At 44.1% G+C, this 255393-nt stretch overlaps 9 protein-coding genes and 1 pseudogene across 25 annotated transcripts in view; 3 read left to right on the forward strand and 7 right to left on the reverse strand.

The window, feature by feature from the left end:
* cux2b (cut-like homeobox 2b) overlaps window positions 1-25345 on the forward strand; it is a 130641-nt gene extending 105296 nt beyond the window's left edge. For 2 of the 6 annotated variants that reach the window (XM_023978981.2, XM_070437097.1), the window contains 18 exons: window positions 3477-3617; window positions 5145-5295; window positions 5548-5624; window positions 5708-5774; window positions 10388-10436; window positions 11176-11280; window positions 11518-11700; window positions 11800-11858; window positions 11945-11993; window positions 12240-12330; window positions 12473-13126; window positions 14421-14537; window positions 14707-15560; window positions 15918-16083; window positions 16287-16589; window positions 17747-17935; window positions 20218-20494; window positions 20606-25345. In XM_023978981.2, coding sequence (XP_023834749.1) covers window positions 3477-3617; window positions 5145-5295; window positions 5548-5624; window positions 5708-5774; window positions 10388-10436; window positions 11176-11280; window positions 11518-11700; window positions 11800-11858; window positions 11945-11993; window positions 12240-12330; window positions 12473-13126; window positions 14421-14537; window positions 14707-15560; window positions 15918-16083; window positions 16287-16589; window positions 17747-17935; window positions 20218-20494; window positions 20606-21437 — 4364 coding nt within the window. In that variant the 3' untranslated portion in view covers window positions 21438-25345. The remainder of the gene's footprint in view (window positions 1-3476; window positions 3618-5144; window positions 5296-5547; window positions 5625-5707; window positions 5775-10387; window positions 10437-11175; window positions 11281-11517; window positions 11701-11799; window positions 11859-11944; window positions 11994-12239; window positions 12331-12472; window positions 13127-14420; window positions 14538-14706; window positions 15561-15917; window positions 16084-16286; window positions 16590-17746; window positions 17936-20217; window positions 20495-20605) is intronic. The other 4 variants (XM_023978983.2, XM_023978982.2, XM_023978984.2 and 1 more) reach the window with 4 other exon arrangements.
* A 2158-nt stretch (window positions 25346-27503) lies between these two features.
* On the forward strand, window positions 27504-50498 carry LOC111957547 (phosphatidylinositol-3,5-bisphosphate 3-phosphatase MTMR3). 5 transcript variants are annotated; one of them, XM_023978410.2, is made up of 21 exons: window positions 27504-27700; window positions 30726-30805; window positions 31135-31208; window positions 32713-32802; window positions 32994-33110; window positions 35107-35189; window positions 35298-35464; window positions 35561-35657; window positions 35946-36059; window positions 36349-36569; window positions 37918-38049; window positions 38255-38366; window positions 38951-39146; window positions 43142-43327; window positions 43609-43779; window positions 44088-44233; window positions 45205-46765; window positions 47024-47134; window positions 47259-47347; window positions 48941-48967; window positions 50108-50380. In XM_023978410.2, the coding sequence occupies exons 3-21, from the start codon at window positions 31164-31166 to the stop codon at window positions 50277-50279; spliced, it is 3837 nt and encodes a 1278-aa protein (XP_023834178.1). In that variant the 5' UTR covers window positions 27504-27700; window positions 30726-30805; window positions 31135-31163; the 3' UTR covers window positions 50280-50380. The 5 variants fall into 5 exon arrangements, with proteins under 5 accessions (XP_023834178.1, XP_070293107.1, XP_023834179.1 ...); XM_070437006.1 differs by having other exon boundaries at window positions 35298-35657; XM_023978411.2 differs by lacking the exon at window positions 48941-48967.
* Window positions 50499-54621: 4123 nt separating this feature from the next.
* On the reverse strand, window positions 54622-111003 carry LOC111958244 (citron rho-interacting kinase-like; annotated as a pseudogene).
* Window positions 111004-118903: 7900 nt separating this feature from the next.
* LOC111957445 (BICD family-like cargo adapter 1) lies at window positions 118904-148815 on the forward strand. Of its 2 annotated transcripts, XM_023978269.2 has the most exons (11): window positions 118904-119812; window positions 120812-121027; window positions 142498-142614; window positions 144009-144020; window positions 145030-145176; window positions 145415-145594; window positions 146043-146261; window positions 146907-147050; window positions 147215-147345; window positions 147546-147666; window positions 148753-148815. In XM_023978269.2, exons 1-11 carry the CDS (start codon window positions 119399-119401, stop codon window positions 148813-148815), a joined length of 1764 nt encoding a protein of 587 aa, XP_023834037.1. In that variant the 5' UTR covers window positions 118904-119398. The 2 variants fall into 2 exon arrangements, with proteins under 2 accessions (XP_023834037.1, XP_023834039.1); XM_023978271.2 differs by lacking the exon at window positions 144009-144020.
* An 8047-nt stretch (window positions 148816-156862) lies between these two features.
* LOC111957615 (ras-related protein Rab-35) lies at window positions 156863-166232 on the reverse strand. Of its 2 annotated transcripts, none has more exons than XM_023978494.2 (6): window positions 165920-166232; window positions 162627-162677; window positions 162340-162463; window positions 158128-158252; window positions 157631-157755; window positions 156863-157455 (listed from the first exon to the last, which is right to left on the reverse strand). In XM_023978494.2, the coding sequence occupies exons 1-6, from the start codon at window positions 165969-165971 to the stop codon at window positions 157327-157329; spliced, it is 606 nt and encodes a 201-aa protein (XP_023834262.1). In that variant the 5' UTR covers window positions 165972-166232; the 3' UTR covers window positions 156863-157326. The 2 variants fall into 2 exon arrangements, with proteins under 2 accessions (XP_023834262.1, XP_023834261.1); XM_023978493.2 differs by having other exon boundaries at window positions 165875-166056.
* A 2578-nt stretch (window positions 166233-168810) lies between these two features.
* Window positions 168811-203750, reverse strand: LOC111957389 (stalled ribosome sensor GCN1). The gene is made up of 57 exons (XM_023978187.2): window positions 203672-203750; window positions 202222-202324; window positions 202019-202082; window positions 200936-201067; window positions 200667-200775; window positions 200396-200494; window positions 200119-200253; window positions 199942-200010; window positions 199675-199783; window positions 199488-199562; window positions 199273-199401; window positions 199119-199169; window positions 198905-199003; window positions 198648-198821; window positions 198380-198532; window positions 198100-198192; window positions 197918-197993; window positions 197667-197823; window positions 196553-196742; window positions 196336-196460; window positions 195964-196142; window positions 195721-195814; window positions 195402-195515; window positions 195091-195289; window positions 194686-194838; window positions 194388-194569; window positions 193766-193846; window positions 193176-193319; window positions 192733-192857; window positions 192360-192549; window positions 192162-192232; window positions 191867-192032; window positions 191515-191709; window positions 190879-191125; window positions 190644-190765; window positions 190373-190487; window positions 190010-190189; window positions 189657-189877; window positions 189469-189537; window positions 189042-189377; window positions 188808-188950; window positions 187884-188001; window positions 187551-187766; window positions 180214-180378; window positions 179873-180034; window positions 179613-179705; window positions 179318-179461; window positions 178857-179126; window positions 177131-177244; window positions 176778-177008; window positions 176346-176539; window positions 176084-176198; window positions 175546-175642; window positions 175191-175339; window positions 174912-175022; window positions 169659-169880; window positions 168811-169527 (listed from the first exon to the last, which is right to left on the reverse strand). The coding sequence occupies exons 1-57, from the start codon at window positions 203687-203689 to the stop codon at window positions 169402-169404; spliced, it is 8013 nt and encodes a 2670-aa protein (XP_023833955.1). The 5' UTR covers window positions 203690-203750; the 3' UTR covers window positions 168811-169401.
* Window positions 203751-209102: 5352 nt separating this feature from the next.
* On the reverse strand, window positions 209103-229580 carry pxnb (paxillin b). Of its 2 annotated transcripts, XM_023978723.1 has the most exons (14): window positions 229330-229580; window positions 216477-216676; window positions 216302-216387; window positions 216034-216173; window positions 215672-215864; window positions 215313-215427; window positions 214021-215112; window positions 212752-213024; window positions 212204-212599; window positions 211873-212028; window positions 211572-211745; window positions 211379-211460; window positions 211146-211294; window positions 209103-211048 (listed from the first exon to the last, which is right to left on the reverse strand). In XM_023978723.1, exons 1-14 carry the CDS (start codon window positions 229340-229342, stop codon window positions 210782-210784), a joined length of 3336 nt encoding a protein of 1111 aa, XP_023834491.1. In that variant the 5' UTR covers window positions 229343-229580; the 3' UTR covers window positions 209103-210781. The 2 variants fall into 2 exon arrangements, with proteins under 2 accessions (XP_023834491.1, XP_023834492.1); XM_023978724.1 differs by lacking the exons at window positions 212204-212599; window positions 212752-213024; window positions 214021-215112 and having other exon boundaries at window positions 229330-229576.
* A 353-nt stretch (window positions 229581-229933) lies between these two features.
* Window positions 229934-234685, reverse strand: ctu1 (cytosolic thiouridylase subunit 1 homolog (S. pombe)). Of its 5 annotated transcripts, XM_023978703.2 has the most exons (4): window positions 234565-234675; window positions 233705-234205; window positions 232791-233329; window positions 229934-232235 (listed from the first exon to the last, which is right to left on the reverse strand). In XM_023978703.2, the coding sequence occupies exons 2-3, from the start codon at window positions 234198-234200 to the stop codon at window positions 232794-232796; spliced, it is 1032 nt and encodes a 343-aa protein (XP_023834471.1). In that variant the 5' UTR covers window positions 234201-234205; window positions 234565-234675; the 3' UTR covers window positions 229934-232235; window positions 232791-232793. The 5 variants fall into 5 exon arrangements, with proteins under 5 accessions (XP_023834471.1, XP_023834473.1, XP_023834470.1 ...); XM_023978705.2 differs by having other exon boundaries at window positions 229934-233329; window positions 234640-234685; XM_023978702.2 differs by having other exon boundaries at window positions 229934-233329.
* Window positions 234686-235005: 320 nt separating this feature from the next.
* Window positions 235006-237180, reverse strand: LOC111957742 (beta-crystallin B2). The gene is made up of 6 exons (XM_023978708.2): window positions 237077-237180; window positions 236640-236728; window positions 236282-236400; window positions 235759-235891; window positions 235521-235663; window positions 235006-235349 (listed from the first exon to the last, which is right to left on the reverse strand). Exons 2-6 carry the CDS (start codon window positions 236700-236702, stop codon window positions 235172-235174), a joined length of 636 nt encoding a protein of 211 aa, XP_023834476.1. The 5' UTR covers window positions 236703-236728; window positions 237077-237180; the 3' UTR covers window positions 235006-235171.
* An 11580-nt stretch (window positions 237181-248760) lies between these two features.
* LOC111957743 (beta-crystallin B3) lies at window positions 248761-251325 on the reverse strand. Its single transcript, XM_023978709.2, has 6 exons — window positions 251246-251325; window positions 250437-250535; window positions 250121-250239; window positions 249811-249943; window positions 249333-249475; window positions 248761-249179 (listed from the first exon to the last, which is right to left on the reverse strand). Exons 2-6 carry the CDS (start codon window positions 250509-250511, stop codon window positions 248924-248926), a joined length of 726 nt encoding a protein of 241 aa, XP_023834477.1. The 5' UTR covers window positions 250512-250535; window positions 251246-251325; the 3' UTR covers window positions 248761-248923.
* Window positions 251326-255393: the final 4068 nt, after the last annotated feature.

The raw sequence follows: 255393 nt of genomic DNA on the forward strand, positions 1-255393 counted from the left end.
AGTGAAAGACATACTTCTTTCACCATTTCTCTCTCTCTCTCTCTCTCTCTCTCTCTCTCTCTCTCTCTCTCTCTCTCTCTCTCTCTCTATAGCGATCTCTGTTTCTTTCTCTTTCACTCTCTTCTCCACATACAAGTCAAAGGGAGAGACTTGTTCTGTGCTCAGAATATTGTATTAGTGAAAAGACAGCACAGAAACGGACTGTTTTTACTGTAGCATTTTCAAATTCTTTCATTTGTTTTCTGAATTAACATTTTGTTGAAAATTATGTCATCGTAGCTACAAAAATCTTTATAATCTAGGTTGAAACAAGGATAGACATTAAAGAATTGTACCTTGTGAGCGTGAGTGACTGTGTAGTTGTTAAAATAATAGATTACTTTGTTAAAGACTATTAGACTTCAGTCAATGGATGTGTTCCCACACGGCCACATTGGATGCAGACTCCCGTACTCTGTAGGTAGAGTATTGGTTGTTTACTTTTGGTTTAATTAAGAAAAGATACAACTTTTTTCAAAGGTAGCCATTTTGATGGTGCACTTTGTCTTTGAAGGTTGGACTAAGGACTAACTGTTCAGTCAACCTAGTTTCGGGCCATGACAATACACTACTCATGTACAGTGTTACGGTTTGTTGCAGTAGCAGGAAATAGTGTTTTTGGAACTTGAAGACCACACAGAGAAAAACAACACAAAACAAGACTGTTTTGTATGAAAATAAAAAACCCTCGAAGCACAGCCTTGTAAATTAATTTGTTCATGTTGTATGATGGGAACACAGCTGGCCTCATTAACATGCGCACAACAAATAATTATAGCGTTTTTTCGCCTTCTCTCCAGCCAGCCAGTGCTTGGCTAATGGGCTTGCTGGGTTAATTATGTCAGAGCGTAATTACACAGAGCCCAGGGAGACGTAATGGTGCACCCCGCTGAGCCCACACCGCCTAATGACAGTGTATCGCTGACAGGGCAAAGACGGACCGTCCCAACACACCTGCTTGTCTTGGCTCACACCACCCTCGTCCACGCCCACCCACCACCACTGCCCACCCAGAAACATCCTTGACCTGTCTGTCCCACTGTCCCGGCCACAGTCCAGACAGTATTTATGTGGACAGTTCACACAGTGGGCCCTGGCCTAACCTGGTCTATATCCTACTCCATAGAAACAACCATAGGAGCTGGCTATCAAGCATAAACATATCTGTTGTGACCATGCTAGCCATGGCCTGTTTACCCTGGGCTGTCAAGGAGCAGCACCCAGAGAGCTGCCCCCTGCTATGGGATGAGCAATAGCAGCGTAATACCTGACCAGCGGCCGCTAGGAACCAGCCACGGAAGCTCATTATCTCATCTGTAACACTGATGCAAACTCAATGTAGACGATGAGACCACACACACATAGATTCTATGATAGCCCTACCCTGGCTTACTAGTGTAGTGACTTTGCTAACACCATACAATACCACCAACATATGACCTACTCACAGTAGATAATGGTGGGGGATGATGATGGTGGTGTGGGGGGGAATTCTAGGTATATTGGCAGTATGGAGTAAAATTCAAGTATTCAATCTTCCTTTTATAGTAAGGATTTACTGTTAAAGAAATGCTCTTAAAGGAATATCCAGCACAACTTATTAGCAACATCAATTAGCAGTCCTGTTCTCTTCCGTTATCAGCAGTCTTCTTTGACACTTCCCCCAACTGTAGCCCGTCTTGTAGAGCTACACCCTGGTCCCTCTGAGAGTACCCCTGCTGCTCTCATCTTTGACTGGGTTAATTTTGTATACAGGGCTACCATATATCCCTTCACTTTTTTTGCCTAGCCACTGATTGATCATCCCTGCTTGTCCAAGTGTGAGAGATCCCTTACTGTAATCTCTGCACTTTGATCATGGAAAGTTAAAAGGATATATGGAAAAGAGGCTGATAAAGTGATTTCTGTGACAGTGGGTCGATGTGAAAAGCAGTGTTTTAAGTCGTTCTGTTTGTCTAAGAAGAGCTCTGCTCTTAAGTGTGATGTCCCATGTGACTGATGCAATATCTCCAGTGTGGGTGTAACAGTGAACACAGACACACAGGAGGCTCAGTTGACTGTAAACGGTCCTGGGGAAGAAATGGTTCAATCAATTATCTTTGTCCGAGTGTTTCTGATGAAACTTCAGATATGTCAAATGGTTATGGAAGTCTTTTCACAAATTGCTAATTTTTGACAGCTGTGTTTCTGTGGCCTGTTTCGACTTGGCTGTCTAGTCTCAGTGGTGTCTGTTGAAGTGTAAACGTCTGTGGTTAGGCTCTCTGAAAAGTCAGTTCAGTCTGTGCCCATGTTGAAGAAAGGATATGATCGCGATCCACACAGGTGCAGAAAGACGAGCGCATGAAAGCTGCGGGAGAAAAGTTTGTGCAGCAAAGCAGCGATTTTTCCCTCCTTGGAGTTTTGAAAGGCTGGTGTGTGTGTGCGCAAGAGTGTGTGTGTGTGTGTGCGTATCTCTACATCCTCCCTCCCTCCTTGTCAGGCAGCTCCCCTGAGCCCCTCTCTCTGTGCTTTGGCACTAGAAGTCACCTCCTTTGGTGTGCGGCAGGCAGGTACACAACAGGAGCAGCTCTCCCTCTCAGAGCTGTTGAACTTTTCGGGAAGGGAAGAAAGGGAACGGGAAGATTAAAAACAGCCCTGTGATGTGGAGTGCCGAGCCACCTCCTGAGAATTCCTGGCATAATAATTTAAATGATCAAATGACACAGAGGAGACTTGTTAGCAGAGAAACAGCCTCCTAGTTGGCCCCATGGGGCCCAGGCTGCCGCACATGCATTGCAAAACAGCTCCTCTGTTGTGCTAAAGAATCAGTCTTCTTTTTCTCTTCTTTTCAGGAGCAGACTTTTTCCAGACTTTGTTGGATTTGTTTAGGTGTGTATTTGGGACTGAAGTGCGCGTCAAATTCTACTGCAGTCTATGCGGCTTTTTTTGACATTCATTTATTGGTGATGAGTTCCATTGGATTTGATCTTAGTAGTTTAGTCTATTCATGTCATTAGGGCCAGCCTGTGAGATTTCTAAGGCATCTCATTGGAGTGAATTCTAGAGTCCCTCTTTGGAACTATTTCTCAGTCTCCTACTCTTGGTGCTGTTGTGCAGGAGAGCATATGATAACTGTACTGTCTTGTGCAGAATATGGTATAGTATATTTTTCTTTTAATATGCTATTTAAAAGTTCATTTTCAACATCCTGACATCAGTTGTATAACAGGAGACATATTTTGACATCAGCAACAAGATAATTGTGATATCTCATTATATTTGATCAAATAGATAGGCAATGGAATTCACTTGACTGAAGTGTTGAACTTTTGACTTTAGTAATCCACTTCAGCATTTGAATTACCACTCAATATTATGGCTGTGTGGTTGTTTTGCATGGAGTGGTTCATAGAAAAATGTAACATTTCTCTCCATCTTGTTTGTCTTTTTGCTCTCAGACCCAGTTCCCGTTCTTGAGGCCACACACACCCTGGAGGAGAGGCTGCAGCAGCTGCAGAGTTCGGCCCCAGACAGCGAGGCCCTGGTCAGGGAGATCAGCGGGCACTGGAAGAGACACCTAGAGGGCCTTGACAAGCCAGGTCAGACCAGAGCCACAGCCACCAGCCTGGTCTCATAGACTAGACGTAACATAGTAAATGTAAATCCGGGACCCTCAAATTAATATGATATGTTATGTTTGGTATGGTTACATAAGACAGATGGTTACTTAAGCCAAAAACTAAAGTAGGGTGGTTAGTCGGGGTGGATGGGTGCGCGTATGAAGCGAACGTCGAGCAACCCAATGATTGCGAGTTCAAATCTCATCACGGACAATTTAGCATTTAGCTAATTAGCAACTTTTCAACTATACTGAAAAAAGATATAAATGCAACATGCAACAATTTCAAAGATTTTACTGAGTTACAGTTCATATAAGGAAATCAGTCAATTGAAATCAATTCATTAGACCCTAATCTATGGATTTGACATGACTGGGCAGGGGTGCAGCCATGGGTGGGCCTGGGAGGGCATAGGGAGCCATGTCCAGCCAATCAGAATGAGTTTTTCCCCACAAAAGGGCATTATTACAGACAGAAATACTCCTCAGTTTCATCAGCTGTCCATGTGGCTGGTCTCAGATGATCCCGCAGGTGAAGAAGCCGGATGTGGAGGTGATGGACTGGCGTGATTACACGTCGTGGTCTGCGGTTGTGAGGCCGGTTGGACGTACTGCCAAATTTGCTAAAATGATTTTGGAGGCAGCTTATGGTAGAGAAATTAACATTACATTTTCTGGCAACTACTCTGGTGGACATTCCTGCAGTCAGCATGCCAAATTGCACGCTCCCTCAAAACTTGAAACATCTGTAGAGTGGCCTTTTATTTTCCCCAGCACAAGGTGCACCTGCGTAATGATCATGCTGTTTAATCAGCTTCTTGATATGCCACACCTGTCAGGTGGAGAAATGCTTGCTAACAGGAATGTAAACAAAGTTGTGCACAACATTTGAGAGAAATAATCTTTTTGTGCGTATGGAAAATGTCTATGATATTTTATTTCAGCTCATGAAACATGGGACCAACACTTTGCATGTTGTGTTTATATTTTTGTTCAGTATACCAACTACTTTTTAGCTACTTTGCAGTTACTTAGCATGTTAACTAACCTAACCCTAACCCTTTTAGCTAACCCTTGCCCTAACTCTTTAACCTAACTTCTAACCTTAACCCTAACCTTAACCCTAACCTCTAGCCTAGCTAACGTTAGACAGCTAGCTAACGTTAGCCACCTATCCATCTAGCTAGAATTCTTTACATATTGCACGTTTTGCAAATTCGTAACATATAATACGAATTGTAATTCGTAACATATCATATTTAATGGGTGATGGATATCCACAAATTAATACATACCATATGAAAGGTAACATATCATACTAAATGGAGTGTCGTGGTTTACGTACAAAATAATAAGAAATGCTCTGAGACCAGGTTGCAGCCACAGCCCTGGTTCTACAAACAATCCACTTTTATCCACACACGGATGTCTCTGTTCCATGTAGTCTCCGTGGCCTCTCACCTCAGATGATCACAGCACTCATCTGTACTCTGCTCCCTATCCACAGGAGACACAGAGGAGGACCCAGCAGCAGCAGAGTCAGGACCTGGGGAGGCATCGAGCTGGACAGCTGGTGTGATGACTCCAAACAGCAAACAGGCCCTCAGAGTCACAGGCTCACCTCAGCAGAACCACCAGGGCCAGAACCAGACAGAAGGGTTAGAAACACAGGCCTGGTCCTTGCCTCCCTCACAACCTTGTGAACATGATATGATGTGTACATGATAAAAGCAAAAAAGAGGACAGCCCCCAGCCCGTCAGTCATACTGCACAATGACAATAGACCTGGATGTAATCACATTTAAACCTTAATCTAATGAGTGGAAACAGAATGTAATACTGTATGTGTGCTGTATGCCTGAGAGTATGTAAGCATGGTCATCTTTGACATTGCGTCTCTCTTCTCATAGGGAAGCCGAAGACACAGATGCCACTCTGGCTGACAGACTGGGTGAGGCCGAGGAGAGGATCAAAGTGCTGCATTCATGTGAGTGTTTTGTCCGGTGGTCCTTTCTGGACACAGTGAGGTGAAAGGTCATCATGACTAATCCTGTTCCTTTATTTCTCTAGCTCTGAGCACAGCCCAGACAGATCTTCTGGACCTGCGGTGTAAATACGACCAGGAGAAGGCCAACAAGTAAGAGCCTGCTTATATCTCCACTCTCCACTGTCTCTCAACTTCTCTGTTCATGTAACCCAGTCAGCCTATGTCCATACTGTGGTATCTGCTTGTTCTCTAACATGTTCCCTAACCCTCATTTACTCTACTCATGATCTCTCCATCTATACTAATGCAGGTCCCTACTGCAGGTCTCTAGTCGGGTCCCTAGTCGGGTCCCTAGTCAGGTCCCTAGTCGGGTCCCTAGTCAGGTCCCTACTGCAGGTCCCTAATGCAGGTCCTTACTCAGGTTCTTAATGCAGGTCCCTAATGCAGGTCCCTAATGCAGGTCCCCACTGCAGGTCCCTAGTCAGGTCCCCACTGCAGGTCCCCACTGCAGGTCCCCACTGCAGGTCCCCACTGCAGGTCCCTACTCAGGTCCTTAATTCAGGTCCTTACTCAGGTCCCTAATGCAGGTCCCTAATTCAGGTCCTTACTCAGGTCCCTACTGCAGGTCCCTACTCAGGTCCCTAATTCAGGTCCTTACTCAGGTCCCTACTGCAGGTCCCTACTGCAGGTCCCTAATTCAGGTCCTTACTCAGGTCCCCTGCCACCTCCGCCAGGCTGCCCTAATGCAGGTCCCTAATGCAACGGTCCCTAATTCAGGTCCTAATTGACTCAGGTCCCTACTGCAGGTCCCTAATGCAGGTCCTTATCAAGTCCTAATCGCAGGTTCCCTAATGCAGGTCCCTAATGCAGGTCCCTAAAATGCACGGTCTCTCAGGTCCCTACATGCATCGGTCGGCCACTGCAGGTCCCTAATGCAGGTCCCTAATGCAGGTCCCTAATGCAGGTCCCCACTGCAGGTCCCTAGTCAGGTCCCCACTGCAGGTCCCCACTGCAGGTCCCTAATGCAGGTCCCCACTGCAGGTCCCCACTGCAGGTCCCTAATGCAGGTCCCTAATGCAGGTCCCTAATGCAGGTCCCTACTGCAGGTCCCTACTGCAGGTCCCTACTCAGCCCCACCTATGCATACACCACTATGCTCAGCCTTCTCTCTTTAGCCATGCTTGCTCTACCCTAATTCACACATGGTCACTCTCCACTGTAATGTACCCATGTCCAGTCTGAACCTTCAGAATGCCATTGTAAAAACAGACCTGGGCTGCAACTGAAATTACACCCTATTCCCTATATAGTTCACTAATTTTGACCAGAGCCCTATGCATGTAGTGCACTATATAGGGAATAGGGTGCCATTTCGGATGTTACTGTGGTGTGACTCACCGACTAATGCAGGTGGATGGATGGGAGAGCTCTGTGTTGGCCTCCTCTGTCTGACAGCCAGAGCCTTGCCTTGCCAGGCCTCAAGAAGAATGGCTTCATTTAAAGATTGCTTCAGAAAACACTCTACCTTGTCCTGAATCTGTGAGCGCTATGTATCTAGCTCAACGGTTTAAATGAATGTGAAGTTGTATGAAGGATGTCGATAGACATTCAAAGTAAACACTCCTTTGTTTGGGTTGTGCTGCGGACGGAGCACAGTGAGCCGGTGCTAATGGATTTTCTCCCAGGCTTAATCCATGGTGCAATTGAACTGTAGTTTCCAGACCCACCGCCATCCATTCTGCTGGATTTGAAGAATTTTCCGTTCGACTCCCCTTTCATGTTCAGCAGCTGTTCACAGTGACGGCTCGTTAGCTCTCTGTGAGGGGAGAGAGGAAGGATGGTTGTGCGTTGGTGTTAGGGCCACTGGGCCAGTGCTTCGTTTGTGAATGGCTTGGCTTGTAGTTAGTGAATAGGTGATGAGGAATACATCCTATATGGGTTGTACGATGAGTGGGTGTTGTCCTCAGCTGCCTGTGATAGGCTAATAGAAACACTAAACACCCCCCCCCTGGTCCAATATCACCACTACCTCTCAGGACTCATCCCCGTGGCTCTGTGTCGCTAACTTCACCTCCTATTACTCTGATTGACTTTTTCCTTGATGTTAATAATAAAGGTGATTTGGCTGTTTTGAGTATCTGAACAGGTAATCAATACAAAGGATTTTTTCCATACTGCTCAAGTTCATTAAATCTGAATATGACACCTGTTACCTTTTTCTGTCAGTGTGGTTCCATCCATCCTGGGCTTATTGATGTGGCCTGGTCTCTGCCCAGAGCTTATGGACTGTATTGCACACCACACCACTACTAATTAATATAGAGAACTATTGATTTATTTGAATTTTTAATGGGCCTGGTTTTACTATTGTTTCACCCCCCCCCCACCCCACCCCCCAAAAGCAACGCTCTGTGACTATTCAGAATGGGTTATAAGTCATGCAGTTAAGTTGTTTGTGTCATTAATCTTCCTCAAACAAGCCCATAATAACCAGCAGTGAGATGAAGGCACTGTCGGGGCAGACGGAGGTGAGGAAGAACATGGTTGGTTTGAAAAGAGTTTGTTTGATAGTGAACAATATCGCTGATTTGCTCTCAAAACACATTTAGTGAAACGGAAAGGGGTTTCTTTGTCCTGAAAACTTCAGAAATCTTTGCATAGTTTAATCAATTTCACAGTCCTCGTTAATTCATCTTTCTCCACATTTTGAAAATCAACTCCCATGTGTCTAAAAAGAAACTTTTGAACTTCAAACAAACCTCATGAATAATCTGTCTATTTATATTGGACTTCTGTGATTGTTAGATGGATGGAGGCATGTAGGAAGGAAATCTCCAAAGAAAAGTATTGTATCGATCAGACATGCAGTCCGTTTCTGTCTGGATTTGGTTGTAGTGTAGTGAGCTATGTGAGGAAATGCTTTGTTTATGTTGTGTGTGATTTAGTGTGAATCGTTTCAGAAAAGTAAGGGGTTTGATAACGAGTTGATGATTAGGTGATTATACCCTCCAAGCCGGTGTTTGGAGGATATATTGGCACGGGTGTTGTTAGGCCCTAGACAGTGGATTGCGTAGTGAGATGGAACAGTAAATAGGCATTTCAACATCATAGGCTTAGCCGGTGGTAATTTGTGGACTAGACACCGGCTGGAACGCGGTTTTAACCAATCAGCATCCAGGTTTAGACCCACCCATTGTATAATTAAGTGATAATGCCCTCGAAGTCGGTGTTTGGAGGATATATTGGCATGGGTGTTGTTTTTAGGCCCGAGACGAAGCCGAGATCTGGCAAACTGTGCCAATATATCCTCCGAACACTGGTTTCGAGGGCATTATCACTTTTGTACAATGGGTTACCAACCAATTCAAATAATGATTGACATATTTAAAAAAAAATATATATATATATTTTGATGAATTTATTCATACTGTTTCATCTTTCCACGAGATATAGTCCCGACACAAATCTAGGGTTGCTACCCAAGCCGGCTGGTTGTTCATTCTATCGGTTAGGTTGCCAGAGATGCAACCAGGTCGTGAAGTATTTTTATTCTGTATCTATGGACGTGACCCAGTCGTTAGTTAATGTTCCGTTCTTATCCCTTTTCTTGCTAGCTAGCCAACTTGGGCTAACACAGTCACGTCAAACAGTGCAGCCAGAATAACCGAAAAGTAGCTGCATTTTCATTTGTTTATGCTATTTCCTAATGACATTAACATAACAATGAGCTAGCTAGTGATGCGGGATTTCACCTGGAATAGAAAATGGTCCCTCTCGCCAGGACACTATTCAGAGAACCTAGGCGTCTACACAGCTAACACAATCCCTTCAAATGCTGGAAAGACAGCAAACTAGCTGCATTTCATTTAGTTAGACCTGTTTTTTGTCATTTCTTTGTATATATCCATAAAACTTATGCTGATTCATGATTTCGAGAAAAGCTGCCTGCCTGTCTGTCTGTCTCATCCCAACTCTTGACACATTCATTCCTATGAGACAGCTGGAGATCAAATGTCAATATTGAAACAATGTTGCAAATGTTGGAGAGACAGACATCAAGGTTTATACAAATCTCTGCTGTTGGAAACCAAACGCTCGTCTAAAAGAAAGGGGAGATTATGTCTAGATGCTTTTTTACAGTGGAGATCAAGTTTATATGTTGCCTGGTTGGGCTGATGAGACAGTGGATTGCGCAGTGAGATGGAACAGTAACTAGCCGTTTCAACGTCATAGCCTTAGCCGGTGGTAACTTGTGAAATAGACACCGGCTGGAACGCGGTTTTAACCAATCAGCATCCAGGATTAGACCCACCCGTTGTATAATTAAGCAATAAGGCACGAGGAGGTGTGGTACAGTATATGGCCAATATACCACGGCTAAGGGCTGTTCTTAGAACGACACAAAGCGGAGTGCCTGGATACAGCCCTTAGCCGTGGTATATTGGCCATATTCCACAAACCTTCAAGGTGCCTTATTGGTATTATAAACTGGTTACCAACATAATTAGAGCTGTAAAAATAAATGTTTTGTCATACCCATGGTATACGGTCTGATATACCATGACTGTCAGCAAATCAGCATTCAGGGCTCGAACCACCCAGTTTATAATGTGTTATAGACTCATGTTATATGTAGGTGTGAGTATTGTGCTGTATGGTGTTGCCCTACATTGAGGTCAGACGTCAAGGAGGGTGTATAAATCATGCTAGACTAGGCGATTGCCCCCTCAGTAACCCACTGGCTGGTTCTGTTTGTGTTCCAGGGCGGAGGAGGTCGGTGTGATCATGATGAATCTTGAGAAGGCAAACCAGGTGAGTGAAAAATGCCGTCCTGTTGGCAGCCCTCTGAATAAGATGCTTCTTCGTTAAGATAATCACTCCTGTAATCAAGCCTCCTGTTTAATTAGACACCCTGCATCCTGCAGCGCCCTTGCCTCTCCCTACCCTGCCTCCCCCTCCCTGAGCTCCTGTGATTAGAGGTGGTAAACCCTGGCCCCCGTCTGTGGGTGCTCCACGGCACCACTGCAACACTCAGTAGAGGACAGGAGAGACTGCCAAGCGCGATTGATGCCGGAGTGCCGTGCGCTGGGGCTCGTACCTACCTCATTGCCTTAATTGCTTCCTTTCCTTCCTAGTGATTTCTCTTCTCTCTCTGTTTTCTCTTTCCTTCCTTCTCTCTCTCTCTCTCTCTCTCTCGCTCTGTCATTCTCTCTCTTGAACCTTCTCTTTCTCCTTCTCTCTCTCTCTTTCTCTCCGCCAGCAGCCCTTAGTTAAATTTTCTCAAAATGAATCATTAATTAGCAGCCCGAGTGTGACGGAGCAGGTAAACAGTCTGGGAAGAAAGTACACTGACTAAACAGTCCTCTCAGGAATATCGAGTTGCGCTCTTCTGCCGGTGGTCCTCCTCTATTTATTTCGTTTGGTCTGTCCTCAGATTGATCTTTCTGTGCTCTTCAGGACCAGTTCATCTATATATCTGCTGAGTGACTGACAGGTTGGCTGTGTCAGTGTTCTGTTGTGTGAGTTGTTATGCTGTGATGTTTGGTTGTAGAAAGCAGAAATGGCCCAGAGGGAGGTGGAGAGGCTAAAGGAACAGCTGGCCAGTCCCCGGAGCGCCACCCCAGGGAGCTGCTATCCACCAGAGGGCACTAGTGGGGTGAGACGAGACCACATCCTCTTCTGTTCAGATCAATGTGTTCCTCGATCCCCCCCCCCCCCCTTCAAATTCATTGAAGCTTCACATCATAGATCTTTTAAGTGTGGGAATTCTGGACGGTATAATTTTTGCCTTTTTCAAAAGGAATTCTCACCTTCCATTTATTTACCCTTCAGTGTCTTTGACTCTTTTTGACTCTGTTTCCTCTCACACCCTGTCTTTCTTTCTTCCACTTAGGAGAGGGGTGATGTGTTGCCATCCAAGCTGGAGGTTAAGCTGATGGCTAAAGACCGAGAGATCCTCAGGCTACTGGAGAACGTACAGAGACTACAGTTCGCACTACAGGAAGTCCAAAACATCTCAGCCAATCAGATCATAGAGCTGGAAAGCCAGCTGGCCTATAAGACAGAAGCTATTGAGGTAAGTCCTACTGCACACACTCAAATGGCAAGAGGTATGGACCCACCTTCTTGTCGGTGGAGTTTGCTGATATATGCTTCCTCTCTTTGACTGTTTCAGAGATTAGAAGCTAAACTGCAATCCCAGTTGGACTATGAAGAGATTAAAACAGAACTCCGGTGAGAAAAACACCCATCGTATTACAATATCGTATATATATATAAACACTATATAATATTCTTACTGTTGTTTTTTTCTCTTGTAGTATCTTGAAGGTAATGAAGCTGGCCTCAACGAATGGTAGTTCGTCCCAGGTGAGATATATATTGAAGTTCGGCTTTGTATTGCCTTGTTGTTCATAGCCCAGCATTAAACAAAATAGTTTGCTTCTTAACGAAACAGACCTTTGGTTTCCTCTTAATGTTCCACTGCTGTCGGGGAAGAAAACGTTTAGCATTGCCATTGAATGCCTCAGTGAGCGTCATACATTGTAAGGATATCTACAGCCACTATAATTGATTAATCGAAATTGAACAGCCTGTGTGTGTGTGTGTCACCAGGACACTGCAGAGGCTTTTTTGCGGGACAAAGAGGCCTTTCTTCCCTCTCCCAAGTACCTGATGGATAAGGCCAGAATCTTACACAACAATGGTGAGGCAACAGTATCTATGCCTATGACATCTAATTGTAGTTCTTGAAAGCTGTGTGTAGTGTAGTGTGTTGGCTCTATGCAGCTGTAAACCCCAGTGGCTGTGAAAGTGCTGCTAATCTGAGTGTGACTCTGTGTCTGCAGATGAGGACCGATCGGAGGAGTCAGGCAGGGAGTCAGACAGGGAGTGGGGCAGGCCCTCAGGGTCCTTCTCCTCAGTCTCCCAGGTGGATGAGCGTACCTCTGCCAGCCCTGGTCCCCCCACAATGGACGTCTCCTCCTCTAGCCACGACCTCCCCCGCCCCTTCTCTGTGTCCCCCTGCTCAAGGGACAGGCTGTCTGCGGACCACGTCGTCCACAAGCAGCTCCTTTCCTCCCCACTCTTCAAGAAGGAATCCGGCAGCCCCCTCATGGCCTTCCCCACTGCCCTGTATGCAGCCAAAGTCACCCTAATGTCAGCCAATCAGGGACCTGCAGGGGCCGGCGGCATCGAGGCCGGCCTGCCCAGTGACCAATCGGAAAGCGGGAGCTCCACTGCGGGTGATGACGACCAGTTGGAGACAGCAGAGATTGCCTTCCAGGTCAAAGAGCAGCTGTTGAAGCACAACATTGGCCAGCGTGTGTTTGGTCACTATGTGCTGGGCCTATCACAGGGCTCGGTCAGTGAGATACTGGCCCGACCCAAGCCCTGGAGGAAGCTGACAGTGAAAGGCAAGGAGCCCTTCATCAAGATGAAACAGTTCCTGTCTGACGATCAGAACATCCTGGCCCTCAGGACCATCCAGGTCCGACAGAGAGGTGAGTGGACTGGACAGTTGTCACTGGCTTGCCTCTGAAACTCAGCAGGGTCGGTCCTGGGCGGTCCCTGGATGGGAGACCAGATGCTGCTGGAAGTGGTGTTGGAAGACCAGTAAGGGGCAGTCTTTCCTCTGGTCTAAGGTGATCCCAATGCCCCAGGGCAGTGAAAGGGACATTGCCCTGCGTAGGGTGCCGTCTTTCGGATGGGACGTTAAACGGGTGTCCTGACTCTCTGTGGTCATTAAAAATCCAATGCCACTCATCTAAAGAGTATGGGTGTTAACCCCTCATGGCTAAATTCCCAACCTGGCCCCATTCCATCATGGCCACCTAATCATCCCCCTAATTCCTAATTGGCATATATCATCTCTCCACCTCTCCACAAAAATGGTTGCCATGCATCACCCAAGTGGATGCTACACATTGGTGGTGGATGAGGTGAGTTTCCCCCTACTATGTAAAGTGCTCTGAGTAAAATGAAATAATATCAGGCATTAATTTACTGTACATGCATTTAATGTGCTAAAGCAGAAGGTTGTGTATTGCGGTAGCAGTATTTTTATTTGAGGATTTTATTAGTGCTGTGGGATAGAGCAGAGTTGGCCACTCTGTCTCTCTGATGAGTTTTGAAAGGTTGGTGGTTTAGTTTCTGGGCCTCTGCATTTAAACCGTTTAATCTCCCTGGGCTGCACTTTTAACTTCTTCATTTGCATTTGACATTTTAGTCATTTAGCAGAGACTCTTACCCAGAGCGACTTTAGTGCATTCATCTTCAGATAGCTAGGTGAGACAGCCACATATCACAGTCATAGTAAGTACATTTTTCCACTAAAGTAGCTATCACCAAAGTCAGAGCTAGTAAGGTGGAAAAAAAGTTAAGTGCGAGTGTTAGTTCTCTGGGGGGGGGGCTGTGGGATTATTATTTAAGATACTCTGCTGTCCTAGCTTCAGGGGGAGGCTGGTTCCACCATTGGGGTGCCAGGACAGAGAAGAGCTTGGACTGGACAAGGCGGAAGCTTCCCTCCCATAGGGATGCGAGGGCCAAGAGAATAGAGGTGGCTTCCTCTCCCATGTTTCTTGTGTTACTTTTAAACTTTGTTTTCTTCCCAGATTTCAGAGCTTTTGAAAGTTGAGCTTGCCGTATACCGCAACCTCAGACGCCAACATCTCAAAGGCAGCCATTGATCTTCCAGTCGAAAGCAAAGCCTTGGAACTGCTCTCTGATCAGCCATCCCACTCACTCGCTCTCTCTCCCCCCTCCTTTTCTCACTCTCTGTTACCCTCTCTGTGGTAGGGAGCATCACTCCTCGCATCCGAACTCCTGAAACTGGGTCAGACGACGCCATCAAGAATATCTTGGAGCAGGCCAAGAAGGAAATCCAGTCCCAGAGAGGAGGTGTGTCTGGAACAGGTTATGCATCTACTCTTTATTCAACTGTGCTAGGTCAGGTCACATTTTAGATTATAATTATTTTGGTTTGTACATTTTGAGAGCAATTTTCATTTTCATTGTGAGTGTGTATTCGTAGAGTTCTCTGTAACGGTTTGTGTGTGTTTGTGTGTACGTGCACGATCTGCAGGTGACATTAAATCGTCCCTGGGCAGCCCCTCCGGCTTGAGCAGTAATGGGGCGGGCGGCAGCTCAGACGACACCATCAAGAACATCCTGGAGCAGGCTAGGAGGGAGATGCAGGCACAGCAGCAGGCCCTGATGGAGATGGATGTCTGTGGCAGGGCCTCTGCCACCAGCGCTGGGCCCCAGGTGGAGCGCCTGGGGCTCCCTGAGCCTTCCAAGGTCCTGCCTTTACCCACCTTCATCAAACAGGAGGAGGGGGGCACGGTGACCGTGTGCATGGCCAACCCCATCAGCAGCCCCCAGACCCCCCTCAGTGTCCTCTCCCCCGCCGCCTTTGTCCAGAACATCATCCGTAAAGTCAAGTCGGAGATCGGTGAGGCGGGGACTTACTTCGACCAGCACTGGTCTGTGGAGCGGGGGCCCATAGGCATGGTGGGCGGCGTAGGGGGCGGCAGCTCTCGGCCCTTCACCTCAGTGTCTCCCTCCCTCTCCTCCTCCTCGTCTTCGGGCCCCTCGGCCCTGCCCCGGCCCTGGCCCCGGCTGGAGAACGGAGAGTGTCTGCCCAACAGTGAGGAGGCGTCTGCAGCCGAGGAGGACACTGGCTCGGGGATGGTACGGTCTGTGGAGGTAAAAGTGGAGTCAGACGTGTCAGTGAGTGGGGAGTCACCCGGCCCTGGTCGTGGCCTGTCCTATTACCCATCGTACCTCCCCCGCACACTGAAGCCCACCGTGCCGCCGCTGACGCCGGAGCAGTATGAGATGTACATGTACCGTGAGGTGGACACCATCGAACTCACCCGGCAGGTCAAAGAGAAGCTGGCCAAGAACGGCATCTGTCAGAGGATCTTTGGTGAAAAGGTTTGTGTTCACTTCACTCCATGCTTCTTCTAAAAAGGTTGACATATTTTGGATAACTTAATGTGTCTCAATAAGTAATTTGTGAGGCCTCTTTCTAAGCCAAAAATGATTAAGATGTATCATGTGAATATGAAACTGATTTTGAGCATGTGTAATCAAAGCTTGTTCTTCAATTCTTATAGATTGTGTGCTTCTGCCCTCTAGTGGTTGTAGATATTCACTTAAAAATGGGCCCTTAGTGAAGCTGTGCCAGTCAGCATTTTGTCATGTCTCGAACAGATACCAAAGAGGTACTGAAATTGTTGCATTTGCTCAGTAGGAATAACTTGATGTTTATCCTGTGTATCCTCTCCCCAGGTGCTGGGTCTGTCTCAGGGCAGTGTGAGTGACATGCTGTCTCGGCCCAAACCCTGGAGCAAGCTGACCCAGAAAGGCAGGGAACCCTTCATCCGCATGCAGCTGTGGCTGCTGGACCAGCTGGGCCAAGCACTCACCCAGCTTCCCAGCCAAAGCCTCTCTCAAGGTGGGCCGCTACACATCACACACTGCAGCTTGGGCCTATTTATTTTATACAAGTAATATTTTGTATACATATAAGTTATGGTCAATAAGAGTACGAGTGTCTTTTCTAGCTAATCAGCTGAATAGAGAAGGTCTCTTTGCTTCTTTATCTGTTGCTCTGACTGATGATTTCACCCTCTGATGTTTTGTGACTACCGCCCATAGATAAAAGCCCAGTGACGGCCCAGTCGTCGCCCTCCCCGCCCCCCAGCCCAGAGGAGAGCCGCCCCAGCCCATTGGTGGAGCCCGTCAGCCTTACCCTGGAGAGCAGCAAAGAGAACCAGCAGCCTGATGGCCTGGGCCTGATGCCCCCCCACCCAGAAGGAGGGAAATCCACCCCGAGCCTGCTGTCCCTCCACCAGCCCCACACCCCCCTGGGCATCCAGGAGCTGGTGGCAATGTCCTCAGAGCTGGACACATATGCCATCACCAAGAAGGTCAAGGAGGTGTTAACAGACAACAACCTAGGTGAGTGTAAGTTATTGTCTCTGGATATGGCTTTTAGGAATGAGTGTGGGATTTATGTTGTGGTGAGTTAATGTTATGTGTTGTGGTGTCCACTAGGCCAGCGGACCTACTTTATGTGTGCTCTGGTTGGAATACAGTATGTCTGTCAATGTGTGTGTTAACTTCCTGTGAAACTGGAGGGCGCGCAATTCAAATAGATAATCATAAATATTATGGATTTTAAACATTTAGGTAAATATAAGTGTCTTATATCGGCTGAAAGCTTAAATTCTTGTTAATCTAACTGCACTGTCTGATTTACAGTAGCTATTACAGCAAAAACATGCCATGCGATTGTTTGAGGACTGCGCCCCACATCAAAATATTTTATCACCAGCACAGGTTTCATACATTCACATATAACAATTAAATATTCACTTACTTTTTGAAAATCTTCCTCTGATTTGTCATCCAAAGGGTCCCAGCTATAACATGTAGTGTCGTTTTGTTAGGGAAAATCCTTCTTTATATCCCAAAATGTCAGTTTAGTTGGCGCCATCGATTTGAGTAATGCACTCGTTCAACTTGCAGAGAAAGGAATGCGAAAATCTACCCCTAAACTTTATTCAACAAGTCAAAATACGTTTCTATTTACTCCTCAGATACCCTAAAATGTAATCAAACTATAATATTTTTTTCTGAAAGAAGTATGTTCAGTAGGAAACCGATTTTAGCAGGTGCGTAATGTCTTCATGGCGTGCGCAAACACGAATTTCCAAGACTGTGTCCCTCAACAGTTTTAGTAATTTCTTATTCGTTTTTGAAGTTACAAGCCTGAAACCTTGAACATAGACTGCTGACACCCTGTGGAAGCCATAGGAATTGAGCTAATTTTCAATATGACCTTTCTCTTGCATTTCTAAGAGGATGGTCTCTCTCACAAAAATGAATCTGGTTGTTTTTTCTTTGGATTCTCTCCTATCATATATATTGTGTTATATTCTCCTTCATTATTTCTACAAACTTCGTAGTGTTTTCTTTCCAATGGTACCAATTATATGCATATCCTGGCTTCAGGGCCTGAGCTACGGCAGTTTACTTTGGGCACGTCATTCAGGCAGGAAGTGTAGAAAAAAGGTGCCTAGCCCTAAGATTAAACTTTTGTTTGTGTGCTCTAGGCCAGCGGCTGTTTGGGGAGAGTATACTGGGCCTCACCCAGGGCTCAGTGTCAGACCTGCTCTCCAGGCCCAAGCCCTGGCACAAACTCAGCCTCAAAGGCAGGGAGCCTTTCGTCCGCATGCAACTGTGGCTCAACGACCCGCACAACGTGGACAAGCTGAGGGACATGAAGAAGATGGAGAAGAAAGGTGTTAAAGGAATTTCATTCCTATGTTTATCAACCAATTCAATTAAAACACTCTGCCCATAAATAAGAATTTGTAAGATAATTATCAGCCAAATGGACAGAAACCAGTCTTAAAATCAATCAATCAATAGCGTTTATTCTCGAGAGTACTGATCATAATACATTTTACATCAGGTTATATAATAAAGATGATGTCATAGGTTTTAATGTCCAACCTCCTCTCGGATACAATGGCAATACAGTTCGAGTTCTCATTACTGTATGCCACCTGTTAAACTATCTACAACCAACCCAAGGTCTTTCCCCTCCCTGGGTAGAGACATCATTCTAGCCTGTCTGAAGATAAACCCATTCTTTCTAACAAGGAACACATAACATTCAACATTTATGATTATAATAAGATTCATTCTTACAGTAATATAGTAGTATTCTGTTTAGTTATAATTCTAAGTCAAATGTATACATATTTTAGTCATTAAACACAAAAATCCCGTAACAAAAGGTTGGTCTATTTACAGCATGTTATCTGCAAATGATGCTCTGTTATCAGGGTTTGCATGTTAGCAGTATGTGTATTTGCATTTAGCCAGTCATACAGTAGAGCACTGTGTGGATGTACCAATAGATGTACAGTGCATTCGGAAAGTGTTCAGACCCCTTCCCTTTTTCAACATTTTGTTATCTTACAGCCTTATTCTAAAATGGATGACATAATTTCCCCCCCTCATCAATCTACACACAATACCCCATAATGACAAAGCGAAAACAGTTTTTTTTAAACATTTTTGCAAATGTATAAAAATTCAAACAGAAATACCTTATTTACATAAGTATTCAGACCCTTTGCTATGAGACTCGAAATTGAGCTCAGGTGCATCCTGTTTCCATTGATCATCCTTGAGTTGTTTCTACAACTTGATTGGAGTCCACCTGTGGTAAATTAAATTGATTGGGCATGATTTGGAAAGGCACACACCTGTCTATATAAGGTCCCACAGTTGACAGTGCATGTCAGAGCAAAAACCAAGCCATGAGGTCGAAGGAATTGTCCGTAGAGGTTCGAGGCAGAATTGTGTTGAGACACAGATCTGGGGAAGGGTACCAAAACATTTGTGCAGCATTGAAGTTCCCCACGAAAACAGTGGCCTCCATCATTCTTAAATTGCAAGACTCTTCCTAGAGCTGTCCGCCCGGCCAAACTAAGCAATCGGGGGAGAAGGGCCTTGGTCAGGGAGGTGACCAAGAACCCAATGGTCACTCTGACAGAGCTCCAGAGTTCCTCTGTGGTGAAGGGAGAACATTCCAGAAGGAAAACCATCTCTGCAGCACTCCACCAATCAAGCCTTTATGGTAGAGTGGCCAGATGGAAGCCACTCCTCATTTAAAGGCACATGACAGACAGCTTGGAGTTTGCCAAACGGCACCTAAAAGACTCTCAGACCAGACAATATTCTCTGGTCTGATGAAACCAAGATTGAACTCTTTGGCCTGAATGCCAAGCGTCATGTCTGGCAGAAACCTGGCACCATCCCTACGGTGAAGCATGGTGGTGGCAGCATCATGCTGTGGGGATGTTTTTCAGAGGCAGGGACTAGGAGACTAGTCCGGATTCAGGGAAAGATGAACGGAGAGATCCTTGATGAAAACATGCTCCAGAGCGCTCAGGACCTCAGACTGAGGCCAAGGTTCAACTTCCAACAGGACAACGACCCTAAGCACACAGCCAAGACAACGCAGGAGTGGCTTTTGGACAAGTCTCTGAATGTCCTTGGGTGTCCCAGCCAGAGCCCGGACTTGAACCCGATCGAATATCTCTTGATTGACCTGAAAATAGCTGAGCAGCGACGTTCCCCATCCAACCTGACAGAGCTTGAATGGATCTGCAGAGAAGAATGGGAGAAAATCCCCAACTACAGGTGTGCCAAGCGTGTAGAATAATACCCAAGAAGACTCACTGCCAAAGGTGCTTCAACAAAGTACTCAGTAAAGGGTCTGAATACTTATGTAAATGTGATATTTCCATTATTTATTTATTTATTTTATACATTTGCACAAATTTCTAAAAACCTGTTTTTGCTTTGTCATTATGGGGTATTGTGTGTAGATTGATGAGGGGGAAAAACGATTTAATATATTTTAGAATAAGGCTGTAACCTAACAAAATGTGGAAAAGTCAAGGAGTCTGAATACTTTACGAATGTGTGATGGATTGATTAGTGTTATGCCATGCTTTGTCATTGAATTCTATACATCTCTCTCTCTCTCTCTGTGTTGTCCTCTCAGCCTACCTGAAGAGGCGGTATGGGCTGCTGAGTACCGGCTCAGACAGTGACTCTCCCAGTGCCCGCTCTGAGTGTGTGAGCCCAGCTCTGGCTTCAATAGACCTGTGTCCCTACAGTCAGGTGAAGAAGCCCAGGGTGGTGCTGGGGGCTGAGGAGAAGGAGGCTCTGAGGAAGGCCTACCTCCTGGAGCCATACCCCTCCCAGCACACCATTGAGATGCTGGCCTGCCAGCTCAACCTCAAAACCAATACCGTCATCAACTGGTTCCACAACTACAGGTCAGACATGGCATCAGATCCCTACCCCTAGAGGGACTAGAATAATTACATTGAATAAATAAGGTACACGACTCCTTCAAACTGTTAGTTTGATTGTTGTGTTTTTCTAAGCAGGTCCAGGATGCGACGGGAGGTCCTCATGGAGGGTCTCCAGGACAACGACACAGACACAGAACACCACAGCTACTCTCCCTCGGCCATACAGAGCCCCATCTCAGACGGAGATGAGAGGAGGCTGCTGCACCCAGCTGGACGCACCCCCCACCCCGTCCGCCCCCTCAGCGCCAACACACCACTGCCTCATGTCAAACAGGAGGCCAGTGAGCGGGAGGATGAGGGAGAGGAGGAGGAGAGGAACGGCTACATCAAACAGCCTAAGATCCAGTGTTTCTCTATGGGTGTCCAGTTCCCTCAGTTGAAAATGGAGCATGAGGACCTGATGGGTGGCTGCCGAGAGCTCCACCTGGCTCCACACTATCCTCAGAGCCTGAGGCAGGAAGAGGGTATGAGCAGCCAGGCTCAGGGGCTCTTCCAGGAGGCGCTCTCCCTAGATGGTCCCCAGAGAACCAGCCAGTCCAGGCACGAGGTTGACGACTCCAGCAAGTCTCCTGTGGACCCGGTCAGCTTCAAGGCCTCGTCTGAGCCCTGCCGCAGCAGCCTGGAGGTCTCACTCAACTCCCCCTCCGCTGCCTCCTCGCCCGGCCTCATGATGTCCGTCTCCCCTGTCTCATCTTCCTCTGCACCCATCTCCCCATCCCTGCCCAACCCACCCACGACAAGCACCAACCACAGCCTGGACCCTAACCCCATGCCTCCCATCCAGAGCCCTAAGCCCAACAGGAGCGTTCAGAGACGCACCGAGAAAATTGCCAACCTCAACAACATCATCCACAGGCTGGAGAGAGCGGCTAACCGGGAGGAGACCCTGGAGTGGGAGTTTTAGGCCCCTCTCTTCCTCCACATTTCCTCAGTTCTGCTGACTCACACCAGACATGGGAGACTCTCAAAGAGAAGCTTCAGGAACACATGAAGTGGAGCCTGGCTCCTGAAGGCCTGTCCTCCCTGTCTGATCATACTGAATAAATACCCTGTAGGACAGCAGGGGAAACCAGAGCTAAACTTACAGACAAATTCCCTTAGAGGGCTTTTAGAAAAGAAAAAATATTTATAAATGTGTTTTAGTTTTTTTTGATAATGGATACTACTTTGAAATATATGTAACAGCACTAGCTGTTGTTTTACTTAATGGACTCTGACGTGAAGACTTTTGCAGCTATGGTGTCATGAAATGTACACTGAAGTTGTGTAGATTGCCACTGGGTGAGATTAAAAAAGACCCTGTCTTAAGCCATCAAAAGCACTATAATTATATAAAAAGAGACACTGACCAAATTTGCTAATTTTTTTATAGCAATTTTTCCGATTTTGTCTGTAAAACGGGACAGTTTAAGTCAAGTAACGTGAAATTGTACTACTGACTAAGGGATAGTCCTTTAAGACTCTAAATATTCAACATCTCCTATGTACTTAGTTTCTTGGTGATATGTTTTGAAACATTTGTAACACAAATGTGTAAAGTGTGGTTGTACATGTTGTAGAATTGTCTGCAATAGCCTTCTGAACCAGATGTATCATGGTATTCAACTGACCCTGTTATCCTCTATAGTTAGTCACCTGTGATATACTGGAGCAAAAATTTGTGAAAAGAAATCTGTGAAAAATAAGAAAAAAAGGAAATGTAAAATCTAATGAGTAGAATCTTTTTTGTTTATTATATAATCCTGGAGGTTTACAGTTTTGAACCCTTGTGCACTTGTCAGTAAGTGAAACTCACTACACATGAGCACAGTTTACATGATTTATTTCAGACTTACCTCTATGATCCTTTAACCTCTATGATCCTCCCACCGTTTGAATAAATTGATTAAGATATGTTTGAATTATGTCTCAGACAGCAATGGAACCTGAGAATCTACTAGTGAGGAGTCACAGGCAAATATTGACATTATTTAATACCACATTGAGAACCCCTGCTCTTGGATAACAAAAGACTTCATCCTCCTTTTCTCGCTTGATCCATCGTCCTTCTGTCCTCTCACGGGCTTTCATGCTGTTCCTCCTGCAGTCGTGTTTATTGTGCCCTTCCAGAGAGGTAATGCATTACTCCCTCAGTTGAAATACACTACATAACCAAAAGTATGTGGACACCTGCTCATAGAACATCTCTTTCCAAAATCATGGGCATTTATATGGAGTTGGTCCCCCCTTTGCTGCTATAACAGCCTCCACTCTTCTGGGAAGGCTTTCCACTAGATGTTGGAACATTGCTGCGGGGACTTGCTTCCATTCAGCCAAAAGAGCATGAGTGAGGTTGGGCACTGATGTTGGGCGATTAGGCCTGGCTCGCAGTCGGCGTTCCAATTTATCCCAAAGGTGTTGGATGAGGTGGAGGTCAGAGCTCTGTGCAGGCCAGTCAAGTTCTTCCACACCGATCTCGACAAACCATTTCTGTATGGACCTCGCTCTATGCACAGGGGCATTGTCATGCTGAAACAGGAAAGGGCCTTCCCCAAACTGTTGCCACAAAGTTGGAAGCACACAATCGTCTAGAATGTCATTGTATGCTGTAGCGTTAAGATTTCCGGGCCTAGCCAGAACCATGAAAAACAGCCCCAGACCATTATTCCTCCTCCACCAAACTTTACAGTTGGCACTATGCATTCGGGTATGTAGCATTCTCCTTGCATCCGCCAAACCTAGATTCGTCCGTCGGACTGCCAGATGGTGAAGTGTGGTTCATCACTCCAGAGAACGTGTTTCCACTGCTCCAGAGTCCAATGGTGGCGAGCTTTTGAACTCTCCAGCCAATGCTTGGCATTGCGAATGGTGATCTTAGGCTTGTGTGCGGTTGCTCGGCCATGGAAACCCATTACATGAAGCTCCCGACGAACAGTTCTTGTGCTGATATTGCTTCCAGAGGCAGTTTGGAACTCGGAAGTGAGTGTTGCAACCGAAGACAGACAATTTTTACACGCTTCAGCACTCGCCAGTCCTGTTCTGTGAGCTTGTGTGACCTACCACTTCGCGGCTGAGCCGTTGTTGCTCCTAGACGTTTCCACTTCACAATAACAGCACTTACAGTTGACCGAGGCAGCTCTAGCAGGGCAGAAATTTGACAAACTGACTTGTTGGAAAGGTGGTATCCTATAACAGGTCCACATTGAAAGTCACTGAGCTCTTCAGTAAAGCCATTCTACTACCAATGTTTGTCTATGGAGATTTCATGGCGGTGTGCTCGATTTTATATACCTGTCAGCAATGGGTGTGGCTGAAATAGCCGAATCCACTAATTTGAAGGGGTATCCACATACTTTTGTATATATACTGTATTGTATCTGTGCACTTGTGAGTGCAAGGGAAATTGACTGTTAGATAAATTAGTGCCCGAGAATGTAATGTTTACTTTAGCTCTGGTTTAGGCTTACTGTGTGCAACACCTAGCGTTTAGTTCAGTGGGCTAACACAGTCTTGAGTCATTCAAACATCTCTGGTTTGATTCTTTGATGATAACATACTGTAGAAAGACACAATACGCTATAGAGCACCCACAAGTTTCTCTCTTGTTTGAGTCTATCTGACTGGAATAAGAATCTGTAAGCATGGATACGAGTCCTGATGGAAAGAACATGATACAATATGACCTCGTCAAAATTCTACTACCGGTATATTGAATTCGGTTTGAAAGTACATTCTATGACACAAAATTAAATCAATTATTTCATATTATGCTTGCCGCTGGCCACTACTGTATTGTGTCTGTAGTATGAGTTTTGTCATGCTTGCAGTTTGTTAATATCTTCTATATTTTGCTTCTGTTTGGTACTCTGGACGATTTTAATAGATATTCAATACCTTGTGTATGAACTACTTACAGCACTTAGATATTATTAATAATTGTGAGGATTCATGAAAAGTTCCAATATCGAAATTATCCTAACTTTTGGTGTCCACAAGTCTTTGCCTTTACTGTATTGTTGAATTTGGTAGTAAACACTTGCACATGTCTTACTAGTTCAGAGGATTTGGATTGTATGTATAGATATATAAATATTACACATTTACTGAAAATGATATCATATGTTCTTGAACAAAATGTGCTGGCTATATTGAAATGGAGTGTACAGATCTATTAACCAATCCCATATGAGCCAGTTCTGGTCTGGCAAGCTTGCCCATGATTTCGACCTTCTCTCAGGGTAGTCTTGCTTCTTAAAGCTTTACTGAACCAGTCACTCTCATCACTGGTCAATAATGAATTAATATAATATCAGAAGTTAACAGAAGACAGGATGGTTCTTCTGCCATATGTTATATGGGATTATGGGAATGCACATGGAAAACTAGTGGTTGGTTTTTGAGAACAATGGCAGACTATTTTGTAATTCGTTGGTACAATGACAATGTTCAGAAGTAGGTAATTTAATCGAATGGTTTTTGTGAAGCAAATGGGGGGAGGAATAATTATAAAATTGCTGACATCCTGACAGAATTGACTCTTCCGTACTTGCTGAGCAGATAATGTATATGTGCTTGACATTATATACCTCTAAGGATGAAATAGGGGAATTTGGAAATCCCATATTAAACTATGACGAACTTTCCTTTGTTTTAACACCTAATTTTATGTCTCAGTGATACTGTATATGGGAGTACATAGAAGTAACTTTTCTTGTATGAGATATCATTGTCTTACAGAGAAAAATGTACTACACTGAACAAAAATATAAACACAACATGTAAAGTGTTGGTCCCATGTTTCATGAGCTGAAATAAAAGATCACAGAAATGTTCCATACGCACAAAAAGCTTATTTCTCTCAAACGTTGTGCACAAATCATTTGTACATCCCTATTAGTGAGCATCTCTCCTTTACCAAGATAATCCATCCACCTGACAGGTGTGGCATATCAAGAAGCTGATTAAACAGCATGATCATTACACAGGTGCACCTTGTGCTGGGGACAATAAAAAGCCACTCGAAAAAGTGTGGTTTTGTCACACAACACAATGCCACAGATGTCTCAAGTTTTGAGGGAGCTTTCAATTGGCATGCTGACTGCAGGAATGCCCACCATAAGCCGCCTCCAACATCGTTTTAGAGAATTTGGCAGTACGTCCAACCAGGCCTCACAACCGCAAACCACGTGTATGGCGTCATGTGGACGAGCGGTTTGCTGATGTCAACGTTGTGAACAGAGTGCCCCATGGTGGCGGTGGGGTTATGGTATGAGCAGGCATAAGCATACAGACAACGAACACAATTACATTTATTGATGGCAATTTTGATGCACAGATATACCGTGACGAGATTCTGAGGCCCATTTCTTTTCAGGTATCTGTGACCAACAGATGCATATCTGTATTCCCAGTCATGTGAAATCCATAGATTAGGGCCTAATGAATTTATTTAAATTGACTGATTTCCTCTTATGAACTGTAACTCAGTAAAATATTTGAAATTGTTGCATGTTGCATTTATATTTCTGTTCAGTATAATAAATGGAGGAAAATGGAATGGATTTACACTGACCCTTATGGATACTTACCTCTTCACATAAACCTCATTTCATTGTTTGAATTTTGCATGCAATTTTATATTGGTCACTTGGAAAGGGAATATACTTTGTTTTGTATTATTGTTCTGGCACATTGACATTGACTCGGCACTTCTCCCTTTTTACACTGGTGAATTCCATGCATGTTGCAATTGGCAGTTTTGGTGACAGACAATGTGGAGGTGTAAACCTTTACCCATTACCCACTGGTTAAATGTTGTTGTAGAGAGTGTGTGAAATTATATTCAACTGACTGAGTTGAGTCTTTGTAGTATTCATGGGACAGGTTTAATATGTGAATAATTTGGGGAATTCTACCCCAAATCCCTAAGTAAAAAGCAGACATTTAGAAATTCGTTTTTGTCAAGCATCATGATTATTCTGCCATTTTTCACTAGACTGTGATTTGATTGACACAGGGCTTTGTTTAAACTGGTAAGGGGAAAAGCAAAGCTTTGCATCTTTTTTAAATTGACCTCTGTCACTAAAAGGTGTAAAGTGCTAGAATACTTGGGTCAGCAAGAATATGATTGTATTAGTGATTTACCGTCTATGAGATTTGGTTTTGATTGGGATTTCAAATGTTGTTTAACAATATGTGCTCTGATGTTCCAAAAGTGAGCTAACAAGAGTAGACCTCTTAAATATCTTAGCCTCTGGCCCCACCTCTCTAGTCAAAAGAAATGTCATAACCTGTTAAAACAGATCATCTCATGTTTCAAGGCATTGGAAGCTGTTAAAGAATGGATACAAATATGCGAAGTGTCTTTCATTCACATATGTATCAAGCCATCATCCAATACATTATTGTATAAGATCCTATGTGTGTTGTGTTTTTTGTTACCACTATCAGGCTTCACAGATTGGTCTCCATTTTGTAAACACACACACACACACCTGATAAGCTAGCTAACATTGCAAATAATAAAGTAACTAGCTTGTTTAACATTGACAATGTGGTCAAACTAGCTACAGTATCTATATTGATAAGGTTGTAATAGTCAAACTCATTTGTTGTAATTTTTGGTTGAAAAGGTAAAAGGTCAGTGGTGAAACGGCAACTCGAGTAACAACATTTTCTCAGAGTTTCCAACTTGTAAATCCGATTTGCAGGATCGTTCTGGGGAAATGTCCCACTGGGAACATAGGAGCTTTCGATAACTCCGATTGCACGTGAACGCTGCAATAAGACAATGAAAATGGGTTATGGCTGGTTTTCTACTATGACACATTCTATATGTAAAGTTTAGACATATGTAAACAAAGATCGTAGAATTAGGTTTAAAAACGTGTACATTTCCCTTGTATTTATTTATTTGTTTACATCCTCGCATGGTTATTTTGCGTGTCCCACCCATATGTAAATAAACGTGATTACGTTGCGTTTACGTCGCGCAGAATATTGGGTTTAAGCAGACACTCTGTGGTTGAAGAATCGCGGAGATGGCGACTTGGCTCTTCTACCGGACGGATTGATAGTGGCCTTGGATATGACTCGTATGTATTTCTTAAAGTGTAGTTTATTGCAAACCCGGTGCACGGATCTTCAATTGAATGATTTGGCATTTCCATTATCATTGCTTTATACATGGTGAGTACGCCGGTTGTCTCCTTGCTTCGGTGTGTTTTGACAGAGGCCTCGGTTTTGGGGTCCGCCCTCCATCTCATAACAACAACAAAAACTGTTCCAGACAGAGAGCTAGCTAGCAATTGCCAGTGCTGACTGAGTAGCTACGATGAGTAACTAACTGTAGGGAAAGACGAAGCAAAGCTGCTTTGTATCCAAACAGCAACACATCAAAATCATAAAGAGACATATCATTATCAAAGCGTAACGTTAGTTAGCTGCTAGCTAGGTTACGTACGTATTGTTTCGATAGAATGTGTTTAACTAGTGCTTAGTTAGCTAACGCGTTAGCTAAGATAGAAAACTGGTGTAAACCGTTTGATACGTTAGGTATGATTGATCAGAGAAAAATATGGCTACTTGTTAACGTGAATTGGCTAGCTAGTACTACAGACTAGTCTGCTAAAATGGTCCGTAGTAAATGTTTACATAGGGTGGTGATGTGCGTCGACGATAGTGACTGACACTGACAGAGAATGCATATTCGGAGTTAAAAAAACAGCTACGTTTATGATTATTCTCGCGAACTAATGTTAACCTTGAGTTGGCTAGTTAGCTAGATAACTATCTAATTATGTTTGTTGAAATGGCTGTTTTTCTACAGCTCTTTCGCCTTATAGTTGAGGCCGTTAGCTACATAGTTTGCACTAACGTTAGTTAGCTAACATTATGCCAGGTGATAGCCTATATATTCCCACTGCCTTGCTAGCTAAAGCTTTGTAAAGAAAACAGTCAAGATAACGTTGCTGATGAACGTTAGCAGTTTATCTGGAAGTTTATGATTGGATTAATTATTACTAATACGTAACCTTTAGTACAAGTATTGGGAAAGTTATAGATCACTCGTGATTCACGCAGCTAAAGCCAGGCTCTTAACTCAGCAATAAATACATTTTATTCGGCTGGATAGATTGGCTTTGAATGTCAGATATATTTTGATAATGAGGACTATGTGTCAGCATTACAGCTAGACTTATTTATGCACATGCAACTCCTCAAACTTCACTTTCCCCAGTAACCTTACACAGATCCTGTCTCTCTTTCCTCATGGTTTTGGTAATTTAGTAGACGCTCTTATCCAGAGTGATTTACAGTAGTGAGTGCATCCATTTTCATATTTGTTAGTACTGGTCACCTGTGGGAACCCACAACCTTGGCGTTACAAGTGCCATGCTCTAACAACTGATCCACGCTGGACCTCTTATCCTCTTCATGTCACAGAGAGTATTCACTGTAAAAGTATTCACTTTGAGAGATGATGGTTTAAGTCTTTGGTTGAGTGCTGCAGGTTCAGATTAGATGCATGGAAGTCACATGACAGGACCAAGGGGCTTAGCCTGCCCTGTGTGACTCTGAACACAGAGCCAGACTGAGCAGAGGCCATGGGTCACGAGCCCGCTGAGGTAAACATGCTCTGCTGGTGTGTGTGTGTCATAGATACGTTTTATCAGTCAGTGCCAGCAGGGAGGAGCAGGGTGCCTCTGGAGCATGCACTGCTACATAGCGCTCAGTAAAGTGACAGAATGACATCCCTTTAGGCTGTACCTCTTCTCAATCTACACTGAACAAATATGTAAACGCAACATGTAAAGTGTTGGTCCCATGTTTCATGAGCTGAAATAAAAGATCACAGAAATCTTCCAGATGCACAAAGTTTATTCATCTCAAATGTTGTGCACAAATGTGTTTACATTCATGTTAGTGAGTGTTTTATCCTTTGTCAAGATAATCCATCCCTGACAGGGGTGGCAGGTAGCCTAGTGGTTACAGCGTTGGACTAGTAACCGAAATTACTAGGGGTAGCTGAGGAATATTTCTGTCTGCCCTTTTGTGGGTGAAAATTCATTTTGATTGTCCGGGCATGGCTCCCCAGTGGCCGGGCATGGCTCCCCAGTGGCCGGGCATGGCTCCCCAGTGGCCGGGCATGGCTCCCCAGTGGCCGGGCATGGCTCCCCAGTGGCTGGGCCTAGGCCCACCCATGGCTGCTCCCCCACCCAGTCATGTAAAATCCATAGATTAGGACCTCGTTTATTTATTTCAATTGATTTCCTTATATGAACTGTAACTCAAAAAAATCGTAGAAATTCTTGCATGTTGCGTTTATATTTTTGTTCAGTAAAGTAGGTTCAGGTTCTACGCTTCAGAAAGGGTGCACTGGGAATTTTGTCTAGTCACTGCTAGACAGGTCAAACTCAATGGCATGCTCCAGAGGGGGTGTGTGTGTGATCCTGAACCTGTCAATCAACTGTCTTCCCTTGATCAGGTTTCGGTCTGACATTTACAAGCATTTTGTGGGCCTGCAGGCAGGTTGCATATCTTGAACAGAGATGAGACAATGAAGGTGCAATGTAAAATAATGTGAAATTGCTCTGTTGTACAAAGAGCGGAGATGGATTTCTGTTTCACAGCTGGTTCTGACACCATGCTCTTATGGTTGGTGTGTTGGTTTGGGACCTTGTAGTATTTGACCTGGTCTTCAGCCAAGACCTACAGCACCATCTGGGAGTTTTTACGTTCCTATTTGAAGTTAAAGATGACATGAACAGGTCTCTGGGCAAAATATGTATTTTTTTTATTTACATTAACCAAATGCTTTATGACTAAACCTAAATATGAAATGTTTGGCAGTCTTATTTTTGTCATGCTCTGTGCATGAACTATAGCACAGTTTATGTATTGTAATTTGAATGAGTCTCACTGTACCATTGATGGTCGTGTTGATTGATGAGCATAGTAAACTGTGGCTAAAGTGTACTGCCTAAATTTCGTCTTTCCATTCCACAAATGTTTGTGGTGTCTCACCTACTTACAGTCTACTATAACCACCAGCACAGCTATGTTTACCAGGGAATGAAAGGGTCTATTGTAGATTGAATGTTCCAGTGAAAAGTAAGCTGTTTGCAATGTTTAGAAGAGTTAGCAAGTTTTATTATTATTTACCATTTTATTCAGTCCTATAACTCATTTGATATACTCTCTTTTCCTTCAGAATTCAATGTCTTCACTCTAAGTCACATTTTCACAACGGGATCATCAGGATAGCACCTCATCTGTTGCTAGTTCTCTTTGGTAAGTTGTAAAACCGGTGCACACCACAGTACTCACTACGCAATTTGTTGAGCTTCCTATCATTTTTAAGTGACATTGAAAATAACATTCTGGTCTGTATGAAATGTTCCACATGTGACACAGAATGTCTGTTTGTGTGCCCTACCCTCCAAATCCAGCTACTGCCGGGTATTACTCTCATCCATGTGGTCACTGGAATAAGATGCACGTTAAATGAAAAGACTGGGTTCCAGTTGTGAGGAGAAATCAAATGAGATTGTTTTGTTATGTAAGATGAAGTATTAAAGCATTAACAGCACTTTTCTTTCCCTGTCTTCCACTGTTTACAGACTGAGATTTGGGGTCAAGTGAGGAAGGCATGTGTTCCTTGTCCAGTGACCCACACTCCTTCACAGGGGCCATGGTAAAGTGCATCCTGATCATGGCTGTTTTCTGTCTACCAGTACAGAATAGCTGCTGTCTGTATAATCGGAACTCTCAATTGATTTTCAGCCTTATTAATCAGCTGTGTTTACTGGTAGCCAGATGGTTGCATCAGAGGCACTGTCAAAGTTTCACCCTGTCTGATGCCTCAGTAGTGAATCTTTTATTTAGACTGGAAGCCTTTGAGGGATATGGAGCAGTATTACACCCTGGTCAGTCATAAAAGAGTGTGTCTGGTGGTATGTATGTGTGTCTCTGACCGGGTGTATGTGTGTGTTACCGTATGTGTGTCTCTGACCGGGTGTATGTGTGTGTTACCGTATGTGTCTCTGACCAGGTGTGTGTATGTGTGCCAGCATTGACATTAAGAGTAGCCCTATAGCGCGGGGCAAGTGATTTGCCCGAAGGTCAAGTGCCTTTCAGACTTTACTGTCAATCGCTGATGTGTATGTGTGTCTCTGCCTGTGTGTGTCTGTTATGCGTTCCTGTGCCTGCCCCCTGGCTGGCCCCTGCAAAGTGTTACCCCAGCCGTGCAGAAAGGACACTCTGTCAGCTTGGCTCCCAGACAGCGGTCAGTTGGTGGGGCTGAGGTAGCAGCCTGCCCCTGTCATGTCTGTGGACCGGACCACCCTAATCTCTCTTTGTCCCTGGCACTAGTGCCATCATGCTGTCACTGGACTCATAGACGATCCTAACCGCTCAGGGCTCCAGGGTGCGGCTGACGAAGCATAGAGCACAGCCTTCTACTATAGCCCCCCGTGTTAGAAGGAAAAATGTATTTTTTTTGCCAATTTGGTCCCTGAATAAAAATAATTGAACTGATTCTGTGTTCATGCCACACATTCCCATCAAATAAATCCTCTGTCGGTTTCTAAGATATGCTGATCTTCTATTGGGCAGTAGGTATGCAACATCTAAGAGCTCCTCACTGTAGCATGGAAGGGGACAGAACGTTTGCAAATGGATACCAGTTGAATGGATCTAGACACCCAAATTCAATTTGGACCTTGACTGTTTTTAAACACACTTGGTTGTAAATAGATGACTTATGATATTTTCTACTTGGCGAAGTGTGCTCTGTAGCCGGTGTCTGTTTCTGGCTCAGAACTGGATTGCACAGACCCGCTTTAGTGTCATGCCAGGCTGTCAGCCAGAGGTGAGGCACTCTTAGCAGTGGACTTGTGTGTGTGGAGAATTGAGAGATTGCACAGGGATGATTCAAGACAACACACCTATTGAGAGTTTGTTTTAGCATCAACACTATATCTTCATTTGGCTTCATCATTGGCTATTTGAAATCCTATTCAGTGAAGTTACTGTTAGAGGTAAGAAAACTGAGGTTAAATCTGGGAGTGGTTGGAGAATGGCTACAGTTGAAGGTGCTTGTAACCAGTGAATGGGGATAGTAGTGGACTATTGAGTTCTTTTACAAGACATGGGTAATGATATTCCACATCATCAACTACACATGTTCTGATTGGCAGGAGGAGGAGGGGCAGGAGAGCATGGAATGTATCCAGGCCAATCAGATCTTCCCCAGGAAGCCCCCAGTCCTGGAGGAGGAGAGCCTGCAGGTGAGAACACTAATTGTCTGGGCTGGTTAGCACAATGACAAGTCATGCCAGTTATCACAAAGTCATTGCTATACGTGTGTCAAGTATGTGTAATGGTCATGTCTGCACATACGTGTGTGTTTTTATATGGCACCTCCTTTTCAAGTGATACACTTCTGTGCCCTTTGATATCTTCCCTCCCATGGTGGCAGGTGCCCTTTCCCGAGCTGCATGGCGAGTTCACAGAGTACGTGGGTAGAGCGGAGGATGCCATCATCGCCATGTCCAGATACCGCCTCCACATCAAATTCAAAGAGTCCATCGTCAACGTAAGTACTGCTGACTAAGTGAAGGCTAGGGAGTTGGAAAGCACACAGTTTAATTTCACAGTGTCTGAAGCAACTCTACAGCTGGCCAGGACAGTGACACCCTATTGTCTCCAATCTGTCTGTGTATCGAGACTTTTTCTGAATGGAGACTGCGTGCTGGGGCCAGTGACAGTATGCCACTACTGTTGTGGTGGCCAGGCAGATTGTCTGGAGAGGGCATTTAGATGGACTTGGTGATAGATAGTCATTGGCAGCGGTGCCGCATGACTGTTCTCAGCAGGTCTGCTTTTGCACTCGGTCCTTTGCTTTTCTCTTTCCACTTGCCGTTGCCATGGTTGCGACAATCCCGTCAGTGATGCACAACACATTCACCCTCTCCCCCTTTTGCCATGTTGGCTATATAGAGATTGTATTTGTTACCAATGTGTGGTGATTTTGAAATTAACATATCATTACACTGGTTTTATGGACAATTCCCTCCATTTACTAACAAATGACACTGCTTTACTTCCTCTCACCATCCTGACATGGTACAGTAATAGTACCATAGTAATAGTGCAATAGTACCGTAGTACTGTAATAATAGTAATAAACAGCCTTGCTGTACAGTTGTGCAGGTTCTGCTCCTTTTGGATCAGCATGATACAGTGTATGGTATGCAAAACATGTAGGCCTATGTCACACATAATCTATTTGTGTTCCAGTCACATCCACACTAACAGTGTACTGATCTGCACTAGAATGTTACAGTTCTTACCACGCAGGCGACCTATTTGGTTTTATGCCATTGTTGCGGTCAGTCAATCATGTGTTTATATTGTAGTTAACTGTCACTGTGTTCCATGCAACAGAGTGCGTGTTCTCTTCACACACATTTGGATAGGATGGTAAAGCGCTGGTGTCACATGGCTGTGGTTCATCGCTCACAAATCTGCCAGTGGGGGCGGGAGGCGCAAAGAATGGAGCGAGAGAACTCAGTGAGGCAGGCCGTTGATTTCATTGTGTGGCCCAGATTGGAGCTGTAGATTACAAAGCAGGAATTAAAACAGAGCTGCGGGATGTGAGACTAAGGAATCTGTGAACAGTCAACAGCCTCAACAGAGACACAGCTTTAATTCAGTTTCTCTTTTCTCCTGTTTTGAACTACAGAGTGAGAGTTGTGAGGTGTCAGTAAGTGCCTACCCAGCAGCCCCTGCATGCACAGTGTGGTGCCCAGACTGGGCTGGATGACATCATGGCGATTGTGTGTGTTAACCCGTTGCATGGCATTGGAATGTGTTGGAGTTGTGACACAGCATCAGCTTCACTCCCACTCTCAGAGCCACTACAGAAAATAAAATGGGCTTTGGGTGAAACTTTTAGTAAAAGTATACATTTTTCTTTATAGAATCTCCATATTCAAAATCTGCTCACAAACATCTTGTTCAAAACATGAATTCAAGTAATGTCGTTTTGACGGTATTTGCCTAGATCAGATGAGGGTATTTAATAGACAGTGTGGGGAAATTTACTCCACTAGGATCCAGCAGTTTTACATAGTGGAAGAACATCAAATCAGAAGGCGGTACTCGAGGAGATGTGAAAATGACATAACCGTCGCCTGGAAAATACAGTTTGACGATTAATGCCGCTGGCTTACGTTTGCAGCTGTAGGTGTGAAGGTGCAGCATGTGCTCAGATGGATTTCATGGTGACAGCGGTGTAGCCAATAGCACTTCTGGCATGATCGGCATTATCACAGTTGACACAACACTAACTAGTCTACTACCTGGCATTGAATTTAGACATTTTGTGGGTGGTGGTGCTGCACAAGCATGTGATTGTGAGTTCTGCTAACTTATTTTAGGATGGCCCCTTGTTCTGATGTTGAGCACATCTAGGCCTAGACCCTGAAGTTAGCTTATTTGTGTGAGCGGGGAGAAAAAAATTCAGCCTGCTGGTTTGGAGATTGTGTGACTGTGCTGTTCCTGTGTCTGTGTGCTTATTCTCTCACCAGGTCCCTCTGCAGCTCATAGAGACTGTGGAGTGTCGTGACATGTTCCAGCTCCATGTCACCTGCAAGGACTGTAAGGTCGTCAGGTAAGACCACTGAAACGATGCATGCGCGTTGCAAACTCTATTTATTAATTTTTTTCCTCTCTCAAACGATCTTGGTTTAGGTCTATGATTGTGTTGCTTGTCTCCCAGGTGTCAGTTCTCTACATTGGAGCAGTGTCAGGTGTGGCTGAAGCGGCTGAGCGCTGCGGTCCGCCCTCCGTCTCTCCTGGAGGACCTCTTCTCCTTCGCCTTCCATGCCTGGTGTGTGGGCGTGTACGCCGGGGAGAAGGAGCAGCAGGGGGAGCTGTGCAGGCCAGGTACGCTGGCGGTGACACCGGTGTCCTCGGACCTCTACTCAATTGGTGACAGACATAAGTCCTCACATCTCCTCTGTGTCCCTGTGTGCCCATTAGGAGAGCATGTGACCTCCTGGTTCAAGAACGAGGTGGAGAGGATGGGCTTTGACACTCAAAACGCCTGGAGGATATCCGACATCAACAGCAAGTTCAGGTATGCGCAGCCAACCGCCCCCTGACAGCCTGCATCCTACAGGGCTGATCTGATTACCAGGCCTCCCAGGGTAGTGCCATGATAACCGTCTGCTGTCCGTCTGCTGCACACACTACTCTGTGTGTGATACAGAGGCTGGTTGTGCTGTTGTCCTCCACTGATAATCAGCCTCATGTAGATAAGGGCCTAGCCCGGGATTAGGTGTCTGGTGATAGGGGCTTATTAGAGGCATCACACAGCTTGTGCTCCTGCTCTAACCCCTGTCCCTCTCTCCTCTGGCATTGACAGACTGTGCTCTAGCTATCCGCAGCAGCTCCTGGTGCCAGCCTGGATCACAGACAAGGAGCTGGAGAACGTGGCAGCCTTCCGCTCCTGGAAGAGGTTCCCGGCTGTGGTGTTCAGGTGGGTCTGTTGGTCTTTGTAGTGAGGAAGAACGGGGTTATGTTATCTGTGAATACAATGCAAAGCAAGGACTACTCCTTTCACCTTGAGGTTTATTGCATGAGTAAGGGGGATTCTATCTTTGCAAAAGTATTTTTTGGGGGGGACCCATTCCTCTCTCAGGAGACAGTGTTATTGACTCTGGAGGCCAAATGGATCAGCGTTGCTCCATGTTGTTTTTTCACACAGTGCATTTTTTCCCCCTCCGTTATTTGTCTCCTGACTGTCCCATGCCTCTCCTTTCCTCCAGGCACCAGAGCACGGGGGCTGTGATCGCCCGCTGCGGCCAGCCGGAGGTCAGCTGGTGGGGCTGGAGGAATGCAGATGACGAGCACCTGGTCCAGTCCATCGCCAAGGCCTGTGCTGTAGATGGCAGCTCCCGTAAACACCTGGACATCGGATCCTACACCAACGGAACCAACGGAACCAATGAAATCAATGGCACCAATGACCTCGTCGACACAGACTTCGGTCAGTCCTTAACCTGTCTAGGACTGGCTCGCCAATAAAATTGCAGGGCGCGAAATACAAATCTCATAAATCAAATTTCTCAAACATATAAGTATTAAGCACCATTTTAAAGATAACATTTTCGTTAATCCAGCCACAGTGTCTGATAAAAAATAAAATTAAAATTAAAAAATGCTTTACAGCAAAAGCTCCACAAATGATTTTGTTAGGTCACCACCATGTCACAGATAAACCTAGCCATTTTTCCCACCAAAGAGGAGTCACAAAAAGCACAAATAGAGAGAAAATTAATCACTAACCTTTGATCTTCATCAGATGACACTCATAGGACTTCATGTTACACAATATGTATGTTTTGTTCGGTGAAGTTCATATTTTTATCAAAAAATCGTATTTTACATTGGCGTGTTAGATTCAGTAGTTCTAAAACATGCAGTGATATTGCAGAGAGCCACATGAATTCACAGGAATACTCATAATAAATGTTGATAAATACAGCTATTATACATGAAACTTTAGATACACTTCTCCTTAATCCAACCGCTGTGTCAGATTTCAAAAGAACTTTACGGAAAAAGCATAATCTGAGAACGGCGCTCAGAGCCCAAACCAGCCAGAGAAATAACCGCCATGTTGGGTAGTCAACATTATTCATAAATAGTATAATAAATATTCACTTACCTTTGATGATCTTCATCAGAATGCACTCCCAGGAGTCGCAGTTCCACAATAAATGCTTGTCCAATAGCTTCTTTTGTTAGGGCGTTTTAGTAAACAATCCAAAAGCGCCATCTGGTCCATTTGGACGAAACGTTCAAAAAAATATATTACAGGTCGAAGAAACTTGTCAAACTAAGTATAGAATCAATCTTTAGGATGTTTGTCATAACTGTTCAATATTGTTCCAACCGGAGAATTCTATTGTCTGTAGAAAAGCACTGGAACGAGAGCAACCTCTCAAGTGAAAGCGCGTGACTGAGAACGAGGCTGTAGGCAGACCCCTTAGTAAAGCATCTCTCATCCGGCCCCCCTTCACATGAGCAGCCTGAAACCACGTTCTAAAAACGGTTGACATCTAGTGGAAGCCTTAGGAAGTGAGAAAAATACCCATATCCCAAAGTGTATTCGATTGGGGCGAGTTCAAAAACTACAAACCTCAGATTTTCCACTTCCTGTTTGGATTTTTTTCTCATCTTTTTGCCTGCCATATTCAGCGCAGATTCACTGTCATGTGGAGTGTTTGATTTATGTTCAATCAGATTTATATCACTTTTTTTTATGTCATTTGATAATACTGACTGTTATAAGCTATGCAGAAAATGTAATTTGTTGTCTCTTTGTTTGTCAGAATCGTCCCTGACGAACAGCTCGGAGGTGGAGACGCTGGCCATCCAGCCACAAAAGCTGTTGATCCTGGATGCCAGGTCCTATGCAGCCGCTGTGGCCAACAGAGCCAAGGGAGGGGGCTGTGAATGTCCAGGTAAGACGGCTCATTTCTGAGCCAGTGGCTTCAGTAGACTGCGGTCGATGGGTTTGCATGGAAGCAGGTTATTGTCAACTTAATGCCAACAGAACAACTGTCCTAACTCACTATCCTCACTATTTTCTGCACTAAAGTATTTGTTTTGGTAGTAATGATGTTATTTAACCATAAACTGACTCTCACCATGTCCTCCTCCATAAAGAGTACTACCCCAACTGTGAGGTGGTGTTCATGGGCATGGCTAACATCCACTCCATCCGCAAGAGTTTCCAGTCCCTGCGCTTCCTCTGCACCCAGATGCCCGACCCGGCCAAGTGAGTTCTGCCTCTAGCACTGCAGTGGAGCTCCGTTCAGATTGGGCTCACAATCCAAGATGTATTACACAAGCAGCAATCCCTACCCCACTCCAGTTTGTTGTCATGGTGGCAGAGTAACTGTAGTAACTCCAGCTGTGTTTTGGCCTAGGCCACACATCTGGCTTTGGTTTAGGAAGCTGGCCCAGCCCCAAAGTAAACGATCTCTTTCCATCTGAACTCAGAGATTCCACCCGCCGTTTAGTAATTGAATCACAATGATTCCCTTGAAGCAAGAGCACACTGTTGAAACTACTCAGACAAGACAATGGCCAAAGTTTTTCATAACTATAACAGAATTCAGACATATTAAAGATGCATATTTTTCATTTGGGACAGCTTGAAAACACCCTGTTTTGTTTGTATAACAGCCTCTTTACTCATTACATTTGGATAAGGTCCTTAGTTTATCTTTACCTAAGCTTTACCTAAGATGGGCAGTGGTGTTTATAAGTTAGTACTTGGTGGGACTGAGTGTATGTGAGTGATTTGTGTACACTACAGTGAAGCTGTGTATTCAGGAGATGATGCCATTCTTTCTGTAGCTGGCTGTCTGCTCTGGAGAGCACCAAGTGGCTGCAGCACCTGTCTCTGCTGCTGAAGGCGGCCCTGCTGGTGGTGAACGCTGTGGACCGCGACCACAGGCCCGTTTTGGTGCACTGCTCTGACGGATGGGACCGCACACCCCAGATCGCCGCCCTGTCCAAGCTGCTGCTGGACCCATACTACCGCACCATCGAGGTATGCTGGCTGGGGTGATCATTGGGCCCTGTTGCTCGATGTGAATAGGATCATTTTAGGTTGATTAATAATTTGACCAGGGGTCTGACATCTTATCTCACCACTAGTGATGAGATGGGGGTGCATATTGCATTGGAGCTTCTCAAAGTTATCAGGTGGCGTGGTCGACGGTGCGCACCTCATCTCTGCTGTCACATCCAACCTGGTTTGATATTTGTTTTTAATGCAGACGAGAGCATTGAATCCAGTTTGACAGATATGAGCTGGTGAAGGTTACCATGAGTTTTACGGTGCTTTCAAGACAACTGGGAACTTAAATACGAGGTCTAATAATGGCGTCAGTGATCTTCAGGTTGGATAGTTGGACCTCTTTCTAGAGGCCCGAGTTCCCGAGTTGGAATTCTGAGTTTCAAAACTCAGAACTCTTTTTCGGCTGGGAACTCTTTTTTTTGAGGGAGTTCCCAGCTGTTTTGAATGCGACATTAATGCTCAGTGGGAGACTGCAGGGTATTCCCTTTGAGTCAGGAACCAAAACTAATCCGTAGCGACCAGTGAATGCATTCGGTCACATGACAGCTCAATCAGCTGTTTGATTTCACTTGCCGACATGTCAGCTGAGCCAGGATCACAGTCAAACGGATTGGGAAGTAGGTCCCAAAGTGCTCTTCCAAGCCTCTGTGGTGAGCAGTCATCACTCGTGTAGGACACTTATTGGTGCTGTTTTTTGTTAGAAACATGCACAGCTGAGGGAAGGGGGGCATGGTTGACTTTTGAAAGACTCCAATAAGAATTCTTTCCTCTGAATCGACTGACTCATCTGTAGAATGTTTTTGTATTTCCCCTGCATGCTTGCGTTCCGTTTCCCAAGGAGACAGTCTTTTCATTACACAAAGATAAAGTCCTTTTTATTTTATTATATATATATTTTTTTACATCTATTGTGAATGACAACAGTCCTTCTCTCAATGCGAAAAGTCTTTGCAACACTACCCCTTGATAACCACCGAGCCTCTGTGTGAAATAGAACATTGTCATGCTCTGATAGTTTTGCAAACAGGCGTCCGTGCAGTGGATATGTTTTGATGTTTACAATCAAAGTTGCCTATTGCAGTATATCTGAGTTCTGTGCTCAGCTCTTTTGCTGCTAGTTGCTCTCGGCGTATCATACAATGCGTCCATATGGCAGAGGGAGACATTAATAACTAGAGGGCAGAGGCTTGCCTGCCGTCCCACCATTGATGGAGACGCATCTGTGCAAAGCCCACCATTCGATCCCATGGAAACAGTTTTTCGTCAATATACCCGCTCGGCACACTGAACATCCCCTGTGCCGTTTCATAGTCGGGAATTGTGAGACAGAACAATATGTCCTCGTGAATAGCATCCTGCGACATGTACAGTACCAGTCAAAAGTTTGGACACACGTACTCATTCAAGAGTTTCTTTATTTTTTACTCTTTTCTACATTGTAGAATAATAGTGAAGACATCAAAACTATGAAATAACGCATATGGAATCATATAGTAACCAAAAAAGTGTTACACAAATCAAAATATATTTTAAGTTCTTCAAAGTAGCCACCCTTTGCCTTGATGACAGCTTTGCACACACTTGGCATTCTCTCAACCAGCTTCACCTGGAATGCTTTTCCAACAGTCTTGAAGGAGTTCCCACCTATGCTGAGCACTTGGTGGCTGCTTTTCCTTCTCTTTGCGGTCCAACTCATCCCAAACCATCTCAATTGGGTTGAGGTTGGATGATTGTGGAGGCTAGGTCATCTGATGCAGCACTCCATCACTCTCCTTATTGGTCAAATAGACCTTACACAGCCTGGAGGTGTGTTTTGGGTCATTGTCCTGTTAAAATAAATTATAGTCCCACTCAGCGCAAATCAGATGGGATGGCATATCGCTGCAGAATGTTGTGGTAGCCATGCTGGTTGAGTGTGCCTTGAATTCTAAATAAATCACGGCCAGTGTCACCAGCAAAGCAGCCCCACACCATCACAGCTCTTCCTCCATGCTTTACGGTGGGAACCACACATGCGTAGATCATCCGTTCACCTTATAGCGGTATTAATTAGAGAAAGGTAAAGAAGATTTTGTTCGGGCGCCAGGCAGGTATTAACCCTGCCGAAAGAAAAGAATAGTAGAAAGCGCCAGTACCACACCAGTACCCGAACACGACATCACAGAAGAGGAGCTGCATAGAGTGTAGCCTGGTGACCAGATAGCCAGTGGAGAGAAAAAGATAACACATCACATCACAGTCCTTCCAAATTCTTGGTAACCCCACCAAACATACCCCCATAAACAATAATGGCAGAGCACAATAAACAGCAACTTCATACAATAACAAATGAACCCAGTCATCACACAGAGGATTTGCAATAGTTGTATTTCTTCTGGGAAGGAGTGCAGAGGGTATTGAAATGTGTGGTGTTCATATACAACTAGTCCAGCTCCAATGAAACTTCAAATACTTAGGAAATAGAGTCGGTTGCAGTGTAAAGCACTGAACATAGCGTGAAGAGAAAGAGAGAAAGGGAACAAGAGAGGGCTTAGCTGTGGTCTTGAGGTTGCAGGTATCCGGTCTGACTTTCCGATGGTATGTTGGGTTGTAGTTGAACGCTTCGCAACAAATGTGCTACTAATCCATTTGATCCATAACCATCGCGGTCCCAAATGAGAACAACCACGTGTGAGCGATCACACCGAGGATTGATCCAAACACTATACAACCACATACGCTGAAGACAAACAAAAAAACCCTCTGCAGCATAGCACACAACAAAAACTGTCGCGCCAATCAATAGCTCCTTCCCAATAGAGCTTAACGAGCTCTTTTATCTCCTCCTTCCTACTGCTCATGCGCTCTTAAAGTGGCAGTGCACTTAAGTGCAGGATTTCGCCACAACCTACTCTGCGTCTCACAAAGACACGGCGGTTAGAAACAAAAATCTCAAATTTGGACTCCTCAGACCAAAGGACAGATTTCCCCCGGTTTAATGGCCATTGCTCGTGTTTCTTGGCCCAAGCAAGTCTCTTCTTATTGGTGTCCTCTGGTAGTGGTTTCTTTGCAGCAATTTGACCATGAAGGCCTGCTTTCACGCAGTCTCCTCTGAACAGTTGATGTTGAGATGTCTGTTACTTGAACTCTGAAGCATTTATTTGGGCTGCAATTTCTGAGACTGGTAACTCTAATCAACTTATCATCTGCAGCAGAGTTAACTCGGGATCTTCCTTGGCCAGTTTCATCATAACGCTTGATGGTTTTTGTGACTGCACTCGAAACTTTCAATGTTCTTAATTTTTTTTGATTGACTGACCTTCATGTCTTAAGAGAAATGACAGTCCATCATTACTTTATCTTATTCAGCTATTTTTGCCATAATATGGACTTGGTATTTTACCGTAAGTTTTTTGGTTATGTCATGATTCCATATGTTAGCCATTCACCGTGGGAATGATTCAAGTGCAACAGTGAAGTGCGTCCTTTTCCTATGATCTAAGGGAACTTTCTGGTTTCATTTTCTTTTTAGATTTTAAGTTAGATTTTTAAGGTTAACCACATTACAAGGTTTTTGAGATGCAAAGATGATGTTATATCTTTTATTTGTATATTAAAAAACATGCACTGGCGCACACCCAGAATAATAGTTTGTGTGGAGGTGCTGACACAGTGAAGGCACAGTGATGCCGAAACGTTGGTAAATACCATTCAATTGCTGGGAGTTTATACATGGAGTGTGCGACTTTCTTTGTTTTGATATGTTTATAGTCTTCTTTTTTTTTGTATATAACATTTTTCTCACAAGATTTTGGAAATTCTCCTGCGACCCCATTTTCATATCAGGCGACCCCACATAGTTTGTGAACCGCTGAATTAGACATAAACAGAGGCACATTTACATGGCTGTCTGAAATTCATATTTGCTTGTATTGTCCTATTTCAATTAAAATGCACATCTAACTGTTGACATATTCTCTCTACAGGGTTTCCAGGTGCTGGTGGAGACTGAGTGGCTGGACTTTGGTCATAAGTTTGCTGACCGCTGTGGCCACGGGGAGAATTCGGAGGATCTGAACGAGCGCTGCCCAGTGTTCCTGCAGTGGCTGGACTGTGTGCACCAGCTGCAGAGGCAGTTCCCATGCTCCTTTGAGTTCAATGAGGCTTTCCTGGTGAGGAGGACCACCATAGACCTGAATAGAATGGAATCAAACTCACTTAGTCATTTAGAATCTGAGAGTTGGATGCAACTCAAATGTTTATATTTGGAGTAGTGTGAATTACAGTCATTTATTGGAGTGAGTTACTGTTTTATTTACGGCTGTGAGACCGGGATCTGTAATTACCATGGAGAGTGCTGTAATATTTTAGGCTCAGAGATGCATAACATTTTTACTTTCACTATCATGATCATACCTGGGATTTGAGCATGCTCCTACATGTGTGTGTGCAGGTGAAAATGGTGCAGCACTCCTACTCCTGTCTGTTTGGCACCTTCCTGTGCAACAGTGGGAAGGAGAGGGAGGACAGGCGCGTTCGGGAGAGGACTTGCTCCGTGTGGTCACTGCTGCGACCAGCCAACCGCGTCTTGAGGAACATGCTCTACTCCTCCCACTCCGAGACTGTATGTCTGATCTCTGTTTGCTCACCCCTTTTTATATTGGAACATTCCTACACTCCATGCCTCAGATACAATGGGGGGACTTTTAGGGAACACCCTGGAGTGCTATAACTTATGATATTTGTCTACTTAAAATGTTCACGGTCCTAGACCTAAGCACTGTCATTTTATCTATTTAAAACTGTTTTTGTGGCCACTTTGTTGCCGTTGTACTTTTTTTGCCTTGCTTGCTCAAGTGTGAATATTTTTTTCTGTCACATATATTTATTTACATGCCCCTTCTATATCTAAAGTTGTGGCTGTTGTTGTAGGTGCTCCACCCTGTGTGTCACGTGCGTAACCTGTTGCTGTGGACGGCAGTCTACCTGCCCAGCTCCTCCCCCACCACCCCCTCTGATGAGTCGTGTGCACCGTATCCTGTGCCAGGTGCCAACACAGAAGACACGCCCCTGGGCAGGTGAGCCTGCCACTCGGCCATTTCCTCCCTGATGTAAGATAGACCCAGGTTGAGTGCCCCATAGCATAACCTGCTCAGCTGGTCTAACTGCTTTTGACTCGCACAATGATTGGTCTGGGAGATGCACCGAGTTTTGTCCTCTGCTTATTTTATCTCTCTTGATTTTGTCAGTGTCAGTTAATCCTCTAAATTCTAAGCCCTGTCTAATTTGGGGGGGGGGGGGGGGGGGGGGGGGGGTTATTGTTTTAAGATGGTCATACCAAGGGTCATTTAGCTATTTGATTTAGAATTTTTAGACCCCTTTTAAGGGATAAAGAAAAATATTTGAAACATTGAATTTGGCGTTACTGCTATTAGCCAATAGAGACGCGTTGAATAATATTAATAATAGTCATATTAGTTTGTAGGCCAAACCTTTCGGACACTACAGACGTTCTCGTGAGAAGACCGATTTTCGGAACGTCTCGTGGTCTGACAAACACTGCTCTAGCTCTGCCACCTTTCACAGCAGATGTGGAAGGGTGATATCGGCGGGGCCGCAGAAATTGTAGGCTAAGGTTTAAGGCTGTTTACAACATACCACAAAGTGTTTTGTTTTTGTGACCATTGTTATCGACGATAACTGGTGAGGATGTGGTTCAAAAACAATGCTGGATACCTTCCATATTTTATTTTCTGTGCAAGCTTAACTGTCTAGTTTTCCCTTGATTAATGGCTCATGGGGATATCGCTTAATTACAATGCTAATCTTACATCATCTTCTCAATCACTTGAGCTATGCTTCGCTCCATATTTTCCCATTTGTGGACATACTTGTCTTAATCCTGAACACACTGTAGTGATTAGTTGATTATATACCCAACCTCAGCTTCAATCATGAGGCCTCAAAGACACTGAGCCATTGTTTAGGGATGAAGTGCTGTTTTTTCCCACATGCTAATCAACTCAATTCCTCTTTCCTCCTTCGAAAGACGTCCGAAGACCCGTTCCTTCGATAACTTGCCCAGCGCCTGTGAGCTGGGGAGCTCGCTGGCCCCAAACCGGCGCTCCAGTGACCCGAGCCTGAATGAGAAGTGGCAGGACCACCGGCGCTCTCTGGAGCTCAACATTGCTGTGGGGCCCGACGCAGGGGGAGCTCAGCAACAGGATGGGCGGGCTAACGGCCAGCCTGTAGCAGCAGGGCCTCAGGCAGGCATGGCCGACTCTGAGCTGGAGGACAGCCCTGAAGGCCAGCAGACTGAGCTGAGAGACGGAGCCTCCAAGGGGTCATTAGCAGCAGGAGAAGTGATAGAGCTGTCCATTGAGCTAGCTGTGGCAGAGGGACAGATGGAGAACATTCTCCAGGAGGCAACGAAGGAGGAAGCTGGTGCTGAGGCTCAGCAAGATGCTAACGCTACTGCTGCCGTGGCTGGATCTCTGATCGATGCTAACGCTAATGGGACGGAGAAAGAGGTCAAGGCAAGTGATGCTGAGACTGATAAACAAGCTAACGCCAATGGGGCTGAGACTACTATAACTAATGGTCATCACCCAGGGAATGGCACAGATGAGCCTGAAGAGGAGTCTGGTGTGTCTCCAGCCAGTCTCCCCCTGCCCACTGATGTGTCCACGGATGTTCCAGAGGAGCAGGAGGCCCTAGAGAGGCGGGAGTCAGAGGAGCTGGTGGTGCAGGTTCTGGAGAACTGTACTGCCCAGGAGGAGCCAGAACACAACCCTACCCCCAGCACAGCCCAGCCAGCCCCCGCTGCCCCTAGAACTTTGACCAATGGCTTTGGAGAGAGGACACCAGAGGAGCCAGAGACAGCTGTGTATCTCCTCCCACTAGAGCCTGAGTCCAGCAGACACCACTCAGAGGCCCTGGTGCAGGCAGACACGAGTTCTTCCCTCATGGAGAGTTCCACAGAGACTCTGACTGAAGAGGCCTGCAGCAGGCCAGAGGCCCCAGTGCAGGCACCCATCTGCCCAGGCCCCCAGCCCCGCACTGAAGGCAGGAGCCAACTTTCCTGTCTCAGGAGAGTGAACGGGGAGGCAGAGCCAGAGCAGGGGGCATCCAGGACTTTAAATGGAGGACACAAGCGGCCCTCTGTCAGTGCCTTCCAGTCTTTGAGTGCTGAGCCCAGCAGGGATGGTCTATGTAATGTCGAGAGCTCAGAGGGGGAGCCCTGTGGTGGCCCTCACTGGGCCAAGGTGAATGGGGAGCGGGCCCAACTGAGCCGCCAGGTCTCCCTGGCCTCCTGCAGCTCCCTGACCCTCCATCGCCGGGGCAGCTGCTCCCAGCACCGCTGCCTCCACACCCTACTGGGGCGCCGCGCCGCCACGCCCAGCCCCGAACAGCCGGCCCGCAGTCACCTGGACGACGACGGGCTGACGCTCCACATGGACACCATCCAGCAGCGGCTGAGGCAGATCGAGGCAGGCCACCAGATGGAGGTTGATATGCTGAAGAAGCAGGTGCAGGAGCTGTGGAGCCGCCTTGAGAGCCATCACCACGCAGCGTCCCTCAGGATCAACGGAGACATCGGAGACGAAGTGGTAAGACCCAGGCTCGCCCTGCAGAGAGATGACTTTGCAGTTAATTGCCGTAACAGAGTTGATTTGAGTCAGAATTTTCCCAAACTACTTGATCAGACTGACAACACTGAGGAGTTGTTTTGTTATATTTGTGAGAAGTAGAGGAAACTTTTGAGAATCTAGACATTTGAGAGGAGAACCACCTAATTATGACTATTTTAGTAAGATGTGAAATGACAAAGATGCTGAGTTTTTCTTGTCTCATTCCTTCTCACTCAGACCTCAATGACAGACTCGGAGTGTAACCTGGACGCTAACTGCCTGTCGCGCTGCAGCACGGAGCTCTTCTCTGAGGCTAGCTGGGAGCAGGTGGACAAGAATGACACGGAGGTAAGCTGCCTGGCCGAATTGGATGATACACTAGGGGACGTGTATAAAGAGTGGAAGCTGAGTGATGGAGTATAGTGGCTGTAGAGATGCTAGCTGAGAACTTCAATTTGGCTGCCTGTTGCAGGTGACCCGCTGGTACCCGGACCACTTGGCAGCTCAGTGCTACGGGTGTGAGAGTAGGTTCTGGCTCGCCACCAGGAAGCATCACTGCAGGTAACCAACCACAGGCTCTTATCCATGCTATGGTTTTAACTAGGCCCTGGATGCCCTCAGACGCACTGCTATCACTTCAGAGCTAATGAGACTTGGCTAAGGAGACACTACCTCAGTTCAAGCTTGTTGATTTCAGTTTGTTTTGAGTTTCATGCTTTTGTTCTGTCTGGGTTCTTTTTTGTTTTTCAAATGTGATTTACCTTATGCCCGCAGGCGTCACTGATAAATGACAATGAAAGTTGTCATTCTATCACTACCGTTCTGTTATAGAAGACAAACATTTCGTTTTTTTCCTTCATAGGTCAGATGAATGCATTTCGTCTTTGGTTTTCTCATTTCCTCATTGCTATCCTTTACTTCCTGTTATTACATTTACATTACATTTAAGTCATTTAGCAGACGCTCTTATCCAGAGCGACTTACAAATTGGTGCATTCACCTTATGATATCCAGTGGAACAACCACTTTACAATAGTGCATCTAACTCTTTTRRGGGGGGGGGGGGGGGTTAGAAGGATTACTTTATCCTATCCTAGGTATTCCTTAAAGAGGTGGGGTTTCAGGTGTCTCCGGAAGGTGGTGATTGACTCCGCTGACCTGGCGTCGTGAGGGAGTTTGTTCCACCATTGGGGTGCCAGAGCAGCGAACAGTTTTGACTGGGCTGAGCGGGAACTGTACTTCCTCAGAGGTAGGGAGGCGAGCAGGCCAGAGGTGGATGAACGCAGTGCCCTTGTTTGGGTGTAGGGCCTGATCAGAGCCTGAAGGTACGGAGGTGCCGTTCCCCTCACAGCTCCGTAGGCAAGCACCATGGTCTTGTAACGGATGCGAGCTTCAACTGGAAGCCAGTGGAGAGAGCGGAGGAGCGGGGTGACATGACTGTTATGTGGGGGCAGCTTCAACATGTTGCCACTGCTATTTTGTTGCCGCTCCAGATGCATTTCCACGCTGCTCCAAAAGCCGCATATCAATATGCTTTATCAGTGCTTTTGGCCTACCTCTTTAAAATCATCATTTCATCATCATAGTCGGCAAACTAGTTTACCCGCAACATTTTTGTTCGATAAAATCCTCACAATGCCACATTGTAGCCTGAATACGGTGCAGCTAAGTTTAGTTTTTTCACTGTTAGGCAAACTGGAACTGTGACAAGGTCTTTTGGCTTTGAACCCAGCTGTAAAGGTGACAATATCTTAGTGTATGTGTTATTTGTAACACTGTGTAGGGATGATTGCAGACTTATATGGTGTAATTGAGTGATTATTTGAATGTGATCATTCAAATCAAAGTCATTCAAGACAGACCTTTTCATTCTCTGTGCTACTGGTGTTGTCAAGACCATGGTGAAGGAAAATTGTGGAAAGTTTTTTGAATCAGTGCCAGAATGGGAGTGGCCTATAACAAAGTGTAGAGTTTGTTGGATATGGAACAGGGAAAGTAGGGGTTTTACAGTATCTGTGAGTGTGGTAGGGAGAAATGTAGCCTGTTGTCTGTCCTTGCAGTGTGGACTAGAGAGGGCTTGTGAGTCTGGTCTGAGCCAATCTCTGATGTTTGCAATTGTTCCATTCTCTACCCCCACCCCCCTCTCCTCCACAGTGACAGGGAGCCTGTCCAAGAGGCCTGGTGAGATATGGCTCCGCTGTCCCCTCTCTCCCCACTCATCTACCATCCCTCTAACCCTGCATCGCTCCACCTTTTTGGTTGACTTCATCTTAACCCACCCCAAACTGAATGGCTTTACCCCACTCAGTCTCTTTGTGTTGGCAGTATTCTCTTCAAGAAGCTCAGAGATGGCTCTCGCATGACCCTGATGGTCTGCTCCTTTCTGGTCCTGTTGGACGTATGAGCATGAAGCTAAAGGTGGCTGGCAGATGTCTGAAAAGATGATTTAACAACGCCTGTTTTTCATGGCAGTGGAAGGGGTGCATTTAGTGAGAGTGTGCTGTAGTGGAAGGTTGAGGATTTTAGTCCTTTCACTAATACTTCCACCTGGAAATGTCTAATCGGTGACCTAAGTGTTGATCCTCTAGGCTAAGAAGGTACAGAACAGCAGGAGCATGGTAACCCCCCCCCCCCCCCCCCCCCCCCCCCCCCCCCCCCCACCCTCCCCCCCCCCCCCCCCCCCCCCCCCCCCCCCCAATAGCACCTCATTATTCTGTACCTAGGCCTGTTCACTTCCTGCCACCGTGCTGCCCCCTGCATCTCTCCCCTCAGCATGCTACAGGAGTCCACTGAGTGCTTTAAGACATGTATGTGACAAGGCTGGATATAAATGTTGCAGGGTGATTTTAGTGTGTTTATATATACTCTCGGGACCACTTGGAAAGTAGAATTTCCCCCTATGAAATTCAGCCAGTCAGGTGAATGCTGCCATTGTGGTGTGTGAGAGACAAGCATGTTCTTACTTGTGAAATATATGCATGGTATGAGCTCTGCATTAGTTACCTTATGACTACTTACTTGAAGATAATACATGTATTTAATTATTAAGTTGAGCTGTGTGATTTGCTGACCTGCCCCACAATATTGATCCCTGATGTTAGACTGCCATTGTTCTGTACTGGTATCAATGAGGATACTGTTTCTTATCAGGGTCTCACTGTTACAAGTTATGATGGTTATAAAGATCAGGCACCTTTTATCAAAGGGTCTTACTCTTAAATGATGCTTGGGTTTTTGTCTCATACAGTGGGTATGAGACTGACTAAACAGCCCCTCTGTGAGCGAGACTGAACCTGTGCTGTCTCTGTCTCCACCCTGTAGGAACTGTGGGAATGTATTCTGTGCCAGCTGCTGCGACCAGAAGATCCCTGTGCCAAGCCAGCAGCTGTTTGAGCCCACCCGTGTGTGTAAGACCTGCTATGGCAGCCTCCAGATCAATACAACTCCCAACCCCATGGAGCTGGAGGAACCAATCACAGCCAGCTCCAACTAAGGGGCTGGGCCTGCCAGCCAGCCACTGACACAGCCAGGCACACTGCTGAGAAGCCCAAGGAGCTGCAGAATGTCCCGTGTGTGTGTGTGCTGCAAAATATGGATTTTCATGTATATAGGCCTGCAATGCCGGATGTAGTGGAGGAGGTGAATTAGGTCTTTTTTGTGAGATGCTAAGCACTTTGAATGGTGGTTATGCACAGGAATGAGTAAATGGGCAGACATGGAGGGAGGGGTGTGTGTGACAACACACAGGACTGCTGGTAGTGTTGGTGGAGGGACTGCGATGGAGTGAGGATGGCCTGCCTGGTCCCGCTGGCGAGGGGGGGCACAAGAGAGTCATCTCTGAATGATGCTGCAAAGTCTTTGAGGGCTTGTGTTCATCTGAAACATTTTAAAAAATGTTTTTTTTACCACCACTCACATTTCTCTCTGACGATTAGTTCCATCCTCTAGTAAAAGCTTCAGGAACCTCTTCCAGTGTCCAGAATAGGGCTGGACTGTGATGGCAAGACCTTTCAAAGACATCTGGGGAACACCTGGATGAACTTGGGCAGAATTCTAACTTATGTGTCTGAAGTTGGGACTCTACCCTAAGCAGGGAGAGGATTTGTGAGCCACAGATCTAACAAGTGTTAGCTTGAATGGCATCAAGGTATGAATCCTCACCTAGCTAGTTTCATTTTGCCCTCTCTTGGAATAGGTGCCATAAACCGATAGCAGACAGTGTGGATCAGGGGTCAGCAAGCCTGTTCCTGGAGTGACGCAAATATGGCAGGATTTTGTTCCAACTAGGCACCACGCCTGACCAACTGAGCTAATTGATCAGTTCAATGGTTGCCTAAATTAAACACACCTGGTCTTCCGGGTCGGTTAAATCAAACATGAAGTGCCTGCGGCCCTCCAGGACCAGGGTTACATACTCCTGGTGTCGATAATGTTGACAGCTGGTATTATGACAGACAGCCATTCAGCACTGGCTCTCTCTTACACACGGAGTCCCTGACTGGAAAGAGCATCTGATCTGAATGACAGCACGGTGGCGTTGTCACTTGATATCAAATACATAATACGCTCATGGGTTTTGTCTGCCAGGGAGAGGCTGTGGAAATGAACTCGTTAACTTTGCCTTCATGCCCTTCACTTAAAATTAGGATGAACCCCTCTCCCCCCCCCCCCTAATTTACCCAGCAGGCACTGGGACCATGGTGGTGCTGAAGTGGACATGACATCATGTATCATCCATCACAATCACGGTTTAATAGGAAGTGATGTAATGATTGTCACTAAGAGATGTGCTTCTGTCATGTTTCTGCATCAGTTTCCTCCTGTAATGACAGGAACTCATTTAACAATATGTCCTTGTTAGCAGGAGGGGTGAACTAGTTACCCAACATTGACTGCTTAGTTTACTCTTTTGCTATTTGTTGAACATGAATTTTTATTTTAAGGCTTTCATTAGAGCCATAAATGCATCACAATGTTTCCCTTTGAACATCCTCATAGCCACCCTTGCATCATGTCCTATATAAACCAAGGAAGTGCTGGATAGTACAAGGTGATGAAATGTATAGTACAGCGTCTGTGTGGAACTTCCAGTGACACTAGAGGGTGCACTTCTCCTGGCTGGTTAGCGCAGTCTTCACCAGCTGAAATGAGATGAGTAGCTTGTTTTATCTCCTCAGAGACACCTTACCCTGCCCAGGGGCCATTCAATGACCTCCTCGCAGATACATTTTTGTAAAATAAATGAATAAATAATAAATTAAATAATATATTCACATAAGTATATACCATTAAAGAAACTGTATAGAATCCTTGAGTAGTCGTTCACTAAATTAGTCAGCAAAAGTAGTTTTTTTTCATTTGTAATTTATTTTTGTTGTTTGCAGAAAAAAAGAAGATGGATTTTTTTCAGAGGACATGGTGTTCCTTTTTTTGATGCTGCCGTGGTTCTACCTTTTTTAATGTTATCACTACCTTTTTTCTTTATTTATTGACGTTTCTTTTTTTTTTTTTTTGAATTTGTCTCAAATTTAAACAATTCGATTGCCACAGGATAATCAGTGTTTATCAGTAGTGGAAGGGCCATGAGAAGATGACCCACATCAATAAGAGATGGCCTATACTCTGACACACTGGTGTTCCAAAACAAGCAACATTTACTATACCCCCACTCATATACACACTACCTCTACCATACACAGATCCAGACAAAGTCCACACGTACATGGACACAGAGGTTGTCTCCCTGCGCTCGCAGTAGTTCAGATTTGCTTTTCAGATGTTCATAGTCAGAATAACCTTTTGTTATTAATTTAGTGTTTTACAAGCTATCAGTTGGAACATTAAATGTACAAAACAACCCTAGACTATATCCTGCTCAAGACTGCCAATCATTAATACTGACAATTGTTGTACTAGCAGGACACCTAATTGAGTTGCAGGATTTCAGCAAATTTGGTTATAATTCACTCTATCGGATCAGCCAGCCTATGTGCAAAAGGGCCACTGTATAGTTTGGACAGCCATTTTGTGAACTATTTGAGGGACAAAACTTGGGACTGTTGATTTCTTTCAACGCCCTTTTGAATCGCTTTTAGCATATACGTTTCAATGGCTGAGCTGAGTAGTCCATAGCTTCAGATCTCGAAGCCATGCAGGTCTTTTTGGTTATCATTTCCCAAACTGAGGTTTGACATTGAGGGCTAAATAAGGTCCAAAGTAATGTCTGGCCACTAATTTACTTCTGGCTTCCAGCTGTGTCCCTGCCCCCCTCTGCCATGTTGAGGACGAGGCTAGTATAGGGCCGTTTCACCATCACATGCATGATGGGCACCAAACTTGTCTGTCCAACAATCCATGAATGTGAATGGTAAAAATATTTAAGTGACAATGTTTTTGCGCAGCATTTAAGTTTATCAGAGTATACACTGCCACAGAAATACATCGAACAATAAAGCTGAAAATGAAAGTCTGCTGTTCTAGTCAGTATTATGTTACCCACAGAGGGACTCATGAGGAATGAGCCTGTTTTTGTTTCGGTGCTGTTGTGGGGCATGGCTGGATGTGATGGCAATATGTGGTAGGGGTTGGATTTTTACGCATTGTCTGTCTGGAGGATCCCTCGCTACTCTTTGACCAGTTGGAGTTGTTAGTGATCTTGGTCTTTTGCTTATTACTGTTCACTGCCCATCAAGTAGTTTCCTGGACGACGCATCGCTGCAATGGCACGGTCATCAGGTGTAAATGCAAGTGTGTTTGGGAGCGTGTACGAGATTGTGTGTCTCTGTCGGAGGGAGACTGGTGCCAAGCAGTTTTAACATAGGTCTGTAACAAAGGGATCACTTATGTGCTTTTCTTTTCCACCTTTTCCCTTCTGTTAAACAAGCACTTTCAACCTTCTCATGTTTCTGTCCAAGAAGACTTTATATAGCTGTTTCCTGGAACAGGACATAGCTGTTTGTTTATTATCTATTTTGTTTTGTTGACTTTGCTTTAAAGAGCATTACATTGATGTAGAATTAAAGGAAAATAAAATGGTCTATTTCCATCTATCATTTGCTAGCCGGAATCATTTCTCATGCAAAAGTTAATGTAATGTAAGCTGTATGGTGTATAAAAAAAAAAAAAACATTTTAAAAAGGGCATCTTGACACATTGCCAGGGTAGCTCAATCATGTTTAATGCGGGTACATTTTCAAAAATCAAGAAACCCTTTAGTTATTGTCTTGTATCGATGTATACTCATTGAATGCAAATTCGTGTCAATACACGACAGAAAACACAAACCCCAAAATCAAGGTAAAACTACTACTTCTGCTCTGAAATACTCATGCTCTTTGATGTGACAAATGAAGCTTTTTTTGATTTGTTTGAAAAATAAGCGATTTTAAACCCTGACAATTACTGGACTTCATAGATAGTTCACTGCACAGAAGTAAGAACGGGACATCTGTACCATAATAAGCAGCTGCAGACTCCAGAACAAGCTGAGGGCATGGTTAGCCGGCTCCACTGCCTGCTGTTTCAAAGCAGACAAAGCTTATAGGCTTATTATTCATCTTAGGTATAGTTAAACAACACAAGGAACACTTGTAGCAAAACATTTGTCTGTTAGAAAGTATGGTAACATACGAGTTGTTATTAAGCAGTTAGATATCAAAGTCCGTCTAGTCAAGAGGACCGTACAAAGCTGATCCAAAAAGAAGACTGGTCATGTAGAAACAATGAATTTAGAATCCTGTTCAAAGTAAATCTCAAGTGAAAAGCTCATGTGCATTGCTCTCTTGGAACACATTTTATTTAAACAGTACATGGGTTATTGAATGTTCGCATGATTGACCGGCCATAGAAAAGCAAAAACTACAGTATTGCATCTGGGATGATGAGATTTTGAGATTGGATTTCGAGTCTCCCTGCAACATAATTTCTCTCCCTGCAACATCATTAGAAACACTTCCTTAAAAAATATAGACTTGGCTTTACCAGCCTATTATTCCCTTTTATCTATAAAAACTGGAACAACAATATGTACAACTTGATTTTAGTACTTATAAACAGTGTATCATAGATCCATAGGGTTTCCCTGCAAACGCTGCTCTGTTAAACAACCATTGCCATGAATACACATATCAGAAAGGAGAGGATTGTCAAAGAAAATGTCCCCAGTGCAACAGTGTATGTGTTGGTAAATGGATCACGATTGCACGATATACAGGCGATGGGGGATGACTTGGTTTTCTGGTTGGTCTCCCCTCGATGGCGTAGCCATGTGCAGAGTGAACAGAGGCTCACACAGCTCCTCTCCTGGCCTCTCCTTATGTCACTCACACAGAAGACTGGTCCCATACCTAAAATACAGAGAGAGCCATAGAAGATCAACTCTACTCATGTGGGTCATTCCACCAATTAGGTTCCTTTTGAGTAGTGTAACTTGGTGAAGAAGAAAACAAATCTAATTTTAACATTCTGTCATAAAGAGCACATTTTCAACTTAATAAAATCAACATTTTCTAATCTGTAAAAAAAAAAATATATACTAATAAGTGCCTGTCAACAAGTAAGGGCCAAATAAAATAGCAGGTTTACAACTTCATCTAAATCTGCCATGAATGGAAGCTTGTGTGCAACAGGGAGGGGCAATAACCATTTGTTACAACATTTCTAGCCTATCTATGGGTAAGAGGGTTGACGTGTTATGTTCGTCCCACTCAGTTTTCTACCACAAAACACCAGGAAATGGCCAAAAACAGTAGAACCAACTCGTCTGCTTTTACACTATGATTTGACTATTCGATGTTCAATGTCTCTATAAAAAAAATATATAATAATGAATAATTTCACCATTAAAACGAGCGTTCAGTTCACGTATCAGGGTTGACCTTAAAATGAATCCCTAATAACATGATATAAATAATCTTCAGAATTGACTTCGTCAAATCAACAAAATAACTAGGGCTCTATGATTGTGAAAACTTGGAGAAATGTTGGGGTTAGGTGGGTTAAAATCTTCCTAGAAGTCAGTGTGTGCACAGATGGACCATGTCAAAATGCTGAATTTTGGCACTTTAGCAAGTCTATATTCATATAAAAAAATCTGATTTATTGAATTTTCCATGTCTATCTTAAAGGGCACTTCATTTAATATAACAAGCTTTTACAATTTATATATTTGTGCACAATATCTACTTAAAATATTAATGGGACGCAAAGGGCACTCATTTCGTGGAATGACCCATGTAGTAATGGACTGTATTGAGTGTACCAACTTCACAATCAATCCTAACATTTTTGGCCAATTGATGTAATAGTGATGGAATTCATAGTGTGGGTGTGTATGATTGTACCTTATTGACAGGGGTGAGCTGTGTGCGGCGGTCAGAGCCGGTGTGGAGACGTTGGTGGTCGTCAAATCTCCCAGGGGATCTCTCTCTGCGGCTGTCTAGTCTGGGGCCTGGGGACTTCTCTCTGTCCAGGGGGCGTGCCGGGGACTTGTCCCGCCGGAACTCGGTTCGACCCTCCCGGTAGCGATGCGGTGTGCTGGGCTCACGGTGAAGCCCCTCATGGCTGCCAGGGCCTGAGGCCAGACGCTTGGAGATGTGCTCTGTGTATGTGGGTGGCCCTCTCTTACTGGGGCTGCTGTAGAGACGAGCAGAAGACAAATAAATGTAAGGAGACAAATAAGCTGCTGTTGTTTCAGCTCAAATTAGAGAAAAGTCAGAGATATAACCATGACCATACAGATTTGGGCTTTAAATCGACAAAATAACAATGGCTGCGATACACTGAGCGAACAAAAAAATAAGAACACCTTGCTAATATTGAGTTGCACCATTTGCCCTCAGAACAGCCTCAATTCGTCAGGGCATGGACTCTACAAAGTGTCGAGCGTTCCACAGGGATCCTGGCCCATGTTGACTCCAATGCTTCCCACAGTTGTGTCAAGTTGGCTGGATGTCCTTTGTGTGGTGGACCATTCTTGATACACACGGGAAACTGTTGAGCGTGAAAAACCCAGCAGCGTTGCAGTTCTTGACAAAAACTGGTACGCCTGGCACCTACTGCTATACCCCGTTCAAAGGCACTTAAATATTTTGTCTTGCCCTCTGACGTACACAATACACACGTACACAATCCACGTCGTACACACGTACACAATCCATGTCTCAAGGATTAAAAATACTTCTTTAACCTGTCTCCTCCCCTTCATCTACACTGATTGTAGTGGATTTAAGTGACATCAGTAAGGGATCATAGCTTTCACCATGTCAGTCTGTCATGGACAGAGCATGTGTTCTTAATGTTTTGTACACTCGGTGTATATTTGGCTTCCAAGCTTTGCTAACAGCAATGCAAACTCAGAACAGTAGGTGGCACTGGAGCCCCTTTCAACATTTAGCACAAGACTTGTGACGCAGTGTATCTAGTATTCTAGAGTTTCCTTTGTTTACTTGTATGTGCATCTACTACCCTTCACCATTAGATTTAGTTGATGGTACAATAGTTCTGGTCCATTAGCTAAAAGTGTGGGGTCTAGAACATGACAGAGAGAGCTCACCCGCGGCTGGAGCCGGTCCTCTGCAGCTCCCCAGACTCCCTGACCAGGTTGCCCTTGCAGCAGATGACCCGCAGCTTGTTCTGGTAGGACGAGGCCAGGTAGATGGCCCCGGAGGAGATTGCTGGACCCAGGTAACGGGGGTTAGGGATGTCCAGATGGGCTAGAACTGGAGGGCTACACACAGGTACACAGACACAAGCCTCATTTATACCTGGTTCTAACATGCTTCCTTTGTCTTGATCTGATCCACATTGTGATTGTGCCCACGTTGTAGCCGTTACATCTACACATGGTAGTAAAATGTGTCTCTTTTGCGTCCACTGTGTCCAGATATGCTGTTCCCTCCCGGTATGCAAATCATTTGACAGATATTCTTTCAAAAGAATATTTGTATTTATTTGACATAAAAATACATCCCCTCATGAATGGTCTACCATATAGTCAGTTAGACAGATTTGGACAGCAATGCAATGCAATGCAAAAAATAAAAAAAATAAAAAAAAGACAAATTCAAAATGAGAGACTACAAGGACAAAACTTGATGCTGCAATGATGATGAAAATATTTCATAAACCAAGAGAGGAATTGCTAAAAACTCAACCAAAGAAGAAAAACAACGCAACTGTCTTTTGCACCAAGTACACCGAGTGTTTGGAGAAAATGAAAGCAATCCTGAAAAAGCACTAGAATATTCTGCAATCGCACACCTCTTCAAGGAACCCCCACTGGTGCTCTATAAGCGTGATCGCAATATTGGAGATCTGACCTGCCCCCTGAGTCCACTCAAACACTCTTGACACCCATTCCAAATGGAAACTACAAATGTGGCTCATGTGCACAGTGCAACAGCACTATAAAAACATCCTTCTTCAGACACCCACATACAGGTTGAAAAATCCCTGTTAGGGGTATCACCTCATCATCTGTTCATGTGGAAAAGCCTACAAAGGGAGGCTTACTGGATATATCCAATCTAAAAACATTGACCCCTAGTGGTCTGAATATTGACTTTGATCTCAGGCCCTTATGAACAATTCTCTCTTTTCTGAACAAGTCTTATTAATTGATATATTCTTTCTACAGCTTATCAGCGTACAACCAATATGTTCCCCCTGTTGATGATGCTTATTATGCATTAAGGTTGAACCAAAAGATCACATGTAACAAATATAATGAAATAGGAAACAATTAAATATGTCAAATTGAATTAAACAATAATGTATGTTGATGCTAATATTATGTACAATATTAAATTGTTTCCATATGATAACAATAGCCTAATATATTAAATATGCCATAAACGATAGTTTTTTAACAGTTTCACTCAATTCATTCTAATTGACTTAATCATTATGACACACCCCTCACTTGTCATTGGTTGCACTAATTGCTCTGTTTGTCTACATAACCTGGTTCAAGAGTTCATGACATTACCCTGAAGAAGGCACAGTGATGCTGAAAGGTTGGTGATTTACCCAATAAATGACTGGGAGTTTATATATGGAGTGTGTGACTCTTTATTATTTATAGCTCTAAGACGCATATTGATGCCATAAGGTAATGGTGTAACTTGTCAATGATTTTAGAGGGCAAGATAATGATGGCTTAAATGATTTCACTGTCCAGATCTGTCTACACTTGTAAGATATCCAAACACAATGCTTTTGACTACCTCCGGATCTGGTCAGAAAGATCACAATCCGATCACAATGTGTCTTAATCGTTTACATCTGTCTGAAAATGTGGGCACAATCAGAATGTTGACAAGATCAGGACAAAGGATGCATTATTAGAACCAGGTATAAACAGGGCTATAAATGCAGGGTTAGGACCAAGGCCTACATTCAATCAGCTAGAGCGTTAAACAGCGGTAAACAGCGTTGGCCGAGATCTGCATAACATATGTTTTGGCGGTGTTGGACGTGTAACTGCTGTATGAGCTGGCAAATACCGTAGGTGAGAGGCTTCTTGTGAGTCACAAAACACTCCATTATTATTATTCCTACTGCGTTAAGGCACCTCGGCTACGCGAAGCGAACGTATGTGCTCACATACTCCCTAAAGACCTTCGCTTGAAAAACGATAAACGGCAATATTACTGTTTGTCCCTCTTGAGCCATCGTAGCAACAACATACCAAGAAACACTTCCTCTAAATAGTCAGAATGAATTTAGATGTTTCTGCCAAGGAGGTCTTTGTCTGCCATTTTAACTAGGATAACTAAGATGTTTGGTTCAGTTCTTAAGTGAAAAAATGGGAATGAAAACTAGTCTTCTCTTGTTGGATGACAACAAACACTTCATGTTTAGGAGTAGTACTGTTATGACAACAAACACTCCTACTCGTAGTAGTACTGTTGACAATCACCGACGAAGGTGTGTCGACTTCGGCTACTAAAGTCTTTGCACGAACAGCCCCCCAAAAAACCTGCCAAAGACCAAAATGAACAAAAACGTCACAAATTGTTGCCATAATGCAGAAACTGTTTAGCTTTTAAAAGTAAAAAATGACACTAGGAAGTATAGGCTCTATCGATTTTAGATATAATGTCAAACCATTGTTAGGCTAATGTATGTTTTCATGATCATTTTGATGGGGGGGATTTATAGCCATTTACATCAGTATTATTCGAGTGTTTAACATTTTTAAGCTTACTGTATGCTTCCCAGTAGAAACAGTTTGCGCATATCATAGAAACATTTTTGTACGTTTTTGGTCTTTGGCGGTTTTATTTTCCTTTTTTCCAACAACAAAAAATATTGAGTCAAAATTCGGTAGCCGAAGTCTATGCCCCTTCGTCAGTGATTGGTCAACAGTACTAGTAGTAACATGAAGTTTGTCATTCAACACGACTGCACCAAACAGCTTAGCTAAATGTACAACTGTGCGATAAAGACCTGCTTGGCAAAAACTTAAATTAATGACCGTTTTCTTGATTTATCTTAGATTAATTCTGACTATTTTGAGAAAGTGTTCAAAACACATTTTGTTTGTCACAGACTTCATTAACAACTGGTGTAGACTAACAGTGAAATGATGACTTAGTACTTATGGGTCCTTTTCCAACAATGCAGAGTTAAAGATATATAAATGGAAACAGTGACACAATGAATAAATACACAGTGAATAACGTGTAAAAATAGCATGGCTGTATACAGGGAGTACCAGTACAGAGTCAATGTGCAGGGGTACGAGGTAATTGAGGTAGCTATGTACATATAGGTAGGGGTAAAGTGATTAGGCAACAAGATAGAAAATAGACAGTAGCAGCAGTGTGTTTGTGTGTGTGAGGGTATGTAGGGTGTGTATTGAGGTCTAAATACAGTATGTGCCAGAGTGTGCATAGGGTCAGTGCAAAAAACGGTCAATGCAGGTAGTCAGAGTAGCCATTTGATTAGCTATTAGCAGTCTTGTTTAGCATTCATATGGCTTGGGGGTAGAAGCGGTTCAGGGTCCTGTGGGAAGTTCTCACCACCCTCTGTTGCGCCTTGCGCTCGGGTTTCTTTCAGTTACTGTACCAAGCGGTGATGCAGCCAGTCAATATGCTCTCAATGATGCAGATGTAGAACTTTTTAAGGATTTGAGGGCCCATGTCAAATCTTTTCAGCATCCTGAGGGGCAAGTGGCGGTGCCAGGTCTACTGTGTGGTTGTGTGTGGACCATGTTAATTCCTTAGTGATGTGGACACCGAGGAACTTGAAGCTCTCGACCCGCTCCACTACAGCCCAATCGATGTGAATGGGGGCATACTCGCCCCTCCATTTCCTGTAGTCAACAATCAGCTCCTTTGTCTTGCTGACATTGAGGGAGAGGTTGTTGTCTTGGCTGCCAGGTCTCTGACCACCTCCCTATAGACTGCCTCATTGTTGTCAGTGTTCTGGCTATGAGGTAGCTACAGGGGCTCAAGAGGGACAAACAACAGTAATATTGCAGATTTGTTTTCTAATTTTTGAAGTGAAGGTCATTAGGGAGTATGAGCACAAAGACAGCTGCTTCGGCTGCATGAACTTCTAACTCGGCTGCATGGGGATTTGTCAGATTATAGTCGGGTGTGGTTTTGTTTCGTCCAATGGCAGTGTCCACGATAAGGTAAAGGCGCTAACACGGGACGAATGTTGTCATTAAAACATTGTTTGTTTGGTTGACAACATGAACTCTGCTCATTGGTCAATCATGCGCGGCGGACACTCGACTTCTGCAAATTTCATATTTTGTCGCCTCGAGCTGCAAGCCAACTGCTTGTGTTTTTCAGGACGCTGCCCTACTCCCATTGAAGTCTGAGACCTTTGCCGCTTACGGCGACCCGTGTGTAAGCGCACCTAACCTGCAGTCAATTGACCAAATTCCCCTCTACTGGCCTCATGGGTCAACTGTTCTTAATATTTTTTGTAATTTCAGAATTAATCAACATTTTTGTTTAAAATCTGGTATTTCTATGTCAAACGTTTTAGTTATACAGTGGCTTCCGTAATTATTGGGACAGTAAAGCACTTTCTTTTTTTGGCTCTATACTTCAAATGTTTGGATTTGAAATGCTATGATGTTATGACTGTCAGCTTCAGTTTGAGGGTGTTTTCATCCATATCGGGTGAACTGTTTAGAAATTACAGCACTTTGTACATAGTCCCCCAATTTTAGGGAACCAAAAGTATTGGGACAAATTCACTTATACAGTGCATTCGGGAAGTATTCAGACCCCTTGACTTTTTCCACATTTTGTTACGTTACAGCCTTATTCTAAAATTGATTGATGACAAATTGTTTTATTTAATCTACACACAATACCCCATACTGACAAAGCGAAAACTGGTTTTAAGAAAATGTTGCACAAAACAAAAAATACCTTATTTACATAAGTATTCAGAGCCTTTGCTATGATACTCTAATTGAGCTCAGGTGTATCCTGTTTCCATTGATCATCCTTGAGATGTTTCTACAACTTTATTGGAGTACACATGTGGTAAATTCAATTGCTTAGACATGATTTGGAAAGGCACACACCTGTGTGTATATAAGGTCCCACAGTTGACAGTGCATGTCAGAGCAAAAACCAAGCCATGAGGTTGAAGGATTTGTCCATAGAGCTCCGAGACAGGATTGTGTCGAGGCACAGATCTGGGGAAGAGTACCAAAAAATGTCTGCAGCATTGAAGGTCCCCAAGAACAGTTACCTCCATCAATCTTAAATGGAAGAAGTTTGGAACCACCACTCTTCCTAGAGCTGGCCACCCGGCCAAACTGAGCAATCGGGGGAGAAGGGCCTTGGTCAGGGAGGTGACCAAGAACCCGATGGTCACTCTGACAGAGCTCTAGAGTTCCTCTGTGGAGATGAGAGAACCTTCCAGAAGGACACCCATCTCTGGAGCACTCTACCAATTAGGCCTTTATGGTAGAGTGGCCAGACGGAAGCCACCCCTCAGTAAAGGCACATGACAGCCCACTTGGAGTTTGCCAAAAGGCGCCTAAAGACTCTCAGACCATGAGAAACAAGATTCTCTGGTCTGATGAAACCAAGATTGAACTCTTTAGCCTGAATGCCAAGTGTCACGTCTGGAGGAATCCTGGCACCATCCCTACGGTGATGCATGGTGGTGGCAGCATCATGCTGTGGGGATGTTTTTCAGCGGCAGGGACTGGGAGACTAGTCAGGATCGAATGAAAGATGAATGGAGCAAAGTACAGAGAGATCCTTGATGAAAACCTGCTCCAGAGCGCTCAGGACCTCAGACTGGGGCGAAGGTTCCCCTTCCAACAGAACAGCGACCCTAAGCACACAGCCAAGACAAAGCAGGAATGATTTCGGTACAAGTCTCAATGTCCTTGAGTGGCCCAGCCAGCGCCCGAACTTGAACACGATCAAACATCTCTGGAGTGACCTGAAAATAGCTGTGCAGCGACGCTCCCCATCCAACCTGACAGAGCTTGAGAGGATCTGCAGAGAAGAATGGGAGAAACTCTCCAAATACAGGTTTGCCAAGCTTGTAGCTTCATAGCCAAGAAGACTCACGGCTGTAATCACTGCCAAAGGTGCTTCAACAAGGTACTGAGTAAAGGGTCTGAATACTTATGTTTTTATTTTTTTTACTGTTTTTGCTTTGTCATTATGGGGTATTGTGCATAGATTGAATAAGAATAAGGCTGTAACGTAACAAAATGTGGGAAAAGTCAAGGGGTCTGAATACATTCCGAATGAACTGTATGTGTATTAAAGTAGTAAAAAGTGAAGTATTTGGTCCCATAGTCATAGAACACAATGACTACATCAAGCTTGTGACTCATTTGTTGGATGCATTCTCTGTTTGCTTGGGTTGTGTTTCAGATTATTTTGTGCCCAATATACATTAATGTTAAATAATGTTTTATGTCATTTTGGGGTAACTTTTATTGTAAATAAGAATAGAACACTTCTACATTAATGTGAATGCTACAATGATTACGGATAATCCTGACAGAATCGTGAATAATAATAACAAATATCATACACTCCCAAAAATGCTAACCTCCCTTGTTATTATAGTGGTGAGAGGTTAGCATGTCTTGGGGGTATGATATTTGTGCGTCTGTAACTTTCTCACTCATCATTATTCACAATTCATTCAGGATTATCCGTAATCATGGTAGCATCCACATTAATAATGTATAAGTGTTGAGAAACATATTCTATTCTTATTTCCAATAAAAATTATTCCAAAATGACACAACCCATGTGTGTGAGGTGTATACTTTCATTTCAAAGTAGATTTAAGACTACCAAGAAAAGCTGTATGACCCTGATTTAGCCCACTGCAGTAAAAGGTTAAAAGGTTCATGCAAGCTGCTTGTGGATTTGACAGCTCCAGTTCCACCTCTGACACTGCCAAAACAACCGATGCGGATGTCAATCTGATTTCATCTAGCCCCAAGTCTGGAAATACAATACCCGTCATTCAATTCAGAGAGTTGAGAGGAATGAATAACATCATGCTAAAATCAATCATGTCTGCCATTTAGCACAATGGATGAATAGAAAATGAAAATCAGACATGGGGGAACGTTATTGGAGATCACTTCTCTATTCTTGTGTGCGTTCTTCTCAATTTGTGTGCATTGATTGTGGTCGCATAGGCCTACTCAGACAAATACTGATGCGTTTGTCATGTGCAAGTTCTTATTGTGTGAGGTTGTGTTTCGGTCGTTTTTTCTTTACCCAAGTGCAGCATGTCCCTGAACCTCGATCACATCCAAGGAGTTAAAGTATGTCACAAACAGGTAGGGTTCTCTGTAAGCTGTTAAGGATAAGGAAAAGGTTACATTACAAAAGTCACGAAATACGCTACTGGTACTCAGATTCACATTTCTAGCAATGTTCTTGTTATGACAATACTACATCAAATCCACCACAATGCATACCACTTTGTTAGAACTGTACTATGTGAAGAATCAGCTACTGTGTACTGTACACACCAAAGGCCAGGGGCAGACGACTCCATTTGATTTCTTCAGTGCGGCTCCTTCGTCCGTATGCGTCCACAAACACTCCAAACTCTGTGACAGAACAATAGTCCTTAACTACTGTGTCGATGAATGTACCTTGGAATGTTTTACAATCATTCTGTGGTTGTGTGGGGGCAATACAACACAATTTTATGCAATATGTACAGTAAAACAGGTAATACAATATCACCACGGTAAGATGAATTTATTGCAATTGCAAATGTCAAGACAGATCTCACCATGGAAGCAGAGCAGGTACTCCTCCTTCTGCAGAGTGCTGGTGACCTGCATTATGGAGATGGGGAAGCTATGGGAGGAGGAAGCAAACACCGCAGAGGCCAGCGACATGTCCTTCTTATCCAGGAACTCTACGGAGGCGACACAGTGTATAACACGCTCTCTGTCACAGATAGGGTGGTAGGTAGCATAGTGGTTAAGAGAGCTGGGCCTGTAACCTGAAGGTCACTGGTTCTAATCCCGAGCCGAATAGGTGAACAATCTGTTGATGTGCCCTTGAGCAAGGCACTTAACCCTAAATGCTCATACAAGTTCTGGATAAGCGCATCTAAAATGTAAATATAGAATCAGCATTAGATTAACCATGGAAATGATTTAGTGGCATCAACATTTAACACGTGTATAGTAGAGTTGCTTATTTACATGTAGCATATTTGGATTGGTCACATTTCATTTTCTGGTACTCATGAGTTCCAGTGGGTTTACTGAGAGAAACGACCAACAACGAAAACCACTAACCCTCCAGGACATACTGCTTCATCTCAATCTCATAGAATTTGTTGGTGCCGATGATGATGCTGTAGCTGGTCAGGTGGATGCAGCTGCAGGGCTCCAGAGTCTCTATCTCCTGATGGAGGGGTGGTGGAAGGAGGTTGTTAGAGAACTAGCGAGGGAAAACAACTGATGGACTGATAGGAGGAACAGACTTTTCTTCAGTTGCAGTTCAATATAAATGAGGTGCATGTCTAGTCACTGTGAGCTGTCTTGTGGGTCAATTTAATTTCCTCTGTAACCAGAAAGTGATGTGTTGATCGTTCCATCTGATCCTTTGTTTCAACTTTGAGGTGATACTCACCTTGCGAATGCAGAACTTGTTGAGATTGTCATTGTAACGCAGAATTGTAATCTTGTTAGGCATTGCTGCACAGATACAAGGCCCATTATCTATCTGTAGACAGACACATCCAGAAAGTCAGTGACAGTTATGATAAGGGATAAGCATTTCTTCGGTCAAAGGATGACCAATTGAATCAATGCCCCCAACCCCTGAAAAACCACTAGACTTACTCTGCCTGCAGAGAAGAGGTGGCAGCCCTTGACCGTCTCAAAGATAAATGGTTCCAGTTCAGACTGGGCAGGCAGGTGGGACTGGGCCAGAGACTGCTTCACCTTTTTAATCTCCACCAGACACAGCGCCCTCTCATCCCCTACAGGCCAAACACAGACATTACCCCTCCCTTCAATTCAGTCTGACAAATAAATGAGACAGTTGACGATGTACTGTATATATGTGCTGTTAGCACTGATTGAGTCAAGTCGGCTTTCATACCAACAATCATCAGCAGTTTCTCATGCTCCTTCATGATGTGGATCTGGAAGACGGAGCCCAGGCCAGGGATGTGGGTCAGGGAGTTCTTGATTACATTCAGGGCGTACAGACCCTCCTCAGAGCCCACTAACACTATCTGTGAGAAGGGAAACAACACACGTCACTGATAGTGTACTGTACACTGTGGGAGTACATGAAGTGCATATGTTATCAACACACATGTAAAAGTGGTAAGGCGGAAGAGAAAAACGATCAACCCATACTACTCAAAAGTCTAGTTTCCTCTTCATTATATTACCTGGTCTGTGAGGGGGAGAGTACAGTTGATGTCAAGCCTGTCATCTCCCTCCAGCTTCAGCAGAGAGTTCCCAAGCAGTTTCTGGTGGACGGGAGACAGAAACACAGGGTCAGGAGGCTCACAGATTCAGTATGGTGGGAGAGGCACAGTCGGGAAGCTGTCAGGCTTTGCATAGGAACAGAAAGAGGGTCTATATTAAGGTAGTTGGGTGGGTGCAGAAACAGGGTAATCAGGCAGAGTGAATAGGGGGTAGAGACTCCACAAAAGGGGTGTCAAACTCATTCCACGGAGGGCTGAGTTTCTGTGGGTTTTTGGTTTTTCCAATCAGCTAAAGACCTAGACAACCAGGTGAGGGGCGTTCCTTACTAATTAGCGACCTTAATTCATCAACCAAGGACAAGGATGGAGCGAAATCCCACGGACATCCGGCCCTCCGTGAAATGAGTTTGACACGGGCTCTACATGGTAAGACGTGAAAGCTGACGGTACTACCAGACAGACCACTTGTCCTGGCTACAGGAAGGCCTATCGTGTGCATAGGGCTGGTTATATCACTGTAATAGGCTTTGTGATGAGTATGTTCACTCATCAGGAAAGTTGAACACCTCGCAAAACATGACACATCTAACATTTGAGTAAAGAAATATACAGCGAAAAAGGCTATCCAATGATCTGATCACAAAACATCTAATCAAAGATATTGAACAAAAGATAGTTGCCAGGTGCTACAACAGTCAGACAGTCACTCACAGTAAACACAACTTTGATAAGACAATAGAGGAAAGGATGGTGAGGACAACCAGCGTGTGGTCACAGCGTGAGGTGAACAGCAGGAAAGATGACCACGCGCTCAAGACAAACATGCACAGAATTATTCTGTTTTGTCATTGTAAATGTACTGTAATCGTAAATGTATTATAATTGTAATTGTGTGTATAAAGTGCCTGTGTGTCTGGTATCAACAGGAAAGCAGACAAAAGTAGCCTTGTTAGACTCTTTACCTGGACCAGAGGAGACAGAACCATCTGTTTTTTGGACACAGCAGCCTATGTGCAGTGAAACCCCATGGAGCAGGCAGAATAGAGCAAATCACCAAAACATGCCCACATACAGGGACATACAGTATGACATGATGAAAAAGCAACAAACAGGAATGAGAGAGAGAGAGAAAGTGAGAGAGAGAAGAAGAGGGACAATTAACGCCACATATAAGAGACATCATGGATTATTTATAAAACTTTACTGCTGCAGTAAATGATTAAAAAACAAAACAATTCACAATTATTTATACAGATTTAATGGATGGATGCATTATACTCAGGGTCCTACCAAGCATACAAGTATGCTGTATCGAAGAATAAATCTAATGGTAAATGTAAAGTATAACCCTCATACAGTAAAAATGCTGTTTTAACCTTTGATGAGTCAGACCTCAGGCATCCAAACAGAGCAACTACCTTAAAAGACAATAGCCAGGGAAACAGGTCTATATATCCACCTGGTATTAATGACAGATATATAATGTAGGTGAAAGCTGAATGAGGACCGACACTTTCCACCATTTACCAAACTCTTATAGTAAACGATGAGTTCTCTCTTGTTGCTGAGTGAGCCCTGTCATTAACTGTTGAGAGTTGAGCACAACCAGGATGTGGACATGAAGTTAGGGTTAGGGTTGAACTGGGATGGGGGACATGAAGTTAGGGTTAGGGTTGAACTGGGATGGGGGACATGAAGTTAGGGTTAGGGTAAACTGGGATGGGGGACATGAAGTTAGGGTTAGGGTTGAACGGGATGGGACATGAAGTTAGGGTTAGAGTTGAACTGGGATGTGGACATGAAGTTAGGGTTAGGGTTGAACTGGGATGGGATGGGACATGAAGTTAGGTTAGAGTAACTGGGATGTGGACATTGAAGTTAGGTTAGGTTGAACTGGGATGTGGACATGAAGCTAGGGTAGGGTTGAACTGGGATGTGACATGAAGCTAGGGTAGGTTATTGTTGTGGTTGTGGTTGAGATATGGTTAGGGTTGAACTGGGATGTGGACATGAAGTTAGTTAGAGTTGAACTGGGATGTGGACATGAAGCTAGGGTTAGGGTTGAACTGGGATGTGGACATGAAGGTAGGGTTAGGGTTGAACTGGGATGTGGACATGAAGTTAGGGTTAGGGTTGAACTGTGATGTGGACATGTAAGTTAGGTTAGAGTTGAACTGGGATGTGGACATGAAGTTAGGGTCAGGGTTGAACTGGGATGTGGACGTGAAGCTAGGGTAGGGTTATTGTTGGGTTGTGGTTGAGGATATGGTTAGGGTTGAACTGGGATGTGGACATGAAGTTAGGGTTAGAGTTGAACTGGGATGTGGACATGAAGATAGGGTTAGAAATGAACTGGGATTGGACATGAAGCAGGGTTAGGGTTGAACTGGGATGTGAACATGAAGCTAGGGTTAGAAGTTGAACTGGGATGTGGACATGAAGCTAGGGTTAGAGTTGAACTGGATGTGGACATGAAGCTAGGGTTAGAGTTGAACTGGGATGTGGACATTTGAAGCTAGAGTTAGAGTTGAACTGGGATGTGGACATGAAGCTAGAGTTAGTTGAACTGGGATGTGGACATGAAGCTAGGGTTAGAGTTGAACGGGATGTGGACATGAAGCTAGAGTTAGAGTTGAACCGGGATGTGGACATGAAGCTAGGGTTAGAGTTGAACGGGATGTGGACATGAAGCTTGAGGTTAGAGTTGAACCGGGATGTGGACATGAAGCTAGGGTTAGATTGAACCGGATGTGGACATGAAGCTAGGGTTAGAGTTGAACCGGGATGTGGACATGAAGCTAGGGTTAGGGTTGAACTGGGATGTGGACATGAAGCTAAGGTTAGGGTTGAACCGGGATGTGGACATGAAGTTAGGGTTATTGTTAGGGTTAAGGCTGCGGTAAGGTTAGGGCTAGGCAGTGGTGTAAAGTACTTAAGTAAAAAATACTTTAAAGTACTACTTAATTGTACTGAAGAAAAATATAAACACAACATGTAAAGTGTTGGTCCCATGTTTCATGATCTGAAATAAAAGATCACAGAAATGTTCCATATGCACAGTAAGCATATTTCTCTCAAATTTTGTGCACAAATTTGTTTTCATCCCTGTTAGTGAGCATTTCTCCTTTGCCGAGATAATCCATCCACCTGACAGGTGTGGCATATCAAGAAGCTGATTAAACAGCATGATCATCACACAGGTGCACCTTGTGTTGGGGACAATAATAGGTCATTCCAAAATGTGCAGTTTTGTCACACAACACAATGCCACAGACGTATCACGTTTTGTGGGAAAATGCCATTGCCATGCTGACTGCAGGAATGTCCACCAGAGCTTTTGCCAGATAATTGAATGTTAATTTCTCTACCATAAGCCGCCTCCTACGTCATTTTAGAGAATTTGGCAGATCGTCCAACCGGCCTCACAACCGCAGACTACGTGTATGGCATATTTGGGCTAGCGGTTTGCTGATGTCAACGTTGTGAACAGAGTGCCCCACGGTGGCGGTGGGGTTATGTTATGGGCAGGAATAAGCTACGAACAATGAACAGAATAGAATTTTATCTATGGTAATTTAAATGCACAGAGATACCATGACAAGATCCTGAGACCCATTGTCGTTGTCATTCATCCGCTGCCATCACTTCATGTTTCAGCATGATAATGCACGGCCCTATGTTGCAAGGATCTGTACACAATTCCTGGAAACTGAAAATGTCATGGCCTGTATACTCACCAGACATATCACCCATTGAGCATGTTTGGGATGCTCTGGATTGACATGTATGACAGCATGTTCCAGTTCCTGCCAATATCCAGCAACTTCGTACAGCCATTGAAGAGGAGTGGGACAACATTCCACAGGCCACAATCAACAGCCTGATCAACTCTATGCGAAGGAGATGTGTCACGCTGAATGAGGCAAATGGTGGTCACACCAGATACTGACTGGTTTTCTGATCCACGCCCCTAACTTTTTTTAAGGTATCTGTGACCATCAGGTGCATATCTGGATTCCCAGTCATGTGAAATCCATAGACTAGGGCATTATGAACTTATTTCAATTGGCTGATTTCCTTATACTGTATGAACTGTAACTCAGTGACAACTTTGGAGTTGTTGCATGTTGCATTTATATTTTTGTTCGGTACAGTTTTTGGGGGTATCTGTACTTTACTGTACTATTTATAGTTTTGACAACTTTTACTTTTACTTCACTACATTCCTAAAGAAAATAACTTTTTACTCCATACATTTTCGCTGACACCCAAAAGTACTCGTTACATTTTCCAATTCATTTTCCAATTCAGGCACTTATCAAGACATCATCCCTGGTCATCCCTATTGCCTCTGATCTGGTAGACTCACTAAACACAAATGCTTCGTTTGTAGTGTTGGAGTGTGCCCTTGGCTGTCCATACATTTAAAAAACAAGAAAATGGTGCCTTCTGGTTTGCTTAAACCAGTTAAATGTAACTAAATGTATTCGAAAAGTAATTATGTATCATAAGAGAGCCATAAAAAAACAACTAGTAATGCTGCATATTCAATGAAAGGTTAAAATCTCACCTTTCTGGTAAAAATAGTTCTCAGTTGCTGAGGTGTAATCACTTTTGAGGACACAAGCTCAAGTGCACAGTACAGATATGATAAAAAAAATAGGCAAATATGAAATATTTTATACAATGTATTAGTATTCAACAAAACTGTATGAATAAGGCTTGACATGACTTATCTGGTTTCTAAATATAGCATAATCAAATGATGAAATGACTAACTACAAGACTTCACTTTCCTTATAACTGTACAATACATATTTGTATGTTTAGGGTTAGAGAAAATGTGCATATTTTCTAAAGTGAGACATTCGTTGTGAACAGAGCTCTAGCTTGACTTCCTGAACTCGTTAGGATCTCATATTAATCTTGTCCATCTGTGACAAACAGAAAGTGTTTTTTGTTTAAAATCTAATAATTATTTGGATTAATCGCAATAAATCGATCTACCGTGATGACACCACTCTCTCCTGCTGCACTACGATGTAATGATTGCAGGCATGTGCTTTGTCAGTGGCTGTGATGTAGGGTTCAGCCAGGAGTTGATGCACAGCCAAAAGAGCGAATGAAATGGTTGGAGGGACATCCATCCCAGCTTCTAGTGGTTTCAGATTTCACATCCTATGTCACACAGGCTCAGAAAATATACTTGGTGCCCATGGGAGCCAAGACTATTGCTCAATGCAACCTAGTTCAATTTACAGCGTCCAGAGATCGATTTATAAGCAAAAATGTCAGTCAGAAGAGGTACCAAGAGGATTTATAAGGAATTTGAATTATTTATACTTTTACTTTTGATACTTAAGTATATTTTAGCTATAACATTTACCTTTAATACTTAAGTATATTTAAAACCAAATACTTTTAGACACTTCCACAAGTAGTATTTTACTGGGTGACTTTTACTTGAGTCATTTTCTATCAAGGTATCTTTACTTTTACTCAAGTATGACAATTGGGTACTTATTCCACCACTGGGGCTAGGGTAAGGTTTAGGGTAAGGTTTAGGGTAAGGTTTAGGGTTGTGTGTATGTGTGTCAGTAAGTAATTATAGTAATTTAACTCCATAGTGGTGAGTACTGTGGTACTCACTGCATCTGCCTCAGCCTTCTCCCGAGATGCTCGCCCCCCTGCCACCACAGACTCCAGCACGGCCACCCAACGCTGCTTGTCTGGGAAACTGGGAGCCATGAAGTACAGAGTCTGTCCGGGCCAGCACGACGTGTGGGGGTGGGACTCCAGCTTCAGCACATACGGCACATCTACACACATCACAGCACAGTGAGGGAACGAGGGAAACAGTTCATTCCTAAGCACAGATCATGATACTACTAATAAGTTAACAAGTCGAACACAAGTTTGGTGTACCTGACTTTGCTGTGTTGGGCAGCTCAGACGCCCCGACAGCTCCGTGCACCATCACCTCTCCATCAGACAGACACAGCTCAAACTCATCCAGTGGCTTCACTGAGTCTGAACAACACAAACAGAGGGAAATCAACATTCACTAAGAAATACACAGACTGAAAGGCACCAACTGGCAGCAATCAAGAACACTGTAAGCTAAATGAAATAAAAATGAATTGTTACCAAAATAAATAGGAAGTAGTTCAACCTATTTCATAATCATATGTACTGTAGGGACAGGAAAGGGAGTGAGACCTTCTCTGGGCTCTGTTTCATAGATGGTCACCTTGGTCCCATCCAGCACCACATACTTCCTCTCCCAGCCCTGGCCACGCTTCCCATTCCTACAGAACAAACATGTCTGTCACAGGGCCAGCAGCATAGACTATCACAGAGATAGTCAATGCCTAGAACAGATGAGGATAATACTGTAGCCTACAACTATACTTTAGTACTAAAGAAACATCTCAGATCTAATCAAATACAGTATGAGGGATTAGCAATCAGTCTAAATGCAATCAACTTGAAGGGTAAGCAGACAGGCAGTGTTGATCTATAGTATAGTCCTATTAGTCAAATTTGTTTCACAGTAGCAGTGGGTATGAAGTCCACACACCAGAATTAACAGACCCACCTGGGCTGCTTCATCCACCCCTCCAGGCGAACATGTCCGCTGGCCTCTTTGAGCTGCAAGCCAGGGGAGCTGCCTTTGTCCCGGCACAGCGCCTCAGCCATGTGCAGGGCACAGTCCCCAGGCAGGCCGCACGTGGCAGGAAGGCAGGGGGAGCATTTTGGATGGCACAAAGCATGACATTCTGAAGGAGAGAAGAAAACTGTTCAAACTAGGAATGCCAGAATCACAGTACTATATGAGCCACCCTTCTGAAAAAGCCTTGCTCAACAGAAATGTGCCTGATCATTGTGATGTGGAGTGGATGGTTGGAACGTAACATACCGACACAGGTGGCTGCCTGGCGACCAAAGTGCACGGTATCCAGGCACACAGTACACTTGGCAGCCCTCATGTTGAGTCCCACGGTGAAGCGGTGAGGGGTGTTGTGGTGAATGCTCTCCCTCTGCCTCCCCCTCTCCCTGTCCCTCTGACTGTCCTTCATGCGATGGCCATACTCTGAACACAGCCAGGAAAGACAGTGAGGAGGGACAGTATCTATAGCAACCACAATTATCGTTTTCTTTTTCAACAACGAAAAAATCCAGTGCACTGTGCCATGTCAGTTGTGCAAGTGAGGCAACGAAAAGGAAGCATCACCAACATAATGTTAAAACGTTAAAGATAAGAGGATCTGAAATGAAAAGGTAAATCATATTGATCCCAACATTCACCAGTGATCAGTTCATAACTGGAACTTAACACATGCATCCAGGAATCTTCTCATTGAGGGAACAGGATGAATATGTTCCAACCAGTGGAGGCTGCTGAGAGGAGGACGGCTCATAAGAATGGCTGGAACGGCGTGAATGGAATGGCATTAAACACATAGAAACCAAGTGTTTGATATATTTGAAAACATTTCACTTATTCCCGCTCCAGCCATTACCACGAGCCCGTCCTCTCCAATTAAGGTACCACCAACCTCCTGTGGTTTCTACATTGCAGTATAAGGTGAAAAGCTGAAAAGAAACCCCCCTCTGTAAGGTGTGCAGGTCTGGGTTGCAGTGGTTCAAGGTGCAGGGCAGATAGCTGCCTGAGAGTCAATGGATTGGAGTGTAGGCAAACAGAAGTAAAGGCAATTGCTTCAGATTTCCAAAGCTGTGCACTTAGAGGGAGGAAAGTTTAGCTCAAGAACAGAGAACTATGGAAATGTTTTCAGTCTCATTTCTCCAAGTAGAATACAGACACATACACTGTGTGTCACAAACACATAATGGCTTTTTTAACATGATATGTTGATTTTATGTTAGCTGGTAATGTCCAATCATCCAATATGCTGGTTTGAATTACATTTCTACAATGATTTACCTGACGCAAGCCAGGAATGAAAATGTCTATATGATTTATGTACAGCACCAGTCAAAAGTTTGGACACACCTACTCCTTCAAGGGTTTTTCTTTATTTGTGCTATTTTCTAAATTGTAATGTTACAGTGTTAAAGAAATCTAAATACATTTTATATTTGAGATTCTTCAAAGTAGCCACCCTTTGCCTTGATGACAGCTTTGCACACTCTTGGCATTCTCTCAACCAGCTTCATAAGGTAGTCACCTGGAATGCATTTCAATTAACAGGGGTGCCTTGTTAAAGTTAATTTGTGGAATTTCTTTCCTTCTTAATGCGTTTCAGCCAATCAGTTGTGTTGTGACAAGGTAGAGGTGGTATACAGAAGATAGCCCTATTTTGTAAAAGACCAAGTCCATATTATGGCAAGCTCAAATAAGCAAAGAGAAACGACAGTCCATCATTACTTTAAGACATGAAGTTCAGTCAATACGGAAAATTTCAAGAACTTTGAAAGTTTCTTCAAGTGCAGTCACAAAAAAAACATCAAGCGCTATGATGAAACTGGCTCTCATGAGGACCGCCACAGGAAAGGAAGACCCAGATTTACCTTTCCTGGAGAGGATAAGTTCATTAGAGTTAACTGCACCTCAGATTGCAACCCAAATAAATGCTTCACAGAGTTCAAGTTACAGACTCAACATCAACTGTTCAGAGGAGACTGTGTGAATCAGGTCTTCATTGTCGAATTGCTGCAAAGAAACCACTACTAAAGGACACCAATAATAATAAGAGACTTGCTTGGGTCGAGAAACCCGAGCAATGGACATTAGACTGGTGGAAATTTGTCCTTCGGTCTGATGAGTCCAAATTTGAGATTTTTGGTTCCAACTGCCATCTTTGTGAGAGGCAGAGTAGGTGAACGGATGATCTCTGCATGTGTGGTTCCCACCATAAAGCATGGAGGAGGAGGTGTGATGGTGTAGGGGTGCTTTGCTGGTGACACTGTCAGTGATTTATTTAGAATTCAAAGCACACTAAACCAGCATTGCTACCACAGCATTCTGCAGCGATACGCCATCCCATCTGGTGTGCGCTTAGTGGGACTATCATTTGTTTTTCAACAGGACAATGACACAAAAAACACATCCAGGCTGTGTAAGGGCTATTTGACCAAGAAGGAGAGTGATGGAGTGCTGCATCAGATGACCTGGCCTCCACAATCACCTGACCTCAACCCGATTGAGATGGGTTGGGATGAGGAAAAGCAGCCAACAAGTGCTCAGCATATGTGGGAACTCCTTCGAGACTGTTGGAAAAGCATTCCTCATGAAGCTGGTTGAGAGAATGCCAAGTGTGTGCAAACCTATCATCAAGGCAAAGGGTGGGTACTTTGAAGAATCTAATTTGTTTAACACTTCTTAGGTTATTACATGATTCCATATGTGTTATTTCATAGTTTTGACGTATTCACTATTATTCTACAATGTAGAAAATAGTAAAAATAATTAAAAACTCTTGAATGAGTAGGTGTGTCCAAACTTTTGACTGGTACTGTATGTAAAGACATGTAAAGTTACATTCTATGAAAATACTTTAGTTATTAATTGAAGTGAATACTAATTCCAGAGGTAGAATAATTTAGTAGAGAGGCATTACTGGAAAGTGGAAACTCCAATACAAGCGTTAGAAACCAGAACTTAGCATACCATACTCTATAGAAACATCTGCCACTTGATCCCAGTGCAGAGCTTTTCAAATCTGGCCCATTCGGAGTGTGGTAGAGAGGCAAAAAGGAAGGGGGATAGCAAATTGCGGGCTCCATGAGTTAGGAGAACTTACTTTCAAAAGTGACTCTCCTTCTCTCTGTTGAGTGTGAGAGAAAAAGGACAAAGGTCTAAGGCATTAGGAGGAAGAGGAATTCTTGTAGGTCAGTAGTAGCCATCAGGAAAGCTTGCCTGAGTGATTTTAGGTCCAAGTATCTTTATTATGTCAGGGGTGGTCTATTACTTTAATTATACTGCATTATATGGAAATATGGACACACTGCTGAAGGCCACACAGAGGGCTCATCTGATGCAGTGTGTTAGCTGGGCAAAAACACTCCCATGTCCACTTTTTCTCCTCCAGAAGGACTCACCCTCGGGGGTGGCAACCTCCTTCCTGCGGCCAGAGTTAGCGGTAGCCAGCAGGCTGCTCGGGCCCTGCTGGTGCTCAGGAGACTTCACCATGGCAGACATCATCATCTGCTGGCGCGTTGTGCCAGGGGTAGCAGGGGTACCACCATGGTCCACAGGCTTGTACTGGACTGCTGAATGTGTGTATATGTGTGAGAGTGAGAGAAGCGAAACACGAACGAGAGGAAGAGAAGAAGAGAAAGAGAAGAGAGAGAGAGAGGAGAGAGCAAAACGGAGAAGAGCAGAAGAGACAGAGAAGAAGGAGAACAGAGAGCAGAGCACGAACGAGGAGAGAACGAGAGACAGAGAGCAGAGAGAGAGAGAGACAGACGAGAGAGAGACGAGAGAGAGAGAGAGAGAGAGCGAGACGAGAGAGAGAGAGAGAGAGAGAGAGAAGAAGAAGTAGAGAGACGACAGAGGAGAGAGAAGAAGAGAGAGAGAGAGAGAAGGTGATAGAGCGAGAAGGAAACGAGAGAGAAAGAAGAGAAATAAAAGGAGACAGAGAAAGAGAGAGAGAGAGAAAAATAATAAAGAGAGAGAGAAAGGCGAAGAGAGAACGAGAAGAAAGAGCGAGCCGAGAGACAAAGGAAGAAGAGACGACGAAGAGAAAATGTGAAACACGAGACCGCCGAGCAAGAAGGAATGTGAACACACGACGAAGCAACTGACACACACGACGACACGACAAACCACAACGAACGACAACAACGACAGAACACACAGCATCGAAGACAATACACAGACCACAACACAACGACAAACGAAAGCAGTGAGAAACAGCTTCCAGGAAGCAAGATCACGAACCAAGCGCCGAGTGAGAAGAAAGGAAAGAAAAGAGAGAGAGAGACGAGAAGCAAGAGAATGCAAGAGACGCGAAGAGAAAGAGAAAGATGAGAGAAGAACACGACACCGACAACGGAGACGAAAAGATGCAGAGAGAGAAGAGAGAGAGGCGAGATGCAGAGAGCAATCGTCAAATGAGGAATCAAATGGGGAAAAGTCAGCCAAGCGGAGTGTGGTTTGGGCCTATGGTCTTCGTGCAGCTTTGATGTTCGTGCTTGCAAGCGATCGCATGCCGCTGGAGTACGCCGTGGTGCATTAGTGGAATTATTGTCTGTTTAGTTTGAGATGACTGTGTCCTTACCTTCTCTCGTAGGGAGCGCAGCTCCAGTCTCATATTCTGCAGTGCATTCCTCCAGCTCAGAGCAGCGGATCGCTCCTTTCCTTCGTAGGGCCATCTTCATGTCGCTGTACTGGAGGGGCACCGGCTGCACCAGAGGGTACAGGGACACCTGCTGGGAACCTGGGACTGGCCCCGGTGCGCCACCATGGCAGCCGCACGTCCTCTCTGCGCCCGCCAAATAGACCCTGGAACACACACACAGACATAATAACTGTCACCCAGGCAAACATTTGAGGAAAAGATTTGGGGAGTAGAATGAAAAGGCCCATAGCAGACGCTAGTTAAAGGTGCTCTAAAATGTATTCATGTACTCTGTGTTTCTGTACCTGTAGGTTGTTGACTGGCACACTACTACCTTTTTCTATCTTGAGCCCCCCTGGTCCCCTGGCTGGATGGAAGTCTATGAGTTTGGATTGCTGGGTTGATGGTTCCCCTCCCAACTTTCCACCTATTCTCATGGGAGAACACGAACTGCAGGTTGAGCTAAAGTGAACATTTACTAGAGGCCCAATATAAATTTTTACTAAACGTACCTCTCTGAGTGTTGGTGTGTAACTGTGTGTGTGTGGTGTGCTGTTGGTTGGTGTGTGTGTGTGGTGTGTGTGATCGTGGGTGTTTGTTGGTGTGTGTGTGTGTGTGTGCTGTGCATGTTGTCAGAGATCCGTGGTGTGTCGAGCGAGCGGTGCGAAGCTGCGAGCGTGCGGTCCCTGAGCTAAATCGAGTCGTGTGAAGTCGTGTGAGTAAGTGATTTGTGTGAGTGGTGGGGATCTGTGTGAGGTTAAAAGATGAGTGTTGTGCTCGTCTGGTGTGTGGTGTGTATGTGGTGGTGTGCTTGAAATACGCTGAGTGTGTGCTAATCGGTGCTTGTCCTGGTGTATGCTTGATGTGTGTGTGTGTGTGTTGTGTGTGTGCTTGTGTTCGTCGTGTCATGCGAGTGTGATGTTGTTGTGTAGTCCGGTGTGTGTGTGGACGTGAGTGAGTGTGTATGTGTGTGTGTGTGTGTGGTGTGTGTCTGTGTTGTGTGGTGTGTGTGTGCTGTTTGTGTTGGTGTGTGTGTGTGTGTGTGTGTGTTGTTGTGATGAGTAATGAGTGTGTTGTTGTGAGTATGTGAGGTTGTGTGTGAGTAAGTGAGTGGTGTCGTGTGAGTAAGTGAGTGATGTGTGTGTGTGGTGTGTGTAGTGTGTGTGTGTGTGGTGTGTGTGTGTGTGTGTGTGTGTGTGTGTGTGTGTGTGTGTGGTGTGTCTGGTGTGTGGTGTGTGGTGTAAATGTAGTGTGTGTGTGTGAGTAAATGAGTGTGTTGTTGTGAGTGCGAAGGTGTGTATGAGGAATGAGTGTGTGTGTGTGAGTGAGTGTGTGTGAGGGAATGTAGCTGTACCTGAATATTCTCCAGCTGGTACTCCAGGTCAGTCCTCTCAGTCTTCAGCAGGTCAGTCTGGTCCAGAGCCTCCTGCAGCCCCTGGGTCAGCCGGAAGATGTGGCTCTTCTGAACATCCATCTGCTGCTGCAGGTTACCTTGCTGTGGAGGGACACCAGCAGTATAAACATGATGTGATGTTTCACTTCTCACAAGACGCACAAACATATTGGGTTATAATAGAGGCATTTTTAACATGACATGATATTAATGACTCAATTGCAACACATGCAGAATGAGAGGAAAGCATAACCCACGTCATCCAGCAGCCTCTGTTTCAGCTCCCTCTCACTCTCCAGTTTCTGCTGCAGACTCCTGGCATTCATCTCCAGCATGGCATGCTTCTTCTCCAGTTCATTCAGCTAGAGGGCCAGAGGCAAGAAAAGATGTACAGGTCTGCTTTAGCCAAACAGACAGAGAGACAGAGAGACAGAGAGACAGACAGAGAGAGACCGAGAGAAAGACAGATGGATACACAGACAGAGAGGGAGATGAACAGGCAGACAAGTAAGGCTCACTGTGTCAGAGAGGCTCTCTGCTTTGAGTCTCTGGTCCTTGAGGGCCTCCTGCAGGGCCAGAATCTCAGCCTTGTGCTCCTTCACTGCCTGTTCAATAGACTGACGAGCCTCCGAGTTGCGCTGGTCCGCACGCAGCCTGAACAGGAGTAAGAGAGGGGGCCATATGAGTGTGTGTGTGTTTGTGTGTTGGTGTGTGTTTGTGTTTGTGTTACCTGTTCTGCTTCTCGTTGTCCAGCAGTCTCTGGATCTCCCTTGTCCTCCTCTCGGCCTGGTTCTTCTCATCCTCTAGGGCTCCCCTCCAGGCTTCCCACTGCCTCTCCTTCTCCAGCAGCTCATCATTCAGGGTCTCCAGCTCCAGGACCTGCTCCTCCAGCATGGTGCACGTGGTCTTCAGCGTCTCAATGTTCTAACACAGGACATGGGGGGGAGGTTACATGAGAATAGGAGAATAGAAGGCACTGCTCTGTTCTGTTCCTACAGACAACATGAACAACACAGAGCGATTGCAGGGGGAAAACTTACACTAATACAACCATTTAAGGAACTTTTCATGGTGTTTTGTGGTCTTAATGAAGCAGCCCTCTGAGTAATAGACATACTATCCCAAACCAACATCAGTATTGTCATATTCTGATAATCAATGGGTTGTGCGCCACAGTTGAAAGTGCTTTTGAGAGTTGTGTAGATTCATGAAGGCAATACATTTCGCCTATGTACTGTACATAGGGCTGACAGGTTTTTATGCTTCCTATTTCTCTGCTTGAGACAAACACTGGGGTACAAATATAGCTGCAGCAGCACCATGGTCCTCTGAAGTCCACGCATCCAGGGCTGACACTACCTGGGAACGATGTGGATGACACATCCCTCCCACTCACGGTCGGATCCCTCATCTATGACTTCCATCCCTGGTTACACAACCACTAGCTAGGACAGAGAGACTGAGAGATGAAGCTACTGAACGCCTACACACCCCCTCCCACAGGGGCAGAGCACAGCGTCACACAGCCTCCTCTCCTCTCTCTGCTCACTGAGCTAGCGCTACATAACAAAAGAACAGTCCAGTATCTTCTGCCTGATTTATACTCCACTTCATCACAGTAGCTGCTGAAGTGTGTGTGTATGTTTTTGTGTGTGTCACCTGTAATTGATTGTTGAGGACTGAGGAGAGTTATGTGTTTTGGGGCATATGTGAAATTAAATGTATGTGAAAGGAGAGAGGGAGAGAGAAAGAGAGAGAGAGAGAGAGAGAGAGAGAGGGAGGGACAATAATAATATATAGACATAACATGTCATTTGAAATGTCTATATTCTTTTGGAACTTTTGTGTAATGTTTACTGTTCATTTTTTATTGTTTATTTCACTTCTGTTCATTATCTATTTCACTTTCTTTGGCAATGTAAACATGTGTTTCCCATGCCAATAAAGCCCCTTAAATTGAATTGAATTGAATTGAGAGGAAATGAGAACATGAGAAACTAGACTCTCCATGAACACATTCTAGTAACATTAGAGTGTGTACACTGAACAGGATGGATGTGAGTGTGAGTCACACCTGTTTCTGGTTGTTGAGGTGCATCTCACGGTCAGCCACCTCGCGGCGGAGGCGGTCCACGTCCTGGCCCAGCTGCAGGCGCTCCTCTGTCTCATCTGTGGCCTCGTCCAGCTGCTTGGACAGGTAGAAATTCTGTCTGTTCAGCTCAGCGTTCTCCTGGGTCAACTGGGTCAGCTGCTCCTCCAGGTCTGTGATCACCTGAGGGAGGGATGGAGAAGAATTACACTAGGTTCATTACCAGCATCTCAACACAACAGTGTATGATTTCAATGTATACTACGATGTAGTGATGTAGTGGTGGACCTGTTCATCATGTAGTGAAATAGATTGATCAATCAATGGGAAAGGGGGAGGAGGGCATAAGACTCATCATTTAAATGACCGTTGACGGACAAGAGTGAGAAGTCCTCACCAGAGCATATGGATTCAATTGGAACCCACACAGCGTATCGTTGGATTACCGAACACTTGAGACGATCACCATGAGTTTCCTTCAGTGAATGCTACATACATTACAGCTCGCTAAGGCAACCATTTTGCAATTAGAGATAAATATCCATGGAAACATCATTATCTTAGACAGCCTTCATGTCACTCTCCAGGCTGAGCAGGGAACTGCAGAATCTATTCATCTGCACCATTATGTCCTCTTAATCAGCCAGCATACTAGTGCATACCCTATGCAAATGAAGGTTAGAGGTTTCTGAAGCAGAGTTAGATGTTATTCCTCTTTCTGGGGAGCCTGGCTGCTCTGTACCATGCAGGACTACAGGGCAGTGGAGTGAGGGGGGAAGCCCTAGGGGCTGAGGACTGGAATTCTGAAATGACAAAATACTCAGAAGAGATGGGAGGTCAACAATGGGACTGATAAGCCGTGATCTGTTCATCAGCAATGTACTCTCTCCATCCTACTGGGTGCTGATAACACACACACACTCCAGGACAAGCCATGTTTGAAGCTTCCTTAAAGGATACACAGAAACACAGGACAGTCTAGTAGCAGTACCCGGGGTAGATTAACACTGATGCCAACGTCCAGATGTTTGTGATTTATTACAGTGGGTTTGGTTAGAATTCACTACCCTCTAAAGATGTGTAAACAAAACCTAGCCAATTCCCGACAACAGCCAAAGGACCCAGACCTTCACCTCCAGGCATGTTACATAACACTTGTCATCAGTACATAACAGTATCTATTATTGATATACTACTACCTCATGTCAATGCAACCTTGCCCATGTTTCATTTCTGCTGTTTTTGAATGGTGCAGGGCTACAAGAAGTACTGTGTTATCAATGATCTAAACAGAACAAATAGGTGCCATACACAAAAATAGACATGGGGGGCCAGGCATAACAACCTTCATTTGTTTCCGAACTTGGGAATGATTGCCTGGATATCGGCCAGCCGAATCTAGGGAGAATACTCTTTCTCAACAGCTTGCGAGTGGGAGGATCACAAAAGTAGGGCAAGGGGATAAAGAGAGACCATTATGTATTAACCACAATGAGACCCAGCAGTGATTCAAACAATGTGACTTTGAAGGTTTTTAAATCCCCCACCACAACACAATAACCTCATCTTCCCAGGGTTAGTTTTCACGCGCTCGCTGACAAAGAGATATGAAAAGATATGGGTATATATTATTCATCACATCAACCTAAATACAAGACTTAGTTCTATTCTTGGCAAAAAAAGATATGGAGGAACCGCATAAAACAAATTGATATTTTTCTAAATAGTAGAAATAGCAGTGGGGATTGAAAACAGACGGATAACCTAATTGATGGTCTACTTTTTTCCTGGAAAAACAAAGGCCTCATTGAGCGTGATGGCTGGAAACACGGTCAATGGAAATCTATAATAGCTGATCTTATCTGATTCAACTCAGTTAATGCCTTCGAATTCTGAAAGGAGTGAGAGAGAATAGAAAGAGAGAGAAAGAGATCGGGTAAAGAGAGGTGGCAGAGAGAAAGATAAAGACAACACTAGAGAGAGAGAAAACAGGTGATACAGAGGGGTGGCATACCGCACAGCTGTCTCTGAGGGCATCATACTTGCGCTGGATCTCGTCTCGGTGGGCCTACCAGACAGAGAGAGAGACAGGTTTGGTGGCTGTACTACCGTACTTCATAACATCACAGTAATAACAGGAGTAATAACAGCAGACTGGTATGTGTGTCCCTCCTGCACTCACTCTGAGAACACAGATCTCCTCCTCAGCCTCAGCGGTGGTGTCCTCCAGCTCTGACTTGGCCTGCTGCAGCTGACTCTCCAGGGAGTGGCGTGCCGCCTGCAGCCCACTGATCTGAGACACCCTCTCCTGCAGCGACAGAGTCAGCTCTGTCACCTGACGTTTGATCTCCAGCTTCTGCTCCTCGTGCTCCAAGCCCATCTAACGACACGAGGGACACAAAGAGAGAAGGGGGAGACAGAAAGGAGTCAGGAAGAGGAAGGAGAGATCCAGATAGGTCAGTGAGTCAGAAAGATGCTGATCTGGCAAATCAACAACCCACAGTGGAGCTTGACCTTTCACCTTACATGACCCCTCTATCTGGCATCCCTCTCTGCCCAACCCGCCGACTGCTTTCCTGGCTCCTTGCCCTCTTTTCCTTCTGCTCTTTTCACCTTCCTCCCCTCTCCTCCATCCTGTGACCCCAACCTTCCTCCCCTCTCCTCCTTCCTGTGACCCCAACCTTCCTTGCCCTCTCCTCCTTCCTGTGACCCCAACCTTCCTGCCCTCTCCTCCTTCCTGTGACCCCAACCTTCCTGCCCTCGCTCCTTCATGTGACCCCAACCTTCCTGCCCTCGCCTCCTTCATGTGACCCCAACCTTCCTGCCTCTGCCTCCTTCATGTGACCCCAACCTTCCTGCCCTCGCCTCCCCTGTCTGCCCTCGTCCTCTCCCCATCTCCTCTTTCCTCTCCTCTCCCCTCACCTCTCTCAGCCTCGTCTCCAGCTCCAGCACTCGGCTCTTGTTGCTCTGCTCCTGCTGGCTTATCTTCTCCAGATGCTCCTCCAGCTTGGCATTCTGGGCCTCCAGTTTCCCAGCCTGGGACTTCCAGGTAGAACTTCTGCTGCCTCAGCTCCGAGATCATCTCCTCCTGGGCTTTCCTGTCCGGCCCAGACAGATAAATAGACACGCAACACAGTCAGTAGACAATCTTCCTAACTAACTAATGAATTATGTAACTAACTGAGATAGTCCACAACACTCACATGTTTTCTGGGTGTAGATGCTGCTGTTGGCTGCCAGTTTGTTGGCCTCAGACAGCTCGGCAATCCTCTGCTCCAGGCTGGCCATCTTAGAGTCCATGCATTGATGGTCTGGATGGACAGAAGAGACACGTTTCAAAGCACATTTACTTGCAGCCTCAACATTGTCTGACAGTTCACATTTACTTGCAGCCTCAACATGTCTGACAGTTTCACATTTACACGCAGCCTCAAACATGTCTGACAGTTCACATTTACATGCAGCCTCAACATGTCTGACAGTTCACATTTACATGCAGCCTCAACATGTCTGACAGTTCACATTTACATGCAGCCTCAACATGTCTGACAGTTCACATTTACATGCAGCCTCAACATGTCTGACAGTTCACATTTACAGGCAGCCTCAACATGTCTGACAGTTCACATTTACATGCAGCCTCAACATGTCTGACAGTTCACATTTACAGGCAGCCTCAACATGTCTGACAGTTCACATTTACATGCAGCCTCAACATGTCTGACAGTTTCACATTTACAGGCAGCCCTCCACATGTCTGACAGTTCACATTTACATGCAGCCTCAACATGTCTGACAGTTCACATTTACAGGCAGCCTCAACATGTCTGACAGTTTGCATCGCATTTATAAAGTATCAAATGCTCACTACTATTGTCAGAACAACACAGCACATGTACAGTATATCACAGTTGCCTGGCAAAAGGATATTGGAAGTTTGTAATAAACCAAGTCAGTGTGATTAATGTGAAAAATAAACCAGGTCCATGTGATTATTGTAAAAATCGGCCTGGCCACATCCTAACTAGCTTGAGCAGCTCTTACCGCCTTCTGCTCGCTGATGATGCAGCACTTCTCCTGGACCTCGTCCTCATACTTGCTCTGACTGGATTCCAGCATCTCCTTATCTGCCATGTCTGCCTTCATCTGGTTCTCCAGAACCTTGTCAATATAAGAGAGATACAACACAGGATCAACCATGCTAGAGCTCAGGATCAAGGCCCAGAACCGGGATCCAAAGAACCTGCCCAGGAAATCTGGGTTCCAGTTATAGCCGACAACCTTCCCTAACTATGTAAATACACCAGTAGCCCATAACATTATACGGCACAGAATGTTTGTGATGAACAGTAGAGGTCCCTTGAGGCTCTACCTTGATTTTCTCGTCATAGAGCTTCTCCTTCTGCTCCATGTGTGTCTCCACTCGTTGGCCTGTGGACTGGCTCTCACGAAGACTCTCCTCCAGGTGCTATACAAACAAACACACACACACACACATGTTACAGTACAGTACATTGTTTATTGACCCTTTTCAATTCAGGACCCAACACCACAAAAGTATTCAGTACAGCAAGGATAAAATGCTACAAATAATTGTTCTCAGGAAAAGAAAACAAACACTTTTGGGTCTGAGAGAGAGAGCGCTATAAATAATCTCCAAAGAGGGAAGGCCGAATCCTAATTTGAGATTCACGCTCATAACGTGGAGATACGCTAACACTACACATGCGCTTGCAGATCTCAATTAGGATTTGGCACAGACTGAATAACAAGTGTGTGTGAGTATGTGTGTGTAACTAAGTGAGAGAGTGTGTGTGTGTGTGTAACTAAGAGAGAGAGTGTGTGTGTATGTGTGTGTAACTAAGAGAAAGAGTGTGTGTGTGTGTATGTGTGTGTAACTAAGAGAGAGAGTGTGTGTATATGTGTGTGTAACTAAGAGAGCGAGTGTGTGTGCTGTATGAGCAGTGAGAACACATATTCCCGGAGGGCTCGTGTGATGCTCACTCGGATGGAAAGCAATCCTCCAACGAAGGGCAAAGTTGCGACGACCGGAGGGGGGCTGAGGTGCCCTCTTTCACCTCCCCTTACCATGATTTTATCAGCCATCTGCTGGATCTGCTGGGCCTTGCTCTGCATGTCCTCCTTCAGCTTACACTCCCTGCGCTCCACTATCTCCAGCCTCTTTACCTGGTTCTCCAGGGTCTTCCTGCCATCCTACACACACACACACACACACACACACACACACACACACACACACACACACACACACACACAGCACACACAAAGCGGCATATATACACAATACACACACACGCATATACACACACACACACACACACCGCTCAGGCTAGAGAACATCTGCTGCCAACAGTAACAGGGAGTTTATCCAGCTCTCTCTCAATGAGTCCTTTCTTTGCAGTTATTGTCTAATGTGTGTCAGTACTGCATACCTCTGTCTCCCTCAGGCGTCTGCGGAGGCTGTCACTGGAGTCCTCCTTGGTCTGCAGCCTCTCCAGCTCACGCTCCATGCGCTCCTTAGCCACCCGAATACTATGGAGGAGATCTGTGGTCTCACTACTTCCCTTCACTGCCTGTGTTATGGGCCGGGGTACAACAAACACTGTCTGTCATCTATCTTACATTGAAATAACTTTAAACTGTTGTAGTTTAAACTCTAAAGACTTGATTGATAATTGAATCCATGAATAGCGTAGAATACTGGGTGAAAATGTGATTGATTGTGCCTCTAAAATGTGGGCCCATACAGCTTAGAGAATTCCGTTTGGATAAAAAGAAAATGATAACATTTTCGAAAAGGGTATTAAATGTATATTCATCTGTATAAAACATAATAAATAGAGAAACCAGCCATTGTCTGACAGGGGCAGAATAGTTAGATAGCTGGCAATGAAGCTGAAACAAACTACTGATGGTTTTAGCGGAGACAGTTGAATTACTCTCAGGCCACAACTCAGCATCTGCTTCACAGGACAATGAGGAGTTGACACGCATCATTAGCAGGAGAGAAACAGGACTTTTCACATGTCTGTGTGTGGTGAACATATCTTCTCCCCTTACAGCATATGCTGAATATGAATTCATTATCCAGGAAGTTTTCAACCAAAATATTCTACCTTGGCAAGCTTATCTTGGAGATCCTGAATTTTCACTTGCTGTTCAGTATTGGCCTGAAACAGAAAGAGAAAGATAGAGAACATTAACCTTTTAAGCTGCACATTCCTTGGTCCCTAAGAGTTTTACACCCAAACCATCTTCATTGTTTCATTCATAATAACTTTTGTTTTATAATTTGGCATTTGTCTCCTAACCATTGACTGAACAGCATTCCTTGAAGGACCATATCGAACCATATAGGATGTCAACATGTGAGCCAATGGAACTGAAGCGGTACCTTCTCCAGCTTTGACAGAAGCTCCTCCGTGTCAGTTTTGCCTTGCTCCTTAGCCTGTAAGAAAAAAAGCTGAAAATCAGTTAAACCAACACATGCCTTTCAAGTTCTCTGAACGTGGGTCTGAGCCAAGAGATCAATATGAGAGTGAACAGCTACAGCACCTTCTGCATCCTCTGTTGATAGTCTGCTGCTTTCCTCTTCAGCTCTTCGCTGGTCTGACGGGACTCCTTCAGCTCCGACTCGTACAGGTCGCTACGGCGACGGGCTGCAGACAGGTCCTCCTCCAGCTGCCTGATGGCCACGCGCATCTCCTCCAGCTGGGCATGGTACTCCTGCAGAGGGATGCGAGAGGAACGAGGGATGAGAGAGAGGGATAGCGGAGGAGTGCAGAGGTGAAAGACATGAGGAGAAGGATGAGTGCCAAAAAATAACAAGTAAATAGAAAGGAACGGAAAGCATCGCAGAAAGAGATTAGATAGGCAGACATGAGAGAGGGAGGGATGGGGAGGAGAGGTACAACGAAGAGACAGAAAAGGACATACTGTGTAATGGAATCTATTGAACAAAGCATTATGGAACAAGAAGAGGTGGGGCAGAGAAGAAGTGCATCAGCTAAAATCAATTAGTGTCCTTCTCTTCTAAAGTAAAAAATAAATAAAATATTTCACCTTTATTTAACCAGGTAGGCAAGTTGAGAACAAGTTCTCATTTACAACTGCGACCTGGCCAAGATAAAGCAAAGCAGTTCGACACATACAACAACACAGAGTTACACATGGAGTAAAACAAACATACAGTCAATAATACAGTAGAAAAATAAGTCTATATACAATGTGAGCAAATGAGGTGAGATAAGGGAGGTAAAGGCAACAAAAAAAAGGCCATGGTGGCGAAGTAAATACAATATAGCAAGTAAAACACTGGAATGGTAGATTTGCAGTGGAAGAATGTGCAAATTAGAGATAGAAATAATGGGGTGCCAAGGAGCAAAATAAATAAATACAGAAGGGGGAGAGGTAGTTGTTTGGGCTAAATTATAAATGGCATATGTACAGGTGCATTAATGAATGATTAGCTATGGCTAACAGCATTCACTTCCATCTCGTGGTCTGGTCACGGGGCATGCAGCAGTCCTGTCAACCAGGCTGGTTAGGACTAGCAGAGGCTAATGAAAAGTAGCATCTCTGTGCCTGGGAAGGGTGAGGACACCCTGACAATGGAACACGACAGGCGCAGCAGATAACATCAGCAGCACCAGCCAGCGCCTCGTTAGTCCCTTTTCATTTAAAAGTTCTCCTCCTGTTTCCATTCAGTTTCAAACCTTGCTAAGTGTTCCTCCATCAACCCTTAAAGCGTGTCTCCGAGGACGTCCGCCTGTTGTCTACAGTAAGTGACAGGAAGACACTTCATGAGTCATTAACTATTATAATAAGAAAATGTCATGTGTAATAAATGACTCACGCCGTGTTTTAAAAATTAAAATGAAAGACAACGGAAATTCATAATCAGTACAATTTCCTCCCAAATTATATTTGGACCTCCTTATAACGTTAATTAAGATACAAAAAGCATTTGCTATTTGAGTAAATGATGATTGGCATTGTCAATTAGGATTCATGGCATGACGCTATGAATTGAGGAAGAAAAAGGTAAACAGTAAATTAAATTGATAATTGGAATGATAATTAAAGGTTTTCACTTGAGCAATACTTGTATCAACTGAATAAACCTAAAACCACAGGGACCTTTCATTTAATCTCTTTGTAGAGTCACATTAATAACATCCATTTCAAGTAGGAAAGAATCTTCATACAAAATGACAGTGTGTTTTGCCAGCGGGCCGACTCAGCATATCAGTTCCTCGGTGTCCCCAGTCCCCTAGGTCCCTGACTGGATCACAGCAAATCTCTGGCAGCCCTAAACATCAGTTAGCAGGAGAACTGAACTAGGCCTGGGCTTAAGTACAGAGCTGAGTGATACCCATGGAGGAGGAGGGAGGAGTGAGCCAGGGGCAGGAAGGAAGGGATAGGATTAAAGAGAGAGAGAGAGAGAGAGAGAGAGAGCGAAAAGGGGGAATACATGGTGAATAGAATGGAACAGTGCACGCCAGAAGAGCTGATTCAGAGTGTGAATTACCTAACTCACACACGCACGCACATACATGCAAACGCACACACACAATCACACAGGAAGTCCCTCCCTATCGTCCCTCCCTGCACACTCCCACTGGGAGCTTCAAATGCAGTAGGTGTAGCCCTGACAGGGAGAGTGATAGTTCTGCTGTAGCCTCTCAAGATGGGGGAGACTAATCCGTGGTCCTGGGGGCTTTGCCTCTTACTCTTCACTCTGCCTTACAGAACAGAATAATCATGTTGATGTGCCAAAGGTAAGTTTGCTGACAAAGTGGTCAAATGAAGCTTACTTTAGGTAGGCCTTAGAACTGGATTAAACCTACCTATCACAGATACAATACTAAGAGGTAGAATAGTTGTCTTATCCCAGTTATAGTCTGTCAGCCTGCGTGCTTTGTATTCAGTGTTAGGGATCTGTTCCAATTAGCCTAGTTTTTAATTCTCACTGCTTCTCAGAATTACAGAATTTGCATGTACTGATTGTCTTGCAATGGATTTCTCTTTCTCTCACTGAAAAGCTTGTATCGCTCATATCCCCAATCTTCCATGCTTGTTGAGCCAACACTGAATACATTCTGCATAAATATGAATATGACTTCCAGGCTCCTAAAACGGAGCGTGGGAGAGAGGCACTGTTCAAGACCTTATGCAGCCCTCAAAATCAAGCAGGAAAGTACTTCTGCAAATATCCAATAGCCTAACTCATTCTCATGTATGACAATTACGAACCACTTTATGAACTTTAACTATAAGTGGATCAATCATTTCCTTAGCTAATTTCCAGGTTTGCATTAGCCGTATCAGTAAGCGGTAACGATACCACCACGGTGACCGTGGATTGGGTGTGAAGACTACAGTGCAGTGATAAAACACCAACACTCCAATTCCCATAATGTAAGATCCAAAACCCCATTGCCTCATCACGACAGGCTGCCCACTGCATCAGCGGCACTGCACACTCTCCACTTCTAGGTATGGATGGTTCACATTGCCATGGCAACCATTGCGCTATAGAGCCTGTGCCTGGTAACCACTGCCAGGGATTCTGCTCTGTGCCGTGGAGATGTCAATCTTTCAATATCTTAATTCAGGAACTTGGCAACCCTTCACCAAATCAGATCATTGTTGTATCCGCATTGAGCACACACACACACACACACACACACACACACACACACACACACACACACACACAACACACACACACACACACACACACACACACACACACACACAACACATACACATACACAACACACACACACACACACACACAAACCCCCCACGCACAAACACAAACACACTAACTCACACACAAACATACACAAAGAGACACACACACTATTTGGATAATGGTGTGCTGAACGTGAATCTATCCTTCCTCTACACTCCTCAATCAGCAGAGACTCAGGAGACACTACATCACTTCTGAAAGTAGCGAGTGATAAACACACAGGAGACGCCTTGATGTACTGGGGCGCTGAGCTATGCAAAGGCACGCCACTACTAGAGAGATATCCACTGAGACTTTCTTTATGGTCAGGACAAGTCCTGTGTGCACGGCAGAGTGCGTTTGAGTTCACGCCCACTGCTGGACACCATACTGCAAACTCCTAGTAAATTCTCAATGCTGACACTCACAGAAGGTTATCGCTACTAGAACGTCTATTTCAGACTTCTATTACGTGGCACTCAAGGCTTTTTCTCTATTATCCGAGAAAGGCAATGAAACCACAGTGACAACACTAATTCACATGAATATGGTTCCATGTAGTCAGGAATCCAGACCTAGGGTGTTTAACAGTCTACTGACTCCACCTACACAGGGAGCAGTGGATAAGCCTCAACACCCTCCTCCTCTGTAATTAACCCGGCTTTGACAGGGTAGCACTCTCCTCACACCCCACACGACTCACACCCCATAGGGATGGGCAATCAACCCTTTACAGCACATCCCTCCACAGCACTCTGTGTAGAAGTTGCCCTTAGGCACTGAGCTAGGATCAGCTTACCCTCCCCAAATCTTAACCCTAAACATTACAGTTAAACAGCGTTTAGGGGCAACTTTGTGTTACTCCCTCCACCACCCACAACTCCTGTCAGGCATCTGATGCCACACAGGAGGCGCTCTCCTCTACCTGTTCTTTGATCTCCTGCAGCTTGTTGCTCTGCTCCCGGATGCCGTGGAGGAGCTGCAGCGCCTTGTCGTCTTCCTGGGAAACCTCCATACGGGCCTGCTCCAGACTGAGCTTTAGACTCTGAAACACACACATGAAACTCAGCAAAAAACAGAAACGGAACATTTTCAGGACAATTAATGAACATGCACCTGTGGAACGGTCGTTAAGACACTAACAGCTTACAGACGGTAAGCAATTAAGGTCACAGTTATGAAAACTTAGGACACTAAAGAGGCCTTTCTACTGACTCTGAAAAACACCAAAAGAAAGATGCCCATGGTCCCTGCTCATCTGCGTGAACGTGCCTTTGCTGCAAGGAGGCATGAGGACTGCAGATGTGGCCAGGGCCATAAATTGCAATGTCCGTACTGTGAGACGCCTAAGACAGCGCTACAGGGAGACAGGACGGACAGTTGATCGTCTGCGCAGTGGCAGACCACGTGTAACAAAACCTGCACAGGATCGGTACATCCGAACATCACACCTGCGGGACAGGTACAGGATGGCAACAACAACTGCCCGAGTTACACCAGGAACGTATAATCCCTCCATCAGTGCTCAGACTGTCCGCAATAGGCTGAGAGAGGCTGGACTGAGGGCTTGTAGGACTGTTGTAAGGCAGGTCCTCACCAGACATCACCGGCAACAACGTCGCCTATGGGCACAAACCCACCCTCGCTGGACCAGTTTATTGTCTATCGTTGAAGGAATGAGCGTTACACCGAGGCCTGTGCTCTGGAGCAGGATCGATTTGGAGGTGGAGGGTCCATCATGGTCTGGTGCAGTAAGTCACAGCATCATCGGACTGAGCTTGTTGTCATTGCAGGCAATCTCAATGCTGTGCGTTACAGGGAAGACATCCTCCTCCCTCATGTGGTACCCTTCCTGCAGGCTAATCCTGACATGATACTCCAGCATGACAATGCCACCAGCCATACTGCTCGTTCTGTGCATGATTTCATGCAAGACAGGAATGTCAGTGTTCTGCCATGGCCAGCGAAGAGCCTGGATCTCAATCCCATTGAGCACGTCTGGGACCTGTTGGATTGGAGGGTGAGGGCTAGGGCCATTCCCCCCAGACATGTCTGGGAATTTGCAGGTGACTTGGTGGAAGAGTGGGGTAACATCTCACAACAAGAACTGGCAAATCTGGTGCAGTCCATGAGGAGGAGATGCACTGCAGTACTTAATGCAGCTGGTGGCAGCAGCAGATACTGACTGTTAATTTTGACCCCCCCCCCCTTTGTTCAGGGACACATTATCCATTTTTGTTAGTCACATGTCTGAACTTGTTCAGTTTATGTCTCAGTTGTTGAATCTTGTTCTGTTCATACAAATATTTACACGTTAAGTTTGCTGAAAGTAAACGCAGTTGACAGTGAGAGGACGTTTATATAAAGCCTGTTGGCAACACTGCATGTAGTACACAAGAGCACCCACACATAGTGCTTTACGGAATCTCTCACACACACATGCACACGCGCACGCACGCACGCACGCACGCACGCACGCACGCACGCACGCACGCACGCACGCACSCACACACACACACACACACACACACACACACACACACACACACACACACACACACACACACACACACACACACAAAGTCAGGATCTTGGGCCACTCACGGTGCACTCGGTTATGTAGGTAGCCAGGTCTTGCTCCAGGATGGTCCTCTGTGTCTCTGAGGCTTTCAGCTCCACATCCTTCTGCTGCAGCACTGACTCCAGATCAGACATCTTACTCTGGACTAAAGAGATCTCCTGTTCCATCTGAATACAGCAACATGGAGGACAGCTTTATTTGTCAATTTCAGCATTAGTTCATCTTCCCAATGTCAACTGAACTCTTGCAGGTGACCACAACCTTATATTACTGTAATAAACATGGCCATTTATAATAAACCAAAGGACTGAAGTTGACTGTGCAAAGCATTTCCTTGATCACAGCTATTGGGGTTGAAGAAGACTTTATGCTGAGAGTAGTGAAAAAACATAGATTAATCATTGCAGCAGTACTTCACAGGAAAGCACGTGAAAGACAACAGCACATTTAAGTCCATTATGTAAAAATCAATGACCGTTGCCAAATCTCCTTTGAACCCAGCCTACTATGAAGAAATTGTGAGGTAAAATCTTTAAGGAAAATTCCACCCAAAAACTGCAATCAAGTTTTCAAGATATATAACTTTCAAAATACAGCATCAGATGATGCTAAATGCATCACGCCAGCTGTATTTCTGTATTTTGAAAAGTTATATAGATTGGAATCTTGATTGCTGACATGCAAAACATGTTGGGACTATATCAACAATAGACTAATGAACCCAAATATCAAAACATAGTTTTAGGGGGGGGAGTTTTCCTTTAAGCTATAGGAAGCTATTTCCGTACCTCCTAAGCCAAGCTGCTCATCTCAGTATGTGTGGTTTAAGAGATGAGCCAGTTGGGTGATGGATGGATGCAATTAAAGAAGCCATTAGAGCCCCTGAGGAGCACTGAGAGTCACGGGTGCAGGGCCGTCAACTGTGTCACAGATACGCAATCACAGTACATACTGGAGTGCATAGACTATATGCTGTGTTGGAGTGCTACCACTAACACAATCACAACATAACACACAAAAAAGGATTATGGTATAGAGTCACAGCACTGGGTAGCAACACAAGGCACCACAGTAATGTGGTGTGACAACACAGACACCACATAACAACAGTAGTCTCAAATCAGAGAACCATCAGTCAGTCACAGGACATCAACAAATAATCATAGACACTGATAGACACACACAGAGTAACTTGACACACACAGAGTATATCAAACATAAGAGTACCTGTGACATGTGTCTTGTGTCTCTCAATCCTCTCTGTATTTAGTGTCTTGGTGTCTTTAGCAGGTCTTATCTAGAGAGCTGAGGGCTGTAACCACTAATCTGCAGGAGAAAAAAGAGCGTGGGAGAGAGACTAATTGCAGTAAACACTCTATATACACAATCTCTCCTGAAAGCTGTGGGGCTTTTATTTACAGCACTTACCTTTTCCTGTCATTATGTTATACCACACCACCTTTTACAGTTTATCAAATGGGAAATTATCGGCACCATTGAATTGATGTTTAATGTCGTGACAACATTACATAAATGGACTATCACATTCCTTTCCCTAAATGTATTCTTCTAGCAACATGTTGTAGCTTGTATAGGAAACAGGGTTAAGAGCAGAAAACCCCATACAAAAGCTGCCTTTCATTCATAATCATCATTAAATGTTATCTTCTAATCAAACAATTAAGGTAATTAAACAATTAAACTAATCAAGTGAAACACAAGTCAAAGAATTCAAAAGAACTAAATGAGCCCTTTCATGCCCATGTTCAAAACTCAGAATTCAAAAATCCGTAATCAGACCAAACCCAACACTTGAGGGGCCCAAGTAGCACAAAACTCCAGCTCAATCTGTGATGCTTTACATTTGAAGGCATACTCCTTATATTACATAATCGCACACATAATTAGCATCTATTCTGAGAACTACTTTTAATCACAGAGTGAAAAAACATAGAACCATACCGGGTGGACCATGCCGTATGGGTATATTCTGGAATAAGACAAACCTAAAAATAGAGCGTGATTCTGAGTGTGTGTGCACATGGCTGCCTCTTTAAGCACTATTCTCTATATTTGGCAGCCTTTGAGATATGAGAGGCAGGAGAATGAAGAAAAGAAGACTGTCACTGTCTATTAAGCATGGGCTTCTCTCCCACTCCTGCTCACAGCAGCAGCTCAGTGGAGGAGCTTCGACAGCCACAGGCCCAGGGGTTTCACATAACATTCTGCATTCCATGATGCAACAGAGACTATGGCTTCACACAGAACAATCACCAACCCCATAAGATAACACTTCACACATCACATCCGAACAGACAGAGTAGCATATATCCATCATGTGAAAGGAACAATGAGCACTGTCTGCATGGAGTATAGCACTCCAGCCTTAGGCAATGTATATTTGAATGGTACATAACATTATTGATGCAATGCAAGACAGGGTTGATGCGCTCTGAGAGATCCACTCCCCATTCCCCAACACATGCAGAAACCACCAGAAACGTGTGAAATAGATAAACATATTTTTTTAATTTCCTGTTGTTTATATACAGTATCTCGAATCAGGAACTCTGTCATATCCTGCGTAATATGTCAAAACTATTTGATAGATTTCTTATCATGGTGGAGTGGATTACTGTTTGATTTTGGGGTAGGCTGTCAACAGCATGGACTGTGTGACACTATCTGTTTTCTAATGATGTCAACAATGCGTCTGGCATAGAATCAGCTGTTAGAATACAAATTTAAGATGATCTCTATGGCGTCTAGACATATTTGATGTCATGAATATGATGTCTTTATGCCATGGGTAATGTCCATATTCACTTCAGTTCATTGTGTCTGCGGAAGGTTCACAGACGGGTTTTCAACCGAGCTACATTATCAGAGACTCAGAGCGGGCATCTTAACGAGTCACACATAATGGCTGACGACAACCAGGTTAATTGAAGGTTAATTTAAGCCTACATTTTTAAGTTTAAAAGAGAAATCAGTAAGTAGCTTTACATGTTGTTCAAAGGGCAGTTCTTCCTTAAGGTCAAATGTGATTGATATTAGGGCGGAAGTATGATTTGAAGTTTCAGCAAGAAATTCCAACTGGGTAATTGTTGTGGGATGTCAGCATGCCATAAGCCTACTGCGCGTGTAGAATCAGTGCCATGAAGGATGGTGCAGGCCGGCAAGTTGCTACAGTAGCCTAGCATGGATTAGCAGATGGGATCAGATCTGGCTGACTTGTTCGCAGGCTAAATTTCTCACCAGTTGTCCATAATGAGCCAAGCGAGCAGGCTGTGCAACTGGGCTCATCCTCTGTAATAAATACCTCCCAGAGAGCAATTACAAATAACTAATATTGTTTTTAAAAGCACCATTATAACTAGCGACATTACAGTCAGTCACCTCTGGCTGAGAAGGACTCGGTAGAACAGTGTTGGATTTGTTCATGTCTTTCTAAATTAATCTACCATACACTGGGGAGACTTTATACTGCATTTTTAAAGCTGGAATACTTCATGGTGAAACTACCACGTCTGATATTACAACAGCAGATAAGTTACTGCAAACAACGAACACTGTTTTTTTTCTGCTTCGTGCATCATTGCACGCAAGAAGGAACATATGTATATCCCACTGGACACATACGTCAATTCAACGTCTATTTCACGTTGGTTCAAGATAATTTCCTTTAAATGACTTGGAAACAACGTTGATTCAACCAGTGTATCTCAGGCGCTGTCTCAGGTGCTGCCCAGATTCAAAACATTTCAGGGCCATGGCGCTGTCCACTAACGCCTACAAACTCAGACATTGACAGCTCAACAGTGCTGAAATAGAGTCCCAGAGAACATCAGTGATTCTAAACTACTTTAAGTGCAAGTGATTATAATTTATTGCACATGTTAGTTTTGCTGATTTGCAGCCTCAGAATTATAGCTAATGGATTGCAGCGAGTTACGTTTTTGAGCATGGTGATGATGATGCATAAGAAGAGGATGAGGATGCTTGATGAACCATAAATTACACGCTATGATCTGTTTTCTGATATTGTCGACAAAGCGTTTAGACATTAGACTATAGAAATATAGCAAATCCATTGGATTTATGCAGTAGATTTAGGCCTAATTGTGACATCACGTGTATAATGTATTTTACGAATCCCTATGCTTAAGCCTATCAGAAACGAGTATTCAACAATGTCTTGGTAAAATTCAAGGATAACGTTCATGTCACTTCAGTTGCGTCTGCCGACGGTTCACCCATGTGCTTTTAAAGGGACTATCAGTATTACCTCCAAATAGCCTGTTACAATAGGCTACACATCATGTCTGACGATACCAAGGTATGGTTAATTACGCATACTTTGAGTTTCGAGGAGAAATCACTAACAATATTTTAGGTCACTCACTACCAAAGCAATACTGTATGTCTCACTGGTTTGACCCATGGACTGAAAGCTGACTACCACTGCCGTTTTGAGGAAAATACGAGCAAATAAGTTGTTTCATAAAGTCACAAAAGAAGACTGATATTGCCCTCTCATTTATCCACAAGAGCATGAAATGGGAGGATACCTCTGACGATCAAAAGGAAGTTGGGGAGGATATGAAGGATGAAACAGAGACTCATGAGACCAAATAGAACAGGACAGGAAGCAAGGTAAGATGGAAAATATGCAGTCCTTTGCACATCCTCTACCTACTTAGGCACAGATATAGAATTGGCTTGCTATCATTAAATCCACTGTCCTTAGATCTGCTATGAGACCTACAATCTGTTGTCCTGTAGGCTTAATGTAAGTCCAGTGGAGGTGCCAAGAAGAATTCAGTGAAGGAGGACAGCAGCATTTGTGCAGGTCAGAGATTGTTTTATGTTGGGTGCAGGTTGTGTTTAAATGAATCAGCACTGATCTGAGAAGATAGCATCTATACCTACAGGTTAAAGCACTATGTGACCCGTTTCAAGAACTTAGGCGTATGTTGCACGTCACTACTTCACAGGAGAGGCATTTGCACATATCATTTTTTTATGTGTTTTTTGGGCAGAAATGCCTTCTGGAACATATACATTTTAATGTGGCTTAATAACAAACTTGTATGCCATCTGTAAATACGAATACAATTGTTAAATTATGAGCCTAGTTGGTTTAGTCACAGAAAAAGAAAGGAACCTTCCCACTAGCCATGATTGGCTGAGATCTGGACATGCCAAGAGGTGAGTTCCGATTGTTCTGCCATCTAGCATGCTTCTGTCTATAACGTGAGCTGCTCAGTATGTGAAGATAATCCTGTCTTTTTTGAAAGATATAACGTTGGACTTCTCTCAACAACATGGACAGCTCTCAACAACATTGCTGCACTGAATTTTAGATGGCGCTATCGACAAAGATCAGTGTAGAAGATTTGTGATGGACTACTACTACGGTCAATGTGAACTGGAGTGACTTGACACAACGTGGGCCAAACAAGATGTACCTATAAACACAATGGAGTGAAAGGGGCAGCAGTCTGCCCGTGATGCGTTCATCCATGTATATGGGTAAGAGTCTAGCTACATTTAAGCAATAAGGTCCGAGGAGGTGTGGTATATGGCCAATATACCACGACTAAGGGCTCTAGTGTGTGTTTACCAGAGATGGTAATGTGAAGAACAACATGACCTGCACAAAAGTCAGATTAGGAAATAGGCCAAGATAAAGTGTATTTTTCTACTACTTTTTGTTACTACTTTCACCACTTTAAGTCTTGAAATCTGTGGTTGTTTACTACACTACTTTGTTTATCACATGGCCTCACGTGAATCCTTAAAGAGATGGGTGGGGCTAAGGCTTAAAAAGGTGTGAACAATGCTGATTGGGTGTAGACAAGGTGTACCAAAACATTCAACAACAATTTTGTTTTTTACATTTAATCAAATCACATTTTACTGGTCACATCACATATTTAGCAGATGTTATTGCGGGTGTAGCGTAATGCCTGTGTTCCTAGCTCCAACAGTGCAGTAGTATCTAACAATTCACAACAATACACACAAATCTAAAAGTAAAATCATTAAGAAATATATAAATATTAGGATGAGCAATGTTGGAATGGCATTGACTAATATACAGTAAAAAACAGTATATACATATGAATTGGGTGAAACAGTATGTAAACATGAATAAAGTGACCAGTGATTCCATGTCTATGTACATAGGGCAGCAGCCTCTAAGGTGCAGGGATGAGTAACCAAATGGGTCTTTCAAATGGACAATGACCCCAAGCATACTTCCAAAGTTGTGGCAAAATGGCTTAAGGACAATAAAGTCAAGGTATTGGAGTGGCCATCACAAAGCCCTGACCTCAATCCTATAGAAAATTTGTGGGCAGAACTGAAAAAGTGTGTGCGAGCAAGGAGGCCTACAAACCTGACTCAGTTACACCAGCTCTGTCAGGAGGAATGGGCCAAAATTAACCCAACTTATTGTGGGATGCTTGTGGAAGGCTACCTGAAACGTTTGACCCAAGTTAAACAATTTAAAGGCAATGCTACCAAATACTAATTGAGTGTATGTAAACTTCTGACCCACTGGGAATGTGATGAAAGAAATAAAATCTGAAATAAATAATTCTGTCTACTATTATTCTGACATTTCACATTCTTAAAATAAAGTGGTGATCCTAACTGACCTAAGACAGGGAATTGTTTACTAGGATTAAATGTCAGGAATTGTAAAAAACTGAGTTTAAATGTATTTGGCTAAGGTGTATGTAAACTTCCGACTTCAACTGTATGTATACTGGAGCTAAGAAAGTAATACTAAGTGTATGTTGTGTAGTAAGCTGTTAGTAGCCCATGTGCTTCACCCTAATAATTTGGTCTATTTTCCCCTCTTAATTTCACCTACTGTTCTGACTTGTTGGTGCACATGTAGCCTATAACTTGTTTCAGAGAAAAGTAATAATTGAATATTGTAAGAGTTTTCATTGTCTGCTTATGTGCCCCCTTCATTTATCCTACGGTTCTGTACAGGGAGAACACTGTAAGAACGGCCCATGTTCTGAATTCTGTCGCTGTACATTTCAAAAGTGCTGAACAAATAGTTATATTGACTATGTCCGTCCTAGCTCACTTATTAATATCTCAATTCGAAGTTACGGATTGCCTCTTATTTGCTTGTATTTGTATTTATTATGGATGTGCCAAGGCAGCAGCTGCTCTTCCTGGGTTCCAGCAAAATTAAGGCAGTTATACAATTTAAAAAACATGACAATACATTCATAACAGATTTCACAACACATTAAGTGTGTGCCCTCAGGCCCCTACTTCCCTACCACATATCTACAACACAAAATCCATTTATATGTCTGTGTATAGTGCGTATGTTATCATGTATGTGTGTGCATGTGTCTGCGTCTATGTTTGTGTTGCTTGTTGTCCCTTTATGCCATAGTTTGTACATCTCAATTGTCAACTATGTCTTTTTAAAAGGCAGTTAATGAGGCTGAATGAACTGTTTTGCTGCCAGACAAGGCTCCGCTGATAGCCAGGTGTGGCAGTGGTAAGGTGTTGGGACTGCTTTTGGGACTCTGCTGTTGGGACAGCTTTATGTAGGCCCTAACAGCTTGTGGGCACCGTTTGACACCGTTATAGTGCAATTAATGTATTGTTTAGTGTTGTGTTATGTTATGTTGTGTAGTGGCTTTGGTTGCATGCATCACCAAAATGTTTTTTTTTGGGTTTGCCCCATGCTAAAATCGCCACTGGATATACAATTTTCTAGCTCTGAGTCTCTACTTTTATCCAATGTAAAAAAACACAATTTAAAATGTTACTACATAAGACCGAATCGAGGTGGTGAGTCACATATTGTGGAGGCCCACAGAGAGATATGCTTTCACCTGTCCAGTGCAATCAAATCAGTACCAATGAACGAAAAGTATAAATAAAGTTATGATTTAACTTCAGATTTCTCTTTGTGGTTTCCCAGGGTCTTCTCATGCACCCATGTGTAGTTTCCAGGACAGGGGATCTATCATTGAGCAGCTGGAGAAGGAGGCTCAGAGGACTCTAATGCCTTCTCTCAATATTGGGACAAGCTGTGCCCCAGTCCTCCTCTCCTTCCTGAGTAGTCTAACTAATTTGCAGTCATAATGCGCCTTCTAACCACAAATGTGATTTCAACCACTACCTTAACCATACCCTTATCTCTATCCCTAAATCAAGAACAAAATGTCTCTGTACTTAATGCCTTAATCAAATACACTAACTCAACACTAAAATATGCAACTCAAATATGTTCCCTTTCTTTTCTCTAGCCAATGGAGAGTGATTCAGCATGGCATGAAGAATAACGTAAGTCTCTGCAGTCTCCACATAAGGATCTGATCAAAAGTAATGCACTATTTAGGAGAATGTGTCATGGAATAGCTTGATTTAATATTACTCTGTTGGCCATAGCTGACGTTTTTAGCAGCTCTCCATGATGTGTCTGAAGATTGTTAGGGTCGTGACCCAGACGGCCCTCTGCATTCTGCTACCAGTGCTGGCTCGTATCATGGGGGTGAACCTGAGGAGTGGGGCAACCTCCCCAGAATCCCAGTGCTCTCTGACAGGGTATAAGGACTCCTTAGACAGTCTGGATGAGCGGGAGAAAAGGCTGCTGATCAGTGAGATGAACTACTGGACCAAGGAAAGGAGGAATGGCAGGGCAGGGTGCTGCCAAAAATCTGTTGGCAGAACCAAACCACCATGCTACTCTCCTAAGAGGTATGCTCACAGCAATATTTCAACGTATTGATTCCGTTTATCCCTGACCCATACCTAACATCAATTGGAAACCACACCTTGTATTTTTATGTTCTGATAAAAAATGTTTCCCCACAGGGGTAAGCCATTATAAAGTATCTTGGGTAAGCCATTATAAAGTAAACTATGAATAAAGAAATCGGGTACAGTACATGCCTTTCAGAAATAATCAAATTCTGATGTTGTAAAAACATCAAAATCATGTTAAAAATGTTGGTTTTGGGATTCTATGCATGGCATCAGTGATGTTTGTGTGTGTATCTTCAAGATGACAGACCTGATTACAGAGCTTGCATGCATCTGGAGAGGCTCCCCTCATAGAGGAGCCTTTGACGGCTCTCTTTGGAGTAACAGAGGAAAGCCTCCTGATGTCCTTGTCTAAGGGCCACTCCAACCTCGCCTCCTCCAGCTCCTCTCAGCTGAGCTGTGCTATCGCGGGGGAGGTGTACACCAGCTTAACTCTGGCCTCTCAGTGGCCATTCAGCCCAGCCCTGGTAGTTGCCCCCTTTTGGAAAGTCAGGATATAGTAGCAGGCAGGGAGGTCATTCGCGTAGCCTCGGTGCAGATCCTGGCTGAGCTACAGAGCCAAAAGTCTGAGCCAGAGTGGATAGGGTTTATCGAGCCACTCATGGACCCTGTGATTGACGATGTGCTGGATGCCATTGTCGGCACTATGGAAAAAATGGCACAGTAGTTCAACACCCTATTGGATCTGGCCAAGAAGATGAGCAGTCAGAATTATTGAAAGTGGAGAGTAAATCGTTGGTGTAACGAATGCACTGAGAGTCAGTAAGCAAGTATAGGGAGTGAGTGTTTAATAAATAAATAGAACAGAAAACAAGGAACACGAACAACGCACTGACATGAAACAGAGTCAACAACACCCGAGGAGGTGATGGAGTCAGATATAGGGAAGGTAATCAAGGAGGTGATGGAGTCCAGGTGAGTGTCATGAAGCGCTGGTGCGGGTGACGATGGTGACAGGTGTGGGAAATGATCAGCAGCCTGGTGACCTAGAGGCCGGAAAGGGAGTATACGTGACAGTACCCTCTCCCTGATGCGCGGCTCCAGCTGCAGGACGCCAACAAAGGGGACGATCCCGGGGATCAGGAGCAGACCGGTCACCTCTACTGAAGCGCGGGAACCTGTCAAACCGGCTGGGGCATGGGAGCCCGGGGACCTAGAGCACCGAAGAAGGAGCAGAAGAAACAGTAGCCCCTCTCCGACGCGCGACTCCAGCCGCAGGATGCTGACCGAAGGGACGATCCTGGGGATCAGGAGCGGACCAGTCGCCTCCACCAAGGCGCAGGAACCTGACGAGCAGCCTGAAAAGCTGGAGCCTGGCGAGCCAGGTGTGGCATGGGAGCCTGCCAAGCCCACCCAGTCTTGAGAACCTGACGAGCTAGCTAAGGCATGAAAGCATGATGAGTTAGCTGAGGCATCCTCGGTAGACTCGGCAACAGACGCTTGACAGGCCAACCGAGTCTTGAGACCCCGTGGTACCGGCTGAGGCATGAAAGCCTGATGAGCCGGCTGAGGCACCCTCGGTTGCTCCGGCAGCAGAACCCAGACCGACGTCACCTCCAACACACAAACGAAAAACACTCCCTGATGCTTCCCTTTGGTGAGGTGTTATTTACTCTCTTCCATGTCGGTGCGTTGTTCGTGTTCCTTGATTTCAGTTCCGTTTATTTATTAAACACTCACTCCCTGTACTTGCTTCCCAACTCTCAGCGCATTCGTTACAGAATAACACCTCACCTAAGGGAAGCACCAGGGAGTTATTTAATTTAATTTTGGTTTCGATGGGAATGACGTCGGGTCCAGGAGACGCTAGAGACTCTTATGCCTCAGACAGATTGCCAGCCTCCCCTGCCTCCACCTGCTCGTTAGGCTCTCATGCCTCAGCCAGATCACCAGGCTCCAGTGCCTCAGCCGGCTCGTTAGGCTCTCATGCCTCAGCCAGATCGCTAGGCCCCCCTGCCTCAGCCAGTCTGTCAGGTTCCCACGCCCCAGCCGGCAACAGGTTCCCACACATCAGCAGGGGCGACCGGTCCGCTCCTGATCCCCGGGATCGTCCCTTTGGTCGGCGTCCTGAGGCTGGAGCCGTGCATCGGGGAGGTGGAACTGTCAAGTGTGCTCCCTCTCCGGCCTTTAGATCACCATGCTGCTCGTTATGGCGCACACCTGTCACCATTATTACGCGCACCTGGGAGTCATCAGACTCACCTGGACTCCATCACCTCCCTGATTACCTTTCCCTATATATGTCACTCCTTAGAACCTGTTCATCTTTGTCCATTTCTTCAAAGAGTCATTGTTCCTTATCCAGATCTGAAAAAGGGTCCAAGGTCAAAGTGTGAGCTAGAGATCAACCTCCCTGGTACTCCCATCCCTGATGAGGTGCCTGATGATTTGACCTTCCCCATCGCCAGGAGCTCCTGCATCGACACCAGGGACTCTATAATGCCAGGGATTTCTACAAGTGACCTAAGGACAAAGATGATGACACACACAGATGAAACCCTGCATTGTAATAGTCCAAGGACTGACAGTAACCGACAATCGAGTGCCAAAGCCTCTCTTCGATTCTTCACTCCCTCTTGCACCAGCAAGGGAACATCTTTGGTAACAAAGGGAGTTGGGATTGACATGGAAGAGAAAGAAGTGTGCCCTAGCAGCTCTGGCCATCTGAGGGAGTTATTCATCACTTCAGACATCAGCAGTGCCACTGCATTCCCTCTGCAGTCCTTGATGGACTCCGGCAAAGATGATTTGATCTGTTTGGTCACGATACTGGTGATAAGGTTGCTATCAAAGATCGGTCCCTCAGCCCTAGATGGACCTTCCCAACAGGCAGTAGATATGACAGCAATATTTCAGCAGCTCATCAGACAAGTTCTGTCTGAGTTCTGTGCTGCATCTGGATTCTCAAGGACACAGGCGTACCCTCAGGACCTGCACATCCACACTGTGTTCAGGGATGTACATAAAAACCTCCTGGGGGCGTTTGGCTCTTATAACGCCCTCCACGCCATTATGGCCTCCCAGGAATCTGAATTTGACAGAATCCTGGTAAAATCATTGACCCAGCAGCTGGTGCAGGGATGCAAGGAGGCATCAAGACCAGCTTCTACTGCAACAAACCCAGCAGACCAGGCTGAGACAGAGAGTGGGAATGAGCAGAAAGCAAGAAGGAGCTTCCTTTGCTTCTCAATGACCAAACTCAGGATCAACAATGTTCCAGTTAGGGGCTGGTGTCATTGATGTGGCTATGATGAGATAAATACATGAGATAAATATGTTTCATTCCTCACTATATTGTTGCGTTGCATTCAGAAGGTTTTATTTACATTTTCTTTACCTTTCTCTTTTAGCGTTCCAAGAGAGGAAACAAAATGACAGCCATTCAGTCCAGGACCAGACTGAGATTCCCTCTACTGCATAGGTAAGGATGTTTTAAAGCTCTGCTATAGCTTGAAGTTTTGTTCAGGTGTGGTAGAAACATAGAGTAGGTCTAGTAAACTTATATAACTGTTATTTTTTTAAATATTTATTATACATAAAGTTATTATATTTATCTCTCTCTCACCCCTAAACCCACCCCTTTCGCTTGTGTTTCTAGCCCCCCACATTGGGGCTCAGGGTGCTGAATCTCCAGTTGGAGAGGTTTCTCGGTTCATCTCTCAGCCTATCAAAAACCGCTCCTTGATAATCAGGGTCTTCTCAGCAATGATGAAGCCGTTCAAGCGCTCCTCCTGAAAGACCCTGTAACCTGTTACGCTGTATGAAGAAATACTTTTGACAAGAGGAATCTGCATGTCTACCCTTTAAAGTCTATTTGATCAAATAAATGCAAACTATTTCACAAGGGTTTTACATGTTTTGGATGATTGCTAGCACTGAAGCAGCTTTCTCACATACTCTCTGGTCAGATAGTGAAAGAGAAACGCATTAATTAGTTCCCACATGGTTACCCATCATTTTGTTGAGCAGTTGTTGAGCTGGCAGGGCCTCAACCTCAGCTTGACTCTATTACAATAAAGTTGGTGCATAGCCAGTCAGATAACCAGATGCTCTCTCTTCATTTAGTTAGGGCGATAAGAGCTTATTAACAGCAAAGGGAAAACACATAGTGGAGAATTTGATATCTGCAGCTAGATCAACTCTCTGAGATGTTTTCTGTGGGTTGAATAATATGTGGCATGAGTCAGTCCTGTTGCAGAGGAGGAGAGAGAAGTCATGGTGTTGCTCTACATTCAGACTGCAGGATGACCTGCAGCTACTGGGACTGCTGTAACATATGGGCTGTAGGTGGCAGTGAATCACTAACCTGTTGCAAATGTACAGGTAACTGCCTAAATAAATGATGGATACAAAGTATATTAGAAACAGGTGCTTCCACACAGGTGTGGTTCCTGAGTTAATTAAGCAATTCACATCCCTTCATGCTTAGGGTCATGTATAAATATTTCCAGTTACCTATTATTTTGGCTACAATGGCTAGAAGAAAAGGTCTCAGTGACTTTGAAAGAGAGGTCTCAAAGGAGCATAGGAGGTTTAAAGTGTGTGTGTGTGTGTGTGTGTGTGTGTGTGTGGTGTGGTTGTGTGTGTGTGGTGTGTGTGTGTGTGTGTGTGTGTGTGTGTGTGTGTGTGTGTGTGTGTGTGTGTGTGTGTGTGTGTGTGTGTGTGTGTGTGTGGTGTGGGCGTGGGCGTGGGCGTGGGCGTGGGCCGTGTGCGTGTGTGTGTGTGTGTGTGCGTGTCTCAGTCACCAGATCTCAACCCAATTGAACACTTATGAGAGATTCAGGAGCGACGCCTGAGACAGTGTTCCCATCACCATCAACAAAACACCAAATGATGCAATTTCTAATGGAAAAATGGTGTCACATCCCTCCAATAGAGTTCCAGATCTATGCCACGGCGCACTGAAGCTGTTCTGGAGGCTCGTGGTGGCCCAACGCCCTATTACGACACATTATGTTGGTGTTCCTGTATTTTGGCAGAAGCACAGATTCTGTCAAGCTCCCAGTTCTAGTTCCCCTATAGACCTATCAGGTCCAATCCCTAAACCCTAAAATGGACAGGGATTGTTTTCTATAGCTAAGTCCCTGGTCATGACAACAGCAACTCAGTGAACCTGATGCCACATGGGTACAATCATTCGTACCTCAGACTCTTTACAAAGGAACTACTAGATGTGGAGAAATCCGACAAAGAGGGTCACAGAAGAGATAAGGGGCCTTTTAGAAATGACACTTGAGGGTACGGGAGAGCTACAGCAGCAGAGCTCTCCTCTCATCACGACTCACATTAACATGCATGGATTTTGCGCTAGAGAGCAGCTACACCACCTGACCGTATCTGCTCGCCGCCTTCAGCCCTTTCTCTTTCTCCGAGTCACATTTCACACTGTTCTGTGCCGCCTCCTGTCTACAGGTGAACACAAGTGCAAATTAACAAATTCTTCTCTTGCCAATTCCTCTTGCCTTACATTTATGTAATCATATGGATACTCCCTAAATATAGTCCTAATATTCTAATATACACTACATTGCCAAAAGTACGCGGACACGCATTAGTGGATTCTGCTATTTCAGCCAGTCCCGTTGCTGACAGGTGTGTAAAATCGACCACACAGCCATGCAATTTCCATAGACAAACATTTGCAGTAGAATGGTCCGTACTGAAGAGCTCAGTGACTTTCAACATGGCACAGTCATAGGATGCCACCTTTCCAACAAGTCAGCTCATCACATTTCTGCCCTGCTAAAACTGCCCCGGTAAGCTGTAAGTGCTGTTATTGTAAAGTGGAAATGTCTAGGAGCAACAACGGCTCAGCCGCGAATTCGATAGGCCACAAAAGCTCACAAAACGGGACCGGCGAGTGCTGAAGCGCAATGGCGTGTAAAAATCATCTGTCCTCGGTTGCAACACTCACTGCCTCTGGAAGCAGCGTTAGCACAAGAACTGTTCGTCAGGAGCTTCATGAAATGGGTTTCCATGGCCGAGCAACCGCACACAAGCCTAAGATCACCATGCGCAATGCCAAGCATTGGCTTGAGTGGTGTAAAGCTCGCTGCCATTGGATTCTGGAACAGTGGAAACTCGTTCTCTTGAGTGATGAATCATGCTTTACCATCTGGCAGTCCGATGGATGAATCTGGGTATGGTGGATGCCAGAGGAACGCTACCTGCCCGAATGCATAGTGCCAACTGTAAAGTTTGGTAGAGGAGGAATAATGGTCTGTTTTTCATGGTTCGGGCTAGGCCCTTTAGTTCCAGCGAAGGGACATTTTTACGATACAGCATACAATGACGTTCTAGATGATTAAGTGCTTCCAACTTTGTGGCAGCAGTTTGGGGAAAGCCCTTTCCTATTTCAGCATGACAATGCCCCCGTGCACAAAGGGAGGTCCATACAGAAATGGTTTGTTGAGGTCGGTGTTGAAGAACTTGACTGGCCTACACAGAGCCCTGAACTCAACCTCATCGAACACCTTTGGGAGGAATTGGAACACCGACTGCGAGCCAGGCCTAATCGGCCAACATCAGTGCCCAACTTCACTAATGCTCTTGTGACTGAATGGAAACAAGTCCCTACAGCAATGTTCCAACATCTAGTGGAATGCCTTCCCTGATGAGTAGTTTCTGTTAGCAGCAAAGAGGGGTCCAACTCCGTATTAATGCTCATGATTTTGGAATGAGATGTTTGACGAGCAGATGTCATACTGTTGGTCATGTAATGTACTTTATCCTAAATATGTACACTCTTAGAAAAAGGTTTCCAGAAGAGTTATTTTGGCTTTCCCCATAGGAGGACCCTTTTTGGTTCCAGGTAGAACCCTTTTTGGGTTCCATGTAGAACTCTCTGTAGAACCCTTTTGTAGAATCCTTTTTTTGTAGAACCCTTTTTTTTCTAAGAGTGGGGAAATGCCCCTTACTCAGTCCACTCCACGTAGCCCTCTGTGCCCCATTGGGAACACGAATAAAGCCAACTATATCTGTCCCTAGTTAGACCCTATACAAACCACTTCTCTGTCTTTGATTGGAACTCAGTACATTGAAAATCTTTACACGTCCAGTGTATCTGAGTAAGATATACAGTATTATTCCTTCATGAGCCATCTCAGTGTCAGACAAAGGGGAAAGGCAGAAATTTCATAGTAATCATCATACATTTTTAATGATGATTACTTTAAAATAACGGGGGTGTGAGGGATATTGTAACAAGACTAAAGACTTAAATATCAACATGTATTACTTAACTATCATTAATATGTATGTGTTGTAGTCTAATTGAATGTTGGCCAGGTTTTAGAAACAGGAGCTACCTTTTCACCTGCCCTGAGAGGTAGCTGAGGGAGGGGAGAGGTAGAGACAGAGGTGAAACAACTGTTTCCATAGAAATACATGTACTCTCAACATAGACTTTCAGCACTTCTTTTCTTGTTACAGAATCTATTTTTGGCCACACAGGCCTTCCTACGCACACATTTCCCTAACAATAACTCACCAAGTGCCTTATCAATGGCAACTATCTCAATTTGTAGCGAACAGTTCATGTGATTCACGATCAAGTTCTCAATAGAGATGATTCTTTGTTCTACCAAGCTTCGATATAACAAGGACAATAAACACACAGTGCCTAGATTCTGTTTTTCCAACATGAACTTCCCACTTCCTCAAATTCTAGGCAAAAGAAAGCCACCAGGAAAAAAGTGAGTTTAAACACTGATATTTTCAGAATCCTTTGAAACAGTACATCAAAGCAGAGAGAGAAGTCAGAATGTGAGAGCTGTGATTCCCCTAAGAAGTTGATGGGGATCTGCTGAAAGGAGACAGAGATGCTATGAGAGCGGAGATGCTAATGCACGCCGTTGCCTGAAGAGGATGGGTAAACAAAGACAACCATTTAATGCTAACACAGCATCTCAGAGTCGTGACAATAGAAGACTCTGCTCTCCCACTGATGTATCAGGCACCTGTGCTATACCGCTATCACATCTGACTGAAACTCCCCTGACAATAGCAGAACCACAAATCAATCAATTTGAACAGCATGCCGAGATGGGCAAACAAAGGCTGATCAGTTGCAGTGTGTCGAGGCAGTTTAGAGGTTCTGCACACACAGCCTTGTTGTTACACACATTCCTTGTTGTTACTCTGTCAGTGCAATCAATCCCACCCTGTTATTAGTGAAAGATTCCTTCAGAGCAGTACTTACTCAGACCTGGCCGGTGCTGTCGGTGCCTTGCTGAAGAACCACCTTAGAGGGGGCACATCATCACCCAGAAAGCCCGATCATGTGGGGTCTTGCTGGGCAGCCACCGGCCAGTACGAGGGACTCGCTGATTCATCAAAACTGGAGATGTCATCTTCACTGTAGAGAGTAGAGCCAAATGAAAAGGAGAGAAGAGCTTTGGCAGGAAAGGGAGATGTGAGCAGTGAGAGCGAGGGAAGATTAGCACACAGAGAGATAGAGTGAAGGAGAGAGGGAGGGAATGGAGGAGAGAGGGAAACTGCATTGAAGAGTAATGCAGTAGATCAGTGAAAACACAATTGCATAGACACGCAGGGAAAATCTCGCTTCCCCACTCTCTATTTTTTCTCTCTCTCTTGCTCACCCTCTCTCTCTCTCTCTCTCTCTCTCTCTCTCTCTCCTTCTCCCCACACTGCAATAGATTACGCTAATCACTGTAATACATGCAGCCTGAGTCACTGCTGAAACTCTCCCGCATAACCCAGGCATTTCAGTAACAACCACTCCACAGAGACCCCAGCGCTTCTCAGACACCAAACACAGTGATCTGTTACCTATCGCAGTCTCTCCTATCACATTGCACTGCTATCAAATGTCCAATTTAGTGGAAGGCACAGTGGTCCTGTAACTGATAAGACTGTTTCTTTGCAATAAAAAAAGTTCAAGCTACACCTGTCCACATCTGCTCCAAATCAACTCCAATGATAAAGACATGAATACACTTCAATGCCAAGCTGTTTAGACATGCGTTTGAGCTGTATTAGTCATTCTAGAGAAGTCAGTGAGGAAGCAAATCCATCACAAAAAAAATGATCCCGATGTCACAGTTAGGCTGATTGGCCTTTCTGTCATTGTATCAATGCTGAGTTTAGCCAAACGGACACATACACGCACATGTGAGCAGAAGCACACACACACACATGCACATACACACGCACACACAACAGACATCGCACTGGGGCCTCTGAGGTCCCCGCTTGGGAACAGATGGCAGGACCTGTCCTGGTAAGCAAAACTCCATCACAGCAGTAGAGATATGAAACAGCTTGGCAAGTTCAGGTAACCAATCAATGGTTGTTATGGCCCTGTCAAGCACCAGAACACAACTCGGCATTCATATTGCGGGCTACTATTGCTGTTATGAGTGTATGCAATCATTTACTGATTTTAGATCTTAAAGTGTAGATTTGTTTGAAATGAACGTTTCAAATCAAATTGGATGTGGAGCATAGCAGGCAATAAGTAGGCTATAAACTTGCATCATGCATGAGTGGGGAAAATGGACCAGCAAACCAACCACGACAATGACGTTGACTTTGTTTTTGTTGAGTGTTTACTCAGCTCAGATGAAAGCAAAACATTGGAGGCATGCTTTGTCTTATGAGCCGAGAATATAATTGTTTCAGACTCCCAGTGATTCAGACAAGCAGCCGTCTCAATCTGAACAGAAATCTGGGCCTGCAAGAAAGCAAATCCAGTAAGAATCCTCAATTACTGATTTCTCGGAGCGGACTTCTGCTATTACAGCTTGAGGTCATGCTCTATGTCTATGAAAACAGTACATTTGTCTTTGGACTAGGCTGAAAACCAAAATACTGTACAGTACTATCCCCTAAGGAATACCATGCTGTGCCATTTGATGTTTGTGCGTGCATTGTATACATAGACCTGCAGAACCAATCAGTGTTCTCTAAACATCTCTTGAGATCCTTTGAAGTGCAACTAATTGTTAGGATTTAGAAATAGAACCCGCTTTTGGCTCAAAAGCATTGCGTAATGCAGTGTGTTGCCAGAGGGACATGATCAATAGCCTTACTGCTGTATCTCCACTTCCATCTGAGCTAACTGCAGCTAAAACCTGACAATCTGCCTCCTGATGACGTCTCTCTAAAGACCATTCAACCTGACGAAACTGTTACAATTCAAACACATCACATCATTTTCTGTAAAAGTATGCAATTTTGTGCCATTTAATAGAGATCAATGCATGCAATGGTATACATGTACAGTATAATAAAGTTAGCTAATTAGGTTAGGACAATTGTCAACATTTGTCGGCAGATCTTGGATTACACTCCTCTCCAAAACACATCAATATGAAATTGGTTCTGGTTTCGTAGAGAGAATATGAGGATGGGTAGAGGCTTTTGCAGAGGCTTTTTGCTGATGTTACCTAGCAACAAGGTATTGTACATACCTTAGGCCAATCACAGCTTAATATCGAAGGAGGGAGAATAATGAGAGTTTCATCACAATTCACTGAGCTTGTATAAATGATCCTTCAGACTGGATTTATCTGTTGCTAGAGTACAGAGGGGAATTCTTAATCCAAGGAAAATGACACTCCACAAAGCACAATCAATTAAATCTTATATTCCACTCACCTTTATAACAATGTGTCACAGACTTCTTTCAAGACATGCTGAATTTCTGGGACATCAGGAGGACAAAAGTTGTATGAAAGCTCTAAGCAAAGCTCAATACGGTTGGAAGGCTGTAAGAAGGCTGTAGGACTAAGATGATTAGTCTGGGAGAGTGGTGACCAATGTGTGCAGAACATACTGAGGCTTTCCTAGAGAAAATACCAGTGATTAAATATTGCCCTCCATTGGTACAAAAATGAAATGACATTACAGGCTATAACACGTGATGGTTTATGTAAGGATAGAGTTCTTAAAGAGGAACACTGCTGCAGTCTGGAGGTGAGTGCCTCTTCTTACATAACTGGAGTCTGGAAGATCACCAGCATTGGCTGAAATGTAGCGAACAGACAGCACACTGACAGGCAGACATAGTGTCAGACCAGAGCAGGCCTGCTGTATGACTAAGGCAGATGTTACATAAGTGTTCTCTTCTCACCTAGTAGAAAATATTTACTGTTAACCAGTGGTGGAAAAAGTACCCAAATGTCATACTTGAGTAAAAGTAAAAGTCACTAAGTAAAATACTACTTGAGTAAAAGTCTAAAAGTATTTGGTTTTAAATATACTTGAGTTTTAAAAGTAAATGTAATTGCTAAAATATACTTAAGTATCAAAAGTAAAGTATAAATCATTTCGAATTCCTTATATTAAGCAACCCAGACGGCACCATGTTCTTGTTTATTTATTTATTTACGGATAGCCAGGGGAACACTCAAACATCATTTACAAATATATTACATCATTTATGTGTGTTTTGTGAGTCCGCCAGATCAGAGGCAGTAGGGAAGATGTCTTGATAAGTGCGGGAATTTGACAATTGTCCTGTCCTGCTAAGCATTCAAAATGTAACGAGTACTTTTGGGTGTCAAGGAAAATGTATGGAGTAAAAAGTACATTTTTTTCTTTAGGAATGTAGTGAAGTGAAAGTAAAAGTTGTCAAACATAAATAGTAAAGCAAAGTACAGATACCCCAAAAAACTACTTAAGTACTTTACACCACTGCTATTACAGTTTTTTGTGATTGCTTACACACTTGTGGAATTTGGCTCATTGTGTCAGAACTCTACACACCAGCCAAATAAGACACAACACTTAGAGATAAACATCTCACTTCTATGTCAGAATGAAACTCTGCATCAAAACCTAACAATCCTTTTTCTAAATGGCATTTTTGCAACAAAAATGATACACCATTTGAATTACTCTTTCAAAGCAGCAACAACACACTGATGTACTTTATACAAAACACTGCTGTGCTTATATACAGATGATTTTTTTGCCATTGCAGGTTGACAACAAAAAAACAAAGAAAATTAGAATTACAGTACAGTAATAAATACAATATGTTACTGTAAACTCACAGAAAAACAAAAATAATTACAGTAAAATTACAGTGCAGTGGTAAACAAAAAATAGTATTGTAAGGGATGGGGTAGATGGTTTATGGATCCCGCGTTCTGTTAGGGTCTGGCCACATCACCTCATCCACATCACAAGCAATGTCATCCCTGGCTGGGCAATAGGGAAAATATCGCCTTGCCCCATATCCAACCCTGGACTGACCCCACCTCAGTGTCTCCGCATGCCTCTTCCATTGCTTGCAGAAGAGGCAGGTGAGCATGTGGTTGGCGGTTATACACTTTCCAACGCCAAGCTGAAAATAATTCCCCAATCGGATTGAGAAATGGGGAGTAAGGGGGCAAGTATAGAACTGTGAAGTTATTGTGGTTGGTGAACCAGTCCCTGACCAGAGCAGCCCGGTGGAAACTAACATTATCCCAGATGACAACAAACCTGTGCTGCTCTGGTCCGTCCTGTACAAATGCATTATGTAGTGCATCTCGAAATATGATTATGTGTGCAGTATTGTAGGGACCCAGGGTGGCATGGTGATGGAGAACTCCTTGCAGACTAATTGCGGCACACAAGTTGATATTTCCCCCGCGCTGCCCAGGGACATTCACAACGGCTCATTGTCCAATAACATTTCGGTCCCGACGCCTGGTTTTAGCTAGATTGAATCCAGCTTCATCAATGAAAATGAACTCATGAGGCTGTGCAACTACGTCAAAGTCCAGGACAGAAAATCGGGTACAGAAAATGCATACACCGTACCGTGAATATGGTGTAACTCAAAACACAGGACTACAATGTCTACATTTTCACACCAGGATGGGGGTGGGGGTGGGTTGGGTCAGACACATTCAGTCAAAACTACAAGCTACAGACAAGGCAGGCGCCCCCACAGACCCCTTGTACATAATCATAGCGAAGGTCTTTGATTCTAGCGCTGCTCCTCTCAAATGGAACCCTGTACAGCTGCTTCATCGTAAGTTGGTGTTGATGCAAGACACGGCAGAGTGTCGACATACTGACACGGTTGATATTATGGAATGTTGTGTGATCTGCGATGATTTGCTCTCGTTGTTGATGTAGGCGGATGGTGTTGTTTGCCAACACTAGATTGACAATAGCCAGTTCCTGTTCATGGGTGAACAGACGTTGCCTTCCACCCTCAGGAGGTCGTCTGGCAGTTCTGTAGAAAATGCAAGAATATTATGTCATTGGTTATGTTCCTTTTTACATACTGTACTGTCATACTGTACACAGTAACATCACAATTGTAGTACATGTACTTCACAGCAATATACCTATTTTTTTGGTTCACTGAGGAGCATAGACCTAATATTGTAGGACTACACTGTATTGTACTGTGATGCAGAATGATGTGCAACAATTACATAGGTACAGTCTAGTGTAGAAAGTTGAAGACATACCTGTTCTCCAGTCTAAATGTCCGTATTATGGATGCTACCGTGTAGCGACTCCGGTTGGGCTGGACTCTCTGCCTCCCTCATCGTCAGGCCATGATTTATGACATGGTCCACCAAAGTGGCCCTAACGGCGTCGGAAATATGTCTCCGTCTATTGCCTGGTCCCCTTCTTTGTTCTTGTCCTCGTCCTCATCCTACTCCTTCTCTCTTCCTCTTCCTCTCGCTCTCACTGCCTCCATGTTTGCAAAGTTATCACAAAAGAGGTGAGCTTACCTGAGGTCTATTTGTAGTGCTAAGGCTCAGACTAATTGGTGTTATATTACTGTATAAATGTTTTCATGTGTGTGTGGGTGTTGCCAATTTCAGGTATGTTTTGCATTTAGAATAAAAGTGTTTTCCCAATGATTGCAAGAGATTTCATTCTTGAAGGAAGTGTCTAATGTAAGAAACAGTGTGTAGTGTTTTGCAAGTGTGTTACAGAAATGCAAACAAAGTGCAAACAAAGTGCAAAGTGTGTTGCAGAATTGCGAAGCAGAAAATGTGTTTGTACTTTTGGGGACTTTGTTTAAGGCGTGGTTACAAAAGTTAAGGTTTTGATGCTTTTGTCTAAGCATTCACTTTCAGTGTGTAAGCAAATCAGCAAAAACCATAACAAGGAGCCACAGCTCTATTCCCACCATGCATTGTGTATTCCTCTCACGCCAGAGTTTCTTAGTGCCAGACAGTCAGAGACTGTTAGTGTAGCATACTTAATGCACCGCCACCACCACCTACCTATTACTACTGTCTATTTCGTACGGTTATTCATTGCACTGGTATACCTTTTCTCGAAATGACTGTGTGCGTGCGTGTGTGTTTGTGTGTGTGTGTGCGTGCATTTGTGCGTGTGCCTGTTCATATGTTTAAGACATTGGCAAGTAATAAATACTGTAGGTAGGGAAAGGAGGCTGGCTACTTACTGTACTCTGGGGCTCCCAAATGGCGCAGCGGTCTAAGGCACTGCATCTCAGTGCTAGAGGCATCACTACAGACCCTGGTTAGATTCCAGGCTGTATCACAATCACCTAGTTAAATAAAGGTTAAATTAAAATAAATAAAATACTAACCAGTGAGCTGAGTCTGTGATGAGATACCATGTCTTCTCCACAGAGGGCGCCATTACACTGCCACATACACAGGTTTGCATTTATTGTGATCAATCTTGTCCTGGAGGCAGCTCTGCAGAGTGGTCATCAGCTGGCCTATCCACAAAGTTATAAAAATCTGATTATAAACATAATCACAGTACTAACCATATGCCTAACCCTAACCTTAAGACCAAAAAGCTTATTTTTGTTTTCATAAATGTTCTACAATATGGCCAATTATGACAGAAACCGCTCTGTCTTCAGGACAAGATTATTAACAATAAACGTCAACCTGCACCATATACATTGAGTGTAAAAAATATTAGGAACACCTTCCTAATATTGAGTTGCAGCCCCTTTTGCCCTCAAAATACGTTGGGGCATGGACTCTACAAGGTGTCGAAAGCGTTCCACAGGGATGCTGGCCCATACTGACTCCAACGCTTCCCACAGTTGTGTCAAATTGGCTGGATGTCCTTTGGGTGGTGGACCATTATTGATACACACGGGAAACTGCTGAGGATGAAAAAGTGTTACAGTTCTTGACACACTCAAACCCGTGCACCTGGCACCTACTAACATATCCCGATCAAAGGCATTTAAATATTTTGTTTTGCCTTATTCACCCTCTGAATGGCACACATACAAAATCCATGTCTCAATTGTCTCAAGGCTTAAAATTCCTTCTTTAACCTGTTTCCCCCCCTTCATCTACACTGATTGAAGTGGATTTAACAAGTGACATCAATAAGGGATCATAGCTTTCACCTGGATTCACCTGGTCTCTCTATGTCATGGGAAGAGCAGGTGTTCCTAATGTTTTGTACACTCAGTGTACAAAGCAATCCTGGAGATTAATATATTCTCATGCAGTTTTATGTTTACAGCTCCAAGTAGAATAAAAAACATGAGCTGGCGCTCACCCAGAAAAATTATTTTATGTAGAGGTGCTGACTAACGGCAAATAAACTATAAGCTTTAAAAATAATGAGAGTCACACACTCTACATATAAACTCCCAGTAATTTATTGGGTAAATCACCAACGATTCAGCATCACTGTGCCTTCTTCAGGGTAATGTCATGAATGCTTGAACCAGGTTATGCAGATAAACAGTGCAATTAGTGAAACCAATGACAATAGTGAGGGGTGTGTCATAATGATTGAGTTAATTAGAATGAACACTGGACCCCTGTGTGTTATTCTAACATCTAGAAACTCATATTCATGTTGTCAACCTATAACAAAAATATAGTCAAATCCATATTCAAATCATAGTCAAAGAACAGACTAACACACTAATATCATCACTGTGGTGATGATGATGATGATGATGATGATGATGGTATTGATGATGATGATGATGATGATGATGATGATGATGATGATGATGATGATGATGATGATGATGATGATGCGAAGCTACTGTACTGAAACATCTTGAAGCAACGATTGTTTTTATACATTTATCTCGTATATAAGAGAAAGAGCATTACATTAATATGGATGATTGAAGGCAGCTGCTTAATCCATGCCTGGCGGCCTATTAAACGTGTCCCATTCCTATGCTGTATGTAAAATAACAAAATATGGCGTTATCATCCTCAGCCAATGGGTGGATATTTGTAATAGTTTGCTGTTGACGTCAGCAACGTGGGGCGCGCATTCCAGGGAGGGAAGAAGGTGGCGCCATCGGGCTCGTGCTCTGCTCGAGTGGGTATTTTGGATATCTGGCACAGGCCTTATAGCTTCTGCAAAATGCCTCGGGTGTAAAGGTGCCAACTATTATGGGGTACTGGGACCCCGCCGCAACGGGGTGGACAGACCGACCGCTGATTAGAGTTCGTCAGGGCGGTTAACGCGGGGACAAAGCACGCTGGACCGACAATCTTTACATACAAGATAGCCAGCAACAGACATCAAGAGGCTTGTTATCAACTCAGCTGCAGAGGAGGCGGCACTGTTTGTAGGATTAAAGGGAGAGCCTGGTGTGTAAGGTCTTCCGAGTGTGAGGGACATTTTAGTCAGACAAGTTAGCAATTGCCGTGATTTTGATACCAAGGAAACGTATCTATGGAGATATTATCTACAAAAAGAGGATCCGGTCATCCCGACCCAGTGACAGAGCGGGTTCAGTCGGAATAAATAAATTGGTCAATCTCTTTTATTTTTGTCCGCCGGGCGGCGATGTCAGCTTTCTGCATCAACTTGCACACATCTACCGCCGCGATTTCAGCACCACCCGAACTGGAAAGCGACTGCATGGCGCACCTGCTAGATCAGGGCAACAAAACCCCACAAGAAACGGGAGGATTTCAGGGCCACTCGCTGCTACACACCGGCTCTGGAGGCCTCGGGATGGCGTTGGAAGAGGAATTAGCCATGCTTACCGGGGAGCAGGACGAGGAGGAGGAGGAGGAAGAGTTATCCGAATTGGAGACGCCTGTAATGGGACAGAATACAGACTTTTTGTTGCTCTTCCGTCAAAAAGAGAAGGACTTGGTTTTAGCTGCTAAACTCGGCAAGGCACTGCTAGAGCGAAACCAAGACCTGACTAAGCAATATGAGAAAATGAACAAAGATCTTAACGATAAACTTGAGGTAAGAAGCTAGTAGTACAAACACACACTGACAAATACTGTAGGCTACCATCATGCCAGATTCGTTTTTCAATTCTTAGTTGTTTTGGCCATCATTATTCAATTAATGTGGAGTTAAGCAGTGTATGTAAACACGTTGAACTGATTAAGACCGTACCACATTATTGGTAATGCTGTTGAGCAGACTTCACTCTTTAAACAACTGTCTTGACAGTGTTTTCAGACTGTCTACAACTTACAGTACAGCTACAAACATCTCCACACAGTGTCATAACAGTCTAATGCCTCTTTCATGAAATCAGATTCTGGGAGCAAAACAGTACTCTTAAAGCAGACTGAGGTCACTCAATTCTTACAATGACTTTTTATTTGTCTCACACAGACAGCATTGCAACAGTTAGAGGGGAGGAGTTCACAACATCTTGCAGTGTCACTAAAGCCCCCAAAACCCATAGATTCTTATATTAACCCTCTCACACCACTGCACTTGGCCTGGACTGGAACAAGTCTAATCCCCTGGAAATGTACCATGGGCATGGCCTATTGTATCTACTGTAGGATACATCTGCTCACAAAACTGATCTCTAACAACACAGTACTATGCTATGACCCAGTGCACAATATTCATCAAGCTATTTCAAAGCTTTTTAGGGGCAGTTAATATTGTTCCTTGTCCTTTTACCAACTTCGTTTTTCCAACCGTGTTTTACTCCTGATGAGGCCTCTTTGTTCAGGACTGATCACCCAGCATGCCCTGTGACCAACCATGCCACCCATCCCAACCCCATACTCTGACCCTCTTGTGCTCTCATTAAAAGCCCACCCTCATCCCCTCACCCCCTGCCTCAGCCTTATCAAGCTATGGATAGAAGAAAAGCTGAAGCTTTGTGCTATCCTTTCAAAATCCAAGGACTAGTACTACTACTAGTCTCAGGCCTAACCTAGTCCCTCCAGTCCAGTATCATCTCTAAACCTGTCCCTTGTCTCCCCTCACCCACAGCACCTGGAGCAGGAGAAGCACGAACTGCGGCGGCGGCTGGAGAATAGGGAGGGGGAGTGGGGGGACCGCGTGGCGGAGCTGGAGATAGATGTCCAGCAGCTGCAAGGAGAGCTGGAGCGCCATCAGGTCCAGCTGAGAGAGGCCGACCGTGACAAGTCCACTGCCATCAGGGAGTTGTCAGAGCAAAACCACCGCCTGCTGGAGCAACTCAACCGGGTGAGTGGAGATAACTGTCCGTCTGTCCGTCTGTCCATCTGTCTGTCTGTCTGTCTGTCTCTGTCTCTGTCTCTGTCTCTGTCTCTGTCTCTGTCTGTCTGTGGACCACTGGGACTCAACACTGGATGTCTCAGTCTGCTGTGTTCATTTCTGGAGAGGTTACAACTATGTTCTCATATAGTATGCATACATGCACATACATACACTCTGCTTCAATCTCTTCCCCCATGTCTCCATCTCATGTCTCCATCTCTCTCTCTCACACATCAATATATGCTAAGTCATCGAAATTAAAGTGGAACGTTCCCCTCTTAAACACTGAATAATTTAAAATGATTGGGCTGGGGCGGCATACTCCTTATGCAACCCTCCTGTCAATATTGATAAGTAACTACAGGCTGTTGAAACAGATTTGATATCTTAGGTAACACACAATCCGTTTTAATAGCATACTAGCAGTATGTGACTGATGGGTTAAGAACAGAGAAAGAGAGAAAGAATTACAGGATGACTGGGAGACTGGAGGAAGTAAAGGTTAATTCAGGGCCACATGCACTTTGTAGAGAGTGATGGAAGTGTGAGGAGAAGCTGTCATTAGAACAAGGTATAAACAGGGCTATCATCATTCCTCATCCTGATATTGTCCTGATCTTGTCCGTTTACACTTATAAAATTTGATCACAATCATATCACAATGTGTCTTTTAATCGTCTACACCTGTCTAAATATATGGGCACAATCCGAATGTGGACAAGTTCCGGACAAAGGACACATAATTAGCACCAGGTGTAAACAGGGCTATTGATTCGCCTCTATTCATGGCCCGGTTGGATTGATGGAGCTGAGCAACAGCAGGTAATACTGTTGATTAGACTCCCCTAAGAAGATGGATTTACTACAGCCTTCAGTCAAATCACACAATCCTAATTAATGAGGGAGGCATTGCCCTGACAGCCTAAATACCAATGAAAACCAAAAGAAACTTAGGTCAGGAGGGGAGTACACAGCGCTTCTACCAACTTGAGTCGAAGTGCAGCAAAAATCCCATAACTATCTGGAAAAACATCTGGTAAAAACTATTTTTCAGATAAACAAATAGATGTAGTGGGTTTGCACTCAAAAATATATTGCATAAAGCATTTCGGCATGTACGCTATCACGGATGCAGTGAAAATCATTTTCAAAAATGTAATAATGAAGTAAGCTTAATGCGACATCTTTTTGAGTGCGAACCCACTACACCTTTTTGTTTATCTGAATTTGCGGGTTTTAATGGACATTCAATTCAGGACAAAAACACTCAATATTTCATGAATGTATTATCCTCTACATCAACAGAGTGTTTGAAATGATTTTACTGGTGCTCATCTTGCCACTAGCCTCTCATACCAGTCTGAGGCATCGATACAGGCATGGCGTCAATACACATAGCTGTTACTAAAAGAGACTAGCTTTCCACTCACGTGTGTCATGCTTCTGTGTGTGCTGCAGGGATATATCGATACCTAAAAGCTAGAACACCTAAACCTTTGAAAGTTGGTTAAGGTTGTTAAATGGAGAACGCTTTGTGTTGACTGCAGTCAGATAGAGGAGCAGTCTCCATTTTAAAGGCCCCAGGAGATAGGTGGGTGTTGCCTGCTGAGGTGACACCGGTAACAGTGTTGTGGGTGTGGGTAACACTGCCTGTGGTGTGGTGCTGTCTGTCCTGGGAATAGATGTGAGCTGCAGTCAGGCAGATGCTGCTTCCTTCCACAGCCCAGCAGGGAGAGAGCTAGCTAGCTGTCAATGGCTGTTTTTAGCCCTCATCACTAGGGCTGCTGCTGGCTGTATGCTGTCACAGATAGAGTAGCACCACCACTGTGTCATACAGACCTTCTCTCCCTCTCATTTCCATCTCTGATCAGATTAAAGTGAATTACCTGTCATCCACCATCAGTCTCTGACCATGGAGGGGTCGCTGAACTGGTCTGTTGCTATGGATCCTGCTAGGTACTTAACATAATTAAGTTGCAGTTGATTTAAAAGCAGCCCTGGTTGAAATTAAATCTGGGTAGATCTTTTGGGGTAGATGGCCTGCTTACTCCACGACTCTGAGTACACCTCCTCCTAGTGAACCCACACCACCCTGACTCTGGGAACCTCCCCAGTAGTAGAGCCACCAGAGAGAACTACTATTAGGATCCAAGTAGGTTTGTGTGTGTGGATAGCCCTAACCAAAGACATGGATTAGGAGATATTTTTGCTTTGTAATGACATTCTTTGTAGCATTAGTAGGGATAAGGATGCTAACAGTTTTATCTCCAGACAGACCTTAGTCTGGTAATATTCACTGCAAAACAAACACCCATTCGTTCATTTTCAAGGTTCTTTAGGTTCTATTCTTTAATATATATTCTCAAGCTTTAGCTCCACTCCGGACACAGTGTGTCCACTGTCTTCCAGTCTAAAATCAAGCACCCTCCCGGTAAGTGACAGAAATAAGAGGTCATCTGTTGCAGGCTGCATTAGAGAGCCTGTAAAATGGTTAGAATCCTGTCATGTGGTTGACAGCTCTTCAAAGGGCCGTTCTCAAAATAAAGCTTTAAAGATTACACTCACAACAACAATGCACTCATAAAAACAGGTTTGAGAGAGGAACCAATTGTCTGCTGGAATCAAGTCTCTGATTGGATGCAGCAGGAATTAGCTTGTTGTGGAGGGGCTGGCCACAGGAAGTGATGTAAGACGCAGTGTGTAAAATGCAGCATTGAAGGGATTAGGTCATAATCCTGTGTAATAGCCTTTCCTTATTAATTAAATCAGCAGCCAGAACAACAACACTGCTCCATACTGGGCTCACAGCTAATTAAAAAACTGCCACTCAACTATTTTGTTTGGGTGGAGAAGAGTCTGTGTGTGAGCCATTGCCCCTCATGTCAAAGGACAGTGCAAACCTGGCACTAATACACTAGGACACCATTCTCTGTGAGCTAAACTTAAATCTACGAGAGCACACACGTCACTAACATACAGTGCATTCGGAAAGTATTCAGACCCCTTTAATTTTTTAAATAAAAATGTTCCTCATCAATCAATACCCCATAATGACAAAGCGAAAACGGTTTTTAGAATGTATTAAAAAGAAAAAACAGAAATATCTTATTTACATAAGTATTCAGACCCTTTGCTATGAGACTTGAAATTGAGCTCAGGTGCATCCTGTTTGCATTGATCATCCTTGAGATGTTTTTACAACTTATTGGAGTCCACCTGTTGTAAATTACATTGATTGGACATGATTTGGAAAGGCACACATCTGTTTATATAAGATTCCACAGTTGACAGTGCATGTCAGAGCAAAAACCAAGCCATGAGGTCAAAGGAATTGTCTGTAGAGTTCCGAGACAGGAATGCGTCGAGTCACAGATCTGGGGAAGGGTACAGAAACATTTCTGCAGCATTGAAGGTCCCCAAGAAAACAGTGGCCTCCATCATTCTTAAATGGAAGAAGTTTGGAACCACCAAGACTCTTCCTAGAGCTGGCCGCCTGGCCAAACTGAGCAATCAGGGGAGAAGGGCCTTGGTCAGGGAAGTGACCAAGAACCCGATGGTCACTCTAACAGAGCTCCAGAGTTCCTCTATGGAGATGGGAGAACCTTCCTGAAGGACAACCATCTCTGCAGCACTCCACCAATCAGGCCTTTATGGTAGAGTGGCCAGATGGAAGCCACTGCTCAGTAAAAGGCACATGACAGCCCGTTTAGAGTTTGCCAAAAGGCACCTAAAAGACTCTTAGACCATGAGAAACAAGATTCTCTGGTCTGATGAAACCAAGATTGTATTCTTTGGCCTGAATGTCAAGCGTCACGTCTGCAGGAAACCTGGCACCATCCCTACGGTGAAGCATGGTGGTGGCAGCATCATGCTGTGGGGATGTTTTCACCGGCAGGGACTGGGAGACAAGTTAGGATCGAGGGAAAGATCAACGGAGCAAAGTACAGAGAGATCCTTGATGAAAACCTGCTCCAGAGCGCTCAGGACCTCAGACTGGTGCGAAGGTTCACCTTCCAACAGAACAATGACCCTAAACACACAGGCAAGACAACACAGGAGTGGCTTCGGGACAAGTCTCTGAATGTCCTTGAGTGGCCCAGCCAGAGCCCAGACTTGAAACCTATTGAACATCTCTGGAGTGACCTGAAAATAGCTGTGCAGCAACGCTCCCCATCCAACCTGACAGAGCTTGAGAGGATCTCTAGAGATGAATGTGAGAAACTCTCCAAATGAAGGTGTGCCAAGTTTGTAGTGTCATACCCAAGAAGACTTAAGGCTGTAATCACTGCCAAAGGTGCTTTAACGAAGTACTGAGTAAAGGGTCTGAATACTTACAGTACCAGTGAAAAGTTTCTTTATTTTTACTATTTTCTACATTGTAGAATAATAGTGAAGACATCACAACTATGAAATAACACATATGGAATCATGTAGTAACCAAAAAGTGTTAAACAAATCAAAATGTATTTTATATTTGAGATTCTTCAAAGTAGCCACCCTTTGCTTTGATTTCAGCTTTGCACACTCTTGGTATTCTCTCAACCAGATTCATTAGGTAGCCACCTGGAATGCATTTAAATTAAGAAGTGTGCCTTGTTAAAAGTTAATTTGTGGAATTTCTTTCCTTCTTAATGCGTTTGAGCAGTTGTGTTGTGTTGTGACCCGGTAGGGGTGGTATACAGAAGATAGCCCTATTTGGTAAAAGACCAAGTCCATATTATGGCAAGAACAGCTCAAATAAGCAAAGAGAAACGACAGTCCATCATTACTTTAAGTCAGTCAATCCAGAACATTTCAAGAACTTTGAAAGTTTCTTCAAGTGCAAACGATTTAATCCTTTTTAGAATAAGACTGTAACAAATGGTGGAAAAGGTCAAAGTGTCTGAATACTTTCCGAACGCACTGTATTCATCACCCTCTGTAACGATCGTCGTATAGAGGAGAAGGAGAAGACCAAGGTGCAGCGTGGTAAGTATTCATAATTCCTTTTAATGAATACGAATACTAGAACAAAACAACAAAAACGATAAACGAACAGTTCTGCAAGGTGACATACACTAAACAGAAAACAATCACCCACCAAAACAGGTGGGAACAGGCTACCTAAGTATGATTCTCAATCAGAGACAACGATAGACAGCTGCCTCTGATTGAGAACCATACCAGGCCAAACACATAGAAATACAAAACAAGGACAACATAGAACACCAGACATAGAATCCCCACCTTAAACTCACGCCCTGACCAACCAAAATAGAGACAAAAAAGGATCTCTACGGTCAGGGCGTGACACCCACAGAACACAGCCACGTAGAGACACACACACACAGACACTTACACAGACACACTTACTGTATTACTCATACAGACGTAAAGAAAAAAACACCTACAGTAAACCCAGTGGTGTCTGGTAGGCTGGGCTGGGGTGTGAGCTTGGCCAATCATCTAGGGCAGGGTTCCTCAAATGGCGGCTCGCGGGCCAAATTTATTTTATTTTATTGTTGGACATAAAAGACTGTAAAAACACCAGCAAATCAGTGATTTTAATTTTGAGAATCTGTTCCAAAGTATTCTCACATGTAATAGAGAGAATCAGGTAACTGGCAAAATAAAGGAAATACCATCATAAAGTGTCTTAATAGGGCATTGGGCCACCACGAGCCAGAACAGCTTCAATGCACCTTGGCATAGATTCTGGAACTCTTCTGGGGGGATGTGACATCATTCTTCCACGAGAAATTCCATAATTTGGTGTTTTGTTGATGGTGGTAGAAAACGCTGTTTCTGGCACCACTCCAGAACCTCCCATTAGTGTTCAATTGGGTTGAGATCTGGTGACTGAGACGGGCATATGGTTTACATAGTTTTCATACACATCAAGCCATTCGTTGACCATTCGTGCCCTGTGGATAGGGGAATTGTCATCCTATGGGGGCATAGCCATGGAAGGCAAAATAATGGCCTACCCAGCATTTTTATACATGCTCTAAGGATGCTGGGATGTTAATTTCTTAATAAACTTAGGAAACACACTTGTGTGGAAACAACACCTGCTTTTAATATACTTTGTATCCCTCATTTACTCAACTGTTTCCATTATTTTGGCAGTTACCTGTATATGTGATCATATTTGTAATTTTTATTAGGATCCCCATTAGCTAACGCCGTAATGCTAGCTAATCTTCCTGGGGTCCAACACCAATTAATAAGACATTACAAATCAAGACTTCACAAACATTCAACAAGTAGACCATACAGACAATTAAAATACCTGACAGGAAACACACTTAACAGTCAGTTGATGCTTTCAATTTCCTGTCCAGTCATATGGTCTATCACATTAGATGTTCTTTTATTTGGGATGGATTTACTTTTTTTCCTGAGAAATATGGATTGGTAAAGAGTTCTGTTCAGCTATGGGTCTATATACAAATGTAAGCAAGGTTTGAAATGTATTGTTTTAGTCAAATATTATATATGTTTGGGCTTCTTGCAGTCTACATCCGCTCAACAACAAAAAACTAACTGTAATGAGCTGACTGTATTACCAATGGCCATGGCTCTGTTCTGCTTCGTTCCTGTCACAGGTCTCTGTTCTAATAACCACCTGTATACAACACACGCGCCTCTCCAGGCCATCAGTTGTGATGATGATCAGAAACACGTGCTGCTGCTCCCATACTCTGTCTGTAGCCATCAGGGATTCTGACAATAGAGCTTCACAGACAGTGATCATTGGTAATGTCAAACTGGAAGACTGACTGATGTCATGTTTTAGTGGATTTCATAATCTACACTCTTAGATAGTCTGTGACTATCATTAAATGGAAAGACTGTTATTTTATCAATCAATTCTCTATGTATAATTATTATTATGTGATTAAACTAATTATGTCAACTTTAATTAACTAGGTAGTTGGGGCACCACGGGAAAGTGTTTATAGAGTCTTTATTTCCCGAATCGACTCTTCAGATATTTTCATATCTTATAGAGTACAGTCTTGTATTAATGTATTGTTATTACCTCATCAGTTCTCATTACTGAACGTCGCAAACACTTGGATATCTGCACGAACCCTAGCCTCCATAATGAATCAGCGATATACAAATTGGCTTAATTATTTATTTACTAACTAACTAAACAAATCACAGAAATACATAAACAAACAATATAGTCATTGGTTACTAACACAATGCATTGATAAGTCCCTAGTCGACTAAACCGGTATGACGGCTTGGTAGACAATGGAAAGGGGTGGGGACAGATAAAGAGCGGGATAGATAAAAATGGATTCACTACACACAATTGATAATTATATTAATTGAAATGCTAATCCTTTGCACATGAACGGCCGCTCATTCAAAAATAATTGCAATGTATATATTTACGCCTGTATGTCGTGGTTGTCTTCTCTGTTGGACTCGCCGGTAAGTCTGCTGGAGAGTCAGTTCATCAGAGAGTCTCTGGTTAACTTCCCCAGAAGTCACAATGTCTTTCGTGGTTGTAGCTTTCTCAGCGGCTCTGGATAGTGTTTGTTGTAATGGATACGTCAGGCACACAGATGGTCGTTGCATAGAATAGATACTTCTGCGGTTGTCGGTATTCTCGTACTAGTCTTACGTAATTTCCAGCTGCAGACTAGTAATTCTACGTCTAGGATTTGCTCTTATTCTGTAGTGATCGATAGTCTCAGAGTTGAACCATTTCCAGCCGTGTAGCCAAAGGTCCACGCTGTATGGTCTCAGTAGTTCTTAACCATTTCACATGTAGCGTCAGCTGCATGTTTTATAGTCTGATGGCCTATAGAGTTGTAGTTCTTAACCATTTCACATGTAGCGTCAGCTGCATGTTTTCTAGTCTGATGGCCTATAGAGTTGTAGTTCTTAATTTAACCACTTCACATGTAGCGTCAGCTGCATGTTTTCTAGTCTAATGTACATTTCGTCAGGAGTGGGGTTTATACACTTCTGAGAAAAGGACGGTCCATGACGCCGGTGTAATGTCTATACTCACGTGGGCGTGGCCACTGATTTGGTTAACTTGAAATTAAAACCCATATTTTCTCATTTAGAAGGTTAACATTACATCTTTTCACAAATAGCTTCATGTTTAATCACATACTTTTTACAATATTTAGATGTAACCCCATAATTAAGAAGTGTACACAACCAAAGACACAGTATTGAGTGTTTCCTGTCCTTCATGAGATCACCAAATGAAACACACTCGTCATGACTGTCCCTTAAGTGTCCATGGACCACTCCCACATTCTCAAAAATAGAAATATTGTTTAATTATTCAAACTTTTGATGTCCAAAGTGTCAGGTTTTGGCCAGGACTGTTCTGGTTTTGGTCACTAGATGTCCCCATTGCACCTTTTTTGTACCTTTTGTTTTTTCCTTGCTCTAATTTCCTTGCTCTAATTATTGTTTGCACCTGTGTGTCGTTCCCTTGTTAGTATTTAAACCCTGTGTGTTCCTCAGTTCTTTGCTCATTGTTTGTATGTTAGCACCCAGCCCCAGCCTTGTTGTGAACATATATTTCTCTTATTGGATTTTCCAGAGGTTCTCTGGTTTAGTGCTTGTGTATTTTTGAGTAGTCTTTTGAGGTTTGTTTTTCCCTGCTGTTTTTGCCACTTTGTGGAGTTTCTTTGTATTTTGGAGGATATCCATTTTGTRCCTCTTGGCTTTATTTTTGGACGTGGTGGATTTATATTCTTTGCCTGAAGATCTTGTCCTTTTATTAAACCACCATCTCTAGTACTGCTGAGTCTGCCTCATCTTCTGGGTTCTGCCGACTATTAGTGACTGTTTCTCTCACCGGGTCCTGACAGAAACAATGAGCCATTAAAATGAACCCAGAGGCAGCCAGTACCCAGGACTTTTTTCCCATGCTGTCCCACCACGAGGGGACTGTCCAACGTCACGAAGCTGCTCTGGTTCAGCAAGARGCCTTAMTGGCTGGACATTCTCAAMTTCTGTCGGAGATGATRACTTCCATAAARCAGATTTCTGATCAACTTTCYCCTGCAACCGCTTCTGCTCCAGTTCATCAGATTCAAATGCCCGTGGCAGKTAACCCCCTGGCTGAACCTCGTCTGCCGCCTCCCCAACGGTTCTCAGGTGATCYGAGTGTTTGTARGGGKTTTTTCACCCAATGTTCTCTCTCCTTCGAGCTGCAACCCTCGTCGTTTCCCACCGACCGGTCCAAGATAGCATATATCATCACCCTGCTGTCGGAAAAAGCCCTAGCCTGGGCTACTGCTGTGTGGGATGCCCAAAGTCCCTGCTGTGCCAGCTACTCTACCTTTGCTGAAGAATTCAAGCGAGTGTTTCAAGATCCCACCAGGGGTCCTGACTCAGCCAAACAGCTCCTGACTCTCAGCCAAGGTCGGCGCAGCGTGACGGACTATGCCATCCAGTTCCGCACGGTGGCAGCAGCGAGTGGCTGGAACGACGAGGCGCTCACAGTGTGTTTTTTGAAGGGTCTWTCCGACACCATCCAAGATGAACTGGCCACTCGGGAACCACCGKACAACCTCGAGTCCCTGATCAAGTTGGCTTCACGCATAGACCAGCGTCTGAGAGAGAGAGAGCTCAACCGTAGATCTCTCACCCTAGCTCCTATCGGTCCCAGCTCCGAGTCTCCACCTTTATCCCCGCTGACTCCACCGGAACCCATGCAGGTTGGACGCATCTCCCAGGCTGAGAGAGACCGCCGGATGAGGGAGCGATGCTGTCTATATTGCGGCAAACCGGGCCATTTCCTCTCCACGTGTCCCGGGCTCCAGGGAAAACGCACTCTCCCGTGCAGGCCTGGGAGGACTGTAATGGGAAACATAACCTCCTCCCATCCATCCAACTCCCGCCTGCTCATTCCAGTTACCCTTTCCTGGGACAACCACGAGCTTCCCCTTCAAGCCTTGGTAGACTCTGGAGCCGCAGGTAACTTCATGGATGGTGTCTGGGCAAAGGARAATGGCGTTCCCTCTGAACCTCTWAGTGAYCCYATAAGGGTTACTACGTTGGATGGAAGCCCTTTGGGATCTGGACTTGTCACTCGTGTCACTACCCCCTTGCGWCTTTCAGTTTCCCAACACCAGGAAGTGATGAACTTTCATCTGACCTCGTGTTCCGAGTTCCCTCTCGTCCTTGGATACCCCTGGCTTCACAGCCATAACCCTCACATCGACTGGTCWGTGGGCACTATCAAGCAGTGGGGTCCTACGTGCCAAGCCACTTGTATCTTCCCWAGTTCCCCGAGTTCCMTTCCCGAGTCTCTAGAATCCATCGACCTGTCCCGAGTTCCCGAGTGTTACCATGACCTCAAACCGGTATTTAGCAAACAGAGGGCCACCAAACTACCACCCCATAGACCTTACGATTGCCCCATCGACCTGTTTCCGGGCACCTGCCCCCCCAGGGGTCGGATCTTTTCCCTATCTCCTCCCGAACGAGCTGCTATGGATACCTACATCAAGGACGCTCTGGCAGCAGGCCTCATGCGTCCATCCACCTCGCCGGCGGGAGCAGGATTTTTCTTTGTGGCCAAAAAAGACGGTGGATTACGTCCTTGCATCGACTACCGGGGACTTAATGCCATAACCGTCCGTAACCGCTACCCGCTACCCCTTATGGCCACAGCCTTTGAGCTGCTCCAGGAAGCAGTGGTCTTCACTAAGCTTGACCTACGGAACGCATACCATCTTGTGCGGATCAAACCCGGTGACGAGTGGAAGACCGCTTTCAACACGCCTACTGGTCACTACGAATACTTGGTGATGCCCTTCGGCCTGACCAACGCCCCGGCTGTGTTCCAAGCGCTCATAAACGATGTGCTTAGGGATATGCTTAACATTTTCGTGTTTGTTTACTTGGATGACATCCTCATCTTTTCGAGCTCCCTTCAAGAACACACTAAGCATGTCAGACAAGTGCTCAAACGCCTCCTAGACAGCCATTTGTACGTTAAGCCGGAAAAGTGTGAATTCCATTCCTCTCGAGTACAATTTCTGGGATTTGTAGTGGAACCCGGTCGAGTCCAGATGGACCCCAAGAAGGTAGGGGCGGTAGCGGATTGGCCCACCCCCAAGTCCGTTAAGGAAGTTCAGCGTTTCCTGGGCTTCACTAACTTTTACCGCAAGTTCATCAAGAACTTCAGCTCGGTGGCAGCCCCTCTTTCAGCTGTAACCAAGGGTGGCAACACAAGGTTTCTGTGGGGAAGAGAAGCTGAGACGGCCTTCCAAGGACTCAAGCAGCGCATCCTCTCTGCTCCCATCCTGACACTACCGACGGCGGATGAACCTTTTGTGGTGGAGGTAGACGCATCAGAGGTTGGTGTTGGAGCTGTCCTGTCTCAGAGGGGGAAGACAAGAGGCTTCATCCTTGCGCCTTCTTCTCTCACCGGCTTACCCGGCCGAGAGGAATTACGATGGTGGGGGATCGTGACTCCTAGCGGTTAAGATGGCATTGAAGGAAGGAGACACTGGCTCGAGGGGGCTTCTCACCATTTCAAGTGCTTACGGACCACAAAAATCTGGAGTATATCCAGCAGGCGAAGCGGTTGAACTCCAGACAAGCTCGATGGTCTCTTTCTTCAGCCGATTCCAGTTTATCCTCACCTATAGACCGGGTCGAGAATCTCAAACCGGACGCCTTGTCACGAGTCTACTCTCCTGCCATTCGAGAAGATACTGACATGACTGTTCTTCCTGCGCTAAGATCGTGGCTCCAATCTCGTGGCAAGTTGAGGATACCGTGAGACAAGCTCCAGCCATCGAACCGGGTCCTAAGGGAGGTCCTGCCAATCGGTTGTTTGTTCCAAGGCAGCAAGATCCCAAGTCCTTCTGTGGGGGCACCCCTCTCGCCTCACCTGTCACCGGGCGTAGGTCGCACCTTGGAGTTCATTCAGCGTAAGTTCTGGTGGCCCACCATAAGAGAAGACGTTGCACTTTCGTCAAGGCCTGTCCCGTGTGCTGCCAGGTAAAATCTTCTCACCTCCGCCCTCAAGGACTCCTTCACCCTTTATCTATTCCCCACCGACCCTGGTCCATATTTCGTTGGACTTTATTACTGGCCTTCCTCATCCCATGGTAATACTACTATCCTAGTCATCATCGACAGGTTTTCTAAGGCGGCCAGGTTTGTTCCCTTGACCAAATTACCTTCTGCCAAGGAAACAGCTGAGTTGGTGATTAACCATGTGTTCCGAGTCTTTGGCATTCCGCAAGATATGGTTTCCGACAGAGGTCCCAGTTCGCTCAAGGTTTTGGAAGGCCTTCTGCCAACTCATAGGGGCCACGGCCAGTTTATCTTCAGGGTACCATCCGGAGTCCAACGGCCAAACCGAGAGGATGAATCAGGAGTTGGAAACCACCCTCAGATGTATGGTTTCCACAACCCGTCCACATGGTCATCCTTCATTGTTTGGGCCGAGTACGCGCACAAACACTTGTGCTCCTCCTCCACTGGTATATCCCCGCACGAGTGTCAGTTTGGCTATGCTCCTTTATTGTTCCCGGACCAGGAGGCAGAAGTCAGAGTGCCTTCAGCCTCGAGGTTCATCAGACGCTGTCGGCTTACGTGGAAGAAGGCCCGTCTTAATCTTCTGCGTTCCTCACAGCAGTACCAGCGACAAGCCAAAGACGTCGCGTCCCGGTCCTACCTGTACCGGCCAGAGAGTATGGCTCTCACAAAGACTTACCCGCTACGGGTGGAGTCTCGTAAGCTGTCCCAGAGATTCATCGGTCCCTTTAAGATTGCACAGGAGAGTCAATCCCGTTACTTTTCGCCTGCACTTACCCAGATCCTTAAGATCAATCCAACATTTCACATTTCCTTTATTAAAACCTGTTGTTTTTTCTCCCCTTATCCCGGCAGGCAGACCTCCCCCTCCGCCCCGTGTCATCGGAGGCCAGTCGGCTTATACCGTCCACCGGATACTGGATTCCCGCCGGGTGCAGCGGTCCTGGCAGTATCTGGTGGACTGGGAAGGCTACGGTCCCGAGGAGCGCTCCTGGGTTCCTGCCAAGGACATACTGGACCCTGACCTCATTCGTCAGTTCAGGGCCCTCCACCCTGAGAAGGCTGGTAGGAACGTCAGGAGCCGTTCCTAGGAGGGGGATTCTGTCAGGTTTTGGCCAGGACTGTTCTGGTTTTGGTCACTAGATGTCCCCATTGCACCTTTTTTGTACCTTTTGTTTTTTCCTTGCTCTAATTTCCTTGCTCTAATTATTGTTTGCACCTGTGTGTCGTTCCCTTGTTAGTATTTAAACCCTGTGTGTTCCTCAGTTCTTTGCTCATTGTTTGTATGTTAGCACCCAGCCCCAGCCTTGTTGTGAACATATATTTCTCTTATTGGATTTTCCAGAGGTTCTCTGGTTTAGTGCTTGTGTATTTTTGAGTAGTCTTTTGAGGTTTGTTTTTCCCTGCTGTTTTTGCCACTTTGTGGAGTTTCTTTGTATTTTGGAGGATATCCATTTTGTACCTCTTGGCTTTATTTTTGGACGTGGTGGATTTATATTCTTTGCCTGAAGATCTTGTCCTTTTATTAAACCACCATCTCTAGTACTGCTGAGTCTGCCTCATCTTCTGGGTTCTGCCGACTATTAGTGACTGTTTCTCTCACCGGGTCCTGACACAAAGGTCTCTCTGTATTTTATGACCGCCATAAAACAGCCGACTTCCCGCTCTCCCCCTCTACGGGAGAGAACACGCTGTAGAGCGGACCCACTGTAACCTGATCCTTCAGATCGTCACAGGAGAGTTATGACAGTGGTGACTCGAGAAACCTTGGAGAACCTTAAGGAACCCCTTCAGATAGATATGTTTGGCCATCCGTGGGAGTAAGTGTCATTCCTGTTTATCTGTTCTGTTGTATTGTCATCACATGTTAAGGTTGAACACTGACAGTTTTGTAGCTTTAATGTGGCTTTCAGAGGTGTAGGAGTTCCTTGAGCCTATGCAAATCCCAAAATTGGAATAGTTACCACTTTATTACTATGTGCAATCATGTTAATATCAAATCAAATTTTATTTGTAACATGCACCGACCGAATAGAGGTGTAGACCTGACAGTGAAATGCTTACTTACAAGCCCTTAACCAACAATGCAGTTTTAAGAAAAATAAGTGTTAAGTAAAAAATAGATAAATAACAAATTACAAATAACAAATAATTAAAGAGCAGCAGTAAAATAAAAGTAGCGAGGCTATATACAGGCTGTTCCGGTACAGAGTCAATGTGCGGGGGCACAGGTTAGTTGAGGTAATTGCGGTAATATGTACATGTAGGTAGTGTTAAAGTGACTATGCATAGATAATAAACAGAGAGTAGCAGCAGTGTAAAAAAGGGGGGGGACAATATAAATGGTCTGGGTAGCCATTTGATTAGCTGTTCAGGAGTCTTATGGCTTGGGGGTAGAAGCTGTTAAGATGCCTTTTGGACCTAGACTTGGCACTCCGGTACTGCTTGCCGTGCAATAGCAGAGAGAACAGTCTATGACTAGGGTGGCTGGAGTCTTTGACTCCTTTAGGGCCTTCCTCTGACACCACCTGGTATAGAGGTCCTGGACGGCAGGAAGCTTGGCCCCAGTGATGTACTGGGCCGTACGCACTACCCTCTGTAGTACCTTGTGGTCAGAGGCCGAGCAGTTGTCATACCAGTAGGTGATGCTACCAGTCAGGATGCTCTCGATGGTGCAGCTGTAGAACTTGTTGAAATTCTGAGGACCCATGACAAATCTTTTCAGTCTCCTGAGGGGGAATAGGCTTTGCCGTGCCCTCTACATGACTGTCTTGGTGTGTTTGGACCATGATAGTTTGTTGGTGATGTGGACACCAAGAAACTTGAAGCTCTCAACCTTCTCCACTACAGCCCCGTCGATGAGAATGGGGGCCTGCTCGGTCATCCTTTTCCTGTAGTCCACGATTATCTCCTTTGTCTTGATCACTTTGAGGGAGCGGTTGTTATCCTGTCATCACACGGCAAGGTCTCTGACCTCCTTCCAATAGGCTGTCTCATCGTTGTCGGTGATCAGGCCTACCAGTATTGTGTCGTCGGCAAACTTATTGATGGTGTTGGAGTCTTGCCTGGCCATGCAGTCATGAGTGAGTACAGGAGGGGAGTACAGGAGGGGTTGGCTGTGCTGTATAGCCAACCCAATGTCAAGTTGCAACACAGACCCCCTGACATGTACACGCATTGACTTGTGAGTCATCTTCAACCATACGTGTATACTGTAGCTTGAACTGTACAGTATGTTCAGTTCAGGGGTTCCTTGTTACCTACCCTTACCACCTGGGGGCGGTCCGCCAGGAAGTCCAGGATCCAGTTGCAGAGGGGTGTTTAGTCCCAGGGTCTTTAGCTTAGTGATGAGCTTTGAGGGAACTATGGTGTTGAACGCTGAGCTGTAGTCAATGAATAGCATTCTCACATAGGTGTTCCTTTTGTCCAGGTGGGAAAGGGCAGGGTGGAGTGCAATAGAGATTGCGTCATCTGTGGATCTGTTGGGGCGGTATGCAAATTGGAGTGGGTCTAGGGTTTCTGGGATAATGGTGTTGATGTGCGCCATGAATAGCCTTTCAAAGCACTTCATGGCTACAGACGTGTCTTGACGTGTAGTCATTTAGGCAGGCTACCTTAGTGTTCTTGGGCACAGGGACTATGGTGGTCTGCTTGAAACATGTTGGCATTACAGACTCAGTTAGGGACAGGTTGAAAATGTCAGTGAAGACACTTGCCAGTTGGTCAGTGCATGCTCGGAGTACACGTCCTAGTAATCCGTCTGACCCTGCGGCCTTGTGAATGTTGGCCTGTTTAAAGGTCTTACTCACATCGGCTACGGAGAGTGTGATCACACAGTCGTCCGGAACAGCTGATGCTCTCATGCATGCTTCAGTGTTGCTTGCCTCGAAGTGAGCATAGATGTATGAATTAGAGGTCGACCGAATATGATTTTTCAACGCCGATAACGGTACCGATTATTGGATGACCAAAAAAAAGCCAATACCGATTAATCAGACGATTTTTAAATATTTTTTATTTGTAATAATGACAATTACAACAATACTGAATGAACACTTACTTTAACTTAATATAATACATCAATAAAATCTATTTAGCCTCAAATAAATAATGAAACATGTTCAATTTGGTTTAAACAATGCAAAAACAAAGTGTTGGAGAAGAAAGTAAAAGTGCAATATGTGCCATGTAAGAAAGCTAACGTTTAAGTTCCTTGCTCAGAACATGAGAACATATGAAAGCTGGTGGTTCCTTTTTACATGAGTCTTCAATATTCCCAGGTAAGAAGTTTTAGGTTGTAGTTATTATAGGAATTATAGGACTATTTCTCTCTATACGATTTGTATTTCATATACCTTTGACTATTGGATGTTCTTCTAGGCACTTTAGTACTTCCAGTGTAACAGTATAGCTTCCGTCCCTCTCCTCGCTCCTACCTGGGCTCGAACCAGGAACACATCGACAACAGCCACCCTCGAAGCAGCGTTACCCATGCAGAGCAAGGGGAACAACTACTCCAAGTCTCAGAGCGAGTGACGTTTGAAACGCTATTAGCGCACACCCCGCTAACTAGCTAGCCATTTCACATCGGTTACACCAGCCTAACCTCGGGAGTTGATAGGCTTGAAGTCATAAACAGCGCAAAGCACAGCGACGAGCTGCTGGCAAAACGCACGAAAGTGCTGTTTGAATGAATGCTTACTAGCCTGCTGGTGCCTACCATCGCTCAGTCAGACTGCTCTATAAAATCATAGACTTAATTATAACATAATAACACACAGAAATACGAGCCTTAGGTCATTAATATGGTAGAATCCGGAAACTATCATCTCGAAAACAAAACGTTTATTCTTTCAGTGAAATACGGAACCGTTCCGTATTTTATCTAATGGGTGGCATCCATAAGTCTAAATATTACTGTTACATTGCACAACCGTCAATGTTATGTCATAATTACGTAAAATTCTGGCAAATTAGTTCGCAACGAGCCAGGCGGCCCAAACTGTTGCATATACCCTGACTCTGAACGCAAGAGAAGTGACACAATTTCACCTGGTTAATATTGCCTGCTAACCTGGATTTCTTTTAACTAAATATGCAGGTTTAAAAATATATACTTCTGTGTATTGATTTTAAGAAAGGCACTGATGTTTATGGCTAGGTACAGTCGTGCAACGATGCTTTTTTCGCAAATGCGCTTTTGTAAATCATCCCCCGTTTGGCAAAGTTGTCTGTCTTTGTTAGGAAGAAATAGTCTTCACACAGTTTGCAATGAGCTAGGTGGCCCAAACTGCTGACTCTGTTGCAAGAGAAGTGACACCATTTCTCCTAGTTAAAAGAAATTCATGTTAGCAGGCAATATTAACTAAATATGCAGGTTTAAAAATATATACTTGTGTATTGATTTTAAGAAAGGCATTGATGTTTATGGTTAGGTACACGTTGGAGCAACGACAGTCCTTTTTCGCGAATGCCACCGCATCGATTATATGCAACGCAGGACACACTAGATTAACTAGTAATATCATCAATCATCATGTGTAGTTAACTAGTGGTTATGATTGATTGATTGTTTTTATAAGATAAGTTTAATGCTAGCTAGCAACTTACCTTGGCTTCTTACTGCATTCGCGTAACAGGCGGGCTCCTCGTGGAGTGCAATGTAATCAGGTGGTTAGAGCGTTGGACTAGTTAACCGTAAGGTTGCAAGATTGAATCCCCGAGCTGCCAAGGTAAAAATCTGTCGTTCTGCCCCTGAACAAGGCAGTTAACCCACCGTTCCTAGGCCGTCATTGAAAATAAGAATGTGTTCTTTAACTGACTTGCCTAGTTAAATAATGGTGTAAAAAAAAATATATAAATAAAAAATACCGATTTCCGATTGTTATGAAAACTTGAAATCGGTTAATCGGCCATTCTGATTAATCGGTCGACCTCTAGTATGAATATTACATTAGAATATGTAATATGCACACACATTCAAGGGCAATTGAAATTTGCAGTGTATAAACTTAACACGATGACCAGGAAGGACATTTACTCTAATGGGTGGAAGCCACGCCTCCACTCTTCTGATAGGCTGCCGCCTCTACAATATATTATTAAAAAGGTTCAACGTTCAACCCCGTCCCATCACAAAAAGGTTCTGGTTTGAACATTTACACAGGGGTACCTCGAAGACTCATTTCAGAGGGGTTCCTTTTGGAACTAGATAGGTTCCCCCTGTGTGACAATTTTTAGAATCCCAAAAGATTCTTCCAGGCTCCTTTACTTCTAAGAGTGTGGGTCCATAGACTAGTGTACACTGTGCTATGACTAAGGGAAATGCCAGAAATATGGCCACCAAGTCACACAGCTCCACCAGTCATGTCTCCTCTCTCTGGTTGCTATGACAACCTGGGTGTCACATGTGAGATTCCATGTGTTGCCATGGAAATGTGCTCTGCATCACTGTGTGCTGTATAGCCAACCTAATGTCAGGTTGCAACACAGAACCCCTGACATGTACACACATTGACTTGTGAGTCATCGTCAACCATACGTGTATACTGTAGCTTGAACTGTACAGTATGTTCTGCTTCCTGAGAGGGCAGAGAGAGAAAGAGGGAACAGATAAGCCATTGGAAATCCCTGACTTAATTAGCTATGTTAAAAAATAAGAGGATACAAGTGCCCTACCCCCTCTCAATTTCACACCCATAGGCGTAAGCAAGAACATTACACCGGAAACCTCAGAAAATCTGCTACGTTCTTGTATTATACATACGCTATGGATTAGGTTTGTATGTAGCAAAGATATGTTTCCTCTCCTATCAAAGACTAGTGTAAATGAAAAAGTTTAGAGAATCTTGTGATTCTCCCTTTGAAAGAGAATGACTTGGCACAAGTTACCTTTGTGTCCAGACTCTGGAGGAAGAATGAGCGTTACGCTAGTCTCTCAGTTGATTGAGCCCTAGTTTGTTGGCCTGGATTCTGTCGCAATAGTCCGTTTTCCCCCATGTACTGATCATGCTTGATCTGGGATCTGAGGATTTGACGCTCAGATTAAGGGAAATATCAGTAAATCTGGCAAACCACAGTGAAATATCCTGTTTCTCCTGTAATCTCAATCTGCCAGGCGCAGTGTGATACTGGGTCAAATGTCACGTTCCCACTGTGACTGGGCTCTGTTTTGACATCCACTGAGGAGAGATACATCAGTCAGGTCAGAGAGGAAGAGCTGTATGCATCATCCTGGCCTGGTTAGGAGAATGTGAAGCTCATTCCGAATGGCAGAGTAGAGCTGGTGTGTTGTACACTATGTCTGAATGTCTATAAATGCATCAAAGTGAATATGATTCTGCATTTAGTGCAGGTTACATATCATTCATCCCATGCATCGCTGGGGACAACAAGGTGCCATTATGAAAAAGGGGTACATGGACTTAGATGTGGAAGGGATTCAATGCTTGTGAAAGAGCCACAAAAAACATTTTCCTTCTTGTTGTAAGCACAGTGCATGTACCAAACTCTTCCTGTGATATGGTACAACTGAAAGTGTCTAGTTTACAGATTGTTCTGCCCTTGGTTACCCAGACAGAATACATCAATATTACAACTCCTCTCTGAGTTATTTAAGGACACAAGTGCATCAAGTGTGAATGGAAGTCGGCCATTTTTTACAGCAGACATTAGAGTGGAATTCTCATTTCACCTTTAAAAGCGTTCCAAAAAACACTACGCCATGCTGCTTTCCAAATCTCAAACAGCTGTCCAATGCAGAAACCATTACCCTCTCACCTAAATCTTAAATTCACTTACAGTAGACTTACTGTAGTAGAAAAGATAACACGGACATGGCATTAGAGAGTGGCTGTAGCCTTCTTCTCACCTGTCTCATGCAGTCACTACTCACCAAGGCCTTACCAGTCACCAGTGTGGCCAACACTGCAACCACTGACTGAAATAACCTATAAACATCACACTGCTACCTAGAGGCAAACATATTGAAAATCCTGCCACGGATATTATCTTTGTAAACCCATGTAGAGATTTGATTCCACCTGGTTCTTATTTGTCAGAGGTAGTATACACCTGACCTTTGATTGTGGACAGGAATCAACCTGTTGGATGAGTGTTCTCTAGAATCTCTAATGAGGACACAGATCTATTAGATTCTAGACACTGAAGTTCCATGATGGAGTGAAATACTGTAGTCAGAGAATTGTGTAAACGCATCGTACAGTGTGTACAGGCAGTTTATCATATCTCTATATTCTCAGTAAGTTGAATTTGTCTCTAAATCAATGATTGCTTTGTTATATGGCATTTATATTTCTCAGTGCAGAGGCTGGAGAGGAGTGAGTGAGTGGTATCCCGGATTCCACCGTCCATTACCATGGCAAAGATGATGACAATCAGAGTCTGGGCTTCCTGAGTGCAGCCTCACTTATGCTAATGAGGTTCTGTCGGTGTGACTCTGCGATCTGCACTCGGCCGGTAGGCAGTGGGGTGATCAGAACAGTCCAATGATCTCAGCCAGGGAAGGGGCTTCTCCTGCACTCTGCTGCACTCAGAAGGAGGGGCCCAGCTTCAAATGGAACATTCCAGATTCTAAAGGCCAAGAGTTACTCAAACCTGTGCTTTCACAGGAACAGTTATACTGTGCAGCTGAATGTATCAGTTCCAGGAACACTGTGGTGACTCAGAAGTAACATTGTGTTAAATCAAATAGCACTCAAAGCATTTACAATGTTGGTTACTCACTCAGAACGTGTCTCACCATGGGCTCCCGAGTGGCGCAGCGGTCTAGAGGCATCACTACAGTCCCTGGTTCGTATCCAGGCTGTGTAGCATCTGGCCGTGATTGGGAGTCCCATAGGGCGGCGCACAATTGGCCCAGTGTCGTCTGGGTTTGGGCGGGGTAGGCTGTCATTGTAAATAAGAATTTGTTCTTAACTGACTTGCCTAGTTAAATAAATGTTAAATCAAATAAAAATGTATAGATTGCGCAATGTGAAGTATGTAAGGGGCATTAGTGTGTGTGGACAATATGTTGTGAACATTTCATTGTGTGTGAGTGTGTCAGTATTGTTGTGCATAAGAAGTGATGTCACGCTGCTCTGAATCAAGCGCTGGAGGGATGAGTTATGTTCCCAGAGCTGTGGTGAACACTAGGCTCCTTGCTGAGAGACGCACTCAAAGCAACAAACAACAGGAGTTGCTCTACACTGAACAACAGACTGCATAATACTGAACTGTTCTGAATTATGACTTTACAACACTACCCTTATGCACTTTGTATTATATGCAGAAGATGTTTATTTGTAATCTGGTAATGCCCCTGAGGGAGTGAATAAAGTTGAATGTTATTCAATTATTTCTTAATGTCTTTTGTGCTAACACCCTGTGTCTGGGGTGTGTTTCGTCTCCAGGCTACAGAGGTGGAGAGGCAGCTGTCCACTCAGGTCCACTCGTTACGGGATGACTTCAGAGAGAAGAGCGTCTCCACCAACCAGCACATGACACGACTAGAGAGCCTACAGGCTGAGGTGAGACTAGAGGGCCTACCGGCCAAGGCGAGACTAGAGGGCCTGCCGGCTGAGGCGAGACTAGAGGGCCTACCGGCCGAGGCGAGACTAGAGGGCCTACCGGCCGAGGCGAGACTAGAGGGCCTACCGGCCGAGGCGAGACTAGAGGGCCTACCGGGCGAGACGAGACTAGAGGGTCTACCGGCCGAGGCGAGACTAGAGAGTCTACCGGCCGAGGCAAGACTAGAGAGCCTACCGGGCAAGATTAGACGAGACTAGATGGTCTACCGGCCGAGGCGAGACTAGAGAGCCTACTGGCCGAGGCGAGACTAGAGAGTCTACCGGCCGAGGCAAGACTAGAGAGCCTACCGGGCGAGACTAGACGAGACTAGATGGTCTACCGGCCGAGGCGAGACTAGAGAGCCTACCGGCCGAGGCGAGACTAGAGAGCCTACCGGCCGAGGCGAGACTAGAGAGCCTACAGGCGAGGCGAGACTAGAGAGCCTACCAGGCGAGGCTAGAGAGCCTACAGGCCGAGGTGAGACTAGAGAGCCTACAGGCTGAGGTGAGACTAGAGAGCCTACAGGCTGAGGTGAGACTAGAGCCTACAGGCTGAGGTGAGACTAGAGCCTACAGGCTGAGGTGAGACTAGAGCGCCTACAGGCTGAGGTGAGACTAGAGAGCCTACAGGCTGAGGTGAGACTAGAGAGCCTACCTGGCTGAGGCGAGCATAGAGAGCCTACCTGGCTGAGGCGAGCATAGAGAGCCTACCGGCTGAGGCGAGCATAGAGAGTCTACCGGCTGAGGCGAGACTAGAGATGCTACCGGCTGAGGCGAGACTAGAGATGCTACCGGCTGAGGCGAGACTAGAGATGCTACCGGCTGAGGCGAGACTAGAGAGCCTACCTGGCTGAGGCGAGACTAGAGAGCCTACCGGCTGAGGCGAGACTAGAGATGCTACCGGCTGAGGCGAGTCTAGAGATGCTACCGGCTGAGGCGAGACTAGAGAGCCTACTCCAGGAGGTACGAGACTAGAGAGCCTACCGGCTGAGGCGAGACTAGAAAGCCTACAGGCTGAGGTGAGGCATGGGCGGAGTCATTTTTAACCGTCTCAAAAATCAATACCTTCCTTAAAATGTATTTCAACTTGACAGATATTACCTATGAAATATATTCCCAGTCATTATCAAAAGTGTTGTTTATTTAAAATGTTCTTTTAAAATGCTGTGTGGGTTTGAAAAAGTAATATCCTGAGATATTAGAATATGCACACCTCAAGTTGTGCTTGCTATGAAACTAATTCAAACAGTTGAGTTAAGTGAACAAATATATAAATCTGTTTTCCTTTTCTATCAATTATTCCCTGTTCCCCTCCTCTAATACCGTGATTGAATCCTTCCTCTTGACTGGAGCAGCAAGGGCTGGAAGTGAGTGGTTATATTGGTTTGTCTGCATGCTGCATGTCACATGTGTGTACATGTTCCACTGTACTGCTATGGAGCGTGAGATACTGTAGCCTACCAGGGGAATACACAGTAATATCAGTCATGTGTAATATCAGCCATTTAGCTCAGGGTCATAGGATGATACCATGACATACAGTACAGTATATAATATCTCTCAGCCTCCTCTTTTAAAGTGGGTCTTATTGGAGAGGAATAACCCACTGCGGAGACCGCGCTGTAATTGGGTGAAAACAATACCATTCTATATTTAGCTCAGATATACTGCAATGTCTGGGTGTTCGCAGGATTGCAACGGGTGTTCTTAATGTGACAAGGATGAATATGTCACAGTCCTGCTAGACAAAGAAAATCACAGCAATGTCAACCAAAATGTCTGAAGGACACACGGAGAACATAAAGCTACAAAGATGTCCACATGATGGCAAAGTCAGTGAGCTGAGCTGTACACGCAATGTCAGCCTCCTGCGCTGTGAAGGAGATCAACAGACGTAGGTCAAAGCATGGCTGGGGGATAACGAGAAAGAACAAGAGCTGATGTTTGTTTAATGGAGTAAGCTGCTCAGCTGGCTACCGAACATATTACACACAAACTCGCCTTGTATCTCTAGAAATGTGCGGTGTTCGTGCAATGTTAGCCTTCAGTCCACTGTACAGTATAGACTGATGAAGTAATAGACTGTTATCAGGTTTATTTGGAATATCAACTTATCGCAGAGACATTCCTGTATGTGAGGGAGGCAGAAACCGCCTACTCCTAATCGCCTATGCTAGGCAACAAACATTCTTTGGACCAGGGGGAGTACTTTAATCTTCTGGAAGATTTGAACTCTCCTCAGAGTCATGAAAGAAACAGGTTAACACTAGAGGGCTAACACTGAGTGCAGATAGCTACCAAAACAGTTTCTCCTATCTGTCCTTGGTTACATAGCACAATGTGTAACTTGGCTATTGGGGTTATGTATTTTGTCAGATTAAGATGCTGTCGGAGCGTAAGAGAGAGCTGGAGGATCAGGTTAATGCCGTACTAGAGGAAAACGAGCTACTGCAGAACACTGTTGAGGACCTGAGGGAAGGGACACTAGTGCTGGAGAAACAGTACCACGAGAAGGTCTTACAGGTACGATCTCTGACATTCTTTAGGGGTTTTGATAGAACTGTTGTACTGTGTCATAATATTCCTGTGTAATGTGTGAGTGTGTATGTTGGTGTATAGATATCTGTACAGTACGAGTATTTCTGAGTGTGTTGTGTTGATCTGTATGGTATCAGGGCTCTGTGTTGACCACTGTGTTGACCACTGTGTTGACCACTGTGTTGACCACTGTGTTGACTGCTGTATTGCTGTACATGTCCAGTTACGGCAGAGCCAGCTGGAGCTCCAGGAGGTACGGGTGTCCCACAGACATCTGAGTGCCCGCTTTGAGGAGGTCACAGAGGAGAGAAGTCTCCAAGGCCTCAGCCCAAACCCTGCCAGCCTACTCTGTGAGATAGAACAGAGCATGGAGCAAGAGGAGCAGGAACAGGAGAGGGAGCAGGTACACACATGCAAACACACACACAGGTGCGCATGCATGCACAAACACTGTTGATGAGAGAGAGTGGCATACAGAGAATCCTTGTTGTTCTATAAGTGATCTACAGTGTATCATGCAATGGTGGTATAGTGGTGAGCATAGCTGTCTTCCAAACAATTGGCCTGGATTCGATTCCTGGCCATCGCAGCCAAACACTTTATGTGGACGGCAGGTAGCCTAGCGGTTAGAGCATTGGGCCGGTAACCGAAAGGTTGCTCATTTGAAACCCTAAGCAGACAATGTCAAAAAATGTAACCATAATTGCTTCAGGGATGCTGGACAATGGTGACCCTGGCCAATTGACACGTGTGTTAATACATACTTATACATAGGAGAAATGTAAGCACTCACCAACTAATTATTATTATTATCAGTGGTCTTTGCTAAGCAGCTTTCCCTCTGTCTCCAGCTGCGTCTCCAGCTGTGGGAAGCCTACTGCCAGGTGCGCTCTCTCGTCTCCCACCTGCGAGGCAACGACATCACAGACTCAGCCCTGTCCACAGACTCCTCCATGGACGAGTCCTCTGAGACATCCTCAGCCAAGGACGTTCCCATGGGGAGCCTACATGCCAGTCTACTGGAGCTACGCAGACTCACACAGAACCTGCTAGACGGCAATGAGTCCACGGTACGGACCTTTCACACAGATATATGAAAAATACTGACCAGATATACTATACAGATGTACACTGAGTGTAAAACATTAGGAACACCTTCCTAATATTGAGCCTCAATTAATCGGGCATGGACTACAACATGACTCCAATGCGTCCCACAGTTGTGTCAAGTTGGCTGGATGTCCTTTGGGTGGTGGACCATTCTTTATATACACAGGAAATTGTTGAGTGTGAAAACCCAGCAGCGTTGCAGTTCTTGACACACTCAAACCGTTGTGGTTGGCACCTACTACCATACCCCCATTCAAAGGCACCCTCTGAATGGCACACATACACAATCCATGTCTCAATTGTCTCAAGCCTTAAAAATCGTTATTTAACCGGTCTCCTCGCCTTCATCTACACTGATTGAAGTGTATTTAACAGGTGGTATCAATAAGGGATCATAGCTTTCACCTGGATTCACCTGGTCAGTCTATGTCATTGAAAGAGCAGGTGTTCCTAATGTTTTGTACACTCAGTGTATAGTTCCTCCATGCATCTAATAAAGAGTGTGAACTATTCGATACACACTCAAAACAAATCAGAATTACAATTGAGTGGAAATCACAATATAATGAACCTATGTGTGTGTTGTTGTGGTTGTGTGTGAGCAGGGTTCTCGGCGAAGTGACGAGGAGGCTCTAGAGGACCAAGTTCGAAAGCTTGGGGAAGAGCTGCGAGGAGTGAGAGAGCTGTACGAAGCAGAGCAGGATAGAGCACGGAACAGCCAAGAAGAGGTTCTACAACTCCATAATCAGGTACTACTGCACACCGAGCTTTATCATCGCTGTTGTTCTCCAACAAGATCACTTCAGCACAGCGTTGTTATTCAAGCGAGACACATTCGATGGGATTTCTCATTTATGAGGCTGACAATGTGTCTGATAAGGGTCGCCTATGTCATTCCTCCCCTGTCCTGCAGATTGCGATGCTTTCTGTGGAGATGTGCTCTGTACAGGAGGAGAGTGAGCGTATGAGGGCCATGTCTGAAGCACGAGACCCCAGTGAACAGCTCCAAAGTGCTATACAAGACCGAGACAACGCTATTTCTATGTAAGACCACACAACATAACTCATCATCTGGGCACAACCAAATTAAATGTGCTTCCTGTGTAAAATCACTACCAATGTAATAGACTAGCATATAACAACAATTAGTCTTTTTACATTCATCTCCAAATAAGCAAGCCAGTCATAAAGAGAGATGTTGTCTGTCTCTAAGCTGTGTGTCTGTGTGTCTGTTTGCCTTACAGGAAGAAAGTGGTGGAGATGGAGCTGGCCAAGTGTAAGATAGATATCATGTCTCTGAACAGCCAGCTCCTGGACGCCATCCAGCAGAAGCTGAACCTATCACAGCAGCTGGAGGCCTGGCAGGTGGGTCAGAGGTCAGGGGGCATGAGGGGGCACGCTAGGCCACTCATAGTGTGAGCTATTATTTGATTAGATTTAAAAACACAATTCAGCCACATGTGTATACACTGTATTTAAAATAATCGAGGGTAACACAATAATGTTTAACAACTTATTTCCATTGTTACTGAATGGACTGCCAAATTGAATGGGCTGTCAAACAGAGCTATATATATATAATAACAGATATGAATATGTATCTGAATGACAACATGTATAAATGATTACATTCACACAGTAATTATCATTCTTAATGTGTACTGTATTTTATTCATTAAATAAGAGTATACTAGCGGACTGAAAATGTGTGTATGGTGATCTTTTCCACACCACATCCTGTCCTCTCCTCTAACTTACCACTGTCCAATGTGTGTGTGTGTGTGTGTGTGTGTGTAACATGTACAATACTGTACGTACTCTGAGTCGCCAATTTACACGAGTGTCTAAGGAACTAATACACTCCTCAATGAAACCTCAATGAGTTTCAACCATGGGTTTTCATTGAACATTCTGCAAACAATTAAGCAAGTAGGACGAGTAGCTAGCTAACTAAATTGAGGACTCAGTGTATGACTTTCCCTTCCCATCCTCACCCGTAACTAGCAGCTCTTTCCTCTCTCTTTCCCTGGCTGCAGTTTGCATCCTCAGGGCTCTTTACTGTGTGGCTCTTGTGGTTTCTGATCTAGTGGCCTTTCTCAGCTTCCGTACCACCCTTTCTCCCCTGTGGTACCCCCCTTCTGCATTAGAGGTGAGGTGTGCCATCTCACCCTGGTTCTGTCCTGTGCGACTCTTCCATGCCACGCTGAGCCATTCCATGCTATGGCCTGCTGACTCAACAGAAATGAGCTACCCAATTCTGAATCCATTTGATCACCCAAAACCAGCCACTTCCATGCCAATCTGTCACACCTTCCTTCTGCCTTCTGTTTCTCTTCTCTAAAAACCCTTGTCCTCTTAACATCCCCTCACATTCCTTTATCTTCCTATCGCTCTACTGTGATCACACCCTCTCTCTCTGTCACTCATTCATTCTGTCTTTCTCTCTCTTAGGATGATATGCACAGTATGATTGATCAGCAGCTCATGGAAAAGCACCAGGAGGAGTGGAGGTGACCCCTACTCCCTCGCTGGGTCTCCGGGGCCCCTCCGGCCAGTCCCCAGACGAGCCCATCGCCTCTCCGATGGAGACAAGCGGCTCTTTTCCTTCTTCAAAAAGAACTGAGCGCCTCTGGACTAGCCCGAGTAAGCAAGAGAGAGAGAAAAATAATAATTCAAATAGAGTGCAGATGTAGAGAAATAAAGGCAAAGACTGAGTGGCAGTGAAACACACTATCAGACGGGGGGGGGGGGGGGGGGGGGGGGCTAAAGGAGGTTCAAGGGTCATTTTGCACTTTATCTGTCCCATCATGTCCTACCTTAAAGATGTTGAAACAGAGAGTTAAGGCACTTAAAGAAGGAGTGAGCAACACTGTTAGGGCTCACTCACACCAGTAGTGCTTTCTGGCCGAGAGTACTTGGCACCTCTGAACGTAATTTGAGAACCGAGTGCGCACCGATTTTACATGTGGAAAATGTCGGCAGTCAGACGTCTATAGCGGGTGGTCCCTAAAACACAGTGCACTGAACGATCAACAGATGAACGCTAGATCCACATTAGATCCACATTCAGTGTGATGTGTGTGAGTGTTTACACATCCAGAGGTCTTGGCTCCCATCCCATAAACACCCATTGGGCTTAAATATATTTCAAAGAGGCCGGTTCCCCAGTAGTGCCTCCCAGTGTCTCTACCCCACTTCCAAAGCCCCAGACTGGGAGTGTATGTATGCAGTAGGGCTGGCTCCTGTGCCCTGCCACATGCCAAGGTGTCTGGGGAGAGGGTGTTCAATACGGGACTCACCAAGGCGTTGGGGTGGAGGGATTAGGACAGTGGGACAGGGATCTGGGTAAGGGAACATTAATTGAAGGATAAGAACCAGCCTCTGGTTGGGAAGCAGCATTGTTGCAGCTAACTCCGACATGTTCTCAGCTTTATTCATATATTCAGGGATTTACAGAGGCCTTATTCCCAATCAATCCAATAGATGGATTTCTTTCGGTTGGTATGCACTTTACAATTATGGTCGTGCCATAGCATTGGTTAATAGAGTTAACACAACACACCAAATGTCCATCCTTGAATATCAGTGAAGTCTAAATGTATAGATCAAGCCACAGTAAATCCATAAACATAGCACTTTATGCATATCAATCATAAGTTTACATCAGATACTCAATACTGACTGAGCAACCAGTGCATGACCAAGGGAGAGTTACATTTACCAAGCACTGAATGTATGAAAACCAGCCTATCTAAAGTGATTATAGGACTGTTTCAGGTCAATGGACATTTCTACACAGGCCTCTTGTTAGTCTCTGACGTCTGAATAAATCTCTGGGCCGTTGGCGTTGGCTGCAGCCTCTATCCAGGTGGACTTTTTCTACAGTTAGAATGTCACGTTTTGCATACGTTTGACGTACAAAAAGTATTTTCAAACATTGTCTGTACAATGGCCATCATCATGTATATTCCTCCTAGCTGACCAAATACTCCGAACTGTTTACATTAGCTTGAGAAAGGAGAAGTCTAAACGGTCTCTCAATACGTCTGCAGTGCCTAACTTTGGCAAGTCAAAGGCATCCATATTGTGCTACAGTTAATTGTCAAATTACCATTAATTGGAACACAAATGTAGATGATATTGATTTAGTAACCTACTCAGTCAGGTACCACCAATCCAGTTTCACAGGAAAACCTATTGACAGGGCCTACAGAGTGCTTTAGCTATAGTAACACAGTAATATAGAAGGTCTACTGCCATTCCCATTGGTTCAAAGTTTATGATAGTGGACACTTCATTTTCAAGCTTCCATAAAGACCAGACAAACAGTCACCTCCAAAATGATTGGCACCCTTGATAAAGATGAGCAAAAAATACAGTATAAAATAAATAATACAAAAATTGTATGCTCAATAAATGTGAAAAATATATTATTTTGTAGTAATACAATTGCTTAGGAAAAAAATATTTTTCAACAAGTAATTAACAAAAAATCTCAAAAAGATAGGTGTCGAAATTATTAGCACTATTTTCAATACGTTGTGCACCCTCTTGTGAGGATAACAGCACTTATCCTTTTTCTATAATATTTTATGAGACCATTCCTCCATACAGGATCATTCCAGAACCTTGAAAGATTCATCCACATTTTACAGTAGGTACGAGGTTCTTTTCTGCATATGCATCCTTCATTCGAGGCCAAACCCACCACTGGTGTGCGTGGCCAAAGAGCTCTGTTTTAATCTCATTCGACCATAGCACCCGGTTCCTATTCAAGTGCCAATGCCATTTAACAAACTCCAGGCATTTGCTATTGTTGGTTGCTCTCAATAAAGGAGGTGGCGTTTAATTGTATATTTGGAGACTTGGTGACCCCAAGACGCGACCAAGTTCGGTCATTCTCCAACTGTGGCCTTTGGACTTTTTTGTTGCCTCCCGAACCATCTTCCTCAATGTGCGTAGTACAAGATACACTTGGGTCTTACCAGGCAAGTTTACCACTGTTCCAGTGGTTTTAAACGTATTCATTGTGTCCATAATAGTGGTAAGTGGTATAGTGGAGTTTTCAGTAGTTTTTTTGTACCATTGCCTGATTTATGAAAGTCAACAGCCATTTGCCTTTCCTCGTGGTGATGGATGACAAAGGGATTTTACATGTTTGTTACCTCATTTTTCTACCCCAGTGAAACAGGAAGCCATGGAAGGCCACAACACAGTTCCTTTAACTGAGATTAACTTAAACAAGTAGAATGCTAATGCAATCTTTAGGGGTGCCAATAATTTTGACACATACTTTTTTTTTTTTACTTGTTAAACAAAATCTCTTTCCTTGAGCAATATTGTATTAGTATGTTCCTTTTTTGCATACAATATAGCTTGGTATTTGTATTATTTATACATGTTTTTTGCTCATCTTTATCAAAGGTGCCAATCATTTTGGAGGTGACTGTATCTGTGACTCCATATTTGTAGTGTGTGTAGATAAATGTGATGCGTCCGAACCGTCATGGCGTGTTTAAGAATGAGACTGGCACAGTCCTCTGACCTCTGTCTATGTATGGAAAGTCATATCTGGAGCACCTGAGCAAACCTATGCAGATATCTTCTCGCCATCTCAGTTGGTAAGGTTGTTGGTTAGGATCAACCCAAAGAATTATTATTTTTAAAGAGTTGAGAGTAGGTTTGGATGAAATCAATATATTTATAAATGCATACCTTTTTCAATGGAAATCTCGTATTTTTTTGTTTAAAAAACTATAATTGTTCATGTATTTTTATTTTGTGTTTTGAGTGTTTACATACAAATTGGGATCTCTGCGAAAAGGGAGAGGAGGGGTGATGTGGAGGGTGAAGATTATAAGTTCTACATGTGACTGTTCAGTTCTGTCTTTGTAATAAGTAATTCTAACTTTCACGTAATTCACTGAATGTTGTTGAAGTTTGAGTTATACTCAAGTCTACCGATGTTTGATTCAGAGATGTTCAATTCGAATTGAGAGCAGTCAATTCAGGAGGTAAACTACAATTCCAATTAAATAATCAAAAAAAGGCCAGTTATTTTCAATGACTTCTCAATAAACTGAAAAAAAGTTGAGGCTATTTATTTCAAAAGTTTTTACATTTAAGAATTTGCAATTCAAATCACTTCCTGAATTGACTACCTTCGATTTGAATTGAGCCCAGCCAGGCTGCAAAAACAAACTCATTATCTAGTTAAAAGAGCGAGGTCTGCCTTTCTGTCTGTTGTCTAAGCAAGTGTGGGTCGGGGCAGGGGTCCAGGTGGGTCGTTAGCTTACATTTTTTGTGCATTGCATAATTATTATAAATTATATTTTATATATATACATTTTCAGGAATGGAAAAACACTTTCAGTGTCAACTTTAACAACTACAACCAAATAGAAAGTACGTAGAAAAGACAAGGGACCTATATATTTTATAATAATAGTCTATAGTCTTTGAGAACTTGGAATCAACAAAATTAAAGCCCCCATTGATTTTGTTATAATGTTTGAGCATATGAACACAGCATTAGCCATGTCAAAATGTGTAGAAATGCAGAAGATTTGCATTAACTGCAAAACATTTCTCTCAGCTCCATGGCAACATGTATAGAATTGCAGAAAGATTGGCTTTAAAACAGCAATATTTGATTCAGCTCCATGAAGAATTGCAGGAAATCAGTTTTAAAATGGCATTTTATTTCAGCTCCATGGCAAAATGTATAGAATTGCAGAAAGATTGGCTTTAAAACAGCAATATTTGATTCAGCTCCATGAAGAATTGCAGGAAATTAGTTTTAAAATTGCATTTTATTTCAGCTCCATGGCAAGATGTATAGAATTGCAGGAAATTTGGTCTGTGTATGTTTTTGCACCGCTCAACCCTTATGGTGGGTCGCGACTCAAAAGACACCTCAATTAGTGGGTCATGAAGTAAAAAAGTTTGGGAATCCGTGTCTAAGCAGCTGTGGTGTTGTATTGATCTGGGAGGATGGTTAAGTGGGTCTAACACCAGGAGCCAGTCAGCTCTGATAGGTACTGACTAGCTGCATGATTATAGTGGATATTAAGCCAACCACACACAGTTAGACTGCAGCCTCAGAACTGAGTGATGAGAAGTTATTCTGCATGCTAAGTTAGGGTTGGTTGAACATGGATCAAACATGAACTTATATTACGAACGGGATCAAACAACACTTATGACCAGAATGTAAGTTTTCTCATATCCTTGTCTTTTTGGAGAGAAAAACTAAATTCTGTAGTAATGTAACAGGCCAGAGGTCTTGAACTCAGCCTCATGGCCTGTTGTCACCAGAGGGGTATACTACAAAATAAGTTATATGACTTAGGCAGCTAATTTGGCAAACAAATATTCTGAAATAACTCAAACGAAAAATAGAAAGATGACCATAAAATGGGCACAGTCTAATTAACTTAACCAAAAACACATATCTAAGATTTGCTTTCTTAATGGAGCAGAAAATCAATAGTTATTTCTGGTTGTTTATCAAAGTTAGTTGGTCAATTCATGAATCCTTCTTTGTAGTATAGACCTCTGGTGTTCCTGGGCGTGGCCTCTGGTAGAAACGTTTGGCCGTTCTGGTCATTCAGAGGGGATACGTTCAAGAGCTCTGGCCTGCTAGTTACTTACATCCATGTTATAGTTTTTTCAGTTTAATGTAATGTACTCTTCATGTATATGTTATGTCCAAAATTACTGTCAATTGTATTGTTTTAATTTTCTATTTGAATACTCTTTTTAAAGTGTGTCTCCTGTCCTCAATCTTACTGTTAATCAGCCTGAATGCTGTGGGAAGAGTTGTTCTCCTGCGTTGAGTGTTTGTGTGTCTGTGTGTGCACGTTGTGTAAAAAGCAGACATTCCATGGAGTGTGTCACCTGCTTGTCCTTATGGGTCATGTTCTTTGGAATTTCACTTCATCTCGGTGTTTGTCCTTTTTCATTTACCAATGACAAACATTGTTTGGGTTGCCAAACTATTTGGAACCTTTGAAAATAAGGCATTGACCATGGTCATTTGGGGGAGTTAATGTGGGAATCTGTGGGTCTTGGTATGGATTCTTTTTGTATCAGTACACCCATTTCCCCCCTGACTCACCACCATAGGGTAAGAAACATAGCGTTCTGTCAACCTCATTATTGGACAAGCTTCAATAATGACACCGTTGCCATTTAGCCTTCATAAATTAATGTGGTACTGAACTTAAACAGCTGCCCCTTTCTCTCCTGACACATTAAAGCTTTTTCTGTAATGGTAAGGGACTATATACCCTGCTCCAGTCAATTGAATATGGATAATGCACACTGTTGTAAGAGTAATATTTATAAGGTCATTAAATAAGATGGCGACTTTAATGTAGTCTTGACACTAAAAGGCACGATCTCAGATCACAAGTGAACTTAGAAACAAAGACAGTTTGAAATGGTAAGTGAGAATGACAGCTATGTGATTTGACACAGGTTACATATGCTTAAGTATATATGCATTTACGCATTAATATGCATACTCGTTCAAATATTGTACATATGACATGACAAACTAGTTTATCTATATCAATGACAATTTCATAAAGAGGTACATAATGTTTATTATGGGGCTGGAAATGTAAAAGAGTATGGTTTTATATTCATAGCAAATTACTATTTTTAGTATTGGGGATAAAATATCCAAAACACTAACTCAGAATGGATTTTTATAACAATTATTCTATATGTGGGGGCCACTGTGAAAAAAATACATGGGGACAGAAAGAAAGTATCTTGGTAGAGTTACTACTTACTTTGGCTTCTCTCCATGTATTGAGAAAAACACCATTTACCATGCCACTCATATTCTAAGTAAATGAATGATCTAACTGAGTATAGTAGTTTCCTTGTGGTCAACAACAATAAAACAGCTTTAAGACACATTCAAGTGGCACAATACCTCCATAGTTTTATTCACAAAAAGCAAGAAGTTCAAAACAAATCAAGGCCAAGCTTCAAATCATTGACAAAAGACAGCAGTCGTTGTGTCAAATATTTATTTTAAAACGTTTATTGATTAAATTCATGTAGGGAAATTGAATAGTACATCTCTTTTCTCCAGTGTACAGCCAACCACTGCTGATAAGTGTGTTTCAACCATAGCACACGAGGCATGTCAATACATGCACAGTTGCAAATGTGTATGTTCTATATACTGAATAAACACATATTTTTTATATACACAATGAATAGAAATCATACAGTCAGATTTGATACCATTTCTCCACTGCCTGGCATGTGTCACCCAACGCTCAGGTTGTGGCACTGTCATGTGCCCCACCCCAATGGTCGTCTGGTTAGGGTCACAGATTTCCCAGCTCCACATCATGACCACCTCAGCTATCCTCAAGCAGAGGAATAGGTATTCGGGGCCCGGATGTGTGTAGGAGAGGGCTGAGGCCAGGGATTCCATTTCTCCATCACTAATGGTCCCCCATAGCAGACCCAGAGAGGAACCTGTCACACCGCCCGCCTGCCACACACTCAAGCGGAACACTGGATAGTAACACTTCAGTTGAATGGGTAACCAGATTGTGACAAGTCCTAGATAAAAACATGACACGACCAGGCATAAACATGTGTTAACAGTTCAGAATATCTTGCAAGCTGAAAGTCCTGGACAATTTATGAATACTACATGCATGTCAGATAACATATACATACCCCTTCAAACAAAGTGTTTCGTGTTAAACACACATGGCTAACCAGTTTGCAACAGTACAGGGTTAGTGCACTGACTCCCATTTCCTGTCAACACAGTCCTGGCATAAACCAAATTCACCCTGTAATGATGATAAAGATGTCCAATATCATTACAATGCCCCACAAGTGACCAAAGCTAAGGGGGTTGAATCCATAGCTGTGAAGAGGTGCTGATATGAGGGTGTTTGGTGCATGGGAATAGGGAGGCCTGCAGCTGAAGTGTGGTTAGAGAGAGCAGCGCTGGGCTCCCCCCCCGCCGCCCGAGAGTTACCCAGGCCTTAACCCAAAACGACTACGCCCAGTGGGCTTCTATCACAACAGTCCAACAGGGAGAGCCAAAGAACTCACTTTTCATTCACATCACATATTGGCAGTATCATTGTTAAAAAAATAAAATAAAAAAAAGTGGAAGATTTTCTTTTAAAAGCAAACTTAGTGCACAATAAGACTGCAATGAGTGGTAGATGGCAGAGCATTGTGTCCCCCGGGCCATGGGAGTGGTTCACTGCTCTGAACAGGTCGTTGGCTGATCGATCGACATTACTATAGGACAAAGGGGAGGAGAAAAAGCTTGGCAAAAAAAATGTGAAAAAATAAACTAAGAAGATAGTCACCAATTCTGTCCATTGTATTGGTTGCTAAAGGGTGCCCATCAATCATCATTTTTCCCCCATTAAGTCAAAAACAAATTAGTTCATGATCAGTTGGTGTGAACCGTGGTAAATAAAGGTGTCTGAAAAGTCAAAATAAAAATGTACAAAAGGTTGTGAATCCCTTCCCTCATACCCCATCCAGTTTTTCATTTAGACCCGTTCCAACAACCGACACCCACTGCCCCCACCCCAAAAAAAATGTATCATCCGAAAAAGTGAGTCCTCCTCTTCAGGTGCAGAGTTTCACTTGGCTCGTAATGTCCCGTGTGAAGTGGAATGACAAGGAGAAAATAGATACGGATGTAAGAATATTTGTATACGCATATAGAAATCAGAGCATTATGGCCGTCAGTTTTCAGCTTGCAGATCCTTCAAGAAAGGAGGATCTCTTAAATATTGCCCATCTGCTGAATTCCAAATAAAACTTGATCTGACTAATATAATCTGTACATTTTTAGTTAAGTCTCCATGATTTGTTTGTTCGTTCAAAGGGGACCGTTTTAATTAATTTTTTTCATTGTATATTTATTAAATCTATCTTAATTTAGATGCTTGGAGTCCCATCCCGTGTGCCGTCTCTGAGGCAGACGCTGGTGGTCTTTGTGATTGGGGTTTGAGTTCGCTAGCAGCACTTTTTCTTTCGTTTACTGTTCTTGGAGAGTTTGACCACGTCGTTCTGTTGCTGCTGCTGCTGCTTGGCCAGCACCTCCTTCTTGGCTCTTAGCACTAACTCTGTGATGCAGTTAAACATCTGTGGGGAAAAGACAAAAAAAACATGGTGAACACAATCAACTAACATTTTTAGGATGAGAGCTTGTTTTCTTTCCCTCCACTAAAAGCAACAAACTCGCCTTCAAGCCCATGTCCCATGAACAACTCCACCCCTTCAACTTTCCACTACTTATACCAGAGGACCCCTGACCCACCTCTTCAACATTGATGTTCTCTTTTGCACTTGTCTCAAAGAGGTTGATGCTCATCTGCTCTGCAAACTTCTGTGCATCAGTCGTCTCCACCACCTTTGAGTTGGGATCGTCGTTCTTGTTTCCCACTGAGGAAGAATATGAATAGGAAGACCATTTGAGCTTTCTCAACTCCAAGTAGGGACTATAAAGTCTGTTTTATTACTTCCCAGATTCCAGTGAGCATTTCCCAAAATTTTTCCAAAATTTTTTTACTCTGAAAATGATGCAGAAAGTAAGAGAACCACGTGAACCCCCACACATACAGACAGGGTGAAACGTGCAAATTAATAAATTTTTCTAATTACTTTTAAAAAACGAGTTAATGTTCTACTAAGTTAATCATATCTTTGAATATTTTGTTTTAATGTCTGGATGGATTTCATAAGGCCTTGCAAGGGTCCCTGATGCAACAACACTGCACTGGGTAAAGGTCATTGAAACAGGTGGACTGGACTCACCTAATATTCGACACACATCATCACAGTTCTGGTTGATTTCATGTAGCCATCGTTTCACATTGACAAAGGACTCGGCACTCGTGACATCATATACCACTATGACCCCATGCGTTCCCCTGTAGTATCTGGAGAGAAAGAGAGAGAGAGAAAGGTCAGCATTTTGACACATTTCATGTCCACTAGGGGGAGCCCAACTCAAAGAGAACTGCCAGAATAAAGGAAACACTTGAATAAATGACAGATAAAGTATATTGAAAGCAAGTTCTTCCACACAGCTGTGGTTCCTGAGCTAATTAAGCAATTAGCATCATCATGTTCAGGGTAATGTATAAAAGATTGCCCAGTTGCCCATCATTTTGCCTAGACGAGATCTCGGTGAGTTTGGGGGGGGGGGGTCTCAAAGAAGCATAGGGTGTGTGTCACCAGTTCAACCCAATTGAACACTTATGGGAGATTCTGGAGCGACTCCTGAGACAGCATTTTCCACCACCACTTTATGATGGTATTTCCTTTATTTTGGCAGTTACCTGTATTACAAACACACATTAAATTTTCAATCAATCCCAACAAACTGATGTTAACAAAGCCAAAAGTATGCTTGAAGGACTACCCATTCTCACATGAAGTAGAAATGCTTCCTTTTGATCCCATAGACCAGGGTTCCCCTCAGTAGATGGCCCGTGGGACATATTCAGTGATTTGTTCTTGAACATAAGACTATAAATCACCAGTAAATGAATTCAGTGATTTTAATATAGGAAATCTGTTCAAGTATTCCCACGCATAAATAGAGAGACATATGTGATCATATCCCAATGTAATCTATGTTTGAAATTATTCAGTTTTTTGTCAAATACTACTTCTGTTATTGCGGTCAATTTGCAGTATACAAATGATTTATATCCATGTTCCAGCCCATGACCATCCGCTGAAGGAACTAATCGTCCCACGGCTGAATGGAATTGGGGATAGACGCAGACCTGTTACAATAAATGGCACAATATAACAATAATCTATTTCCTTTCGTCGCCCTCTAACAGCCAACATGAACTGAAAGCCTATTACATATACACCAACTCCACATGCTGCTTGGAGTTCAATAATCCCTATTAGTGTCCTGAAATCATGAGAGCAGGAAGGGGTGTGTCTGAGGCAGGGTAGGGCAGCGGTCGGCAGGAAACCAGAGCTGATGCTTATCACAGGAATATGACAGAGAGATATACATGGAGGGGAAAGGCAGACATGCAAGTAGAGGACAGCCACAGTATTCATGAAAACCTGCCCCCCCCCCCCCACAATGTCTGAAAAGTAGGCCACAAAGAGAGGGGGCATCCCCCCTCTGACTGCAGTGCACCACACACACACACAATATACAGCTTTCAAAGGGGTGTGTGTGTGTGTGTGTGTGTGTGTGTGTGTGTGTGTGTGTGTGTGTGTGTGTGTGTGTGTGTGTGATTGCATTGGCCAGACAGAAGCTTCATCTGTCACACACAGCCCAGCAGTAACGGACCAGTCAGCGGGGCGTTCTGCACAGATGAATGGAGAACCAGAAACACGCAACAGGCACAGGGGCAGTTCCTCCACCACACACAGGCTGCTGTCCACTACAAAGACATATATTCAGACAGACATATGGCAGCTATGGACTGTGACTGACAGACATAAGGCTAAACACACCCTGGCTGGGCTGACCACTGAAATGCACTTAGGCCTAATGAGGCACCATGCCACTACTTCTCCACAATTAACAATCAGCAAAAAACAACCCAGCAGCACTCGCTACCCCTCTCCTCACACAGCCAGCCAGGTTTCCAGACACACTGACTGCATTCTGTAGACTTGTAGGAGGTTTACCACAGGAAAACCAGCAGCTCTGTTTGAGGGTAATTCGGCATATTTTCCAGAGGGTTTTGATTAAAAAAAATAAAAAACATATCAACAGGTTCAAATGCCTCTCTTTCTCAAAACCTTTTATTTTTTTGAGTGAATGGCGGCAAGGTTTCTACTTTCTCCACTCTTTCATAGTCCCAGGCAATCAAAGCCAAACAGTGTCAAAGGTCTGTACAGTCCTCGTCAAAGTCCAAAGGGGTGAATAGTTTTTAGACGCTGTGCTGTCCATGTCAAACTGAGAGTAGTGTGAGTCAGATGGTTGTAAGGTGCTGTAATGAGGACTAGCTCACAGACCTTTAGTCCACCTTCCTGAGTGACGGCATTCTTGTTCAGAAACACAGACTACTCATCACTACGAGAGGTTGAACGTTTAAATCGGCATGGCCGATTTTATTAGGACCAATTTCAAGTTCATAGCAATCGGTAATTGTCATTTTTGGACGCCGATTATGGCCGATTACATTGCACTCCACGAGGAGACTGAGTGGCAGGCAGACCACCTGTTATGCGAGTGCAGCAAGGAGCCAAGGTAAATTGCTAGCTAGCATTAAACTTATCTTATAAAAAACTATCAATCTTAACATAATCACTAGTTAACTACACACGGTTGATGATATTACTAGTTTAACTAGTTTGTCCTGCGTTGCAAATAATCAATGCGGTGCCTGTTAGTTTATCATCGAATCACAGCCTACTTCGCCAAACGGGTGATGATTTAACAAGCGCACTCGCGAAAAAAAGCACTGTCGTTGCACCAATGTACATAAACATCAATGCCTTTCTTAAAAATCAATACACAAGTGTATTTTTTAAAACCTGCACCCGTTTGATAAAATACGTTTTCGAAATGATAGTTTCCAGATTTTTACCGTATTAATGACCTAGGGCTTGTATTTCTGTGTGTTTATTATATTATTATTAAGTCTACGATTTGATATAGCAGTCTGACTGAGCTGTGGATGGCAGCAGCAGGCTCGTAAGCATTCATTCAAACAGCACTTTTCTGCGTTTGCCAGCAGCTCTTCGCAATGTTTGAAGCACAGCGCTGTTTATGACTTCAAGCTAATCAATTCCCGATATTAGGCTGGCAATACTATAGTGCCTAGAAGAACATCCAATAGTCAAAGGTATATGAAATACAAATGGTATAGAGAAATAGTCCTATAATTCTTATAATAACTACAACCTAAAACTTCTTAGCTGGGAATATTGAAGACTCATGTTAAAAGGAACCACCAGCTTTCATATGTTCTCATGTTCTGAGCAAGGAACATATTAAACATTAGCTTTTTACATGGCACATATTGCACTTTTACTTTCTTCTCCAACACTGTTTTTGCATTATTTAAACCAAATTGAACACGTTTCATTATTTATTTGAGACTAAATTGATGTATTATATTAAGTAAAAATTTTAAAAAGTGTTCATTCAGTATTGTTGTAATTGTCATTATTATTATAAAAAAAGAAAAAGAAATATCGTCCGATTAATCGGTATCGGCTTTTTTTGGTCCATTTTTTTATTTATTTTAATTTTAAATCGGCGTTGAAAAATCATAATCGGTCAACCTCTAATCACTACACCTATTTCTCATGACAGAGAGGAGAATGACTGGGCACACTCATCCACTTCAGCTTAGAAAGTCCTCACTTGAGAGAAGATACCAGCCATAGTTCAAAAACGTATATGAATTCAGAGAGGAATGTCTTCCAATTCTGTTTTTGCTTGTAATTTGTGTCCACAATTGAAAAAAAAGGCAATGACGTGACCATATTCCACTTGGCACATTACAAGAAAAAAAAGATGCATTTGACAGCCAGCTAAATACCGGTGTCCCAAGAAACCCAGACTCCACACTGCACAGGAGTAATTATCTGTCAAACATGCAGCCAAGGTACACAACGGATAGAAAATGTGAACATTTGGAGAGTGACGGCAAGGACAAGGAAAAAATTAAATTCCATTGGTACAAATTAAGTAAATATAACAAGGTGAAGCAAAACAATGGGGATGACACCCAAGTGAGAGAGGCATTGAGCTCCAATCTTTACAGTCCTATAATTCTGTATGACTAAAACATGCCTGTTACTAAAATGTGTAATTAGGCTCTGTGGAGAATTCCATCAGTTTCCAAAAAGAGCACAGGTGTTATTTTAAATGTCTTTGAGAAGTACTTGCTCAACATATCTTAAAAAGTTGGCATCGTAAAATATCCCCTGAATATCAGTTGACATGTTAGAATGTTGCATGGTCAATGGGGCATGTGTGAGTCTTGCTAACAGCCCAGTGTGAAAGTGAGCGTTGCCTCTTCCTGTACTTACGTGGAGGTGATGGTGCGGAAGCGCTCCTGTCCTGCCGTATCCCAGATCTGCAGCTTCACCTTCTCCCCATTGATCACCACTGTCCGGATCTTGAAGTCCACTCCAATCGTGGTGATGTAACTACCTGCAAACACACACACACAAAAAAACAGGTTATGAGACCCAGTGTTTGATTTGCAAGGCAAGTACTCACTGTACACAGTGCAAGTTGGACAGTTGTTCAAATTCAACAGACCAAATGACTCATAACCTGCTAGGGGGGGGTTAGGAGTAACATTTACTCTTACCTGAAAATGTGTTGTCTGCAAACCGCAGGAGGAGACTGCTCTTCCCCACTCCTGAAAAGGACAGGTTGAGTCAGGTTAAAAAGGCTTACAACAAGCTAGGCAGGAGATGTGATTTCTTACCACCCTTTAATTATGACAGTTAGGCTACACAGAGGTTTCTAGAAGTAAGCTCATTTGAAAGAAGATTTTGATTTATCTAAGTTTGGGTTGTTTTGTAAAGAGTTCAGATTTCCACAGCTCTTTTTCTCTAATCATAAAATGGCCAGGAAGAATAACAGAGGTACATAACCACCTACAACTAGGCTGGTGTGTCTCCTGACCTCTTTGGTATAGGTAAATTAGCACAGTCAGATAGCCAGCCCTTGACAGCAGGCACTCAGACAAATACATGTTATCTACTGTAGCCTTGTATAAAGACAGTGATAGCTGAACTCTGCATTACCTTTAGTAGGTTAAAAATCACAATAACACAGAGGTATAGTTTTGATACAAATGATGCAGGTCAGGTACAGACCATAACATCCCGGGACGGTTTCGCTAATAACTTTGTATTGTCAACCAATAAGCAATGAGATAACACATTCAGCGAAATCCCCAAGAGGCACAGACAGGTGGGCTAGTTAACCGTCAGGTGAGTTGGCAAAACTGTCAGAGTTGAATTGTGAGTCCAGGAGGAGGGACTAACAGCTCAGATCAGTTGCTAGCGGAAGGTAATGTGATCGTGTCTGGCTGCGGGTGATTGGTCCCGAGTTAAAAGCCCATCAGAAAACAAATCCCTCTGATCGCTCTCTGTAGTTTCATTCGTTCACCAGACTCAACATTACTGGCAGCTACAAGAAACAGAGATAGTGTCCTATATGCGGGTGGAATATAATTTAAACAACACTGTCACCTGTCAGGCCACTAACAACCACATCAAAGACAAGTACAACTCTCATAAGCCTAACATTCACACAGAGAGCATCTGGGGAATCCCAGGGCTCTACTGCATCACACATTCCTCCCTGTTGATGTCCAATCAGGGGGATAATAAGAGTTCAGTCATGCTCTTCCAGCTACCCAGACAAAGCAGAACCAGATCACCATATAGGCTATGTCATTATCATCTTTTTAAAATCAGGCCGTTGTATGCCAGGAAAACCATTCTTTGTTTTGAATGATGGACTGGACAGCCTAGTCAGTCAGTAGGGCCGGGACGATACCCGTATTGCGATACTCGTTAGTATCATGGCAAGGGAACAAAACACAAAGCGGATTTAACTTCTTTAAGAAAACAGCCTTAATGTTGGAAACAAATCATTAGGTTGTCATCCAGAGTCACATTTATTTGTTTTCCAAGCTAAAGCACACAATATTTTCCATACAGCAGGTTGTTATAGGACCAAAGAGTTATCTGCTTCGTGTTGCCATGGAAAAAATATATCGCAATACTGGTATCGTCCCGGCCTCATCAATCAGTCTTGATAACAGGGAATCATAATCAATGACTGAGTGAGTCGAGAAGAAACCCGTTGAAGCTCTGGTACCTGGCATGTCCACATCTGGTCTGACTGGTAAAACATCCCTCAGTGATACTTGGAAAGACTTATCAGTGCAGCCCTGTCTTTGAAGGAGTACTTAAGCAGTCATATTAGGTACCTGTGGTGAAGATATAGGCCATTGCCTGCTCACTTGTAAAAACGACTGTCCAGGGCAATAAGCAAAAGCCACAAAATACAGTACATGTTATTCAAATCCCCAGTACTATATTTAGGCCAGGTAACAAAGGTGAAGCACAGTAGCCTGGGTGGGTGCTAGTTGGTTTCTGCTTTGTTGTTGTCATGGAAAACACCAGCTACAGGTGAGGTGGACCTCTGTCAGTCCAAACACTGGTTTTCCTTGACCAATTACCTGCCGAAGGACCAAGAGGTGCCGAAAGGGACCATTGATCAGAGCTCCTAAACCCTGTATGTCAGATCTATCTGGGCAGCAATTTAATGTTTAGGCTCTCTGTCTGAGACAAGGGGGGGTCAGGACTCTCATTTGAGCATTGGTTTCAATCTTCCCTGAATCTCACAACAGCGGTACCAATACTGGTTCCAGACTGCAGCCAAGGGGACACAGCACCCTGTGTGTCTGTGGTAGTAAAAGGGCTGCTGTCTTGCCCACTATTGTGATCAGCCAGCTGATGGGATAGTGCCAGGACTGGGAGTGTCAATGGCTGAAAGGATCTTTGGAAATGCAATGTTGCTTGTAGATGTATGTTTTCACATGAATGCAGCAGTCTCTAGAATTAAAATAAACATGGTGGAAAAAACTGCAAATGTATTATGGAATTCAATCACTTAGTTGGATCTTGATAGTAAACCATTTAAATTCCTTCCTTATTGGTCTACTAACGTTAGGCCCTAGGGCAGAGATATTCAACTCTTAACCATCAGGCTCCACACCGTGTAGGGTTTCTGTTCTACTTGATAATTAATTGCACCCACATGATGTTCCCGGTCTAAATAAGTCCCTGATTCGAGGGGAACAATTAAAAAACGCAGTGGAACTGGCTTCGAGGTCCAGAGTTGAGTTTGAGGGCCCTATGCTAGGGGATCATCTAGAAATCATTCAGGGCTCATTGTAAACAACTCTGCGCTTGATGCAATCAGTATCACATAAATATTGCTAGTTTGTCATAGTTAACATTCCTTCACACAGGGAACACGCTGCTGAATTTTTTTTTCTTCTTCTAACTAACGTTACATTGACAAACCACCTAACGTAAACTAGCCAGCTCACAGCAGGATAACACCAGAGTAGCTGGTTGTCAACTCAAGGGAGGCTAGCTTTCTACCTAGTCGTTAGCTAGCTCCTGGGCTAACAAAAAAAAATTGGATCCAATAGCTAACGTTGACTGGCAAGTTAGCTAGCAAGCTAACAACACTTGGCAAGTTGTAAGAAATAAGTCAAATGTTCAGCTACAATATACATACTTGCAACGCCATAATAGCAAGTTAGTAAAATATTCCGCTAAATAACAGAAATACCTTAAAATGGATGGAATTCGTCCCAGTGTGGCAGTACTAGACGCTATCGTGCAATATCTGGCCTGATCGGCTGACATGCCCAGCGATGCACACCTCAGCGCAAGTGTCACCGCTCTCTCCCCAAAATATTTCTGTGCATTTTTAAAACTACACATAGTGACGTTCACTTAAACATGAGTCCAAAATCACGCTAGGAACCTCGACCTACTTTTCTGCGACTCATTGTGTAAATACCTGGAGAGGCCCATTTCCCGTTACGCATCCCCGGTATTCGCTTACCACTGTCACCGATGATGAGCAGCTTGAATAGGTAATCGTAGTCCCTGGCCATGCCGGTAGTTGGTGGGTTACCCCCGCCTTTTGCCGTTTACTATGCTCTTCTTATCGACTTGCTGTCCGAACCCGTGGCTTGTCGTACACAAGCACTACCCCCAATATGAATTAGAATGATTACCCCCCCTATGCCCAATTGCTAGCCCCCAAGCCGGCGGCTTTTTTCTCGGGGATTCGAGGTGTCAGCAATACTTTCCCTACGCTACAAATAGCCGGAACTCAGTTTCCTTGTCTGGTGGTGGCTGCACCCAACCCTTACGCGACCCAGAATCACTGCGCAGACGCACGACAAAGTCTTGGGCCCATTGATGCAGGGTGCTGTTGACTTCAGGTTGGCAGCTTTCAATTTGTTCCCGAATAACTCACTGATATAAAGACAGATTCAGATTGGATATTCGTCTGTAGTTTTCCTTACTTCCACCAACAGCAGTTAGGGACCGTCAACATAGTGACAAATCATATTTTTCAAATTTCAATAGCTCTTTAACCATTACTCCTAAAACTGGTTCTAGCTAACCCGATGGCATAGACACACTTTTTCTTTGCACTATATTAAATTATTCATTTTAATTTTTGAAATTCAATAGCACCTTGGTCATGTGACCCACACACCTCAAACAAGGTTCATAATGCACACTTAATGGGCCTACACATTGCACACCCTTTTGTTTGTCCATTTACATCTCATGAGATTTTACATACATTTTTTAAAGTTTCAAACTTCAATAGCTCCTTAGTCTTATGATCTACAACCCTCAAATTACTTTCAGAATATCCACTGAGTAGCCTTATATGTAGCACAACCTTTTGTTTGTCCATTTTAATCTCAGGTGATTTTACAATCAATTTCAATTGAATCAATTTTTCTTTGTTTTGAATTTCAATAGCTCTCTGGTCATGTGACCTAAAACCCTCAACTGCTGTCAGAATATCCACTGACAAGATTTATATATTCCACACCCTTTTGTTTGCCCATTTGCATCTCATGAGATTTTACATGACGTTTTCAAACTTAAAAATTTCAATAGCTACTTGGTCATGTGACCTACTGGACTCAAACAAGGTTCAGAATGTCCACTGACTACCCTTCTATATTGCACACCCTTTAGTTTGTCAATTTTCATCTCACACGATTTTACATTAATTTAGTCAACTTTAGAAGTTCAATAGCTCCTTGGTCATACTGACCTCAAACACGGTTCAGAATGTACACTCAGTGGGCCTACACATTTCACATCCTTTAGTTTGTCCATTTCCCTCACATGATTTTACATGAATTTTTTAAATTTCCATATGGCAAATGGATGGCTCCTTACTAGACGTCCGCGGGTGTTATTAAAATAGGCCGACGGCCTCAGGTCGCCCCCCAAGGCCTGGTCTTCCGGGAAGTCAAAAAATAACTGGGGTCATCAGGGAGAGGTCAGGGTGAATAAGCTAGAGTTATTCTAGTTGCACCCGCCGGTTTATACAGTTTGACAGATCAGAGTTTCTCCCTAAGGATAACATGGGTTTACAGGTTGTGCTCTAACTCTGCTTCTGTGCAGGCAATTTTCTAAATTCCTTTTGCCACATGTTCAGGGTCACCTGTACTTCTACAGATATCAACATGAAAAGATTGAATGGCCCCCTTCATATCCTAAAGGGGAAGTATGAACTTTACCATCAAATAGGACTGAAATCAACAAATTGGCAGGCTGAAATCATCACAGAAAGGGAAACAAATGGCATCACCATAATCGTGTGAGATGAAAATGGACAAACTAAAGGGTGTGCAATGTGTAGGCCCACTGAGTGTACATTCTGAACCTAGTCGGTCAGTAGGTCACATGATCAAGGAGCTATTGAAATGAGAAAGTTTGAAAAATTCATGTAAAATCGTGTGAGATGAAAAAGGACACATTAAAGGGTGTGCAATATAGAAGGGTAGTCAGTGGACATTCTGAACCTTGTTTGAGTCCAGTAGGTCACATGACCAATGAGCTATTGAAATGAGAAAGTTTGAAAAATTCATGTAAAACGTGCGAGATGAAAATGGACCAACTAAAGGGTGTGCAATGTGTAGGCCCACTGAGTGTACATTCTGAACCTTGTTTGAGGTCAGGTCACATGACCAAGGAGCTATTGAAATTCAAATGTGAAAAAAAGTTGGTACTTTGTTTACGCTCCCTAACTAATTCAACTAGGAATACAAAATGCTGTTCACATTTCCAAATGTTTATTAGCTTTGGAAACCAAATTAATATAGAAATCATGAAAATAAGTTAAGTAAATTTTCCATGACATTTATTTTAAGTCTGTGGCTCAAGTGGTTTGAAAAGTATTGAAGTTTGAAAGTGTGAATATCCAACCTGAAACTGTTTTTACCTCGGTGAATAACCGTACACCCTTGACCAGGGCCCGGTTTCATAGATTCAAGGTGCTGTTGACTTCAGGTTGGCACTTTTCCATTCTATAACTCTACACCACGTGTCAAACTCATTCCATGGTGGGCTGGGTGTCTGCAGGTTTTCGCTCCTCCCTTATGCTTGATCGATGAATGAAGGTCACTAATATGTAAGGAATTCCCCTCACCTGGTTGTCTAGGTCTTAATCGAAAGGAAAAACCAGCAGACACAAGACTCTCCCTGGAAGGAGTTTGACACCCCTGCTCAGGGCCCGATTTCCCAAAAGCATCTTATGGTTAAGTTTATCTTTAGAACAATATTCTAATGATTAACTTAGCCTTAAAATGCTTTTAGGAAACCGGCCCTGGACTGACAAATTTTGTGTAGTTTGTGTATCAAGGCAAAAAGCCAAGTTCAGTGACAGGGTGCCAAAAAGAATCAAGTTAATTCAGATTGTCAACCATTATAAAATCAAGTTTTATTTGATTTCTTTTTACAACTGTAATATTGATAAGAATATCAACTTTATCCTAAAGATAACTGGTTGCTTTCCCCACACAACTCACACACAAAACCAAAGAGGGATAAAACAGCGGAAAAGCAGGGGTCTAAATTTAATTGCTGCTTTGTTACTGGTGTCAGTGATGCGCTAAATAAATTCAAGAAAATAAGAGGGACATTTAATACACATTTAAATGTCAAAAGGTTATTGGCACAAATTACTTTCTTTATGCAGTGAGCTAACAGGAGTTTTACCTACACTTTGTGAGAGAGAACCAATGTTATAAATGTTTATAGAGCCACTTAAACAAGAAATGAAATTGTCCAAAGAGTGGGAATATGAAGGAAAGCGAGTGTTCATACTCATCCTTGGTCCATGGATAACATGGAGTTATTCGGGATGTATGCGTGTGTGAGGGTTCTCTCCATAGATGTATGTATTTGTTAGACATAACAGCTGAGTTCTCTTGATTGCCGTTGAGGTCTTTTCTGAGTACAAGAGCAACAGTATGGATTTTTTAAAACTGGGTTAAATCCTGTCCATCACGTGAGGATGGTGTCGTCAATCTCTTCGTTAGAGTCTGGAAGGCTGGAGATCTTCTTCAGGGAGCGGCGGTGACAGTCAGACAGCAGCTCATTACTAGCGGAGTCAAGGATGGCACTGACGCTCTGAAAGACAAACATATCATCACAGATTGTATTGTGAATGCACGCACAACTCAAATCCATCAGGCCAAGTATTATCTTCTTTATAATGAGTATTGAGACTGTTTATTTGTGCAAGTGTGTTTGTCACTGACTTGCATGGTCTGCTCTCCCTGACGCAGTCGGAGCAGGCTGACGATGGTGTGTTCGCTCTGGGCTCTGACGCTGGTGTTCTTGTCCTTGGTGTTGTCCAGCAGGCTCTTCACCAGCGGCTTGATGAGTGCGGGCTCCAGGGAGGGCGTGGCCTCGTCTTTAAACACCCACCACAGCACCCGCTCCGACACCAGCCTGATGTCACTGGACTGGTTCTGGAGACACTGAAGGGAAATGACAGGGGAGAGGTTACTGACAAATCAGAGGAGCACTGTCACAGTGTTCTTATTTCTTACCTATGTCCATACCCATGCAGCCACAGTGCTTAAACCTCTTAAATGTAAAGTCCCCATATTTGGGGACCCTATTAAATTGCATTTTATTCTATTCAGTCTGGTATGAGAACGGTAGCCCCTATCTGCAAAAGCAGGGTGTCTGCAGAAAGCTGATAATCTTGGCTATTGATCTGTGCCTTAATATTTGTTGTGACTTACTACCATATATGGGCATACGAATGTATAAGGGCAGGCCGAGCCGATGACCTCATTTCAAGATGGCTGCTACCTACATTCCGGTTAGCGTCGTGAAGCATAAACTAAATAAACACGGAATACGTCGATACCCACCGAAAGCCGGGACTCCACAGATCATGAGGATGTCTTATTTGTCTGCCTGTGACCTACCATTATTGACCACCAGCCCAGAGTCAAAATGTATATTTTACACAACATTTTCACCAAACGTTGAGGGGGGGTATGAAATGAATCCGTAGGTGGGTGGTAACAAATCTATTGTCAATTTTATCTGATTATGTATGACTTAATGTCTACATCGAACGTCCACTGAGTGACTATCTTTGCACTTCAAAAATATGAGGTTGCCTGCTTAGCCCGTAGGCATCCATTACACAGGGGATTGGCTACTATGGCACCTTGACAGTCTTGTAGCTGATGAGATAAGCTTTCCAGTGATATGCAGTTAACCTGTGTGGGACCAAGCAAGGCCTAGAACCTTTTATGCGTAATGCGAACTATTGCTACCGAGCAAATTACATTGTAAACTGATTAAAAATCGCTTTAATATCAACCCTTTAGCATAAAATATGGCTTCAGGGGGGGAGATGTAAAAACTAAGAATATCAAACAGGAAGCTAAAAAGAAGGCAGCTATGAATAAGTATACTGACATAGAAGCTTTGAATAAAATACTGGTCGGACTCAGATCAGGGGAGCGATTTGGACAACGAGGATTTGGACCCGGCCGACTAAGATAACTTTCTAGAAGGATTGGATCACTTTTAGATCTGTAATTAAACTACTTAAATTATTTTGTATTAGAGGTCGACTGATTATGATTTTTCAACGCCGATACCGATTAAAAATCGGCCGATTTTTATATATATTGTAATGAAACAGGCAGGGAGCAGGTCTCAAACCCTTGACCTTCTAGCCCGAGGTCCGGCGCGCTATCGACTGTGCCACAAAAGCACGCTCGTGCGGCAGAGTCGATTTCCGCGCTTATAAACCCAGGGTCGTTACAATATATATATTTGTAATTATGACAATTACAACAATACTGAATTAACACTTATTTTAACTTAATATAATACATAAATAAAAATCAATTAGGTCTCAAATAAATAATGAAACATGTTCAATTTGGTTTAAATAGTGCAAAAACACAGTGTTAGAGAAGAAAGTAAAAGTGCAATATGTGCCATGTAAAAAGCTAATGTTTAATATGTTCCTTGCTCAGAACATGAGAACATATGAAAGCTGGTGGTTCCTTTTAACATGAGTCTACAATATTCCCACTTAAGAAGTTTTAGGTTGTAGTTATAGGAATTTTAGGACTTTCTCTCTATACCATTTGTACTTCATATACCTTTGACTATTGGATGTTCTTATAGGCACTATAGTATTGCCAGCCTAATATCGTGAGTTGATAGGCTTAAAGTCATAAACAGCGCTGTGCTTCAAGCATTGCGAAGAGCTGCTGGCAAACACAGGAAAGTGTGTTCTGGCAAATTAATTACGGTCTTTGTTAGGAAGAAATGGTCTTCACACAGTTTGCAACGAGCCAGGAGGGTCAAACTGCTGCATATACCCTGACTCTGCTTGCACAGAACGCAAGAGAAGTGACACAATGTTCCTAGTTAATATTGCCTGCTAACATGAATTTCTTTTAACTAAATATGCAGGTTTAAAAAATATACTTGTGTATTGATTTTAAGAAAGGCATTGATGTTCATGGTTAGGTACATTGGTGCAACGACAGTGCTTTTTTCGCGAATGCGCTTGTTAAATCATCACCCGTTTGGCGAAGTCGAATGTGATTCGATAAATTAACAGGCACCACATTGATTATTTGCAACGCAGGACAAGCTAGTTAAACTAGTAATATCATCAACCATGTGTAGTTAACTAGTGATTGTTTTTTATAAGATAAGTTTAATGCTAGCTAGCAACTTACCTTGGCTCCTTGCTGCACTCACATAACAGGTGGTCAGCCTGCCATGCAGTCTCCTCGTGGAGTGCAATGTAATCGGCGTCCAAAAATGCTGATTACCGATTGTTATGAAAACTTGAAATGCTGATTAGTCGGTCGACCTCTACTTTATATAGCTAATTTACTATATGCATTTCATTTTTTATAAGTTGTCTGCTTTTTGTGCTTTGGATTTAGTTTACATAGGCCTACATAAGTCATTTCAATGTTATATAATTCCAAAGTAGTTATTGTCTGTTTCATATTAGTTCACTGTTTGCTGTTCTAAGTGCCATCTTGTAACTTGAAGCCACTGCACACTCATGCCCATGGTTCATTTGTGGTTGACACCTCTGCCTTTCTCTCTTAAGTGTTACTGTTTGCATTGTGGGTGTGCATTACACCTATGTGAGTCACTGGTGTTTTTACTTTACAGTAATGTAATTTTGTAAATTTAGTCAACTGTACTTCAGAGTGGAGGATGCAGAGGATTTTGATGACGTTTGAGAGCAACCCTTCCCCAGCAAGTGCCAGTGCCCCCCCCCCCCCCCTGCTATGTCAATCACCCGTCTGATGGTTCTACATCCACTTTTCATAGACCTCTTGAAAAACAAAATAGGGGCTTGTGGCACCATTCGTCCTAACAGAATCGGTTTCCCCAAGACCAAGGTAAACGACATGACAAAGACAGCGGAGTGGGGACCATAGGTTGGATCAGGACTAACAAGCTGCTTTTTGTGAAATGGAAGGACACTAGGGAAGTAACCATGCTCACCACACAGCATAAGGCATTCAATAACGACCATGTCTCAAGGAGGGTGAAAAGGGAAGAATGTCCCCATTCCTGTGAAGAACTACAATGCCAGCATAGGGGGGGGGGGGGGGTGTCAACCTATCTGATGCTCTGATAGGATACTACCAGGTCCTCTACAAGACCAGGAAGTGGTATAATACTTCTTTTTTTTTACCACTTTATGGACATTGAAAGCATTTACTGTAGCACTCTCCACAAGTAGATGGCCAAAGCAAAAGGTCAAACCCCTCTCTCCTAGTTGGCCTTCTGAGAGCAGCTGGTGTGTTGGAAATGGCTGAATTGGGGGGCCCAAAGCAACCATCACAAGACACCCCACTCAAGGTGAGCGCCACTATCCAACACACATACCAAAAGACAAAAGGATGAACTGCAAGAATTGCACAAAATACTCAGGCGGAAAAAAGGGTTAAATGCCAGATCTTCTATACGAAAGGCCAGTTTGCTTTTTGTTTACTGGCAGAGGGGGACTGCTTCAAAGACTAATCACAACTTATTTATTGCCTTACCTCCCTAATCTTACTACATTTGCACACAATGTATATAGATTTTTCTATTGTGTTATTGATTGTACGTCTGTTTATCCCATGTGTAACTCTGTGTTGTTTTTGTCACACTGCTTTGCTTTATCTTGGCCAGGTCGCAGTTGTAAATGATGTTCTCAACTGGCCTACCTGGTTAAATAAAGGTGAAATAAATCAAATAAAAATTACATGCATAAGCTACGGTGAAAGTGAAATCTAATCATCTACACCTGGGATGTAAAACGAACACCATTTGTAAATAGTTCAGCTTATTTCTATTTTTGCACCTTTCTTAGTGAAGGACAGGTGTGTAACCAAGTGTGTTTGATAAAAAATATTTAAAAAATGTCTTATGTACAGCACCAGTCCAAAGTTTGGACACACCTACTCATTCCAGGGTTTTTCTTCATTTGTACTATAATAGTGAAGACATCAAAACTATGAAATAACACATGGAATCATGTAGTAACCAAAAAAGTGTTAAATCAAAATATATTTGAGATTTGAGATTCTTCAAAGTAGCTACCCTTTGCCTTGACAGCTTTGCGCACTCTAGGCATTCTCTCAACCAGCTTCATGAGGTAGTCACATGGAATGCATTTCAATTAACAGGTGTGCCTTGTTAAAAGTTAATTTGTGGAATTTCTTTCCTTCTTAATGCGTTTGAGCAGTTGTGTTGTGTTGTGACCCGGTAGGGGTGGTATACAGAAGATGGCCCTATTTGGTAAAAGACCAAGTCCATATTATGGAAAGAACAGCTCAAATAAGCAGGGAAACGACAGTCCATCATTATTTGGTCAGTCAATCTGGAAAATGTCAAGAACATTGAACGTTTCTTCAAGTGCAGTCGCAAAAACCATCAAGCACTACAATGAAACTGGCTCTCATGAGGACCATCACAGGAAAGGAAGACCCAGAGTTACCTCTTCTGGAGAAGTTGATTAGAGTTACCAGCCACAGAAATTGCATCCCAAATAAAATGCTTCAGAGTTCAAGTAACAGACACATCTCAACATAATTGAGGAGACTGCGTGAATCAGGCCTTCATGGTCAAATTGCTGCAAAGAAACCACTACTAAAGGACACCAATAAGAAGAAGAGACTTGCTTGTGCCAACAAACAAGTATTGGACATCAGAACGGTGGAAATCTGTCCTTTGGTTTGATGAGTCCAAATTTGAGATTTTTCATTCCAAACACTGTGTCTTTGTGAGACGCAGAGTAGGTGAACAAATGATCTCCGCATGCATGGTTCCCACCGTGAAGCATGGAGGTGATGGTGCTTTGCTGGTGACACTGTGATTATATTTAGAATTCAAGGCACACTTAACAATATACCCACTTCAGTGCTTGATTTGAGAAACATTCATTTTGTAAATGGGGGGGAAAAAGTGACGTAACAGATTACTCCTGAGAAAGTACCCCCCTGCCTCACCTTGACAAACTGTGTGATGATGCGCTGTGATGAGCCACCTCCTTCCTCGGTTCTGAGATGATGTCTCATCAGGTAGCCCATGGCTCTGATCCCACTGGTAGCTACGGGGATCTGGGGGAGACAACAGTGCGCAGTGTTCAGTCAGAGAGGAGAAAGATGTATGGTTTGGCAAGGGAAAGTGCTTGACGAGCCAATCCTTCCACGGTCTGGGTGAACAGAATGAGTAACCTAAAGGGAGCGGTATCCACTTAGATCTGACCAGATGTATGAAGTTCCTACCCTGTCTGCGGTGGCACTGGCCAGGATGGCCTCAGTCACGGTTGAACTGTACTCCTCCACACACAGCTGCTCAGGGGCAGACTTGACTGCGATGGCAAGAGTCATACTGCGACCATGACGCACCATCCAGTCCACGCCTGATATGTCAGCTAGATGAAGAACGGGAATCATTTTCATAGATTAAACAAAAGTCTTTCCTTACCACATTATAGTCTTGATAGTCAAGAGTTAAGTGTTAGAAATTATAAAGTGTTAATTCAATGTGTGAATACCTTTTATCATAAGTGTGAATGTTTGTGCTATATAAAGGGTTGTGCGTTGGCGAAGAGTATGGTGTGACAGTGTAAATTCTTACCCAGGACATGCTGAAGCAACACACTCCTCAGATCCTCTTCAGACAGGAAGGCACACAGCTCTCCTAAACAACCTGCTGAGGACATGCGTGTAGCATCCTACACACACACACACAAAGTTAGAACTAAATGATTCTATATAAGGCTTTCATACACACTGGCTGATAAGGAGGCCTAAAACCCCTTTCATTAAGCCACATCCTGCCTTGACTGACGGAAGTCTAGTTTGATCAGAAGTAAAACGAAACATTGCACTCTGAAAGATCCTTTCATTGAAACATGGAGCTGAATATGTCCTTATCAAATCAAATCTTATTGGTCACATACACGTGTTTAGCAGATGTTATTGCGGGTGTAGCGAAATGCTTATGCCAGGTTCAGTATTGCAGGTCTACAATATATTTAGCTAGCAAGATTAAACTGAAATAGTTGTATAATCAATTCCAGCAATTACCATTGAGAGACTGCCTTAAAAACTGCCTTAAAAACATCTGTTGCATTCATACATGCTTTAGTCAGTGTATCTGCTCGTAGACATACCTCATCATGACCCAGCATACTCAGCAAGGTGGTGGTGATGTTTTTCCTGATGGCTGGTTCAACCTTTGACCCTGCTCCCTGGATGACGAATCGTAAGGCTTGTAGCATGGTCTCCCTGAAAAAAGGGAGCAAAACACTAGGCTGATTGATTGAATCTAATCAATCCCCCAAAAATCCTAAATGAGAGGAATCCTATATGGAACTGATCACTACTCTTCACATTGTGTTTCTCAGTTACCCAGAATTCCCTGGTTTTGCATACCTGACTCCTGAGTCCTCAGCATTGTGGATGGCAGAGAGCTGCTCTGTAAATAGGGGGTCCACCTTGCTGTGGATGGAGACCAGCTGGCCCAGGGCCTCAGCAGCCTTCAGCCTGACCGCCCGGCTGGAGTCCTGCAGAGCCTTCAGGAAGGTGGTCTGGAGCTGGGGCAGGAAGGGCTTCAGGGCTATGCCTACCTGGAGACAGGGGCAGAGCAACAGGGTCAGGACCAGAGCAAGATACCAACCATTCTTCCAGCAGGGAGGAAACAACAGGATTGTGTTTAGTAGGCACAAAATAGGAAAACGTTGAGAAAAAAAAACTTATTTTTTGATTATTTCATGTATTAACCACATTTCTAAATGTTTTTCCTGTCTCCCATTTTGTGCTTACCGAACGAAACCTTTAACCTCAGAATCAGCAGCAGACACTGACCTTGGCCAGCAGCAGGGTGAGTGTCTCTAGCAGAGAGGTCTTCACACTCCAGGCAAAGCGGTCTCCCAGAATACGGATGAGCGGTCCAGTGATGTTGACCACAGACGGTCGGAGAGCCTCAGAGGAGGTCAGCTTGATGACTCCTCCCAGCGCTTTGGCCGCCTCCTCTTTCTGCTCAGGACTGCCTGTCAACACTCCTTCCCTCAACACTGGCAGGATGCAGGTCACACCCTGGGGAAGAGGGAAAGAGGAGGAGAAGAGAGAATTAGAGGAGAGGAGAGAGCCGAAAGATACATCAAAACTAGTCAGCTTGAGGATGTGACTGTACATGTCTAGAGGAGAGAGAGGCCTACCTTTTTTGGAAGACAGAACCCAGGCAGGTGCTGACCCTTGACGTCTACTGCCACTGACCGGATGTCTCTGTGCAGGTCGTCAATCAGAGCCAGCTGGCTGCCAGCGTCCAGTTTCTACAAAAACAAGCTACAGTTTAACATTACCTCACACATCGATACATACAGTGGCAAGAAAAAGTATGTGAACCCTTTGGAATTACCTGGATTTCTGCATAAATTTGGCATAATTTTTTATCTGATCTTGATCCAAGTCACAACAATGGACAAACAGTGTGCTTAAACTAATAACACAAATGTTATGTCTATATTGAATACATAATTTATACATTCACAGTGTAGGTTGGAAAAAGTATGTGAACCCCCTAGACTAATGACTTCTCCAAAAGCTAATTGGAGTCAGCTAACCTAGAGTCCAATCAATAAGACAAGATTGGAAATGTTGGTTAGAAATGCCCTGCCCTATAAAAAACACTCATAAAATTTGAGTTTGCATTTCACAAGAAGCATTGCCTGATGTGAACCATGCCTCGAACAAAAGAGATCTCAGAATTGTTGACTTGCATAAAGCTGTAAAGGGTTACAAAAGTATCTCTAAAAGCCTTGATGTTCATCAGTCCACGGTAAGACAAATTGTCTATAAATGGAGAAAGTTCAGCACTGTTGCTACTCTCCCTAGGAGTGGCCGTCGTGCAAAGATGACTGCAAGAATACAGAGCAGAATGCTCAATGAGGTTAAGAAGAGTCCTAGAGTGTCAGCTAAAGACTTACAGAAATCTACAATACGTAAAACACTAAATAAGAATGGTGTTCATGGGAAGACACCCCGGAAGAACCCATTGCTGTCCAAAACAAACATTGCTGCACGTCTGAAGTTCGCAAAAGAGCACCTGGATGTTCCACAGCACTACTGGCAAAGTATTCTGTGTATACATGAAACATAAAGTTGTGTTGTTTGGAAGAAACACACAACACTATGTGTGGAGAAAAAAAAGGCACACCAACATCAAAACCTCATCCCAACTGTAAAGTATGGTGGAGGGAGCATCATGGTTTAGGGCTGCTTTGCTGCCTCAGGGCCTGGACAGCTTGCTATCATCCACAGAAAAATGAATTCCCAAGTTACAAAGACATTTTGTAGGAGAATGTTAGGCTATCTGTCCGCCAATTGAAGCGCAACAGAAGTTGGGTGACGCAACAGGACAACGACCCAAAACACAGAAATAAATCAACAACAGAATGGCTTCAACAGAAGAAAATATGCTTTCTGGAATGGCCCAGTCAGAGTCCTGACCTCAACCTGACAGAAAACATTTGGTTGAGGTTATTGCTGCCAAAGGAGGATCAACCTGTCATTAAATCCAAGGGTTCACATACTTTTTCCACCCTGCACTGTGAATGGTTGCACGGTATGTTCAATAAAGAGATGAAAACGTATAATTGTTTGTGTGTTATTAGATTAAGCAGACTGTGTTTGTTTATCGTTGTGACTTAGATGAAGATCAGATCAAATTGTATGACCAATTTATGCAGAAATCCAGGTCATTCTAAAGGGTTCACATACTTTTTCTTGCCACTGTACTATGTTAGTTAACCAGAGTACCTAGTGGCCATTGGTTATCTATGAAATCAATGCTGCATAACGATCCACAACACGACTGTATGACTTCAGTAAACCCAGACAAACCCATTCCCAGTCCCTGTAATGCTCTTGGTGACAACTGCTAACCTTGGTGATGGAGTTGATGGCGTCCCAGCTCTGCACCAGGACCTCAGGGTTGGAGTCGTTGAGCAGGCGGATGAGGCCTGACAGCAGGTTGCGTGTGTGGGCACTGTAATCCAGGCGGGTGCGGGAGAAGTATCCGTTGAGGATGGTGGCGGCTGCCTGTCTGAGACCGGCATCCGGTGACCTGGTGGCCTCTAGCAAGTCCTCGATGATGATACGCTGACCCACCTCATCTTCCACAGACAGGATCACTGCCTGGCAGCTGGCCAGCTCCTGAAAGAGAGGCGCGGCGGGTAATATAAACCTGGGGACAAACCTATCATCTACGGACCACAACCGCCCACTAAGAACCACTGTAATATTATCCCAAGACGATGACTGTTAAGACCCCCGCCAGTTGAAGTAGTGCCCCTGCACTTGGAACTCCTTTATAACCATCTTGTAATCATCAATGCTGTTGTTACCTGCTGTCCCTCCTCTGTTCCCAGTTTGTCTTTCAGAGAGGAGTAGAGGGCGGGCAGGATGACCCCCAGGTGGCGCGTCAGAGCGTCTCCAGCCACAGCAGATAGGAAGGCCAGCACGCGCGTGTTCACTGGAGGAGCAGTGAGCTGACAGGGGAGAGGAGAGCATTCATACGCAGAACTACACAAACTATAAAAGACTTTAAAAACATTTAAACATCAGGAAAAGTGGTATATAATCAAATACAATTATTATTGAGATGAACCATTGTCAGTGTATAATGTTTGGACAGCTCACCTTCGGCACTAGGTAGGGCAGCACAGAGCGACTCTTCACTGCCATCACCTGTTTCAGACCGTCCAGAGCAAACTCTGCAGTCTCCTCATCATCCTGCACACAGAAACATTAACATCACTCTATTTTCTGTTCCATGGTGGGTCCTCTGTCCTCTCCAGAGGGACAGGGGAGTGAGTATTACTGAACAAAATGCGTGGATACAGAGGAATGTTAGCGGTAAAGTGGATTCATGTGTGTTTGTATGCGAGTGTGTGTCTCACCAACTGTTTGAGCAGGGCAGGCAGGATGTCGTCCAGGGCCTGGTGACCGATGGTGGCGTGGAGCTGCTCAAAGGTTTTGGCTGCAGCCTCTCGTACCTCCTCCAGGGGGTCACACAGAGCCTTCCTCACCGTGGGGACCAGGGACTCAGAGAATATCAGCACCTGGAAACATATACGCATTGTGACCTTGCTTCTCTACCATGGGATCAGATCACAACACAACCCTGCTATGTATAAGGCGTTTAAAAAGGTTTCCTCAAACTGTATACTCATCTCAAGGGACTTCCAGGTTAAATAATTAATTAATAAAAAAGTGACCAGGTATGTGTTGAGGTACTGACCGCGTCCCTGCTGGTGGACTTCATGATCTCACTCAGACCGATGCACACGCCCTGCCTCTCATCACTCTTATCTGAGCGCAGACCCTCCTCCAGGATAGGAATGATCTCTGGGAGGATCTTCTCTCCCAGCTTACGGACTAGGTCTCCAAGTGTCCTTGCAGCAATCTAGAACACACAGAGAAGCCACATTCAGTAACCCAGGGATCAGAAGCAGGAGAGAACACAGAATCCAAACACTCAAATTCAGACAAAAGTGTAGAATACTATAATCCAGTAATAACAGAATACTGAATTGTCTTAGTCTTCCCCTTTGTCTATCTCTCTTTTGTCATGTACATTAGTCACTAATGTACATGACAAAAGAGAGATAGACAAAGGGGATCAAATCGAATTGTATTCATCACATGCTTCGTAAAAAACAGGTGTAGACTAACAGTGAAATGCTTACTTACGGGCCCTTCCCTACAATGCAGAGAAAGAAAATAGAGAAATAATAGAAAAGTGAATGTAATAAATACACAATGAGTAACGATAACTTGGCTTTATACATGAGGTACCAGTACAGAGTGGATGTGAAGCGGTACGAGGTAAATATGTACATATAACTAGGAATAAAGTGAGATAATAACCTGTAGCAGGAGCATATGTTATGAGTCAAAAAAGTTAGTTAAATAGTTAACCATTGACCCATTTTGCACTAACTATTTAGCAATCTTATGGCTTGGGGTTAGAAACTGTTCAGGGTCCTGTTGGTTCCAGACTCGGTGCATTGGGGCCGCTTCCCAAGCGGTAGCAGAGAGCACGGTCTATGACCTGGGTGGTGTGAGTCTGATAATTCTTAGGGTCTTCCTCTGACACCGCCTGGTATAAAGCTCCTGGATGGCGGGGAGCTCCGTACCAGTGATGCACTGGGCCGAACGCACTAACCTCTGTAGTGCCTTGCGGTTGGATGCCAAGCAGTTGCCATACCAAGCGGTGATGCAGCCAGTCAAGATGCTCTCAATGGCGCAGCTGTAGAATTTGAGGATGAGCGCCCATGCCAAATCTTTTCACCCTCCTGAGAGGGAAGAGGCGTTGTCGTGCTCTTTTATCGACTGTGTTGGTGTGTGCGAACCATGATAGATCCTTTGTGATATGGACACAGAGGAATTTGAAGCTCTCAAACCGCTCCACTACAGCCCCGTCGATCTGAATGGTGTGCTCGGACCTTCCGTTTCCTTTAGTCCCTGATCAGCTCCTTTGTCTTGCTGACATTGAGGGAGAGACTGTCCTTGTACCACACTACAAGGTCTCCGTTTCATCGTCGTTTATCAGTCCTACCACCGTTGTGTTGTCAGCAAACTTAATGATTATGTTGGAGTCGTGCACGGCCACACAGTCGTGAGTGAAGTTGCAGAGGTGTTCAGTCCCAGGGTCCTGAGCTTAGTGATGAGCTTGGAGGGCACTATGGTGTTGAATGCTGAGCTGTAGTCAATAAACAGCATTCTCACATTGGTATTCAAGTTGTCCAGGTGGGAAAGGGCATTGTGGAGTGCAATAGAGATTGCGTCATCTGTGAATCAGTTGGGACGGTATGTGAATTGGAGTGTGTCCTGGGTTGATGGGAGCCATGACCAGCCTTTCAAACCATTTCATGGCTACAGATGTGAGTGCTACGGGGGCGATAGTAATTTAGACAGGTTACCTTGGCATTCTTGGGCACAGGGACTATGGTGGTCTGCTTGAAACATGTAAGCAGACCAGAGAACGTGTTGTTCTCATGCATGGTTCAGTGTTGTTCAGATTCACAGTGTTTAATAGTCACATGTACAGGATTGAAGGTGTGATTGCAGGGTACAGTGAAAATCTTAGGCTCTGAGCTCCAACATACAGGACTTCATAAAATAAAATAATGAAAATGGTAATAAAAAAACAACAATATAAATAGCACTATATACATAAGTGTAGCATTGAATAATAAATAATTGTCCATTGGGGTGGAGGCAGAGTAAAGACTGTTTAGGAGTGGGAGGGAATAACCATAGGGGGAGCAGCATGACCAAGTTAATTTTTATTTAATTTTTTAACGTTTTTTAAAATCTATAAATATTCATATTAACAACTGCAACAGTGATGAATGTTGTTGGGGTGGTGGCAGAGTAACAGACAGTTGGGTGGTGGGGGGAAAATGTCCATAGTGGGAGCAGCATGTAAGGTATGTGACCGTTGAGGGTGTGTAGGGGGGAATGTCCATAGGGGGGAGTAGCAGGGGGGAGCAGGTAGCTAACTAGTGGTGGCTATTCAGCAGCCTGATGGTGAGGGTAGAAACTATTGGCCAGTCTTCCAGTTTTTGCCATGATGCTCCTGTACTGCCCGCGTCTGAGTGATTGAAGCAGGGAGAACAGGGTATGGCTTGGGTGGCTGGGGTTCCTGATGATCTTCTTGGCCTTTCTGTCTGACAATGGTGTGTTCGGCTAAGCGTATCACCCTCTGATGCGCCTTGTGGTCCGCTGCGGTGGAGTTGCCGTACCAGGCTGTGATGCAACCCAACAGTATGCTCTCGATGGTGCTCGTGTAGAACACCGAGAGCCCTCGGGGACAGGCCACATTTCTTCAGCATCCTGAGGTTCAAGAGTCGCTGTTGTGCCTTCGCCACGGTGTCCGTGTGGTTCGACCATTTCAGCTTCTCAGATGTGTACGCTGAGGAATTTGACGTTATTGACCGTCTCCACAGCGGCCCGGTTGATGAGGATGGGGGTGTGTCCAGCCTCGTTACTCTTGAAGTCCATAATCAGCATGTTTGTTTGCTAACGTTGAGAGAGAGAGGTTGTTTACCTGGCACCATGCCGTCACAGTGCCTACCTCATCCCTGTAGGCTGATCCCGTTGTTGTTGGTCATCCGGCCTACTACTGTTGTGTTGTAAACGAACTTGATGATGGAGTCTGGGTCGGCAGCCTTGCGAGTAGGGCAGACCCTAATTAGTTGACCGGTCGATTGTTTGGTCGATGGGATGTTGTTCAACCCAGATATTTTTTAGTCGAACAGTAGCAAAATATATATTTTTTTTTGTGGCACATAAGACACCTGTCTTATTCGTGCCCATCTCAGTGAACTAATCCACTGCGGAGGCTGTGGGGATGGCACAGTCCAAGAAGGGGAGTGTGGCAGCACAATGCACGTCTCTCCAGAACACGCTCTCTCCCACCAATTTGTGCACATGCATTGTTTCATAACTTCATTGTGTGAATTGTTTGGGTTTGATTGTTAGTGTATATCAATTCCCCATTACATATATCACCAGTAGTACATTTACCCTTAAATGCTATCATTTCAAATCTACAATGTTTGTTTGGTTACGGTAATATCTGTTAATGCATTCAATATATTATTATTAGTCTTACCGTTCTCATTGTCAGAGTGGACACGTTGTTTGCAGAGTGCTCAACCTAGGCTACACTTGTGAGAAACAAGTTTTGGTTTATTTCATTCCATTTACGAGTTGACAATTTAGTCAATGTTTTGTTTGGAGTGCTCCTGTCAATGTTGAGTAAGGACGCGCATGTGATTACGCATAGAAGTAGGCCTATAGGATTCCTGGCCTGCGCACAAATATAGGCATATAAAATGTGCCTATTTGGGGATCTGATAGGTTTTCTGATTGGCTTCACGCAGCACCACTAAGGAGCAGAGGAGCTTCTCAAACAGCAAGCAAACAGTCCCGTTTTTACATCCATGACAATAGTTCAATGTATTGAAAATTATTTTCAGCTCTGTCCCTTTCGATAACAACTCAGTGTTTAAGAGACAAATGTCATGCTCTGAGCCTTCCGAGTGGCGCAGTGGCCAAAGGCACTGCATCGCCTTGAGGCGTCACTACAGACCCGGGTTCAATCCCAGGCTGTGTCACAGCCCGCCATGACCGGGAGACCCATGAGGCGGCACACAATTGGCCCAGCGTCGTCGGGTTAGAGGTTTTGGCCGGCCGGGATGCTCTTGTCCCATCGCGCTCTAGCAACTCCTTGTGGCGGGCCGGGCCTGTAAGCTGATTTCGGTTGCCAGTTGTACGGCGTTTCCTCTGACACATTGGTGCAGCTGGCTTCCGGGTTAAGCAGTGCGGCTTGGTATGGTCATGTGTTTCGGAGGATGCATGGCTCTCGACCTTCGCCTCTCCTGAGTCCGTACGGGAGTTGCAGCAATGGGACAAGACACTACCAATTGGATATCACGAAATTGGGGAGAAAAGTGGGTAAAAGTACAAAAATACAATCATACTCTGATCCAGCGGAAACGTCATAAAAATAGGTCTACCTGATTACTTGTTATCCCTTGCGCAATGGCCTACAGCTGTGTCTGTACTAGAGGTCGACCGATTAATCGGAATGGCCGATTAATTAGGGACGATTTCAAGTTTTCATAACAATCGGAAATCGGTAATCTTGGGACGCCGTTTTTTTTTTTTTTTTTTACACCTTTATTTAACTACGGTAGGCAAGTCAGTTAAGAACACATTCTTATTTTCAATGAAGGCCTAGGAACGATGGGTTAACTGCCTTGTTCAGGGGCAGAAAGACAGATTTTCACCTTGTCAGCTCAGGGATTCAATCTTGCAACCTTACGGTTAACTAGTCCAACGCTCTAACCACCTGCCTCACGAGGAGCCCGCCTGTTACGCGAATGCAGTAAGAAGCCAAGGTAAGTTGCTAGCTAGCATTAAACTTATCTTATAAAAAAACAACCAATCAATCAATCATAATCACTAGTTATAACTACACATGGTTGATGATATTACTAGTTTATCTAGCGTGTCCTGCGTTGCATATAATCGATGCAGTGCGCATTCGCGAAAAAGGACTGTCGTTGCTCCAACGTGTACCTAACCATAAACATCAATGCCTTTCTTAAAATCAATAGACAGAAGTATATATTTTTAAACCTGCATATTTAGCTAAAAGAAATCCAGGTTAGCAAGCAATATTAACCAGGTGAAATTGTGTCACTTCTCTTGCGTTCATTGCACGCAGAGTCAGTGTATATGCAATAGTTTGGGCCGCATGGCTCATTGCGAACTAATTTGCAAGAATTTTACGTAATTATGACATAACATTGAAGGTTGTGCAATGTAACAGGAATATTTAGACTTATGGATGCCACCCGTTAGATAAAATACGGAACGGTTCCGTATTTCACTGAAAGAATAAATGTTTTGTTTTCAAGATGATAGTTTCCGGATTCGACCATATTAATGACCTAAGGCTCGTATTTCTGTGTGTTATGTTATAATTAAGTCTATGATTTGATAGAGCAGTCTGACTGAGTGATGGTGGGCACCAGCAGGCTCGTAAGCATTCATTCAAACAGCACGTTTGTGCGTTTTGCCAGCAGCTCTGCTGTTTATGAATTCAAGCCTATCAACTCCCGAGATTAGGCTGGTGTAACCGATGTGAAATGCCTAGCTAGTTAGCGGGGTGCGCGCTAATAGCGTTTCAAACGTCACTTGCTCTGAGACTTGGAGTAGTTGTTCCTCTTGCTCTGCATGGGTAACGCTGCTTCGAGGGTGGCTGTTGTCGATGTGTTCCTGGTTCGAGCCCAGGTAGCGGCGAGGAGAGGGATGGAAGCTATACTGTTACACTGGCAATACTAAAGTGCCTATAAGAACATCCAATAGTCAAAGGTATATGAAATATAAATCGTAGAGAGAGAAATAGTCCTATAATTCCTATAATAACAACAACCTAAAACGTCTTACTTGGGAATATTGAAGACTCATGTTAAAAGGAACCACCAGCTTTCATATGYTCTCATGTTCTGAGCAAGGAACTGAAACGTTAGCTTTCTTACATAGCACATATTGCACTTTTACTTTCTTCTCCAACACTTTGTTTTTGCATTATTTAAACCAAATTGAACATGTTTCATTATTTATTTGAGGATAAATAGATTTTATTGATGTATTATATTAAGTTAAAATAAGTGTTCATTCAGTATTGTTGTAATTGTCATTATTACAACAACAAAAATAAAAAAATAAAGTAAAAAAATCGGCCGATTAATCGGTATGGGCTTTTTTTGGTCCTCCAATAATCGTTATCGGTGTTGAAAAATCATAATCGGGCGACCTCTAGTCTGTACCAAGCTCACTGGCACCATGTTGCAAGTTTGCTAGTGCAGCGAGCTTCGGGTCGGACCTGTTGATACAATGTTTCAAGTTTGTAGCAGACAGGCCATGCGCAGCCAATGTGATTTATAGGATATTCATTTTTAAATCAGGATATTTTTCTACCTGCAGGTTGCAATGTTTTAATTTGTTGACTTAATAGGCTATTTTTACATAGTTGGCAATAGAAGTTACTTTTTAGGTTTATATAATTTTCCTTTAGATTAAATTTAGATTAACCACATGACAATGATTTTGAGATACAAAGACGTTATTAGAGAAAGAAAACTGTTCAACGAAAAAAATGCATATGTAAACCATAACTGGCACGCAGAGTTATTTTAATTTAACTAGGCAAGTGAGTTAAGAACAAATTCTTATTTATAATAACGGCCTACCTCAGCCAAACCCGAACGACGCTGGGCCAATTGTGCCCAATCACGGCCGGATGTGATACAGCCTGGATTCGAACCAGGAACTGTAGTGACGCCTCTTGCACTGAGATGCAGTGTCTTAGAAAGCTGCGCCACTCGGGAGCCCCATCGGTAGAAATGGTAAGATAAATTGGCATTCCAAATGAGAAAGCTTGCCGCCGACTCATGTAGTCTATTACCGGCAACTTCCAGAAAGTAATGGCAGAATCTGCAAAAGCCAGTAAGAGTGGGAGGAGGATGGTCGGGACAGGTTACGTTTTTTCATCTTCTGGTTATCATGATCTCTGGCTCCCTCGTAAGTAATTTGTGTCTTATTTCATCAAACAATGCGCTTAAAGCATCAGACAAGCTCAATGCATATATAGTTGATTTTATTAAAACACAGAGGGTGTTTATATATGGAAAAATACACGTTTTAAAATGTCTAACAATTGGTTGAAAGAACAGGCGACTTTCGGTCCACCAAGATGTTTTGGGGGTCGGGGACAGCCCTGTGGTAAACTCCTCAATGTTATTGGATGAATCCCAGAACATATTCCAGTCTGTGCTAGAGAAACAGCCCTGTAGCCTAGTAACCGCGTCATCGGACCTCTACGTATTGAGCGTGGCACAGGTACTTCCAGCACCAAAAATAAAAAAACATAGAAAATAGCAGGATTGGTCAGAAGCCCGTAAAATGGCTGCTATCCATTGCAGTGCCATTCTCTCTCATTCAATAGTTGTGAGAGCAATAAGGAAACAGCTCCATACATCCTAGCAGTAGAGTTACCGTTCTCTTGTCGGGGCAGTCGGAAGCCAGGAAGCCCAGCAACAGAGTGAAGAGGGTGGGCAGGATCTCCCGGAGGGTGCGGGGCGTGTTGGACACCACAATCTTCCACACGTGTAGGGAAGCCTGTCGCACCACCAGCTGGGTGTCTGAACGGCCCATATAGAGGCCAGACAGGACCCGGTTACGCCGCTCTCCACCCAGCGCTCCGATGATAGCCTGGGGGAGAGGAGAAAGAGGGCTCAGCACCAACACTACATACATTCAATATTATTTACTTCTCATATCAACCATTGTAGAACCAACAATCTATACAGGAAAATCATGTCAGAATACCTTGTTGGACTGCGCTGTGCCAAAGTTATCGTCCTCTGAAGCGGTCTCAGTGGTCATCTTGCCTGTGACTCCTGAAATGTGGAACAGTAGGTCTCCCAGCAGCTGCACAGAGCTGAATCTGTGGTCCAGAAACAACATGGAGGCTCAGTTAAGACTTACATTTCACTAAGTATTTAGTATACTATATTATGTTGCATATAATATCCAATAAAAAGTGTAGATAATCCTCTAAGAAAACCATTGGTCCAAACCTCATGTCTCTATCATAACCTGTTCAAAATATATTGGAGTTTTGACCCAATATTTGGGTGACTAAATCAATGGAAGCCAGATATTTTTGTTGGGTCATAAATCAGGAAAATAGCATGGCGTCAGATAGGCTGGATGCTGTGCGAGAATTTAGGCTCCCGGACAGGCTTACCATTGAACTTGTCATCCTTCTTCTCAAATCCGGAGGACATAAACCAACAGACGGATTTGAGAAATAGTATTTTCATATTTTAGTATACGCTGTTCATATTAATGCAAAGTTTGTTCTTTTTCACAGACGTCTCACAAAAACAAGCGTATCTCTGAAATGTCAATGGAAGACTCAGCATATTTAAGCCTTTTACATTTAATTCAGCTGGTGTCATGCTAATTTTTCATTTGCATCTGCGGAAACAACTTGGAAGACGACGACCACAAAATATAAAATCCTAAAGTTTAGCCGAGAAACCTGCACCACTGTCAACGGAGCTTGGTGCTTATTGTCGATACGTTACAGAAAGACACCACTGAAAGATTCAGAACATGAAAAATCCTATTTGTCTTGGTAAAACGCAATGTATAACACAAAGAAGCGAAATGTCATCACCAAAGCACGTTTTCACCCACTGGACGCCTTATAATATCACATAAATTATGTTTGAGTAGATGTCTGACCTAATCCTCCAGAGGTCGTCAAACAGGCCCTGTTCCAGTTCAGGCAGCAGCAGGGCGATGGCCGTCTCAGCGTACATGCTGATGATGCGCTGGCCGGCACGCAGGGCCGTGTCTCTCACATATTCATTCTCATCAGCAAGAGCCTGAAAACAGAAGAGAGGGGGAGACTGGTGAGAGGTATTCACAACCAGAGAGGGATTGGAGGGATGGTGGTGAATGGAGAGTGCTCCATACCTTGAGGATGCAGGGGATGATGGGGCCAACGTAGGGTGTGAACCTGTCCCCGAAGGTGAGTGGCAGGTAGATGAACATCATGATGTAACCGTCGCGGACGTGGGAGGCGATGTCCACCTTGCTGGCCGTCTGCACCACGTCTGGCATCAGCTTGTCCAGCTTCTCCACTCCCAGCCCAGCCATCACCTCAGCCAGACCTTGGGCAGCTCCAGAGCGGTCCACAGAGCTCTGCTCAGATGCTAGGGTCTCCATGAGCCAGGGAAGCAGGTCATCAAAGCACGACTCACCCATGCCCTTCACCATGGCACCCAGGGCCTTGGCAGACACGGTACGCACCTGGTAGAGGAGTGGAGAAGGAGCGAGAGTTATCAGGTAACCAAATCACATTCACTTGTTTGTTGGTGAGCTCTTCGGTATAAGCACATACCTCAGGCACAGGGTCCAGCAGAGAGGCTTTGAGTCCAGGAATGACACTGGGCAGGTATGGGGACAGGTCCTGCAACACAAAGACAACACATTGTGTCAACCAATAGAAACACACACACAAAACAGTAGAGCATTTTAGAAGATCAATTATAGTACAATGCAACTCAATATCCCAGGGCTGCTACGTACCTTCTGGTCGGTGAGGGAGTACATGTTGCCGATGATCTGAGCGGCCATCTTGCGAGTGTCGGTGGAGCGGTCCTGGAAGGCCCTCTGGACGATGGGCATGATGAGGGCCAGGGAGGGGGCGTCGATGAAGTGGACAAACTTGGTGTCCAGCAGCGTCTGCAGGCAGTTCTGGGTCTTACGGGAGGGGTCAGTGAGGGCATCCAGCAGGATGGGGGTTATGGCTGAGGGGGACAGAATATCTGTTAGTAACTATCCTGAAGTACAAATCTGAAATAATATCCTATTCATACCGCTCTGAACTGAAGTTTGTCATTTGTCTAACTAAATCTCAGAGTTTAACACAGCTCTCTTACCCAGGATCTCAGGGTTGCGGATGACAGAGCCAATCTGTCGTAGGGCCTGCTGGCCGGCATTCTGCACTTTGACATGGGAGTCAGTCAGCACCTCGGTCAGCTTGGGCACAATGCTGGGCAGGCAGGAGGACAGCTGCTTAGGGGCACAGTATGCCATGGCCCCCAGGAGCTCCACAGAACCTGGAGGGAGGAGAAGAGAGAGAGAGCAACAGAAGCAGTAGTGGGGTGCAGAGGAAGGAAGGACAGGATAAGAGGTATGGCGGTATCAGGACTAACCAGCTGAAATAAGTCTAACAGGTGATTGATTTTGACTGGTTGTGTCCTCAGAGCTCTCTAAAAAGGCCCATGATGCTTGACCCTCACCTGCTTTTGTCCTCCAGGATTCCTCCTCAAGAGCCACCAGCAGGGAGGGCAGAACCAGCTTCACCCCATGGGCACTCAGGTTCCTCATCACCGCCTTGGCACAGTCATCTGCCGCCTGGGAAAGGGCAGGGAGGTTAGGCAGAGCGTAATGCACAACAAAACGTGAGTGAATGTGAGAATTATTAGGTGGGAATTGAGTGTTTGGTGTGAGAGAGGAGGCAAGGCAGAGGGCGGTGGGATTGAAATGAGAAGCTGGTAATGGTCATCCTACCTCTCTGACATACTGGTTCCCGTCCCCGAAGCAGAGCAGGAGGTGAGGCAGCACGTGGACCACGTAGGGCTCAAACAGCTTCCCCAGCATGTTGCACAGCATCTCAAAGGCAAACAGAGCACCTGGAAAAGAGAGGGAGCGAGAACTGTATAAAAAAATCAGTCACAGATAGCGGTAGAACCAATTAAACCATGGAGCCCAGCAAAGGTTAAGCAACTGGCGAGGAGTCACCGACCCTCTCTGCGTCTGAAGTTCTTCTTGTCCTGGATGGCGTCGGTCAGGGTGCTCATGATGTCCTGCTGTTTGAGGGCCAGGATGCCCAGGCCTTTGACCAGGCCTGCCAGGCCATAAGCCGCACCCTTTCTCTCAGCGTACTTGTCACTCTCCAGCAGCAGCTGCAGCAGCTTCCGCACCATTCCCCCAGCATCCTCCCTGATGGCAGGGACCAGAGGGGGCAGGCAGCTAGCCACAGACTCCTGGACCTGAGGGAGGGAGGAGAGACGGACAAGGCAACAGTTACTACAAGCAGGCTTAGTGTTGCTCAGCTGAGGCCAATGTGACAATGTAAAGGCATTTCATTGTAAAGGTCAATGCATATAGGTTATAGAAATCAAGATGAAACATATAAAAGAATAATGGGAGGGACTTTACCAGAGAAACGTTGGTGGTCATATGCACATCCTTAAAAAACGGAGTTGCTGGACTAATGAAGGATACTTGAAAAGAACAGATAGGCCTGCTACTGTAATATGCTTCCAACTGCCACCTTCATTGATCCTTGTTGGATCGAAACCTTGTCAATAAAGGTGGTAATTGGGACCATGTTCAGTGTGCGGGCCTTTCTGTCCTTTTCAAGGGATTGTTCTAGTACCTGCTGTGAGGGTGTGGAAAGGGCAGTGATGAGCTTAGCCACGATGGGTTTGACCTTGGGGTCACTCTTGTCCAGATGTTTGGCCAGAGAGCCCATTAAGATGACCACACTCTGGCGGACTGAGTCGTAGCTGGCGTCCTGGGGGGCGTCCTTCAGGAACTCCTCGAACACCGGGAGCAGGGAGCTCACATTATCCTGGAACACAACAGGCAACACACTGCTCAGAAAGGAGCCACAAAAATGGATATACTGTATTGCGTTAGTAAGAGTCCATTGAGAGAAGAGCAATTGCATTGGGTGCCAGGAGATGGGTGTGGTTGTATAGAATAAATCAAATAAACCATGTTGGTACCTTTCCGTGTGTGTTGAGGGAGGAGAGGGCAGCGTCCAACATGCAGCGCCGCACCTCAGGGTGACGGTCATTCAGGGCGTCAGGAACAAAGAACAGGAAGAGAGGAGTGACCTGGGGCTCATCCAGGTACTGACACAGCTTGTTCAGAGCCAGGGCGATGCCACACCTGCAGACACCAACACACCCTTAGACACCATGTACAAGGTGGTCCCATTTAAACACAGCAAATCAGCAGGATCTAGAGAGTAGAATAAGAGTTGTATTGACATTGTCGAGTGGCAGAGCGTCCTCTAACCTGGCTTCCCACTGGTCAGGTGGTTGTTCAGAGATGACTCGTCCTAAAGCATCCAGGACAGGAGGAGGTCTCTGTAAAAACACAACAGTTTCACATTGGCCCTGGTTCTAGCCTACAATATTACACCACTCCTGATACCCAGCGACTAGTGGCTACTCCTGAGCTGTGATAAGAGGAACACGGTGGAGGGAGACTCACGTAGAGTTTCTGGTGGTAGAGCTCATTGAGCTGGCCCAGGACTATGGGGGACTGGTCGCGGTACTCGCTGATGGCTCTGGACAGCGCCTCGGCCCCTGCAGTACGCACAGCCTCCTCGTGGTGGGTCACATCCCCGATGAGCAGAGAGCACAGCTCAGGGACCAGCTCCAGACACAGAGCCTGCCACAGCCTGGGGGAGAGAAGAAGGGGAGCAGAGTGGTATGGTCAGTCACAGCAGCTACGCAACATGAGATGGGAGACACGCTACTTCACAAAAGCAAAGTCATTCTGAAGAGGGGAGCTATATCCTTTATGCAAAGTATTAGTATTATATGAAAAGTATTACATAGATGGGGCAACATTAGCTACTCACTTCTCAGCCAGAGTCCTTCCCTCCTCCTCCACATCAAACCTGGACACCCACAGCCTGCGGAGAACACTCAGACCACTGGCATCTGTACTTTCTGTAGGCAGAGCCATCTCCATCTCCGTCAGGCCCTGGACAGAGAAAAAAAGGGGTGGGACATTAACACAAATCCAAAGAACCACGCACAGTAATTACGCACAGTACATACACACACACTAATCAAATCGCATTTGTCACGTGCCGAATACAGCAAAACAAAATAACAATAATGAGGCTATATACAAGCGGTAATGAGTCAGTGTGCTGGTGTATGAGGTAGTTGGGGTGATTCATTGAGGTAATATGTACATGTAGGTAGGGTATGAAAAGCAGACAGTCCGGGTGGCCGTTTAATGAACTGTTCAGCAGTCTTATGTCTTTGGGGTAGAAGAGGTTTCCTATTTCCTTACCCTGAGGGCAGCGTCTCTGACAGAGAAGCAGGGGGAGAGCAGAGCCTCCAGTAGGACGTCGATCTCATCCTGCTCAGCCAGAGCACAGCCCTTCTCTCCTCCTCCACTGGCACACACCGCCGTCAGACACTGGGACGCCAGCACCTGAAACACACACACAATTAGAGATCTACACACACACAGTATAAACGTACGTGACAGCTCTACTGAGTAGTATTTGTCTGTAAATGTGGCAGAAGCATTGCCTGGCTACCCAGACTCCTTCCGAACGTTAGTTTCTTCTCCGCAATGATTCTGGATCTGTGTACCTCCTCGACCCTTTACCAAATGCAAACACATTCGGGGCTGTCTGATTGGTCCATAAACCGATGGGTTGGACCAGAGCAGCAGTTTGAAAATGTGTCATTGGCTTTGATACTCTGATTAGTTAGAGACGATCCAATCACTGATGACTGTTTTGTACAACGCCCCTCTCGCCGCCACAAACGACTTCTATGATAGAAGTCTCAGACTTAAGTTTGTAGCGGCATTGGATCGAGCAGCGGAAGAATTTAGTGCGTCGTTGTCAGGCTAATAGAAGCATGGTGTACCTGCAGTCTGGGTGCTGCAGTGGAGATGACTCTGGTCAGGAGCAGCAGCATACCGAAACGAGGTAGCAGCTCAGGTCCATTCTGAGAGAAAGACACAAGAAACATATCATACAAACGTAAGCCCTTTGTCTATGACAGAGTGGAGAGTTTAGGAAGAGAGGACAAGTATATATATTGATAGGAGAACGCCTCAGACCAAGGGAGGTGACAACACACTGCTAATCTCCAACTTTTATTTTGGTGTTTGTATTTTAGCTCTTTTTCCTCCCCAATTACGAAGGTCGAGTCATGCGTCCTCCGAAACATCCGCCAACTTAACCCAGAAGTCAGTCGCATCAATGTGTCGGAGGAAACACTGTTCAACTGACGACCGAGGTCAACCTGCAGCCCGCCACAAGGAGTCGCTAGGGCACGATGAGCCAAGTAAAGCCCCTCCGGCCAAACCCTCCCCTAACCCGGACGACGCTGAGTCAATTCTGCGCCGCACTATGGGATTCCCGATCACGGCCGGTTGCGATACAGCCCAGGATAGAACCTGGGTCTGTAGTGACGCCTCTAGCACTGCGATGTAGTGCTTTAGACCGCTGTGCCACTCGGGAGGCCCAACTTGATCAACTCTTACCTCATCGATGAGTATGTCTGTGGTGTCAACCTCGGCACGGAGTTGAGCGTGCACATTGATGACCTGCAGGGCGCGGACCTGCATGCTCTCCGTCTCCTCGGTGCTGCCTGAGGAGTCCCTGAGCACGGTGTTGAGCAGGGGGAAACAGAAGGAGAAGGCTGGGGCAGACAGTGGAGCCATGTCTGAAACAACAGGATGAGCGCATTAGGCCACCTGCAGGTAATATACTTGCACTATGTCCTTGATGTGTGTTTTTTGTCACTATTGTCTCGCCCTCTCTCTGCGTGTGTGTCCTCACCACCACCCTTGCCCTCTCTGTGTGGGACAGTGTGCATGTGCAGCAGGCCGACAGTGCGCTGGGTGGCTGTATGTAGATCCTCCTGTCCCCAGGCCTCGTCCAGATCACACTCAGGTTTCATCAGGCGCAGCGTCACCTGGCCCACCAGCACAGCTGTGGAGAAGACCGGGAGTAGAACACGCAGGAGGTTAGAGGAAGTCTCCTCACAGAAACTATTTCCCTCCACAGATCAGACAACTGGAGATATGTATAAGCAACAACTCTACAGTTTTCATGTAGGCTAGGTGGAATTTCCATCATGTTGCTTTCTCCTATCTAGTCCTGTGAAATCTGTGAAGGTGTGTGAACAAGAACACAGAGGGGGAAAGTGAGAGATAGCTCTCCCTAGTGTAGTAGTCCATGTACCCAGGTAGTGCAGCTCCTTGGAAATGAGACAGACTCCTATGTCGAGGAAGGCCTGCTGCAGGCGTGGAGCGGCCAGGGGGGAGTGGAGAAGAGGCAGTAGGACCTGGAGGACCCCTGGGAGCTGCCAGGAGATCTGGGGAGGCTTCTGGATCAACGTTGCCTCCAGCAGACCCACCGCACACCGCAGCTCCATGTCCAACTGACAACCACAATCAAACAATCAATGATCAATCAAACAGGAATATTATTATGTCAATGTCCAGAATCTAAAGTTTGAGAAACAGGGTACATGTTAAAATATCTGGCCGTACCTCCTGTAGTCTCTTGCGGATGGAGGACTCTTTCTCCAGCTGGGCTTGCATCATCTCCTTCTGTTTGCTGGTCAGCTGCAACTCGTCTTTGATTCCTTTCTTCTTCTTGATCTCCTAAACCACAACATCAAAATGTCAGTGAATTTCAAAACTACTTTCTTCAATTAATAATGGTTCCATCATAATTCAACCTACTAAAATGATCTGATAAGTTAACAGAGGAGGATCAAACCGTTCCAATATGCTCCTGTATCTAGTAACCCATAAGATGAGGTAGGAGTGCGTCTAGTCCCCATCAATCACAGTCCCCCAGTCTCACCTCCTGCAGCTCCAGTTCTATGATCTGTTCCTTATACGAGTAGGCCTTGTTCTCCCTCTTCATGTTGCCCTTCTTAGTGCTCTCCTGCTGGGCACTGCACAGGAAGAGAATAAAATGTTGAAACAAGCCTTACAAGCAACAACAAAGAAATCAACACAGCCAAGGTGTTTTGGATCAATGATAAGTGTCTACAATGGTAAACCCACAGAACACCTCTTACAGTAGTGATACAGTGTGTCCTACCTCTGGATGATGCTCTTGTCATACAGCTCTCCCTCAGGGGTGAGCATGATGGCGTACTCCTCTCTGGTGACCTGCCGCAGCGCCGGATTGGACAGCCACTGTTTCACATGCTCCATCACCCGCGGCAGCAGCTTGATAGGAGAGAGACCGGACAGGGCACCAACTGCATTCCTTACAGCCTGGAGAAACAAGAGGACCAACCATCAGTCAGCCAATAAGAGAACAGGTCAAGTTGGACCATAGGCTTGTCTCAACTAATCACAAGAGCAAAAGTGGGCCTGAACCAACCCTTGGCTGTGAGTGTAAGTATGTATGTGTATTTCAATGTGTACATCTGATATAAGGATGTCACTATGAGAAATATGTTCTGACCTGATTGTCAGCGTTGGCCTCCAGCAGCCGTGGCAGAATGTCATCCAGGTTCTTGTCGATGAACTCATGGGCTTTGATGTTCATGCTGGACAGCAGGTAAGGCCACAGCCCGGGTCGAGCTGCAACTGCATTGGAGGAGAGGAGAACATACGTCAGTACTAGAAGTGGGTTTATACAAACTGCAGTGTGAAAGATGCTATAGTGTAATCCAACAGACCTATGGAGGGATGGTGGGTGACGATGAGGATCTCCATGGCCATCTTGTCTGCCTCGGCCGGGTCGCTCCACTGGCCAGCTACAGAGCACACCACACACAGCGCTTCCAGCAGGACGCGAGGGGGACTGTAGGCCTTGCCCACCTCAGACAACTCCCCTGACTCCGCCTGCAGCACCTCCTGAGGCAACACCTGGGGAAAGATAAAGATGCAGTATTTAGTCAGTAGCTAGGTTTCCATCCAATTGCCCACAGATTTTCATGCAAATATTCTAAAATCTGCATAAAAACAATATGCGCATTTTCCCACCAGAGATGGTGGGAAAATTTGATTCCCATCAAATTGACTCGTTGCTGATAAAAAGCTGTGAGTGACGATGTAGTGCACATACCAAATAAAAAAAACACAAGTAAATGGGTTTCCATCAAATGTTCAACTCTATTGATCGTTTTGTCACAAAAATGTTGCATTATATAGTGAATGTGCCCACTGGTGTTGGTTTGTCAGCTCTACAACAGCTCACAGATACCTACACTCCTATTATTCTTTTTATTTGTCAAACGGCAGCCAAGCGTCGATAATCATGTCACCAGAATAAGATCTTCGATATTTATTGGAAAGCATAAAGCATAAATTATTTCATCTGCAGCCTAATAAACTGCATGGTTTCCAGAGCCGTAGTGGGAGGACCACAACATATCACGTGACTCCATGTTTAATTCGACATGATGGTTATTATATCAATATTTGCACAATAATGCGTTTCCGACACCATTTCTCGCATAATTAACTTTACAGACACAAAAAGATCTCACCCTGTCTAGAGTATTTTGTTCTGTAGACATTTGGAAAGCTTACCAATAAATTTGTTGTTTCCATCAGGCCTGTCGTGACATTTTTTTACCCGACATGTACTTTACTCACATAAGAAGGTTGGATGGAAACCTGGTTTATGACAAACACATAATACACTACAAATAGAAAGAAAATAAGATCCAAGTCTAACATCCCAATTGAATTATTCAGTCATTACTAGTTTATAGTACCACTGAAGTGAGACCTGACACTACAAATCCATTAAAATGTGTAGTGCATCCCATCGTCAACTATTCTTACCTTGTGTTTGTTGATGACCACTCTGAGTTCTCCCAGAAGGCCATAGGCTAAGCCGGAGCCGCCCAGGGAGAGCAGCTTCTTCACGATCTGCTGTGCCCGCTTCCGTACACGCCAACTACGAGACAGCAGCACCGCCACAGTGGCGCGGTGGTACATCCTAAGGAAAGAGGAGGAATGGAGTTACAGTTAAGAGGAGAATGGGAACAATGTTTGGACAACCGCTATGCTTGACCATTGCCAAAGTCACTTACTGTGATTTGCCATTGGTGAGTCTGTGGGAGTGGTCCAGGAAAAGTCTCTCACACAGCTGTATCACTGTGCACAGAGCTGGGGTGAAAGAAGCCAGGTTAACTACTCAATGTCATTCCATATCTTGACACTTGTGTGATGACTGATCGTTGGCATATTTGTGTATTGTTTGTTTATGCCTCACCTTCCTCACTGGCCTGAGAGAGGAACTTCTCTGTGGTGAATAAGGGTTTCTTCTCATCCAGGATCAGGGTCCAGAAGCCAGCCAACTTGGCCTCTGCAGCAAAAACAAAAAACACACAATTTTATGTCAGTCTCCAAACTGATGAACAAGGATGCTGTCCCCTACAGGCAACCTCATTCAACAGACTCAAAGATCTAGGCCTTCATTAATCTCATGGAGTGTCATGATGATCCTATGATCCTATGACACTCCATGAGTGAATCCATGTAGATTCACTCACCTGTCTGAGTCTCCAGCAGAGACAGTCGACTCAGGAGAACGGCAGCAGCCACACCCTCTGACAGCAGAGCATGCTGGGAGTTCTGGGCTGCAGCCTTCTCCACTGTCTGGATGAGGAGGGGCACGAGGTCAGATGCCTGTCCCAGAGTGTCACCTGGGGAGGAGAGAGGGGTCAGGACTATGACACTGTGCCTCCTGCATGCTGTAGAACTGGATCAATGCACACACACACAAATAACAAAGTTGCCTAGCGCCTGTAACTAACTGACCTTTGAAAGCCCCCAGCATGGCCTGTAGGTATGCGTGGCGGACAGGAGAGGTGGAGGTCTTGAGGGTGAAGGCCTTCTTGAACCATTCCAGCAGAGCCTTGGGGACCTCCACTGTGAGCCGCCCACTCCACTGAGACAGAACAGCCACCGCGTGCACCAGGGTCCCCTCATGGACTGACAGAGAGAAACACATGAGCACCTCTCTCTTTACGGACGAAGGGAATGAGAAGGAGGAAGGAATGAGACATAGTTCTTACCTTCTTGTTGCAGATAAGGGATAAACAGCACAGCGACTGCAGAGCTGAGCGTTTGGCTGGAGGTGCCCGACACAGCATGACGGCTGCAGCTGCCGATACCTGGGCAGAACAAGTCAAAAGCAATCAAAACAGGGGTTAAAAGACAACATCCATCTGTCTGCAAGGCGAACATACTAAGTGCGGGTTATGAAAGACAGGACACTTGGGACGTTACCTGACAGCACACTCATCTTCTGGCCGAACGCTGTGAGCTTCCCCTCTGACCCTGAAAAACACACAGTTCTGTTAGTGCAAAAAGATACTTTACACTAGGTGCTGCCATATGTGCTCAAATGTTTCTTAGGTGAAAGTACGTGAGCTGTCCTTGCCTCCCAGGATGCTGAAGAGGTGTGTGACGACGTCCTGTACAGCACTTGGGTCACTACACTGCTTGGCCAGGTTCTGCATGGCCTGCACTGCCTGCTCCATCAGCTGGGGGTTATTGGCCTTCAGCTGGCCTGAAACGCATAGCACAGCATGGTTACACACACACACACACAATCCTCAAATAGCTACATTTCTAGATATAAAAGGCATGACTTACTTGCAATGCCTTTTCCAATATCCATGGCATACTGACTGAGGTCAAGTGTCACTGAAGCCAGTAGACAGGAGACGGCTGAAGGAGAGGGGAAAATATATCTTGAAAAGGACAAAACTACAATACATAGTATAGAATATACACAAAAGTATGTTGTGGTATTGGTTATGATATTAGCTACTGTACTCACTCTGCATGGCATTCTCTGGGCTGCGGAGCATAGCCTTCTGCAGGGCAGGCAGCAGCAGCTCCTTGAACTCAGAGTGGGAAACATGCCGCAGCAGCGAACCACTCTTGTCCTGCAGAGGAACACAAAACAGATTACAGAGAAGAATTTTCAGCACCAACACCCAAAAGATATTTCACAATACACATCAATTGTGGCGATGGGTGGTCTTTAGGTTGTGAACACCAATCTTTTGATCTCCCTGAGAAGCGGCAGTCCAGCTTCACTCACTAGTATGTGTTGGTGTGGTCTAGTCTTGCTCATGAGGACTGCCTTCATATACAGGTCCAATATGGCACTCTGAAAACAGAATACAGGCGTGGTTAGAGATTTCAAATGTGAGCATATGTGCTTACTCAATCTGCAAAAAATATTAAACATACCGAATTCAACTAATATCAGACTCGCCTTGTGTTTCTCTACAGTGGCCATGTCTTTGTGAGTTGTGCAGAAGTCCAGACACACCCCAAGCAGAGCCAGTGAGCTGGGGTTCTGTTCCAGTCTCAAAATGGTGCTTATATACTGATCAGCCAGGCCAGGGTTCTGGTAAAAACAACAGAGACAAGCATTCTAAATCACAGCAGATCCAATATAGTGATTATACACTGGACCATGGTGACTTTGCCCAAATATTTCTTATAACTGTGGGGTCATTCCTTGAACGAGAACTCCACACCTTCCTTACCTTTTTCCACATGTTGCTCAGGTTCTTCAGGGTTGACTTCAGTGCTGGCGCTTGAGCCCCACCCACCACCTCAGCCAGCAGCAAACTCTGGACCTCCACCTGTCAGAGGAAAGATAGTGAATCATGGATGAATGAATGCAGAAAAGCCCAAATCAAACATCTCCCACAAATGGTGTGGAACTAGAAAGCATACTGATAACTGACATGCTAAAATTGTTTCACAGTATAGAGAAAGGCACGGCTTCTATAAGCATTGTCCTCGTTCACTTACCAGTTTCTTCCAGATGGGGCCCTCTCTTTTCCCTGGAGCCGAAAACACAGAGCGAACCAGCAAGCAGGTCCAGGCCAGCCCGGTGAAGGCAGCCGAGCCTGTACTCTTACTGACAACACCACAACATATAACAGATGGACAGGGAACCAAAACAAGGTATTCAATATGTGGTTGAATTAGTACAATATTGCACATAACATACTGTAAATGTATATACAAATTGATACAAGGCATTTGGCCATGGCCCTCTACCTTTCCCCATGTCCTACCTGGGTACTCCATTCTTGCTGATAACACCACTGTTGAGGAGGCAGTGGAGGAGGCTGGTTGCTAGGATTTCAGGTTGAGACTCGGCCAATTGGCCAATGACTGAGAGGAGGGCTCGTCGAGATGCAGCATCCCTACAGAGTAGCCAACGTTTTCATTTTAACACAACACACTACTAAGTACTAAACTAAGGAGATTATTGTCGACTACAGGAAAAGGAGGACCGAGCACGCCCCCATTCTCATCGACGGGGCTGTAGTGGAGCAGGTTGAGAGCTTCAAGTTCCTTGGTGTCCACATCAACAACAAACTAGAATGGTCCAAACACACCAAGACAGTCGTGAAGAGGGCACGACAAAGCCTATTCCCCCTCAGGAAACTAAAAAGATTTGGCATGGGTCCTGAGATCCTCAAAAGGTTATACAGCTGCAACATCGAGAGCATCCTGACTGGTTGCATCACTGCCTGGTACGGCAATTGCTCGGCCTCTGACCGCAAGGTACTACAGAGGGTAGTGCGTACAGCCCAGTACATCACTGGGGCTAAGCTGCCTGCCATCCAGGACCTCTACACCAGGCGGTGTCAGAGGAAGGCCCTAAAAATTGTCAAACACCCCAGCCATAGACTGTTCTCTCTACTACCGCATGGCAAGCGGTACCGGAGTGCCAAGTCTAGAACAAAAAGGCTTCTCAACAGTTTTTACCCCCAAGCCATAAGACTCATGAACAGGTAATCAAATGGCTACCCGGACTATTTGCATTGTGTTCATCATATATGCATAGTCACTTTAACCATATCTACATGTACTGTACATACTACCTCAATCAGCCTGACTAACCGGTGTCTGTATGTAGCCTCGCTACTTTCATAGCCTCGCTACTGTATATAGCCTGTCTTTTTACTGTTGTTTTATTTCTTTACCTACCTATTGTTCACCGAATACCTTTTTTGCACTATTGGTTAGGGCCTGTAAGTAAGCCTTTCACATGTTGTATTCAGGGCACGTGACAAATAAACTTTGATTTGATTTAACAAATTACTAACTGGGGAATCCTTAAGAGCAGTAGGCTAATTGAGGGCACCTACCTGTATCTGTGTGGAGTGAGACAGAAGAGCTTGCATAGCCCTTTAATGGCTGTCTCTGGTAGCTCTGTAAGGACACACATACACATCATTGTCAATCACTGACACCAGTTTGCTATAATCTTGACCATCCAAGCCAAATAATACACAAGGAGTGAGAGCAGAAAATAAAACAATTATGCCGACTGGGGTACATGTCTTCTCACCTTTGCCACTAATGCACTGCTTCAACTCGCCAAGGACCTCTTTGCGCTCTCTTACACTGGCTGTGGTCACTTTCACAGCAAATTTCTTCAGTGTGTCTGAAACCTGTTGCAATACACAGACATCCGAAATCAAAAAATAAAGCTGTGTCTGGCAATGTGTGTCACTGGGGCAACGTCAATCATTTGTACCACTTGCACTGCATCTCTAAAAAATTATGTTTTAAGTTATAACTTTGCCAGACTTCTCCAACTGATCAAGATGAAAAACAAATCTTCTGAGATTATGGTATGACATCGGGCAGAAAATGATGAGACCACTCATAACAATCAAAACATTTTATTTAGCAGAATGTGGGATACTGAGGCATGGTCACCAAATGCATTATATGACATTCAGAAGACAATCATGTTTGGCTTCTTATAACTGGATAGCATTAACTAGCAATTAAGTGTAACTATGTTCCAAGAACAACTTCATGAAATGATTCATGCTACCTAACAAGTAAATTAGTTAGGCTGGCTAAAACTTGCTCATCTAGTTGGCATTTCGATGCATCTCAATCAACGGAGTTGGTCACCAATATGCACAAGAAAATTCGCTTAGTAGTTAGCTAACAGCTAGCCGGCCACGTCTTGCTAGTAGTAGTCGACTAAACGCAACTCCACTTTTTATGATGGAGTTGAGCGGCGACTAGTGTGGGCGGAATGGAGCTCCGACGTCACATAAAATGAAATCAAAAACATGACATTCTCTTCTGTAAATGGAGGCTATTCTTTGTTGCCGTGTTCAAATGCTTGTAAGAAACTATGAAACATGGACATTGTGTGCTCAAATGCAGTTTTTTATTAACGTAATGTTGTGTGACGTCAGAACTCCAGTCCGCCCAACCTATGCGCCGCTCAACTCCATCGCAAATCGTGGAGTTGAGTCGGCTATGCTAGTAGTAGCTAAGTTAGAGCTATGTGGGGTGTAATCATTAGTCCAAACAGTTACAAAACGGAACATTGTCCAACGACAACGAGAGTTCATATTGGACATATCGAGGTAGGTTCCTCCTGGTTTCGTTACGTTTGGTTCCTAGTGAATACACCCCTGGGGTATATTCTTACTCCAAATAGTGGTAACGTGTCATTGTTTTTCAACGAAAACGACTGTTTCTATTGGACAGTTGCAGGTACGTCCCTCCCGATTTGCTGAACCTGTCCAATAGAAACGTTTGGAGTCATTATTAAACCCCTGCACTCTCCGCATGTAAAGTAACTACTAGCCAGGTTGCTAGCTAGTTAGCTTACCCAGCTGGATAGACTGTTTACATCAATTTTTTTAACAGGAAAACAGACAGACAGACACAAAGTAATTATCCCTCATAATATCTTCATTGTCAAAAGTAATTGGTCGACAAATTCTCGAGGAAGAATCAGCACAATTTTAAACATCAGCGACACAAACCTGCGTGTCCGCTGCCATCTTGCCGGTCTTGAACTAGGAAGTACTTGTCACTTCCGGTTCATTTACAACGCATGATCACCACGTGGAGTGGTAGATATTTGGAATATCTTTGCAATTGATACACAACCTAAAACGTTAACTGTGCACATATATATTAATTTAGAAGGTAATCTCAAGTCTGTGTGTGTTTTCTGTCCTTCTTTAAACCTTCCACACTGCATCCAAGGGTCAAAATAGTTGCCTGCTAGGAGGTATGTCAAGGACAGATTTAGTCAGGTCTTCTTGCTTTCCTCATACAGAAAAACATTTACCCCACTATTCTTACGAATATTGTTTGTGAATTAACTTTTCTTTGCAAAAATAATGACATCTTGATTTCGCCACTGAGGCAGAGGCAGGTAGATATTTCTGTCAAAAATCTAGTGTGCTAAATCCATTCTTAATTATTCCTAGATGGGTGAAGGTCACTTCTATGTCCTCAAGGTACATTTTGGGGATTTTATTTAATATGTTAAATTCACACTACAATCACCCCAGATCTATCAAGTATTTTAGCAACTTTTCAGATTCATTTTATACCTCAATTTCACTGTTTTGCCCTTGTCCCTGACCCAGACTTTTGAGCTTCTACTCTGTTTTTCTATAAGAAAACATTATGTAATGTGTAATTATTCATGTTATCTACTAAAGAAAGAGTCAATTAAATAAAATGTATATCAATATCTATTGTGAGTATGCCTTTTATATAGTTATTTACACAAAATATACCTGTCCTTTGGTAGTGGAGTCATTTTCACCACTGAGGGCAAATTCCTCATTAATAAAGTTATGTCAAGAAAATGTTTATTTAGTTACCAAGGAAACTTGTTGCAACACTGAAACACATGTCCAGACAGTTGTTCCAGATGTGATGTCCAGAAGTTTTAGAAAAATCTAGGTAAATATTGCTTGTGTAGAGAATATTTTTAATGTTAGTCATTTCCAAACAGGCTATAATTTATTTAATTGGTGGTATAATTAAAAAAAAAATTGTTGCATTTTATGTGTTTAGTGTAAACTCTATGCTAGCTCTAATACTAGCCAAAGCATGCTAAGCAGTCTGTAATTTTTATCCAAAAACTAGAAGCGTAATTTCCATGATAGTCATTTCCATCACAAACTTAACTGCGGTAAATTACGGAAATGACAAAAATCCATAATGTTATTACTTTTTATTTTATTCTTTACTTTAGGCTTATTTAATAATGTTTTAAATTAATTTTATCTAGAAAATGCTCCAAGGTGTGCGCACAAGTTGAAAACCTAAGTAGTATTTTTGTTTTAGAAGATTCCACATAAAACAGCACAGACATAGAAGAAAAAGACACGATTCCCCAAAAAGACAAAACAGCAAATGAAGGGAACTCCGAAGAACTCAAGAAGGATTTTATTGTTTCAAAATGCCATCATTGCAGAGGTAAAGCAAAAGTATCAAAAAATACACAGTGCCATTAACAAACAAGTGGCTTCAAAAATGCTGAGAAAGTGTGGGCTGGTTTAAAGAACAAATGAAAACAGGCCAACAAGTCTTCAATATTCCAGGAAAAAGCAGTGTAACATAATTAGCACAGCCACCAAAGAGAAAATCACTAGATTCTATGAACGTAATGTCAACAGTGAGCAACAACAGGGGAAAAGGGCACACTAACAAGGAACAAGAAGAAAAAGCAGAAGCTCTTCTTGAGTGACACAATTCAGAACCTTTATCAGAAGTTTAAGAGGGAATATTCAGAGATTAAAATGTCCAACTAAGAATTCTGCAAAATACGTCCTTTTTGAGTTGTCAAGCCAACAGTCAAGGATAGGGACACATGCCTCTGCAAAACCCATGCCAATCTCCAGTTCATGGTGGACAACCTCAGTATCACAGTGATCAGCTGCAGCAACATTGAGAACCTTATTGAGTCTTTGTGCTGTGCGAACCTGAACAAATCGTTCATGTAAACAGGCTGCTCCCTTTTCCATGCATAAAAGCTTAAAACATCTGACTTTGATGTTGGTGAGCAGACATGGTGGTTTGAGTGAAAAACAAAGCTGAAGAGAGAGAGACGGAAAAACAAAGAGGGAAACATGGAGAAGTTCACTGTACATTTGACAGTAAAAGAAAAAGTGTGTGGCCCACTGTAGATTCTACTGGAGGACTTCTCCAAAGGATTGAAAGAGAAGTTGGGGAAACACTCCAAACTGAGAGAATTAAAAGAGAATCTGTGGAAAGAGGAGATCATCATGTATATTGACTTTGCAGAGAACTACTTGTGTAAATACACCAGTGAAATCCAGGCAGTTCACTTTGGTGATTCTCACAAGCAGGTGACCCTCCACACCTGTGTTGGACATTCCACAAATGATACAGTTTCATTTTGCTCATTGAGCTCTTCTATATGTATGACCCCTCTGCATCTCTCAAAAACACTGGCCTAATTCCTTGAGCTCTGCCCAACCGGCTACTTTTGGAATCTTACTTTGTCTTAAATTAATGAAATGTTTAACAATAGTTGTTGTTCAAAATGTTTGCAATAAAATATTGTTTTCATAAAACATTTTTTACATAGATGTCATTTCCACCACACCCATATTTTTGAGGTAAATTAGTATATTATGTATAATTTACATTGATTGATTAGATAGGGAAATCCTATGGTTGTTATCATAATCTTACAAAAAGGTTGGGTGGAAATATCTTATTTTCATGATAAATAAATGTTTTCAGCTGTCACAAAGTTAAGTTTATACATTCAGGCATTGTGTTGAATTATTAATATTAGGAAAACCTTAAATCACTGAAAATAACATTCATTACAAGTTAATGTACACATGTATAATAAATATGTTATAAATTAATTGTATGATATTTCATTTTTAACGAAAATTAATGTTTAATGGCGTGATGGAAAGTACATTTGTCTATGGCTGTCTGAGAATATATACATTTCTGAATAGTACGATTGCAGGCATTATCAGATGTTATTTCTAGACAAAAAAAAGACAATTATAATACTGGTAAAATGGTGTTTCAATGTGTTTTCTTTTCTGAAAGTTTGCAAGGCCAAAGTGCCCGAAATTGCAGAATCACCCAGATATTATAAAAAGGCAAAAATATCAGTAGCAACTGATAATGTAATTTTAGGGCAAGTCAGTTAAAAATAAATTATTATTTACAGTGACGGCCTGCCCCGGCCAAACCCTAACCCGGATGACGCTGGGCCAATTGTGCACCGCCCTATGGGACTCCCAATCACGGCCGGTTGTGATACAGCCTGGATTCGAAACCAGGGTCTGTAGTGACGCCTTTAGCACTGAGATGCAGTGCCTTAGACCGCTGCGCCACTTTATTAGTAATAGCTACTAATAGGTAATAACTTTTGCATTTGTAATGTAATAAATTCTGATAATGTAATAAATTGCCAATAATGTAATACATTTGCTAAACGGATAACATACCGCTTTTGCACATAATGTAATAATGATTACATTGTGTTGATTATTACATTCTGAAATTGATATTTTTTTCCCTTGAATAGTGTACCTTAAACAAATATAATATTCACTTTTTTGTCATGCATATCAAGTGTCATGCTTCAGTAATGGCTGACTACACACCAAACCACGTTCCTGAATCCTAGCTCTAAACCTGATTTTAGCAGTAAGACCCACAACCCCAGTCAATCAGTGATTCAGTCAGTCAGTCTGTCTAAATTAGGGAGTGAGAGAGTGTGTGCCTGGGCATGCAATTTTTGTTGTTCATATAACCCTGCAAACAAAAATGAGTCATTAGGACGTCCCCTGAGCGTCACAAAATGGTCACCTAAAGTGTTTTGGACATTGCGTCATGGTCCCCTGGAGGCTTTGTCTAGTTCCCGGTTTGTTAGAGTGGTCACTCGACCATCTTGTCAATATAATGGAAATCTGTAACCATACCTCTCTGGCGGTCATAGGGGTGATGTTGTTGTGGATACATCAGTCGTTGCGGGCGGGGCTACACGAGTCTGGTTCCATCTCGGAAAATGTTATTCTTGTTGTTATTCACTAGGGTTAATGGTTTAATAAAATAGTTAAATTCAATTTTTTTTGGTATAGAATTCTGGATTTTTTGTTTGTGTATGAAGTATTTGGCAACAAGAATTTTAAAAAATTACAATAATTTCAGTGGTCTTGTTATCATTGCAATAGTAACATGTATCTTTCATGTCAAAAACATAGGCAGTGTTCATAATGGTAAATAAGTATTTTGCAAGGTTTCCCAAAATTCTGACACAAATTTACATTCAAAGAACAAGTGAGACAGATTCTCACCTTTTTCACAGAAAACGCAGATGTAACATTTTCCTGAATCATTATAAGATTTTTTCAGAGTGAATACAATTGCACAAAAATTGTTTATTTTTTGTATTATTTTATTGATATTTTTTGTATGTTTGAGTATTTTGTCGTTAATACCTGTGTTTTGTTTTGTTAGACATGTTTGATGTAGCAATATAAGTTGAAAAAAAGTAAAAAAAGAGAGAAAAAAGTCTGGTTCCATCTCCACACTGTAAGGCAAATTGGCCTGTTATAAGGAGTGAAACTCCTGTTGAATATTTGTGTGATTAGAATTTGTTTTATCACATGACTGCAAGGTGGGTCTTCAAATGTAGTTTATTTTCTCTGACTACACTGGATATTTGCAATAGTATCCCCCCTCCAAGTCTGTTGTGGCAATGAACGCAAATAGTTCAAGTGTGACACTTCAAAGCGTACGCACATTTTCAATCCGAAACAGTTTATGATATAAGGACGTTAGTTTGTCTCCGGCAATGTTTTTTGGGGGGCTGATTGTGCACACGACATTTTTTCCCCTCGAGGCAAGCTGAAGTCTGCGCCCCTTCGTCGGTGATTGGTCAACAGTAGGGATCCTTCAATTAAGTTTTTTGTAAAAAAAAATGTACCAGCTTAATACTGCACCAAACATCGTAATGTAAAATTGCGCGACTATTGTCCCATTGGCAAAAACGTCAAAGTTAATGACCGATTTGAGTTATTAGATACATTTTGACTATTGAGGCATTCAGACTGCTGGCTACAGAATCTCAAGGTGGACAAATGGTACGATTGCAGATTATTTTTCTAGTTTTTCCAAACGAAGGTCTTTTAAACGAGCAAACTCGTTCAGTTCGCTTAGCAGAGTTCGGCTAGGCGCCGGCCGAACCGAAACATGCCATTAAAGAAAGTGGTTTTAGTGTTACATTATTGGTTTACGTTATTACACCATTATAAAAAGACGCATCATGTAATAATCACATTATGCATAAAAACATTTGTTATGCATTCAGCATATTTACTACATTATCAGCATTTATTACTATAGCAGTTGCTACAGGGTCTTGAAAGGTAAACATGATCACAAAGACACCCGTTGGTACCAAAAACAGATTTTATTTGAGTATAGCCTATATGAAATGAGTTGAATCAGTATTCAGTACTGTGACATTTAAAATGAAAGGAGGGGAAAAAAAGTTTGATTAAATAATAGCCTTCTACAATAATTCTGTGTAGACAAAATGGCTAAATGATTTTCTAAATAAAAACAGAAAGGCTCTGGGTGTAAATCCCTGAACAAGATACAGGTCCAAAAAAATGATGTAATGCAACCATTACATGATAAAACTACAAGCCCACAAACCCAGCTGGTGTACAGTAGATGCAACTCACATGCTTCTCTAAATAAGCCATTTCCTCCATAGCTTTAGAGAGTTAAACTCAGACCAATATCAACACATTATCCAGTGGACTCACTGACAGAGCTCTGAAGAGATAGTCCAGGAATCACAGTCTATAAACAGTAGGCTACCTTGCTGGTCTCCCCAGTGTAAAATACATTGCATTGATATATTGGCACAAAAATAGGCATATTCCTTGAAAGCGTAACTTGGATAGAATCAAGGGGTTGTTGAGTTCACCATACAATGTTTACAGTTGCATACAGTATTGTTTGCATTTAAGCTGTGTGTACTTACATCAGGGCTTCACCTTGTGCACTATTTATATAATTAAAAAGTGGAATAGAATGCACAGTAACTTTAAGGATGTTAAACGTTTAAAAGTATCTCTGCTATGAAATGTCTTAGAGGATTTCTCTTAACGAGTGGTTATTAAAAATATTAACTGACCAGCACTTTGTATTCAATGTACACAATATTCTCACAGTAAAATGTAACTGTCTCCTGTATGCAGAATACATTCTAATGTTTATCATGGCATGCTCTTATATACTGCATGAGCCCTTTCTGAACAGAAGACAACTCCTAAACCAGTCCAGCTAAGGTTTAAGCTCTAAAAAGGACTGGGTAGGCATTGGCAGTGACAAAGTTACAATATTACCCATCTGTTGTATTATAAGACTCCTATTTTTCCAAACATTAAAAGGGAGTCAAATATTATTTGTTGTAAATTAATCTCACACACATTTTATAGAAACGTTCAAATACATAAAATCAAAAGGCAACAAATGCTTGTTTGGGGGTTTTAATGATTGTGCGTCACAAGGCTTAAGGGGTCTGATGACACAACCGTCTGCGTCACAAGTACTAAAATAATGACTGACCCACAGCCTATTTCCAGTCAATGCTACAATGACAATTTTAACCATCTGTTCTCAGTTACTCAGACAGGAAAAGAGAAAGAAATATCACCAAGGCCTTTACTTGAGCAGTTGAAAAAACAAATACAAATGATAAAAAACACAACAGGTCAACTGCTCCCTCTAACATGACACCTTTCAAATGGTTTCAGAAGACACACTCAACCAGTGAGCAGCAACCTCAAACACTAGTCCATGTACGTATATTCCTTACAAAAGCAAAACTATTTGGGCTTGAAATCATACGACAGTCTGAGCATCAGAGAGAGCAGACAGGCCTAGACCTGATATGGATGTCCATAACACTTCAGGGGCTGATAGAAGAATGCTGGAACTATGCACACCATCAGAGTACAGAAAATACACTCAAACTGACTCGCACACACACACTACCTGAGCTACACAGACACTTCCCCCATACACACACAAATCTCCAGGCACAGACAATCTACTCCTTAACTGAAGAGTTTCACAAAGCAGCCCTGGCAGTAGGGCTTGTCATTCTGCTCCTTGAATGTGCCCTTGTTGAGCTGCTTGAGGCAGAAGGCACAAACAAAGTGCTCAGGGTGGAACTTCTTGGCCATGGCCGTGATGCAGCGGCCCGTAATGGGCTTCTGGCAGCCAGAGCAGAGGGACCCGCGGCGCTCGTGGTAGTGAACCTCACAGTAGGGCTGCCCATCATGCTCAAAGAAACTCCCGTTCACAAATGGGGTGAAGCACTCCTGCATACACAAACAGGGAGTAATGAGTAAGTACACGAGTCAGGACTAATAACAAGATGAATGCCCTTATGTAAAGGGAATAAGGCAGAATACAGACCCTGCAGACAAAGCACTCTGGATGCCAAAGGGAGTTCAGTGCAGAGATGTAGTTCTCCAGGATGGCTCGGGCACAGCCGCCACATTTAGGCGCAAACATGTCAAAGTAGTCCTTCCTACAGTACGCCTTCCCATCCTTCTCATGGAAGCCTTCAAGAGACACAGATCATGAGTTCTGCACCTCACTATAAAACTGGTCATTACCAGTGAGCTCCAAGAATGGGTCAAACTCACCCTCTGGGCCAAAGAATGATCCACACTGAGCACAGAAGAAGTGCTCAGGATGCCATGTCCTGTCCAACGCAGTCACAACTTTCTGTAAACATGAACATTGGAACAGTAACTCACTGCTAGCTGCTATTGCTACACTATCTGTCCACTGCCTTAGTTGTAATAGTTATTTTTGTAGTATATGGTGTCTACTTACATCCAGAATAGGTCCGTTGCAGTAGTGGCAGCGTGGGGAGAACAGGTTGTGGTAGTCCTTCTCGCAGTAGGGCGCCCCGTCACGCTCAAAGAAGTTTCTGGAACCTATCTCCTCCTGACAGTGGGTACACACAAAGTGCTCCGGGTGCCACGTGCGCCCCATGGCAGTCACCACCTGGACACACAAATCGACAGTTTATGTAAATTAACCATGCCAACAAAGCTCAGCAATTAAATGTAATGAGAGACCATGATCTTAGAAAGGCCATCGGCTTAATCTCAGGCCCACCCAAGCCCCTTACCTGTCCCACGATTGGTTTACAGCAGGCCCCACACACTCCCTTGGCCACGGTCTGCACACCCAGTTTATGGAGGTCAGACTGCAGGCTGCCGAGCATGTTGTCCAGCTTGTTGACCTGCGTTGGGGGGCCTCCAGGGCCACCTTTCCCCTGGGCCATCTGTCAAAAGATGGAGGGTGAGAGGATAGGATGGACACCAGAGCACAGTGCATTCTCTCATAAAAATACATCTGTACAAATAATTAAACAGTGGGTTTAATGAAGGAAACTGAAGGCAGTGAGAAAGAGAGAAGGCGTTCTGTTATAGAAATAGAAAAGGTAGAGAGAGCCATGCCTGCATTGGAGGCAAGATTGGGTCATATTCGGTTTGACAGCCAACGGACACCAGGACTTTGGGGGGAGGTGGTGGTGGTGCAGGCTGCACTGGTGGAGAGGGCGCTGGCTTGGGGGCAGGGGCCTGCCATACTGGGACAGGTGGGAATGGAGGTTGTACAAGCGGAGGTGGGGGAGGTAGAGGAGCAGGGGTCTGCTTCATAGGTGGGGGAGGGATGGGTTCCTGGGGTGGAGGAGGGGGGCAGGGGGGAGGCGTAGGAGGTAGAGGAGCAGGGGTCGGCTGCATAGGTGGGGGTCTACTGGGTTTTTCTATAATAGGAGGGTGACGAGGCGCTGGGGGAGACTGGGGTGGGTAAATGACCCTCTGAGGTAGAGGGGACTCTGGGGGAATAATGATCTGAGGAGAAGAAGAGACAGGGACAACCAGAGAGAAAGACAAAATGAAAGGTAAAGAACTGAAAGTGAAGTAAAATTTGAGTAAAAACTAATGAGAAATGTGCAATAGTATCTGGGATGGTGGGAGCCTGTTGTGATCGTATCCAGGCCAACCTTGTCCACCTCGTTCGCGGCCCTGTCGCCACGGAAGCGCTGTGGCTTGGACATGACGATGATACCCTCAGTGAGCCAATCGTCCGGCTGCTTACGCCGGCGGTCAGCCAATCGACCAATCCCCAGCTTCCCCTGCAGCTCCTCTATGAGGCGGTCCTGGGAGCTGCTCTTGTTGACAATGATGGGGCCCACCCGCCCCCTCCGGGGGTGATCCTCTCGGTACATGGGGTGTACGTTGGAGGTCTCCTTGGTGCGCCTAATCACTGATTTAAGCTAGAAGGAGAACGAGCATCAGGAATCCACTGTGATCCAGTTACAATACAGCAGGCCAGGTGAGTGGTTCAGTTCAGAGGAAGTCCATTCAGATCAAGCACCATTCCAGTTCACTCAAAGACAAAAGCAGCCACCTCCTCACGCGTGTGTAGCAGCAGTGGGTAAAGTCATCCAAAGGAATGTGTCAGTCACACTCATGTGGTCTCACATGCGCAGACCCCATCCAACCTCCCACAGTCCCCATATGCTCCCTGACCATTTAGCAGAACATAGTTGTGCAAGATGGGGGTGTCATGCCACACTGGTGCAACAAGTGAGGTAGTCATAGGATGTGGTCACAAATTAAATTGTGTGGTTTAAAAGAATAACATGCCAACAAAGGACACAGCCAGGCAGTGAACAATTAGCCACTATGCAGTAACAGCAAACATCCTAGTGTGCAGATTGTAATGACATTATCTCAACAACAAAAAAATAACAGATGTTTTGGTATCAAAACAACCAGCTTTCTGAGACGGCAGAAATCTGTTATGCTATTGTATGAATAACATTTAACACTGACCAGGGTTGGGGAGTAGTTAGTTACATGTAATCGGATAACAAAAAAAACCAGAATCAGTTACGTTATCAGCAAAAATATTGTAATTAGATTACAGATACTTTTAAAAACTAGATAACGTTTAAATTTAGAAAGGATGTTTGCAAAAAAAAACGGACACCTTTCTGTTTTCAAGTCAGGATTGAAAAAAGGTGCTAGTTTAAGTTTGTTCCACGTGAGCAAGCCTGGAGACGACTATGATGGATCCTTTGTCTTCTAATGCCTCTTAAGGGCAAAGTAATCCAAAAGTATCAGATTACGTTACTGATTACAATTTTGGATAGGTAAGTAGTAACTAATAGATTACATTTAGAAAGTAACCTACCCAACCCTGACTGTTGTTTCTGTATGTGTTTGTGCAGATCCAAAACAGTGTGGCGGCGAGGGCAGTCCCATACATGTCCAGATGCTGAGACCCTGTCCACAGTGGCATGCTGCAGCAGAGGCAGGTCCAGGGAAGCATCAGAAGTCCCAGGGCAGGAGGAGCCATCCAGGGACTCATCCATCCAGCTGGCCTCAGTCGTCGGGGTCATGCTCCCATCTGTATAAGGTCTCTCTGTATTAGGAGTCATACCACCATCCAGTCCATCTTGGAGACACATGTTCAGCTCCACATCGGCCCAGTCCATGAGCTCCCTATACCCATCAACATGTCCACTTATTACTGACCCATCCCGGGTAAATGTCCCTTCATGGGTACTTGCCTCGTCCCCGGTTCTTGCCCCGTCCCGGGTACTTCCGGTGGTGTCCGGCTGCAGCTTATCCAGGGCTTCATCCAGAGAGGGCTCATCTGCAGGGACTGGCTCCAGCACTCTCCTTGAGATCATGGGGCTAGTGAGAGCTGGGGGAGGGGGGGCCTTGGGATATGTGACCAGAGATGGCGAGGGGGCTTTCGAAGCAGTGAGAGGAGTAGCGGACTTGGAGTAAGAGAAAGGAACAGGACTAAGGCTCTTAGTAGTAGTTGGAGTAGATAAACTTAGATCCATGTCAGTTAGGGGACTGGGGCTTTTGGTAACAGAGGGAGGAGTTATGCCACGTTCTAGAGAGGGACTAGGGGATTTTAAGGGGTTCTGGTCCAGCGTGGTGCTGGCTGAGGTGAGTGATGGTTTAGCAGCATTGAGAGGACCGGTGTCTGTGCTAGGTGAAGGTTTGGAGTGGTTGAGGAATACCAAGGACTTCTGATGAGAGGACAGCATGGTGGCAGAGACGTCGATGAAGGCTTCTGGTTCACTCTCTTCAAAGAACAGAGGGCTCTGGAAGGTTACAGTTGCTGGGGGAGGGCTTGATAATGAGGGATGTGGAGAGGACACTCCCCCCCTACCTTCCTCCTCTATGTGCAGCTCCCAGTCAGGCAGTGAGAAGAGAGGGGAGTCACAGGCAGATTGAGAGGGAAGGAGGGGGGAGGGGGCAGCTGCAACAGGGGAGGAGGGGGTACGTGGATGAGGATGGACCTCCAGAGTGCTGCTGGGGGAGATTTCTGCTTGATCCAGCTGGGGATCAAAAGGTTCATAGACCCCAAGGAGCCAAGAACAGGACAGGACAGGCAGGAGAGGAAAAGAACACCACAAGAGCAGGAAGATAAAGAGAAATAATCAGATCAGAAAATATAGAATCTAAGGAATCTAATTAAGGATTTATTTCATAAAAGGACAAGTGTAAGTCCTGTCAACACACACACACTGCTGTGCACCTTGAAGTCGGACAGGGAGGCCATGAGCTCATCTAGCTCGCGTGTAGCACAGGATGCTGAGATTCTGGCCTGCTGCTGAGAGGGAGAGTCCAACTCACTGTGAAGAACAGAGGGGCTGGGGATGCAGAATACACAAACAAAGCACATGATCAAACACAATCCAACCTGGACCCCCTGAAACAAGTTATTATTCATACAATCATTGCATGTGATCAGATAGAGCACCACAATCCAGGCTACAGTAGATTATTACCATCATCTCATTGCTAGTTAGCACATATCCTATAATTCAAAGTTATGACAAACTCATCCTTGTCCATCTGTGACTCTTGAGTAGGAGTAACTGCCAATATCCTGACCTGTGATTGGGTACAGAACCCTCCAGCTCATCCAGCAGACTCTCCACTGTGGGCCGGCCATCCTCCACCACCCTGGTCCCATTCTGTTTGGGCTTCTCCTGAACGGGAGGGCTCACCATGATGTCAGGGGGGCCCCCGTTTTGCTGCACATAGTTGGTAATGCTGCAGGATGGCAGGGGTGGGGCGGTTTCCTCTGTGGGTAGAGAGGACAGCGGGACATCGTTCATCATCACAGTAACATGCAGTAAACACATACTGCAAGAACAAAACCACCTGTTGCACAGTTGATGGCATCACTTTGGTGATATAAACACCAAAACCTAGTGAATATTTATGTAGGATGTGGTTCGCTGTCTGTCTACCTGTGGTGGGGAAAGAGGGAGAGTTCTGCTGGACAGCATTGAGCTCCAGGAGCAGCCGGTCTAGCTCTGACAGGTTACTGCCTAGCGCGGAGCTCATGGCAGCCGCAGATGGGTCAGCAGACTTCTGTTTGTTGGGGAAACTGACAGAGGCAGAGAGACAACGGTGTCAATTGTGTGTAAAGTGTAAAACAAACAGTAACAGACGGTCTAGTAGTCTCCCAGTGGAGGTCCCTTCCTAGGGATCTGTTCCTATGGCCCTTCTGCCTACCTGTAGACGTGGTCCTCTTCATTGTGGGACAGGGGTGGGCTGCTACTGTCCCTGGACCATGAGCTCTTCGGAGCTGAACCCAAGGACTGCGGAGAAGAGAACAGTCACTCAGTTCAGTCTTGAAAAGCCATTTACTGAATGATATGCGTGAGTGTGAGTCTGATGTGTGACTGACCTGTTGGGAGGAGTGGAGGGAGTCAATCACAGAGCCATTCAGAGCCTCAGCGGAGGGAGGGGGCGGCACCGGGGGAGGGACTGACACATCCTGGTAGGAGTTTCCCCCAGTGGGGAAAGAGTAGGGGGTTTCCTCAGACAGGAACACAGGCCGCTTGGAAATGTGGGATGTCGTGGATTCCAGGTCCGCCAACAAAGCGTCTGAGGTGGTAAGAAATGCTTCCATGGTTAGACACAGTTTAGAGCTCTGACACTCATAAATATTTGACAGAAATACAAACCCTAATGCTGCCACAGTATCGTGACATCACGAGGGGAGGGCAGACGTTGGGTCGTCACTCGAACACTATTCTTTCCCCTCTTTACAATCATTCACAGAAGATCAAGATGCAACATCTTTTCCTATGCTTAGTATGAATGTCAATAGTTTGCAGATTTAGTTATGTTGCCTCCGTTAGAATGTGAAAAATGTGGCCTCTCGGGTGGCGCAGTGGTCTAGGGCACTGCATCGCAGTGCTAGCTGCGCCACCAGAGTCTCTGGGTTCGCGCCCAGGCTCTGTCGCAACCGGCCGCGACCGGGAGGTCTGTGGGGCGACGCACAATTGGGCTAGCGTCGTCCGGGTTAGGGAGGGTTTGGCCGGTAGGGATATCCTTGTCTCATCGCGCTCCAGCGACTCCTGTGGCGGGCCGGGCGCAGTGCGCGCTAACCAAGGGGGCCAGGTGCACGGTGTTTCCTCCGACACATTGGTGCGGCTGACTTCCGGGTTGGAGGCGCGCTGTGTTAAGAAGCAGTGCGGCTTGGTTGGGTTGTGCTTCGGAGGACGCATGGCTTTCGACCTTCGTCTCTCCCGAGCCCGTACGGGAGTTGTAGCGATGAGACAAGATAGTAATTACTAGCGATTGGATACCACGAAAATTGGGGAGAAAAGTGGATACAATATTTTTATTTAAAAAAATAAAAAAATAAAAAATAAAAACATATTTAAAAAAATAATGTGAAAAATGTAAAGCACGTAACGTTTAGGGCTGGGAATTGTCAGAGACCTCACAATACGGTATGTATTGCGATTCGATACTGTGATTTTATTGCAATTTGATGTTCCAAACATATTGCATACTATACTGAGTGTACAATACATTAAGGACACCAGCTCTTTCCACAACACACTGACCAGGTGAAAGCTATGATCCCTAATTGATGTCACTTATTAAATCTACTTCAATCAACGTAGATGAAGGGGTGGAGACAAGTTAAAGAATGACTTTTAAGCCTTGAGACACTGTATGTGTGCCATTCAGAGGATGAATAGGAAAGACAAAAAGGTTTAAGTCCCTTTGAACTGGTTAAGGTAGTAGATGCCAAGCGCACTGGTTTGTGTCAAGAAGTGCAACACTGCTGGGTTTTTCACGCTCAACAGTGTATGTGATGTTGATGACAAAGGGGCTGTGGCTTGAGTTGGTTTGGGGGGGGTCCATGTGTATCAAGAATAGTGCACCACCCAAAGGACATCCAGCCAACTTGATAACTGTGGGTAGCATTGGAGTCAACATGGACCAGCATCCCTGTGGAACGCTTGCGACACCTTGAGTCCATGCCCCAACGAATTGAGGCTGTTCTCAGGGCAAAAGGGGTGCAACTCAATATTAGGAAGTTGTTTAATGTTTTTTACATTGCATGTCTGCTGCAGAGGGACAAGACATTTACATCTCATCCAGAGTGACTTACAGTTAGTGCATTCATCCTAAGATGGCTACCACATATCACAGGCATAGCCATCAGTAGAGTCAGAGATAGAAGTCACGGTGCGGAGGAGGATTATTTAAGATACGGTTAGAAGAGGTAGGGGTTCAGATGTTTTAGGAAGATGGGCAGGGACTCCGCTGTCCTAGCTTCAAGGGGAAGCTGGTTCCACCATTGGGGTGCCAGGACAGAGAAGAGCTTGGACTGGGCTGAGCGGGAGCTGCCCTCCCGTAGGGGTATGAGGGCCAAGACACCTGAGGTGTGCTTGGGTTGGGGTGTAGGGTTTGAGCATAGCCTGAAGGTAGAGAGGGGCAGTTCCTCTTGCTGTTCCCTAGGTAAGCGTCATGGTCTTGTAGTGGATGTGAGCTTCAACTGGAAGCCAGTGGAGTGTGCGTCGGAGCAGGGGGACATGGGAAAACTTGAAGGTTGAAAACCAGGCGGGCTGCAGCGTTCTGGATAAGTTGCAGGGGTTTTGACAAGAGGGCCATGATAAAATGAGTTTCAGTCATGGAAGTAAAAGTACTGAAAACAAATTTGCTTCCTATTTAAAAAGCTGCGAGGACAAGCTATGCACCAAAAATACTGGAGTTTTGGTGCAGGTACAGTGCAAAAAATTACATTGCGATATGTAACTGTCTCGATTTACACCCCCCCACCACCACTAGTAATGTGTGTAGAGACCTACACATTCTTCATCCCGCTTATTGTGCTCTCAGGCTGGAGTCTACCAAGTGGCGGGTGTCTAAACTGACAATTCCTAAGTGTATGAGTCAGTCCCTCATTCCAACCGGTCACTCAGCCTCCTCATTCCAAAAAAAGGCCTGCTCCCCAGGGCCCTCCACAGTAGTCCTGTCCTGCACCAGGAGCTAAGATTAGGTCATCAGCATAGCGCCACAGACACACAAATCCCCAGTGTCATTTCTAAACCCACTATGTCTGGTTAACATTCTCTCCCCCCGGCAATCAAATCTTTCTATTGGGCCCTAAAAAATATATAGCTCCTGTCAGTAAGTACCTGGCTATCGGTCTTGGCTTGTCCGTCGTTCCATTTGTCTTCAACAGAATAATTGTTTTCTCTTTTCCAAGAAGATTTGTGTGAGCATGAGACAGACAGCATATCTCCTCCAGGGTTATCAAGTGTACAGTACAGCATTAGTGTCCCCTAGAACACCAGAACAAAATAGACCCTGACATCACCCGCTCCATCCATCCATCCTCAGTCAGTTAAGAATAGCCTGTTAAAATGTTGCACATACTGGGATGATGGCACAGGGAATCCTCAGTCTATTTTAAGTAAACAAGAGTAAAACCTAGAGAACATTAAATTGGTTCAACTACATTATCTGATAAATAGAAAGTCTAAGATCCCAACTTTACAACAACAACTTCATGAGGTGAACCACAATAGTCAAATTCAAGTGGGCATCATACATACTGCACCGAAGACCACAGTCAAAAAGTCCATCTTAGGTCACACACAAAATCTTCTTTAAGTCAAACAAAGCAAAAACACACATGCAAGAAACTAAGATGACATTAACAGTTAGGGAGTTATAGTTCAGAGCAAATTTTAAATCTTTACTGGGCAAAATTCCCCCTTACTATTACTCCCGATATGCCACCTGACGACCCAAGAGTATGTGAGTGCGTAACTGTGTATACAAAACAGAGGGACTGAGATGAGACAGAGAGGACTACGACTAGCTAATGTCCCATCTGCTAAGGGTGTGTTGGCAGGGGAAAACCAGAAACAGACACGGGATATTATTACAATTCCTTACTCGAAGCCTCTCCCTCCAACTCACCCCGGGGCTTCCTTTTTCTCTCATAAAAAAAATAAAAAAGGAACTAGGTGTCTGTCTACTTCTGTTAACCGACTTAAGTTTTTAGCTTGTAAAAAATAAAATAATCTATATAGAGCCTTGACTTTATTTGTCCCTATTCTCTACCACAACTTCCTTCCACAGTACTTCCTCCACTGTTCATTTATACCAGAGACCCCAACCAGTAGCTAGATGTTAAACCACATGGGAACAAAACCTATTTAAAGCTGTACTCTCAGCAAGTAAGTCAGTGCAAACGTGCTGAACTATAACTACCAGTCCAAAACGAGCTGCACCTGGTGCCGACAAAGGTCTTAAAGTTCACTTCATCACTCTTACAATAAAGCCTAATGAAAATCACTATCCTCTCTCCAAATGGTCATTCTTTTGTGAGTATCTTACATGGTGTGGTTTCCCCTTTAATAATAAATCATCCTGAAAGTCATTACTGAAACACTAAATCACACATAGCCAGCTAGGTATGATATACAGTACACAGAATAACGTCGACCTTACTCATGGCAGTGCAGGCCAGCCTTACCAACCCACTTTGAGAGGAATGGACACACCGCCAAGTTCCTCAGTATGCCAGACCGGGATCTCTAGTCTATTCTCTGCTTAGTATGACTAGATTACCCCCCTGCTGCTACTACATCTGACCCGGGCCAACCCCTGTGGTACTGATCAGTTGGAGATTCCAGTCAAAATCTAAGTGTTTCAAGCATGCCTTTAATGGATATTTGGGTAATGTATGGACTACTCAAGGGTGTACCTAGTAGAAGCTGGTACCCACCTTCATTGTAAAGGGATAGTTAATTAAACTAAGAGCAATGAGTGGAGGATATTTAGTCATAGCTAAAGGTCTGCTGCGATACACTCCTGTATAGTGCTTCAGGCCAGGGTTACATTGACATAGATGTTTACTAGAGTGTGCTGGAGGAAATGCCACTGGAATAAATTCATTCATTTGTGTTGATTGTCCCTCCTGTGGAGGGCGGCGTTGAGTCTGAAACGTTGATGACAAAGGGGCTGTGGCTTGAGTTGGTTTGGGGGGGGTCCTTTGCTTCTTAATACAGCTAAGTACTGTAAGCCAAGTAACACATTCATCTTTGAGATGGGTAAAGTCCACTCTTTTCAGAGCAAATCCTGACTACTTCTGAGAAAAATGCAATTAAAAGACTGCTCACTTCTATGGGAAACGCATTCATTCTGCCATTTGGGGATTCTAAGCAGGCCATTAGCAAAAGAGATCAAGTCACCTGACTTTGTTTATTGCAGCTTCAATGACTTAAATAGATTAGCAATACATTCCGGTCGTGATTCTTTCAACAAAAGGGTCTCATATAAAGTCATGATGTTCAAACATAAGCCAACAGTCTAGTGTTGTGTGCATACTGTATGGGCATTCTTTGGGTGGTGGGTGTACGTGTATATTCTTGCCGCAGTCTGTATCCCCCCCTCCTCCTGCCCGTACCAAAACCCTGCAGTCTTTATCTGATGGGCGGGAAGGTGCATTCCACACATTCCACTGTCTGCCTCAGAGAGAAATCAGCCAGGGAGACAGAGGAGGGTGGCAAAGGAGATGGGGAGGCATGTGATGGAGGGCAAGAACAAAAGAGGGATGATTTGTACTAGGGTTGCAAAATTCCAGGAACTTTGAATAAATTCCCTGGTTTTCCATAAATCCTGTTTGGAGGATTCTGGATTTCTTGCTTGTTCCCTTCTGACTCCGGGAAACCTCCAACCGGGATTTTGGGGGGGGAAAAAATGGGAATTTATTGAAAGTTCCCAGAATTTTGCAACCCTAATTTGTACTATAAAAACCGTGATATGTAACCTACATGAAAGTAGCAAATATGAAAAGAAAACAAAATACACTGAACAAAAATATAAAACGCAGTGTTAGTCCCATGTTTCATGAGCTGAAAAATAAAAGATCCCAGAAATGTACCATATGCACAAAAAGCTTATTTCTCTCAAATGTTCTGCATACATTCGCTTACATCCCTGTTAGTGAGCATTTATACTTCACCAAGACAATCCATACACCTGCCAGGTTTGGCATAACAAGCGGATTAAACAGCAAGATCATTACAAAGGTGCACCTTGTGCTGGGGACAATAAAAGGCCACTCTAAACTGTGCAGTTGTGTCACACAACACAATGCCACATGTTTTGAGAGAGCGTGCAATTGGCATGCCGACTGCAGGAAGGTCCACCAGAGCTGTTGCCAGAGAATTGAATCTTAATTTCTCTACTATAAAGCTGTCGTTTTAGAGAATTTGGCAGTACATCCAACCAGCCTAGCAACTGCAGACCACGTGTAACCACACCATGCCAGAACCTCCACATCCGGCTGATGAAACTGTGGGTTGGCACAACCGAAGAGTTTTTGCACAAACTGTCAGAAACCGTTTACGGGAAGCTCATCTGCATGCTCGTTGACCTCAGGGTCTTGACCTGACTGCAGTTTGGCGTCGTAACTGACTTTAGTGGTCAAACGCTCACCTTCGATGGCCACTGGAGAAGTGTGCTCTTCACAGATGAATCCCGGTTTCAATTGTTCCAGACAGATGGCAGACAGCGTGTATGGCTTCGTGTGGGCAAGCGGTTTGCTGATGTCAACGTTGTGAACAGAGTGCCCCTTTGTGAAGGTGGGGTTATGGTATGTGCAGACATTGGCCACCCAACAACGAACACAATTGCATTTTGGCGATGTCAATTTGAATGCAAAGAGATTCCGCGACAAGATCCTGAGGCCCATTGTTGTGCCATTCATCTGCCGCCATCACCTCATGTTTCAGCATGATAATGCACAGCACCATGTCGCAAGGATCTGTACACAATTCCTGGAGGCTGGAAATGCACAGCCCCATGTCGCAAGGATCTGTACACAATTCCTGGAGGCTGGAAATGCACAGCACCATGTCGCAAGGATCTGTACACAATTCCTGGAGGCTGGAAATGCACAGCCCCATGTCGCAAGGATCTGTACACAATTCCTGGAAGCTGGAAATGTCCCAGTTTTTCCTGCATACTCACCCGACATCTCACCCATTGAGCATGTTTGAGATGCTCTGGATCAACGTGTATGACAGCATGTTCCAGTTCCCACCAATATCCAGTAACGTCGCACAGCCATTGAAGAGGAGTGGGATAACATTCCACAATCAACTCTATGCAAAGGAGATGTGTCGCGCTGCATGAGGCAAATGGTCACACCAGATACTGACTGGTTCTGTGACCAACAGAAGCATATCTGGATCCCCAGTCATGTGACATCCATAGCTTAGGGCCTAATTTATTTCAAATTGACTGATTTTCTTATATGAACTGTAACTCAGTCAAATATTTGAAATTGTTGCATTTATATTTTTGTTCAGTGTATAATGTTTTGTAATACAGGATATGATTGGCCAGACAGAAACCATCATTCAATCAGATAAGAGGAAAAAATAAATAAATTTGTCAGTTTAAAAACAATGAAAGTACTATGCTATAATTAGACAATAACAATAGAGCCAGATCAACAAAGTACAAGATACTTGAGTCCAGGATAAGAGAGATATTTTTATTACCCATGACAGGCCCAGGGAGCCATGCTTCCCAGGCGGGCAGGCAGCAGGCAGCCCGGGCTGGCCAGTTCATCTTTCCTACTGACACATTGGATACAGTGATGGGCCACCAGGGTTCACAGCTCACATGTTAATAGCTGGGGGGCACAGAGCAGAGCTGGCCAGAGCCACATGTAGGAAGAAACACTATCCCATCGGGCCTACCCAACATGATATTTATACCAATCAGGAGAGACTGGGGCCAGAGAGGGGTGGAGAGAGATACCAGAGGAGAATAGGGGGCGGTGGGGTTACACCACAGAGAGAGTAGGGGGGAACAGTGAGCTTAAAGACATACTGAAGGGAGCAGAGACAGAGTGGTGTTTCAGAGAAAGACAGAAGGATCTTGAAGCAAGATAGTGATGTTTCTTTTGAAGCCACTGACCCTACAAATACCCGCCCAAGCAGCCCCATATCCGAAAGATGATACTCCCTGAGGAGAGCGCTGGACTAAAATAAAAGCGCTTCCCCACAAGTCAGTAAATCAGACGACAGGGAAGTCTAAAGACCATTCTGACACAGACAGTCACACTTAGACATTGAGGACAAACTCACACCAATAGATGTGAGATCGAGCAGCTACTGTGAATTCAGAGTATGTGTCTGTTGGGGGCGGGGGTGTGAAAACATCAAGAATTGACTGTTTGGTTTCTCTTCTCAATGTTCAGCACTGAATCACACCAACCAACCTCCAAAAACAGCCAGCCAACTTCCATGTACTGCTCTGAGACCTCCACAGAGCAGAGTGCCACAGCCACACTGAGCTCTTTGAACAACATGCCCTGGGGTGTCCCAGCCTGAGTAATGTGGGAAGAATCCAGCGCGAACTGATTCCTGCTCCATTATTCTGACCCATCAGGAACATAATCAGCACTGTTCTCAGAGCCAAGAAACAAGGCCAGAGTGACAGAGGGAAACAGTTTAGGAAATAAAGGCGAGGGAGAGGGGACAACGACTGACTTTTATTGGTCAAAAACACATCCTTAACAGCGGTGGCAGAGCCTGTATCTCCTGCTGCGTTTCCTGAACCCTGAATGCTGATTCTGCTCATTGTTTTCTCTCCGTTTCCTCAGGATGTGAGGCAGGGTCTGTTGCCTAAGCGATGAGGTCAGCCATGCAGCTCCCCTCCCCAGACTCAGAACAGGATGGGTGTGGACAGAGCACTGAGAGCAAAAGGACTGGACTAATTTACAGAGAGGACCATTCCATTAGTAGAGAAAGCAGGCCCACTCAAACACACTGTAGTGGTATGCATACAGTCAGTAACACTACAGGTCCCTAGGGGGGATGACTAGCCTGGTAACACTTCCTCACTGCTGACACACTGAAATACATTAACTCATTAAGGATCAACTGCCAAAGTTGCAAGGATGGCTATGTGTCTAACTTAAAGTGTGGCTGGCAAACATCGTAAACATTTAGGATCACCCCATTTAACATGCACCAAGTCCTCTCTTGAACCAGGGAATATTTTCATTTTTCTATAAGGTAATCAACTAATGCAATCTCCTCAAAGAGGATCACTGTTCAACAGATTGCAACATTGCCTCTCCTATAGTGTTGTCCGCTTGACCAGCTGCCAACCTATACACCACCCACACACTGCGCTCTATCCTGATGACCATTCATAACATAACCAAAGGCTGCTTCAGCCCACTGGGTCAGTCAGCCAATCTGTGTGCTCCCCCAGCACGGAGTCTACATTTCACAGGCTCCTGAGGAATTCACAGAGAGGAGAGTGGTGACTTCACACATCAAACACACCAGTAAGATAGGCCATCTGACACTGATTGGCACTGTGTGGGTAAAGAGTCATCAGGATGAAGGCTCAGCTGCACTGCAGCCACATCAGTAATGGCTCTGGGCCTGGCCACCACCTGATCAGAGCAGCGTGAGATGGGTCGGAGTCTCTGGAACGTTCACAGGTCTCGTCTAACCTAGTTACTCACACGGCACTACAGAAACCCCCTTGAAATGGGGACATATCTAGTACACTGAGCCAAGCAGAGGATGGGATGATTGGGTTATGCAGCAGTAGGTCATCCATGCAGAGACCAGGGAATAGGGTTTTACTAGAAGGACGTAGTAGGACTGACTGAGGGTACCTGTTTGTAAAGAGCCCTCTATTTATTTACAGGGCCAGTGGAACGGAGTAGTAGGAGGTGAGCCGTGACCCAGTGAGTATTTGGCCTTCGACCCTGACAAACAATGATGTTAGACATTCCACAGCAGCCTCTCCCCCTCCCTCAGGCCTGGCTTCCCGACTTAAGTGAGACGGCAGGCTCTCCCTCAGTTAACAATCAGTCCTTTCACTGGCCCAGAGCAGCTAATGAGCCCTGGAGTTATTCTCAGATCAGGCCAAGCTCAAAATATGGCTCCTCATCCCTCTACTTAAACAAGCCAAAAACATATCGCTGAAACTCAACATAGGCTAATTCAAATAGCTACTGGACAATTTTTTTAATGAAGATTACTTTATTGTCCATTTCCTTAGAGAGAGAATGAAAATGTGTATCACTTGATCAGTTCAATCAACTGGGACGATGGCCCACACCCTGAGGAATTGAAAGCACAGGAGAGAGAGTCATGCTTTGGTTGCTGGCCTGCCTCTAGCCTCTTGGCTACATGCCACCACCCTCCTGTGCATGAAGATGAAAGCAATTGCATTTATTCAATAACACACTTTCTAATCTGGGAAGGTTTAGTGAATTGGCCACCTGATGAAATCTATTTTTTTTAATATATATATATATATATATATATATATACAGACTTTTGAGTTCTAAGTGTAGTGCCAGAGGTCAAGGGTCAGTGAACTATAACAGTTGACTGGTCAGCTATCTTGTCACAGAAAATAGACTGAAAGGTAAATGGTGGCATTGGGGGGTGACCTATCAGCCAGCATGATCAACCAGACACTTGGTGCCTAAAATGCACTGATGCATGTAACCATGGAATATGATCTGTGTGCAAGTATGAACGGTGCAGGTTGGTGTATAGCAGGTTCGGCTATTTGAGGTATGCCGGTTCCAAGTGTTTCTTTGTGTAAATATCTCTGGTGCATATCCATGTGAAAAAGTGCTCTATTCTTTTGAAGACCCATATTACTCCAGGTCTGTAGGTGGCTACTCTAATGTCTGAGTATGTACTCTAAACATTAGGCTTTGGACAGGGGTCAAAAGGGTCACGAGACCCATAAAATAGGCCTACTACTTCTACTTCCACCACATTTACATTTAAGTCATTTAGCAGACGCTCTTATCCAGAGCGACTTACAAATTGGAAAGTTCATACATATTCATCCTGGTCCCCCCGTGGGGAATGAACCCACAACCCTGGCGTTGCAAGTGCCATGCTCTACCAACTGAGCCACACGGGACCACCACAGAAGGACTACCACTACAAATAAGAGGTCAGCTAGTCGGGATCCCTGGGACATCATTCCCAAAACCAGGGTCCCCTGATAGCATGGACCATCTAAGTAGGCACCCAACAATTATATAATAACTATTTCGTTTCACCTCTGGTATGCCATGAAAAGGTAGCAAGTCAGGTAGCAAGTCTGCTAATTTCAGCATTTGGGAGAGCTTCCATCCTGCCTGTTAAGGAGGCACAACATATACTTACACCTCATTGCCTCTAACAAGTCAGACTTTTTCTTTCCATATTTGACACACAAGAAACGACAATGGGCGTGATGATAAAAATTTAAAAGGGATAGACATACACTATTTATCATGTAATTTCACATGCGTTTCTTATATGTCAAATCGGAGGGCCTGTTGTCCGGACCTCTGGCAGTCTCTATGGGGGTGCCACAGGGTTCAATCCTCGGGCCGACTCTCTTCTCTGTATACATCAATGATGTTGCTCTTGCTGCTGATGATTCTCTGATACACCTCTACGCAGACGACACCATTCTGTATACTTCTGGCCCCTCTTCGGACACTGTGTTAACTAACCTCCAGATGAGCTTCAATGCCATACAACTCTCCTTCCGTGGCCTCCAACTGCTCTTAAACACAAGTAAAACTAAATGCATGCTATTCAACCGATCACTGCCCGCACCTGCTCGCCCGTCCAGCATCACTACTCTGGATGGCTCTGACTTAGAATACGTGGACAACTACAAATACCTAGGTGTCTGGTTAGACTATAAACTCTCCTTCCAGACTCACATTAAGCATCTCCAATCCAAAATTACCTCTAGACTCGGCTTCCTATATCGCAACAAAACATCCTTCACTCATGCTGCCAAACATACCCTCGTAAAACGGACCATCCTACCGATCCTCGACTTCGGTAATGTCATCTATAAAATTGCCTCCAACACTCTACTCAACAAACTGGATGCAGTCTATCACAGTGCCATCCGTTTTGTCACCAAAGCCCCATACACTACCCACCATTGCGACCTGTACACTCTCGTTGGTTGGCACTCGCTTCTTACTCGTCGCCAAACCCACTGGCTACATGTTATCTACAAGTCTCTGCTAGGTAAAGCCCCGCCTTATCTCAGCTCACTGGTCACCATAGCAGCACCCACTCGTAGCACGCGCAGGTATATCTCACTGGTCACCCCCAAAGCCAATTCCTCCTTTGGTCGTCTTTCCTTCCAGTTCTCTGCTGCCACTGACTGGAACGAACTGCAAAAACCTCTGAAGCTGGAAACACTTATCTCCCTCACTAGCTTTAAGCACCAGCTGCCAGAGCAGCTCACATATTACTGCACCTGTACATAGGCCATCTATAATTTAGCCCAAACAACTACCTCTTCCCCTACTGTATTTATTTTGCTCCTTTGCACATTCTTCCACTGCAAATCTACCATTCCAGTGTTTTACTTGCTATATTGTATTTACCTAGCCACCATGGCCTTTTTTTGCCTTTACCTCCCTTATCTCACCTCATTTGCTCACATTGTATATAGACTTATTTTTCTACTGTATTATTGACTGTATGTTTTGTTTATTCCATGTGTAACTCTGTGTTGTTGTATGTGTCGAATTGCTATGCTTTATATTGGCCAGGTCGCAGTTGCAAATGAGAACTTGTTCTCAACTTGCCTACCTGGTTAAATAAAGGTAAAATTAAAAAAAATTAATGGAGCTGGTGTCGCCATTTAGAACGTTTGGATAACATGGCATGACTAACACTGAACCTAAAGGCTATAGTGTACCGTGTTGCTTTGGACAACTTCAAAGCACCTACATGAACTGTAATGAGACGAACGTTTTAGTAAAAAAACAAAACGTGGATAACTTTGCGGCCTATGAGGGTAAAGCCAATTAATATGGGTGGTGCTGGAACCTAGTTTCTATATAAACAAACGATGTTGATACATCATCGGACAGACTTATGCCAAAGTGTTATCTAAAATAAAGTAAATCATTTATGCAAGAGTTAACCATTGCCATTGTTCCATTCAAAGATGAAAAAACTGACATGAAAAGTGGATAAACGGGGTTAAATTCGAAGCTATTGAATGTAGTTTAGCCCACACTTTTCTGCCTGTTGAGTTCAGATATTAAAACAAATCTCTGGCCGTCGATTATCCCAAGATTTTGTTAGAAATCCCCGCTGCCTTGAAATACATGACTTTTTCTCAACCCATACTTTCCGCTATGCTTAATAGAAAACGGCTGAGATTAGAAAAGGACACGGTATGAAATTTACCTAAATCGTCCATACTTCCAGCGTTGGCTTCACCAGTGAAAATGTCCTGTAAAGGTTTAACAACTTTTCGGCGTCCGTGGTTTCCTTTCAAAAGCTCAATAGTTCACTCTGCTGAAGTTGGTTGTGAAGTACAGTACAGGACCGAGCTGCGATGTGCATGTGTACTTCACCGCGACGCACATTTATATAGCCTACGCAATAGCCGACATGAAAGTAACCTAATTTAGCAGGCGTAAAAGAACCCGGGCCGTGTAAAGAACTTTCCTCTGATAAAGGGCGGCCTCTAGCGAGTGATAACAAAATAGCCTACTGTAGCAGCCTGTCTGCTACAAAGAAACATTGTTACATGAAAACGTTGTAAGCGCGACTGATGAAACACTGTTACACAAGTCAATACATAACATACAGCAGCTACTCCTACCTATATTGTTATTATATGCATAGTAGCCTATTAATTGGACCTTACAAGGCAGTGTGGAGGTAAATTCCACATATTGTCATACATTTTTTTCTCCAATTTGTGAAAAAAGTAATCCTAACACAAGTACGTGTAAGAAAACTCTTGAAGAACGTGTCAGAGAGACTAAATCAGAAGAAGCCATGCAAAAGTTGAATAGCTTTAATATACAGTTACCATACAAAATACACTTGTATTTCAATCATCAGCTGACAGAACTTTCATAATGCACTGACTCACTGACCGCATAGCTGAATGTAAATTGCATTTGGATTCCAGAAATTGCAAAATATATTTTTTATCATTCTCACTTCCCCATTTAGACCCGATCCACAGCCTGCTGAACAGCTACCCTCTAGAACAGCGGTCTCAAACTCATTACACAGAGGACAGAGTGTCTGCAGGTTTTTAGTTTCAATTAAGACCTAGACAACCAGGTGAAGGGAGTTCCTTACTAATTAGTGACCTTAACTCATCAATAAAGCACAAGGGAGGAGCAAAAACCCGCAGACACCCTGCCCACCTTAGAATGAGCTCGACACGCGCTGTAGAAGGCGGAGACAGTACAGGTGCATCAAAGCGGGGACCGAGAGACTGAAAAACAGCTTCTATCTCCAGACCATCAGCCCGGTACCCTGCCCTGAACGTTAGACACTGTCACTACCCAGCTACCACCCGGTACTCTACCCTGCACGTTAAAGACTGCAGCCCTATGCACATAGTCACTGAACACTGGTCACTTTAATAATGTTTACATACTGTATTCTAGTCATGGCTCATCCTACATAACTACTGCTGTACACACCTTTCTATTCATATACTGTCTATACAGATCATTTACAGTTGCGGCCAAATATACATTGGCATCCTTGGACTTTTCTTAAATTATTCCCTATTTCAGATCTGGAGTTTTCGCTGGCCACTCCAGAACAGTCCAGCATCTTTTGTTGAACCATTTCTGGGTGCTTTTTGTTGTGTGTTTGGGGTCATTGCCCTGCTGGAAGACCCACAACCTTCAATGCAGAGACCGCTTTTGGATGCCGGGTTGTACATTGGACTCCAAAACACTTGATAATCTGCTGATTTTATGATGCCTGCACATTCAAGGCCCCCAGTACCTGAGGCAGCAAAGCAACCCCACAGAATCATCAGACCTCACTCATCTTTGATTGTAGAGAGTTCTTTTCATTGAATGCTTCATTTGGTTGTCAGTAAAAACACCACAGAACATTTCCCCCAGGATTTTGCCTTGTTTGGAGAAGTTCCACCAGGCTTTCTTGTCTCCCAGCAGTCGTGTCTTACTATGTTTACCAATGACCAAAGCATTCAAAGAAAACAACACACTCCAATCAAAAATTGGGGAGGTTCGAAAAATGCTGTGGGGTTGCTTTGCTGCCTAGGAAACTGTGTGTGTGTGTGCAAGACATGATGTAATCAGCAGATTACCAAGGTGTTTTAGAGTCCAATAATCATCCAGTGTCCAAAAAAATCTGTCTCTGTTAAAGGTTGTGGGTCTTATAGAAGGACAACGACCCCAAACACACATCAAAAGTACCCAGGAATGGTTCAAGAAGAGTTGCTGGACTGCTCAGGGCCCGGTTTCCCAAAAGCATCTTAAGGCTAAGTTCATAGTTAGAACCTTCATAGGAGCATCGTTAAAATCTCTGAGCCGTTTCACAAAACCATCGTTATTAACGTTGCATTTAAAACACTCGTAATCTAACACCTGCCTCAGACCACTCGCAGGACCGCTAGGTTTGTCGTGAGACGCTTTTTTTTGCCCTCCCGTTATACAGAGGATCTCTGCTAAACCTTGAATCACATGGTTTATCCGTCTCTCTGTAACCACCGATAACTTCAGAACAACGTTGACTACAAATACAAAGTTGCCAATGTCTTTGCAATTGATACAAACAATCGACGTATACAAAGATGCTTCACATTACAACCGAGATGACTGCATTCAAATAGAAATACAGTAGCCTATAGGCCTCTTTCAATCATATTGAAATACATTTCATGTTCAATTAATTGACTTCTATTTTGCTATTTGTAACCTACTGTCCAATTTTTCCCTCAATATATTTCATGATGTACCAAATCTTGATTTAGTGCATTATTATAGGGTGAGCATTAGAATATGCCGCCTCAATATTTGTAGCCTTAGGTGATAATATCTCTAAGAGCTGATCCGTTGTCAGTATTGTGGAATAATTCTAATGTTAAGGTCAGATTCGAATGGAGAATTCTGATCCGAGAGCAGCATTACCTTTTCTTTTGATTCTATCAGTATCGTCACATGCCTCAACGACGCACATAGTGAGCGTTCTCTCTGCGTGGTGTTTTGGGAAACTCATGTTACATCTTCAGCCGTTGTAGGAAAGATGCATCGTTAATATACTCGTAAGCCTAAGTTCCATCGCTGTCGGGAAACCGGGCCTGGAGTGGCCTGTGAAAAGAAAAGATCTGAATCACATCCATAACCTATGGCGAGAGCTGAAAACAACAGTTGGTGGAGGGCACCCCTCAAACATTGAAGAATTAGAGCAGTTTGATGCTGAAGAGTGGGCAAATTTGCTAGTAGGAAGGTGCAGCAAGCTCATTGATAACTGTCAACTATGCTTATTGTAGCTATCTGGGCCTAGGGCAGTGAAACCAAGCACTAGCTCCGGGGTGCCAATCATTTTGTCCATGCCATGTGTCTTTATTTTCTAAATTACAATTGTAAACTTAAGTTTACAAAAATAAAATTGGTTCTGCAATGTTGAAATCCAATAGCAAGGTGTGGATATCTGTGTACACGACCAATAACTTTGATTTGAGTGGCTGACAAGGGAAAACGCTGGCCACTCTTTCATTAGAGGCAATGTAACATCCCTACTTCAACTCAAAGCTGAACCTTTAAAACAACTCAACATCTGGTTGACTCATCTTGGGTCACTCATTTCAAAGTGTCACTTAACAGAAACAGTGGTAGTGATCCTGAGATGTTCTGCCTATTCACCTCTCAGAAGTCCACAGCCTTGAGCTTCCGCTCCTCTTCCTGGGTCAGAGGCTGCTGTGAGAGGATCTTCTCGTGGAGACGGTGGTGCTTTCCGATTCCTAGTCTGGGCAGGCCGCGGTTCAGGCCCTCCAGCAGCACACAGGACTTACACAGCGCCTGGCTGGAGATGTAGCCACAGCGGCCGCAGGTCCCCTGAACGGGCATCTTCACGCCCTCCCTCACTGACAGGTTCTCCCCAGAGTGGATGACGTCCATGATGGCGCTGGGCCGCACAGCCTCCAGGTCTTTCAGGAAGGTGCGGGCGTGGCCTCTGTAAGCGTTGGGGGAGTAGATGCACTCTGTGGAGAAGTAGTCCAGCTTCTTGAAGTAGGCGTAGAGGACAATCTCCTTCTCGTAAGCGTATTTGAGGGGCTTGCAGCGTGGCACCACCCCCTCGCCCTCACTGGATGTGCTGATAGCAGTGCAGCGACGCAGACGGGCGATGTCTCCTCGGAGGACATTCATCAGAACTGTCTCTGCCACATCGTCAGCGTTGTGACCTGAAAACAGAATCAGACACACACAGGAACAGCATTTTAAAATCAGTCCCTCCAGGATTTCACAGAGATTGTTTGTGATAGTTGCAGGCCAAAATGCTTAATTTTGCTGAGGCAATGATTACATTTTGCATGGCAATTTGTGCTAGTTTGATCTAATTTGTCACGAAAATGCACTGACGAAGTTGACGTGTTGCTTGATCAAACCATTTTATGCTGTAAAAGTATAAAATGGTTGATTGGTTAAAATTGAGAGCCCCTTTTTGTAGTGCGCTGATGGAAGAATCGCAAAATTCCGGAGGGACTATTTTAAAAAGTCCACCTCATCTAAAATAAGAGATAAGCTTGATCAATGAGAATACTTTTGTTATATATTACCTGTACATATCTTATCAACCTTCAGCATCATGGCTCCCCTGTCCAGCGCCTGCCTTCTGAACACTCCACAGAAAGTGCAATTGTTCTTCAGTCCAACCTGCTTCACTATGGCATCCATGGTCCAGCCATACAGCTCCTCATAGGATACAATCTTCAGAGGCAGCTCATACTGCTGCTGGTTCCTCTTCACCGTCTCCAAGGAGTCGTCACGGTAACCTGTGATGCCCTCATCCACTGACAGTAGCAGTAGTTTCAGGCCGTAGTTATAGCGCTCATTTAGGACTTTCATGACATGTGCCAGCACAGTGGAGTCCTTCCCACCCGAGGCACCAATGCCCACAGTTTCTCCATGTTTGAAGAGCTGCGCTGAGACTATTGTCTGATGCACCTCCTCCTCAAAGGCCCAGAAGAAGCATTCTTTGCACAGGGAATGGGCCGTTTTTGGACGTTTCAGCACTGCACGCTTCTCAGCACAACTGCTACAGAGGACTGGCATGTTAACTGTGGATGACAAGAGAGTTTGCTATATGAAGGCAATAGCATAAATGACCCCTTACAAGGTTGAAGTATTTATCTGTTATACGAGTTATAGGATGTCAACAGACTACTAGATACCTAAGGGTTCTGCAGAATACTGGACAACCTGTGCAATTAACAGTTATCTAGCTAGCTAGCAATAATATGCCCGTTTCGGTTAGTTATGTAGCTAGTATCACCTACTTTGATGAGCGGCTTAATAGATACAGTAACGTCAGCTTGAAAGTTAGCTAAATATGCTAGCTAGATAGCAGTTACTTAAACGGTTCTAAAAGTATCGAAATGCTTTACCAAACTCCAATTGAAAGTATGTAAAGTCTCACCCAGACTATCTAGCAGTGATCGTAGGCTGTGTAATATGTCTACACTTGTTGCTAATAGTATTTTACCGACGCTACCTCATGTTCCTCTTTCTTTTCCGGTGTTTTTTTCATTACAGGAAATGATGTCAATGCTTGGCGAGTAACCAATCACAGCATACTATTATAATAACACAATACTGGATTCCTCTGTAACATTTTGTTTCATGTAATGATGAGGTTCGACATTATCTGTAGACTTTTAAGGACCTCATATGAAATTGGACCAAGTCACATATTCAGTTTTAAATTTGATACCGTTACAATTATTCATCATCCAATCACTCTCCCACGTACATATTTTGGTCTGGAAAGCAATAGATGCTGTTGTGGCTCAGTAATTGAAAGGTACACTTTCTGTTCAGATAAACAATACAGGAGAACAAAGTTGAGTCACACGACCACTTGAAATGTAAGCAACAAGGATTTATTAGTTTGCTTTAAAGGATGGTGCTATGGAAACAATGGCAATAGGCATCAAATGCAATTTTGAGTAGGTGAGGGGGGAGAAGTGTGTGAAGGAGCAGGGTTGCAGGGGTCAGGGCTTGGTGCAGGAAAGAGTCATTTAAGCTTAGTTGGCGCCGGCGGCAGGGTGAAAAGCTCCCCTCTGGTGCCACTGCATGTCTCGGATGCGCCTGACAGATTGGATCTGAGGGAACTGGGCACCAAACTCAGCACTGTCCTTGTATTCACCCTTTTCAAACAGGTACTGATAGCCTCTGTAGCCAGGGTACTGGTACCCCACCCAACTGGTACACAACCAACAGAGGCGTGAGAGTCATGGAATGGGAGAGAAACAAAAATTAGAAAAGTATTTAGAGAAGAAAGCCGTGGAGAAAAGATCAATACATGTAATTAGGAGAAAATAGCAATATGGTAATGTTGGGGCAGATATAACAGCTGTTGGCGGACAGACTCACGTGCCACTCTGAACTCTGACAGAGGAGACCTTCTCTTGGTATCCGTGTGCGTGGAAGCTGGGGACATCATCATCTATGATCTCGATCTTCTTCCCCGCGAAACTGGGGTTTTCATAAAGGACAATCTTGTGCTCCTGGCTGTCCTGTGAGGAGAATAGAAAACATCATAAGAAATGATCACAGAGAATCTACAAAGTGGTTGATTTGTGTTGTAGTAGCGAAGGGGGTGCTGTGTTACCACTTTAATGGGGCGGAATGCAAAGATATTGTCGCTACGTCTGCTGTTGGTCCAGGAATCCCAGCGAGGATACTCCCCCTTCTCAAACACATACTGCTCCCCCTTACAGTTAGCCTGCTCGTATCCCACCCATCTGAGAAAGCACAGACGAGTAAAGGTGAGGAGGGCACAAGGTGATGGAGGGGGAAAGTGAAGGATGACAAAAACAAGATTAAAGGTGAATGAACATACTGTGCCTTGTACACAATGTAGTGACTATATTTGTGTTATGGAATGGTTTGGAAGTGTTTGTTTTCCTGTACAGAACCATTTTAATTTGTCCAATCACCAATCCCTTTTCTTTTTCTATTGTTTGACAATCACACCATATCTACCCCCCCCCACCACACACACAGACAATCACACACCTCTATCTAACCCACTTTGTTTGCGTCCGTCTATCATTCTGTTTCTTTTTACTTTAACTCATACTTCCTCTCTTTCTTTCCCTCTCTCTATCATACTATCTCTGAGCCACACTTACGGTCCACACAGCACCAGTATGGAGCCCACTTTCTCCACGCCTGCTTCCTGGAGGTTGTTACAGGGACCAGTCAGCTCATGGCAAGGCCCCTGGAAGTTCTCCTGTTCATAGATGATCAACTGTGGAAGACAGGGAGAGACAAAATGTACGTTTAGGTCTCCTTGCTATGCTCGGCCTGTCGGGATCTCAAGTTATATAGGGAAATTATGTTGAGTACTGTGTAACCTTTGCTTTGAAAAATCTTGCAGTGTGTCATTGTCCCTATCATGCCCTGCCCCACCATTACCCATCCTTCTTTCCTGCCCTCCTCTGCCCTGCCCTGCCCTGCCCTTCCTCTGCCTCCCCCTCTCCCCCTCACCTTGAAAGCACTGGTGCCTGGCTGCTGCTGCTTGGATGCAGGGTTCTGGTGGTCTGTGGCCATAGTGAACCGGATGGGTTATGATGAAACTGTACAGAGAATAACATATTTTTAGGGTCCAGTAGTTTGCAGTTTGATAGGATAGTAGCAAAAACATTAAATAATAGTGCCAGAAAACCTGCAGGTAAATTCTGCACGAAGCTGGTTCTCTCATGTTTGTAAAAAAAGTCCCCTCCCAAAAAATATTCCAACAAAAACAGTTAAATTGAAACAGTCCTCATGTTAATCTATTTGTTTGTAAGTTACATAGTTTTATGTATAATGACAAAGAATTATGTTATCCCAACATGTAAAATTATAAACTAACCTATTTGTTTAAAAAATCTAGACAAAGTTGGATCAAATAATGTGGAGAGCGATGGATGTGAATCTCTTACCAGTACGTGTCTGTGCCAGTGTGTTTGTGATGGCATGCCGAGCTCAATATATACGGCGCGCACAGGGGTGGAAACTCTGCCAACACTCCTCTGCATCCAAGCCACCCTCCAGATCAGCCTGCAATAGGCCGAGCAGATGGGACTGTGGGGTCACCGCTCTACCTGGCCCCCCTTCTCACTCCCCCTCAAAGTTATTTCATTAGTTGTCAATTTTGTCCAGCCGGTCATTGTTCGATATCCACATGATTCAGCACAACCAGTGCCAAGAGTCCCACACTTACAATGAGAGCTGCCTGTATGCCTGGACCACCAGAGAGGGAGAGAGTAAGAGGATGAGATAGAGAAGGGAGAGTGCCAAATTGATAGAAAGGGACTGATTTAACTCACAAAACCTGGTATTTCAGTTAACTCTTACATAGGAATAATGGTTAACATAGTAAACAGTCATTGGGTCGTTATTGGCAATAATTTCTATTGGAGATAATTTACTTTATACATTTACATTTTAGTCATTTAGCAGATGCTCTTATCCAGAGTCACTTACAATTAGTGCATTCATCTTAAGATAGCTCGGTGAGACAACATATGCATCTGTTGGTCACAGATACCTTAAAAAAAGGTAGGGGCATGGATTAGAAAACCAGTCAGTATCTGGTGTGACCACCATTTGCCTCACGCAGCCCAACACATCTCCTTCGCATAGAGTTGATCAGGCTGTTAATTGTGGCCTGTGAAATGTTGTCCCACACCTCTTCAATGGCTGTGCGAAGTTGCTGAATATTGTCAGGAACTGGAACAGGCTGTTGTACATGTCAATCCAGAGCATCCCAAACAGGCTCAATGGGTGACATGTCTGGTGAGTATGCAGACCATGGAAGAACTGGGACATTTTCATCTTCCTGGAATTGTGTACAGATCCTTGCGACATGGGGCCGTGTATTATCATGCTGAAACATGAGGTGATGGCGGCGGATGAATAGCACAACAATGGGCCTCAGGATCTCGTCATGGTTTCTCTGTGCATTCAAATTGCCATTGATAAAATGCAATTGTGTGTTCGTTGTCTGTAGCTTATGCCTGCACATACCATAACCCCACCGCCACCATGGGGCACTCTGTTCACAACATTGACATCAGCAAACTGCTTACCCACACGACGCTATACAAGATGTCTGCCATCTGCCCGGTACAATTGAAACCGGGATTCATCCATGAAGAGCACACTTCTTCAGCGTGCCAGTGGCCATTGAAGGTGAGCATTTGCCCACTAAAGTCGGTTACGATGCCGGACTGCAGTCAGGTCAAGAACCTGGTGAGAAAGAGGAGCAGACAGATGAGCTTCCCTGAGATGGTTTCTGAGAGTTTGTGCCGAAATTCTTCGGTTGTGTAAACCCACAGTTTCATCAGCTGTCTGGGAGACTCGTCTCAGACCATCCCGTAGGTGAAGAAGCTGTGTGTGGAGCTATTTGGCTGGTGTGGTCACACGTGTCTGCGGTTGTGAGGCCGGATGGACATACTGCCAAATTCTCTAAAACGACGATGACCTCCATCGGCTTATGGTAGAGAAATGGCATTCAGCATGCCAATAGCATGCTCCCAAAAACTTTGTGGCATTTTATTGGCCGCAGCACAAGGTACACCTGTGTAATGATCATGCTTTTTAATCAGCTTGTTGATATGCCACACATGTCAGGTGGATGGATTATCATGGCAAATGAGAAATGCTCACTAACATGGATGTAAACAAATTTGTGCACAAAATTTGAGAGAAATACATTTTTTGTGCATATGGAACATTTCTGGGATCTTTTATTTCAGCTCATGACACAGGGGACCAACACTTTACATGTTGCGTTTATATTTTTGCTCAGTATACATTTTCCCTCAAAATTAGTTATCAGCAAAGTCAGTGTTAGTAGGAAAAGACCAGAGCTGGAAGGATGAAGTGCTCAGGTTTGGGTGTAGGGTTTGAGCATAGCCTGAAGGTAGGGAGGAGCAGTGCCCCTTGTTTTACAGTGAAGTGAACAAATGTTAACAGAAATGTGCAAAAATAGATACGATCTTGCTACCATGGAAAGGTAAATACCTGTCTATTTGTGGAAAAATCACCCTGATTAATTATTTAATCATATCCATCCCAGTTGACCTATTTGCTTATGGCCATGTCTACGCTGAACGATTTGTATTTTAAATTATTTGAGCAAAATATATTTCATTTTATTTGGAAGGCAAGCCAGACAAAATAAAACATGCTTATTTATATAATTAATATGAGTTCGGGGGCTGAATTTCATAAATATTGAAGCATTAAACCTATCACGAAAAGCATCAGTCATACAAAAATTATACTTAAACCTGAACTGGTTCTCCAGTAGATTAGTACAAATGTTTCATCCCTTCTTCAAAAATGGCCTATTTCCCTTTATCCAGATTACAACCTCTCACCCCTTTTTCAAAATATTGCCCTTTCTAAAACAAGCCATAAAAACTGGTTGCAATTCCAGTTTCATCTTCCAGAAAAGACAGGTAAGGAACTTGTTTGTTTTTATTAAAGACCAAAATTGGCTAAATAAATACAAATATCAGTTTTACTTGAGGACCAAGATGTTGACCGCGGCGCCATACAATTTGCAAAATAGTTGGGAAGAGATTTTCAATGTGCCGATTCCGTGGTACATGGTTTATGAACTGATACGCAAAACAACGCTTGTGTTTTTCTATTTAAATTATTATACAAAATTCTTGTCACAAACATAATGTTATGTATATGAGCATACAACCATGTCAGCTTTGCAGATTTTGCTTTGAATAGACAGAAACATTAGATCACTTATTTTGGAATTGCTTCTTTGTAGCTTGTTTCTGATCACATGTTCAGGAATGGCTGAAAAAAATCACAACAATGATCTAAAATTAACCTTACAAATAGCACTGGAAAACCATAGTCAATCAATCAACAATATAATAATACTTTTAGTAAAAATATTTATCTTTAACTTACAATCTGTAGATACTATGCGATTAGACAGCTTCAGAATATGTGAAACATCACAGCACAGTTGAAAAATATATGACTCATGGCAATCATACGAGGGCAGTTTATGGGTGGAATAGACTGAGAGTAGCTGAGGGATGGGTTTAAAAGCTCATGATCTAGAAAAGTTATGATGACTGAAAACACGATGTATAAGTACTATCTATCTAGATGTAATGTACAGTTGAAGTCGGAAGTTTACATACACCTAAGCCAAGTACATTTAAACTCAGTTTTTCACAATTCCTGACATTTGATCCAAGTAAACATTCCCTGTCTTTGGTCAGTTAGGATCACCACTTTATTTTAAGAATGTGAAATGTCAGAATAATACTAGAGAGAATGATTTATTTCAGCTTTTATTTCTTTCATCACATTCCCAGTGGGTCAGAAGTTTACATACACTCAATTAGTATTTGGTAGCATTGCCCTTTAAATTGTTTAACTTGGGTCAAACGTTTCGGGTAGCCTTCCACAAGCTTCCCACGATAAGTTGGGTTAATTTTGTCCCATTCCTCCTGACAGAGCTGGTGTAACGGAGTCAGGATTGTAGGCCTCCTTGCTCGCACATGCTTTTTCAGTTCTGCCCACAAATTTTCTATAGGATTGAGGTCAGGGCTTTGTGATGGCCACTCCAATACCTTGACTTTGTTGTCCTTAAGCCATTTTGCCACAACTTTGGAAGTATGCTTGGGGTCATTGTCCATTTGGAAGACCCATTTGCGACCAAGCTTTAACTTCCTGACTGATGTCTTGAGATGTTGCTTCAATATAGCCACATAATTTTCCTCCCTCATGATGCCATCTATTTTGTGAAGTGCACCAGTCCCTCCTGCAGCAAAGCACCCCCACAACATGATGCTGCCACCCTCGTGCTTCACGGTTGGGATGGTGTTCTTCGGCTTGCAAGCATACCCCTTTTTCCTCCAAACGTAACGATGGTCATTATGGCCAAGCAGTTCTATTTTTGTTTTGTCAGACCAGAGTACATTTCTCCAAAAAGTACGATCTTTGTCCCCATGTGTAGTTGCAGACCGTAGTCTGGCTTTTTTATGGCGGTTTTGGAGCAGTGGCTTCTTCCTTGCTGAGCGGCCTTTCAGGTTATGTCGATATAGGACTCGTTTTACTGTGGATATAGATACTTTTGTACCTGTTTCCTCCAGCATCTTCACAAGGTCCTTTGCTGTTGTTCTAGGATTGATTTGCACTTTTCGCACCAAAGTACGTTCATCTCTAGGAGACAGAACGCGTCTCCTTCTTGAGCGGTATGATGGCTGCGTGGTCCCATGGTGTTTATACTTGCGTACTATTGTTTGTACAGATGTGATTTCTTTAGATTTTCCCATGATGTCAAGCAAAGAGGCACTGAGTTTGAAGGTAGGCCTTGAAATACATCCACAGATACACCTCCAATTAACTCAAATGATGTCAATTAGCCTATCAGAAGCTTCTAAAGCCATGAGATAATTTTCTGGAATTTTCCAAGCTGTTTAATGGCACAGTCAACTTAGTGTATGTAAACTTCTGACCTACTTGAATTGTGATACAGTGAATTATAAGTGAAATAATCTGTCTGTAAACAATTCTTGGAAAAATTACTTGTGTCATGCACAAAGTAGATGTCCTAATCGACTTGCCAAAACTATAGTTTGTTAACAAGAAATTTGTGGAGTGGTTAAAAAAATGAGTTTTCATGACTCCAACCTAAGTGTATGTAAACTTCCGACTTCAACTGTATATCAAAATATCAAATTACTTTATTCTTGCTATTTAACTACTGTAAAAAATAAAATAAATTAAAGTGCCATGTATGTAAAATGTGTGTAGAATGTACATGTAACAACACAAGAAAATCTGTAAAAACAGCCTGTGTTAAAGTAAAATGATGCGGAAAAGGAGAAGAGTAGGTTTGATGCGTCAGTAGACAGAAGGGAGAAGGATTTAGCAGAAGGGAGAGATAATAGGATAGGAGAGAGTAGTGGTACAGAGAGAGCGAAGGTTGCGATGGATTGTGATGGCGCATGACCATCATTTACTCTAAGTGCAAGCAATGCATACTATCACAGTTTTCCTTTTACCAAAGATGGAAGCTTTCAATTCCAGGGGTCATCTGTAACAAGCTGACAAAAACGTTGACTTGACAAGCCAGCTTTCTCCAGTTGGCAGAAGGAAAGAGCAGAGTTGCACAATGTGAGCTGTCAACAAGAGGGTTTAGTGTTACACTGGTTGGATGCAGTGACTGGAGGAAATTGCATGTAGATATTATTGTCAATTGGTAGAAGTTAATAAAGTTGGTAGAGTATTTATAGTTGGTTGGAGGTAATGAATGTGACACAGTGGTAAACTGGAGCAGGGGTAGGCCCATGGTTGGAGAAATCAGAGGTAGACCTAGTGCTGCAACCTGGTCTCAGAGCATTTCGTATTATTCTGCAGGTAAATTGGAGTCACTCCATTTAGTATGATATGTTACGTTTCGTATGGTATGTATTAATTTGTGGATGTCCATCACCCATTTTTTATGATATGTTATGAATTACAATTCATAAGATATGTTATGAATTTGTAAAATGTACAATATGTTACTAATTTGCAAAATGTACAATCGTTACCAATTTTAAAACGTATGATATGTTATGAATTCTGGCTAGGTGGCTAACGTTAGCTAGGCTAGAGATTGTTGGTTAAGTTTAGGAGTTAGGTTAAAAGGTTAGGGTTAGGGGAGGGGTTAGCTAAAATGGTTCAGGTTAGGATTATGGGCAGTGTTAGCTAACATGCTAAGTAGTTGCAAAGTAGCTAAAAGTAGTAAGTAGTTGAAAAGTTGCTAAAATGCTACAATTGTCTGTGATGAGATTCTAGCCTTTGCCTTAAGTAACAATCTGTCTTACTCTTATGTAACCATACCAAATGTAACATATCATACTAATTTGAGAATCGCTGATTTACATTTACTATATTACATCTAGTGTATGAGACCAGGCTGAGTGCAAAGATGGAAATTGTGCGGTGCTGTGAATTGAATCAAATGCATTGCACTGGATAAACTTGGCTTAGGGTAAGGATTTGTGGGGTTGTGTCAACATGCACATGTTGGAATGGGGAAATGAATAGAGCAGAATGAGATATGTGGTTGAAATGTAGTTTATTGAATAGTAAATATATTGGCACTCAAAGGTATTTACACAACCCGAGGCCTGTATGGGCTGAATCCAAGATGGAGATCCTTGACATTGACCACCTACCTGAACCATAGCCCCGTCTCTGTCTTCACCTGGAATACACTTTCTGATCATTTTCATCTTGAGTTAGTTTCATCAGCCACTTACAGTATTTCCGGACATTATGTAGGGTGATCAGAGGCAACACCAAAACACATCACTCAAACAACTTTCAAAAGAGAACTTCATACTTTTCAGTCGAAGGTGTTTGACGAAGGAGAAGAGTTTACACACATCCAATATACTGGACATTTTGTCCGAATCATGCACCAGATGTAAGAGCCGGCGATTGGCTGCTCCTACGTATACAGTCGACTCCTGGTACTGTAATTAGGACATGTGCATAGACTGTTTACATGGGCTACATCGCAATTTGCAAGTACCAATTTGAATAGATTCTCTTCTATTACGTTGGACAACAGTGTAATACACATGTTCATGGTGGCAGTCCCAAGCAGTTGCATTGATTATCATGAGTTGTAGTGCAAAGATGGTGGGACCATTTCCTCCCAGGTGTCTTCTTGACCTCTGACCCTCATTCAAGATTGTCACTGTGTGCAGTACTCTAAATAGCAATGTTACACCTTAGCTTTCATATGGATCTAGACAGCACTGACCTGAAGGCATGTACAGTATCGGCAACCAAAGTAAATGGGAGTGGGAGTAATCCAATATGTAAAGTGCACGTAGAGGGGTTGAGTGATGCATTGAGGGATACCTATATAACAAATGGATATTCTTGCATAATAATACTGTATAGTAGCACATGCCCACAATGTTATTATTGTAATGTGTCATCTACTCTACCATAGCACATTTCAAACAGACAAAACTATTATGGGATTTCATTGAAACCTGAACATTTCACCATGATGACCATCAATACTCTCAAAATAAAGGTTTATTTTTTTACACTGTATCAGTGTCAAGTTCTGCTTCCATCACAGAGAGCAGAAGAGCACATTGATGCAGGCCTCACCTGAGCCAGTTACAGAGAATGAGAAGAATGACCCACCCCTGAGGGGCTGGTCTACCCTCTATGAATAGAGGCCTCTATTCAGACCCAATGCGCAAACATCCCTCCCTGTCAAGTGTTTGACCACGATAGGACAATACCCATATTTGATTGATAGTGGATATGTTGTTCATAACCATTTAAATATGATAAGTAGTCTAAGAACTTCCAAGCTGATCTAGGGTGTAATCATTAGTCCAACAGTTGCTTCCGTTTAAGAAATCTTTTTCAATAGAATCGAAGACACCCCTGGTCACACGCAAACACAGTTCACTTTCATAGCAGCCATATACAAACAGCATGATCATTTTGCTCATTGTAGAATTCCTTCTCGCATCTACGCGCTCTCCTCGGCTCACATTTCCCCTTCACGTGTGGACTTCAGAGCACAACACATTAGCTGTCTGTGACCAGGCAAAAATAACTTTCCAAGCCAAACCTTAAATCATAACCACTAACCGCCACACACAGCCTACATCGTTTTCACCATATTAGCTAATGTCATAGTCAACATAGTTACTGGAACTAACGTGTTAGTAAACCCGCTACAATCATGCAGTACAGTGTACAGTCAGCAAGCAGTTTAGCAGTTACACCGGCGGGCCCCGGCGGCAATAAATTACAACAAAATATAGCTAGCTCTCTCTCTCTCTCTCTCTCTCTCTCTCTCTCTCTCTCTCTCTCTCTCTCTTGCTTCTCCTTCATTTTTAAATAAATACATTTGTTAAAAACTGTTAAATTATTGCCTTTCCCTTTTTTTGAGTCATCTACTCACCACATTTTATGCACTGCAGTGCTAGCTAGCTGTAGCTTATGGTTTCAGTACTAGATTCATTCTCTGATCCTTTGACTGGATGGACAACATGTCAGTTCATGCTTCTAGAGCTCTGATAGGTTGTAGGATGTCCTCCGGAAGATGTCATAATAACTGTGTAAATCTATGGAAGGAGGTGAGAACCATGAGCCTCCTAGGATTTGTATTGAAGTCAATGTACCCAGGTCGGAAACTAGCTGTCCTCCGGCTACACCATGGCGCTACTCTACAGAGGGCTGTTGAGGCTACTTCAGACCTTCATTGCAAAAAAGTGTTTTAATCAATTATTTGGTGACATGAATATATTTAGTATACTTTTATCTAAAAACGATAACTTTTTTAATGATTCACATCTTTTATTAAATTCCCTGAGGAAGATGGTCCTCCCCTATCTCCTCTGAGGAGCCTCCACTGGCCAGATTCCAGTAACTTACATTGTGGTGCTGAAACCTGTAGCAGCAGCTGCGGCCCAATGGGAAATGGACAGTACATGGTGCTGAAAGTAGACACATTTGAGTAGGCATAATACATTTAAACCATCTTCATTTTAATGAGACTTTACTAAAAATAAGAGGGCTTTGTGTTGGAGCCTATTTCGTACTTTTTAAGAAATAAGAGGTAGGCCTAACTGTTTGACAGATGAAATTAGGCTATAGGCTGCTATGTCCATAGATTTAAATAGCCTACCTCCTTCCATGTCAGTGAAGGGCAGTTAAGTTAAAACCAAGACTTGAATTGAGGGGGTATGAGAGGTATGCCATAGGCCTACCTTTTTATTATAGAAAATGGCAAAAAGTATAAGCCTACTCTTTGTTTGTTTAAGATTTAAAACAAAATAAAACAGATCCAATTATATAAAGTGATCTACACTGAGTATACAAAACATTAAGGACCTTCTCTTTCCATGACATAGACTGACCAGGTGAATCCAGGTGAAAGCTATGACATCCCTTATTGATGTCACTTGTTAAATCTACTTCAGTCAGTGTAGATGAAGGGGAGGAGACAGATTAAATAATTATTTTTAAGCCTTGAGACAATTGAGACATGGAGTGTACAGTGGGGCAAAAAAGTATTTAGTCAGCCACCAATTGTGCAAGTTCTCCCACTTAAAAAGATGAGAGAGGCCTGTAATTTTCATCATAGGTACACTTCAACTATGACAGACAAAATGAGAAAAGAAAATCCAGAAAATCACATTGTAGGATTTTTAATGAATTTATTTGCAAATTATGGTGGAAAATAAGTATTTGGCAATAACAAAAGTTTATCTCAATACTTTGTTATACACCCTTTGTTGCAATGACAGAGGTCAAACGTTTTCTGTAAGTCTTCACAAGGTTTTCACACACTGTTGCTGGTATTTTGGCCCATTCCTCCATGCAGATCTCCTCTAGAGCAGTGATGTTTGGGGCTGTTGCTGGGCAACACAGACTTTCAACTCCCTCCAAAGATTTTCTATGGGGTTGAGATCTGGAGACTGGCTAGGCCACTCCAGGACCTTGAAATGCTTCTTACGAAGCCACTCCTTCGTTGGCCGGGCGGTGTGTTTGGGATCATTGTCATGCTGAAAGACCCAGCCACGTTTCATCTTCAATGCCCTTGTTGATGGAAGGAGGTTTCACTCAAAATCTCACGATACATGGCCCCATTCATTCTTTCCTTTACACGGATCAGTCGTCCTAGTCCCTTTTCAGAAAAACAGCCCCAAAGCATGATGTTTCCACCCCATGCTTCATAGTAGGTATGGTGTTCTTTGGATGCAACTCAGCATTCTTTGTCCTCCAAACACGACGAGTTGAGTTTTTACAAAAAAGTTATATTTTGGTTTCATCTGACCATATGACATTCTCCCAATCTTCTTCTGGATCATCCAAATGCTCTCTAGCAAACTTCAGACGGGCCTGGACATATACTGGCTTAAGCAAGGGGACACGTCTGGCACTGCAGGATTGAGTCCCTGGCGGCGTAGTGTGTTACTGATGGTAGGCTTTGTTACTTTGGGCCCAGCTCTCTGCAGGTCATTCACTAGGTCCCCCCGTGTGGTCTGGGATTTTGCTCACCGTTCTTGTGATCATTTTGACCCCACGGGGTGAGATCTTGCGTGGAGCCCCAGATCGAGGGAGATTATCAGTGGTCTTGTATGTCTTCCATTTACTAATAATTGCTCCCACAGTTGATTTCTTCAAACCAAGCTGCTTACCTATTGCAGATTCAGTCTTCCCAGCCTGGTGCAGGTCTACAAATTTTGTTTCTGGTGTACTTTGACAGCTCTTTGGTCTTGGCCATAGTGGAGTTTGGAGTGTGACTGTTTGAGGTTGTGGACAGGTGTCTTTTATACTGATAACAAGTTCAAACAGGTGCCATTATACAGGTAACGAGTGGGAGGACAGAGGAGCCTCTTAAAGAAGAAGTTACAGGTCTGTGAGAGCCAGAAATCTTGCTTGTTTGTAGGTGACCAAATACTTATTTTCCACCATAATTTGCAAATAAATTCATTAAAATCCTACAATGTGATTTCTGGATTTTTTTTCTCATTTGTCTGTTATAGTTGAAGTGTACCTATGATGAAAATTACAGGCCTCTCTCATCTTTTTAAGTGGGAGAACTTGCACAATTGGTGGCTGACTAAATACTTTTTTGCCCCACTGTATATGTGTGCCATTCAGAGGGTGAATGGGCAAGACAAAAGATTGATGTGCCTTTGAACAGGGTATAGTAGTAGGCGCCAGGCTCACCGGTTTGTGTCATAAACTCCAAAGATGCTGTGTTTTTCACACTCAACAGTTTCCCGTGTGTATCAAGAATGGTCCACCACCCAAAGGACATCCAGCCAACTTGGCATAGCTGTGGGAAGCATTGAAGTCAACACGGGCCAGCATCCCTGTGGAACACTTTCAGTACCTTGTGGAGTCCATGCCCCAACGAATAGAGGCTGTTCTGAGGGCAAAAGGGGGGAGGGGGTGCGCCTCAATATTAGGAAGGTGTTCCTAATGTTTGGTATACTCAGTGTACATTGGTTCGTGATGCTTTATGCTAGAAACAAACTGTAAAATACCCAGGAAAGACGTGACTCCGATGCATATGGGGATATATTATTGTTTAATTTCTTTGACATTCAAAGGCTGAGCCACAACCTTCTATAGCCAAGGAGACATGAAAATGAGAAGTAATCTAATTCTGCCACAATCAATTGATTAAACTATTCACTTTCTGTTCAGTGGAAGATGTTTAAACCCAGACAACTTTTAGGGAAACACTTGTGACCCTCTCTTGTTGGGTTAAGCCACAGAAGAAGAGTAGCCAGCAGTTAAAGCTCCCGCTAGAACCTACTCTGGGGTGGAAAGGTAGGCCTACTCTGTCTGGGGTGGAAAGGTAGGCCTACTCTGTCTGGGGTGGAAAGGTAGGCCTAACTTTTGAAACTACCATGCTCAGATTCCTAATGATGTCTCAGATGTAATTATTTGCAAACCGGGACAGTTTTGTTGCAAACAAGACACAGTGATTTGGCATCTTAGAAATATGATAAGATGAATAAGTAGGCCTATCTCTGTCCATTCTTAAGCCTGTACCAACAATAGAAACAGCACCAACAAACACAATCCATTTCTGGTCAAACAAACTTTATTCGCCACTAAAACATACATAGCACTTCTCACTAAGCGGGAGCAGCATTTGCCATGGTTAGGATGAGGCAGAGGGCAGGCACTGATGGTAGGAAGAGGCTCATGGAAGAGGCTCAGTGGGGGGAGGTGGATCAGAGTCCTCTTCAGCTGGCCCCAGCGGCGGCAGGGGGGGCAGGGGGTTCAGGTGCTGGGGCAGGGGCAGGGGCAGGGGCAGGAGCTGGGTCAGGGGTAGGAGCAGGGATGGTGAAACACCCCCTCTTGTGCCACTGCATGTCTCGCACACGTCGGACAGACTGGATCTGAGGTGCAGGGGAATCCCAGTCGTTCCAGTGCTTGAAGTCTCCACGCTCAAACACATACTGCCGTCCCCTGTAGCCTGGGTACATGTAGCCAACCCATCTAGAACAAAGGAACAGAGAGACATGAGTCAGGAGAAGAAAGACGAGACATGAAGTGAGACATGAAAGAAACAGCAAAATACCAAAGGACAGAGTGTGAGAGAGAGAAGGTAAAACAGGAAGAACTTGAGAGAGGGTGAAAGGGAGCTCTTACGTTCCGTTGAGAGCCTTGACACTTGCTACGCGATCTTGGAAACCATGTCCCCACAAACTGGGAACGTCATCATCAACAATCTCCATCTTTCTACCAGTGAAGCCTGGGCTCTCAAACAGATGGAGCTTGTGTTCGGCACTATCCTAAAGAGGAGAAATTGAGAGATGTAAACACACAGACAGTGTTATGCTGGTAACTGAAAGCTGACTCTTGAGATAGAGGCTTGAGGTAATCAGTATTCAGAGTATTCAGATAGTCAATGAGAGCCGTCTGCTGAGAAGTGACTGTTGAGATGTACATGGCGTTCTGCAATGGTTAAAGAGTGTTGAGATAAACAGGGGAGTACTGAGAGGCTAAATATGCGCTGAAATGGTAAGAGAATGTTGATTGAGATTGGTAGGGAATGAAGAGCGGTGAGATGGTGTACATGTTAACATGGTCAGTGAGTATGTTGAGACATTGTGTAAGTGCTACCCACCACTTTGAGAGGCCGCATGGACCAGAAGGAATAGCTGTACTGGCTGTTAGTCCAGGTGTCCCAGCGTGGATACTCTCCTTTCTCCAGGACAAACTGCTCACCTGCAAACCCCTGGCGGTCATACCCCACCCATCTGACAGGAGAGAGGAGAAGGAGGAGGCTGTTAGAATGTTGTATTTGGCCGTATGTGGTAACAGAGATGCAGTATTCCTTTTTTTGTTAACACAACATTTAACCTGAGCCTGAAAACACATTCATTATGTGTAAGAAAGTGTGTGTCTGTGAATGACACCAATGCACCAGTACTTACGGGCCAGACTCAACCAGCACAGAGCCCACCTTCTCCAAGCCCTTCTCTGAAACATCTTTACACTCGGCAGAAAACTCAGCCTTGAGACCCTGGAAATTCTCAAATTCAAACAGCACCACCTAGATCAGAGAGAGTGAGGAAAGAGAGACATATTGACAAAGTAAAGCTGCCAATTTAAAGATGTGGGGGGAGTAAGGAATACAAAGAGGGCAGATAGAAAATAGAGAAGTGGGCAAAGGAGGGAAAAGGAAATTAAGAGAAAGATCACAAGAGTATAGGGAGAAATACACAGACAACAGAGGAGAGGATACAGTACCTTGTAAGTGGCTCCTGCTCCACCCTGGCTCTTCCCTGCAGCCAGTTGCTCGGGGGCGCTCTGCTGCTCCGACATCCTCCTGGTCCACTGGTTACTCCTCTTTCAGGAGCACAATCAGGAGAGACAGAGACAGGAGAAACACAGACGACCATCATGGCATTAATTTCACAATGATGACCATCAGTCCTCTCAGTATCAATGCATAATTTTACTCCTTTGAATCAGTCAACATTTGCGTTCACTTCAGACAGTAGAAGAGCACTTTGGTGCAGACTGAGCCGAGAATAAGGACCTGCGGGCTGCGTACTACCCTATAACTAGGGCCCAGAGACATCCCCCATGAAGATACATGTTATTCTCATACCCTAATGCACAACATTTCAGCTCCAGTGATTCCATCTTTCCCTGTCTATAATGTACAACTCTGCAAGCCTCAGTCTGTATCATAACCAGTTCTGCAACACCCTGACTCGATCAAACCTAGCACTACAAACAATACACATTCCATAATACTCTATTCTGCAAACTCCTCATTTCCGCAATCGTACCTTTATAATAAAAACATTTAAGAATAGCAAATTCTATCTAAACCAACTCTACAAACCTATCAATCCCTATCATATGCCGTTTTACAAACAACTCAGCTCACTCTAATATACTAAACGCTGGTTCCTACCCCTTCCATTAAACCTGTCCTTCTCCATCCCTGTCAACAACCATGGCTGTGGAATCTCCTTTCTTTTCATGTAAAGTTCAAAGGTCAATGAAAACCCTGGTTTTCCTGCTGTGCAGAACCAAGCTGTTTTTACCTGGATATGCCTGCTGTGTTATTGGTAGCCTCTCTCTCTGTGTGTCACTTGGTGTTTGGGGTTGAGCCGTTGGAGGGCAGGGGGGGGGGTATTTATGGTTTATTTCTGGCCACAACAGCAGAAAAGGGGGAGCTGTTGATACAGCAAGTCTGTCGCTCACATTGTGTCCATAACGCTGCCTCTCAATAGGCAGATGTGTTGGCACACGCTCCCCTGCCCGTCTGCCTGGCTGCCAGTGCGTGGTGTGTGGGCACACAGAGAGGGAGCCAAGAGGATTCAGCAAACAGCCCCACTCAGCACAAATGGGTACACACTCTCACACCTCTCCCACGCATACACTCTAACCACACCCAGCAGTCTAGACATAACCGAACCTCTTCACCAGTCTCCCCAATAACATCACCAAACTCACAATGGGGAACCAAACCATTCACCAAAAACGAACCTAACATTGACGTCCTTTCACTATATCCTGTTGACGTCATACACTGAGTGTACCTTCCTAATACTGAGTTGCACCCCCTCCCCTTTTGCCCTCAGAACAGCCTCAATTTGTCGGGGCACGGACTCTAGAAAGTGTCGAAAGCCTTCCACAGGGATGCTGGCCCATGTTGACTCCAATGCTTACTACGGTTGTTGGCTGGATGTCCTTTGGGTGGTGGACCATTCTTGATACACATACCAAACTTGAGGGTGAAAAATCCAGCAGCGTTGCAGTTCTTGACAAAAACCGGTGCGCCTGGCACCTACTACCATACCCCATTCAAAGGCACTTAAATATTTTGTCTTGCCCATTCACCCTCTGAATGGCGCACAATTCATGTCTTAAGGCTTAAAAATCCTTCTTCAACCTGTCTCCTCCCCTTCGTCTATCAATCAATCATCAGCTGATGTCACAAAGTGCTGTACAGAAACCCAGACTAAAACCCCAAACAGCAAGCAATGCAGGTGTAGAAGCATGGTGGCTAGGAAAAACTCCCTAGAAAGGCCAGAACCTAGGAAGAAACCTGGAGAGGAACCAGGCTATGAAGGGTGGCCAGTCCTCTTCTGGCTGTGCCGGGTGGAGATAATAACAGAACATGGCCAAGATGTTCAAATGTTCATAGATGACCAGCAGGGTCAGATAATAATAATCACAATGGTTGTAGAGGGTGCAACAGGTCAGCACCTCAGGAGTAAATGTAATTTGGCTTTTCATAGCTGATCATTCAGAGTATCTCTACCGCACCTGCTGTCTCTAGAGAGTTGAAAACATCCGGTCTGGGACAAGGTAGCACGTCCGGTGAAGAGGTCCGGGTTCCAGGCAGAACAGTTGAAACTGGAGCAACAGCATGACCTGGGGGGGGATTAATTCCCACAGGACAAGACAGGAGAAGTACTCCAGATATAACAGTCTGATCCTAGCCCCCCGACACAAACTACCCCACCCACTTTGCCAAAGCACAGTCCCCACACCACAAGAGGGATATCTTCAACCACCAACTTACTATCCTGAAACAAGCCCGAGTATAGCCCACAAAGATCTCCCCCACGGCACAAACCCGAACGGGAAGATCACGTCAGTGACTCAACATACTCAAGTGGCGCACCCCTCCTAGGGATGGCATGGAAGAGCACCAGTAAGCCAGTGACTCAGCCCCTGTAATAGGGTTTGAGGCAGAGAATCCCAGTGGAGAGAGGGGAACCGGCCAGGCAGACAAGGGCAGTTCGTTGCTCCAGTGCCTTTCTGTTCACCTTCACACTCCTGGGCTAGACTACACTCAATAATAGGACGTACTGAAGAGATAAGTCTTCAATAAAGACTTAAAGGTCGAGGCCGAGTCTGCGTCTCTCACATGGATAGGCAGACCATTCCATAAAAATGTTTGCTTAGAAATTCTAGGGACAGTAAGGAGGCCTGCGTCTTGTAACTGTAGTGTACATGTAGGTATGTACGGCAGGACCAAATCGGAAAGATAGGTAGGAGCAAGCCCATGTAATGCTTTGTAGGTTAGCAGTAAAACCTTGAAATCAGCCCTAGCCTTAACAGGAAGCCAGTGTAGAGGCTAGCACTGAAGTAGTATGATACATTTTTTTGGTTCTAGTCAAGATTCTAGCAGCCGTGTTTAGCATTAACTGAAGTTTTATTTAGTGCTTTATCCGAGTAGCCAGAAAGTAGAGCATTGCAGTAGTCTAACCTAGAAATGTCAAAAGCATGGATACATTTTTTTTAATATTTTTTTTACACTGATTGAAGTGGATTTAACAGGTGACAATAAGGGATCATAGCTTTCACCTGAATTCACCAGGTCAGTCTGTCATGGAAAGTGCAGGTGTTAAAGTTTTGAATACTTCATTTACCAAACCTTGACCCTCCAGCTCTCTTATACCGCCCCACACCAAAAGAAACTACCTCTCCTATACCAAACACTATCGACCTCTGTTATACCCCACACCAAACACTATCGACCTCTGTTATACCCCACACCAAACACTATCAACCTGTTATACCCCACANCTATCGACCTCTGTTATACCCCACACCAAACACTATCAACCTGTTATACCCCACACCAAACACTATCGACCTCTGTTATACCCCACACCAAACACTATCAACCTGTTATACCCCACACCAAACACTATCAACCTGTTATACCCGGTACACCAAACACTATCGACCTCTGTTATACCCGGTACACCAAACACTATCGACCTCTGTTATACCCCACACCAAACACTATCGACCTCTGTTATACCCCACACCAAACACTATCGACCTCTGTTATACCCGTGTTTGGGTGTGGGTATAACAGAGGTGATTCGATAGTGTTTGGTGTACCGGGTATAACAGAGGTCATAGTGGGTTTGTGTACGGGTATAAACAGAGGTCGATAGTGTTTGGTGTGGGGTATAACAGAGGTCGTAGTGGTTTGGTGTGGGTATAACAGAGGTCGATAGTGTTTGGGTGTGGGGTATAACAGAGGTCGATAGTGTTTGGTGTGGGGTATAACAGAGGTCGATAGTGTTTTGGTGTGGGGTATACAAGAGGTCGATAGTGTTTGGTGTGGGGTATAACAGAGGTCGATAGTGTTTTGGTGTAGGGTATAACAGAGGTCGATAGTGTTTGGTGTGGTGTATACGAGGTCGATAGTTTTGGTGTGGGGTATAACAGAGGTCGATAGTGTTTGGTGTACCGGGTATAACAGAGGTCGATAGTGTTTGGTGTACCGGGTATCAGAGGTCGATAGTGTTTGGTGTGGGTATAACAGAGGTGATAGTGTTTGGTGTGGGGTATAACAGAGGTCGATAGTGTTGGTGTGGGGTATAACAGAGGTCGATAGTGTTTGGTGTGGGGTATAACAGGGGTCGATAGTGTTTGGTGTCGGGTATAACAGAGGCGATAGTGTTTGGGTGTGGGTATAACAGGTTGATAGTGTTTGGTGTGGGTATAACAGAGGTCGATAGTGTTTGGTGTGGGCTATACAGAGGTCGATAGTGTTTGGTGTGGGGTATAACAGAGGTCGATAGTGTTTGGTGTGGGGTATAACAGAGGTCGATAGTGTTTGGTGTGGGTATAACAGAGGTCGATAGTGTTTGGTGTGGGTATAACAGGTTGATAGTGTTTGGTGTGGGGTATAACAGGTTGATAGTGTTTGGTGTGGGGTATAACAGAGGTGATAGTGTTTGGTGGTGGGGTATAACAGAGGTCGATAGTGTTTTGGTGTGGGGTATAACAGAGGTCGATAGTGTTTGGTGTGGGGTATAACAGAGGTCGATAGTGTTTGGTGTGGGGTATAACAGAGGTCGATAGTGTTGGTGTGGGTATAACAGAGGTCGTAGTGTTTGGTGTGGGGTATAACAGGTGATAGTGTTTGGTGTGGGTATACAGAGGTCGATAGTGTTTGGTGTGGGGTATAACAGAGGTCGTTAGTGTTTGGTGTGGGGTATAACAGAGGTCGATAGTGTTTGGTGTACGGGTATAACAGAGGTCGATAGTGTTTGGTGTACGGGTATATAACAGAGGTCGATAGTGTTCGGTGTTCCGGGTATACAGAGAGGTCGATAGTGTTTGGTGTACCGGGTAATAACAGAGGTCGATAGTGTTTGGTGTGGGGTATAACAGAGGTCGATTAGTGTTCGGTGTTCGGGTATACAGAGGTCGATAG

The sequence above is a fragment of the Salvelinus sp. IW2-2015 genome, linkage group LG33 (genome assembly GCF_002910315.2).
Source record: "Salvelinus sp. IW2-2015 linkage group LG33, ASM291031v2, whole genome shotgun sequence".
Classification (NCBI taxonomy): Eukaryota; Metazoa; Chordata; class Actinopteri; order Salmoniformes; family Salmonidae; genus Salvelinus; species Salvelinus sp. IW2-2015.

Bases quoted from the DNA above. Each gene is read 5' to 3' on its own strand.
- LOC111957445 (XM_023978269.2), top strand. From the start codon at position 119,399: ATGTCAGCTTTCTGCATCAACTTGCACACATCTACCGCCGCGATTTCA. The intron at 119,813-120,811 runs GTAAGAAGCTAG...CCTCACCCACAG, and splicing joins ATCTTAACGATAAACTTGAG to CACCTGGAGCAGGAGAAGCA. The intron at 145,177-145,414 runs GTACGATCTCTG...GTACATGTCCAG, and splicing joins ACCACGAGAAGGTCTTACAG to TTACGGCAGAGCCAGCTGGA.
- LOC111957743 (XM_023978709.2), bottom strand. From the start codon at position 250,511: ATGTCGGAGCAGCAGAGCGCCCCCGAGCAACTGGCTGCAGGGAAGAGC. The intron at 249,476-249,810 runs GTGGGTAGCACT...TCTCCTCTTTAG, and splicing joins CCATGCGGCCTCTCAAAGTG to GATAGTGCCGAACACAAGCT. The intron at 249,180-249,332 runs GTAAGAGCTCCC...CCTTTGTTCTAG, and splicing joins GTCAAGGCTCTCAACGGAAC to ATGGGTTGGCTACATGTACC.
- LOC111957742 (XM_023978708.2), bottom strand. From the start codon at position 236,702: ATGGCCACAGACCACCAGAACCCTGCATCCAAGCAGCAGCAGCCAGGC. The intron at 236,401-236,639 runs GTGAGGGGGAGA...TGTCTTCCACAG, and splicing joins CAGGCACCAGTGCTTTCAAG to TTGATCATCTATGAACAGGA. The intron at 235,350-235,520 runs GTGAGTCTGTCC...GTTGTGTACCAG, and splicing joins GTCAGAGTTCAGAGTGGCAC to TTGGGTGGGGTACCAGTACC.
- ctu1 (XM_023978705.2), bottom strand. From the start codon at position 234,200: ATGCCAGTCCTCTGTAGCAGTTGTGCTGAGAAGCGTGCAGTGCTGAAA. The intron at 233,330-233,704 runs GTAATATATAAC...TTCTGTTTTCAG, and splicing joins GGTTGATAAGATATGTACAG to GTCACAACGCTGACGATGTG.
- LOC111957615 (XM_023978493.2), bottom strand. From the start codon at position 165,971: ATGGCCAGGGACTACGATTACCTATTCAAGCTGCTCATCATCGGTGAC. The intron at 158,253-162,339 runs GTAAGTACAGGA...CTTTCTCTCCAG, and splicing joins TTCCGCACCATCACCTCCAC to ATACTACAGGGGAACGCATG. The intron at 157,756-158,127 runs GTGAGTCCAGTC...ATTCTTCCTCAG, and splicing joins TGATGTGTGTCGAATATTAG to TGGGAAACAAGAACGACGAT.
- pxnb (XM_023978723.1), bottom strand. The intron at 216,388-216,476 runs GTCAGTCACACA...TCTTCTCCGCAG, and splicing joins CCCTCCACTCCTCCCAACAG to TCCTTGGGTTCAGCTCCGAA. The intron at 215,113-215,312 runs GTGCACAGCAGT...TTTGATCCCCAG, and splicing joins CCTCCCTGTCCGACTTCAAG to CTGGATCAAGCAGAAATCTC.
- LOC111957389 (XM_023978187.2), bottom strand. The intron at 189,878-190,009 runs GTAAGAGAGCTG...TGTCCCCCTCAG, and splicing joins CCGCAACCCTGAGATCCTGG to CCATAACCCCCATCCTGCTG. The intron at 179,706-179,872 runs GTGAGACACACA...TTCTGTGTGCAG, and splicing joins CTGCCCTGCTCAAACAGTTG to GATGATGAGGAGACTGCAGA.
- LOC111957547 (XM_070437006.1), top strand. From the start codon at position 31,164: ATGTGTTCCTTGTCCAGTGACCCACACTCCTTCACAGGGGCCATG. The intron at 32,803-32,993 runs GTGAGAACACTA...CCATGGTGGCAG, and splicing joins TGGAGGAGGAGAGCCTGCAG to GTGCCCTTTCCCGAGCTGCA. The intron at 48,968-50,107 runs GTGAGATATGGC...TCCACCCTGTAG, and splicing joins GAGCCTGTCCAAGAGGCCTG to GAACTGTGGGAATGTATTCT.